General features: G+C 33.0%; 12 protein-coding genes and 2 long non-coding RNA genes across 30 annotated transcripts; 6 read left to right on the top strand and 8 right to left on the bottom strand.

Moving 5' to 3' along the window:
- Nucleotides 1–6,482: 6,482 nt before the first annotated feature.
- On the bottom strand, nucleotides 6,483–11,807 carry LOC148276436 (carboxylic ester hydrolase-like). 3 transcript variants are annotated; one of them, XR_015823736.1, is made up of 5 exons: nucleotides 11,667–11,799; nucleotides 10,287–10,437; nucleotides 8,066–9,366; nucleotides 7,731–7,851; nucleotides 6,483–6,715 (listed from the first exon to the last, which is right to left on the bottom strand). XR_015823736.1 is itself a non-coding variant. In XM_088234285.1 (4 exons), the coding sequence occupies exons 1-4, from the start codon at nucleotides 11,741–11,743 to the stop codon at nucleotides 6,538–6,540; spliced, it is 1,707 nt and encodes a 568-aa protein (XP_088090411.1). In that variant the 5' UTR covers nucleotides 11,744–11,807; the 3' UTR covers nucleotides 6,483–6,537. The 3 variants fall into 3 exon arrangements, 1 of the variants encoding a protein (XP_088090411.1); XR_015823737.1 differs by having other exon boundaries at nucleotides 6,603–6,715; nucleotides 7,664–7,851; XM_088234285.1 differs by lacking the exon at nucleotides 7,731–7,851 and having other exon boundaries at nucleotides 11,667–11,807.
- Nucleotides 11,808–35,494: 23,687 nt separating this feature from the next.
- Nucleotides 35,495–39,526, bottom strand: LOC148276435 (juvenile hormone esterase-like). Its single transcript, XM_088234286.1, has 3 exons — nucleotides 39,373–39,526; nucleotides 37,990–39,287; nucleotides 35,495–35,742 (listed from the first exon to the last, which is right to left on the bottom strand). The coding sequence occupies exons 2-3, from the start codon at nucleotides 39,222–39,224 to the stop codon at nucleotides 35,649–35,651; spliced, it is 1,329 nt and encodes a 442-aa protein (XP_088090412.1). The 5' UTR covers nucleotides 39,225–39,287; nucleotides 39,373–39,526; the 3' UTR covers nucleotides 35,495–35,648.
- Nucleotides 39,527–47,975: 8,449 nt separating this feature from the next.
- On the bottom strand, nucleotides 47,976–62,556 carry LOC148276434 (esterase E4-like). The gene is made up of 4 exons (XM_088234284.1): nucleotides 62,355–62,556; nucleotides 57,535–57,685; nucleotides 56,131–57,428; nucleotides 47,976–48,475 (listed from the first exon to the last, which is right to left on the bottom strand). The coding sequence occupies exons 1-4, from the start codon at nucleotides 62,474–62,476 to the stop codon at nucleotides 48,319–48,321; spliced, it is 1,728 nt and encodes a 575-aa protein (XP_088090410.1). The 5' UTR covers nucleotides 62,477–62,556; the 3' UTR covers nucleotides 47,976–48,318.
- Nucleotides 62,557–102,366: 39,810 nt separating this feature from the next.
- LOC148276433 (esterase FE4-like) lies at nucleotides 102,367–104,668 on the bottom strand. Its single transcript, XM_088234288.1, has 4 exons — nucleotides 104,598–104,668; nucleotides 104,258–104,402; nucleotides 102,896–104,184; nucleotides 102,367–102,520 (listed from the first exon to the last, which is right to left on the bottom strand). The coding sequence occupies exons 1-4, from the start codon at nucleotides 104,666–104,668 to the stop codon at nucleotides 102,367–102,369; spliced, it is 1,659 nt and encodes a 552-aa protein (XP_088090414.1).
- A 1,988-nt stretch (nucleotides 104,669–106,656) lies between these two features.
- On the bottom strand, nucleotides 106,657–130,526 carry LOC148276432 (sodium-dependent nutrient amino acid transporter 1-like). Of its 2 annotated transcripts, XM_088234282.1 has the most exons (11): nucleotides 130,400–130,526; nucleotides 126,236–126,570; nucleotides 122,769–122,973; nucleotides 121,305–121,575; nucleotides 116,478–116,581; nucleotides 115,528–115,714; nucleotides 114,702–114,878; nucleotides 113,735–113,834; nucleotides 112,930–113,106; nucleotides 109,081–109,178; nucleotides 106,657–107,130 (listed from the first exon to the last, which is right to left on the bottom strand). In XM_088234282.1, exons 2-11 carry the CDS (start codon nucleotides 126,555–126,557, stop codon nucleotides 106,969–106,971), a joined length of 1,803 nt encoding a protein of 600 aa, XP_088090408.1. In that variant the 5' UTR covers nucleotides 126,558–126,570; nucleotides 130,400–130,526; the 3' UTR covers nucleotides 106,657–106,968. The 2 variants fall into 2 exon arrangements, with proteins under 2 accessions (XP_088090408.1, XP_088090409.1); XM_088234283.1 differs by lacking the exons at nucleotides 106,657–107,130; nucleotides 109,081–109,178; nucleotides 113,735–113,834 and having other exon boundaries at nucleotides 112,975–113,106.
- A 2,252-nt stretch (nucleotides 130,527–132,778) lies between these two features.
- Nucleotides 132,779–219,487, bottom strand: LOC148276431 (sodium-dependent nutrient amino acid transporter 1-like). Of its 3 annotated transcripts, XM_088234281.1 has the most exons (15): nucleotides 219,140–219,166; nucleotides 218,831–218,868; nucleotides 211,080–211,255; nucleotides 194,160–194,249; nucleotides 192,560–192,652; nucleotides 186,392–186,683; nucleotides 177,381–177,594; nucleotides 173,092–173,362; nucleotides 163,297–163,400; nucleotides 161,463–161,649; nucleotides 159,548–159,724; nucleotides 149,929–150,028; nucleotides 148,181–148,357; nucleotides 138,649–138,746; nucleotides 132,779–134,954 (listed from the first exon to the last, which is right to left on the bottom strand). In XM_088234281.1, exons 3-15 carry the CDS (start codon nucleotides 211,089–211,091, stop codon nucleotides 134,793–134,795), a joined length of 1,977 nt encoding a protein of 658 aa, XP_088090407.1. In that variant the 5' UTR covers nucleotides 211,092–211,255; nucleotides 218,831–218,868; nucleotides 219,140–219,166; the 3' UTR covers nucleotides 132,779–134,792. The 3 variants fall into 3 exon arrangements, with proteins under 3 accessions (XP_088090407.1, XP_088090406.1, XP_088090405.1); XM_088234280.1 differs by lacking the exon at nucleotides 218,831–218,868 and having other exon boundaries at nucleotides 219,140–219,487; XM_088234279.1 differs by lacking the exons at nucleotides 211,080–211,255; nucleotides 218,831–218,868; nucleotides 219,140–219,166 and having other exon boundaries at nucleotides 194,160–194,705.
- Nucleotides 219,488–223,576: 4,089 nt separating this feature from the next.
- On the top strand, nucleotides 223,577–225,875 carry LOC148276430 (uncharacterized). Its single transcript, XR_015823732.1, has 6 exons — nucleotides 223,577–223,716; nucleotides 223,978–224,047; nucleotides 224,640–224,696; nucleotides 224,885–225,022; nucleotides 225,515–225,583; nucleotides 225,738–225,875. It is a non-coding gene; the product is annotated as an uncharacterized LOC148276430 (long non-coding RNA).
- Nucleotides 225,876–228,469: 2,594 nt separating this feature from the next.
- On the top strand, nucleotides 228,470–231,882 carry Drep4 (DNA fragmentation factor-related protein 4). The gene is made up of 4 exons (XM_088234262.1): nucleotides 228,470–228,753; nucleotides 228,868–229,003; nucleotides 229,094–229,282; nucleotides 231,011–231,882. Exons 1-4 carry the CDS (start codon nucleotides 228,646–228,648, stop codon nucleotides 231,646–231,648), a joined length of 1,071 nt encoding a protein of 356 aa, XP_088090388.1. The 5' UTR covers nucleotides 228,470–228,645; the 3' UTR covers nucleotides 231,649–231,882.
- A 7,364-nt stretch (nucleotides 231,883–239,246) lies between these two features.
- LOC148276428 (ribosome biogenesis regulatory protein homolog) lies at nucleotides 239,247–245,167 on the bottom strand. The gene is made up of 5 exons (XM_088234266.1): nucleotides 244,909–245,167; nucleotides 242,974–243,246; nucleotides 242,393–242,612; nucleotides 241,443–241,702; nucleotides 239,247–239,456 (listed from the first exon to the last, which is right to left on the bottom strand). Exons 1-5 carry the CDS (start codon nucleotides 245,055–245,057, stop codon nucleotides 239,282–239,284), a joined length of 1,077 nt encoding a protein of 358 aa, XP_088090392.1. The 5' UTR covers nucleotides 245,058–245,167; the 3' UTR covers nucleotides 239,247–239,281.
- Nucleotides 245,168–252,843: 7,676 nt separating this feature from the next.
- Trm1 (tRNA methyltransferase 1) lies at nucleotides 252,844–265,767 on the top strand. 5 transcript variants are annotated; one of them, XM_088234254.1, is made up of 9 exons: nucleotides 252,844–253,221; nucleotides 253,299–253,720; nucleotides 254,219–254,447; nucleotides 255,748–255,896; nucleotides 256,557–256,725; nucleotides 257,597–257,817; nucleotides 257,941–258,078; nucleotides 260,455–260,634; nucleotides 261,315–261,504. In XM_088234254.1, the coding sequence occupies exons 1-9, from the start codon at nucleotides 253,144–253,146 to the stop codon at nucleotides 261,469–261,471; spliced, it is 1,743 nt and encodes a 580-aa protein (XP_088090380.1). In that variant the 5' UTR covers nucleotides 252,844–253,143; the 3' UTR covers nucleotides 261,472–261,504. The 5 variants fall into 5 exon arrangements, with proteins under 5 accessions (XP_088090380.1, XP_088090386.1, XP_088090385.1 ...); XM_088234260.1 differs by lacking the exon at nucleotides 261,315–261,504 and adding an exon at nucleotides 265,650–265,767 and having other exon boundaries at nucleotides 252,874–253,221; XM_088234259.1 differs by having other exon boundaries at nucleotides 252,877–252,950; nucleotides 260,455–260,622.
- LOC148276426 (protein CFAP276) lies at nucleotides 264,773–265,790 on the top strand. Its single transcript, XM_088234261.1, has 3 exons — nucleotides 264,773–265,239; nucleotides 265,388–265,556; nucleotides 265,650–265,790. Exons 1-3 carry the CDS (start codon nucleotides 265,067–265,069, stop codon nucleotides 265,788–265,790), a joined length of 483 nt encoding a protein of 160 aa, XP_088090387.1. The 5' UTR covers nucleotides 264,773–265,066.
- A 2,278-nt stretch (nucleotides 265,791–268,068) lies between these two features.
- On the top strand, nucleotides 268,069–272,547 carry LOC148276425 (serine/arginine-rich splicing factor 2-like). 3 transcript variants are annotated; one of them, XM_088234272.1, is made up of 5 exons: nucleotides 268,069–268,358; nucleotides 268,482–268,631; nucleotides 271,703–271,855; nucleotides 271,940–272,013; nucleotides 272,270–272,547. In XM_088234272.1, the coding sequence occupies exons 1-4, from the start codon at nucleotides 268,177–268,179 to the stop codon at nucleotides 271,962–271,964; spliced, it is 510 nt and encodes a 169-aa protein (XP_088090398.1). In that variant the 5' UTR covers nucleotides 268,069–268,176; the 3' UTR covers nucleotides 271,965–272,013; nucleotides 272,270–272,547. The 3 variants fall into 3 exon arrangements, 2 of the variants coding, with proteins under 2 accessions (XP_088090398.1, XP_088090397.1); XM_088234271.1 differs by having other exon boundaries at nucleotides 271,940–272,547; XR_015823733.1 differs by lacking the exons at nucleotides 271,703–271,855; nucleotides 271,940–272,013; nucleotides 272,270–272,547 and adding an exon at nucleotides 269,201–270,167 and having other exon boundaries at nucleotides 268,482–269,083.
- Nucleotides 271,257–281,327, bottom strand: LOC148276424 (centrosomal protein 20). Of its 5 annotated transcripts, XM_088234275.1 has the most exons (4): nucleotides 281,210–281,244; nucleotides 278,753–278,890; nucleotides 276,552–276,758; nucleotides 272,173–272,809 (listed from the first exon to the last, which is right to left on the bottom strand). In XM_088234275.1, exons 2-4 carry the CDS (start codon nucleotides 278,772–278,774, stop codon nucleotides 272,679–272,681), a joined length of 360 nt encoding a protein of 119 aa, XP_088090401.1. In that variant the 5' UTR covers nucleotides 278,775–278,890; nucleotides 281,210–281,244; the 3' UTR covers nucleotides 272,173–272,678. The 5 variants fall into 5 exon arrangements, with proteins under 5 accessions (XP_088090399.1, XP_088090401.1, XP_088090404.1 ...); XM_088234273.1 differs by lacking the exon at nucleotides 278,753–278,890 and having other exon boundaries at nucleotides 271,257–272,809; nucleotides 281,210–281,327; XM_088234278.1 differs by lacking the exon at nucleotides 278,753–278,890 and having other exon boundaries at nucleotides 281,025–281,271.
- A 9-nt stretch (nucleotides 281,328–281,336) lies between these two features.
- LOC148276423 (uncharacterized) lies at nucleotides 281,337–285,022 on the top strand. 2 transcript variants are annotated; one of them, XR_015823735.1, is made up of 3 exons: nucleotides 281,337–282,038; nucleotides 283,626–283,767; nucleotides 284,761–285,022. It is a non-coding gene; the product is annotated as an uncharacterized LOC148276423 (long non-coding RNA). The 2 variants fall into 2 exon arrangements; XR_015823734.1 differs by having other exon boundaries at nucleotides 281,389–282,038; nucleotides 283,626–283,746.
- The last annotated feature ends 3,336 nt before the right edge of the window (nucleotides 285,023–288,358 follow it).

Here is a 288,358-nt window from a genome sequence, read left to right as displayed (position 1 = left end):
CATCTTGCTAAATCTCCCCCTTAAAGCCCAGATCTGTTAAGTATCGGGTTATTAGGTAGAAGGCGAGCTCTTTAACATCCTCAAGTTTAACCAGTGGTCTCCCGAGGATGAGGCTACTTTTATGATGTAAAGCATCACATTCACATATAATGTGTATGGGCGTTTCCTTATTTGCACTGCAGAACCTACATCTAGATGTTTCGGAAAGGTTCATTCTTGCAAGGTGTTTGTTTAATCTGCAGTGCCCTGGGCGGGATCTAGTGATAACCCTCGCTTGATTTCGGCTGCACTTTATTAGGTCAAAAGCAAAACTTTGCGAGTACCTTTTTATCAGTTTCTTCGCATAGTGTTGACCGGGTATTTTTTGCCGGAGCATTACATTCTGCTTCCTGGCTTATGACCTTATCTTATTACTAGGAACATATTTAGGCAACCCACAGGTAGGGTTCAGAGAACATTAACTCCTTTTTAAACTTCAAAATCAGTCAACAAAAGTTACTTTAAAGCCCAAAATACGGTCTCATTGGTTTTATTTGAATTAAGAAGGACCGGCACATTTTGCGTTCCGTCAGACACTGCAGACATAATGTTTAAACACGCTGTTTGACACTTATGCCACAGGATCTTCTGGTAAAGGCATAATTAAGAATGTGACAACTTGCTCCACCTCCCCCTGACGTCTTTTTACTCTACCGAAAATTTTTACTTTCACAGTCAAACTCTCATATCCGCCTATCAAATAATTTATTTAGTTTCTCCAAGAACTTATATAAATGCATCGAACGGTTTCAAATATTCTTCCAAATGACTTCTGGATTTCACACGTTTCTGGGAATACTTTTCCTTGGTCTTGAAAGTGCAGAGAAAATCTGCCCGTAATACTTTTTCTGGCTCGAGTCCAAAGCATTTCCTTTACTGGATTCTGTATACTGCACGGTTATAATAATGCATGTATTGCTCGGAACATGAGAAAAATCTTAATTCTATCCAAACTCAGATTGCAGATGATGACGTAACCAAAATTATTTTCAATCCATTGAATAATTATTTTTTTTAGAATAGGGAAAAATCGAATACTATGAATACCGATAAAAATATGTGAAATGGATTTATAAAAATTAACTGTATTTTCAAAATCAATATTGTAGAGAAATGTTTTCACACATATTTTTTTTAATCAAATTGTTAAGAAGTGAGTTTATAAAAAAACGCTACATGTTTGGCCTTGAGAGCTGTGACGTTGAAAATTCATGATGATGTTTTATTTAAATTTTAACGGTCGTAAACAATGTTGAAAATTTAACCGGATCGTGACGTGTTAGGGGCGTGGCTAATGCAAGACCCGTTTTTGCGGGAATTTAAAATTATAAATTTTATAAGATATTTTTTGCTACCAATAAGAACAAAAAATTCTTTTTTTTACTCGACAGTACTTAATAGATGTTCGTATGATGTTAGGTGAAAGTATGATTTGTCTTATGTTTCAAATACCAGTCCAGGAATAATAAAATATTGCAATGTAGAATATCCCTTTTCAGTATTTTTACTTGATTATAGATAATCATTTAATAGAAAACAGTCGTCCAGGATTCTGTTTCTATTTCACATAAAGAACGACCTTTTTTTTCTATGCGCCCGGATACAAATTAAAAAAACTACGCACTTATACATAAAATAGTAAAAAGAGATAACAGGCAATACCTAGACAAAAGCAAAGGACAAACCAAACCGAAAACAATATTTTGAGTTTTTCCGAATTTTTGCCGACAATAACGATTTCAACTCATTGGCTTTTCAAAAATTGTGGAGGTCAAAACATAGGCAAAATGGTGATTGTTACACAGTGTGTCAAGTGATTAATTAAACCTCTAAAGTCATCCTCTTCTTCATCGGCCTTGTTCTCTCCACTGCTGGATAAATGACTCTTCCAAACGACTCCACTCCTTCAAATCATCCGCTTTCATCATCCATGTTTTACTAGCTATAAAAAATATGACGTCGCGAACTTTGGGCAATGAAATCACACTCATAACGGTGTGATTACAGCAGATAACGAGAGGATGAAAGATGAGTTTCTGGCGCCTCCAAACCAGTACCAACCAGCTGAGGGATGGTAACCTCAAAAGAAAAATCCACCAGAGAAGGCAATGGAAAACTACTCTGGTCATCTTTTCTTGGGAATTACTACAGTGAGTGCATCAGTGCGAACAAGCAGTCGTCCTGGCTGCGGAGTTTAAAAATAGCGCAGGACAGAACAGTCATTACCAACGTCAGGGGAACCCGACAAGCCAACGGAAGAAAAAAAAAACTGTGACAAGTCAGATGCTCTGTAAATCCCTAGACTTCTGTTCTACTTTCTCTAAAATACTATCCGTCTGTGCTATAATCTCAAAGTAATAATTCGCTAGAGAAGCCCTTTAGCTCCATCGCGTAGAAAAAATGTTTTTCCAATTTTTGGTTCTGTTTATAGTTTTAATAACAAGCGTGTAAAGGACGGTTTCAGTTTGTGCTTGTAATTTTCGACCTGAGTACCTACGACCCGTTGAATTGCTGTAAATTGTTGTTTCATTTGTGGTTCATAATCTAGATGTGCTTTTGTCCGTTGAAGAATGGCTTTTGTCCGTATGGGGCGACTCTATTAGCCAGTGGCGTATTATTATTCTAAGCTTGAAATATACAAAAATCAAAGAAGGCAGGTATTCTTATTTCTAATTACTTAAGACAGAAAAATAACATTTTTGAAATAAGGTAAACAATATTTTCATATTTTATCATAAAAATGAGAAAAATAATTAAATCGAGTGAAAAATTATAATATAAGGAAATTATTAAATTAAAACATTCTAAATTAGGTTGTTTCCTAACTAGGTTTTTTAATATAAGCACTGTTTACATATTTATTGAGTTCATATTTATTCTGAAGAACTTCATATTATCATTAAAATATAAAAATCAAACTCTGATTTGTGTCCACTAATTTTATTTTTTTTTTTAACAGAAAAAACAATAATATTAACTAAATCAACAGACTCGTATCAGTGTTTGATTAGAATAAAGGTTTACTTGCACTAGTAATTAGAATTTACTTTATAAAATTAAAAATAGCAAATAACATTTTAGGAAATAAAAGCCTAACGTGTTTATTAAAAAAGATTTTGTTAATAACTTGACTTTTAACTTTTAATTTGATTTTTAATTTTGTCTTTCAATTTTAACTTTTTAATTTTAATTCTTAATTTTAACTTTTAATTTAAACTTTTAACTTAATTTTAATTTTATCTTTTCATTTTAATTTTAACTTTTACTTTAAATTTTAAACATTTGATTTCAACTCTTAATTTATACTTACCTACATCTACTACCTGCATCGAATAATTTATTGTTGGTTGTGATTTTTTACAATTAAATTGAAATGTTCATGGAAGCAGAGAGAGAGGGAGGAAAGTAGAAGGTAAGAAGAAGGTAGAAGAAAGTAGAGGGAGGAAAGTAGCTTTACAATTTCTTCTCCTTTTTATGAACTTTTTATGTAATATTTTTATTTTTACTTTTTTAGAATTAAATTATTTTTCCCCTTTCCTCCTGCATTCATTAGTGTGAAATCTGTAATTGGTCTTACTTTTTTAAAATTGTTCTTTTGTACCTTGTTTTATATAAAGACTGTATGATTTCATTAATAAATAAATAAATAATTATTATATTTTATTAAAGTCTTTGTGCGTCATTTTTTTTTCTTTAATCTTAATGATATTCAGATTCTATACAAATCATTTTTAATGTTACTGTTATAATGAATTTAAAAATAAACAACCGATCCCGGAAATTACACCAAAGCTAAAATAAACGCATTTTAAAACAAATTTAAAACTGCTTATTTTTTCAAAACGTTATTCAACTTGAACCCTTAACGATTTGTCTCTTAGTGAAATAAATAACGAAAAGAAAGCCGTTTGAATGTGTTTTGTAAGGGCGCCCTGCGAAAAATAAATTTTCAGGAATTTTACAACCAAAAATAAACATTCGAAAAGTTCTTTCAGGTTCGACCTGTGGAAATTTACAACCGTTTCTGACAGATATGTGTGTGTTTACTCTTTACGTAAAATTCCATCAACTTCAGTTTAAATTGAACGCAGACCTGTTTTGGAAAAGAAAATTATTCAAACCAAAAATTCCATTTTCTTTTCACTTTGAATTTTTACGAATGATAGGGCCGGTACTTACAAAATACTGTTTTTATTATTTTGATCGAATGATATTCACCTATGCGAGCGATTGATTATGGAAACTAAAAAACTTTAATTTATCTTAAACTAACCAACGACATTAACTGTGATGTATGGAAAAACACCAAAGCGGTGTTTACCAATAAAACCATTGGCAAAAATAATTAATATTAAAATTGGGTTTTTAACTAAGGATGCCGATAGTGATAAATAATCATACACGTGCGTTTTGGGAAATTTTGAAAGCTAAAGTAAATTCCTTGCAACTAGCCACGGTTAAATACTTGGGTTTTTGCACTTATTAACAGAGGTCAATAAAACACGACTCCGTACAACGAAGTAAATCCCGAAATTCTTCCAAGGGACCGGACTTAATCCTACCCCATCATAAAATGTAAAACTTCCCGTCTCCGGAACGTGAGAAACCTTGCTCGGATTATCTGCATGCCGAAAGATGCATAGGGTACTAACACGGTCGACAGATATTCCGGTCACTCATATGTATGGAGGCAAGATGGTCAGTTTTACGCTTCGGGTTCCAATCAAGGAACGATAAAAACAGTGCAGCCTAGAATTTAAATTAAAAATCAATTTTCACATCTTCCTTGCCGGGAATCGAACCCGACGCTTTATTCGACATGCATATCTTTATTCATCCTCATTTCTCTATCCGCACTTGGTGGTGCATATAGCACCGGATCAGTTCGTTAAGTGATTCCCATTTACATAGAAGGTAAGGCGATCAGCTTACGCTTCAGGTTCCGGTCCAGGAACCTCTATCAACCATCAACCACGAGGCGAAATTATAAATAAATTATATCTTAATCTCCATGTTTGTATTTAAGTTGATTTAATTAAGTTAGTGTAAGTTAATTATAAATATAATTATTATTATAGTTTTGTTGGATATAAGTTTAGATGTAAGATTTGTTTAGTAATAAGGGTTGAAAAAGGACAACATTCTAATTGTGCTATATGTGTGAGGGGGAAAGGAGACAGACACAATCGGGTGGGTCTATAAAATGGGCCACAGCCCTTAAGTTTTTTTAGTTGAGTGGCAGGTCTCCGGGCCTCCGAAGTTTTTTTTAGTCGAGGAAGTTTTTAGTTGAGTATCAGTCGAAGATCAGTGAGGAGAAGAAAGTCGCGAAACTCGTCGCGGGACAAGTACTCGGACTTGTCCCAGCCCTTCGTTTGATCTCCGAAGTTCTCTGGCCCAGTCTGCCAGCTTTCACCACGTGGCCGCCTGCAACACGCAGCCTCACGCGTCGTCGACAAGACGTCCGCCTACGCGCTAACCATGCGTCCCCGCCGCAGCTGGATGCTGCCGCCGCAAACAACTCCGCCTGCAACACGCAGCCTCACGCGTCGTCGACAAGACGTCCGCCTACGTGCTAACCACGCGTCCCCGCCGCAGCTGGATGCTGCCGCCGCAAACAACAACTCCGCCTGCCACACGCAGCCTCACGCGTCGTCGACAAGACGTCCGCCTACGCGCTAACCACGCATCCCCGCCGCAGCTGGACGCTGCCGCCGCAAACAACTCCGCCTGCAACACGCAGCCTCACGCGTCGTCGACAAGACGTCCGCCTACGCGCTAACCGTGCGCCCTCGCCGCAGCTGGACGCTGCCGCCGCAAACAACTCCGCCTGCAACACGCAGCTCCACGCGTCGTCCACAGACACGACGCCGCCTACGCGCTAACCGCGCGCCCTCGCCGCAGCTAGATGCTGCTGCCTCCAGATCGTTTTTGGGTAGTATTAAGTTTAGTTATAAGTCCGTAATATTAAGAATTAAATTAAGACATAGGTTTAATATTTGTCTAATTATGGGGATTGTTATCCTTTATTCGTTAAAGACTATAAAACCTACATGGGAATTTGATTGAGCACTCTTTCATTATTATATACCCCTTCCTCTCAACATAATATTACAAGGCAATCTAATTAATTTTTACTAAATTCTCTTAATAATTAGGATAAACTTTAGAAATAAATTAAACAACACGGAAATCCTATATTTCTAGTGTGTTAACTGTATATATGAAGACTTCTATATTCCTTTTACTGAGAGAGTTCTTTATCGTGTTCTGATCTTTATATATGCTAGTTTTAATGGCTCCCTGGGGGGTGGAATCTAGTTCTTGTATTTAAAAATTTGTACAAAATCAAAACATTGCAGATAAGAATATGTTGATGATGACAACTTTTTGACCAAGATTTAAACTTAAAAATAGCTTGGTTGTAATTAAAATAAATATAACAGTTTTGATTTTTTAAATAATTTAATAGTCTAGTTAAAATATTACTCAAATGCGAGTTTAGCTATTTTGTCCTCCGGTAAGTACTTTCATAATTCCCTCCCAGAATTGGGCACCTCCCTCGAAGGGGTTCGCAACAAGTCTCGGGTTCACGTCTATATCCAGACATACAATATTGGATGGGGAGGCTGGTGTCCAAACTGGAGAAAAACTACACAGCCCTTCAGGAGTCGGATTTCTGAACAAGAAAAATAATGTACATAAATGACAATAAATTCATTTTATAAAATAAAACACCCACTTTAGCTTATTGTTTTAGAAAAACATAAAACCGACTAGCTTCTAAGCTACACAAGCTTATTTATGAATAACTAAATAAAACTTTGGTAAATTATACTTCGATTTGGAAGCTCGCGTAGCTTTTGAAACCGGTCGGTAACTAAAAGGTTGGTTAAAAACGCTGTTTTTATTTTAATTTAATCATATTAGACCATACCAATATCTGGAATCGGTCACTTCTTAAGATCGCAATATTTCTGGCTAATGCGTAATACCTTGTTTTATATGTACACCCTTATTTAGACAAATATAAATTATAACTGTTTTTTTTTTTTTAAAGAGTAAATGTAATTAGTTTAAGACCCTCGAAATTTTATTTTCAAACAATCTATATTGGTTCAACATGCTCATTTAGCTGTACATAGGAAATAGGTACTACTGACATTACAAAATAACCGATCAACCAAGAAAGTATCTGTTAATAAATATTTTTAATTTTATTTATTTATACTAACGTATACAATATACATAATATGCCTATGTGTACATAGTAATTTGTTTGTAAGATTCATAAACTTAATATTCATCTTATGTTTTCTTACTTTTTAACTACTTTTTACATTTTTGAACGATTAGTTAGTGCTTCAAATATAAAAAAAGAAATAAATAAATTGTAAAGTTTCAAAGTTATTTAAGGTATTATTTTAAAAACTGGTATGTCATTGACTATAGGAAACAAACAATAAATTATTCAATATTAAAAATTATTAAATAATAACTCAAGACAAATAAAATTTTATTCAATCAGCGATTTACTCAGATTAAAACTAAGTTCTTAAGTTTAGCAAAATACGAAATATTTTTACAGAGATTTTGAGTTGATATAGTTACAAAATAGTTTACGTACATATTTGATATCGTTCCAGGATGTACTTTTAAAATTCATAAATCAATTTTAATATTTTATTATTCACCTTTCTACATCTGATGGTGCATAGACCACTGCATTGGTAGACCAATTACAGCGTATCTTGTTAATTTTTGCTACATGAAGCCAAAATGATCAGTCTTACGCTTTAGGTATGAGTCCTGGAACTATGAAATATTTCAGTTTAAAAACACATTTTTAAAATAAATATTTCACGTCTTTTGCATGGTAAGCAAACGCGCTATTTAAAAGACTACGAGGAAAACTTTTATAATTAATGTTCTTTATGGAATAAATACAGTTTGTTGTATATACAAACTGTTAATTTTCTGTAAATCTTTATTCAATATTTTTTTATAAATACACGTTTATTTAACTTACCTGTATTTTGCAAAATTTGTCCACAACTCTAACAAATTATTAGACACTTCCACATCTGCAGCAGTTAGAGGTATTTTATTGATTCCTGATTGTTGAACATCAAACAAATAGCAAAGCTCATCAGAATGACCAGCTCCTCTGTACTCCAAGTTACTGGTAAGTTTTATAATATTCTTCGATCCACCAAATGAAAATTTGTAGAAATATGTCGGAGAAAATAAAACGTTTGATTTTAAAGCACTTAAGGTGTCTACCACAAATCCGAAATCTGAGTAAAAATAGGTCAAGTTGTTCGCAAGATTATCCGTTGTTGGAAAGTAATATTCTTGAATTTTACTTTTAATAAATGTGACACCGGCTTCACCTATTTTGGCTTTTAATTCATCCGGGATATATCTCGTCAAGTCGGGAATACGATTATGCTTTATATCATCGAGATCGGATGGGTTTGAAAAAGCAGGTGTAAATTGTACCAGACCTTCATAAGATGTAAGTCCAATAATTGTCGGTACATGATTGAATTCTCCAGTTAAGAGAGCCTCAATTGGTGCACGAGAAATAAACGGTTCTACATTTGGAAAAGTGGATTCTATTACAGGAGCTATTGCAGGTTGAAATTTACCACTTATATCTGGGGAAACAGTTGCTAAAACCAAATCTTTTTCTAACACAGATCTTAAAAATTCCAAAACAGCTTCTTTACTTTTTGACTTGAATCCTAAAACATTTGCCAAAGCATATGCGACGTCAACGGGATTTTTTTGTAAAGCCCACGGACAATTGGCTACACCAGACTGCATGATTGCTGCTGAAAAAAGACCTGACGATTTTTTCGACAACACGTGGTAATGCACCGCTGCAGAGCCTGCACTTTGTCCAAATATTGTAACTTTTTTTGGATCTCCATCAAAGTTTTTGATGTTTTTTTGTACCCATTTGAGGGCTTGTCTTTGATCTTTAAGTCCAGCGTTTCCGGGGACTTCGGGAGTATCTAAAGACAGAAACCCTAAAGCTCCTAGTCTGTAATTGACAGTTACGAGAATAACTCGCTTTTCCATGAAGTTGCCAGGACCGTATATGGCAGGACCGCCATCGCCCATGATGAAGCCTCCGCCGTGGAACCAAACCATGACAGGGAAGCTTTTGTTTCCTGGATCTGATTTTGGTACGAACACGTTGATATAAAGGCAATCTTCACTTCCTAAGTATTTATTTTGAAAAACCAGTTCGTATTGCGCGCTTGCATTTCTTGCTGTGAAAGCATCCAAGACACCATTCCATTTCTCGGCAGGTTGAGGATCCTTCAAAACAAATTTAAATACGTTTTGATGTCGTTTAAACAAAAGAACCTTTTTTTTTGACAATTGTAATCAAAATAATCTTACCGATGATTGAAATAATGAAAATGTGAAAATTATTAGTTGGAAGCTTTGAGCACAAAATTCATTGAAAAAAATAAAGAATGAATTAAACATTGATTTACTAACATATAACGCATACGTAAGTAAACTAACTGATATTTACTAGATGTGTTAAAGTAGATATGTTTAGAATTTCACAAAAACATGTACTTTTTATGAAATTTAATAATAAAACAATATTTTTTTTAAAAAAGAAGTATACAAAATTAAAAGTAATTTCAGGCGTTGCCTAGTGGGTCAAATAATTCAGCCAGATGACTTTAACCTAAATCAATAAATATTTAAGCTCTTTTACTTTGTTAAAGTCAACAGATAAGTTGAAAAAATTTGGATGTTAAAAAATAGGTATGAATAGTATTGGTTACAGTGTGTAAATTATTTAAACCAGCCAATCACGGGTCATATGCCCACTAAATGTCTAGACTACCATATCACCTTCTCAAAGATGCTTCTCAACTGTGTACAAATCATCATCAATTGCAGTACTAATGCAGTGCCCTGCGCAACACCGGATGTGGATACCAACATTATGATGACTTTCTGGCCGGTACCTATGAGTCAGTATTTTACAAATGAAATGCTCTTGTGATTAAATGACAAAAACGCTTGCTTCAAGTACAAAGGGTTGCGTGTTCGGTTTCCGGTGAGATCACGAAAACCAAATGTGATATTTCTCAAGTCTGTTTTTCCGTTGCCGTAATTAACCAATATTACCTTCTGGGCTTTTGCGGAGCATATAGATGCACTGCTCGCTAGCCCGATTAAGCTCAGGGTTGATTGTTTAGATTGAAGATACGTACACGGAATCTTAGATCCCCGACAGGCGGCTTTGCATACGGTATTCCCAGGTAACTGTCGTACTGACACCCCCTATTGGTAGTCAGGGTTCTGCCTCTCAGGACACCCTGGTCGAGAGTCACAACTGGATCACTTACTTCTCCGGCGTGGCATCTAAAAATGAAGCAATTTTATCCTTAATTTTAATTAATTGATTCCAACGAAAAACATTTATTTTTCCTTTTATTTATTTAATTTTAGGTGTCAAAAACAGTTATGTCCGTTTTTTTAAATTTATTTTTTTGATGTTGTGTTTGTTTTTACGTTACATGTTATATTTTATTTGATTACAAGCCTTCAAAACGGAATGAACTGACAAAGTTCAATCGAGGGAATACCCCGATAAAGCTTCTCGCGATATTTGCGTAATATATGGTAAAGACAAATCAGTAAATAATGCTTTTTTTATTCAAAATACAAAAAAATAAAATGCATTTATTCCTAAAAGTTGGCAAACTCATTCTGCGCCTTACACAATAAAATTTTAAGAAATTGCCGAACAAATCACATGCCATTGAATTGTTTACTCCAAATTTATTCCTAGAAATCTGATTCTGAGATTAAACTGCCATTGTTACATTGTTTTTAAAAATATACAAACATGTATTTCTATGTATCACTTTTCTGTCTCTATTAGGTACTGTACTAAAAAACAAATTGAAATATTTAAAGTAATTTTCAATTTCAATGAGGTAGTAATTTTTTATTTTGTCCTAGCTTTAATTTTATTTGGTTGTATTTTATTTTATTAGTGCTTGTATTTATTAAAAGAAATTGTATTTACCAGCGTTAAAATGGACTGCATAAGTCCGTCGAAAAAATAAATACTTTAAGTATGCATAACATTACGACGTTAAACACTTTTAATACGGGAATTCAGTACAAATTAAACATTTGAAATACTTTAATAATAAAAGCATTATAAACTTTAACTCGTGAATTGGATTTAAGGCCTTAAATAATTGTGTGAATATAATTCAGAAAAAAAAATAAATAGGTTTTTTTAAAAGCAAACTGTTATTGCAATAAACATCGTACCCTCATGTGTTTTCTCTTTTATTCCCTCGATCGTACTCGAACAGAAACAGGTGTCGAAAATGCTCATGTTCATTTACTTGATATTCCAATTTAAAGGCTTGTAATTAAAAAAATTACTTTAAAAAATAAAATATTACGTGAAGCATATTTAAAAATTTCTTCCAAATGATGCAATACTACTTTATTTTTTACATTTGCAATTTTTTTAAACTTTTGAAGCATATTTTTTAATTTGAAAAAAAACAGACACAACTCGTGTTAACTCCTATCTAATTTATCATTTTTTATTTGATATCAAAACTTACCCTCCAAAAAAACTTACAATTAAAACCACAACAAATTCGGTCAAAGCAAAAGTCATAAAAAAAACATTTTCTTTCATATTTTTTTTTTAAGGAACGTTAAAGCTGACCGTTTGACAGTTGCCAACTAAACAAACGAACTCTTTAAAATACAACCAAACATTTATATATAATCCTACTTTATTTGCATAACAACACGAATATCCTAACCCACTTATAAATTAAGAATAAATATTAATATAAAAAATGTTGTAATTCTCACATATCTTTCTACTTCTTACTTTTGAGATATTTTATTTATTTTAAATTTGTATTTCTTTCTTCAAATTAACAACTAAAAATCTGTATCGAAATGGCCGAGGCGCTTGGCTAATACACTTGTGTTCCGGGTTCGATTGTCAGTAAGATCGCAAGAATAAGTTTTTTCTTTTTTAATGTTACTTTTTATTATTAATATCATAAAGTTATGCCTAGTAGGAAAATGCCTGTCCATATACATACACACATACGCAAGTACACATATAAACATACATACGCATACATATACATGCATATATACATACATATAGTTGCATATATACATATATATATACACATACCCACATACACACTCTTACATACACATACATGTGTATATATATACATGTGTGTGTGATGTGATATATGCCAATATATATATACATATGAATATAAATTTTGTTTTTTTTTTCTTAAATAAATATTTGCGTTTTTATGATTTACCCAAATATTTCATTTTGAGGTCCATTTTGTTAATAAAAAACCAAGGGGTTGTATATAACTTACTATTAGAAAATGGGAATTAAGTAGAGGTAGAGAAGGATTCGAACCACGGACCTTTGGTCCATGAGTCCGAGGCACTAGCTACAGGACCACAACCCGATTCAATCTCACCCACCTGTTGTTCGGTTTCATTTATTTTACTTCACAGAAGTCAACCGATAAAATAGTTGAGGAAATATGGATTTTTGACCATAGGCAGAATGGTAAATGTGAAACAAGTTGTAAAGTGGTTACTTGAACAAGCTAATGACATGTCATAAACCATGTAAATGATATCCACATTACCTCTTTAAAAGTGTTTTCCCTCTCCGTTGCAAGAAATTTAAATAGTTAGATAACTTAAGGATGACGGCAGTGACTAATTGGTTTTTACCATGCTTCGGAATGACGCGTACATTTTTTTTTCTGTTCATACGAACGCATTACTATACAGTAAGTTAGGAAACTTGAGAAAAAACAGAAATCTCTCATCACATTGTAAATAGCAGATAAGATAATAGATAATATCCATTTATTTATTAATTAATTAATTTATTTATTATTTACACCACAACAGGCCAGGAGGCCCAATTGCAGTGGTGAATTACATCACAGAACACCTAGGCTTAAGAAAAATCACATTTTAATTTTTGTGTTCTAACCGGAAATCGAACCCGGAACCTTCCGTGCGTGAGTCAAACGTCTTGACCACTACACTACGGAGGCCGCCATATTTCCTCAACACTTCCATCGATTGACTTCTATGAAGTAGAATAACTGAAACCAAACAACAGGTGGGTGAGATTGATCCGAGGTGGAATGGTTCAGACGGATTAATTTTTTGATTTCGGTTCTATTTCACGCACAACGGTATCCTTTATTTTCCTGGACACAGAAACTAATATTTCTATCTAATGTTATGTTATAAGTTCTTTGATTAGTATTTTATTATTCAGTGTCCAATAAGATAAAGAATACAATTCTGTGTGTGACATTTCAGAGGAAACACGGTCTTACTTTTCTTCATACAAACATAGTTCCGTATTTTCTCCCTGGATTATGATACCAAAAAACTGATTTTTACCATTTTATCTGAGCAAAATGGTAACACAGTGTGTAAAATGGGCGCTTAATCTAGCCATTGACAGGTCATAAGATCTTTAAATGCCTAGACTTGTTCCTGTTGTAATTTGTAATTGTTATAGTTTTTCTGGACATATATTGTTTGATATTTTACATTTTATTTTAACATGCGTATATTTTTTTGAAATAAAGATATTCAGTTTTTTTTTAAAAAAAGGTAGTTTTACACTGCAAATTTTTTTTCCTGGATTGCCCCCAGAAACGTCACAGGAGAGCAGACGTCGAGTTGGAAACGCTCGAATTGTATTCCTTATTTTCCCGGACAAGTGTGAAATTGTTAAATAAAATTAACGTTTTAATTACTTACTTTGTGGTTATTCATAAAATAAGTATAAAACATATTGAAATTTGTTGTAAAACAACTTGGTTTTTAATGATTTATTTTTTTCACCAACCGGTTTTAAAGCTTCTCAAGCTTCTTTATCAAAGTTGACTAACACACTTGACTTATTAACTCCATATAACATATTGATATAATATTTTTAGAATTCACCGTAAAAAAAAAATATGATTGAATTTATAAATTCAATAAACCTTCAATAAGAAGCGTGTGTAGCTTTGAAACCGGTCGGTAAAAAAAAAAATCGTTAAAAACCAAATTGTTTTACAATAAATTTCAATAGAATAAATATTCTGTTGAAATTCATTCATTTAACAAATATAATTACTTCACGACTTTACATTACATAATGTATCAAAAGGTTATGAATAGAAAGCAGATAAAACTAATTTTAATTTGTTGCAACAGAGAAGGAAAACACCATTGAGAAGGGAATATGGAAGTCTAGGCATTTACAGAGCTTATGACCTGTCATTGGCTGGTTCAAGCGGCCACCTCACACACTGTGTAACAGTCAGCATTTTGCTTATGCTTGAACATCCGCACTTTCTCAACTCTTCTATCTATTGACCTCTGTGAAGTAAAAGAGATGAAACTTTTAAAACGTCGGTGAGATCCATCCGGCTTAACCAATTCACTTACTAGGCAACGCCTGAAAACAATGTTCCAATTTTTATACTTTTTTTTATTTACCAGGTAGTTAATTCAACAACGTTTTGAGTATATCCAAATGCTTGCAGACTGGCTGGATTTCCTCCCTAGGGAGTTATTCATAATTTAATTTGTTGCAACAGAGAGGCTAAACCAGGTCATAAGCCCTGTAAATGCCTAGACTTCCACGTTTCCTTCTCAGAGGTGTTTTTTCTCTCTGTTGTAACTAATTCAAATATGAATAACTCCCTAGGGAGGACATCCAACCAGTCTGCAAGCATTTGGACATACTTGAGATAAAACTAAGTTTGGCTAACCACTGAACTGCCAGAAAGTACAGAAAAATACGTCGAGATCACGTCGAAATAATGTGCAAAGGCCTTATCCAGCAATATATTTTATATCACGGTATTTTCATAAGATTAAATTGAACATGTTGAGAAAGTCAGCACATAAATGACCGGTTGAATGAGCAATGTAATGTTAAATTTGAGTGGGCTATAAGTGTTTCCGAGAAGTTTGACCACCAATTAAACCTGTCTATCCTCAAAAAACAGTAAGCAATATATTTTTTTAATAATAAGCTTAAATAATGCTACCAGAACTTATCCGGATATGCAAAAATACGGATAGTTGGATAAACCATTAAATAAAGATTATGTTTTGGAAAAATTACTCCGAGATCATTTTTCTATTACTTTTGAAATAACACAGCGAATTAGAACACATTAAAAATTTACTTAAACATGTCCAGGGCCGCGATAACAATCGAAGGTTAAGGACATTATACCTTCACCTTGACGTCATATTTCGTATTTTTAGCCATCATGTTTACCGTGTTTTTAATACTATTCATCTCTTGACTCGGGTAAAAAAAGTCTCACTCGGTTGTCTTTTAATTACGGTTTATATATTCACCGATTCGCCATTGTACCGTTACTGTGAATATTTATCTAAAGTGTTTCACATACCTAGTTTGTCAAAATACTGGCTTCGTAAGGAATGTAGAAAGAAGACAAAATACGCGTGTATTATCTCCGGTAGAAATATTCATCAAGCAGGAACGAATTTAATAGAAAATGACTGAAAGGCTATTCATTTTATAACACGTTTTCTTAACGCTAAAAATCTTCAATATCTGAAAAATTCTTTACAAATATTATATTCGTATTTAATTGAAAATGGCAAAAGAGTATTGATTTTATAACACCTTATCTTCACGTTAAAAATCTACATTAATGTCAAAACTCTTCATACTTTTTTAAACATGTTCAAATACAGGTGAGCGACAAGGATCACTTTAGTTTTTTAAACAAATATACGCATATTCTTACATACGACATGATTTTACTTTATGTACAATCGAAGATTACTGTGAAATTCCTATCGTAATAGATTAAAATAGGAAGTTAAGAGAATTATCTTTAGTTGTTTATAAAGTAAAATCTTGATTGCTTACTCAAATTGTATATATTTTTAAGACAATTCGAATTATCTTCGTCGATAATCATATTTTATTACATACGTATTTTAACCAACGTATTTTACATGAATATTCAATTGATTAGATAGAAAGTTAGATTTTCTTTGGTTGACAAAAAAGGATAACTCTTGTTACCTTACCATTGTTATTCGGACTCATAGGAAGGTAACAGATTTAACACTTTAACAATTAAATACGTGTATAATTAATAATTATTTCGATAAAGTTTAAAAAAAAAATATTTAATACTTCTTGGTTATTTCATATTATTTCATTTGACCAACGAGATAAATTAAACCTAACAGTTTTATTTATAATTTTATCAAAATCATCTTTTTTCGTTTTATCAAGAAATATTTACAAAACACATCAATATTTTATTTATATACACTAAAAAAAATAAGTTAACCTTACATTTCAATCGGGGCCCTTGTGAATTCAAATCATTGACCATGAAACATAATCATAAATTTGTTTGTTTTTATAAATATATATCATATATAAGTATAAATATTTACTTCTGTTTTCATCGGTTTATATTTTATTATTAATATTTAAAGTATTACGGCCAAATATTCCAATAAATGGTAGTTTATTTTTATATACACACATTTTTTAGGTGTGTGTGGAAATTGCATGTAAGTGTTATTAGTGTCCCGATGAAGAGACGGACATGTCTCGAAACCAGTAGATATAGAAACGTTGGTAAGCGGTCATATTGTACAAATATTAACTAACATTTATCAATATTTTTTTTGTGTTTTAACAATCTATATTTATTACAATCTATTAGTTTATAATTAACAGAATGTAGTACAGATTCCTACTTTTAAGATAAATTGAACGTAGTTAAACAGAAAGCAGCCAGTCCACAATTTTGAAAAAAAATAGATTTTGGTCGTATTGGAAGGTCAATTCTAAGTTTTACTTAAAACAGCCAGGCAGCTTTCATATAAAAAAAACAGTTAAAATCACCTTCTGAAAATTTCATGATGTTAAAATGTCATAAAAATTAATGTCACCTCATACATTTAGAGTTTGTACAAGGTTTCATTCAATATTAGATCTGGCTGTCATAAAAATCATTCTATCTAGTCATATATACGATATAATATTTTTTTGTATTTTAAAAAAACGAATGCATCCATTATTTATCATTTTCCTAGGTAAAAAACATTCCAACTGTTGTGTAGATTTGATCATTGAATTTTTTCACAAAAGTGCTATTATCTCAGTTTTACTTTTCTGTGACTGGTTGCTTTCTGCATAACTACGTTCAATTGACTATTAGCACTCATGAAATTTACATACATTGATCGACGAACCACAGGATATAAAATTTACATGATAAATTCATTAATTTTTGATTCGCCCTCGTTGACATTGGTGAAAAAGATGTCCCATATTGATGTTGGATTATAAAAACTAGTTTTGTATCGATGAGTGAGGTACTACACATAATTTATATTATCTATAGACTGTGTTTTATCACAATTCTGTATCTTGTTCTATAGTATAACATAAATTATTTCAATTTGCTTGTTATAAACACCAAACATAGTTTCCTTTTGATTTTAACTGTATGCATTTACTTCTCAACCGTTTCTAAATTATTGTTTAATTCAATTATAATTATCGTTACTGAAGACACCGATGCATCTCTAAACCGGTAGACATAGAAAAGTTAGTAAGTAATTATGTACAATGACGAATGATTAAATAGATCCTTAACAGCTGGATCTCATATTTGAAAAATAAATATTTCTTTGCCGGCAACAAAGTGGAAGTTTATTGTTTTTTTTTAGTTGTTAAATGACTGTCGAACTAAGCCAATTATTTCAAAAACATGTTAACATGTATCGTATTATCAGCGAAAGTTTGCTTATTTTGGAATCGCTCTGCCAGTGACGTCACAAGTTCTAGTCGGTGAGTTCTGCTGATTGATGAGTTGATTTCCTGGAAACCAGAAATCTATAAAAACACTATCATTGGCTGATTCGGAAGAATTTGTGACGTAGTTCAAAGCAGCTTATTTTTATTATTTTTTTCATGTATTTTCGAGATACTTCGGCGTACACTTAATTGCGCTCATTTTTACCGCGTGCATGCAAATATTGATTTCCCGTAGCTCTGAACTTCCTTATTGGAAATAAAGGGATATAAAACAGCTGAAACGTCGGAATGAATCCAACTTAAATGGGATGAACCAAAAAAGGTATATATTGATAACAGCGACCGTGAAAACCTACGCACCTGTTTGAATTTTTATGTTTAATTTTTATTATATAATGAAGAGCCACAAAATTAGAGTGCTTCCCGTGTATATTTTATTTCATTTAACAAAATATATTCAAATAAATATACAAAATTCTCTAATTATCACTATTTATCTTTTCACTGGCGTTTAAATGCGGTTGAAAGAAGAAGAAAATAAAGCACTGGGGTTAGAATTTTTCATTTTTTTAGTCCATGAAGCCGCGATGCGTTTTCCGTCAGGCGTCGGCGTCGGTCGCCAGCGTCGAGCCCCGAGGGGCGCCTCACGCCACGACGCCGTCGCGTTGTCTCTAATGAAGGCGGTCGTTAGGGAAAGTAACGAGCACACCTGTTAACGGACGCCCGCTTTATTGTGTCCGGAGATTTATTTCATGAGTATTATCAATTTTTAAGAACAAAACCATTTCAATGTCTTTTAATTACATGTTACTTAAGTTCTCTAAACCAGTTAAATTGTGTTCGCTTATTTGGTGAATTTTATTTTTAATTATCACTTTATTATGTCAATCCAAAAATAAATTATTCATGTTTAGTTTCGGTGTAAAAGCGCATCCTTATAACAAAAGTGACACTAAACAAAGTCTCGTTTTTGAAGGATTGGCGAAATAAAGTGATAATTTATTAAAACCGACAATATGCATAATTTACTTATTGCTTTTCTGAAATATTATTTTGAAAAAAAGATAGGAATCTCTATTTATTGCAACAGAAAGGGAAAACCATTTCAAGAAGGAAATATGGAATTTGACGCATTTACAGGACTCGTTTAATTTAAGGTTTATATTTAGATAGTAATAAAAAAAACATAAACAACTTGTTATAACTTAAATTATAATCAATAAGTACAAAAATATTTTTTGTAACAATATTACAAGTTTAATTCAAGTGATTCATTGACGATTCTTGATGGAATTTCGTTGTAATGATGTAATAACTTATATTTATGTATAATTTACTGATTTAAAATACTTCCACTAGTTTATTCGACAAATTAGCGTTTTTACCCTCTAATGTGTATCTTCAGACTGGTTAATATTATACAGTGCAAGGATAATTTATATTAAACGAAATATTATCTTAAGTGTAGTTACATTTGAAAAACAAGTATAATTAGATACAATACGTAATATTTCCATGATACAGAGTGGTACGAATGATTGAAAATATGTGTTGGCCGAGTACCGTGAGAGAGGATTCTATTATTTGAAAATATTTATGGTTATATTAAAATGTACAGCTTGCCCACCATATACCGCACACCGCATCTGAGGACATAAGTCTACTTAGCGGTGCCCACATACACGGAAAATTTGCTCGTATCTGAACGAGAAAAGCTGCCCGAAGGAGCTCTCTGTAATCTGGTAGCCTTGGCATATTCGTGCTTCATCCTCAGTAATCCATAAGTGCAAAATACGAGTATGTGCTTCACTGGATTGAGATAAGAGGGAAGTTAATTCTTCACTGACTGGGATTCAATTGATTAGACATGATCAATTCGCCGAAATGATAACGAAACTTTTTAAAAGCTTTGAAATTCTTCTTGGAAGTCACAGCGATGTACAGGGTCAAACTAAGGGGCCTATTTAGGGTGAGTTTTTAAATTCTATCTGCTGATTTATTAAAATTCTATCGCTAATATTTTTTATCCTATTTAATTCTAAAATTTCTAATCTATCTGATTTTGGACCTATATCCTAAATGTATTTTTTTTTTGTCTTCTGATTCGTCAAAATTATGTTTTAATTTCTTGAAATGTGATGCGTAGATTGAAATAACGTTATTTAATCTATGTAAAGCTTAATGTTCTTTCAGTCTTTATTTAATTGCTCTCCTCGTTTGTCCTAGGACAATTACATGGTAGCTCAAACAAGTATGTTCAAAGATGCCTATTAAAGGAAGTGTACCAAATATTTTTAATTAGTAACTCACATATAAATATAAGTTACTGCATCGTTATATTACAAGTTATTAAATTCAGACGCATTATGTTTCCTTGTTATATTTTTTTTGGTATTTTTCATTCTTTTCTTGATTAAATTCTTTAAGCAGCTTTTTATGCGTCCTTTTCTTATTTCTAAAAAACACGTGAAAGTTGTTATATACCATTTTTGATTAGTTTTCATAAATACATTTTTTATAATAGCCATGGTATTGTCAATTAATCTCATCGCAAAACGATATTTTCTTTCATTTACTTCTCATATAGATGTTTCATTGTCTTAATTTCCTTTTTAAAAATCGACACTTATTTTTTCTGCGGTGTATTTTTTAAACATAATTCTTCGAAAAAATCCAATCAAAATTTAAGATCTTGATTTGAAGAATGACACACCACTGCATATTATGTTCTTGTTATAAATGTATATTTAACTTGTATAACGAGTGTCCTGAGTTTTGTTTCTTGCAGAACCTCATTTGAAATTATCATGAACACACCGTGTAACATTCAACTGCCTGCTTATGTTTTAACATCCAAATTTTCTCAACGCTTCCATCAGTTGACTTTAGAAGTAAAAAAGCGGATACTTTCATTGATGTGGTGAGTTTTAAGACTCTACTCCAAACCAACAAATATTGAATAGTACCACTATTATTATAAAGGGGTTTTTATTCTATTAATTTGTGACATTAATAAATATAAGTATTAAATAACTTGCCACACATAAAAACAAATTAAAGGAATCAATTGATTCCACGTATAAAACCTGTCCGAGCTCAAGCGTGAAAAAAACACACCAATTCCTGAGGGGGGACCGAGGATACCCCAGCCAAAATGCTGTAAATACGAAAAAAACTACGTCATTAGTAACGTTCCCACCCGTAGACTAAGAAATAATGAAATGCTTTTCCTCGGTCACTACAGGACCAATTATGGTGCACAGTCGCCTTTGCCCAGAATGATCAGGCGGGTGAACGATCATCAAGATCTTGATTATTATGGTGTAAGGATGTCTTTCTTTACAAATCAGCTAAAGAATCTGTATAGTTAGCCTATGCTTTTTACTTAATCTAAAAAATCTATCATCTGTCTTTGCTGCTTATTTCTGTTCCTTATATTTTTTTATTCCTTTGTAAAAATTTCTTTTAATTGTAATGTTTATAATGGACTTTGTCCGTAAATAAATAAATAAATAAATAAATAAATAAATAAATTATGATTGTCATGATAGTGTTCATTAAACTGTTATATATATATATTATATTAAACTGTATATTATATATAACATTTCTAGTTTTTTGTCAATTTTATAATTATTTCACAAAATAGTTTCTATGATTTCTACGTCCCATCTTTACAAGAACAACATGTCAAAAATATTTGACATATTAGCTCTTTATGTTGTTTACTTTTAATATTAAGTAAGCATTGTTAAAATAAAATATGATACGATTCATAAATTATGCCTTGATAAAGAAGCTTGATTAGCTTTAAATTCTGTCCCTAGAAAAAATAAATTGGTAAAAACCACTTTTACCCGCTCACTCAAAATATATTTTTTATTATAATGAACTACAATTTCAGTGCTTCAAATAAAAATTGACTTGTTTAAAAAAATAAAAATTATCTATCCAAAACATTTAATAATTACACTTCTATGGCAATATGCAGTTTGTCAATATTTATCATATTTCTGATTTATATTTTAAATAGGCTTCTGTGATAAAAAAGTGCCCACTTTAAAGCGTTTATGACCTTCAATAAATTCCAATTCAAGCAAAAAGTGCTCGCTTGAACATGATTTTTATTTGACTTTTGACAATTACCAAGATGGTATGCTCAACGATCTTCTGTATTTATCTATTGAGCGATAACAAAATCGGCTCCTTTAACGCCTCGATACGTACACTCGGGAAGAGAGTAAAATATTTAACAACTAAGTTTATTTACTATAGTGGCAACATTTTACCCCTAGATGCTCTTGAATGTTAATGGGGCAGAATCTATCCACATTAACTCTGCATCTAGACATTCGTTTTCGAAACTGACAATTATGTCAGAATTCAGTTCGACTTATATATCTCTTATATTTAAAACAGGCTTTTAAAAAAAATGTGCCAACCTTAGAACGGGTAAAAATTTAATTAAATCGTAAATCAAATAACTTTAAATGCGTAGATATGCGTATCGAGGGGTATTTGACCCGTCGGTACAAATCAATATACTTACATCAAAACTTGATGGTGGGGGGGATCGGTATTGTATCTTCATAATCGCTCGGGAGAATTTATCTTCAGCTTCATGACGTCATCTTCATAATGAAGTTGTGGCATTTTCGTGCGTAGATATGTGTACCGTGAACGCTTCCCCTTGTTGAAGGTGGGGGTCGGTAGTGTATCTTCTTAATCGCTAGAGAGAATTTATCTTCAAGTATACCGTCATCGTGAAGGTATGACGTCCTTAGCTTCCCATCATAATCGCGGCCCTAGGCGTGTTAAAATCAGGGATGTGACAAACTTCTTGATAAAATTTTCTCCCCATAAAGTGTTCCGCAAAAGTTGGATAAGACGCTGAATTTCCGGGCACAAAGAGGAAATTATCGTAGTGAACAAGTTTTAATTCCCGGTAATTAGAGAGGGCAAAGTTCACGGTAAAAATACGTTCCTTCCGTAGCCAACTTCCGGCGAGAAGTCTCGGATAAGCGCAGTGCATTACTTCCCGATGTGTGTACATTGATGTACAAGTATCTCCTATCTCCCAACTACTATCCACTGACTTCTGACTACTCAATACCATCGCATCAAATGGAATACTATATTTCGACTGCTCCAAGGAAGAAGGCAGTAACTCCGAAATTGAGGTTTTTGACTTACTTCCATTTCTGAAGGTTATAAACCATTGTCTTCCTTCCAAGAAGACTTTCATTACTCTATCTCTTTTAACTTGGTTAATAAATTAATATAAAAAATAGTTGTATGTCAAAAAGCAATTTTTTTTCATGGAATAAAGAAGTAAGTTGATTTACTTCCTTACTCTCCTGGAAATATTTTTTGTCTATGGTTGTAAGTCAGACTTACTTTCTTCATTGATCGATAAATAATAATGTCGATAAAACTTTATTTGAAATTTGACTGAATTGCTGATTGGTTTGCTAATTTTGCTTCAGTTTTACTAACTTGTCTCGAGTAATTAGTGTATGGTATTTCGATTGAGAATATAGAGAAATACGTACATTGTGGTGTGTTAAAAATGGGTATATCAAGTAGAACAGCCAAAATGATAATGATATATTAAGATGAGGAAACAGGAATGTTCTACGATGCTACTGATACAACAGTTGTACGATGGAATTCCTATTACTGTGTATTGCATCGATAGTAAATTGTAGATAAATATTTAGTAACATGAAATATTTATATGTCGGTTTTATTAATGATTTATTTTATTACACAGAGTTCAGACGATTCATTTGATATTGTGGGTTCCGTAATAGGTATATCTTCTGTTCGGAAAAGAAAAATGACACCATATTAATTAGGATTTTCGAAAATATAATAAATTTGGGTGGTTTTTATGTTAATAATTGATATCTTTTTAATTTTTTAAAATAAAAAAGCTCATTGAAAGTTTAATAATTTATTTGATTTTTCCTGGAATACAGAAGTAAATCAACATACTACACATGGCTGAAATACGAATTCCGAAGAAAACAGCACTATGTCCCGAAACACTATAAAATAGTAGGAATTATAATAAAGTACTTGATTACTTAGAAAGTGTAGACCAATAATATATTTTACAATTTTTAAAAACTTATGAATCCTGACCCAAGAATATGGAAAAAAAACAAAATTTTAATTTGATTTTCTGCAAAACTATCTTTTATGACTTAGTGCTATCTTACTTGGAGCAGTCAATTTGTCTCAGAGTAATATTGCGTCAAGCTATAAAGGAAAACCATTCTATGACTATTGGGTATTACGTTAGCTACAATTCGCAGCAAAACAATGAGCTGTACTCAGGTCAAGAATTGCCAAATGGATATTAATTTGTATTGTTAATATTTTTTTAATATAAACCTTTGTATTTATTATTGCAGGGATATTCCAATTTATTTTTCTATAATTCGCCAATATTTATTCTATAAAACTGAAAATACACGTGTGAGTTTATTTTTTTATTTATTTATTCATTCATTTTATTCACAATATACTTATGTTACATTTATCGAGACATAAATCCTAACTCCATGGAACCAAAGTCCTGTGTTGAGTTTGTTTGTTTGTCCGTCTCACTTCCGAAACGGCGAGTCGTAGCGGCCTGAAATTCGAACACGTCATTTTAGATGCGATTTCAAGGTTAAGATTGCTATTTTCGAGTAAAATTTGAATCAACCTCTATTCAATAAAAACTCGAACTTTATATGGATGCCTTAAGCGGCCCTGACATATTCCCCGTAATCAACTGTCATTATCAACAGTAAACATACTTTAATTCACAAATGTATCTCCTCAATTGAGAAAAACTAGTATCTGAAGTAAATATGTTGATATAAGCAAAGTTTTTAAGAAACATAATACACGTGTCGGGACAATAAATGTAAAAATCAATGTTAGTCATGGTAAAATATTCGGAATCAATTACCTGTGAAAACTAACTCCTTTAACACATTCGACGCTCCTACTGCTGCAACCAAACATACTGCAATTTACTATAGTCGATTTTTATTAATTATAACGTAAATATTCAAGTTATTTACAAATAAAGTCAAGCACAGCTACAAAAGCATCCGATCGAAGCGTTATGTTTATGTTGTCAAATAAAACAAAATGGCCACCAGTTGGTAGCTAACCAACAAACCAACATCGCTTGCGTTGTATGAAACATAGTGTTAGAGCTTCTCTCTAGATTACGCATTATTACTCTGAGATATCTGAACAATATTGCTGATATTGAAGAATTCAAATTTGTTCAATTCAATTTTAACTTGTCTCAAGACTAAAAAAATCTTAAAATCATGTATACTTTAATGAACATCCGGGATGTATTTTATATGAGAGAATGCAGATGAAAGGATGATTTGGTAGTCATCATCATAATCATCATTCCCTTTCCGCACCTAATGGTGCATGGAGCACTGCATCGGTACACCAATCGCAATTTACATACATTGGTTTGTTGCACATTACTCGAGACATAAGTCTCAACTCCATCGGACTAAAAGTCCTGTGTTGAGATGGGGCGAGCAATTAGTTGACACAGACACATGAGTATATCACCACGAATAAAGGATCAGAAAAACAAAAAATAATTCATAAAACATATATATCGAATATCAATATATTATCGGCCTCCGTGGTGTAGTGGTCAAGATGCTTGACTCACACTCGGAAGGTTCTGGGTTCGATTCCCGGTGAGAACACAAAGAATAAATATGATTTTTATTAAGCCTGAGTGCTCTGTGACGTAATTCACTACTGTAATTGGGCTTCCTGACCTGTTGTGGAGCAAAAACAAAAAAATAAAATAAAAAACATTAAACCCAAACATTCGGAAAATCATCAAAGAGTTTCTCACTCAAATCCTTCCCACTAAGGAAAATCTCTTGAAAATAGTTTTTGTCTTTGAGAGCTTAATACGCTCTATCAAAATATTAAACACTCTCAGTGCGATAAACGAGAGATCTCTCTGAGCAAAAGTCGTACGGGTTTTGGGTATGACATAATTCGCGCTCTGGGAAAACCTCGTACGGACATTTTGCTGAGATTTCTCCTTACCGTTCGACCAGAAGGGTGTAAGTGCTTATTTTAGGTACAGTTGTATCATATCCAGCACCTTCATGTATTGGAACAACTGCTCTGACGGGTGTGTTGGAGGGTGCCGGAATAATATTCTCAATAATAACTCCTGTGAAATTATGAGAGCCTTTAAAATGGATGCCGTAAAACCCCAGCCAACTTTTCCATAGGTTGCAGTGGATTGAAAAACGCGCTTACCATTACCCCACGAGACTGACTAGCAAATGTATAATTTAATTATTTTCCATGATTTATTCTTTCATTTATAATATCTCTTCACTTAGAATTGTAATACGCTCGTTTAAATTAGTTATCATTTCTGTATTTGCTCGCGTCATCTTTCTTCGTAGTAAAACGGCGGCAGTCAGATGTTTTTTATCAGTTGTAGGTAACGATTTAATTACACTCGTTATACGCGCACTTTTTAAAATCGTGATTATAATAGATTTTTATATTTAAAAAAAAACACTAATACTTAGAGTAGAAAATATATTTATTAATTAACGGACATTGTCCATGTTTACAATTTATAGGGTTTAAATATAACAATAAAAGAATACAACATTATTTTTTGGTATGTGTATTTTTGTACATACACAAATCTGGATTTCTCCCGAGGGGGAGTAGGTATATATTTATACAAAAATACACATACCAAAAAATAATGTTGTGTAATAAGATCTGGTCAAAATATAAGTATAAATAAATTGCAGAATCATCTGCAGGCGATTACTAGTACTTAATTTAACTCGGAAGAGTCTTAAATACATAAAAATAAAGTAATATGCTAATTAAAAATACTTAACTTCAATATTAATACATAGATGGTGCTCCAACACGCTAGTGAATGGTTTCTCATTTAATAAGATATATACAAGAATCAAAATGTTACCTGTGTCGATATTCGCTAATAAGCGGAATGGGGAATGTTGTAAAACGTAAAGTGGCCACTCAACCCAGCCAATGACAGGTCATAAGCCCTGTAAACGCTCGAATATCGATAATCCTGAATTTGAAAAAATTCTACCGCATCTCTGTAGGAATATTGATAAAAAAATAAAAGAATACTTAAAATCATTTTTAAAAAAATAAAAGAAGCATTGACAAGCATAAGGGACATCAAGACAAGATCCGGACTATTTATTTAGTGCTCGTTTAAATCGTTGTTAACTTAAACCAAAAAAGTCCTGATCTTGTCTTGAGTTATCAATACGACAAAGACGGGTCATCGGAGAATTAAGGCCATAGTTTGTTCTATGATGATCGATGAACAGTACTTCATTGTTCTCAACCTATGAGTCGGAATATTGAATTTTACTTGTCCTAGTAATGATGGAACATCGATAGTATGCCGAACATATATATGGAATCAATATTAGTTCTACCTTTGTGTATACTAGAAATATTTTTTTCATAAATATATATATATATATATAATATTAATATACTAGTTATTTTCAATAAAAGTAAATTTGAACACGGTTTTTTGGGGCCGAATCCTAAAATTTTAGAGGAACATTCCTAATGGAAAGCTTTCAAAAAAATCCTAATCAAATTTTTCCAAAAAGTCATTTTTTTAAATATTTATTTTTTATGATCTCAAAATGAAGTATATCTTTAATTTTTCAGACAAGCATCGCTTCCGCAAAGCCCAGCCCCTCCCTTTATAAAAAAATTGCGATAAAAACGTATTTTACCAACGAAGCTATACGCACCAGACGTGGACAAGGGAAGCGGCTGGGAAGGAGAGGGGTAGGGGTTTGTGAAGGGACTGCTTGTCTGAAAAATTAAGGATTTACTACATTTGAGCTGACAATTTTTTTTTTTTTTTTAATGACTTTTTGGAAAAATGTCACTAGAATTTTTCTTTAAGCTTACCATGAGGAATGTTCCTCTAAAATTTCACGGTCTGGCCCTGAAAAGCCGTGTAAACTGATTTTGATGTTTTATAGTAGTAGTATAAAGTTTTTTTTCAATAATACACATTATTACAATATTAATACATTATAAAAAGAAAACAAAGTATTAATCATATTTCGTCCCGATAAACTATAATAATAGTTTGTCATTGGGTGCTCAGACATTAGTTTTAATTAAAAATCATATAAAAGAGTACAAATATAATTTTGTACGCATATAATTTTTTTTTTTTTTAATTTTATTTTTTAAATTTATTTATTCATTCAAAATTACAAAATTAAATATTTATGAACTTATTAAGGCTTTTTAGGCTATGCCTGTGTCAAGCCACAATAAATAACAATAAAAATACATAGAAAAATTAATTAGATCAAATTATAATGACATAGAATCACAATCTAGAAATAAAGGTAAATGAAATAAATAAATAATTGATATATATGATTTTGTTTTTGAATCTTTGAAAAATAAAACATATTGTTAAGAAGGTAAAAAATAATAAACTCAACAAAACTAGATTAAATGGTTTAAAATATTTTTTTAAAGTAGAAAAATAGATGAAAAAAAATATATATACATTGCATAAATAGTAAAACATAAAACAAAATAAATCAAAAATTTCAATTCATATATACAGAAAAAAAAAAAAAAAAAATTAAAAATACCTATTAAAATTAAGGTCCAAAACATATAAATAAAATATAAAAGAAAGAAAAGAAAATAATAAAAATGTATTTATTGAGAGATAAAAATACTGAGTTTAAGAATGTTTTACGTGAATAATAATTAAATACAGGAACGTTCAGTCTATTAACCACTTTCGTAATTTAATAATAGGTTTATTCAAAAACAACGACGCCACTCAAGCGAATTTACGAACTGTACCCTACCGGCTCAGTTTGAAGACTGTAATAAATAAATATATAATAATAAAAGCCAACAGATAGAAGAGTTGAGGAAATTTAGATGTTTAAACATAGGCAGAATGGTGAATGTTACACAGTGTGTAACGTGACCACTTAAACAAGCCAAAGACACGTCATAAGCCCTTTTAATGCCTTCTTCCAGATTCCCTCCTAAAAAAGGTTTTCCATCTTTTCTGTTACAAGATTTAAATCTAAATTACTCCCAAGAGAGGAAATCCAGGAAGTCAACAAACATTTGGACATACTCAAAACATTGTTTTTTGAACTAAATTCGATTGAACATCGTGTCAACATCGCGGATTGAGTATTCGTAATGTCTCGAAGAAATTTTAATAATAAAACACTTCTTGTGAACCGAAAGAAGACATTTATACCCCATTTTTCTATTCTAAGGTAGGAATAGTCGCAAAACGAAAAACATTTATCTGAAAAATAGTGCCGGACAAATCAATCCCAGAATGAGTGTTGTCTGCTTTCCACAACACTCCAGGCTGCTCTCAGGTCATAATTCTGAAAATTAAAGTTGGGCAGAGATGTTCGCCTAGAATTTTGTGGTATAGCGGTTGATGTATTTGTCTAGCACACTTGATGTCCCGGGTTCGACGCGTGGAAAGGTCGATATTATATATTTAGCAAACATTTTCAATGTCAAGCAAACATTAGTCCTGGGTTTACTTCTCCCACTCCTTGATTATGCAGATGTGTTACCCAGACGCTAATTATGAACTGCTTGATAAGTTGGAACGATTGCAGAATGTTTGTATGCGTTACGTCTTTAATTTTTGCAAATTCGACCACATAACCGAATATCGCACGCAACTACACTGGTTCAGTATCAGTTATGGAAAAAACATTCACATCCTATCACTTCTTCACAATATTTTGAATAATCTCACTTCGCCTGTTTATCTGAGAGAGCTGTTCCTTTTGTTGACCTCTATCACTACATGGACTATCTCTTCGTTCTAGTAACGAGAGATCCATTTTAATACCCATTCATTGCTCTAATTTCCTTGCCTCTTTCACCGTAGCAGCTGCTTGATTGTGGAATAATAGACCCACTAATTTTAGAGACGCCCCTCTTTATTTACATTCAAATCAAGATTGAAATGTCACTATCTAAATAATGAGTTTTTCCTTTCTCCTTCTTCTTTCTTTCCTATCCACTTACCTCTCTTCATAGTGTAGAGTAGATTTTTAGTTTATTTTTGTTTCAAATTTTGTATAAAATTATAAGATTCTGTATAATTTCTTAGAATATGTCCATGTACTTGTAATTTTCTCAAACTGAACGGTTTGGGTAGGTAGAAAATACCCCTTAGGCAATATGCTCAGTACGCCTACCGACTTGTCGTCTCTGACGTCATATGATCGAATTAAACCAATAAGTGACCACGAAATTTTACTTTGCGTTGACGTTTGCGTTCTAAACTGAATAAAAAACGATTTCATTCATATTTTAAATAGGCTTCTGAGAACAAAAGCGTGTACTTCAAAGTAATTTAAAACTCATTTTAATCCCAATTAAAGCAAAAAATGCTCGCTTAAACATGATTATCATATGACTTTTGATAATTACCAGGACGGATGCTTAACATTCATCTGCATTTATCTACTGAGGTTTTAAAAAGCGAACTTTTTTGACATATCGTTACGTAAGTACACTCTGGGAGATATAAAAAAGGTGGAAAAAATATGAAAACTTAATTTATTTTTTGCCTTAATGTATGTTAATAGGGCAGCATCTAGCCAATCTAGCCACTGCATCTAACCGTTCGGATTCAAAACTAACAGTTGTCAGAATTCAATTCGACTTAAAAATTTTCTTATTTTTCTCTCGTATTTTAAAAAGGCTTTTAACGAAAACAACTGGCCCACTCAGAAGGATAAAAAAAAAATTGTAATTAAATAAAAAATTGCTAGATGAAACAATTTTTTTGATACTTTTAATGATTGGATATGTTACCGTGGGGTACTAGACCCGTCGGTACATACCGATGTACCTACCTAAAAACTTGAATGTCGGGGGTCAGTAGTGTATCTTTGTTATCCCTCCGGAGAATTTATCTTCAACTACATCGTCATGGTGAAGGTATGAACTCCTTAACTTCCCATTGTAATCGCGGACCTGAATTGAACTTATCATTTTATCTTTATAAAACGGATGATAATATAATATACGCTACGTTTGATGCCCTATGAACCACCTGGTATAGATACAAACATAATAAAATATCAAATATATTTAATGAAGACAACCGGAATTAACGATGATCGGGGAGAGTCTTAATTTAGTTTATCGGTCATCGGTGACGTGTTGTGCATTTTTGTTGGTTGGCCTGGCACCTGGAGTTGCATGTTTCCAGTGTTGGAAGTGCCCATACGAGGGTTTTTGCTCAGTAAAAGAAGGGTTAAAAATATCCAAAGACCAATAGTACGTGCCTCAAACTTCATATTATCTTTGCATATATGTTTTGAAGTCCGAGAACAGACGCAACAGCCTCCTATAACGAGCGTCTTAAAGGATGCGGCGTTGGACCTGGCTTAAGACACCTGCTGCCTCAGGAGAACTTAAACCCAAGTTAACTCTTCTTTAAACCTGTGGGCTCACGCCGTCCTGGAAGGCCGTCGATGACGATCTTTCGACTTTATTCGGCGGAATTAAAGGGCGCTGGATTTGACATGGGAAGAGGCGAAAATGCTGGCTGGCGATAATAGAGTCTCCTGGAGGCAGCTGGTGGTGTCCACATGATCCACTTAGGAACGGATGTTGAAAAGAAGAAGACAAATGTTTTGCGTGTTTTGCAAAACTTCGAAAATTTCTTTTTTGAAAAAGCACAAAGGAAAATGTTCCCAACACTAACGAAATCCAGGTGAAAATCTAGGGTTATTCAACCGTCGTGGTAGGGGTATTTATTTACGATAACGTCACAAGTGTCGACAGGTAGGTGTACCTACGTTATGTAGGTACCCGGTAATGCACGCGGCGACAGTTTTACTGGTTCCTGGCGAGGGAAAAAGTCCCGTATCTAAATATTTGACTAGGAAATTGAGACAAGGACATCCTTAAGGGATGAGAGAGTTACAAAAGACATTTTACGCAGTGTTACGCGACTGAAATAAATATATTTCCCTTCATTGCGGCTTTGCAGATACACTTCTGTCTTTCCCCTAAATCCTATATAAAAACCTCCCTGTGTCCGGGTGGATTACGAATACAGTTACCCGTGCGGAAAAGACCCAGAATCTTGAACGAGTGCTTTCGACTCGATGACTGCTTGCTGGTAAAAATACTGAATAAGCAAATGGAGTGGAGATAAGCCCACTTCGTCGGGGTCGACATGAAATATTAACTAAAACGGTGGTCCTATACTACAATATTTCATGTTTCTGAGCTCCGATTACAATAGGAAGTTAACAGAGTTACCTTCAACTGTACATAAAGAAAAACCGGTACTTGTGTACGAAAATGAGTATATTCGCATAAACATTTAAAGTATCTTCGCCGGTGACCTATAATTGAACATGTTTAGAAGAAAACAATGTATGCATATTCTGCTTTTCATACAGAAAATTTCATTTTATGTTGTAGATAAAATTGAAGAAAAATATTAACTTCTCATTTTAATTGGAGCCCTGGACTAGCGCGTGAAGCGTAAGACTGATCACTTACCATCTTGTAACGAATGATCGATAATTGCTGCATTTGGTATAGTTATATATATATATATATACATATATAGTGCCCTATGCACCATCTCGTGCAGGGGTAAGGTGGTGATGATTTAAAATAGAAAAAGATAGGTATCTAAAAAAATTATTAATTTTATTGCATTAACTTTTTATTGTAATATAATAATATGCACTTAAATTATATTTAAGATACTAAGAATAGATGTTTTTATAGATTTTACTTGTTAATTAATTTCTATAAACATAAAGTATCATTATAATTTTACTGTACAATATTTTAAGTTTGTGCAAATTTTTATAGACATCAACTGCATTCAGGACATTAATATCAAAAAGATTTATGATGCGAATGTGTCTGGTTATAGAAGTCGAGGAAGGCCGAGAAAGACATGGCATGATCAAGTATAACAAATTCTTGAAAGTGGTCATGTGAAAAGTCGGAATAATCGACGTGCGTGCATGAGAAGATGTATGAATGTGAAGGAAGCAAAGGAAGTGTGCCAGGACAGAGTGGTGTGGCGTTCTATCCTCTCTCCCTACCCCTCCGGGGAAATGGCGTGATGGTTAGTTAGTTAGTTAGTTAATATCAACATAATATGGCGATTTTATCGTCGTTTCGCCGCCAATATCTGTAGTGTTTTTTTTTTATTAATATTTTGAATTTATCATTTATTCCACAGGGCTTAAATATTTTCGAAATAAAAAAGAAATTTATTTCCTTTTTGTCACCCATAAAAAAATATGTTTGAAAAACCAAATTAAAAAGGTATATTGCTTAAAATAATTCCTTAAATCAAAAAAAAAGTTACTTATCAGATAGTGCCGGCACAACGGCGATGTAGAACATCCAACAGAAGGGATATGGAAATCTCGGCATTTACAGGAATAATGACCTGTCGTTTACTGATTTAAATGGCCACTTTACACACTGTGTAAAATTTTGTTAAACACCATTCTGAGAATGTTTGAACATTGATATTTTCTATATTTTTTTATTAATGTACTATATGAAATATTTTTATACAAAATAAATTTAAGAGTCCCTTCACTAAGAAAACATGTTCTAAGGTAGACTGTACAGTGCTCAAAATTCAAAAATATATATTTCACGTGTCATTCAAATATTTATTTTATTTCTTCTATCTTATTTTTCTTTAGCCAGATTTTGATTTCTCTTTTGAAATACTGTTTGTTATCCGTTAACTTAATGGAAGTGGAAGTGAAAGTGGAAGCATATTAAATGATTTGACAGAAAAATAATCCTTAGACCTTTGTCCAAATGCGGGGAAGAATATTGACAATGATATTATTTTTTGCCCTTGTTCATGTTCATGAGCAGGGGGATGGCGATGTCCATTTCCAAATCAGTCTAGCAGAATAACGTAAGCATTAGATATATTGCAAGCATATCAAGGTCTTTAAAAAAATATGTTGATGGGGTTCCCTTTGGTACTATGAACATTACTTTTAATGCCTTTTTGTACTTTTAATTCGTTCAAGATGTGTATCTGCAGGGGATCCCCATCATGTTAGTCCATATTCTAAACGAGATTTGCAAAATTTGTAAGTGGTGTGTAAAATGGTATCTTCAACCAGCCAATTACAGGTCATAACCCCTGTAAATCATTTCAATCATTCCATGTTGGTCCAAGACAGTGGCGTCTTTGATACCGAATTTCTAGTGAAGCTCAGATTTTAAGGACAAGTAAAATATGCGTAAATGTTAAGTAGGTACCTACCGTAAATAACACAGTACGGACCATGTTTTTATGCATCTTTGAGCATTTTTATATTAGTTGCTAGTTTTTTATCTTTATAATGTGTATCAACAGTGAGAATTAAAATATATATTAGGTACTGGTGAATAGCAATGATTTCTTAGTGAGGCTCAGCCTAACTTGCTTCATATGCTCCTTCGTCCATGGTCCAAGATTCTTCAATTTCCTACCCAAGAAATTGGAAAACGTGAAACTTTTGGTAAAGTTTAATGTAGGTTTGAGATCTTGGATAAGCGTGGAAAACACACATACGTTAGAGTTCGGCACTACCTAAAAGTGTTCATTAAGGTTTTCCTCTCTTGGAAAAAAAAGGTTAGGTTAGGTTAGAGGTTAGAGATACCTGTTTTGAAAAATTATTGTACTGCAAATAAATCTTGTCATGTAGAGTCGTGTATGATACGAGTATATGTTATAACAACAAACTCTAATCTTGTTTTTCTTTTCTTACTTTATATTTTTAAGTTATGAGTATGAGTTTCTCTATTCTGCCTATTCTTGATTTTCTTGTTTTTTGTTATTTTTTTCTTGATTCATATTTTTTGTGTAATTTTTCTTTTTGCTTATAAAATACAAAAACTTATGTATCTCTGTATAAATTAATTTCCTTATTAACTTTATGCGTCAAATTATATTAATGTACCTACCTATAACTAGAGAGTAATATTTTTTTTTCAAAAAAGGATTGGCCCACGCTCAGACGTTGAAGTCTTTGTGAGCATTCTCTCTTCAATATTTTTAAGATTTTTATTTATGTTGATAAAATTATTTGTAATTTGGAAAAATAAGCAAATAAAAAAATTATTTTGAAAATGCTTAGACTTCCATATTCTCTTGTCATAGGTGTTTTCCATCTCTGTTGTAATAGATTCGTTAATATAGTGTAGTTTTGAAATTATTGTATTAGGTCGAATGTATGGGGGATGCACACATATTTTTTTAAAATTTCGTTTTTTTAGTCTAAAAATAGTACAAACATAATACATTAATGTCCTTAATTAATTTATATCTGATCTTCATCAACATATACACTAATTATTACCATTTCTAAACAATGAAGGTACGTACACTTGAAAGGAACAACGAAAAATATTGCAAAGAACAAATCATTTTATTTTTATTTTTTTAATGTTTTCAAAATTTATACAAAAAAATACCTGCATATAAGTATACAATGGAATATTTTATTTTTACTACATTCTACTTATTTCGTACCAAAATTTTTCCATATTTTTATACGGATCCCGCCGGATATACAAATGTTTATCTATAACAAACGAAATTATTTCTTCGGGTTTTGAAGGCGGCCAAATAATGGGGATCAGTTCTGTTTTCTGTTTTCCTCGGAGTTGGATTTCTAAAAATAAGTTTACTACACAATTAACAGGTGGCATTTGTGAATTTCGCAAAGTTTATAACATAAATAATGTTTAAAAAATACTATAAAATATGCATACTAGAGATTGAAAAAAAAAACCGTCATTTTAAAAAGTTTTTATTCCGAAACTGTTCAAAAAGTATATTAACCAGTCTGACGATGTCGGTCACGACGAAACCCGGTCACTGGTAAAAAAATTATAAAATAATTATAAATAAAAGTGGAATAAAACTATAAAGTATTTTTATTATTATAATATAAACAGTATATAAATCATAAAACAATAAATTGTTACTGGGTGTATAAATAGTTTAAACTCCTAAAAAATAAGCAATGTGAAACTGTTTCTTAAAAAAAAATTAAAGCAGTGTGGCTCGTTACAAGTAGCAGTTAAATTCATTTATGTCAACCTGCTCCAACAGTTTATAACACATTTTTGCCCACGTTATTTTAAAACAGTTTAATTTGTAAAGCGGTAACTGTTACTGACACTTATTTTACATAACCGAACGCTCCAAAATTGTTCTTGTCTGTGTAAGCGTGACGATCATTAAATGGTTAGTGGGAGCGTATCGCAGTCAGAAATAATGAGTCTTAGTTTTAAATTCAAATAAATTAAGGGGCATGTTAATTATATCAATAGATAAAAAAAAAAAAAATTGTTTAAGCAAGAATGATAGAGGAAAGAGTGTTGTGCATAGTTAGTGCTACAGACTGGCAGATGGCATATCGGCATATCATCATAATACCCCTGTCCACATCCATAGATGCATAGGGCACTGCATTAGTACACCAAATGCATATTATATGAAGGTTAAGTGATCAACCATTCGCTTCAGATGCCAGTCCAGGAACATGAAATGTTGCAGTGTCTAAACAATATTTTATATCGACCTATGCAAGAATCGATTCTTAGCCCTCGAGCATGGTGAACGAACGCGCTAACCCTTACAGTACGCGGATTTATCTCAACTCTGTTTTCTTATTCAGGATTTTTACCTGACAGTAGGCAACTAGTCGAAAGCATTTGTCCAGAATTCTGGTTCTATTTCGCACAAAGAACTGAATTTTTAATCCGCCCGGACACAGATTAAATAATTATTTTTATGCATAAAATAATTAAAGGGATGAATATAATAAAAACAAGAATAAAACTTAACCAACAATGTCATACATATCAAACAAGAGATAAAAAAAGATAAGATTACCAATGAGGAGAAAAACAGAATCTCAAAACTCATTGTACAAGGGAGTGAAGCTGTACAATGAGTTACCTGAAGGAATAAAGTAGATAGCAAAGATCGAAACATTTAAAATTAATTTGAAAAAATATGTTATTGAGGAATTTTGATTTAAAAAAATTTAATATCATTAAAAGTTTATATAAGGTCTTAAGATATTATGAACTAACTTAATAAAGCCTTAATAAATCAATAAACAGAGACTACATAAATCTTGGTACGTACTACGAAAATTATACCCTTCTCTCAAAATTTCTACAAAAAATTATATTTGTTATAAAAATCGGGTTGTGGTCCTGTGGCTAGTGTCTCGGACTCACGGACCAAAGGTCTGTGGTTCGAATCTCACTCTACCCAAACTTGATTCCATTTTCTAATAGTGAGTTATTTACAACTCGTTAGTAATGTGGAAGTCATTAACATGGTTTGTGACCTGTCATTAGCTTGTTTAAGTAATCATACAACTTGTTTAACATTCACCATTCTGCCTATGTTTATAAATCCATAATTCCTCAACTATTCCATCGGTTGACTTCTGTGAAGTAAAATAACTGAAACCGAACAACAGGTGGGTGAGATTGAATCGGATCGGGGTCCTGTAGCTAGTGTTTCGGACTCACGGACCAAAGGTCCGTGGTTCGAATTCTACTTTACCCCAACTTAATTCCCATTTTCTAATAGTGAGTTATTTACAACTCGTCGAAAATGGCCCCCAAAATTGAATATTTGGGTAAATCATTAGAACGCAAATATTTCTTCTGGGTAAAAAAAAAAACAAATAAGTTGAGTTGATATTTTTTCCATTAAATCTGCTTATATATGCGATGTAGGACTACTAAGTTCAAAGTTAAATTTCTGATTAGTTTTGCTTTCATATTTTAAGTCATTGATTTCTTAATATTTGTGGACGAGTATTTGTGGTTTGGATGAAAATATGATGATGATGACGATTTCGCCAAATTTAATAAAATGAAAATGACTTTACCCGTATTTAGCGAAATTAGACCACATCGTCACAATCTGTTCGCTTATCCGGATATCAGAAGATGTCAAATTAAAGTTGTCTATTCCCAAATACTCCACGTCAAACAAATATGCCATTTCATCCGCGTGAGCTGCGCCTTCATACTCGATGTCTTGAATAAATTTCAGCAAGTTCTTCGATCCCGAATAAGAGAATTGGTAAAAATAAGCAGGAGAATATTTAGCGTGAAGTCTTACTGCCCTCATGGGGTCTTTACCTAATGTGAAGTCCGTCAACAAGTTTGTCAAGTTATAATTTATATTATCGGCTGTAGAGAAATAAAATTCCCGAATCTTTGTTTCAATGTGATCTGTTCCGTTGCTTCCGTATTTTATTTTAATATTTTCCGGGACATAGTTATTCAAATTTGGAATGTGATCGTGTTCAACTGCGTCATTGTCACTTAGAAATGAAAACGATTTAGTCCTGAATATGATTCCATCAAACTCATCAAACCCAACAATCGTCGGAACTCTGTCGAAGTCTCCGGCAGTAAGAAGGTCTATAGGGTTCTTGGTAAGGAATGATCGAACGTTTGGAAATGATGTTTCAATTACTGGAGCGAATGATAATGAAAGCACTCTTATGAAATTTGCTGAAACGGATCCCATCAGTAAATCAATCGCTGGTACATTTCTCAAATAGTTCAAAACCGCTTTTGTGTCATTTGTTTTTAGTCCTAATACTTCTGCTAACATGAACGCTTTGCTTACAGGATTGAGTTGCAAAGCCCAAGGACAAGTACTTACGCCAGATTGCAATATTGCCCTATTAAACAATCCCTTCGACATGGGGGACAGCATATGAAAATGAGTTGAGGCTCCTCCCGCACTTTCTCCAAATAAAGTAATTTGGTGTCGATCTCCACTGAAACTGTGAATATTCCTCTTTACCCATTTAAGGGCGAGCGATTGATCTTTGAGTCCAGCATTACCGGGAGCCTCTGGAAGGTTTAGTGAAAGAAATCCAAAAGGTCCGAGTCTATAGTTGAGAGTGACAATAATCACGTTCTTTTCAATGAAGTAATCGGGTCCGTAGAAGGCGGGGCTTCCGTCACCAAATGCGTATCCTCCTCCGTGAATAAATACCATGACAGGATATCGCGAGAGATGGAAAGATTTTGGAACATAGACATTAAGATAGAGGCAATCTTCTGATCCGTAGAACTTTTTCAAATAAATCAAATCATATTGCATACTCGCACTTCCAACAGTTGTGGCATTTAAAATACCTGTCCATTTTTCTGCAGGTTGAGGATCCTTAATTAGAAATTTAACAGTTTTATTTAAATTTGTTAATGTGTATGCCTTAATGTACTTTGATGGTAATTTTAATCACCATTACCTTAAATCGCAGTTCTCCGATCGGTGGTTTTCCATATGGGATGCCTTGGTAACTGTCGTATTTACACCCAAGCTTGGTTATGAGAGATCGTCCCTGCAATTTCTGACCTCCTTCGAGTGTTACAATCGGGCCAGCAGATTTATAGCCAACGCATCTTAAACTGATTTCAAATATCAATTAATCCGGGAAAAAAAATATTTTACTCAATATTACTTTGAGAAAACCCTAATGTATAGCTTTTAATTATCCTTAAGATATTCAAACAAACAAACAAACAAACAAAACCATCACTCCGTTTCTCCGTTAGGATAGTCAGAGAGGATAGAACGCCATATCATTCTGTATTTGCATACAGGCCTAGCACCCTTTTTATTTGTACACATTATCATGCAAGCGCGCCGATTATTCCGACTTTTGACATGTCCATCTTCAAGTATTTTATGGATTTGGTCATGTCATGTCTTTTCGATATTTCTCAATTTCTGCATCCATCAGCATTTGCATTGTAAATCTTTTAAGTCGTTTTTTATTGTACATTCGCTCTAAATGTTCAAATATGTCTGATGAAATTCATCGCTATCCTCCGAGGGCAGATGAAGGTTTCAGACTCTTCAAAACAAGAATCCAGGCAACTCAAAAACAATCTGTATCATAAAAAACTTAAGACGTTAAGTGGATCGAAAAAAGAGATTAGAGATGCTGGGTCTATCGCATCGTTTCGTGGGATGACGATGATTTTTGTTAAAAACAAAAATCCATATAGGTAGATAGAGTGTCATCGGAAAGCGTCTGGGTGTTTTAACAATGACTGGTTTTTAAATTTTTTTTGGATGTTTATAATATTATATTTATGTCAAGGTATAATAACTGTTCATTTTTTTTAAATATATATATCTTCTTTCGTCATTAAAAAAAAACATTTTTATCTGTATAAACCATATACATGTATTTATTATGTATTGTAATTTCTTTGCTGACTATCTAAAATAAATATATGACAAACCAATGCAAAACTACTTTTTTGACTTGGTCTATAATGTCCATCTCAGCCTTACATAATGTATGGATCTCAACATTTGTGCGCCTATCGAACATAGTTTTACTAGACATTCGCCTTAGAGATGATCGCATTTCGACAGCATTTAACCTACTTCGATAAAAATAAAACAAATTCTATACCTCGCTCCCATACATAAAGGTCAGCATCAGAACTCCATTGTAACTTGGTAATTTTTCCGACCGCGACAAACATTTTTTTTTGTCAAGGTTGATAAAAAGGCAGCGTTCACTCTTTTCCCTGCACCCACCGTGCTTTCAATATATTTTTCATTCATTTCATCCCTTGTTAATATAATCCCATTCAGGGTGAACTCACATTTGGTGATACATTCATTCCTATTAAAAACCAACACACTCGATTTATCGATATCAGCAACTATTTGCTTGCAGACGTCGTAGACTTTTGTAACCAAGAATTGCAGGTCCCGTTTGTCGCTAGCAAGAAGCGCAACATCATCAGCATACAGAAGACAATAAGGAACTCCAGGCCTTCAAAGAGAACCTCTGACGTCACATGCGGAGCACTTTCAGAAATGCAAAAAAATTAAAAATCATAGCGCTGATAATACTACACATACATTTTTTTTTAATTGCCTTATTTTCTATTAACATTTTTTTATTTTATTATTTGTCTATTAACACATATACATTTTTTTTTAAACCATTAAACTTCCTCATTGACTGTTAAATCACCCATTTTTGACTCCTATTCTTAAACTTTTCACTTTGTTCATACAGTTATCGAAATATTTATTCGCTTAGCAGCCATAACACAACCCTGTTTGACTCCTTTAGAAATGTCAAACAACGATAAGCATGATTCGTGCTCTGCGGTACTTATACAGAGAAGCTTAGATTTAATTGACAATGTTTTAAATTTGTCCAAATTTTTGTAGACATGGACTAGACTCAACCTCCTAGGGAGCTGTTTACAATAACATACGAGTATTACAACAGAAATAAAAAAAAAATTGAGAAAGGAGTTTAGAAGTCTAGGCATCTACAGGGCTTGTGATCTATCATTGGCTGGTTTGGCTTTACACACTATATAAAGTGAAGAATCGAACGAATATGTTCAAATACACAGTGTGTAAAGTGACCATTTAAACTAGCCAACGATAGGTCATAAGCCCTGTGGCTTCCTTGACTTCTTTATGTGCTTCTCTAAAATGTTCATATTCTCGGATTGTAAAATGTAAAGATATTAAATATTTACGAGCATATTGTATCAACTCACCTTTTTTCTTGAATCAAAAATAATAAAACACTCCAAACCCAATATTCATTCTTCCAAAAAACCATATCAACTGCAAAATTCATGTATCAGATCACATTAAAAAGCTGCTAATGCTTTATACTTCTTTCTAAAATTACCTACGTAAATAGTAGCGTCGATTAAAATGCTTTATCACAAGTAAGTCATAAAATTCTTCGTTATTACTTTTTAAAACGTTCTTGATATAAAAATAAAATCATATAATGATAATTTATAGCATTTAACATACGGGTTGTTTTATTTTGAGTGTTTATTTGACTAATCAGAACAAGAGACACATCGATTGCTTGAAAAAAAAACACACCAAAACACACTAAAAACTGTCTTAAAAAATATCAAAGTCCGATCGATTTTTTCAAAACACGATATTTTATTGTGTTAATTGATCTCTGATATCAATAAAATTTATATTGGGTGCCAACGAAACATAAAAGAAAATTATAAACTGTGTTTAAACCATTGACTTTATTACATTCAGGCTAAGTTTCGTTTTGGCTTCTCATAAATCCAATAAAAACTCAAATTGTACTTGTTGGTACTAAAAAAATGCATTCAAAAGTGAATTTTCCCTCACTTCCTCTTTTCAAAATAGATGGCACAGAAATTCCATTTATGACTTCAGCCAAAAACTTAGGTATTATCATACATAAACATTTAGGGTGGCACAATTAGGTTAAGGAAGCTAGTCGTAAACTCTATAGCAGTTCGCACTCACTGAAAATATTGCAGAATTTCTCGTCAATTGATGTTAAGCAAACATCAGTCCTGAGCTTGATTCTTCCACTTCTTGATTATGCAGATGTTTGTTGCCCAGATGCTAACTCTGAATTAATTAAGTTGGATCGATTGCAGAATGTTTGTTTACGTCATATCTTTAATTTTCGCAAATTCGACCACATAACCAAATATCGCACGCAACTACACTGGCTCAATATCAGGCATAAAAGAAACATTCAGATTCTATCACTTCTTCACAATAATCCCACTTCGCCTGTTTATCTGAGTGAGCTCTACCAACTTCTATTTCAACATGGACTATCGTTTCGTTCTAGTAACGAGAGAACCTTTTAAATACCCTTTTACCGCTCTATTTTTTTTTTCTCCTCTTTCACAGTAGTAGCTGCTCAATTATGGAATAATCTACCCACTAATGTAAGAGACGCCTCTTCTTTATTTACATTTGAATCAAGATTGAAATGTCACTGTCCAAATGTTTGAGTTTTTTTTTTCTTCTTCTTCTTCTTTTCTCCTTATCTACTCTCCTTTCTTCATAGTATAGAGTAGATTTTAGTTAACTTTTGTTTTAAATTTTGTATCAAATTACAAGGTTCTATATAACTACCTAGAAAATGTCCATGTGCTTGTAATTTTCTCAAACTGAATGGTTTAAGTAGGTAGGAAAAAATAGCCTTAAGGCAATATGCCCGCACTAATACGTATATAAATTTTATATGTATATAAAGTGTTAAATAAATAAAATAGTTTGAAGAGTATTGAAGAAAAATTTATTGTTCACGCGTTTTGACGCGAATCACAAAAAAACCTTCTGAAAATTATCAAGCGAATGTCAAGTTCGGATAAAACGCTCGTCACATTGTCTAGCATGTATGTCTTGTCTCATTTTTATGTCTTGTATCCGGATTGATATCCTGTCATTACTACTTATTACATACGTTATATTTTATCTATTCTTTATTTATCCAATGTTCGTTCTTTTGCTAAGGTATTGCATTTGTAATTGACTGCCTCACTAGAAGCATTATGTGAGAGAAAAGTCCCTACTCTGTTTGAGTAACCAATATCAGCTTATGAGTATAAATATTCAATACAGTCGCTGCTATAAAAATATATATATACTTATAAACCTGGAATAAGGATGATGTAGTAAAAAATATTTATTACAAACCCGGTATGAAGTTATACCAAATATGATGTACAAAAATTGTGTAATAGTTGGTAAAATGTATATATTGAAATATTATGTCCCTGATGGTACTTTGAGAATAATTTATTTGTCACTTTCAGAATCAATTATAAGATAAGCTTTAACCTCATGGGCTTTTTCCAGTAATACTAACATAAACCTGGTACAGAACTTACAAAATTCAATGATCAAATTGTTAATTGAAAAAAAATTGTACTGTCAGCGACACGATGTTCCAATATCCTTATTTTATAAATCCATAAATATTTTATCCGTTAGAGCTTTATTATGGTCCAAGCTGGTTTCTCAGCATGCGTCTCTATCTGAATACAGAAATAAATTAGAGCATGTATAAAATACTCTGTTCACTAGTGTAGATATAATAGCTCTCCCTAAATTCAATAATAAATACGGGAAAAGAACACTAGAGTACAATTTACCAAAAATTTATAATATGCTCCCATTAAATATTAAAAATCAAAAAAACTTATCTGGCTCAAGAGAAAGACGTCTGCTGAGAATCTGGCTTTTAGAACGTGGTTTTTTATATTAAGATTTTTTGTGTTTTTCTTTTTTATTTGGACAATTTTTTATTTTCGATGCACATATTTTTCTTTTTTTTCCATAGTAAAAAGAGTTTTTATATGTTTATAGAATTTAAGAGATAAGACTATGTATATATATCAGAACTTAACTATCAGCATCTGCTGACGAACTGCATTTTATGCACTTCAGTAGGACTTGTTAATTTGTATGTTAATTTTTGTATGCTTTTGATAAATAAATAAAATTTAAAAAAATGAAAAAAAAGGATAGCGCCGATAGAAACTTATTCCTCGTTTATACCTGCGCCTAATATGGTATAACGATCGAATAAGCCAGCGATCTGTCACCTGTCACATTTATCAGTTGTAAAATGGATTGCATTTATCTCGAATTAAAACAATTAAGAAAATATGGTCTCTTTTTAATTTACACTTTAAAATTGAAAATTGTTTATGAGTGTAAAAATGATCATCAAATTTACATAACATTCAAAAATATTTTATTTATTTTTAAAATGATCCTTGTTATATTTTGCAGTATTTATACATAAAAGATTTATTATATTACATCTTCAAATTTATAAAATAAAAATTTATGCGTCTAAACATTTATCAATGGCAAATTTCATTTCCTTTTATTTCGGTGTGTAATTTGTGCGGGGTGTAATATCTACGAATCGTCGTTCTTTAATTGTTTACATTAATTATTCTCTTCCAAAAGTTCACGACCCCCAGGGCTGGTATTCCAAACGCTCTAATGGCCGTATTATCTCGTGTATTACATACAAAATACACGAGAGAACTGTTATTCTCGTGCCCCGAGAGTGGTTCAGAATAGCACCCGTGATATATATTTTATTTACAGTTTGTTCATTTATAAGAAATTACAAATTTTAAACACCACAATAATAAAATAATACTAAATAAATATCATTATGGTTTTTGACAGACCAAGATTTTGTGAGTTACACTTGACTCTTGTTTAGTTACTAATACGAATTACGTATTAGTATTTGTAACTGCATATGCACACGCAGCAAAAATGTTTCCTGGTTTTCTTCTTCTTCTTCGTTTTTTCATGGCCTTTTCACATCTCAACTCGGGTGTCAGAACACTAGAGACCAGGCCAGAGCCAGAATCGAGTATTTTTGTTTTTTTTTTACATATTTACACATGTGTTAGTAATATAATAAATACAAGTTAGTATGTTAGTATTTAATATAATATATACATATATTAATACAACATATTTACAGCTTTACACTTTTTACAACTAGATATTTACATAGGATTTTGAATACACGTTTATTGGGAGGGGACACGAGAGTTAGAATATGAATAGGGAATGGGATATTAATATCAGAGAGGTCGGATAGGAAATCAGAATAACAATCATTTATGGGGCATCCAAAAAAAATGTGGTTTAAATCTTCTGAACAGGTGAGAACCATTGCAGCAGTGCCTAATGCGCATTCTGCATATGGAGGATGTCTCAAACTTGTTCAGAATCACTTTGGAAAATCAAGGCTTTTCTGTTACATGTTTCTTGGTCAAAAATAAACGACGGAATAAGCTTAGTATAGATATACTAGATCGTAATTTTTTTTTTAAAGTAACCTTTTTTTTATACCGGGTATAATTATTCCTTGGTATAAGTAAGTCTAATAACTAAGGCCTATTATGTATTTTGCTAATTCTTGTATTTACGTATCTATTGTTTGTTTTTTACACGTTGTTTTATGTATTGTTTATATCAGCACATTATATTATTATGAATACAAGTAAATAACTACGTCGCACCTCACCTTTATCTTGTCTCTAGTTATATATTTCAGGATTTATTTTACTTACCTTGTCTTCCGTACCTCTACTCTTTAAAAAACGTATTCTATTTTAATTACATTTCACTGTCTAACGATTACCACAAAGATAGTCTACCTTTACAAAACAATCATGGTTAATTTCGTATATTTGAACTATTTTCGTTCCTACAAAATTCAATGCCAAAAAAATCTGCATTCCTTTTTATTCAATCGTGCATTAGCTGTTAAATTATTTAATGACAACGTGACAATAATAAACGAGTTGAATTTAATTATTGTTTATTGATTCAGTGTTAACTAGGTGGTATAAAATTGCATCTTTTATTTACTATTTATTACGCATTTTGAATGTCTTACAACGAATACTAATAAAGATGTCTCGCAAGTTGACAACTTTATTGTGTCCTGATTTTCCACAAGGCATAGTTGAGAAGTTGCTAGCTTAAGTGTTTGTATAGTGTTTATTATCATATTATTACTGTTCCAAATCCATTCCTCAGCAGTGGACGTCAGGACTAGAGAACCTGATAGTAAAGTAAGCAAGGCTCTCGGGAGGCATCAGCAATACATGGCTCAGCCAACCGTATTACAAATGAAGAATATTTAGTTATCAAGAACTTGCAGAACCAGCCTGCCCAACAGAAAAGCCAGTAGGAAGACCAATGTTTTAACTTTCTCTATCGTCGATTTTGACATCTTTTATGTTACTGAAAGAAAGTGCAGAGATAATCGTTTCCTCTCACTCTAATAACTGGATATTTTTATTTGACTATTATTCACATTTCTATTGTAAATTTTTATGTGATATAATTATATATGCCTTGAAATCATTGAAGTTTATTACTAGAGTAAATATGTTTGATAGAACGGACTTAACAGAGTCTGTTGCGAGCGTTCCCCGGGTAATTTTCTCCTCGCAATTACTAAAATGCCTATATGTACGCTAAGATACTACACAAATCGATCTGGAAAAGCGATGATATAACCTTTCACCGGTAAGTCATGATTTATTGATGTAATAACTTATATTTACATGTAAGTTAATAATTCAAAAATACTTGGTACACTTCCACGTATTTGTTAAACCAACTAGCGCTTTCACCCTATAATGGGCATCTTTATACTTATAAATATAATTTATTACATCGTTACAGTGGAATTCTATCAAGAATTGTTAATAAATATTTTAAACCAAATAATGTTTTTATCTTAATCAATACTTGTTTGAAATAGCTATTTTAATGTTAAAAAACGTTTTATCAATATGTTACCAGCTATTTCTTGTCTCTGTTCTGCTCATTTAGTCGGGCGTATAGTGAAACGATAAACAAAGGTGACGCGTATGCGGAAAGGAGCAACATACTGAATGGAACTTGCAGTAGGCCGATGTAAACAACCCGTGCTTTTTACTGTACTACTTGTTTTGTTTGTCAAAGTCGACGTGATATGACGTGACGATACTTGCCCCCTCCGCTGGTCATTCCTTTCCTTTGGGGATGACTTTTTAGGGTGGGTTTGTATCGAGTGTTATCTCTTTATATTATAATATAATGTCAATGCTCAGAATATATGTATTGTGGTGTACATAATGGCATCGAAAAAACAACTTGAAACTGAAGACATAAAAAGTATGTTGCAGGTGTTAACACAACTTGTGTCCGTTTTATTACTAATTAAAAATGAGTGAATTATTACTAATTAAAAGTAAAACAAAATGGTAAATATAAATTAAACGAAAGAAAGTTTTTTGTTCAGCAAGATATTCAATTTGCTTTGACGATACATATATTATTTTATTTTATTACAAGTCATCAAAATAGAATTTCAAATTGACGAAAGTGAGCATTTTCAACACCCTCTTCTGTTCGCGCTCAATCGAGTAAATAAAACTGTTAAAGAAGCTCTCGATATTTGCGCAATGTACAGTGAAGATGCTACGAATTATTGACTATGAAATAATGAAGAAGAATACATCATTGACCGTTTTTTTATTTATTTTTTATTTAAAAAAATATATTTACATCACAACACACATTAAAATATATAAAGATATGTAAATAACACCAAAAAATATCGTCCACTCCACCGTGTAGCGCGTTTGGCTACCGATCACAAGCTCCCGGATTCGATTCTCGGAAAGGTGCGAAATATTTTTAAGAAAACATGTTGTTTCACTGCAATATTATTTGTCACTGGACCGGCACCTGAAGCGTTAGACTGATCAACTACTGGTCCTTCACCATGAGATGTGGATAAAGGAAGATGATGAATTTGAACGGCGGTAATTTTTCCGTGTTTTTTTATGTTTTGTACTTTCCATTACAACTGGGCAATATTATTCCAAAATTGTTCAGACTTTTGGAATGGATTATTGACCATTTTTAATTCCTTGTCGATACTAAGACAACAAATATCAGGTGTTGTGGCAGGTTTCCAAATTGTTGTCAAAATACAAGATTTCTCTGGAGTCGGGTTGCTAAAAATTTTAATTTTAACAAGTCAGGTTTAAATTATTATAAAATTAAAAACATTGTTATTAGTGTTACTAACTTTAAGAGTGTAACAAACACCGGTTGGCTAGAGGAGTTCCCTCCCGAAATCACACTTATTTTAATATACTAACTTATTTTTAATTTTTTTTTAATTTCAGATGAAGTTATCTATCATAAAGTGTTACGATTGCCAGTTCATTCAATAAACATTGTTGCGTATTAAATTAAGTTTGTCAACAATATTATGAATACAGCTTGCCCACCACATACCAGATCTGAGGACATAAGTCTCCTTGACGGTGCCCACATATAAGAAAGAAACGCTCGCTGCCGAACGAGAAAAGCTGCTTGAAGGAGCTATAATCATAAGTGCATAATATGCACTTCATTAGACTGAGAAAAGAGGAAAGTGATTAATGATTACGAAACGTTTTAAAAGCCTTGAAATTTTCTTTGAAAGCCACCAGATCTGTCTATCCGACGAGACCTATAACAGGGCCACGGAGAGTAGCGAGAAGCTCCATTCGGTAATCATAAAAAGAGGGAAAGAGACCAGACCACAGAATGTATTCAGAAAAGGAATCAAATAATCAATAATATTATGTTTTTCTTCTTCTCTTAGTGCCCTGTCAGGTATTCCCAACGTTGGCAATCACTCTGGCCAAAATATCTCTGTTCTGTGCTGCCCTGAAAATCTGCTTCGCAGCTCTAAGGCTAGTCTAGTCTCGTATATTAAGCAGCCAGGACATCTGTCTTCTTCCAGCCTCTCGGTGACCTTCAATCTTGCCTTTCAAAATGAAAGAAGGTGTTACTTTTCTCCACGCATTATATGCTCCAGATACGAAATTTTTCTAACTTTAATGGTGGTTAAGAGTTCTTTGTTTGTTTCTAGCTCGACTCAAAAATTCTAAGTTCGATATCAGGTCTGTCCAAGATATTTTAAGCATTCTGCGATGCAACCACATCTCAAAAGCCTCCAGCCTGCTCATAGTTTTTACCTTCAAAGTCCAAGTCTCACAGCGATACAACAGTAAAGACCACACATAACACTTTAGTAATCTTTGCCTTATATTCAAGTTTAGATATCATTGCAGAAGAGGGATTTCATTTTGTTAAAAGCAACTTTTGCTGCCTCCACTCTGCATTTAATTTTTATATCTGGGTTGAAGGTCTCTGTTAGAATGCTGCCGAGGTACTTAAATTTGTTCACCTTTTCAATGTCACTACCTTTTAATTTGAGAGAAAATGCGGATTTATCAAGTCAGCCAAATGTTATCTATTTTGATTTACCATTATTTACCGTTAATTGTTAAACTCAGTTGTTTGCCAAATGCATTCACACTATTTAACAGCTCCTGAAGATCGGTAATGGTATCCGCCAACAAAACAGCGTCATCGGCGTACCTGATATTGTTGATTACAACTCCATTGATCTTCAAGCCTCTTTCGCTGTTGTTCAGCGCTTTCTTAAAAATATAGTCAGAATACAAGTTGAAAAGCAAGGGGGACAGGATACAACCTTGTCGCACTCCCCGTTGAATAGGTATTGTTTCTGATATTTCGTTTCCGCATTTGATTTCAGCTGTCTGGTACCAGGAACAATGAAATATTCTGGTGTAAAAACACTAATTTTCTATTTTTTTCGTTCTTTTGTTATGTCCTCCCCTTGCAGGAGTGGTATACAGATCCTCTGTCTCTGACCACCCAGGAAGTTCTTTTTTATTCATGGCCGTTCTCTCATTGTAAATATACGTGTTTTTACTAATGTTTGTTCTGTAAGTTATGTGTGTGGTGTTACTTTTTAAGAAATTGTTTTTGTATTTTTGGATACGTTTATTTATGTCAATTATGAAAAAAACAGAGGCATTGAGAAGATCCTGAGGAATGGGGACAACGTGTTGGCCTCTGTCCATACATCCTCCTTCCCCTCCTTAATCTGCATTGAATTTGTATTCCTTGGGAATATTTAAAATAACTTTCCTTTATGCGCAGCTGACGGGGAGTCCCCCAGCTTTAAGGCGATCCATCCAGCGCGGAGCAAAAAAAGGCAGTTTTCAAACTAAAATTTAGAGTCTAATAATAAGTATAACAACTTTTTTTTAAAACCACATAAAAGATTAAACATTTATCTAGTAAACTGATGAAGTAAAAATGTTTTTTTAAAATTTTATTTGACTAAAAAATTGCATGGAAAAGTGCACTTTTCGTTTTTTTCAACATTTTCAACACAAATTATCTATATTTAGATAATATATTGTATTATGTTTTATTGTAGTTATTAAAAGATCTTTTATTTATCTAAGCTGATGATGAGTTAGTTTTTTGAAAAAACGCATATAATTTTCGTAAAATACAATTCTTTCAGAGTCCATTTTGGGTTAAATTGTTGAAACTAAATGGCTCTTTCTTATGTATATTACTTTTAAATTTATTTTTTTTTACATTTCTCTATACAACACACATTTTTCTAGTTACATATATTTTTTATTTTTCAAAAAATGCTGAAATATAAATGTAATTAATATTATAAAATCATGTATTTTCATTGAGAATCAATCATATATAAAACGTACAGTTTGGTATCAGTTCTCTCGGGCATTCACCGAGTACGGACGTGTTTTCTGTGTCGGATTTTTCGAGACGTTTCTTCTGTGATTTTTTAAAGTTTTTGAATTAAAAATGGGTTCCAAAACAATTAAAGCTAAAGGTTTTACAAGAAAACATAAATGTCGTAACAAGACCAAAAGATTTGACAAGATAAATGAAGAAAGAAATAGGTAAGATTTTTTTTTATATTTTCGCATGTATAACTACAGTGTGTTTCGGAATCGAGTATTCTTTAGCAGATTATATATGAGGCGCAGAGCTTCATAGAAACTGAAACGACATTACCAACTGATTGATTTGTTTTCTGAGGCCTTGAATTATCGAATAAATATTTATTTATTTAACGTTTTGTACATAATGTTATTTGTACATTGGCGGGCTTATTGCCAAATGGCAATTTTTTCCAACCAACCAATAAAATAATAGTTTCATTTTTTTTATTCAAGTTACAGAACATATAAAAATAGAAATAAACGTATTTGTTTATAAATTACCTTAGATCAAAACTATTACTCAATGGGAAAAATGAAAAAAAGAGGGAAGGAGGAGAGATTAAGGAGTAGAAAAGAGATTTTTCTTCAGACGTGATTTAAACAGAGATAATGTAGCAACATCTTTGATGGATACTTGATGTTATGTTGATTGTTAGTGCATTTAAAAAATATATATATATACCTCTACCCACCTAAACAATAAACGTGTTTCAGGAAAAGGGAATTGGCTGCCCAAAGATCTTCTACAAACAAGCATATTGTTTCCAGTAGTTTAAATGAAGCTGATGATGGAGAAAATTACAATTGCGATACTCTTCATTCAACCGTATGTATTGTCATAAATTTAATTACCTAATATAATTAATTATAAACAACTAACTAGTAACTAGTCATTACGGCATTTCTATAAAGGGGTAGGCAGAGAAGGTAGAACGCCACACCAATCTATCCTGGCATCATATATCTTCACGAGAATAATTCATATGTCCACTTTCAAGCACTTGTTGTACTTATAAATTTAGGCATACTCGCATCATATTTATGCTATGCTCAATAACTAACTAAATAACTAAACATCACGCCATTTCTCCAAAGGGGTAGGCAGAGAGAATAGAACGCTTTACCTCTCTGTCTTGGCACACGTGGCATGCTTCTTTCACATTCATGCATCTTCTCATGCACGCACGCCGATTATTCCGACATGGGACAACTCAAATATTTATTGTACTTGATCATGCCACGTCTTTCTCGACCTTCATCGACTTCTACATCCATCATTTATTCGTTCCGCATGAGCGAACCATCATAAAAGACTTTTTTTTATCTTGTTCTACAAAGCTTATCTCAGCTTTGCATTCTGGATATAGTGCTGGTTTTAGTTTTTTTTTAGTAATAATATTACCAAACAATGAAATAAATCATTTAATTTATATACCTACTGAGTTAATTATCACTAGCTTATTAAAAATAGAATTCACCGAAACATTTATGCACACTCCATGATAAGCACTGTTGATTCTTGGAATTACATATTTATTTGAGTCAAACTCGGATTTTTTGGTGATTGAAAATACATATTAAAACCACAGCTAATTGCATTCCTCATTGAGGGTTCTTTTCTTAGAAAACTCAATTATGTTAATAAAATTTGAACATAATAATGTAATGTTTCCTATTTTATTGTCTTGTGCACTGTTGGATATTGCAAATACCATATATATATTTATTTTTTTTCAACAGGTATCAGAAACAATACTTGAAGAAGATGTTGGATATTGTTTGGACGTAAAAAAAAAGAAGACGACAATACTCATTTTAGTATTAGTGGACGAAGAATAATTGATTTAGGGTTTTTAGCAAATTTCGGTGTTTTGACTTCAATAAATGTTTTTTTTTTTAAAGACATAACAAGTATATTATATTTTACTTTTGTTATGTTGTTTGTGAATAAAGTGTAGCTTTAACAAAAAATATGTTAAGTATTAGATAGAATATGTGTGCTTTTATTAATAATTAAATGGTATTTTTTACTTCCTTTTTTATCAACAATAATATATTTGTTAATGTAATTGGATATGTATCTGGATAAATAATAAAATATTTATTGATGATAAAATATTGTTTTTTTTTTGTATACTTTTTATGCATTAAATCGTATCCACCACATTGATATATTAAGACTAAGGAATAAATAATATACCAAAAACGATGTAAAAAAAATATTTTATACGAAAATTAATGATAGGTGAGTACAAATTTATAATCCAAATATAATAAATAAATTGAGCCGTGAGTCCGTACTGTACCATAATACATATTATTTATCTTGCAAAAGTAATTATAGTTTTCAAAAGGAACTATTGGAACTCAAATTCAAATTCATGACCATGCAGGTAAAAAAAATCTCATTTTTTCGGGTACTTAGCGGGCATACTGTATTTAACTTTACCCAAGCTTGACTCACCCGCGCGCACGGACAAATATATTGCTGTCTCTTTTTAAAACTCACTACCGTCTTAAAACGAAAATGAAATTGTGTTTGGCTGGATGAACCGCCTTAACAGTTGTGGGTGGATGGTGGGCTTAAAGATCTCTCCTCAGTACGAAAACTCTCTTTCAAATAAATATTTCATAAGAGGCCGATAAGAACAACAGGTAAGTGCTTTTTTAGATACAAACAACATTATTATAAATACAACTGGTTGAACTGTTTTCCTAATGTCTTATTTTCCAAAAACCTAAACTAACCCGTTCTGTCTACTGTTTTGTTTGGAACTGTTCAAGATAGAACGTCACCCTGCATCTCTTAAATCAATTACGTCACTTTTGTGGCGTCACGAGATGCACTTTTATTTTATTAGAGATTAGCGTGTAGATGAAAATCATTAAAATTCTGACCTTAAAATACCTTATAAAACTACAAAGCTAATTACTTGAATGTAGTTAAGTATTAAAATGATCGACCTAACACATTTGATGCAATTCCATGATAATTTATGAGATAGTAAAATAAAATATTATTACTATTTCATCAATTACTTTTATCTTTTGTAATTTAAAGCATTTTACTTCCTGTGTCCATGCGGATAAAAAACTCAGTTCTGTGTGGGAAATAGAACCGAGTGTGCTTGACTCGATGGAAAAAATTAGGTAAAAATCATGTGTGAGGAAATCGAATTGAGATAATTCCTCGGTGTGAGTGGTTGGCGCGTTTGCCTACCATTTAAGAGGTCCTGGGTTCAACTCTTGATAGGTTGGAGATGAAAGAAATATTTTTAAGTTTCTTTAAACTGCAATATTTATTTGATTGTTCCTGGACTGGCGCCTAATGCGTAAGACATCATCTTACCCTTATTTATTTTATATTATTTGGGAAATCAACAGTTCTAAATACATATTAATAGTAAACAAACGGATAAAGTGTATAAACTCAGAACTAATAACAGACTTCTACAAAGTATACAAAGTTAGTTAAGAAAATATTTTACATATTAAATAAATACAAATATGTTCATACATATAAAAATATTGTTTTCATGTACTCGTAAATATTTTTTTAATAATCAAAGAATTTTTTTAAGAACAGTAAGTTATTGTCAATTGGGCGAGATTATGACAGGAATGCTTGAAGAGAGGATAAAGAGGGGAAGGGAGATGTACATATTTATTATTATAGTGTCGACTAAGTTACATAATGCATTTTTATGTAACATACTATCGAAATATGTGTATTGCCTAGACTTCTATAATCCCCTCTATAAAATGTTCTTCATCTATGTTGTAATATGTTAAGCAAAGCTGATTTTTCTGTACGAATGTGCATATTTGTACGAAAATTAATAGTATTTTCGTTAGTTACTAGTAATTAAACACGTGTATTAATTTTTGGCAGGCAAATATAATAGTTTTCGTACAGAATAATCAGTTCACAGGCATGGGTCGTTCCTAATTGTGTCGCAATAAACTGTGTGTCTGTCCCTAATAATTGTATGTACAATGTTATTAATAAATTATGGACAATTGAAGGTTTTTTTACAAAAACACAGAATGGACATTGGAATATATTCTCATTAACTGCAAATCATTCTGCTTGAAAAAAGAATTAATCATTTAGATTATTTTCAACACAATACCGTTAAACATGGAAGATATTATGTTTTTGGATAAAAAAAACTTTTCAATTTAACATATTTCTGTCAACTTCCCATTTTAATGGGCCTAGGTAGATGTGTCATATGTACTTATAATCTGGTACCCTCAATAACATATTACCGACGGTAAATCTTGAATATTATGACAAACCATCCTTTTAATATGATGAGCTGTAAATCACGATCAAGTAAATCGATTTTTTACTTAAAAATATATCACATTGAAATTAATTAAGTTTTAAAGAATTGAAAAAGATTTCGTAAAGTTTGATGACTAAGGGCCTGTTGCACCAAAAAAAATTTGGTTACACAAAGTTTAAGGTTAAATTATTCTTACGTTTTCGTTAAAATTGTGGCTAAAATGGACAAACTGTGTTGCGGAAAAATACGACAGTGGGTAATTATAAAACAACGGGCCTTACTTATAAAACTTGTATAAAATTACGCCTAGGCATAATTTTAGAATAACGATGGTGTTTTCATCTATATTTTACAACTATGCTTAGGCCTAACTTTATATCAAGTTAATGAGTAACAATCTATTTTAAAGAAAAGGTAACAAATTATTCAACTTTTTTGGTAAAACTGGGACAAGGTTGAGTTAAATGTTTACCTTTAAACTTGACCGCTACCATTTTTGTAATTATAAAAAGTATGCATCATTAAAATTTTGTTTCTTTACAGTAACTTCGTAATAAATGAACTGTGCATTATTGTTTAACTATGCCTACAGGAAAATTTTAATATTTTTTATCGGTGACATGAAAGGTGACGTACGACCAACGTAGAAAACTGAATTGGTTAAATTGACAGTCTTGCATACACATAAATTATTAACCATTTTCATATGTTAAGCGTCAGTTTAAAGAGAAAAAAAAGCATTCTTACCCATGTTTGGCAAAATTTGTCCACATCTCTACCATCTGTTTGCTTATTAACTCATCAGCGGCTGTTAAAGAAATCTTGTTTATACCCTTTTCTCGAACATCAAACAGATAAGCGAGCTCATCAGTATGGGCTGCTCCAGAATACTTCAATCCATTTAGCAATCGAAGTAAATTCTTCGAACCATCGTAAGAAAATTTGTAGAAATATACTGGAGGGGAGTATTTTGCATGAATCCGTAAAGCTCTCAAGGTATCCTTCACAAAAGTATAATCTGATAATATTCTATTGAAATCATCCGATACATGCTCCGTTGTGGGGAAATAGAACTCTTTCAATTTATTTTCAATAAATTGTAAGTTTTCCTTGCCGTATTTATCTTTTAACTCGTCAGATATAAATCTTTTTAAGTCGGGAACTCGATTGTTGGTAAACGCTTCCTCATCCGCCGGGTTTTCTAGGGCCTTCACTCTATACACCAGTCCTTCGATTCCTACGTTACCGACAATAGATGGAACTCTGTTATATTTACCAGAATCCAATATTTTTATAGGAGCTTCTGTAATAAATGACTTTACGTTTGGAAATGTTTTCTCTACAATGGGACCGAAGGCCAGCTTTACTCCATCGACGAACTTTGGCGAGATGGAAGCGAACACTAAATCTTTTTCGGAAATGGTTCTTAAATGTTTGATAACTTCCGTTTTATTACTCGATTTTAATCCCAGAATCTCCGCTAGTTTCAAGGCTATCGGTACAGGATTCGGCTGGATGGACCAAGGACATAAACTCACTCCGGATTGCATAATCGCTCGATGAAAAAGGTCCTCGGATAATGGAGACAACATTTGTAAATGCACAGAGCCTGAACCGGCGCTTTCTCCGAATATGGTTATTCGGTTCGGATCGCCACCAAAGTTACGAATGTTATCTTTTACCCACTTAAGAGCCAATACTTGATCTTTGAGTCCCGCATTTCCGGGAACCTCTGCGTTTTCCAAAGATAGGAATCCAAAAGCTCCCAGTCTATAGTTTACAGTGACCAGAATAACATTCCTCTCGATGATGTAATCGGGGCCGTACAAAATGGGACCTCCTTCACCCGCTATGTACGCGCCGCCGTGTATCCACACCATTACCGGGAGGTTTTTTTGAGTGCATGTTGGAACATACACATTTAGGTAAAGACAGTCTTCGCTTCCATAGTACTTTTGCAAAAATATGAAATCGAATTGCGCTTCTGCGTTAGGAACAACAGTTGCATTTAATACTCCGACCCATTTTCCAGCCGGTCGCGGATCCTGAAAACAACAGACAACCAACATCGAGGCAGTAATGAAAATGTTTTCGTACTTCCTTTTAAAAATCATTCGGCAACATTTCGTATCGAAGGTAATTTTTACTTACTCGAAATCTCAGATCTCCGAGAGGCGGCTGCGCGTATGGGATTCCTAGAAAGCTATTGTATTTAATACCGTTATTAGTAGAAACTGTTCTTCCCTGCATTACACCTTGAGTAACAGTGATAGTCGGACCCACATTTGAAACTGCTTCACATCTACACAGATAGGCACAAAATGAAATGCGATTAATGTTTATTTTTTTTATATATGGAAAATATATCATTTACATATTGCAACAGAGATGGAGAACATTTTAGAAAGGGAAATATGAAAGACTAGACTTACAAATTACAACAGGTATAGAGAATACCTTAAATAAGGGAATATGTTAGTCTAGGCATTTACAGGGCTTATGACCTGTCATTGGCTGGTTTAAGTGGCCACTTTACACACTATGTAACATTCACTATTTTGCCTATGTTTGAACATCCATATTTCTTCAATTCTTCCATTTGTTGATTTTAGTGAAGTTAAAGAGCTGAAACCTTTATTGTTGCGAAGAGATTCATCTGACTGAATTATTTCACATAACAACAAAACGCAACGCGTCAACGCCTGAAAACAATTTTCCAAGAAGAAGAAAGACTAGACATTTACAGGACTTATGACCAATTATAGGCCGGTTTAAGTGACCACTTTACACACTGCGTAACATTCACCATTTTGCCTATATTCGAAGATCTACATTTCTTCCATTCTTCCACACGTTGATTTTTCTGAAGTTTAAGAGCTAAATATTTTATTGATGTGCTTGAGATTCATCTAACTAAATTATTTTACCCAGTAGGCAAAGCCGTAAAACCTTTTTTTTATTTTTTATACTTTTTCTTGGACCAGTTGGTTTAACCAGCAATATTTTGACGTAGTCCAAGTATCTGTAGACGAAGACTGGATTTCATCCCCTAGAAAGTTTTTTTTAATATGTCAAATTTTCCCGTCTATGTTGTTATATGTCAAATTTAATAACTCTTTAGGGGGTGAAATCCAGTCTTTTATATTCGAGGTATTAACTTTGTGGTTATTCATTTTAATAAAATAAATATAGCACAACTTTGTTTTTAACTACTTTTTTTACCTACCTGCTAAGCAACCTTTTTCAGAACATTTTTTTTTTTATGTTTTTTATTACTTTTTAAAATTGTTTACGTATTTTAAATTGAGATTTTAGGCTGGAGCATTCTTAACACTTTTCTCAATTTTACATCGATCGATAAGGTGATGGATAGGTTTCCTCAAACCTTAGTTTGAAAAAAAACAGAAATTTTTTGATAACCGTTGTTCAATAAGTACACTTATACCCCTACACATTGACACATACATACATACAATACTCACACTCCCATACACATATAACACACACCCTCACATAAAATATATATACTCACCCACACGTACATGTACAATAATAACACTGATACACTAAAACAAGTACGTAGCATAAATATTATAAAAGTTTATAAATATATTCCTCATTACATTTTATAAATATATTTCTACGGATGTATTTTATTTTATTTTTATTTGGGATTTTTGCACCTATTACATAAACAAAATAAGTAAAAAAATATTAACAATGCTAGAGCCAATTAAAAAAATTCACTGTAAATCTAATGACACATAATATATAAGAAAAGAGTTTACGTAATTGTATGTGTGTGACGTTTGTATTCATGTGTATGTGAATGTGTGTATGCTTGAATTAATAAGGGAGAGGGTACATGTGCGTGTGGGAATGAATGAGGGAGAGGGTGCGTGTGTGTGGGTGCGTAAGTATAAAAAAATAATTGTTTAAAACTTGTGATTGTATTAAAAATGGTACAAGAAAGAGCTTGGTAAAAAGTTTGAAACCTTTTTGTTAAAATTCAAATCAAGAAATATTATAAATTGTATTTTTTAAAAGTATGTTAAATTTCAATACCGTATTCTGAAAAAAAAGCATTTTATTTTTAAATTTAACTGATACACATCGAAAAAATAATATGCGACGAGTCCCGTACAATACGGTAGGTAACCACAAAATGCACTAAATACGATATAATGTCAACAATAAAACAAGGTTTGACAATACGCGAACGTTGATTCAAAACGAACATACAAATACATATTATTTGCACCTACATAATATATAAACAATAATAACATATAAGTTTGATAGAAATGATTTGAATTATAAAAATCAGGTGTCACAAACAGTTGGCCCGCAGTACGGGGATACATAATTATATTAAAAGATCTTCTCACTATAACTTATATTTATTCAGGGATAGAGAGCAAAGGAGAGGAGGATGCGGACAAAGACAATTTATTACTATTGTATTATATTGTAACCATTGTTTAAATTTTATAATGAGTTTTGTTGTTATGAGAAAAAAATAATTTAATAAACAAATCCAGCACACACGGCATCACCCAAAAATGAAACATATTGATAACAGTGACCGTAAAAACCTTCGCACTTATTTTTTTATCAAGGTATACTACTTAACTAATGAATTCTGTCTGGTTTGATTTTTACAGTGATAATTAAATATTGTATTCACGAAACCGCTATTGTTATTTCACTTTAAATTTTTTAGTGCAACTGTTAAGCCGCTTTCTTGTGGCTGATTAAAACCCATTGCACTTACATCGATATTGTGAATAACAACATAGTACAATGAGTGGAGGCGTATAAAATTAAAAAAAAAAAAAAAAAAAAAAAAAACATAGTACAATATTTTTCATTGTAAATCCATTAAGATACGAGTATATTATATGATCAATTATCCATGACTGAAAATGGGATTTATTTTAATTGTAAAATATCTGCTTGTTCTTTTTATCGACTAATATTATAGAATATATCATTCATTCCTTTCCGCACCTAGTGGTGCATAGGACACTGCATTAGGACATCAATCGCAGTGCATTTTTATCATTTTTGTTACATGAATGTAAGATAATCAGTCTCCCGCTACAGGTACCAGTCCAGGGACTCTAAATATTATAGTATTAAAACACCCTTTTAAATAAATATTTCATGCCAACCATGTCGGGAATCTAAGACGAGACCTCTTGCGTGGTAAGCAAACGCGCTGACCATAACACCATGAGGCCGAGAAGTATATATATTTTATTTATATTTTAGTAACGTATATTTGCCTTAATTTTTTTGTTATTATTAGTGTGTACATTTATTTTTCATTTTTTAATTATTAATGACATATTTTCTAATTTATACTTTTTTTTCATTTTTTGACATTATTATTATAATTTTAAAAAATTTAAGCATTATTTAATGAAAAAAGCACATGTATAAAAGAAGGTCCTGCCTAAACACAGGAATTTTCCAGCTTGTTGGGACCTTAAAAAAATAAGCTCTGTACGTTTTAAAACTGTGAACAAAAAAAAATTACTTTATAATATCCACTGACTTATCGATGTTCTATTCGACAAGAAATTGTATTAGTTGTCATCATCGTCATCCCCCTTTCCGCACCCGTTGGTGCATAGGAAACTTTATTAGTAAACCAAATGCAGCGTAGTTTGTTCATCTTTTACATAAAAGTATGAAGATCAGTTCAGGTACCAGTCCAGAAACAATTTAATATTGCAATTTGAAATCCTTTACAATCAATATTTCACAACAATGTTTTGAGTATGTCGAAAAGTTTGTAAACAGTCATAATTTGGACGTGTTGAATTTACTAGCTAGTATATGAAGAAGTACGAAATTGAACAAGTATTATCAGGCGTTGCGTAGTAGGTGAAATAATTTGGCCAAATGAATATCATCTTTTTTTATTTTAATATCATTCAAACACTAAATTTCATTATCAAATCAAAACGTTATGTAAATGGGGGCTAGATTCCTTACCGTCCCTGCGCTTTGTAGCTGCAAGACGTACTAGGATATTTATTTATTGAATAGTGCTCTTGAGATGATTTTTACTAATAATAATAATAAAATAAAAAAATTGCAATATTACTTTAAAAAAGTAAACAGATGGAAGAGTTGAAGAATTGTAGATGTTTAAACATAGACAGAAGACGAAAGCTGGAGACGCGATGCAGAAGCCTAAGTGAAGATCTTAGCGATATCCCATCGGTGATAGGTAATAAAGAACTCACACGAGAGGTAGACATGTTCAATATAGTGCAGGTAATTGGTAAAATAAACCAAAGTAGGAAACAAAATGCCGCACACTCTTCTAGTGCAACGGAAGGCCTGTTGACAGTAGTCAGCTTCTATTTTAAGAGTTTTAAGTGATTTCCTCTACACATGAGCAAATGTTGAGAAGTCCCTGATTGGTCCACTCTAGAATATCCTTCCTGATCCCAAAAACTTAGCTAAAATTTAAAGTAATTTAACTCCAGAAAAATATTTTTTTAATAAAATATAAACCTTGTATATTATAAGCAAGGTAAAAAATAATGTAAATCCTATATTTAAAAAAAACCTAGCCAGAATAGTGAATGTTACACAGTAAGTAAAGTGGTCACTTAAACCAGTCAATGACAGGTCGTGAGCCCTGTAAATGCCTAGACATCAATATTTCCTTATCAATTTTCCACGTCCATCTTGCAAAGAATCGAACCCAGGACCTCAAGAATGGTAGATGAACGCGTCTACTACCACATAAGGTGGAATTATCTCCACTGGATTTCCTTATTTCGGACTTTTACTCGAGAGCAGCCATCGAATCGAAAACACTCGTCCGGGGTTCTGGTTGTGGTTCTATTTCACACAAAAAACTGTATCCTTCATTGGCTCGGACACAGAAAAAATGAAAAAAAAAACTAATTTAGTGAAACTTAAAATGCGTAAAAATTTCTTGTCCTTACCGTTTGTTATTCAAAATAAATAGCACTAATCCAATCACAAAAACAATTCGCGAATTAAATCCACAGTTCATTTTAGTGTTATAATTTGATCGTTTTATTTTAGTAAACATTATCTTTTTCATTGCGTCGAACTTAGTTTTTTAAATTTTTTATCAAACTATCAAAATCATGTATCTAGCTTGGACATCGCAGCGAATTGAACAGGAGGTTAATCTCTGGTGGTTATATATAGGAAAACTGAAATGTTAATAACATAATATAATTTACGAGACTTGATAAAACTCACCTTCAACCGTGAGATACAGATGTCTATAAAAACTTCACAAGATTATATAAATAAATACCCACATGAATCTACCAATTATGTATCTCCGGACACTCGAACACCTGCATAAGAAACAAGAAAATATGCAAATATCAGTCTGAAGATGCATAATGCACATTACTGCATTTTTGTATTTAACAGATAAAAATGCAGACGCTGACACATTTGATAAATATGAATACAGAAATGAAGGTCGCCGCTTTATTTTTTAGTATTTGAAACTATTTTCAATGGTCCGCAAAATTATTTCTAGTTTCAAATTTTTATTTAAAAAAAAATATTTATCAATAAAGGGGCATAAGAAAAATAATCACAAACATCACTGTCAGATTTAAAATTTACACTAAAAATGTATTATGTAACTTAGTAGACATTATAATAATAAATATGTACATCTCCCCTCCCCTCCTTATCCTCTCTTCAAGCATTTTTGTCCTTATCCCGCCCAATTAACAGTAACTTAATGTTCTTAAAATTAATATTTTAAAAATCTTTGATTATTGAGTACATGAAAATAACATTTTTATATGTATAAATTGTTTGTATTTATTTAATATGTAATATATTTTCTTTACTAACTTTGTATACTTTGTGGAAATCTGTTGTTAGTTCTGAGTTTATACACTATATCTGTTTGTTTACTAAAAATATGTATGTAGAACTGTTGATTTCCCTAATAAAATAAAATAAAATAAATAAATAAAAACATCAGAGATTGAAGATTCTTACTGGATAGAGAAAATATTTTTTTTTTTTTTATTATTATTATATTAATCAATTTATTTCATAAATGGTACATGTTTTTTTTTATTTTATACAAATCAACTTTTATACATCTAGTAAATGTTATAACAGTAACTCTCCAAAAAAAGAGACTAACTCTTGTGCTTAGGGAGTGACTTGCACTGTTATAGTTATTTATTTATTAAAATTAATGTTATTTTGAATAAACGGGTACATGAGAAAAAAAATGCTTATAGGATATAAAAGGAAAAACAGAAAATAATAATCCATACAAACTAATTAAAATTGAATGCAGTTTTTACACTTGTTCGAAAAATTTCTTTAAATTTGCTTTGAATTTATTTATATTCGTTTTAATAATTTTTAGTTCACTGGGGGGATTATTGTAATTTTTAACACCCTTGAAGACAAAGCTATTTTGACCAGGACTTGTGTGGAATTTAGGGGTTTTAATATTATTTTGGTATCTGGGTGATTTATTCATCTCAAATTCTTTTTTTTTTTATAAATTTGTATAACGGAATTTATTTTATAAATAGTGTCTACTGTATGAACTTTAAATAATTTATATAGAATTTCCGTATTGAATGTTTCTTAAAAATTACATTTTTAATTAATCTTTGTACTTTTTTAAGAGGGTTTAATATGTTGGCTAAAATAAATATATAAAAAACAAATAGCAATCATAAAATTCCTCCTATATGGATTAAATTGATTACCTTTTATGTATGTATATGCGTATAGGTATATGTATGTGTGTATTTATGTATATGAATATGTGTTTACTAGAAAACTTTTTTTTTATTCCTCTGTTTTTTCTTTAAAATAAATTAACTGGTAAATTATATATATATATTTTTTTTTAAAGAAATATTTGCGTTCTTATGATTTACCCAAATATTTAATTTTTGAGGGCCATTTTCAACGAGTTGTAAATAACTCACTATTAGAAAATGGAATCGAGTTGGGGTAGAGTGGGATTCGAACCGCGGACCTTCGGTCCGTGAGTCCGAGACACTAGCCACAGGACCACAACCCGATTTTATTATGTATTAAAAAGTGATTTCGATTGGAACGGGATATGTACCCTTTTTAACTAGTAAGTTTGTAACAAAAAATGTAAATATGATTAAACGTACGAATAAAATTTAAAACTATAATACATAACAAAGACATAGATTTAGCTAGGACCTAAATAAAAACCCAAAAAATGAAAACCGTTTTTAATAATCGTCAAAAAACAATATTAAATACGGGTTTTGGTTCTATTGACTGTTGTGGTCTGAAAATCAGAGGTTCAAACCTCATTCTATCACAACTCGTTTTCCATTTTCTTACAAAATTATTTTCGACTAACTGAAAATTAACTCCAAATTTAAATATTTTATTAAATTTTTTTCAAAAATAAAAATATTGTTGTATTCTGACCCAAAATCATCGCAACAATTTTTTTATGAAACAATTGTTGCAATGATTTTTTTGTGTTATCAATAACATAAAATAACATTTAATAAAAATATGATAATTTACCAAAAGACGTACCTAAAATACACACGAGTATGTAGATTATAATATTTAAAACATCTATTTGCACACTTAGAAAAGCGTGTAATATGTATGTTTCACTTACGTCAGCATTTTTTTCAATTTCATGTATCGTAATTATACTTACACTCTTCTTTCTTTTCAAAAGATGCTTCAAAAATAATGACAGCTTGCCTCAAAAGAGGTTTTTCCCGGTGAGAATGACAATAAATCACTTTTGGATACAATATTTATATAGTAAAGTAAATAATCAATTAAAAGAACTAAAAAAACGCGGTCGGTGGGTAATTTCTTTAAAATTGGGATTTTAAGTCACCTCGCCACGTGTGAGAAAAAAAATCTCAGGATATTGAGAACAAAGTTCAAGAGGAAATACTCTGAATAAAAAGTAATAAAATCCCACCTATTCACGCGCCGGTGAAAACTTGACCTTTGACTACGAGAATCCATTTGCTTCCGGCAAACAAGTCATATATTATAATTAAAGTGGCAAAATGATGAGCCATGCCAAAATTATCCGAGACTTCGCAATATCCTTATATCCTGAAGTTTTTGAAATACATTTTTATCGTCTTGACCACATTACTTGATAAATATCTTGTATTCCAAATAATATTTGAGTGGTATTAAACTGTTTTTTTATTTATGTCAGAAATAAAGTCGTAGACGAAGGGGGTTCTTATTTTTGAGACCTTTTTAGACAATTCAGAAGATAGATAATTTTCCATTCTACCCATACGTGGTTTTGTCCACTATACATCGATTTCAATTTTAAAATTTATTTTATTATATTAGGATTATTTGTAGTATCTCAAAGTATATTTAATAAATCAAATAGAGAAAGACCGAGAAAGACATGCTGACCGAATCCAATAAATACTCGAAGATAGACATGTTAAAAGTCGAATTATCGGCGCGCTTGCGTGAGAAGATATATGAACGTAGAGGAAGCGAGATCTGTAAGCGAAGATAGAGTGAAAGTTATGAAAAAAGAGGTTTGAGCGTATTGCCTATCTTTTTTACGAAAGTATTTTGATATTTTTAACCAACGTGGATTTTTCAGGATCAAGATAAAAAACGGAGCCGGTAACAATACAGACATATTATATATTTATTCTAAATAAGTATTTTTCTAACTTCTTCTAATTTTAAGATTATTTTAATACACTTATACGCAAAAATGTACTCCTGTTTTCCACTGCAATACATGTATGTATTATTATGTATCCTCATATATTTTCTACTAATATGTAATGATTTTTTATTTTTATTATTTAATTTTTATATTTCTTTCTATTTTTAATTCATTTTTATTTTTGCTCCTTTCTTTGTGTAAAATGCATTTCTGTCTTCATATTTAAAAATGCACTTCTGTTCTTTCCACTTTTATACTAATATGTCAAGATGATATTTTTCTTTTTCTTTTAAAAATCATTCATATATTTTTTGCTACTTCTTTGTAAAATACATTTCTATCTTTATTTGTATATATGTATGTAAAACATGTAAAAGGCTAAAAGGCGTTTAAATAAAAAAAATAAAAAATAACAAAGATACAAAGACAGCAAGATGAAATAATTTTAAACTAACATACAACTTACCCTACCTGACCCCTGCGACTTAATTGTACGAGAAAACACACCAGTTTGACATAAAAAAAACTAGACGAAAATTGAGACCATGAAAACCGTTCCAAAAATTGCACTGGGAAAAACATAAAAGACGATGATCATACTAACTGAAAATGCTCACATACACATGTGCGCGAGTAATACCAGACAACACCCCTATTACATTAAAAAACGAAGACAAATGCAGCACAGTCAAAAATAGTATAATGCAATGACTTACTTTACCGTAATGAATCAAAACGAATTAATTCGCTTAGTAAATAATATTTTTATAAATAATAATAAGCTTTTGGGATGAATAATACACGTGTTTGTATAAAATGGAACAGACTCGATGACTACTCTTAAGAAGCTAAAAGACTCGATTCCCTTTCCGAGATTTTTACCCGAGAGTAGCGATCGAGTCAATAAACCGTTTTTTTTATTTGCAAAGAATGAGTTTCTGTGTCCAGGCGAATGAAAAATACAGTTTTGTATATAAAATAGAAGCAGAACCCTGTACGAGTGTTTTTGGCGGAATGGCAGCTCTCAGGTTAAAATCTTGAATAAGCGAATTGAGTGGAGATAAGATCGCCTCGTTAGCGCCTACTTTTCTTGAGGTCCTGAGATTGATTCCTTGCAAAGTGGACGTGAATTACCGAATCAAAAGTTTTCTTCAACTGCAGTATTCTATTGTTTCTTAACTGGAACTTGAAGCGTAGGACTGATCGCCGTACCTTCACGTGAAAATTACGCTAGAGACAAATTTAAAATCAACCTGGAAAGACACATGATGACTACACTAACCAGACGAGACAACATGACTAGACCATATAATATTTTCTTTATAACCCTAGCGAGTGAAAATCACTATCATTCCCTTTCAGCACCTAATGGTGCATAGGGCACTGCATTGGTACACCAATCGCAGTGTATCTTGATATTTTTTGTTAAATGAAGGTAAGATGATCAGTCTTTAGGTATCAGGTTCCACGTACCAGTTCAGGGACTGTGAAATATTCTGTGGTAAAACATTTTTTTTTATATTTGACCGGGCGAAAATAATAAATAAATAAAACATATTTAAAAAATGTCATATTAGCATTATCTTTTTTAATGTTTATAAATGGATGTTTTTGAATAATTTGTTGTTTATTCTTCTAATTATTTTAGAAATTATTTACCTACCAACAGTCAATGCTCTCATAATATATTTAAAAAAACTGCTGTTTTTTTTTTATTTTAACTCTTAAAAGACTGTGCTGAATAATCCCTTTGCAGCCGGTGGTGTAACACAATGTGACCACAAGCATAAGTCGAGATATTTTGAAATGTAAGCTAAAATACCAAATTATTTACAATGGTATGTGTTAAAAATGATCTTTGTTCAAAGATGTTACATAAAAAATATAAAATTAAAGCATATTTATGCAAAATAAAGTTAGAAATTGTGTTCATTCCTTTTAAAATCCCGCTAGCAAGCGCTGCCGCCCGCGTCTGGTTGTCGACTGAATTCCGAATTTACACTTACGACTGAATTTAGCGGAAATAGATCAACCGGGAGACTAGAAAGTATGCTATGCTAATACAACTCTTATTTGAATGCAAAAAAGAATATCAAATTTTTATTTTTAAATTTATTTCAACAGAGAGGGAAAAAGTTTTCGAGAAGAAATTTGGAAGTCTAGGCATTTACAGGGCTTATGACCTGTCATTGGCTGGTTTAAGTGGCCACTTTACACACTGTGTAACATTCACCATTCTGCCCATGTTTGAACATCCACATTTCCTCAACTCTTCCATCTGTTGACTTTTGTGAAGTGAAAGAGCTGAAACCTTTATCACGTGGGTGAGATTCATCCGGCTGAACCAAATCACCTACTAGGCAACGCCTGGAAACAATTTTCCAATTTTTATACTTCTTCTTTTACCAGGTAGTAATTCAACAATGTTTGATTATGTCCAAATGCTTGCAGACTGGCTGGATTTCCTCCCTAGGGAGTTGTTCATATTTAAATTTATTTCAACAGAGAGGGAAAAAGTTTTCGAGAAGAAATTTGGAAGTCTAGGCATTTACAGGGCTTATGACCTGTCATTGGCTGGTTTAAGTGGCCACTTTACACACTGTGTAACATTCACCATTCTGCCCATGTTTGAACATCCACATTTCCTCAACTCTTCCATCTGTTGACTTTTGTGAAGTGAAAGAGCTGAAACCTTTATCACGTGGGTGAGATTCATCCGGCTGAACCAAATCACCTACTAGGCAACGCCTGGAAACAATTTTCCAATTTTTATACTTCTTCTTTTACCAGGTAGTAATTCAACAATGTTTGATTATGTCCAAATGCTTGCAGACTGGCTGGATTTCCTCCATTTCAAGCATTTGGACATAATCAAACATTGTTGAATTACTACCTGGTAAAAGAAGAAGTATAAAAATTGGAAAATTGTTTCCAGGCGTTGCCTAGTAGGTGATTTGGTTCAGCCGGATGAATCTCACCCACGTGATAAAGGTTTCAGCTCTTTCACTTCACAAAAGTCAACAGATGGAAGAGTTGAGGAAATGTGGATGTTCAAACATGGGCAGAATGGTGAATGTTACACAGTGTGTAAAGTGGCCACTTAAACCAGCCAATGACAGGTCATAAGCCCTGTAAATGCCTAGACTTCCAAATTTCTTCTCGAAAACTTTTTCCCTCTCTGTTGAAATAAATTTAAATATGAACAACTCCCTAGGGAGGAAATCCAGCCAGTCTGCAAGCATTTGGACATAATCAAACATTGTCAAATTTTTATTGCAAATAAATACTAGATTTTATTAGAATAAATAAAAATGCTGTTAAAACATATTCTTAGAATAATATTGAAATAAAACCTAAAAAAATAGCAAAAAAAACTTGTAAGAAATAAAATAATAGTACGTAATACGTGATATAATCAATATAATGATATAATCATAATTAAACATACACAAAAATGACAACGTAAACACGTTTTTTAAAACTAGTTACGAACAAATTTTTGTACACTTCCACTACACTTCCACTTATTTGTTTGACCAATTAGCGCTTTCATCCTCGAATGGACATCTTCAGACTGGCGAATATTATACAATGTAAGGATGATTTATAGAAATCAAAATATTATCTTAAGTGTGGAAATGAGTGGAAGTGTACCAAGTATTTTTGATTAATAACTTATATGTAAATGTATGTAAATATTACATCATTACAATGAAATTCCATCAAGAATTGTCAAAAAATAATTTTAATCAGATAAATTGTGAATAAATTGTAGAAACATTTCGGGAACACGGTGTGTTAAATACAGCGTCAGCTCAGTTTACTACAAAAAACTTCACGCGACTGATGTGTTCTCTGTCCCACAAGTGGTATAATTCTGTATCGTGCTCTTTTGGTATTGTTTTCTCGGTCACTCAAGCTCCGCCCCTAACGAATAGTGTCCTTGTCGGTCTTCTGATATGCTATATTCTCGTGCTCTTTCTTATAAAATTTAATAAACCACTTATAATACTGGCATCTCTTTCGTTTGTTTTAATTTATTTTACAAAATGAAGAAATTATTTTTTATAGAAAAAGCCCGTGCATTTTTTATAATTTTTTTTCCTTATTTTGGTGTAAAAAAGTCCATATAAGGATTACAAAAAATATGAGTTGGTTATTTAAAAAAATAAGAGAGTTATTAAATGTTTTTTACCCGAGGTAGACATCCGTTACCGCATAGCCACACATGAGTTAAAAGTGTTTACCTAACCGAAACACGTGTATTCAAAATACATAAAATTCGTGTATGAATAAAAAATGTATTGATTCTGAATAAAGCTTTTTGTAATGATAATTTTGTTTGTTTTAAATAAGTACTTGTCAGATTAATATTATTACACCTAGTTAAATAAACATTATTGACATTTTTTATGCTAATTGTATTCAACCTACTCGACCTGGGCTGGTATTCTGAACGGAATTGCAAGCGAAGAAATCGCTCTGTTAGCGTGTATTTAGTACGCAAATACGCGTTAAAAATGCGTCTTCTACGTGCGTTTTTGCGTTCAGAATACCACCCCTGTAGCTCAATCACAAATAACTATCGACGTACTAATAAGCGACGTGCTAACAAATTCTCATCATGGTTGTTTATCGTATTTGCAATGACAATGGAACATCCCCGTGAACACCTAATATTAAATGTCAAAATATTTACGTTTCGCGACGTATAATCCTGCTGCGCAATTACATATTTGAATTTCACCGGTGTTAATATACAAAATATTCTAAAACTCTTATTTTCATTTATTTATTTAAGATTCATTATGATGTTCTTTGCATTTAGCCGGCGTTTGGCAAGCCAAATTTCAAGAAAAGCAGTCGCCATAGTAATTATAAATAAATTTTCCCATTTTTGTATTAGATACTCCATACTATATTGCAAATGCAATATATTGTATTATTTTTTATAGTAAACGCCGACTTTTTGCCAGTGAACGTATTTATTTACGAGGAAAACAAAAAACAAATCGACACGAGCGTTGACTCAGAGATTACACACGCGTTGACTTATAATTGCGATAACTTAAGCATGTTTATTATTGTTCATTGTGATCGCTCAAATGCTTAGCACGTTTTTAAGCACGTCGATAATTATTTGTGATTGAGCTACTGAGGTATCTACTATTAGTAGCTTACCCGTTTTCACAAACTGTCCGATTTGAACGTGGCTAACATTCGTTTCATGAATTGATCACTTATACTTGTTACATAAATATTGTAACACCTAACCAAATACATATTATTGTCATTTTTATGCAAATTAATTCAACCCACTCGACCTGAGGTATCTACTATTAGGTGCTGTCCAACCGAACGTGGCCAACATTCGTAAGAATGCAAAATTAAAAATGTTCGATGTTATTTTTTTCAAAATATATTATTTTTTGTTTCAAATATTAATTCCACAATATGGAAAAATAGAGATATCGCTATTAAGAGAATGATGAGAATTTTGGATAATTCTTTTTACAAAAAATCTTTATGAAATATTTTTTATCCAAAATTAATTTGCGGGTCCTCCTCACTAGGGAAATCAGTTCTAAGAAGGACTGAACAGTGTTCATATAATAACAAACATTAAACTATGAGTGAAAAAAGCTTTCCATGACTATGGTGATTTTGCGTTATTGAATCGCAAATCTTTTTGATATCAGGCACTTGGTGAGTTGAATTCTTACGTACGCAGGTCTACCAATGAATCAAATGACTCGCCTACAGTCTGTATTGAATGCCGCAGCGAGACTTATTATTTAAATCTCGAAGTTAATTCATATCACTCCACTACTTCGGTAACTACACTGGCTACGTTTTCCACTGAGGGAAGTCACTGCACAACTCTTGTCCAGAATATCTAAGGGAACTCAGCATTCCAGATAAACTAGCTGACAGACGTGTTACGCTTAGATCAGCTACATCTACCTCGAAAGGAAAAGTTATTATACCTCCACGCAAACAGCGCACTAAATTCTGCATTATCGGTCGCAGGCCCTACGGCATGGAATGCTCTCCCAGCAGAGGTGCGAAACTGTGAGAGTGAAGTGATGTTTCGGAAAAAACTTAAAACCCACTTAATCTCTAAATCATTTGAATAAATCCTTAGCACGAGGTGACAAAGCACATTGTTTTTCTTAAATTAAAAGTTTAAAAAGTTGAAATTCAATTTATATCTTTATATAATCACTTTATAAAGCGACCTTGAGGTATTGTATTACAAAAATGGCGCTATAAAAGTTATCCATAATAATCATATTATTATATCGGTTTTCTGTTTAATAGGCACCTTTTCTGCACTTTAAGTTTGTTGCAGCATAAAACAAAAATCTAATTTTGCATAAGTAAGTTGTAGAAAATGGAAGTAAAACAATAATTGGTTAACTCTTGTGTGGCTGTGATGTCACACTAGTCGACATACGATACAAGACTTGATATATCTCTCTTTTTTTTTTAATGATTAACCCGTATTTTTTGTAATTTTCAAATGGACATTTTTACTCCGGATTTGGCAAGTAAAATTTATATAACTATGCTGAATGATAATACAAAAAGTATTTATCCTTACTACGCGAAGAATGAATGTCCACTAATAGGCAAATATCACATACTACGAATACCGAAAAAATATATGAAATGCATTTAGAATAATTTATTTTATTTTCAAAATCAATATGGACATTGTGGAGAAATGATTTATACATAAGTATGAAAAATAAATTTAATAAAAATACAAGCTAAAAAAATGCGACGTGTTTGCCCTTGGTTGTTGCGACGTCAAGATTTGTGATATTGTTCTAAACAAATCTAATTTCAATGGCCAGGAACAAATTAACGGGAATCGTGACGTTTTAGGGGCTTTAACAATGGAATGTCCGTTTTTGCGGGAATTCAAAATTACAAAATTAAAAGTATTTTTTATGCTAAATTATTTTTAAATTATTATTAAAATTATTTTCAACAGTATTTCATAGTTTGTTTCGTTTTAATTTAAAAATAAAAGTGATGTTTCCCTATTCAGCAACACATCTGCATAAGAGAAAACACGAAGATAGAACTCATAACAAGGATGACAGAGACGCTGTTCTGTGGCAGGTGTTGTATAAAACAGATTCAGTCGGTTGATGACAGTGATAGAGGACACACGCGCGTAATATGAGCGGCGTATTTATGATTTTTTTTTTGTTGCTATAACAGGGTCATACTTTATATTTATTTGCATCAATTATGGAAAAAGAATTATAAAACAGTGACTCCATGTTATTTTTTCTTTCAAATGTCTGAACTATAGAACATTCCGTATTTTACTAGTGGTAACACGATGTTGCATCACCAAATCAATTCGATTTTCAAAATCTCTCGCGCTTCGGCTTACTTTATCTGCCACGGAAAATGGATTCCAAACCCACGAATCGTCATTACGGAAAGATATTGCAAAATAGTTTTTTTTGTGTAGAATCACTCCATTTTTTGCGAAACACTTATTCAAGCTTCATGGAACACTGGTGATAGTTTGACGTGTAAAACATAATCAGCCTCACGGAACTCGTCCTCGTGAAAGACCTCCTAAAAGATAGATGACATCTGGGGATCGACCTTTTTTTTATAAATCATAAAACACAAAGTATTTTGCAAGTGTAATACGTCGAATTACATTCCCACGAGTTACAATAACTCAATTCGGGACATAAATAATATTAACATTTAGAAAATAACACATATTGAGAACAACAAAGAAACAAAGCAAGTTTAGCACCTTTATAACTAAATATAGCATTACAATATAAACGCCAAAAACCTTTTCTTACACAAGCAGAATAAAAACATTAAAAAAAACGTTTTTAAGAATAAAAAAACGTATTGAATCTACTAAGGGAGATAAGGTCATTAACATCACATGCCATGCAGATGATGCTGCCATAGTGATGATGAGAACAAATCCATCTCAGTTAGTAAATATCTGGATGCCTAAGAAGTTTTGTATAGTACAATGAACACGTGATTATTGGAAACATAATTCGGATATACAACACGTGTGTCAGACCAAATCATGGTGTATACAACAAAGGTGAGGATAGATAGAGATAAAATAAAAAATACAAAAAACCAACTAGAAAAACCAAATGGAAAAACTAAAAAAAAAACTAAATAACTGCTCAGAACGTCAGAGGTGAAAGTACTTAAGGCAATCGCAGGGAAACCCAAAAGAGGCAGAATCTAGAGTCAAGAAGTTAAATAAAATAAATTAATAAAGTAAATAGATTATGGAAAGATTACATCAATAATTTCACTAATGGACAGCTCCAAAATTGCTATACCATTGCCCACGAAATCCCGGCCGTTTGCCGTCTGCCCGGAAGACCACCAAGGAGAGGGAAGAACAGCTGAAACTTAGAGTCTCGGGAGTTAGCCTTTAGCTGATACCAAATTAATCGATCTTAACCGAGAAGAAGAAGATTAAGCTTTCAGAAATAATTTTCACTCTTATTTTCCAAGAAAAGGTTTAGGTAGAAGTCCTTGAGAGCAACGCTTTGCAATTTACGCATTTCATATTCTTTATAAGAGGAACAATCCTCTGAAGAACAGACCACATAGAGAAGAAGAAGAAGTTACATTTTTTTTTGTTATATATCGACAAGTTGGACTTGGATATGATCGACAAGTTGAAAATTCACCTTTTTTTCTATTCTATTCGCTGGATGTTGCTCCAACTGAAAACATTTTTTAGCATTTGACGACTCCAGGCCACACAGGGTTACCATATAACAGGCATTTTTAATCGTGTCATCTAAAATTTTCAAGTACCGGTAAGTTTTTGAGTTTCTGACACAAAAGTAGTTCCCGACATGGTTGAAATGAAATATTTATTTAAAAGGGTGTTTTCACACAAGAATATTTCATAGTCCCTGGACCGGTACCTGAAGCGTAAGATTGATCATCTTACCTTCATGTAACAAAAATTATCAAAGAACGTTGCGATTGGTGTACCAATGCAGTGTCCTATGATGATGATGAATAGGTTTGTGAGTAGTTAATTAAACTTAAATATAAATAAAATTCATGAATTAATTTAATGCAATTGATTAATCGGGAATTAATGTGTTGAGTTAGTAGTGGGGAAGGAGGCGGAGACATGCGCGGACGCAGGTCAATCTTATGTTGGATCGAGGATAGATGCATACGAGTATTCTGCCACACCACACTGATTCGCTCGTTTGTCTTATCCCGGGTGCATAAGTAGGTTTAAAATTTTACATATACAATATTTGAGTTTGTCCAAACGTTCGTAGACAAAAGACTGGATTTCACCCCCTCGGGAGTCATTAAGATTAACAGATTACAACAGGGATAGAGAATACCTTAAATAAGGGAATATGGAAGTCTAGGCATTTACAGGGCTTATGATCTGTCATTGGCTGGTTTAAGTGGCCGCTATACCCACTGCGTAATATTCACCATTTTGCCTATGTTTGAACATCCATATTTCTTCAATTCTTTCATTTGTTGATTTTAGTGAAGTTAAAGAGCTAAACCTTTATTGTTGTGAAGAGATTCATCTGACTGAATTATTTCACATACTAGGCAACGCCTGAAAACAATTTTCCAATTTTTTAACATCTTCTTGGACCAGTTGGTTTCATTACAATATTTGAGTTTGTTCAAATGTTCGCAGACAAAAGACTGGATTTCACCCTCTCGGGGATCATTAAGATTAACAAATTACAACAGGGATGGAGAATACCTTAAATAAGGGAATATAGGAGATTTATAAAGTAAATACGTGCGAAACAAAAAATAATAATACATATTTCAATATGCACTAATGAGTTGTGATAATTATTTATGAATTCACAAAAAACTATGTAGCTTTGGAGTAAAAAATAGCCGGCATTGCTACGAGAAATGTTCCTGTGGATGTTTGCCATTTTGTTCTAAAACACGAGTATAATAATAGGAATATTATGTAAATATTATATACCTACCCTATGTGTGGAGGGTATCACTAAAGACTTTAGAGTGCTTATCTAGTCATTTACAAGACTTATGACCTGCTATTGTCGGCCTCCGTGGTGTAGTGGTTCAGACACTTGAGTCACACACGGAAGGATCCGGGTTCGATTCCCGGTGAGAACACAAAAATCGTATTATGATTTTTCTCAAGCCTGGGTGTTCTGTACTGTAATTCACCACTACAATTTGCCAGGAGGCCAGTTGTGGTGAAAAAAAAATTCTTGCCTAAGTGGCCACTTTACACACTCTGAACATTTACTATTTTGCTAATGTTTGAACACCCATATTTTCTTAGTTCTTCTATTTGTTGATTTGAGTAAAATTTAAGAGCTGAAACCTTTATTGTTATGAAGATATCCATTTGATGAATGGATAAATCTCTTCACAACGATAAAGGTTTCAGCCCTTAATATTTACTGAAATCAACAAATAGAATAATTTGAGAATATGCATGTTAAAAAATTGGGAAATTTTATATTATTAATATTTTAATCAACTTTGTGGTCAAATATTTAACTTAATGTTATTAAATATTTGTATATAACCAATCAGGATACCAATTAAACCAACATGCAAAACCCACTATACACCTTCACCGTATTTGTTGCACAAAAATATAAAACCAACACGATATGCACTTTTGTAAGCACATGCACTGATTAGGACAAACATGCACTGATTAAATTATGAAAATATTCTATGTTGTTTAAGAAATGGTTAAAAAAAGGTAGAGCGAATGGGGAGAGGGGGTGAGCTTAATTGGTTTAGAGTGACCATTACAGTGGAACATCGTATAACGGGCTATATTGAAAGGTTGTTTGATCAATGATCAAAATAACATTATTTTTTAAAGCTTTCCTAATGTGAAATATTTCCAAATTATTTACATTTAACCCTTTTTTATTTTTATGTAAGATTTTAACTCCTGTATTTTTATTTCAGTCATGATTTAAATTGATAAGGTGATTTGGAATTCGGTAGACAAAGAAAAATCGGTATGTGGTCATATAAAAATATTTAATAACATTTAGATTAATTTTATCTTTAAATTTTAATTTCCAATGACGCCTTATAAGAAATTATCCTTTAAATAAAAATGTATTTAAAAATTAGATTATAACATTCAAAAGTAAGTCAGAAACGGTGTTTGTTACATTTTCGTATGTAAATTTCGTAACTCTGTTTAAAATTAATTTAATAAGTTCCAAGTTCCAAGTCCCAAGTGAACGAAAGAATTTTCTTAATATGAAACAGAACAAAACTTCGCGTAACAAGAAGTGTTGGTTTTTATTAAAAATATTTTGTCAAAAGACATTTGACATTTTAAGGCTAAAAAAGCGACATTTATATTTATAGCATTCATTTTGCGATTTCTTATGCTTGATAATTATTTGTATTTATTTTGTATAGTCAATCAGAATCTTGTTCCGCCCAGTTTAGGGTATTCAAAGAATGTTCTTTAATCCAATACCCATTCCTCACTCCTTTTCTTAGCCCGATTTAGGGTCTTTGTAAGCGACCGTTTTTATACTATGAAAACGGGCCGGTGAGAAACGGAATTTCGTGTTAACGATCCGTTTATTCATACTAGTCCATACAAAACTGTCCAACGGAAAACGATATTGTGCATAAACGGGTCATCCGCTGCAAAAACGAACGTTAACAACGGTCATTAAACGATCGTACAAATCCACATAACATTATAAAATTACCTAATATTGTGGATTAATGTTAACTTTAAACCAGCCAATGGCAGGTCATAAGCCCTGTAAATGCCTAGACTTCCATATTCCCTTATTTTAGGTATTCTCCATCCTTTTTATAATTTGTGAATCTTATACCCGTATGCAGAGACAAAACTTAAGGTGAGGAAAGTACATTCTATTGTCTTCACCTTCGGGTTATTTTCCGCTTTTGAGATTAGAATGTACTTTCCTCACCTTAAGTTTTGTTTCTGCATACGGGTATTAATGACTCCCGAGGGGGTGAAATCCAGTCTTTAGTCTACAAATATTTGGACAAACTCAAATATTGTAATGAAACCAACTGGTCCAAGAAAAAGTGTAAAAATTGGAAAATTGTTTTCAGGCGTTGCCTAGTAGGTTAAATAATTCAGTCAGATGAATCCCTTCACAACAATAAAGGTTTCAGCTCTTTAACTTCACTAAAATCAACAAATGGAAGAATTGAAGAAATATAGATGTTCAAACATAGGCAAAATGGTAAATGTTACACAGTGTGTAAAGTGGCCACTTAAACCAGCCAATAAAAGGTCATAAGCCCTGTAAATGCCTAGACTTCCATATTCCCTTATTTAAGGCATTCTCCACCCTTGTTGTTATTTGTTAATTTTACTCTTTTATTTATTTTTTTAATGATAAGCAAACGCACTAATCAGTACTAAATTATGTCGACAAATATTTACTCGGTTTCTTTTTGCATGATTTTACTTGAGAGTATGTATCCATTAAATAAATTATTTTTCAAATAATGTAATAAAAATCCATCTTCCTTAATTATATCGTGTTGTGTGGATTGGTACGACTAGTATAAAATCATGCGTATGCCCTTTTTTACACCACAGCAAAAATCCACCAGGTCCAAAAAAATAAATATACGGTAAATCAACTTTTATGGTATGGTAATTCAATTTTAAATCATGTAATTCATTAAATAGCAGGTAAATGCACGAATTAGTAAACCATGTACCCGACTAATCTCAATTCGATTTTTTAGCAAAATGTTTACCCTCAAGTAGAAATTAAAGAAATAAAACTAAAACAAAAAAAAAGTATTCACCCACCTTAATTTTACCGAGCTGGATCAGGACAAATATACTGAACACAATATGTTATCATGTGAAATTAATATGTTCGGACCAATGCTCAACCTAATCTATACCTACCTACCCGTCCTTCCCATTTCCTAGCGCACTCCATATAAAAAAAATTCTACGTGTGAGTGCCGGAAAAAACATTATATTATCAGAACTAATCTAATATCAAACAAGTGAAGTGCTCAACTAATCTTTCCTCAAGCGAGCTGTGCCTGTGTTCTTTTAGACCGCCAGCTCCATATACGCTGTGCTAGCGTGTCACGACGCCAGCTTCACCAGCCAGGTTCCAGCACTCATCACGCCTTATCATCAGCAGGTTAGTGGAGATGCGCAACCTTCCTTCCCCAACAATACAGTCCACTTACAAATTTTCCTCCGCCTAGGACGAGGTGTTCTTCACACCTCCTCCATTCCTCAACAAAGGATTTTAAATGTAGTATACAATAATTGTAATATTAAGAATATTTCATTAGTTTATTTTTTCGCCTTAACAAAGGACTTTCGTGTTCCGAAACCAGTTAAAACCATATTAATTTTAAATTTGGTAATGTATCCAAAATAAAACAAGTTTATTGGATTATAATTCTACTTTATTTTTTATAAAATATACAAACGGTATATTGAGACGCGTTTCGTCTTTTTAGGACATTTTCAAACAAACTAACTTAAATATTTACAAAGTTTCCTTATATGCTAAAAATAATTGCTGTTTTATGTTTGTGGATTTCTATACAAGCTTAAATAAGTAGATTAATTAAAAATCAATTAGGGTATACTGAGTATATTTTAGAGGAATATTTTGATTTTATTGGGGGAAAACCTTCAATCATTTAAAAATATTTGTAAAGGTATGACTTTAAAATGAATATAATATTTATGTTAATATTTATTTCAATTATACGGGTTTATTTTTAAAATTATTATGGAAACTCTTTATTGGTGTTTTATATGTCCTAACAAGACGAAACGTGTCAAATATACCCTTTGTATATTTTATTTTTAAAAAAAGTAGAATTATAATCAAATAAACTTGTTTTATTTTGGATACATTACCAAATTTAATGTGGAATTCTACTAATTGTCTGCATACACAATAAACATATTAATTTTAGTTTGGTAATTTTCCACAAAATATTTATTTTGCAAAATAATGATAACAAAATATGTATTTACATAGCTTGAATATTTTCAAAATTCTGAATGGCCCTTTTTATTGTTTATACGTTTTTTAGTTACATTACACAATATTATTACTCAAACTAATGTCTAAATATGTTTAAATATCAATTTCTAATTTGTTTGGTGATGAATTTTCTTACTGGGGCTGCATTATATCAACGAGGAATTTTGTACTTCATTCATAACTTAACTTTTGTTAACTAAATTTTTCTTTTTATATGGACTGAGAATCAATCTTACCTGCTCTTAGCAAAATAAGTCCACATCTGTGCCAATTGTTTGCTTAACAATTCTTCAGCAGGAGTCAAAACAATATAACCGACTCCTCCTTCCTGGAAATTGAACAAATAGCCAGGTTCATCTGTTTGCTTTGCACCAGAATACGTCAAGTCGGGGTTTAGGACACAAATCAAATTCTTCAAGCCACTGAAAGCAAACCTGTAGAAGTAAGCTGGCGGAGAATATAGAGCGTGTATCCTCAAAGCCGTCAAAGAATCTTTCACAAAGACCTAATCAGATATCAAATTGTTTAAGCTAGTTTTCATATCTTAAGTTGTTGGAAAATAAAAATGATTAATTTCAATATTTCCTTAACTTTTAACGCCATACTTCTTCTTCAACTCGTCGGGAATTATTTTTTTAGTTCTTGAATCTGTTTGTTGGAAATAATTGCTTCATCGTCTGCATTCGTCAGAACTTTTTTTCGGTAAATGTGTTCTTCAGTTTCTGTAAGACTAATAATTGACAGGACTTTGTTGTACGAAGCATGTTTAGAAAGTAATTGTACTAGAATTTTATATTTTTATAGAAAAAGTGTTTTTGAAAAAAAAACAGGATATTGTTGACTATTTTTTCATATAATCGACATCCCGGTAAACGCATGCGGTGAGCCTTGGCACAACCTTCTTTATGTTCTCCTCGAAGAACTCTTCCGCCACCTCCTTCCCCCTTCAGAACCTCTTCCTGCTCCTGCTCGTAGGGAGAAAATTGAATTCAACCAATGTGTGTCTTTAAAAAGGTAAAAAGATGATAATCTGAAGGCGCCAAGTCAAGAGAATACGGGGGGTTATTCAAAACATCCTGACCAAATGAGTCCGAGAGCGCTCGCCCTCACACAGCCTTAGCCACCGAGGCGCTCTATTTACAAAATTTTAGAAAAACTTAGAAAGTTTCCTAAAAGAGCATTATGCCGTTTTAACGTCTCTATGCAAATATACTCGGTAAATATTTACAGCGTTTGGACTGATGATACATCTTATACAGGGTGCGGCAGCGTAACTTCTTTTTTTTAAATGCGCGCCATTAAGTCGTTTGATGTTGTAGCTAAGAGCTAGTGGTCTCGTTTGAGAGACGAAACTATAAAGTTTTGTTTTAATACAGTTTAGTTGCCATCGTGCGTTGGAATAGTGAGGAGCGTGCGTTTGCCACTGACGCCTACTTTTCGAACGGATGTTCTGTGATCGCAACCCACCGCGCCTTTCGGAATTGCTTTAACTTTGTCCCGTTCGCCCCTGTTCTGGACAGGAAATCAATTGTTATGTGAGTCACTACGTTCAGACAAACTGCAAGTGCGACAAGACGAAGAACTGGAGTCCCTCGTCCCATTAGATCACCTGAGAACATTGAAGCAGTGAGAGCTTCAATGTTGCGATCGCCATAGCGTTCTGCGCGCAAACATGCGTCCGCCTTTGATTTTTCCGATCGTTTTTTCGTTCTTAAATATTTGAAGACCAACATCTAGAAAAGAAATTACCAAGATAACGACGATTATCTGGCAAGAGTTATGACAAACGCCAGAAATCGGTTTACTCGGTGTATGGAGAATAGGGGACGTCACCTACCTGATTAGATATTTAAAAACTAAGTAAAACAAAACTTAAGGTATGTGCCTACATTATAAAAAACAAATAAAAAAAATCTGATTCACACAATGGGTTTTATTAAGTTTTGAAAAGGGGAAGTTACGCTGCCGCACATGTATTTCGCGCATTGTCACGATCCCAGCAGTAAAAGTGAAAATAATTATCAATTTATCAGATTTCTAAAAAAATGCGAAATATCATTAACTGCAAATGGTTACTTCTGGCCATATCTGCAAAATTTATGTATGAGCGGAGCGAACTCACTATTCCGTACTTGATGTAACGCTAGCAACATTTTTAACATTCAAATTTCCATACAAATTTACCATACGCTTGTGTACAGAATACTCAGAAAACATACTTACCTTTTCTCATTTCTTGTGCTCCCAGTCACTCGCAGACTCACTCTGAAAGAAAATTGCGCAATCACTTATGGTATAAAACAATTTTATTTATTTTGTAAACATAAATACACCGCCATCAACATATTCTATAAAGTTGTCCCTGTCTGTTGCACCAAAATATTTTTATATTTTAGGAGTAAAAATAGAAGAACAACATATAAAAAAAAGCTTACAGAATACAGGACAGAAGACCAGGAGCTCCTAAAAAACTAATAATACTATTCCGAGATACAAAAAAGCGAAACTTACTGCTAGAAAACATAAAGAATGCACGAAATTCTACGTCTTCTACACCACTTTACATAAGTGAAGTATTAACACCTTACTACAAATACTTACTATTTGAGAGTAAAATCAGGGCTAGAGAAAATAATTACAAGTTCGTGTGGTTTAAGGACTTCAAAATACTAGTAAAGAAGTCAGAAAATGATAAAATAATTACTATGTCATATTGAAGAAATAAAATCCAAGTTAGCATAACCTCAAACACGTGAAAGTTGCACTCACTATGTAAATATTAACTATACTTGAAAAACTTAACACATAAAACACTTATACTGTGACGTAAACACAGTGTTTAAATTAAATCGTTAGAGTCAGTTTAATTTCAACTTTAAGCAAATAAAGAAACCTTTTAAAAACATAATAATTACTTGTAAATAGATCAATCTAGTATGTAAATATTGTTTAAATGTATAACTGACAACTTGTCATAACTCGAAGCCGTGAATTTTACAAATACAAATTAATTCAAAAAACTATCAGTAGATGGCAGTGTGTGAGAATAATATTAAAGAATTATATATTATTTAAATAACCTTTAATAAAACACTTAGGTACGTGAATTAACATTTTTTTTATAGATAAAAACAAACAAAAAATCTTTACAAAACTGTCTAAATGTCATGTAAAAATAAAATAAATACATTTGTTATAACACTAATATTAGTAATATCTTATAAGAACTTATGTTGTGCTCTGCGTAAATGATGACATTATTATTTTATAATATATTATGATTACAAAATTTTTACATTTTATATTATCTACCGACAACACTCATTTATATAATTTTCTCAAAAAATTATACTTGCCTACCAAGGACTACATTATGTATTAAATTTCAGGTATAAATTTATGTAGAGTATTTAAATTTATTCTAAATTTAGTACTAAGTACCTATTATAAACATACCTATTCTGATAATATATCTATTGATAGTACGAAAACAAAAAACAAAAAAACTCCTCAATTGTTCAATCATAAAGTTGTAACACAAATAAAGAATTACTAATAAATTTTGCACAATACTATTTAGACAATGAACATCATACTTGTAATCACTATAACATGAACTTAGACATATAATAAGTATAACATAATATTGTGCATATTTTATGATTTAATATATCTATTTTTGTATTTATATTGCTGTACAGAAAGATTCTTTATATGTAGATATTAATGTTAATTTTTAAAATGTAATTTACTTAAAACTAATTGTGTAACATAAGTGTGCGCAATTTATCTTATTTTTCACATTTATTTAGGATATATAAGTACTGTAAATAACTATAACTATTATTATGGAATTAAAAACTACTTTAATAAAAATGTTTTAAATAAACAATGTAGAAGAAAGTATAAATATATTATGTAGCAGCTATAAATACAAAATTTTAAATGTAAATATACGTAGTTTACGTAGTTAGAAAGGAATTTCAGTGAACTGATTATATTTCTCCAAAGAATAGAATTAAAAATATACATTATAGTTTTAACAGAATGCTGGTTAAAAAAAATAGTGAACAGAAATACATCGAAGGATATAACTATTATTCTGCAAAAAATAATAAAAATCGAGCTGAAGGAGTAGTGGTATTCATCAAAGGTAACATTGAAGCGTTAGTGGAATAAATATGTATAAGTGGGGCAACTGCCTACAAATTAAAATAGGAGATACGGCACTGTATAGATCTCCGGCACAATACAATATAATACCATTTATGGAATCCCTAAATCAAATATTAGAAAATAATAAATCTTTTAAGTACGGTGTAGTGTTAGGTGATATTAACATCATTACAATAGAAAGAAAGCATCCCAATGCAGATGATTACTTATGCATGTTGGCCTATCATGGTTACGAAATAGGTATAGATGCTCCAACTAGAGTCACACCGAACACTATCACTTGCCTTGAGCACATTCAAATCAAATCATTAACAGGAGCTGACACAGCGGTAATAAAATATGCAGTCACAGATCATTACATTACATTTCTGGGAATAATAGGAAAAATGGAAAAAGAGACTGACACTACTAGAAAAATACATATACGAATAAATTATGACAAAATAAAACAAAAATTAAAAGAGGAAAAATGGACAAACATACTTAGTCAAGAAAATACAAGTGAAGCCATGCAAAACTTTGTGGACATCCTCAACACACAGATAAATGAAAATTTTAAAACATTAAAAATTTCTCACAGACAAAAAAAAAATACCCCTTGGATCTCAGACAATTTAGTAAAATGTATAAAAAACGTGATCACCTACATAGTTTAACTAGAAAACACCCAAACAATGATTCTCTCTCCATTATTATAAAAAATTTAGAAATACATGTACCAGAACTATAAAAAAAGTAAAAGAAAAATATTACGCCAACAAAATATAAGAAATCAGTAATGATACCAAAACTATATAGAAGGTCATTAAAGAAATAATCAATACGTCAAACTAAAATTAAACGCTAATACCGAGCATAGTTAAAAGCGATAGGACATTCACAAATAAACAAGATATTGCAAATGCAATCAATAAACACTTCTCTATCATAGGAAAAAAAACTATCTGATAAAATACATAACAAATTGAATAATAAAGAATGAAAACTAGAAAACACTGAAAATATTGAATTAAACTCTCAAAAAATGTTTACAATAAAAAAAAATACAGAAGACGAAATAAAAAAACCTAGAAACCCTAAAAACGAATGCTCAAAAGGACCTGATGGTATAGATGCTAAACTTTTGAAGAGTTTGTATGAAGAGATAGCAATACCAATCTGCCACGTATTCAAAGTATAAAAACAGGTGGATTCCCAAGCCAGCTGAAGGAAGCTTATGTGATAACAATTTTTAAAGAAGTTGACAAAACATAACTTAATAATTATAGACCAATATATCTTCTAAACATTCTCAGTAAAGTTCTGGAAAAAATTGTTAACACACAACTTACTAAATACCTTAGTAAAAATAATATGCTTTCAACAAATCAGTACGGTACAATTATGTATAAAATAAATAATACCATGACACTCCGGAACGTGCCTGTGGGCCAGTGGAGTGGCTACATCCATATGTAAAGATAATATTGTATTGAATGTACCTAGTGTATAAACATTTTTGCAAACTATGTATTTGTATTCTGTATTGGATTTAAAAAAAAAAATAATAATAATAATAATTCTTTCGACCAATATTTTGTTCCAATGATTTTAATCACATATTTTTTTATCGGCGTTAAAATGCCCTATATAAGATGAAAGCTCTTATTGGTCAAATAAATAAGTGGAAGTGTACTAAGTACTTTAAATTTTCAGATATAAGAAGATATGTGTTGAAAATATTGTTGAATTTATACAATATGAACCCTAACCTAACCTAACCTGTCAATTACACTTTAATACACAGTTACTCTTGCAATTCCCTTTTTTATATACGTTTGTAGATACCGCGAACTGAAATTATAGTTAAAATAATAAAACTATGTGAGTATTTTTATTATTAAAATCAAAATGCAGGTCAGTAGAAAAACTACATCTATTAAAAATAAATTGTGGTCGGTATGATACTTGAAAGCTCTTTGTGTGTCAAAAATGTATTATTTAAAATGCAATTTTTCTAACAAATATGTGGTTAATATGTAAGACAGGTCCACAAATAATATAGAGTTTCATGCAAAATGTAAATCCTACAGATGTATGAATGTAGGTTTAGTTTATTAATGATTTAGACGTAAAAATTAGTAGTAAAAGCGCAACAACTATATTTTTTAATGCAACAGGCTATATTATTTATTCAATTCATTATTTATTCGCCGTGTAATGAATACGCATTAAACAACAACCTTGTGCCTTCTGTCAATCTCTAACTGGGGTAGGAGCTCCAACTCTCAACAACCTTATCCTACAGAAGTATATGTCAGAATAGATTGAGTTGTTAAAATTTACTTAATATAAAAGCTAAACCTTTTGCAGCTACTAGCGCATTGAAGGATGTAATATTTCAGCAAAAAAAAATCGACTTAAACCAAGTATCTGACAAATAATCTGGCACAATTTGGCATTCATCATCATCATTCCCTTTCCGCACCTAATAGTGCGTAAGGCACTGCATTTGTACACCAATCAAAGAATATCGATAATCTTTGTTACATGAAGGTAAGGTTACAGTCTTAGTAAAAAACACCTTTTTAAATAAATATTTCATGTCAACTACGCCGGGAATTGATCCGAGACTCTTTGATCGGTAAGTGAACGCGCTGACCACTACAGTACATTCTGTCGGTTAAATTTTCTGACACCTTTTACAACAAATCTGGCGTTATTTCCGAAATGGTTCGTGTTTGCTTCCAATGCTTTAAGAGTGGATTGAAAGTGAACGTAGCCATATAGGAAATAATCCAATAGCATCTAATTATAGGATCGTAGAGGCCATTTAACAGGAACATTTTTGGAAATAATGCTGTCGACAAACTTGTCATGCAGTAAAGTATTCAGGGTTTCGCGAAGCGAATTACACATTTGGCGTACTAAGAATAATGTTTGAAGCAAATTTCCACATTTTACAAGCGTCGTTGAGTGTATGGTGTTCCATTATTAATTTGACTATTAATATGACTATAAAATATAAAAAAAATATAAACTGTCTTTTTTAGTTGGACAAAAGATAGTATTAATAATAGAAGGTTCTATCAAGTTAAAAAAAACACCCGCTATTATGTAGTAGGGCAGGACGGGGCTAGTTGAACATTTTTTTATATCATCTATCATTATTTCTTGCAACGTTAGATGTCATTTACCTTGCTCCAAAGATATTTGGAAAAGAAGACTATTTCACTTATTGTTTGGAAGATATTGTCCTGAATGCGAGAAACTGTTGCTCAATCTGCCCCATAGGGAAGGTAAGTTGAGAAAGAGTATGGGAAAAAATTGAACATTTTTTTAAACTCCAGTACTCATTTTTCAGAGAAACCAACTGTATTATTTCCACAACAAAATAATATCAAAAGCTAACAAACACAATCATTCTTTATTTTTGTATGTGATTACACTATTTGTTGTAAAAAATATGACTAATTATTACTTTTTAAGGATTTAATATAGGAATTCGAGGATAGTAACTTATTATGATTTAAAAAATATGAATGGAGAGTTCATTATCAGATATTGTAACTAACTAACTAACTAACTAACCATCACGCCATTTCCCCGGAGGGGTAGGCAGAGAGGATAGAACGCCACACCACTCTGTCCTGGCACACTTCCTTTGCTTCCTTCACATTCATACATCTTCTCATGCACGCACGTCGATTATTCCGACTTTTCACATGACCACTTTCAAGAATTTGTTGTACTTGATCATGCCATGTCTTTCTCGGCCTTCCTCGACTTCTACAACCAGACACATTCGCATCATAAATCTTTTTAGCCGTTCTTTCATCATTCATTCGCTCCACATGACCGAACCATCGCAAAAGACCTTTCTTAATTTTGTCGATAATGCTTAACTCAGCCTTGCATTCTGCTCTAATTTCGACATTAGGGCACCTATCATACATTGTTTTTCCGCACATTCGCCTGAGGGATCGCATTTCAACAGCATTCAGTCTACTTTCGTCCCTTTTTTTCCAACTCCATGCTTCGCTTCCATACATTAGGGTTGGTACCAGAACTCCATTATGAACTGCTAATTTAGCCTCTTGCGATAGACACTTATTTGCTACGACAGACTTTAAGGCACCATTAACTCTGTTACCAGCACTAACCCTCCTTTCAATATCAGATATTGTCACTATTGCAATTAACGTTGAATTCTTAAGCAGCGGCGGTCACGCTCCTGTGGACGTCCATTGCAAATTTTTCGGCGTCACTTTGCCGACTTGAAATCAAACCCGTTGAAGTTTTTCTTTTTACATATATATATATCTCCATCCTCAAATGAAACGCAAGACGAAAATGCAACTTTTTATAAGAGAAATGTAGTGGAACAAGTTGAGCAAGCTTACCCAACAAGACTAGACTTATTGAAAAAAAAGTTAGGTTAATAAAAACCGGCAAGACTTCGGATCAAACGGCTATTTGTAATCAAAAGTATAATAAATACGTAAATTATCAACAATTACGTTATTGTGGATGGTTGTTTTTGCCCGAGTCCGAGAGAAAAATAACGACCTTATTTAGTACTTTTTAGTAATAAAATAAATAAAGCGTCCGTTTTTCTCGATTGTTATTAGAAATGTTCATGAGATGCGCAATTTTTAATATATATTAATTGCTTAACTTGGCCATGCGCTCAACTAGCCCGCCCTACATGCTAACTACCCTTTATTGAAGAAATAAATTTAAGATTACGCTGATAGAAACTAAAATATAGAAGAATATTCAACATGTAATCTCAGAGACTACAAGCAACATTTCACGAATGCATAATCAGAATACAAATTGGTATACTGGGTACTGGGTACTGGGTACTGGGTACTGGGTATACGAGTATATTGTGTTGTAAAGTTGAGTTGGAAAGTAACTCTATTTCATCTTATTTTTAGTATTACCCACATTATGTTCCAGTCAACAATTCCATATTTAACCTTACGAATGCTCGCATGCGCGTTAGAGCATATTTTGGGATATGCTTTTAGCTATCTGAAATATTTTATTTGAAAATATTTCGTATTTGAAAAATATCTCTTATTGCTCCATATTATTTTTTGTGTCTGATAGTGAAAAAGAACCAGAACCTTGGACGAGCATTTTTGACTCGATGACTACTCTCGGGTTAAAGTCGATAAAGGAGATAAGTTCGCCTCGTTGTGTGGTGGTTGGCGCCAATATGGTTCCTTAATAAATGAATACGTGGATACTAACATGCCCAAAACTCAGATTCCGAGTTTACATTACTTAGCTAACAAATTTACTTGTGATATAGACATTTTTAAAACAAAAATTATTCATTTTAAAATGTACTTAAATGAATTGCGTAAAGGTAATCATTAAATTTGATATTAAACTTTCTTTTTCATGCTTTTTGATGTGTATTATTATTAGTGGTTAAGACTCTTAACTCACACACGGAAGGTTCCAAGATCGATTCCCGGTGAGAACACAAAAATCAAATGTGATTGTTCTCAAGCCTGGGTGTTTTGTGATGTAATTCACCACTGTAATCGGGCCTCCTGGCCTGTTGTGGTGCAAAAATTGCGTGTTTTTTAAAAGAAGGAAAATATTTAAAGTTTGGGATCAATGAAATATTATCAAGAAAAAAAGTATTAAAAATTTTTGGGCCTATAAAATATGCATGTCTCTGTGCTAGCCTCGGATAGCTGACGTCATACTCTTTTAGTTTACAAGTGTTTGTTTAACATAAATGTTAAAATCGAGATGTTATTTGTATTTCATCCGTTACTTATTTATAGTCGATAAATATATATGAACAAACGAAGTTAATTCCGAGTTATACGAGAACGAACTGTACGAAGTGCGTCAAGCTAGCGGCCCTTTCACGTTCATTCTAGTCGGCGGCGGCGCATGGTTTTGCAATGGAGGAACGGTTTTTTTGCGAAGCACTTTACTAACTTGTATGTTTCGCAGCCTGAGGGGCCACTAAATTTATTTTGGTGTACCTGCGCTGTGCGCATTACCACCATTGCAAAACTTAAATTAAGTATTTCGAACTGAATTTACTTCAAAACTTGTCACTTTCATAGGGAAAAATATACAATTAAAAAACCCATTTTGAACTTGGAGTTCAAACTGTCAGTAGGGTCGTAGTGAGTCACATCTTGCTGGAGGATGCGATTCTATAAAATGCTGCAAACGCCCAGTTGCATTCCATCGGCAGCACTACTGACTAGTCCAACTCGTGAGCGTCCACGTCGCGAACCCGGGGCAATGCGATCACACTCATAGCGGTGTGATCACAGCAGATAACGAGAGGATGAAAGACGAGTTTTTGGCGCCTCAAAACCAAAACCAACTAGCTAAGGGAAGGTAACCCCGACGGAAAAATCCACCAGAGAAGGCAACGGGAAACCACTCGGGTCATTTTTTCCCAGGAATCACCACGGCGAGTACATCAATAATCAGTCATCCTGGCTGCGAAATATAAAAGTAGCTCAGGACAGATACATATGCTTTCGCTGTAGTGATTGCCAACGTCGGGGAGACCCGGCAAGGCACTAGAAGAAGAAGATTCGAACTTAGAGGATCGATGGAGGGGTTCGTGGCCTTTACGTTGGCTAGCGGGCACCTATTTACGTTGGCAGCTCGGAAGAATACTGGACAAAAGTAGAGGCCGGCACAGTTCTCATAATCCAGAAAAATCTATGACCTAAAACATGAAGTAGATAATTAAATTGTTATTTTTGTTAGTAAACCGTGATTATTATTATTATAATTGTCAAATCAAAACATAATGTAAATGGGGACTAGATTTCTTACTGCTCATGCGCTCTGTTAGTGCAATACGTGCTGTGATCTTGCTGATACATGTTATAATTGAAATCACTAGTTATATTTATTGTACAGCGCCTTTTAATTCTTCTTCTTCTTCTTATCAGCCCGTTTTTCTCCACTGCTGGATATTGGCCTCTTCCAAATGTTCCCATGTTTTTCTGTCCTGGCCACTCTGTTTTCATTTATGGTCACCGAGTTCGACGACGTCGTCAGTCCGTCTCTTCTGCGGTCTTCCTACTCCGTTTACTTTCGTAGGGTCTCCAGTTTAGTATTCTGGGGGTCCACCTATCGACTTCTAGTCTCGCCACATGACCCGCCCACTGCCATTTTTGTCTTCCCACTCTTTCTGCAATATCGGTCACCTTTGTACGAACGTCTTATCTCCTCATTCCTTATTCGGTCTCTTATAGCCCCGTCACAATATGCTTCTTGCGCTGCTCATGCTCATGCTACTCGCGCTGTCGCCATCTCGTCCGATGCTGCTCTCTCCGCCCACACACTGCTCTACTCGCGCGATTAATCGCACTTATCATTTGTCTTTGCTATACAATGGACGATGAAACTGTGGCAGCGTGCGCGCTATACATTTTAGTACACCTAATTATATCAATGTATATTAATATGGAATAATAGAATATTTTTTTATTTTTTTTTATTTCTTCTTTTAATTACTATAAAATAAAAAAGTACCTTATAATCTTTTACAGAATATTTTATTTTCTCTTTCTTATGTAACAGAAAAATACTTTACCTGTCTATCTATTCTGGGGGCAAAAATTCATAATCATTTCTTGTATACTTACGAACAGGCCATGCCTTTGTGAGATTTTTTTTTACTATTTTTACTGTTAATATGTATTTCATTGCTATGTAATTATCCTTAATTGTTTTAATACTTTGTTTCACCTCTTATGTATATTGTAAAAAAAAAAATTAAAAAAATGTCATACAAAGAAATATACATCATTCGAAAATGACGCGTGCGTCTTGTGTAAGCGCTCGATGCGTACTGCGACCGCGCGATTATGTGGCCACCGAATCGCGCTCATATTGCCGGTCCTTTGACTCGCGCTCAAAAACCGACAAAATAGGGAGCAGTGTGCACGACGAGGAGCATGACGTGCGGCATGACGAGTAATTTTGCCACACTACGTCTCTGCCTCCTTTCCTCACTACTTCCCATGTCACTCGTCGAGAGTGTGGCAGGCCCATTAAGGAGACGCCCAACATTTGTCTTTCCATAGACCGCTGAGTGCACTTAATTTTGTGAACCCTTATAGCAGTGAGTGACATGGTTTCAAGACCGTATGTTGCCACCGGCAGAACACGATAGTTGTAAACTTTGACCTTCAGATTATTTGGGATTTCTCTTTATCCAACTATTATATACTGTAGTTTAAAACAGTTTGTTTAGATTAGCTAAGATTGTTTAGAATGTTTGTTTTTGGTTCAGTTAGTTGTATAAAATATATGTTACTGTCATGCATAAACTGTTGAATAATGTCAAACACTGTGTATGCGCCGATAATACTACTTTAGTTATGTCTCACAAGGATCTCAAACTGCAGAGAAATTGGTGCAAAAAGGATTTGGAAATCTGCAAAAATGGTCCCATGACGCAGGTTTAATAATTAATTCTAAGAAAACCAAACATATGCACATGAGATCACCGAATAATAAAATGCAAACAACACGGTCAATTTGATCACATAACTATGCATGTATCCACAGTGATATTGTGCAACCGTGAGTGTGTGAAATATTGAAAATATTGAGCAGTATGTTTATTTAGGTTTAACGATAGATTGTAATTTTAAATGGGATGAACATATAAGAAAAGTGTGTAACCGATTAAGAGCAATAAGTTATGTAATGTGTATATTAGAATATTTTGTCCCTGTAAATACGTTACGAATGATTTATTAATCTCTCTCTGAATCAATTATACGATACGCTATAACTTCCTGGGGGTTATCAAGTGAAACTAATATTAATTTTATTCATACTTTGCAAAATTCTATGATCAAACTGCTGCTACATAAAGATGTATACCGCCAGAGACACAATATTTCAATAACATTGACGTATAAATGTATACATAAATTATTAGTTAGGGCTCTACTTTGGTACAATTTTTTTTTATTTTTTTATTTATTTATTAATAAAACATATAAGACATGAATATCATGATATTATATTCCCAGGAGTTGTACGAGAAAACTCATTTGGGACGGTACATAAAAAAAATAGTACATTTCTTGTAACAATACATAGTATACATTTAAACAATAAAAATTTAAACAAATTTTAACAATCTATGAACTTAATATTAAAAAAGGAAAGAAAACATTTAAACAATCTGTGAACTTAATATTAAAGAAGAAAATAAAAACATTCAAACAATCTGTGAACTTAATATTAAAAAAGAAAAGAAAAACATTTAAACATTCTGTGAAATTAATATTCAAAAAGAAAATTAAAACATTTAAACATTCTGTGAACTTAATATTAAAAAAAGAAAAGAAAAACATTTAAACCTAAAACACAATATATAGACTATTCACAGAAACTGAGCTAAAAACTATCACTTTCAAAAAGATTCAAGAAATAGGTCTTCATTTCTGGTCTTTGAGATTTACCACTCGACATTTCATTTTTAAGGTCATCAGGCAGTTTATTAAATTGTATACGACCAATTTATTCCAGAGACCTTTTGCCGAACTTCGTGGAACAAAATTTAGAAATGTGAAGATTTTTTGCATGTCGTGTATTATAGTTGTGAATTTCATGATTAAATGTAAGTTTTAAATTTGTGTGAGCAGAAAAGTTTATGATGTTTGAAATAGTGTTTTTTATCAGCATGCGTCGCACTTCGAGTATAAACACAAGTTGGTACATGATTACCACACCAGGTTTACTAGTATGTATAGAAGGGCTGGCTGTTCCTCGATATTGTAACGAATATGGTAAAATGACACTTCATTTATTTAACATGTTACCAAACAATATTAAAAATACTGAGTTAAATACAGAAGTGAGACGTATGCTTAAATTATAGTTAATCGAAAAAAGTTTTTTGTATTGGTAATAGTATTTAATTTTAAATATTTAGCAAAATAAAATATGGTATAATAATATGTAATGTTTTTCAAGTAAAAATATTTTTAATGTAGGTTAAGTATGAATAATCTAAGCAATTTATAAGAATCTGCTGACGAGTTGTATTTATACAACTCAGCAGGCTACCGGTGTATAGTTATTTGAAATAAACAAATTTGTGATATTATTAGTGGTCTCGAGGACAATATTTCTAAGTTTTATAATCAATTTTAATGCAATTCGGCTCACGTGTTATTATTGAGAATCACTCATGGATATTTAAGTCATAAATAAAACACCCATTTTAAGATTCTTTTTTGCATTTTATAAAGCGGTCTTTTCACTTTCAGGGGTCAACCTATAACCTAATCAATTCATTAAAAAATATATATATTTTATAATACTCGTATATTTTAGATTAACTACACCCTCAAACAGGCCATACCTATGTAGGACTATTTTGTTTTAATAAATTTAGTGATACAAGTAATACAAACCAAAATCACTCGCAAACGAGTGGAGGCGTTTAAAAAAAAAAGTTATACAAAATCAATTCAAATGTTAACAACAAAATTGTAAAGAAATATGCACGTTGGCGGGCTTATTGCTAAAACAATATTTTCCAGCCAACCAAAACACAGAATGGTCATAAGAAAAAATTGTCAAATTTAGTACTTTACTTTTTTTTATAAGAATTCACGTGTTTATTTTCAAATTAGAGCAGTTTTTTAGCGGACAGATAGAGGCTTGCACATATTTATTTATTTACTATCCATATACGCCAAGAGGGCTTTTACAAATTTTTAAAATTTAAGCGTTTTATGGTACAACAAGTTTATATGTAGGTTTTACACACTAAGTGAAAAGGAATTTGGGATCAGATAAGGAGTTTGGAAAAAGATAGAAAGAGGATCCAAGAAAGAAAAGGAATTTTAAAAAAGTAAATGTAAAAAAAATATGTGAGGTAGATAATAATGTCTCTGGCGTTTCTTAAAAGTAGCCAAGAAATATTATATCTTTCCTGGGTTGATATTTCAAACGCTCTCGGGGCCGTAGAAAACACTTTATCTTGCGTATTTTGTATGTAAATACGTGAGATAAAAATGTTTTCTACGGCCGCGAGAGCGTTTGGAATAGCACCGCTGAGGAAAGTCCAATCAACAATTTATTAGGCATAAGATTAATTAGTTTGTACCTTCAATTCATCATCATTTCTTTTCTGCACCTGTTGTGCATATGGCACTGCATAAGTACACCAATCACACCATATCTTGATCATTTTTCGTTACATAAGGTAAGATGATTAGTCTTACGCTTCAGGTGCTAGTCCAGGGACTATGAAATAACAATATTTTCAAAATAAATATTTCATGTCAACCATTTCAGGAATCAAACCCGAGAATTTTTATTCCAGTAATATATTCAATCACTTTATTCGTTCGTTCATTCATGTATTCATTCAATTATTAATTAATTCAGAAGAATTTCTGCATTTGGACTTTCATTCAAATGAATTAAGTATTCGATTATTTTAATTCGAAAGTCATCTTTAGTTGTAGGTGCGTATCGGCCTCGCGTTGTCACGGGTTCGATTCCCGACATGGTTGACATGAAATATATTTATTTTGAAGGGTGTTTTTCACTTGAATATTTCATAGTGCCTGGTACCTGAAGCGTAAGATTGATTATCTTACCATCATGTAACAAAAATGATCAAGATACACTACGACTGGTGTACCAATGCAGTGCCGTATGCACCATTAGGTGCGGAAAGGGAATGATGATGAAATCTTAGCAACAGGGATGAACTTATCTTTGAATAGGGGATATGGAAGCCTAGGCATTTACAGGGCTTATGACCAGTCATTGGCTGGTTCAAGTGGCCATTTTACACACTGTGTAAGATTCACCATCCTGTTTATGTTTAAACATCCATATTTCCTCAACTCTTCCATCTGTTGACTTTTGTGAAGTAAAATATTAATTTTACAAGTTTATTGTGATTTTTTGAATTTTTAATAATACATTTTTACAGTTTCTATAAAAGATATACATGCATATCTAAAATATAAATATTATTTTAAATATAGTTATTAGTGGAGTTCCGTCGAACAAAACAATTTATGTAATTACATAAATCATTCATAGTTTATAAAGCAATGTACCTTCATTATTATTATATTCGTGAGGTCGCTCCGTATTCATTTTAAAATTCACTAGTTTCATATAGATTCCCCGGTATTAAATATGTACTTATTTATGCAATAAATGTTTAAATAATAAAAAAAATCATTTTGCCAATTTCAAACCAGCCCCGGTCGTACAAATCTACATGACACTATAAAATTACGGTGAATTGATATTTATTGGACTAACTTTATTTTATTTATTTAATTGTGACCGTCTTAGGATAAAATTCTGAAGAAGGAAATTAAATGTACAATAGTATTTTAATATTTCTTGCAAGTAATACATGTAATTATACTGATTTTTTTGCATTTTTTTACATTTTTTTTTTGCACCACACCAGGTCAGGAGGCCTAATTACAGTAGTGAATTACATCACAGAGCACCCGGGCTTGAGAAAAATCACATTTTAATTTTTGTGTTCTCACCGGGAATCGAACCCGGAACCTTCCGTGTGTGAGTCAAGCGTCTTGACCACTACACCATGGAGGCTTCCTCGTGGTCTAATGGTAAGCCTACCTTGCAAGAAGTCTCGGGCTCGATACTCGACATCAAACGTTTATTTAAATGAGTGTTTATACACAACAATATTTCACAGTCCTGAGACAGTTCCCTCACCTAATGATGCATTGCCCCTTTTTCAGCTTTCAGAGACATAAGCTGTATTCGCGATGCAGAAGTCCGGGTAAAGATCTACGCGACTTCCCATCGGTGATAAGTTGATAAGGTGAATGAAGAACTCACACGAGAGGTAGTAATTTACATGGTCAAAATAGTGCAGGCAATTGGTAAAATAAATCAAAGTGGGGAACAAAATGCCGAACTAGTGGAACGCAAGGCCTTTTAACTACTGCCAACAGGCCGGCTTCTCCTGAAGAGTTTTAAGTGGTTTCCTCTCTACGTGAGCCAATGCTGAGAAATTCCTGATTGGCCCACTTTAGTATATCCTTCCTGATCCCAACAGTTTAGATACATTTAAAGAAATATAATTGCAGAAAAATCCTCTTTTGAAATATGAACCTTGTATATTATAAGCAAGGTAAATAATAAAGCAAATCCCGTATAAAAAATCAAACAATAAAATAAAAGTTTGGCACATGAAGCTTCAGATCAATCATTTTACCTTCACGTAACAAAGATGATCATTATACGCTGCGGTCTGCATACGAATTCAGTGTCCTGTACACTACACTATTGTGCTCTATTGTTGAACTTCTTTACTCTACAATACCATATTAGTATTCAAACTTTAAGTGCCCTCACCCTTAACTCATTTTTATTTTTCCCTTTAAGAATAATTCATTTGCTTTCTTCTCCTTTGATCCTATTCTTTCGTACAACTTTGCATTTCTGAAGATCATAAGTATATAACATTTGTCAAACAACTGCATTTTAAGAATATTATACTGCACTATCCGAATTGGAACCAGAAGCTCAATCGCAAATAACTATCGACGTGCTAATAAGCGACGCGATAACAATTTCTGATAACATTTTTCATGTTTTTGAGGGAGTTTTTCGTTACAAGATTCTCTTACTTTTTTAGCATATTATTCTCTGAATATTATCTATACTTATGTTATTTTTGTATATACCTAATTTAACCTTATTATTTCAATCATTTCTATATGTATGAATTAAGATATTACATTTTGTAATATACGTATATATGAGTAAATAAAATTGAATTGAATTGAATTGAATTTAATTGAATTTAATTTAATTGAATTTAATTGAAAAAAAAATACTTTAAGAGGATATGAGGTGTCAGGAAAATTTGATGAATCGGTATTTATTCATTTTTATCATAGACTAAAATAGAATTAAAAATAGTTCAGAAAGAGCGTAGAATCATATTTGACTACATCGTACTGTTTCCTAAAAAACCCCTCACTTTGCCAAACTTTCACCGCGCGCATGCGCGAAGTCACCGCGTAATGTTACCAGATCGCAAAAAATAAAATCATCACACAAATGTACGATAATTACATTTAAAAAAAAAAACAATTTGTTAATTTCTCTAAAATTGTATTGTATTGTATACGCGGAAACATTGATTGACACAACAGAGCAGATAAGTTAAGGGTCATTTAATAAAAGTAATTTAATTTATGAAATTCGAACTTAAAAAAAAAACAATTTTTTTTTCACATAAAACGCATATTTACATGTTGATGAATATTTGACGTTTTAAAGATTATGTCAGCCAAATGTCCACCACGGCTTTGTTTAATCCGAGAGTTCCATTTTTAATTAGTTCTCTCATTAGATTAGCAAAGTAGCGTAAAAGCATTGACTACCCTGGCAACATTAAAAAAATGTCAATTTTGTTTTCTTTGACAATCTGACAGATGGAAAAATAATTTTATTTTTAAGCAATGCATTTGCTACTTACGCATGAAATGTTATCCCATCCTGTTTTTAAGATCAAATTCGAATCGGGAGTTTCGTACTGAGCAACGTCTACAAAAGAAAACTAATGGGTTCAAATGTATAGTGTCCATGCGGCTCGACTGTGGAATCATCTCCCACCCACCATCAAAGATGTTACTACATTATCTCTGTTTAAATCACGTCTGAAGAAACATCTCCTTTCTCTTCCTTAATCTCTCCTCCTACTGAGTAATAGTTTTGATTTAAGGTAATTTATAAACAAATACGTTTATTTCAATTTTTAAATGTCTTTATTTTCTATGGAATATGTTCTGTAACTTGAATTATGAAAATAAAACTATTATTTTATTGGTATATAAGAAATCGCCATTTGGAAATAAGCCCGTCAATGTACAAATAACATTATGTACAAAAAGTTAAATAAATAAAAATGCAAAACTACTCCTTTAATAGTTCTTCATCCATCACTATCGTTGGCGAAATAGGGATTTTTTTATTTCCTATGTTCATAAACTTAGTTTTATCTGTATTCAGCTTAAGTTTATTCTTTTTCAACCATATTTCGATATTTTTAAGGTCATATTTTAGTTGATGTACTATGGATTCATAATTTTCTCCTGCAATATATACCAGGGCATCATCCGCAAATAATCTTATTTTACAGTTTTTAAGAATTTTCACCAAGTCATTAATGTAAATAACAAATAGTATTGGGCCAAGAACTGATCAATGTGGTACTCCCAATGAAATCATAAGACTATCAGATAGAATATCTTCAATTTTTGTAGTTTGATATGTATTACTCAAATATTCTGTGAACCATTTTAAAGCAATTCCCTTTATGCCAATTTTATCAAGTTCTAAAATGATTATTTCTCTTTATTTCAACAGAGGGGGAAAACATTTTTGAGAAGGGAATATAAAAATGTCTAGGCATTTACAGGGCTTATGACCTGTCATTGGCCGGTTTAAGTAGCCACTTTACACACTGTGTAACATTCACATTCACACACAGGTCATAAACCCTGTAAATGCCGAGACTTCCATATGACTCAAAAATGTTTTCCCTCTCTGTTGAAATAAATTTAAATATGAACGACTCCCTAGGGAGGAAATCCAGCCAGTCTGCAAGCATTTGGACATACTTAAACATTGTTGAATTACCTACCTGGTGAAAGAAGAAGTATAAGAATTAGAAAATTGTTTTCAAGCCGTTGCCTAGTAGGTGATTTGGTTCAGCCGGATGAATCTCACCCACGTGATAGAGGTTTCAGCTCCTTTACTTCACAAAAGTCAACAGATGGAAGAGTTGAGAAAATGTGGATGTTCAAACATGGGCAGAATGGTAAATGTAACACAGTGTGTAAAGTGGCCACTTAAACCAGCCAATGACTTGTCATAAGCCCTGTAAATGCCTAGACTTCCATATTCCCTTCTCAAAAATGTTTTCCTTCTCTGTTGAAATAAATTAAAATATGAACAACTCCCTAGGGAGGAAATCCAGCCAGTCTGCAAGCATTTGGACATACGCAAACATTGTTGATTATTTCTCTATCTATAGTTTCAAAAGCTCTTCTGAAGTCTAAACATACTGAAATGATGTAATTATTTTTATCTGTATCTGCCTTCCAATCTTCTATTACTAAGTTAAGGGCCATTTCACATGAGTGATTATTTCTAAAGCCACATTGTTGTTGACATAATACGTTCTCTCTTTCTAGAAATGCTACAAGTTGGTATTTTACAACATATTCCAAAATTTGTTCACACTTAAGCAGAGTATTTACGGGTCTTAAATATTCACACCTAACGGAATTTTTAATTTTGGTATTAGAATAACCTTAGATTTTTTCCATGATTGTGGAAACACTCCCGAAGTAATGGATTCATTCATAATATTTAATATGTACTCTTCCGTGACATGTAATGATTCCACAATCAATTTTATCGTAATCCCATCCGGACTTGATTTCGATGTAATTTTTTTTAATACACTTCTTAAATTTTCTTTTGTCAATGGTTTAAGTACACATTCATATTTCTTTCTTTTATTTTACAATCGTTAACATCAAATTCTAGCTTTGGAATACTCCTATTAATGTACTTAATGCTTATTATAAAATATTTATTAAGTTTATTGGCAATATTTGAGCCTTCTATTCCATCCGGAAATTGAATGTGTTCGTTCACTCCCTTATATCACCTTTTTATTAATGATTTAATTGTAATCCACATCATCTTTGGATCTCTCTAACCATTTTCAATTTTTGTTTTAAAATACTTGTTTTTTTTTAAAATTCAATTGAGTATTTATTCCTACAGTGCTTAAATGTATCCCAATCTTTTGTCGTCTTTGTGAGTTGTGCTATTTTATACAGTCTGTCTCTTTCGTATTGCATCCTCTTTAGTTTGATATTGTACCACTTATTATTTAAACCACTTTTACACCATTTTTCAGGTACAACTTTATCAATAGCATATTTTTATTTTTTTATTAAAGTGTCTGCTCTTAAATTGCACTCTCAGTCCATTATTCTATTCCAATAAATATTAACGACTGTTTTTTAAATTCTTCTTAGCCAAATTTTGGATAATTTTTATATGTTTTTGACGTTTTTGTTGGTATATTAATTGTTTTTCTGTTTTCCGTTAGAATATGAATAATTGTGTGATCAGTAATTTTAGGTGAATCTAGCAAATTTACATTTATATCATATTTATTTGAAATGACGAGATTTATCAACGTACTTGATGTTTGAGTTATTCTCGTATATTCCTTCACAAGTTATTTCGTTCAACTGTATTCAATAGTATTTTTTAACCTTTGTGTATATATATTGTCCAAATTCTTCATGTTTATGTTAAAATCACCCTCAATAATATTAAATTCTCTCTCCGTGATATTTTCTAAACACTATGTTTCAAAGTATTCTAAAAATTCACAGGTGCTAGAACTTTCAACACAAAGTAATTTCCACTATTTATAGAAGAACCTTTGTTTATTTTGATTCCTAAAATCCATGCTGTTTTTTTTAATGTTGTTTATTTGAAATAATATCAAATTCAATCTTTTCTTTAACTAGAACAACCACTCCTCCCGTGTGTCGGCTGTGCGAGTTGCATCTTATGGTTTTATAGCATTGGAAACTAATTTCGCAGTCTTCTATTTCTTCCGTTACACGAGTTTCACTCAATATAACTAATTTAGGTCTTTTTGTTTCCAAAAGTATCCCCAGTTCATCTTTATGTGCTGTCATACTTTGAATATTTAGATAAATTATATCGTCAATATGATTCTTATTTTTAAAAAAATAAATTTTAGTTCTTTCCAATTCTACTTTTCCTTTTTAAACTGGACAATCATAACTCCATGCTGGATGATTTATGTCTACTTTCAGATTTGACTATAAATATGTATGTAAAACTTTTGGTTTCCCAAATAAAATAAAACAAAATAAGATAAAATACAATATTACTTTTTATGATAATAAAAAGATAATTTTATTGTTAATATTACATGTTTAATTCATTCCAAAAATTTGTAACGTGCTGAAATGGGTTGGGGATGAGAGTCAAATCATTATCTATAAGAAGACATTGGAAATTGTCAGAAGTTACTGGTTTCCAAACTGTCGGTAGAGTACTGGTTATTTCTGGAGTTGGATTCCTTAAAACAAAAAGATTTTTAAAAATGACATTCAAGTTTTAATCAATAGCTAAATTAACAGGGGTTTTCAACAATCTGGATGCATATTAAAAGACACAATAGCTTTTCTCCGTTATTGCGCCGTGTGTCGTTCCCACTCTTTGCTGACGTTTCGGATTGCATTGCCCCGTCCATAATCAGGGTTCGTGTGCTATTGCATATACCTAATAGTCGTTTGACAAGGAGGGTTTTACTGCATTAATTAGTTTCGTCGACAGAAAACTATACTTTCAGAAATACATAATGGAATAAGGGTTGTAAAAGTAAAACTAAAGCAAAATACATAAAATTAAGCTGATAAATTCAAGGTGATAAATGAAATACAAATTTCCTTACCCATATTTTGCGAAATTCGTCCACAAAAGCGCAAGCCTTTCTGTAACTAGTATGTCAGCTTTAGTAAGAGGTATTTGATTTATTCCTGGAAAGTCGAATAAATAGGCAAGTTCATCTCCGTGACCGGCTTCTTCATAATCTAGATTCAAAATGATCCGCATCAAGTTTCGCGATCCGCTGTAAGCAAACTTGTAAAAATAAACTGGCGGAGTATACTCGGCGTGTTGTTTCAGTGTAGCTAAGACATCTACAACGAACATTTTATCGGACAGCATGTTCGTGTACCCGTCCGAAACATGGTCCATTGTTGGAAAATAAAACTCCTTTAGTTTTTGTTCGATAGCTCCCGGTCCATTTTGTTCATTTTTTTTCAGCAGATTCTCCGACATGAAACGTTTGAAATTCGTGAAGCGGTTGTTAGCTACATCTTCCTCGTCTGGAATATGAGCGAAGCCTTTCATCCGGCATACGGTTCCTTCTATCGAATTCAAACCGATAACCAAACTAACTTTATTGAATTTTCCAGCTTCAAGCAGCGCTTTAGGTTCTTCCGTGATAAATGGATTAGAACTGAGCGAAGCATTTTCAATAACTGGTCCAAATGCAATCATTATTCTTCCACCAAGTCCTGGTGTTACAGCCGCGTTCGCTAAATCCTCGCTATCAACGCTCCTCAAAAACTGAAGGACTTCTTTTTTATCTTTCGATTTCAATCCTAAAACTTCCGCAAGATGAAAAGAAACTTCTACTGGATCTCTCTGCAATGTCCACGGGCAGTTACTCGAGCCGGATTGTAAAATCGCTCTATGAAACAGCCCCAAAGAAACCGGCGATAAAATATGATAATGCGCTGAAGCGGATCCGGCGCTTTCGCCAAAAATTGTGATATCATAATTATCTCCTCCGAAATGGTGAATATTATCACTAACCCATTTAAGCGCTAGCGATTGATCTTTAAGTCCCGCGTTTCCGGGAATTTCTGGAGTATCTAATGAAATAAATCCAAAAGCGCCCAGTCTATAGTTGAATGAAACGACGATTACATTTTTTTCAATTAAAATATCGGGGCCGTAGAAACCACTCTCTCCCACGACGAATCCACCCCCATGAATCCACACCATAACGGGTAAAGGGGATTCATCTTTGGAAGAAGGAACGTATACATTCAAAAAGAGGCAGTTTTCATCTCCATAATATGAATTCCGAAACATGAAGTCATATTGTGGGCACGCGCTTCCCGGAGCCAGCGCTTGAAAAACACCGTCCCATTTCTCCGCTGGTTGAGGATCCTGAAAACAAATAGTCGATTTTTGAAAATTGTATTTGAAACCTGTCATGCGAAAAATAATGAAACCAGTTTACCCTGAACCGCAGATCACCGACAGGTGGCTTAGCATATGGAATACCCTGGAAGCTGTTGTAATCGAATCCGCGGCTGGTTGTTACTTTCCTTCCTTTCAGAACACCTTGAGCTACGGATACCACTAAATCTTCTGTCGCTTTACACCTTAAAATAATCACCATGATTTCAATTTGCAAATCCATAATAAACCATCCTTAAATATATTTGATTATTATAAAATGTCTTCACTCGATCACCCCGCAAATCAACGTTTATTAAATTCACTTAACAAACTTTTTATCTAACAGACATTATTTGATAATTTTGTAAATAGTTTAAGATTGTTATAATTTTAGTTACCATTTTATTCCGCTGTTGAAAATTAAAAATCCGACGAGAATCCATCTCGAAAGCTGAGAACGTCCATACATCTCTATTCACAATAAATTAATGTCTGTATTAAGAGAAACAAACTAATCGGTTAGAAACAAAACATGACGGTAAATAATTAAGTGTAATTTAATTTCATATATCATATAACTCCTTTTATCTAATAATATATTATTAAAACTTATAACATAATATTATTTCAAAACTTAGTGTAACGTGCAGTTTCCACACAGCACTCTCCTTAAAATCTTAAAAATATATTTACTGTTATTATCAAATATAAAATTAAATTACATGAAAAAAAACTTTATTTCAATTTTAGATATTTTAAAAATAAAAATATGTCTGTTTATGGACAACTTTATTGTAACTAGTCTAATACCTTGCCCGTAATAAACTAATCAAAAACAAAAAAATGGACCTTAAATAAACATGAACATACATTTTTAACAGGAAACAATTTGTTGTTTATGACTTTTTAATATATATGTAGATAGGTCATTTTATTTGATTTCCAAATTATTATTAGATTTAAATAATAAATATGTATTGTTTATTCCACCGGGAAAATGTTTGAAATCACATTACTCCATTTTGGCTAATGTTTATGACTTGGACTGTTTTGTTAAAAAAAAAAAATTTTTTTTCATCGGGAAATACTATTAACAAACTTTGTTACTGGACGATTCCGTTCGCTATACACGTCGCTTTACATTTCCAAACCAAAGAGGCACTCCTTAAGTGATTTCGTCGATAAAGCTCCGTCTCAGCCTTACATGATGCACGCATCTCGACATTTGTACACATATCGAACAGAGTTTTTCCACACATTCGCTTAAGGGGTCGCTTTTTGACAGCATTCAGCCTATTTTTTTTTCATTTATTATGGCTTTTACCATTCTTGGTAATACTAGCCAAAAACAAACAGTGTTTACAAATGTTAAATGGGAGCAAAACAATATTACAGACAAGACAGAAAAAACAGATAAACCTTTAACATGTTTAAAATATGTACATGGAACCTATTAGATCTTAAAATTAAAATGACAACAATTGGAAATAAAACATAAATCGCAATAATAATATGTAACATTAAGAAAAACCAGCCTATTTTAAATCATTATGAACTGTTGATTTCGCCCCATGCGACAAACATTTATTTGTCAAGGATGATTTTAGCCCACCCTCTACCCTATTTCCTTCTATCTGATTTTGTAATCCATTCACAATGATCTCACATTAAGTCATACTTTTATTTCTCTCAAAAACCATATCATTCGATTTATCAAATTACATTATTCCCTTGCGTACTTCGCTTCGTGAACTAGTTTTGTTACCAAGAATAGGGTATTTCCACAAGTCGAGAATAACGTTAAAAATATCATACTTGTTCAGATCGAATTTTTACGATTTTATTAATAATGTATTCGAAACAAGATTTCGTTTATAATTTTCTGGTTTGAAAATGAGCGCATACAAAATGGCTCGCAGTTGGCATCACGTCATTTTGACGTCACGCGTTACGACTTCGACTGCGCCGCTTCTAATAAACATTGCGTACAAGTTTGGCGCCAAAACGTCATACGTGCCGTTTGTCCCTCTGGGCGCGTTACATCTTACATCTCGTATTCACAGTTTAAAATATGCATATTTTAAATCTTTGTAGAAAATTTATCCGACGCCGCACGAAAAAAAAAATACCGTTGCCATCGTAATTATATGCTTTATTAAAAAGAACAATAACAAAAACACGTCGAAATATCCTATTGCGGGTCCCTTTATTGCTAGCCAGAAACACGGTATCATCAGATTATAAAAGACAATTACTATTAATAATTGAACCAAGAATGGCATCAACTCGATCCACCATTTTAACAAGTTACTTATTTTTGTAGGCAAAAAATAAAACCTCAAAAATAAGTTTTAAAATATAATTTTATTAGATAAAAAAGCATACAGAACAGAAAAGTTGAGATTAAGATTTTGTCTATTAACTTCAGAAATAAAAATAACTTCTTTAATAACCAAGTTCGCAAAAGTGACCAAAATTAAATAATAAAAAAGCTAGCATTGAAAGATTTTTAGGGTATTTTTTTTTTAATTTTTCAAACAAAAAATATTTATTTTATTCACATCATGTGCAGTAATTGTAACTTATGATTTTTATTTGTTAACGGGCTTCGTGACGTTTCTGTATTGTAAAACACTTTTTGAGCTACGTAAAATTGATTCCACTCTTTTTATTTTAAATAAAAAACATATCTATTCTTTGTCTTACAGAACTTTGAAATACACAACAATATTCGAAAAAGGGATATGAACGTCTGCATTTTTGTTTCGACTAATATCCAAATAGACTATTGAAGATCTTCCGCCCTCTAGAGAGGCCCTCTCGTCCATCCCTCTCCGTTTGCTTGTCAACTTTATACTGCAGCCACTCCTTCCTCGTCGCCCCGTCGATTGGTCCCCACTCCTCTAGGGGTCTGAATATAACACGTATTCTCTGGAAATCAAAAACAGACAAATATTACAACAGGGATGGAGAATACCTTAAAGAAGATAATATAGAAGTCTAGGCATTTACAGGACTTATGACCTGTCAATGGCTGGTTTAAGTAGCCACTTAACACACTGTGTAACATTCACCATTTTGCCTATGTTTGAACATCCATATTTCTTCAATTTGTTGATTTTAGTGAAGTTAAAGAGCTGAAACCTAAAGAGCAACGCAACGAAACCCAGTTTTTTGTCTGCAAACATTTGGACAAACTCAAATATTGTCAAAATTACTCGTTTAGAGATATTTGAGGTTAAAAGTTTGATGGGCATTTACAATTAATTTTATAATTAAACATTTTAGGGACAATCATAAGAAATGCTACATTTATTTATTTGACACTTTATGTACGTATACAATATATATACATATAAGGGCGGGCATATTGCCTTAAGGCAATTTCTTCCTACCTACCCAAACCGTTGAGTTTAAGAAAATTATAAATACATGGAAATATTGAATCTTACATTTTTATACAAAAATTAAAAGCAAAGATTAATAAAAAAATACATTAAAAAAAAAAAAACATTTTACTATGAAGAGAGGAGAGGGGGTGGGAAGGAAAGAAGAAGGATAAAAGAACAATTTAAATATTTAGATAGTGACATTTCAATCTTGACTCAAATGTAAATAAAGAAGGGGCGTCTCTCACATTAGTGATCACATTGATCTATCAACAACAATAAGAAAGGTTTTGTATGACTTAATGCATTTTTGCTAATATATATACAATTTATTAAAGTGTTTTAATTGTTGGGTAAGTAAATAGTTATAAAACAATAAAAACAAAAAATCAAGAAATAATTATTATGATATTACAATTATATTAATAAAAATGTAACAGAAAATTAAACTTTAATTTTCATTGTTTTTCCATCCGATTTCGTATTTTATTCAGGAATATCAATATCCTTAAAAGGAGGGATGCTAGCATACTAATTAAGAAAAAAACAATATTATGTGGAAGCCTCTAATTGGACTTTATGATATGTATTTGTGGTATAATTGTATCTTATAAATTTATAAATCTGTATAAGTCTGTTAGTCTGTTTTTAATAAAATAAAATAAAATAAAATAAAATAAAATAAAATAAAATAAAATAAAATAAAAGAAAATAAAATAAAATAAAATAAAATAAAATAAAATAAAATAAAATAAAATAAAATAAAATAAAATAAAATAAAATAAAATAAAATAAAATAAAATAAAATAAAATAAAATAAAATAAAATAAAATAAAATAAAATAAAAGAAAATAAAATAAAATAAAATAAAATAAAATAAAATAAAATAAAATAAAATAAAATAAAATAAAATAAAATAAAATAAAATAAAATAAAATAAAATAAAATAAAATAAAATAAAATAAAATAAAATAAAATAAAATAAAATAAAATAAAATAAAATAAAATAAAATAAAATAAAATAAAATAAAATAAAATAAAATAAAATAAAATAAAATAAAATAAAATAAAATAAAATAAAATAAAATAAAATAAAATAAAATAAAATAAAATAAAATAAAATAAAATAAAATAAAATAAAACAAAATAAAACAAAATAAAACAAAATAAAATAAAATAAAATAAAATAAAATAAAATAAAATAAAATAAAATAAAATAAAATAAAATAAAATAAAATAAAATAAAATAAAATAATAACCCGAACACCGTTTAAAAGATTGAAGGTCCTTCTATCAAAAAACATTTTGCCAATGAGTTACTTCTTAAAATTCCAATTTTATAAACCGCTATTCGGATCAAATTAGATTAAACACTACTGCTTTCGTTGAGAGTAGCCTTTGAGTCGAAAACACTAGTCCAGAGTCTTAGTTATTTTTCACTATAGTCTTCATCCGCTTGGACATAAAAAAATAAGGTATTAGTTTGACTTACTTCCGCAGTATCCGGTTTGTCTTTTTGTTTGTAATAAGCATAAACAGCGTACAGTGGAACCTGCATAAATCCAATCAGGGACAACAACCATCCACAAACTAAAACAAAACGTCAACAAAATTCATTTTTCACAAACAAAAAAATCATCTAACCTACATCAATTTTCAGCTCTTTGCTTCAAAAAATTTACGTAATACAGAATAAAAGATATATAAATGTGAACATAGGATGAATACAAATCTAATACAATGTGTAAAGGGGTTACTAATATTTATTTATTTTAAATTTTTAATGATACTTTTTTACGGTGTATATAAAAGATATACATGTATATCTAAAACATAAATATTATTTTAAATATAGTTATTAGTGGAATTCCGTCGAACGAAACCATTTATGTAATTACATAAATCATTTATAGTTTATAAAGCAATGTACCTACATTAGTATTATATTCGCAAAGACGCTCCGTATTCATTTTAAAATTCACTAGTTTCATATGGATTCCCTGGTATTTAATATGTACTTATTTATTCAATAAATTTTTAATGAATTTAAAAAAAAACATTTTGGCTATTTCAAACCAGCCCCGGTCGTACAAATCTACATGATGCGATCAAATTACGGTGGATTGATATTTATTAGACTATACTTTATTATTAAAAAAACAATTGTGACCGTCTTAGGTTAAAATTCTGCAGAAGGAAATTAAATGTATGATAATATTTTTATATATTTCCTGCAAGTAATATATGTAATTTTACTGATGCTTCCTCGCGGTCTAATGGTTAGCATACCTTGCAAGAAGTCTCAGGCTCGATACCCGACATTAAACGTTTAAATGAGTGTTTATACACAACAATATTTCACAGTCCTGAGACAGTTCCCTCACCAAATGATGCATTGCCCCTTTTTCAGCTTTCAGAGACAAAAGCTGGAGGCGCAACGCAGAAGCCTGGGTGAATATCTACGCGACATCCCATCGGTGATAGGTTATAAAGAACTCACACAAGAGGTAGTATTATGCATGGTCAAAATAGTGCAGGCAATTGGTAAAATAAATCAAAGTGGGGAACAAAATGCCGAACTAGTAGAACGCAAGGCCTGTTGACTACTGCCAACAGACCAGCTTCTCCCGAAGAGTTTTAAGTGGTTTCTTCTCTACGTGAGCCAATGCTGAGAAATTCCTGATTGGCCCACTTTAGTATATCCTTCCTGATCCCAACAGTTAAAATAAATTTAAAGAAATATAATTGCAGAAAAATCCTCTTTTGAAATATAAACCTTGTATATTAAAAGCAAGGTAAATAATAAAGCAACTCCCATTGATATAAAAAAAATATTTTTAAAATGTGTAAAGTGGACATATAAAACCGTCAATGACAATCATGTAACAGCATAGCCGTCCATATTATCTTCCAAAAATGTACTCAATTTCTGTTGTTATATATTTTTTAAGTAAATCAATTTCAAATTTGACGTGTCCCTGTGGCTAGTGTCTCGGACTCACGGATTAAAGGTCCGTGATTCGAACACCACTCCATCCCAACCAACATTATTCCCATTCTCTAACAATGAGTTGTTTACAACTCGTTGAAAATGGCCCTCAAAAGTATATATTTGGGTAAAATAAATATTCCTTTTATTAAAAAAAAATATTTACATTTCAATTTTAGTGTACAAATGCACACTGTGCATCCCTAAAAAGTATTAAATAGACCTACCAGTCTACTTTTGTTGTGGCGAATTTACAATTATATTGTAAATTCTCCAATGTCAGACTACACCGGCTCGGTAACGAGTATGGAGATATGGATGTTTCGTTTTCCATCGTCAGTTTTTAGAGTAAAAATACCCAAGGCGATAAAATGAAAATAATTTTCATTATTCGAATGCTGTAAAAACCGCTCTGTGCTTACCCTACACTTACATATTATGTAATACCTTTGTCGGCCTCGTGGTGTAGTGGTCAGCGCGTTTGCCTACCATGTAAGAGGTATCTGTTCGATGCCCGACACAATTGACATCAACTATTTATTTAAAAAGGTGTTTTTACACTAGAATAATTCACAGTCCCTGGACTGGTACCTGAAGCGTAAGACTGATCATCTTACCTTAATGTAACAAAAATGATCAATATACACTGCGATTAGTGTACCATTGCAGTTCTCTATGCACCATTAGGTGTGGAAAGGGAATGATGAAAATGAAGAAATAATACCTACAGCAAACTTCAATTTTTTTCCTAAATCTGTTGTAGTTTTTCAACACATTCCATTATGTACCTGCGTAAGTACGAGTATACGCAGCAATGTATTTTTATTTTATATCTATAAAACATTATAGTCATTTGATGCACTATTTTTATTCTTATAGTTATTTATTAAATAATTACCTTCATATTAACTTGTCGTACTTTATTTGCAACGTAACGCAGTAGAGCGATCAATATGTTTTAGCTGGCCCGAAAGTACTCCATTCTATATATAATACCCGAACATGCTTCATGTTACGTGTGACTAAGGAATTCAAAAACATAGGCACTTTGAAGTTGATGTATACTTCATTAGTGAGAAGCCAGTTAGAGTATAACTCTACAATATGGACTCCTCACTCCTTACTACAACTGTCACCAAAATTCTCTTGAAAGAGTCCATTAACTTGTAGTCCGATAAAAACCTTTAATTTTAATTTTATGTCTGTCATGTAAAAGCCCTCTGGACGTACAGAGTTAATATTTTTTTGTTGTTTTTAAAATGGTCTTATTGATAGTAAAGATCTTTTAAAAGAATAACCAGAAATTTTTAAAAATAAGTATCATAGCAGATCGTTAAAAATTGTAAAACATGAAGGTAAGGTGGATCAGTCTGACGCTTCAGGTATACATAGTCCAGGGACAGAGATATATTTTATTATTAAATCATCTTTAAAATAAATATTTCGCATTACCCGAGCGGCAACTGTACCCGAGACCCCAAACATGATAGACAATTGCGCTAACCTCAAAACTACGAGGTCGACTTATCCCCAGATGATTTTCTTGTAAGGATTTTTACCTGAGAGTAGTCATCGAGTCAAAAGCACTCGCGCAGGGTTCTGGTTATATTTCAAACACGGAACTGTATTATTTATCCGGCTGGACATAGAACAATACATACATACAAGAGAGCTATAATATTTACAGCATTAGCCAATGAGGAAGTTCAGCCTTACGGGAAATTGGATATAAAATGTTTTCTTACGCGCGGTAAAAAATAGAGCATTGGTTAATACGGCAACGTTTCTTGAAAATGTATGAAAAAAAAACTACTTTAAACGACGTCACTAATTCACATGAAACATCCAATGATAAGATAATTGTGAAAGATTTCCGGTTTACGGTAAGTCAACGGGCTGATCGGTAGAACTGGCTGAGAGAAGCGGATGAGAACTTGAGGCGTCACACGGTGAGTAATTTCAGAAATACAAAACTTTAAAAAATCATAGCGCGGATAATACGATAAATATATATTTTTTTAACTTTGGCTTTGATGGTCTATTGACAAACATTAAAAAAAAAAAAAAAAAACTACGTAACTTGCTCACTACAACAGTTATATGAAGAAATATATGTACAAGAAACTGAACTAAAGGAACATTAACTATATAGCAATGGCAATAAAATAATATTATGCAATATATTCAAGAACACGATCATCATATAAAATTTCGAGCTAACCCATGCTAATCCATTTTTATCGCACACTGTGTTAATAATGGCGAAGAAATCTACAAAAAGTGGTTAGCGAAAACCAATAATAAAAGTTATGTTATTAAATTAAATAAATAAAAAGTTGTTTTAATATTTACCAATCGCACTATTTGGGTACGGTGACCCGGAAAACTTCAGGGGATTCAATGATGCAAAGAAGTAAATGAAAATGACTATAAGTGTCAAGGGCGTAACTATCACCCAACACAATCTCCAGAATATTCCAATTTTCCTGGACAGCATAAACTCCGCGTCATCGGCAATGTTCCTTATACCTAGAACAAAATACAAGTAATAACTACACATAATAACAATCAGTTCTTCAATTCACTTAAACACATAATATATCCATGACGTTTTTGCACGATCAGTGATGTTCGAGCCGGTAGCCGGTAGCCGGTAGCCGGTAGCCGGTAGCCGGTAGCCGGTAGCCGGTAGCCGGTAGCCGGTAGCCGGTAGCCGGTAGCCGGTAGCCGGTAGCCGGTAGCCGGTAGCTGGTAGCCGGTACCCGGAAGCTACTCACCATCGAACTGAGCACTTAATGAATTCCTAATGAGTAGGTACCCAAAATGCAGCGTATCTCAATCATCATTTACACGAAACTAAGGATAGTTAAATATTGCAGTGTGAAACTATTTAAACCATTATTTCATATCGACCTTGCAAGGAATCAAACTTAGGACGTCAGATAAACGAATGCTCCAACCACTTCACAGCAAAACGATACATTACAGCAAAATGATACATCCATCGAGTCGACAAACCTTCGTCCAGTCAAATCTCGTAAATATTCGTAAAACTAACCCTGTTTTTTTGATCTTGAGATATGTAATAAATCAAATATTAAATGCAGAATGAATTTCCTTACCACAGAACAGAAATTATCCGTTCTGTGAACCTCACCATATATCCACACGAACACTGCTAATTCAGCGATAGCCAGAGCGAAGATGATTACTGATACTCCGTGATGGTCAACCAATACTAGGATAAATTGTCCTCCCTGTAAAATGGGTATAAATAATCTGTATTTGAAAAAAAATCACAATCAACTAGTTTATTTTTAATTTTTGACACATATTAACAATATCATACAGAACAACCTGACACATTATAATTCTTTTTTTTAAAAAGAATTATTTGCCTTCTTAGAATTTACCGAAATATTCTAATTATGGGGGGCATTTCCAATGAGTTGTAAATAACTCACCACTCTTATTACAAAATAAGAAAGGTAAACGAGTTGGAGTAGAGTAGGGTTCGAATCTCGGACCTTTGATCCGTGAGTCCGCGGCACTAGCCACGAGACCACGGTCCGTTTACCTTAAATCATTAAAATCATATCAGAATTATGGTCTAATCGAAAATTATTCCAATTGGAATCAATTGGCTGGAAAAGTCTGACCTATCCCGTTGATTTGAACATCCTTGGAAAATACTCTAACATCAAAGAAGGAATTAAACGCGGCCCATAATTATACGTTTGTGATTTTATATTTTTTTACTATATACTATTTATTGAGCTTTGGGATATTTGAAAATTAAAAAAAAAATCGTATGGTAGCAACAGCAAGGTTTTTCTGCATCAGCCTCTGTTATTCTTATGTCCATTGTTCACCTTGCGATGTCATAATCTTGAAGCAGAGTGCAGAAATGATGGAACATCCCTAGTAATGTTCACATGTCATTAAAATAGTTATCATGCACTATTGTTCTTGAACTTTTCAACAATGGTGATTGGACTCATGTAATCAAACGGAATCAATAATCGATATTCCTATTTCCAAGAGAATAAATTACGATTTTCCAGAATACCATAGTCATGTACGTGACATGTTAAGATACTTAAATATATTAAGGTATAGATTACCGGCGTGATGTAGACCAAACTGACGAAGAAGCCAAATATTGTGATTGTGAGAGCAACCAACCAATCCGGGATACTATGAAAGCGGTCCTTAACGGCGCTGATGACAGAGGACGCCATGGCCACGTTGCAGCCGAGGGCGAGAACAAACATCATGATGAAAAACAGAACTGAAAATATCTGGGGAAAACAAAAAGAATTAACAGAAGCTGATATTTACGTAATAACTAAACATTTTTAGAAGGATTGGATTATACCAACAAAATACAATAAACAAGGAACGTTGAAATACATTGATTGCTTTAAAAAGAAGATAGTAATTAAATTAGGTTATTTTACATGCAGAAAATAAAAGACTCCAATTATTTCTTATTTCAATTAATTCAAATATTTCTGATATAAATTTTTGAAATACGTAACTAAAAACATACGTACATTTATCAATTCAATAAACCGATCAACTTATTAACCAAGTAAAATCCTCATATTCATAAAAATGATGTTTGGAAATGTGGAACATTGAATGAAATTGACATTTATTGCTAAAATTTCAATACTGACTTCAGCCGTTTTCTTCATAGCATTTAATTTGCGTAAAACTGAATTCACATTAGAACAGTATTGTCCTGTTTTCGTATCCTGAGCGCTTCTTAAACGACGTAGCTATAGTATTTTAAACAATTTATATTCTTCTGACCAAAATGACTTCTATAAAATGTATTGTTTCAGTTTAAAGTATGTAGATTGTTAAAATTACCCAAAAAACTGTAAAATTATATTATTTTGCCAAATGTGTTGACGTAATGAAATGAATCGTAAAATATTTAACCTGTGGAATGTCGGAGAATATTAAAATAGCCATTGGATAAGTAACGAACGCCAGTTCTACTCCATCTCGAACCACTTTGTTAACAGGAACATTGAGGGAATGGGAAAGGTTTCCGAGGATACCAAACACTGTGAATCCCGCTATCAAGCTGGTAATCGTGTCCAGGGATGTTATTATCAAGACATCGCTAAAAAAAATCTATTGTTTTTCAAAAGTATTTGCAGTAAACACATCATAAGTTTGCATATATACGTTAAATTTTAACGCATTGTTACTCATCTATGCTTGATCATTTAAGCACTCTAGTACGAAGAAATTAAAGGTGTTTTTCCTTTTTTAAATTTACTTAAAAATTGTTGTGGCGAGTGTTTGGTGAGGTTAGATTAAGATGACAAGTTTTATGGTATTAAAAGAACTAATATTTATTCGTTCCTTTTCTGTTTGCTTTAAAATATCAGACAACATTTATTATTCTATAATGTTTTGAGTATGTTTTAGCATGCTGGATTTTCTCTCTGAGGAGTTATAAAGATCTAAATTGATTGCAATAGAGAAAAAAACTCGAAAGGGGAATTATTACTTCACAAAGGTCAACAGATAATCATAATTAAATAAGGAAATCAGGATGTTTAAACATAGGCAAATAATTATTAAAAATTCTCTGTGTTGCAACAAATTTAGATTAATTATTATTCAATCTACAATGCAGCAAATTTATAAAATGCTTTTGATACATTTCTTTTTCCGTCATTGTTTTTTTAAAGTCCAGCATTTATTTAAATCAATTATAAAATCACAAAATAAAAACATCTGCTTACCAACAATATTAAAAAGTTTTATTTTCTTTCATCTTTTTTTCTGATGACACTCTACTTGTGTATATGGATATGAAAGGCAAGTTGGTGTCACCCATAATGATAAACCAAAGATAACATTTCTATGTAACTTACCGATAAATATTATGCCTGAAGTCGTTGTATGACGAGAACACTAATACGTTACCAAAGGAAACAGCCAGGGAAAAGAAACATTGGGTGACTGCTGCATACCAGACCTACAACATAATTATGTCTCATGGGCGTATTGTCTATATAAGCCATAATGCGCAGCTTACCACTATATTTGACTATTCGTAATAATGTTTACCGGTAACTTTATTTACAACCAAACAAACAAATAATTATTAATTCATACAAATCGTTGCCACCGTTTGTATTTTTCTCCAAATATAAATAGAAATATTAATAAGACGCGCCTAGAGCCAGAAGTGAACCAAAAAACTAGCCGTTTAATCCAGCTTATTTCTTCATACTAATATATATGTTATACAACAATTTGAACATCTTAACTCCAGTCGCGGTTTTTCTCTCTTAAAGTAAGCTTGCACATTACACAAATTATTTGAAGATTCTCGATTTAGAAAACGGTATCTCGTAAATTATTCCTTAAGGGCTATTTTTCTTTGAGATGATATGGTCGATATATGACCACCATTACTTTCATGCAGTCATATCGCAGTTTCAATTTATAATTGGGAATACTACAAAGTTAAAAAATATTATTGTTATTACATTGTTTTCTGGCATTTATTGTCTCGACATGTGTATTCTACGATTTACCGTTCGAAAGTTTGAGTCTGTATCGAGTAGAGGTCGATTCAAATTTGAGTTGAAAATAGCACCGTTGACCTAGAAATCGCATCTAGAATGACGTGTCTAAATTTCAGGCCACTGCGACTCGCCGTTTCGGAGATGTGACAGACAAACAAACAAGCACACACGTGTATTTTCAGTTTCATAAAATAAATAGAGACTTGTAGAAAAATAAATTGGAATAACCCTGCTAAAATAAATACACAGGTACATATTTTAAAGTAATTACAATGCAAATTAATATCGATTTGGCAATTATTTTCGACCTGAGTACGGCCCATTGTTTTGCTGCGAACTGTAGCTAACTTAATAGTCATAGAATGGTTTTTCTACGTTTGGGCTCCTCTATAGACTAACTAACTAACTAACTAACCATCACGCCATTTCCCCGGAGGGGTAGGCAGAGAGGATAGAACGCCACACCACTCTGTCCTGGCACACTTCCTTTGCTTCCTTCACATTCATACATCTTCTCATGCACGCACGTCGATTATTCCGACTTTTTACATGACCACTTTCAAGAATTTGTTGTACTTGATCATGCCATGTCTTTCTCGGCCTTCCTCGACTTCTACAACCAGACACATTCGCATCATAAATCTTTTTAGCCGTTCTTTCATCATTCATTCGCTCCACATGACCGAACCATCGCAAAAGACCTTTCTTAATTTTGTCGATAATGCTTAACTCAGCCTTGCATTCTGCTCTAATTTCGACATTAGGGCACCTATCATACATTGTTTTTCCGCACATTCGCCTGAGGGATCGCATTTCAACAGCATTCAGTCTACTTTCGTCCCATTTTTTCCAACTCCATGCTTCACTTCCATACATTAGGGTTGGTACCAGGGCTCCTCTATAGCATGCGCATTATTACTCTGCGGATATCTCTCTATTCTTGTTCGGATTTCTCGTCCGTGTGTTACGGCCTTAACACAAAAGTGCGTCTACACGATTTATAATACAAATATTATGCATTGTGCATAAACACTGTTGTTGGCGCACACGCAAGGTGTCAAACCAATAACTGATGAGGCAACACAACTACTGCGTGTCGGAACAACAGTCCCTACATATGAAGGTAGTTATGCGGAAAGTAGCTAGCCATGAAAAAGTGAAACTGAGATAATACCACCTTTGTGAAAAGGGTGAATAATCAAATGTACGCAACAGATGGAATGTGTTTTACTTTGGAAAATGTTAACCAAGGCATGCAGTCGTTTTATTTTAAAAAGTTTATATTTGAAGCACTAACTTTGTGGTGAAGCTTAACTTAAATAACAAGTTACATAAACCTTGACAAAGAAGTTTGTTTGCTTTGAAACCGGTCGGTGAAAAATAAAAATTGGTGGTTAAAAACAAAGTTGTTTTATTTATTTTATTGTTTTATTTTATAATTAAAAACATAAATACTTATGTATTTGACCATTTTAAATGATTTTTAAAGTCTAGCCGATTACGCAACCTAAGAGGTACATTTTGCAGGAAATAGCCTGACCGAGTAAAACTCTGTTGTATGTTGTGTCATTATGTATTAAACGTATTATTTTATATCTGTATAACGGTACTTAATGTTTATCATCATCATCATTCCAATTTCGCAACTTATGTACATTAGGCACTGCATCGGTACACCAATCGCAGCCTATCTTGATCACTTTTGTTACATGAAGGTAGGATGATCAGTCTTTCGGTTCAGATGCCAGTCCGGGGACTATAAAATATTCTAGAGTAAAACCCCTTTTTAAATAAATATTCCATGTTTACCATGTCGGGAATCGAACCTGAGACCTCTTGCATGGTTGGCAAACGCGCTGACCACTAAACCATGAGTCCGACAAAACTGTCAAGAATCACGACTTAATTGTAAAGGATCACATAGTTGCTACAATAATTTAATTATGTAAAAAGGGAATTTTTGAGATTTTCTAAAGTCTGACTGACCACACAATCTAAAATATGCAGTTTGAAGAAAACAGCCACATCTAATATTAAATTATACCTTATTCAAACTTAGAAAGTATAAAGTGACATTCTGTATCTGTATAAAATATTTATACAAATATTTATATAAATAAATATATGTACATATAAATAATATATTTTAAAGAAGTCTTAGCCTTTTTATAATTTAAACTTGTTGCAACAGAGAGGAAACACATTTTTGAGAAAGGAATATGTAAGTCTAGGCATTTACAGGGCGTATGACCTGTCATTGACTGGTTTAAGTGGCCACTTCACACACTGTGTAACATTTACCATTCTGCCTGACTGTTTTTAACATTGAATTGACCTTACTGCACCCAATAACACCTGTATCTTATTTTTTCAAATTTGTGGATTGGCTACTTTCTGCACAACTACGTTCATATTTTTTTTATAAAATATAATTTAATAATTTTATGTTATGGGAGATATTACGCTGTTCATTTATTCGTGATACTGATGTCAAATTACTGTATTTACCGTTAAGAAAAATCCTTCGTTCTGACAGGTAGTTATTATTTTATTTCATATTATATTAATTACATTATACCATTGCCATATCGTTTGCTATAATCTATATATATAAAAACAAATTGCCGTTTTATGTCTCGCAAAAACTCGAAAATGCCTTGACAGATTTACGTGCGGTTTTTCGCAAAACTTTCTAATATACGTCTAAAACTTCAAGGTTTACAAATAATAACATCTAAAATATATTGAGTAGAAAAAAATTAAGAAGCATATATCCATCGATTTTTTAGGGATGCATTTGTCTGAAATGAATATTTAAAAAATTTCGGAGATGTTGTTTTTTTTTGTAAATATTAAAAAAGTTTCTATTTTAATGTTTACAATCAATTATTTTTCATGGATACTAAATTGAATAATTTCCTTACAATTTCTTAATTTCTACGTATTAAGTTTTTTTAATGTATTTTTAGTAACGCTTTAATAATTTTATCTGACTTTTGATACATTTTTGAAAAACGGATTTTTACACGAAATGCACCACTGTTTGTAAGTAGACCAGAGTTTGACATTGCAAAAAGAGTTTTATATTTCAAAACAATTGATGTTTTGGAATTCAACCTATTTCAATTCATTATTTGAATACTAATAATTTTTAGTTTCGGAATTCAATCATATAAAAGTATCTAGGTGCCTATATATCAATGAAAAGTCTTTTTCCTTTTATCCGGGCAGTTTTTGCACGTTTTTACTACACATCGGGCATTTTTCTTTTCAGCGGTGATTTGTGCAAGATTTTTGCTTCCGAAGAGATAAATCGAAAAACTAACCCTTATTTCGTAATAAACTCTTTATATATTCGTATATATAAAGAGCTCTACGAAGTCCAAAATAAATAACGTGTGTAATTAATTACAAGAAAATGTTTGTTCAACTAGCTAATTGCAGGCCAGCCAACGTTCGGGCAGGACAACGTCTGTCGGGTCCGCTAGTCTTAGATATTTTTTATTCTTTTGTTAATGGTGGTATTTTAAAATATAATATTTTACAAAGTTTCGACACCGAACTTTACCATTACTGACTCATAACCTGTTTTCACACTTCTCGACATATTATGTGTTTGAAATGAGTTTTACAAATGCTCACCGAAAACTGCTGACAGATTTTGGCTGGATGTTTTGTCCGGACCTAGTCCGAGGTGATTACCACTTATTCCCAAAATTAAAGGCAAAATTAGGTGGAATGCGCTTCCATGCTGATGATGAAGTCAAGGAAGAGTTAATTCGATTTGTTTATTTCTCAGAGGAATGACGGCTGAATTTTATGACTTGGGGATACAAAAGTTGGAGCATCTTCTGAAAAAGTGTTTAGACAGAAAGAGCAATTATGTAAAAACATAGAATAAATTTTAAGCATTAAAATGATGTATAATGCTAAGGAAAACAATAAAGCGGTTTATTTTTTTAAATATGGGAACCTTATTTTATGAATTACCCTCTTGAAATAATCACTGACGCGTTACAACTATCAGACCAATTTAGTGCCCTAAGTATGATGAAGTACGTGATGCTCTCGAATTGCCTAACCTACGGATTGAAGATGATTCAAACAGTGGTGCATAATATTCCCCCAGTGCCCGATAGGATGGCGGCGCTAATGTTTTAGCCTTACCTTTGGATCGAGGATGCTCTCAAACTGCGGCTTAATGAAGTACATAATACCCTTCCCGGCGCCCGTCAGGGTGACGGCCCTGATGAGGAGTATCAAGAGAATGGCGTAGGGGAACAGCGCAAAAAAATAGGAGAACTTGCCAGTCCCTTTCACCCCCCTCAGAAGGGTGAGCCCTATGCAGAGCCACACGAACAACAGGCACAACATGAGCTTCCAGCCGGGAACGCCGATACCGCTGTCGATGTTGTTGAGTTGCATCAAAACTGTTTTTCTGTAAGAAAAAAGTTGCGCTTGTGTGAAACCATAATATTTTAATTGTTAAATTTGTGACTTTCCGTTTTCAATATGATATATTTTACTTTGTGGTAAATCTCATACTTATAATAATAATGCAAACTGGTTCTAGACCTCAACTTTTCTTTAATCAAGGCATTTAAAATATGATTAAATGCCATCCATGAACACATTGATAATATTAAAATCTCGAGAGGAAGGGAATTTTAAAATACGTATGTTGTAACACGTTAGTTTATAATATTATTGATAGTTTGACCATTTATTTTATTTTATTAGCATATACGGCAAAATTGCTTTTTACAAACGTATGATATAAAAATATTTAGTTTAATTATTTTTTTAATGAATTTCATAAGATTTAGAATCAAAAATTGAAACTAAAAAAAAATATATAACACATTCAGTAGAAGTTTAAAACAATTAAACATAAATGTAAAAATCAAATGAAATGATAAAGGATTAATATTTTGCAATTAAATATTTTAAGTTCATTGTAGATATTGTTATACCTGTATGCAGAGACAAAACTTAAGGTGAGGAAAGGACATTCTAATTTCAAATGCAAAGAATAACCAGAAGGTGAAGACAATAGAATGTACTTTCCTCACCTTAAGGTTTGTCTCTGCATACGGGTATTAGTCTCTAGTGGATATTTTATTTTAAGAATACCTAATGATTATGCATTTCAGTTCCGTTAATTCCTTAGAATTATTGAGTCCCCAGCGGCGCTTTCAACCAGCGACAATATGGCCATAACGTTTTTAAATCGTTTTATTGAATTGATCACATCTAATCAATTTAATCCCACTGTAAGATTCCCTTCCCTCTTTTCCTCAATCCAATAACGCGCATGTGATATGCTTCCGGATCAACTCTGCCTTATTCAGCACAAATATACCGAGGCTACCGATTAGGGATTGCTCTTTCGGAAAGCTTTTCTCGTTCGGCAACAAGCATTTTTCCTTGAATATTGGCTCTTTCAATAAAACATACTCGTAAGTCCCCAGATGCGGTGTGCGATATGTGGTGGGGTGGGCGAGCTGACCATAATTCAACACGTTAGTAGTATTATCTGCTTTAATTTTATGAATGATACTCTTGGTATCTGATCAATAATGCGAGTAAACTATCATCAAAGTTAAGGAACAGTCAGTGGAAGTTTCTTACTTGAAATAATATTCGGCGGAACTTTTGTTACCCGAGCCCTTGACGGAATCGGATGGGGAGAAGCAATCCGGCCAATCGGGCTCGCACACACTCCACGGCAGGGTGGGGAAGAAGGACCCTATCAGGAAGTAGGTGATGATGCCCAGCAGGGACGAGTAGTATGTCATCACACACGTCACGGCCATGACCTGTCCGGCTCCCACTCCTGCGGAAGACGCCAACATCACGAACGTAAGCGACTTGATGCACGAAAAGACTAAATAATTTATCAACACAGAAAGGCATCTCAATAGACACGGGCAATATTTTTCAGAACTTCCGCTGGGTACAAAAGTTGTGAATGTATAAAAGGCCAACTCGTCAGGCGCCCTTTTTTTATTGGTTTAGATTGTCAATAATGACTTATCTATGGGATTAAAAAGTGTTTTTACATGGTTAAAATAAATTATTTAAAATTCGAGTCGCGGTTTCGTGGCTAGTGTTGCTGACTCACGAATCAGGGGTCCGAGGATCGAACCCCACTCAGACTCAACTTAATTCTTATTTTCTAATAGTGAGTTATTTGCAACTTGAAAATTTCAATATTTTGGTAAACTGTAAGGCAACAGTTTTTTTCAACTTTTTTCAATCAATTTACGGACAACGACCATTTTTTTGCGGAAATGGCTCATTTGCATAAATTTTATTGACCTAAAAATGTCATACATAGATGTTCATATAATCTTTTTATCAGCTGCTTGTTGTAAGACAATTATTGATTAACTCACAAATTGTGTACTATTTGCTTTTCTAATGTCACTTCTTTTGAATTAAATAATATTGTTTTGACTTGTAGAAAATGCGTCAAAATTTACTATATGGACAAAAGAGTATGGTTTACTAATAAAACCATCTAAAACACAAATTGTGTTTGCAGGTAGTCAAAGATTGCTTAGTAAGCTAGACATACCTTCACTTAATCCTCTTATTGTCAATGGTACCAATATTCAATACAGGAAATCCGCAAAAAATCTAGGAGTACAAATGGATGAACATATCTGCTGGCGAGCTCATACTAATGAATTAAGCAGCAAAATATTTTTCAGTCTACACTCACTTAGAAGGTTGCAAAAATTCTTACCCATTAGTACTAAATGCACTCTTGTACAAGCATTACTACTACCCATTCTAGATTACGCTGATGATTCCATGACTGATTTAAGCTGTGAGCAACTCGAACGACTTCAGAATACATGCATAAGATACATTTTTGGTCTTAGGAAATATGACCACATTTCTGATTATCGTAGGCAACTGAAATGGCTCAAAATTAGACAGCGGAGAGACTATCACTCCCTCTCACTTCTATCTAATGTACGTCATAGTCCTAACGCTCCTATATACCTTCGTGAAAAATTTCAACGCTTATCAGTTCATGGTTTACCTCTTCGTTCTCATTCTTAAGGTACTCTCTTAATACCCATACACAATTCCTCTTTCTTCTCTAACTCATATAGTGTCCATGCGGCTCGACTGTGGAATCATCTCCCATCCACCATCAAAGATGTTACTACATTATCTCTGTTTAAATCACGTCTGAAGAAACATCTCCTTTCTCTTCCTTAATCTCTCCTCCTTTCCTTTTTCCTCTTTCCTCTTTTTTCCTTTTTCCCATTGAGTAATAGTTTTGATTTAAGGTAATTTATAAACAAATACGTTTATTTCTATTTTTATATATTTTTAACTTTTTTACCTTTTTTTTTCTATTGAATATGCTCTATAACTTGAATAATAAATTATTTTTTTTTATTTTATCGGTTGGTTGGAAGAAATTGCCATTTGGCAATAAGCTCGCCAATGAACAAATAACATTATGTACAAAAAGTTAAATAAATAAATATATTCAAATTATATAAAATACCATAGAAGTCTTTTTTTGTAACGGAAAACAAGTGGATGAACACAGTTTTTGCTTCCGTTGGTGTAATTGTAATATGGTTATGACAATGAATGACAATTTCCAACTGAAGTCTTCCGCAAAAGTTGCCAAATTCACAGTGCAACATTGTTCCAAGTGTGAATAAACCTAATAGGAAGACCCTCGGTCTTTTAAATGGTTTTTAAGTATGCGGAGAGAGAGTGCTTTCACTATTGTTTCAATGCTTATTTTTAAGCAAATCGACAGGCTTACGAAAACATCTAGGTTGTTTTGTAGTTTATGGCAGTCATCGATTGTTTTTATGATTTTGAATATTTCAAGGTTATCCGCAAACAAAAGAAATTTAAAAAAAATGTTTTTCTGATTACTATTCATATTTAAGAAATTTATCAGAAAGAGTAGAAGTCCGAAGTTGTATCCTTGTTAGAGGATACAGAATCAGGAGAACCCGAAAAATTACTTAAAACAACAATTTGAGATTTGCGGGTGAGGTAAGTTTCAAACCAATTTAAGAGTCAGCCATCCACCCAGCCTCTGATATAAGACTATGATTAACCTTATATATGGCATCAAATTGTTATCGATGATGTAACTCAAAAATTGGAAGAATTGGATAAGATTTGTTATTACAGATCGTTTGGAAAATAAAACCTTGTCATTATCATTAAATAAAACATTTAACGTACGAGAATAATCATATCGCACCTTTAAGACGAAAACGACTCAACTCAAAAAAGCTTGAAATGAGTTAAGATCATAAAATGACTTCAAAGAACATTATCCATCTTTCTGCAAAAAAAAAACGCAACATTTGGGTGGAAATAGGACAAAGCTGTTACATCGGTCTCTGTATTACTTAGAGAATTTAGATTCATTGTTAGTACGGAAGCGACGAAATTAGTGTAGTGTTTATATTTCTGTGTGGAGGACGCAACACAGACAAACATATAGTGACCAAAAGCCGGTTGACTCGATTTTATTCCGATGCTAATAGCATGTTTTCTTTATTTTTTAAATATTAAAACAACCAATATTTAGATTTGTTATTGTTTCGTTACGACTTACCAATAATCTTCTTAGTGACTTATTTAAGTTAATTTTATTTTATTATTTCAATTAACGATAATTTTAGTGACTTATTTACTTTTATGTCATTTCGTAAATATAAAAAAAAATGTGTTAGGTGACCTGATCTGACCTAATAAAAATTATGTCATTATCTTATTTATCAAAGTGCTTTTGTTTGTTTTTTTTTCAATCTAATAATGACTCATTAAATAAATGTCTTGTTTAAACTTATTATATTTTATTTTTACTTCGCTTTTTTTCATAGCTAAAAGCCTTCGGTACATTTTTTAACTCAAAATTTGGTGCTTACTTTGAAAAATATGAAACAATCAACGAAAGAATATGAAGGTGTCACAATTTACATACTTCTTTTGCAATTCCTCAAAAAAATGATTTTATGAGTTGAGTCGTTTTCGTCTTAAAGTTGCGATATATTATATGAAAGATTCAAGAACCTTCTTGTGTAATGTTGTTCATTTACCTCTCAAGGCTGGACACAAGTCATAGGCCTTGATGTTTCCTCTGCTGGAGAACTGTCCGACGATCATCTCGATGAAGTAGATGGGTTTGCCCACGAAGAACAACACCAGGATATAAGGAACGAGGAAGGCTCCTCCTCCGTTATCGTAGGCCGCGAAGGGGAACCTCCACACGTTGCCCAGGCCGACGGACATGGCAATGCAGCACATGAGAAACTCGCGCTGGTTCTTCCATTTTCTGTACTGTCGCGGCTCGCCGTCCGGTGCTGACGACGCCGGCGGCTGCGGCGGCGGAGACTTGGTCAAACGCAAATTCGCTTCCATGTCGTTTTAGTATCTGTAAGGAAATGAAACAATTCACTGCATGTTTATATTGTTCATACATACAACAAGAGTTTAACCCGGCAGTTCCAGCATCCACCGACCGTCATCACTGTTTCTTTACTCATTGACTTGGCGTTTATTTCGTAGATTTCTATAATATTTAAATCAAATACTGATTTCAGTCTAACAATATGTTTAATTTTTTCCATAAAAAAAATATTGGCTAAAATTAAACTCAACATGGTTCTCGGCACTACACACTACAAAAATGACAAGGAATGTGCCTATTGCCGACTGCGACACGGTGCAAATGGCTAGTACATGAAAACTTATTTTTATACAAAACCCACAATTATCCTGAAGATGGTTCCTGCAATGGTAGCTGAAACGTCTAAATTAATCCAACTTTCACGAGATCACCCAAAAACTTTACATAATATTCATACATAAACATATACGAGTACGTATATTTAAATATTTATTACAGAATTATTTTACTTTGTCTTCTTCGGAATTTTATTATTTAAACATTGTTTTTCTGGATTGTTTTTTATTGCATCGCATATCATTATAATTTTATTAATTTTACTCTTTTATTTTTATTGTTAATTATTATGGCTTAACACGGCACAACCTAAAAAGCCTTAATAAATTCATGAAACGAGGGTTATTTTTAATGAATTAATAAAATTAAAACAAATAAATGATAACAGTTACCGTGAAAACCAACGCACCTACATATTTAATTGTAATGTAATCTATTTATTTATATTATTATTTCACTCACTAGCCAACTTGGCTATTTAATTATACATAATTCTATGCTCAGGTTAATGATTCACATATTAAAATATGGATTTCACATGTTAAGTTTTGGTTTAACTTTAACTCTTAAAAGACTGTGGTAAATAATCGCTTTGCGCGCGGTAATGTAAAATCGTGTTACCACCAGTAAAAGACGGAATATTCTCAAGTTCAGATATTTGAAGAAAAAAAAAAACAGAGACATTCTGTATAATAATTTCGTTTCCATAATTTATGCGAATAAACATATAATATAGCCCAGTTATAGCAAAATAAATAAAAAAATACAAATACGGCGCTCATGTTACGCGCGTGCGTCTTTTATCACTGTCATCAGCCGACTGAAGACTGAATCTGTTTTAGGCAACACCCGCCGCAAAACAGCATCTCTATCTTCCTTGTTATGACTTATATCCTCGTGCTCTCTCTTGTATAAGGTGTCTGTATAGATGTGTTGCTGAATTAGCGGACATTCATTCTTGGCGTAGCAAGGACAAATATTTTTTGTATTAACAAATAATACAAATTTCGCTTTTCAAATCGGGTGTGAAAATGTCTATTTGAAGATTACAAAAAATTCGAATTCATAATTTTTAAAAATAAGAGAGATATATCAAAGTCTTGTATCGTATGTCGACTAGTGTGACATCACAGCCACTCAAAAGTTAACATGTTAATCAATAATTACAATAAATTTATTGCAACAGAGAGAAAAAACACCTTTGATTTATGGATAACTCTAGGGCTTATGAACTTTCATTGGCCGGTTGATGTCGCCGCTTGACACACTGCGAAACATTAAATATATAAATAACATAATAATTAGATGACTGTTTTTAGGCGTTTACTAGTAAGGGAAATTATTTAATCGGATGACTCTCTTCGCAACAATCAGCTCTTTAATTTATAAATATAGATCCTCAAACAAAGTCAAAATGGTGAATGTTACCCAGTAAGTAAAGTGGGCACTTAAAACACCTAATAACAGGTCATATCCCTTCTCAAAAATATGTTCCCCTACTGTAACAAAAAATGTAGATCCGAACAACCTTAAGAAGTAAAATTCAGCATGTCTATAAACATTTGAACATACTCAAAACATTGTTCAAAAACTATGCGCCACTAAGTTTCCTCTTTTTTCCTCCTTTTCCTTAAGAGCACTTTTGTTGTAACTATTTACATCACATCCGATGGTCATGTTTGTGGCACTATAAAGAGCGTATTCACACAAAGCCATCTAATCCCTTATATCCTGTAGCTGTATCCTGCCCAGCCCTGGAAGGGGAAGGGAATATCACATCTGATCTCGGGCTTCTGATTGTCCCGCCGTGAATGGCTTCCATTTTGATTCCTGATTAGAGGAGATCCATCCAATTAGCGCATACGTCTCTACGTCCTCACATAATTAACACCTTTGAATAAGCACAAAATAATCGATGCGATAATCTCATTTCGTGTAACGAAGTAGCTAAATAAAATGAAATATCTACATCATAGAATTAAGAATAGTCCGGAAGAAGCGTATAATCATATTTGAATACATTGGACTGTCGAAAATCCCCCCACTATGCCCCACTTTTGCCGCGCGTATTCGTGATGTCGCCCGATGCACGATGGGAAAAATATAATCATAACACAAATGTAAGGTGAGAAAAAAGCAATTTTTTTATTTCTCTAAAATTTTATTGTGCACGCGGAAATATTGATTGACACAACAGAGTAGATAAGAAAGGGGTTATTTAATAAGAGTAATTGAATTAATGAACTTTGAACTGAAAATATAAAACTAATTTTATTTTACATAAAACGGATATTTTTATATCGTTAAATAATATTTGATGTTTTAAAGATAATGTCGGTCAAATATCCACCACAGAGTTGTTTAATCCGAGGTCCAATTTTCATTAGTTCTTTTATTAGATTACCAAAGGGTCGAAAAAAATACTTACTGGCAACACCAACAAAATGTCCATTTTGATTCCTTAGACAACCTGACAGATGGAAAAATAATTCTATTTTTAAGTAATGTATTTGCTACTTACACATTCATTTGCTAATTACACATGAAATGTGATCCCACCCTGTTTCTTTAAGATCCTAGCAGTATTTCTACACTTTAAAAGGACACAACACGGCATAGTTGAATTCAAATCAGGAGTTGCGTACTGAGCGATGTCGACAAAGAAACTAATGGGTCCAAACGTAAAACTACTCAGTTATGAGAAGTTTAGTCGCCTTCTGTTTGATGCTCGTATGCGGTTTCTGGACTATTCTTAATTCTATGATCTACATGTAAAAATATGTAATCAAAACTGATTTGGTCATTTCGAGACTAATCATCTTACCTTTATGTATATATAAAAGAAATCGCCTTACGCATCATTGTGATAATGAAAAATATCTTTCAAAACATGAATGCAAATTTAGTTCAACAATGTTTGAGTTTGTCGAAATGCTTGGAAACGGGCTTGATTTCCTCCCTAGGGAGTTATTCATATTTAAATTTATTTCAACAGAGAGGGAAAACATTTTTGAGAAGGAAATACGGAAGTCTAGGCATTTACCATTCTGCCCATGTTTGAACTGCCCAGATAGAAAAGTTGAGGAAATGTGAAATGGTGTTGAGGCTCCTCAATACCCGACCTCCAAACATCTACATGAATTTTAAAATATCAAATAATCGCTGCTCTGCAGCACTGAAACTGAAATATGAGCAGAATGGTGAATGTTACACAGTGTGTAAAGTGGACACTTAAACCAGCCAACGACAGAACATAAGCCCTGTAAATACCTAGACTTCCATATTCCCTTCTCAAAAACGTTTTTCCTATCTGTTGAAATAAATTTAAATGCTAATTTCATGGATAACAAATAAATGCACTTTTTAAAAATATTTTTAATCTAGCAATTTATTCTACAACAAAACATTAAACTAATCGTTACTGAATTTTTATTACGACATTTTAGTTTACAAACATAGAGGATTACCTCTAAATTATTTACAAACGTGTTTTATAGAAAATGGTTGAATCACTCACCTGTTATAAAAAATCAATAAGAAATGGCATTTTTACTATTAATTCACTATTTTTCATTTTATTTTAAAATTAATTAGCTGCTGCCTGTATGCAAAGACTGCTTATCTTTTCTAACCATGTATTTTTGCTTCAAAACGAGGGGTTTTGTTTTGACTAAAAATTCGATTTTGAAAAAAAATAGTATTTTAGAAACGTTAATTCGTGTTCGAAAAGCAAGGAACTGTTTTGGTACCTACCTCAGAACAGAAAATTTCTTACTTCTTTATCTGATACGTTGTTCCTACATCATTATATTCGTTTTTATTCATCATATATTCGTTTTCTATTCTTTTTACATAAAAATTATAACAGGAATATAAAGTTTTTTTGATTATCCAACTAGGGTTTAAGTAACTCTGTTTCTACGGTCAAATTATATATTTTTTTACCAGCCAAAAACGATATATGTAAAACACTCGCATAATATGATATATTATAAAAAACCATGTTTGTAGAAAAAAGTAGTTCATTAATAAAAAAAGAGAGGAACTTTAAAAATTAATTAACAAAAAATCATAATTCAAACCAGAACATGTGTTAGCCTCTTCATGTACCAATTTCACTAAGAAAAGCAGTTAAAAGCCTCTTTAGCTTGGTTCAGTACAGTGGGCCGATGATGTATAAAGTTTTTAATTGTTTTAGGCATCAAAGGGAAAGGGGTCTAAAAAGTTGCATTTTGGAATACATTGAACGTAAAAATTATTTAAAAAAATATTCTATACTGCTTTTGGCCCTCAACCGAGAATTGAAGTTTATAACTGTCTGAACATTTCCTTAATTATCAAATTTGATTTTTTTTTTAAATATTTAGTAAAGATATAATTTAACCACATTAAATCGGCAAAAAGTTTACACTCCACGGATCTGATTCCGTTGAGCGCCTGGCTAATATTGACGAAAACAATGGCTCATTAAAACAATGCTACCCATTCATTACAGAACAAGTGCAACTCACGCCCTCGGATGTTTGTTTAATAAGAGTTAATGCACATTATATTGAAATGATTTCCTTACTTAAATACGAAATGACATCCGGTGTAGCGCAAAAAAATTACTTTCTCGAAAACTTCGAGGGCCAAAAGCAGTATCAAATATTGTTTGCATTCCGAGTAATCCAAAAGGCAACTTTTTAGACCCCTTTTATTTCGAAATTCGGAGAAAAAATATCAGCCAATCCTAATGTTTAGGGTTCCGTCATTATATTACATATTCTTTGTCCTGTCAGTCATGTCAGAGAACTGTCTCTGTGCCAAAACCATTCATCGAGAAATCAGATCAGTAATGAAACTCCGAGTCTCATAATGATGAAAAAATGAAGGGAGTACGTCTCTATTAGTTATCGGTGACTACCTCTGCCTTCTGATATTATCATATAGAGTCACCTTACCTTCCATGTGATAAAAATGATCCTGATGCGCCGGGAATGGAGTGCCAATGCAGTGGCAAATGCTCCATTGGGTGCGAATGATGATTATAATTTCTTCGGGAAAATTGTTACTAGGTATAAGTAATTATAAATTTACTTATTATCATTGATTATCTATGTTCAAAGTATTAAGTTTATGGTTTGACATGTTAATTAATTTGAGTAAATATAAGTATTTAACCACTTACCGACTGTTTATGCCTACCAGTTTCGAGACTTACCCGTCTCTTCATCAAGACACTCACTACACCAAAATGCAAATACAGAAATACACTTTTACCTTTAGCATCATCGTAATATACATAGTTTCCCAAGCAGTCCCTCCACAAAACCCTACCCTTCTCCTACCCAGCCACTTCACTTGTCCGCGTCTGGTGCGTATCGCTTCGTTGGTCGAATACGGTTTTATCTCATTTTTATTTTGTTTGGGAGGGGTAGGGTTTTGTGGAAAGGATGCTAGTCCAATAAATTAAAGATTTACTCCATTTTGAGATTGTAAAAAAACAAAAATGACATTTCGAAAAATTTTGTTAAGATTTTTTTTAAAGCTTACCGTGAGGAATGTTCCTCTGAAGTTTCGCAATCTGGCCCTGAAAAACCGTGTATATTAATTGAAACGTGCGGAAAGAACACATAAGAATACAACGGGGTGACGGAGTGACAAAGTGGGAAATATAAAATAAAACTAAACCTAGGAATTTTATTTATATTTTTATCAAAAGCATTAACTGTGGTGTTTTATCGAGAAACATTTACAAAAATTATCAATATTGTTAAATTTTATGAATATTTTTTTTATTGGATGCACATTTTTGGATGAAGCTTCTTTAAGTCTAAGAATTAAAAAACGTATTTTTTTTTCTAAATAATTTTTTTATTTCATAATTTCATAAAATTATTTTTCAATCACGTTAATTAAGCTCCTCTTACACGAGAAGCAACTTTTGGCGACTTTTAACGTACCATAATACTTACATATTATGCTTTTAAATATTTTAAAAATTATAATGTTCTTGTTTTGATACATACGTGAATTTGTTAACCTTTTTAATCTACTATCTCCAACTTGTTAAATTATATCGGCATTTTTACAATTTCCGTTTTTGTACAACAAATTTACATTTTAATGGAAAACACTTAGTAATTACAAAAAATCTAGTATAAATAAATTAAAAACAATTTAAGAGCTATGTTCATAAATTAAAGTTATACATTATTGTCTATTGGGTTATTTGAGCTTAGTAAAACATATCACATACTAGTTTATCAATACAGGATTTCACTTCAATAAAGTGTCTGCTCAATGGTAATCTTCTATTTGTTTTTTGAACTGTCGAGAAGTCCTCTATTCGACTTCCCGCCATCACAACTTTATTTTATTTTCTTAATTTATATGTACAGTTCTAATAACGTGTAAAATTACATATATAAAATAATAATTTTTACATGTTTTCAAGCATTTCAAAACATTTTTCTTATATTTCGGATGAAGTTCATGTCTGTACTATTATTTAAATAAGTGTTAGTCATTTTATTAATATTTAAAGAATTCATTTATGGTCAAACATTGTGTAATAGATAACCATCATGTATACATAATATATTCACTTACCAACATTTCTAACAAAAATGTATTAACATTTATTGAAATGTAAGCCATTTCAAATAACGAGTTATATAATACAAGGCTAGCACAACGTGAAAGTTTGTTAGTACCGAGATTTTGAAATAAGTATGGTCAAATAATACTTCATTATACAATTCCTAATATTTAAAAAAAGATTCCTATGAATATCTTAAAAGAAAATGTTGACAAAACATTTAAGAAAAAAAAATCAATGGCTAATATGTAACAAGGCTTTATATTGATTATTATTTTATGTCAACTGTCAACTATTGAAATTTTTGCAAATATATTTTGTGTAGAATTTTCTAGAACGTATTTACGTATGCTTTTAGTTCTTAATGATATTTATAATATATATCTTTTTAAATTTGTATTATTTCTTAACTTTTTTCTATGAAACGGAAAAATAAGAAACCTGCTGACAAGCCGGTTTCGCGGTTAAGTGGGTTTCATTCTTTTCTTTTTATATTTTCTGTTCATGTTTTTCTTTCTTAAATAAAAATAAATACAAAAAAAAATTGAAGGATGAAAATGACTTTGTTTTATCTACTCACAATAGTTTTTATATGGTTTGCTGGTTTTGCAACGCTCAAATAAAAAAAGTTTATGTAAATCTAGTAAAAAAATACAATTTTTCTAAACTAAATATATCTCGAATCTCACCCACAATTTGATGGTTACTGGTTGAGCGCTTTACCCACTAAACCGCGAGGTGCATTGACTTATCGCAAAAGAAGCCGTGAGCCGAGTTGCTGTCCTGCGGTTGATATCCTGAACTCGCGGATTGGTCCAAAGTTCGAACCATGCTCGAAATCACAATTTGATTATCATTTTCTAATACAGAGATATTTGTGTTCAACTTGCTGAAACTGACCCCCAAACTCCAAATACTTTAGACTTATTCGTGTATGTTTCTTCAAAAAATATATCCGCTTAGGCGTATGAAGAATACAGTTCTGGTTGTAAAATAAAACTAGTGAATATCTATTTTTAAAGGTTTTTCAAACTGTAGTATTTCATTGTTCCTGAAACTGGCACCTGAAGTTTAGGACAGATCGCCGTACGAAATACTCTGGATTTGATTATCAAATGCAGTGCCCTATGCACTCTGGGTGCGGAAAGGAGAACGATTGTAAAATAACACATTTATACCAACTTAACGGGACGTTGAAACATAAAATAATATAACCACACTATAGTTTTTGCCTTTAAACAGTTTTGAGAAATACAAATATCACATTATGTCACAAAATCGTCAGTTTGATCAATATTTTTATATCGTTTTAATAAAAATTACGTATTTAGTAACCAAACACGCTGTTGAATATTTTCATAAAACCCGATGTGGGCGGTCTGATAGACCTGTCTAGTTTTTTTTGTTCTACGAAAGCTAACCATTCCTTTTTGACCTTCGGGTCAACTGGACCCCAATCTGCTCTCGGAGAGAAAGCTGCGACGACTCTCTGAAAACAGAAAAAACGGTTATGTATTAATATTCAAACACTGTTTATACATGAACATATGCATAAGGGCGGGCATATTACCGTGAAAATCAGTAGTGTATGAACATATTGTTAGCATATTATAATATTTTCATTATAAAACAAACTATTGAAAAACACGTATATTTTTTAAAAAAATAAAAATTGACTTAATATCCATACTGTACTACGGAAAAAAAAGGGGTAAAAAGTATGCAGAATGAAAAATATTACTTTTTCTTTAAAACACTAAATAACTGAATGTACAAACAAATATATATTTTAAATCTATGATACTGTTTTCATGACATTTTCATTTTTAACAAGTTGTAAATAAACCGATCATAAATATTTAAATATTACAACAGAGACAATGAACATTTTGTTGAAGGTAATGTTGAAATCTAGACATTTACAGGGATTATGATTTTTCATTAGCTGGTTTGAGCAGCCATTTTACACGCTGTGTAACATTTACCATTCTGCCTTCAAAAATTCGGACAAACTCAAAATATTGTTGATAAAACTAGCTCTTAGAAAAAATATAAAAATTGAAAAGTATTTTTAGGCATTGTCTAGTATAAGGTAATATAATTCAGTTAGATAAATCTCTTCCCAAAAAAAAAATATTTCAGCTCTTTAAATTCACAACTGAAGGGATATAGATTTACAAATATAGGTAGAATGGTAAATGTTACATGGTGTGTATGGCCAGCTATGCTTCATAAGGTGCGGAAAGGGAATGGAGGTGAAGGTTAAATGTTATATATGATAATAAATACATTTATTATTTCTTAATGGAAAAATCAGATTTTCTGTGCTCGTATTAACGCGTTTTTTAATTTAAATTTTATAGATCTAAAACTACAACTATGATTTTTTTAAAATTATGATAGAAGTAAACTATTTGTCGGATAATAAAAAAAGATTAAATTAAAAAAAAAAAAATATTTCCCTAGACACCAAAATAAATAAATAAAATTCTAAAATATCACGAAAAGTACTTAAAATGGACCTCTTTTATTCATAGACTATTATAAACCACAACCGAATTTGAACAGAGTTAAATTCAATAAAACACTTTTATAGGCGTTTGTTTGGGCAATTTAGGCAATTTATTGAGAGAACTCTTTACAATGCCGATCGCGACAATTATTTTCTCTTGATCCGGTATTTAATCGTCTAAGCACTATAAAATTTTAATTAAAATTGTGATCAATCCGCGCTTAAACGCGTAAAATGAGAAATAATATAGGGTTCTGGTCCAGACATCAGAGATCTGAGGTTCGAACCCCACTCTATATGTGCACACGAGTGACGTGTGTATGTTGGTATATGAACAAATATTTTAGTCTGCCTTAGCACGGGTCTTCTCCTACTAGACATTACTTGAAACTATGTAAACCTATCTAATGAATAAAAATATACAAAAATAACAGCACTTTATATATGTACATGAACGTTTTAAATACATATAAGGGTGGGTGGGTATATTTCCTTAAGGCAGTATCTTCCAACCTACCCAAACCACAGATATAGTAATACAAAATCTAATAATCTTATTATAAAATTAACAGAAACAACAATTACCTAAAACTATACACTAAACTATGAAGAAAAGGAGGAGGTGAGAGGAAAATCTCAGATATTCAGATAGCGAAAATTCAATCTTGATTGAAATGTAAATACAGAAAGGGTGTTTTTTACATTAGTGGGTAGATTATTCCACAGTCGAGCAGCTACTAACTACTGTCAAAGTGGAGGCAAAAAATTAGAGTGATGTATGGGTATTAAAAGGGTTCTCTTATTTCTTGAACGAAGAGATAGCCCGTGTTAATATAATAGTAAAAAGAGCTCTCTCACATAAACAGGTGAAGTGGGATTATTTAAAATATTGGGAAGAAGTGATAGAATGTGAACGTTTCTTCTATACCTGATACTGAGCCAGTGTAGTTGCGTGCGGTATTCAGTTATGTGATTGGATTTGCGAAAATTTAATATAAGGCGTATATAGACATTCTGCAATCGCACCAACTTATCAAGCAGTTCAGAATTCACTCTAATCAACTTTATAACATCAATTCTCATATTCTAATAGTGAGTTATGCCTATGAAACTCATTTTTAACAAAATTTACGATAGTACAGGGAGCCGTGGGTACTCAGGTCGAGAATTGCAAGCGCCTACCCAAATTGTCCGTTAAACGTTTGTTGTTAAACTAAGAACTAAACTAAACGCTTTTGTTCTAAAGAATTAACAGAGCTAAAAGGCTACTCTGGCGAATTAAACATACTTTGATGGTACCCATACTATCCACCTATATACATACTAATATTATAAAAGCAAAAGGGTGTTTGTTTGTAGGAAACACACACGTCTCAACGGAACAAACGATTGTCATTTTTTTTGCATTAGGATAGCCGGAGAGGTGAGAAGTAAAATTGTATACTTATTTTTCATAGCGAATTTTTTTTTAAATCAATGAAAAACATATGTTTCAATAATGAACATCATTATTTGAAAACGAGTAGGCGGTAAGACGGAATGTCAAAAAATCCATTTTATTAAAATTTTGAAATATTTACTTGCTTTATCTGTGGTTAGTTTGGTTTGGTTTTGGAGTAGGATTTTGGATTTGTCAACAGAATAATGATGCTACGTCACCATAGACTAACGGATGGTCACATTTCTTTTACAGTGATAGTTGGAAGACCGAGTTACTTTCAATTCTGATCAAATATGTCATTCCATCGAGAAAATTCTTATTGATAAACGACACAACTAATTAATTACCTAAATGATATGAGACATAGGGAGACCCTAACACTACGTGGGTAAAGCCGCGGGTAAAAGCTAGTAGTAATATAAACATTTAATCCCACACCAAACACAAGGGGGTTGTCTCATTTTTGCGTGGTATTTCGTTTTTTTTATACTCTGCCTATGCATAGAATTATAATATGCCAGAAGGCGAGTAGAACCAAGTTTGTATACATCATACTGTGTCCAAAAGTCCTCCTCTACCCGACATCCCTCCTGCGCGCGTGTAGTGGCCGCGTAATGTTGCCAGACCGTGAACAATATACACAAATATAAGATAATTTTGTGTTATGCCATGTTATATTTTACCACAAAAAATGTTTTACTGACTCCAGTACAAAAAAACCGGCAATTTTATAAGGCAAGTGTAAAAAAAAAAAAAAAATATTTAGTAATTAAGTAAATTAATACCGTTTAATATGAGACTTATCTATAGAAAACAGGGTTAAAAATTCGACAACCCTGGCAAAACTAACAAAATGTCCACTTAATTTTATTTAACAATGTGACAGATGGTAAAATAATCGATTTCTTAAATAATATTAATTGTGAATTCGCTTCTTACACATGACATGTGATTCTACCGTATTCCCTTTTAATCCCAGAAGTATTTTGACACCTACAAACGACACAACACGGCGTAATAGAATTTAAATCGGCAGTTGCGTACTAAGCGACGTCTACGGAGTACATAATGGCCAAAACGTAAGTAGGCTTCAGTGAGATGCGCGTACGCGGTTTATGGACTATTACAATTCTATGATGTAAGTATAACTTGTATAAAAACTTTGTTAAGCATTAAATAATTAAATAAATCATAACTACGCAAATATTTGTTTCTAAAAAAGTTACTCACATTTTTCAGACCAATAATATGTTTTCTTTTGTAGACGGCTATAAAGGCGAATATCGGTATCTGCATTATTCCTATGGCTGAGAGAATCCATCCGCTTGCTGTAAAAAATAAATCAAAAATAAATAACAAATATTCACTTAAGTAAAAATAAGGAATCGTTCATTTATCGTCATCGCCATTATTTCACCCAGCGATGCACAGGGCACTGCATTGGTGCACCAAATGCAGGCGTATTTCCATCATCTGTTAATTTTAAAATAGGTACTGTGTGCAAAATTCCCTCGAGTCACTGCGGTAATAACCTGAGGTTAGAAGTTAGAAGATGATCGCCAGATAATCACTGTCTATTTTCATAATATTAAAATTACATGCGTGTCTTGCTTAGTTATATTATTAGATAACATCTCTTTCTCTCAAATGAATGTTCTATAAATGTATCTAAAAGCACTCAATATTTTGTAATTTTCGGATATCACATAATATTTCATTTTAAATTATCTACAGAAATAAATAAAATAAATCATTCAATTCAATTCACCATGGAACTGGGAGGTAAAGTAATTAATTTTCTTGACTTAAAAATTAACATCGAAAATAATAAATTAGATTTTACAATTTATAGAAAACCCACATACAGCGATAACCTCATTCATAATACATCTCTCATAAACTCGCTGTATTTCATAGTTTTATACATAGACTTTTACACGTATCCTTAAATAATGATAACTTAAACATTGAATTAAATACAATAAAATCATTAGCACGCAATAATGGATATGAATGTGATCTTATTGATCGATTAATAAGAAAAAAACAGAATAAACTAGTTGCATCACAACTTAGTCAAGGACTTATTATAAAAGAATCAAAATCTCGTAAAAAATGGGCAACGCTATCATATCTCGGAGATTGTAGTAATTTAATTAGTAAAATAGCTAACAGAGATGAATGTTCTATTGCATTCTATAACAATTCAAATATGGGGAAAATGTTAATCAATAATAAAGATCAAAGGGAAAGGGATACTAACTCAGGCTCATATTTATTACGCTGCGGTTCATGCGAAGCCGAGTACGCGGGCCAAATGGGAAGGTCGTTCAAAACTAGGATTAACGAACACTTCCAAAGTTGGAGAAATAACAAGGAAAACTCCACGTTTGCGAACCACCTTATTGAGTCAAATCATGTTTTTGATAAAAATACAAATGTTCAATTCCTTCACACATGCAGCAAAGGCCAAAAATTAGATAAACTTGAAATTTTAGAAATAAACCGCTTAAAAAATTGCCCTGATAAAATAATATTAAACGCTCAAGTAACACACGTGCATTCTCCATTATTGTATCCATTAAAATACAAACAATGAAACTAATCGATGAGAATTAACTGGCGGGAATTTTTGCTTTCAGAGAATCACTTAATTACCCCCCGGGCCCGGAGACATAGCTGTCGATGGAACTACCAACCAGCGGCCCCTGTTATAGTTTTAATTAAATTTAAATACATGTAATTCAAATATATTTTCATTATAAAACTTCATAAAATTATATATTTTATACCAGTTTTTATTATATACATTCAAACAAAACTTATGTTTTTATAATTGTTATTACCTTATACTTAAATGATTTTAATTTAAATTCTTTTATTTACATAATTATATAAAATCATAATTTACAACCCCTGCTTGCACTTGTATATAACATAGAAATTTGTTTAGTCTCCCACCAGTCTGACGATATCGGTCACGACGAAACCCGGTCACTGGTAAAAAATTTATAAAATAATTATAAATAAAAGTGGAATAAAACTATAAAGTATTTTTATTATTATAATTTAAATTATCTACCGTACCTAAATATGTGATATTTTGATTTACTTGAATATTTACTGGTTGCGCAAAAGGTTAGTGGGATTGAGAGGTTGGTGGGATTGATTGGTTTGTGGCTGGATGGACCGCCAGTGGATGAAGGGCCACCTAACCTACCCATCCTGTGATTTCTCAACTTCTAATGTATGTTTATTCTCCTCGCCTCTATGGCCATGGGTAGCTACGGTTGCTATGAGAACAATTTTCCATATCCATAGCAACCAACATCAACAATCACGTTTTTTCTCTTGAAAATTTTGTTCTGTCAACTACTGCATGTTCATAATTTTATCTGCCCGCATCTGCTCGCCCTTTAATTATCTGCCCGCATCCGCACACCTTTACATTTTCTGACCGCTGCGCCGCCACTTTCATCCATATATTCCCCGAACAACTATATTGAAAGTGCTGTATTCACCAAAAAAGGGAAACACTACCCAGAAGCCAGGACTTGGAGATAGCATCCGGATTCCTGGCCCTGACCCCTTGTCCTGACTTCCCAAAGGTATGATTTTCGTCTGCTGTAGTTTGTTTGGCCGCATACAGTTCTTTTCTGCATCTGCCATCATCGCGCAACGTATCTTTTCTCACCCCGCAAAAATTAACACAAATCAACGATTCAGTCAAACAATATCCACGCAAATTTATAATCGCCACCTCAATTACAAAAAAAATCGTTGTAATATTCACAGTAGTTGCCGAGATATTAATCAATTACATAAAAAAAACGGTTGATTAAGATAAAACGCGGTCTGACTTTTCTACACAGAAACGTATTCCCGTATTTTCTCCCTGGATTATATAGCTCGACAGAAAAGTTTTTCCAACGCACTCTAGATAATAATAATTATAATAATTATCGATAACTTATATAGCGCTATTTTCGTAATATAATACCTCAAGGGCGCTTTACAAGGTGATTATATAAAGGTATAAATTAAATTTTAACTTTTTAATTTAAGAAAAATAATGTACTTTGTTACCACATGCTAAGAATTTATTCAAATGATTTAGAGAACAAGTGGGTTTTAAGTTTCTTCCGAAACATCACTTCACTCTCACAGTTTCGCACCTCTGCTTCCCGAGCATTCCATGCCGTAGGGCCTGCGACCGCAAATGCACGTTCGCCGAATTTAGTGCGCTGTTTGCATAGAGGAATAATAACTTTTCCTTTCGACGCAGATGTAGCTGATCTAAGCGTAAGACGTCTGTCAGCTAGTTCATCTGGAATGCAGAGTTCCCTTAGATATTCTGGAGCAGAGTTGTGCAGTGACTTATACATAAGCCAACAGAGTTTGTATTCCACCCTCTGTGGAAAACGTAGCCAGTGCAGTTCCCGAAGTAGTGGAGTGATATGACTAAACTTAGAGATTCCAAAAATAAGTCTCGCTGCGGCATTCAATACAGACTGTAGGCGAGTCATTTTACACATTGGTAGACCTGCGTAGATACCATTACAATAATCGACTCTAGGCACCACAAACGCATTTATTAATTGACGGGCGGCATCAACTGGCAAATTTTTGCGTATAGATTTAATCTCTCTCAGCTGGTAAAAGCATGAACTTATCGTTCTACTAATTTGAGCGTCAAGAGAAAGGTCAGAATTAAGGATGACTCCCAGTAGTTTAACGGTGGGTAAAGCGGTACTCCTTACATCGGGTAGTGCCGTATCCTGAATTAAATTCTGATATTTGCTATCGGCGTGTCTCTATTGTTTCGATTTTTTAAATAAATTGATTGTTATGGCAGCTAGGACAATTCAAAAACCCTTAAAAACGCCTAGATTTATCTGCCATCTTCGGAGGTACTGTAATGATGATTATTTTTAAAAACGCAAAAGGTACCGACAGAGAAAATTTAATACTAATACTATTTCTTTTAAAAAAACACATTCAGTTTTAGGGTGCGGATATCAAGAACGCGAAACCTTAATTATGTCGATTTTGGTAAGGCGTTATCAGTCCGACGTGCAGTTGTCTTTTTCGCTCAGTATTGGGAAGGTATCTGCGAGAGAGTGAAAGAAAAACTAAATTCAAATACCTATTCATTAAACTGCTATCCCTACTTATCCTCTTAATGAAGGTAATGTGATGAGTCTTACAGTTCTGGTACCAGTCTTAGGACAGCAAAGTATTGCAGTGAAGCATCTTCGAAATTAAGGTATCACGTTGGCCCTGCCAGGAATCGAACCCGGGACCTCTAGCATGGATAGCGAACGCACCAATAATTATTACACTTTGATTGAATGTTTGTGACTAACTTTAGTAAACACTACTATATAACCACTTACCGACGTTTTGTGTCTACTGGTTTCGAGACGTATCCATCTCTCTGTCGGGACACTACACCAACATGCGAATACTACAATAAACTTTCAACTTTACCATCACCGTACTATAAATAGTATTCACGAAAATAAACAGAAATTCCATGCAGAGTTAAAGGGAATGAACATGTACTAAAAAGTAAGTTTGATGATATTTAGTGGTATGCTGGAGAATTGGTAGGAAGTTGGGAAGGGGAAAAGGAGGGAAGTTTTTGCATGTTGGTGTAGTAAGTGTCTTGACGAAGAGACAGTTACGTCTCGAAACCTATAGACATAAAAAGTCAGCAAGTGTTAATGTACTAATATTTACTAACATAAATTAAAATTTTGTGAAATCCTTTTTTTTTTTTTTTTAAGTTAAACTATTAAATGAAATCTATTTGGCGGATGAAACAGAAGAGATATTCTTTTTTGCGGCGAATTCATTTTTAGTTTTATTTTTTGAAATATCTGTTTGAATCGTTTCCGGTAATTTTAATATGAGATTCGCTGTTCGTTTGATCATTCGTTTGTAGGCGAATTCATTTGATTTTTTGCTGGTTTTCCTTTGTCTGAATAATCCAGTAGCTTCATTATTGCCGATACGCAAAACAGAACACATGTTTAAAACAAAACTCCGGGTAGAGGAGACTATGAACAAAATAAATAATTTCAAACTCTGGTCTTCTCATCAACAAAGGGGTGCACTTCTCTAAAAAAACGATTTTTGAACATGTATTGAATTTAATGTTATTTGAGTTTTACCAAAAATCCAGTAAAAATAAATAAATACAAATTACAAGGAATTTAAGGAAAGGATCTGATTATGATCCACAAAAAACAAATGCTGTTTGTAAACATTCAAAAAACAAACTTTTTTATACACAAAAAAACAACATCTTTCCATTTTTTTGTAAATGCATTCCCCTCGAAAGCAACCCTGGTGGATCAATGAATAAAACATTTTTATTCCTTACTTCTTTTTTACATATTAGATTGAATATTTTAATGTGTACGAACACACGCAGCGCAAAGATCTATATTTCTCTGAAAACTGCACGTAAATCGGTTAAGCCGTTTAGGAGGAATACGGTGACATCACACGCACAGAGGAATTATATATATAAAGATAAGTGAAAAATGTCATACCACAAAGTTAAAAATGTTTTTGATAACAATAATAAAATGCTTTGACTTCCATATTCCCTTATTTAAGGTATCTTCCATCCCTGTTATAATTTGTTAATAATACAATAATTTTAATTTATTTTATCTTAATAATTAAACCGATCATTGAAACAAAAATATTAATAATTTATAAAATTATGATATAAATTAGGTATTCATATTCTAAAATATTAGTGAAAATCCACAACGAAAAGTTTTTGGATATTATAATGCGCTCAGTGCGGGATTTACCCGTCCCTATTTGAAGTTGTTCTACCAAAAGTTTATTTTGAACGTAATTTACCAAAACCAACCTAATTATTTAAGCTATCGGTGTACGCAAACCGACTTTTACATTTTTATATAAGCGTGTGTGCACGACCTCAACGAAAGAATTTTATACTTAAACATTTAAATTTCTTTAATTGATAGATTTATTTTACGTAAAAGTGGTTTAAAAAAACGTCAAATTACGTCAAATAAATTAAAGACATCAATCTAGTATGTCATGCAGATGATGCGGCAATAGTGGCTGAATCTGAAGACGACTTACAACTTACAACGCATGTTACACAAAATTCATATTGTATCCAAAAGGTTCAATATGTCTATTTCAGTTAATAAAACGAAAAGTTTAGCTAAAGCAAGACAGCCTAAAAGGTGTAAACTGATTATTGACAATGAATCAATGAACAATTTGCAAGCTTCAGATAACTAGGAAATTATATACCCAGCCATAATGATTTGTACAACGAAGTCCGAGATCAAGTCAACAAAGCCTCTCAAGTGTCAGCATAAGAGATTATATGGAAAAATAAAAACGTGCGAATTGATGGCAAAAGTTGAAACACAATATAAGATATGTGTGAGATCCATTTTGACATATTCCTTAGAAACACGAGCGGATACCACGAGAACGAAGAACCTGCTGAGAGCATCAGAGATGAGGGTCCTCAGATCGATTACCGGAAACACTCTGCGCGACTGGGTCAGAAATGGCTTTATACGGGAAACGTGCGAAATCATCGAAGATGTAGTGTACTGGAGCAGATTGCACAGAAGATTCTGGAGAGACCACATAAATTAAATGAGCAGCGATAGACTGATGTCCATAGCCACGTTTCTTTGTTGTTCACATCTTTGTTAGGGACGATGTGAATGTACTACGGTACTGTTAGAGTTGCATAATTTGTTGTATTGGATTCTATGACTATAACTTGCTTCATCGGTCATCGCACTACTTTCAGGTAAATTATTTAGCACGTGCGGCATCGATCGATGGACCATGAACCCCACATATCAATGTAATTTATTTTCCTGGATACAAACTCGGCCTCGTGGTGTCATTACACCATTGTCAGTGCAATTGCTTACCATGCATGGGTCTCGGGTTCGATTCCCGACATGATTGATATGAAATATTTACTATATAGGGTGTTTTCACACTAGAATATTTCATTGTTCCGGGACTGGTACCTGAAGCGTAAAATAGATCATCTCACCTTCGTGTATCAAAATTGATCAAGATACGCTGCAATTTGTATACCAATTCAGTGCCATATGCACCATTATGTGTGTAACGGGAATGTTCATGTTGAATAATTATCTAATTGTAAACTTTATTAAATCTATCAAAACAGGCCCCTTGCCTCTTCAATCTAGAAAGAAACATAGGGGGTATCGTCGATAACGGAATAATTGTATTAGAAATCGATCAACAAAGGAACACATCGCATCATTTTATTCTTGTTTTTGCTCTCCTGTAAAAATTATCCTTTTTCGATGAGATCATTTTTTTCCGAATGTTCTTCATATGCACTTCCTCACGATATGATTTGTGTATTTTAAAAAAATATTGGAAGTGTAGAAATTGCAAAAAAATAATAAATCTCGAAGCTCTGATCTAAATCTTTCGACTACAGTACAGTTAAAAAACGAAAACTACAACTACTGCCTGATTACGGCTTTTTTATATTATTTATGATTCTTCTTTTCTTGTAAACTTTCGAACAATGGTTAAAAAATTAGGAGAGTATTCGGTCGTATAGAATTAGTAAGCTAATTTAATGCTTGTGGTATTTTTCCTTTGAACACGCACATACTATTATATAAATGTACGAGTTTATATGCGGGTAATGATATATCTACATATAGGAAGCTAAAGACAGTATAATGGGGTAAGAATTCAGCTTGCGTATTCATACAGGTATAAAATTCGAAGGCAACTTAATGTTATTACGAGGGGGCATTTTTGAGAAAGGTTAATCATGCCTAAATTCAATTTAGAAGAGGGAAATGTTAATAAAGTAAAGATATATTTTCATTTCAAGGGGGAATTCGTAGGGAGTTGTAATTTATTTATTTACGACATAATTAACAATTATTCACTGTGTGGTTTTCATTTTGTGTACTTTTTGATATAATTACAAACTAGAACTAAAATAGAAATAATGCCGTTAAAAGAAGGAAATTTTATTTATTACACCAAACCACTAAAACTTAATGATTGATCAAATCACTAGTTAATCATGGGAAGCTAGAAACGTCCCTACATTGAAAAAAAGTCATACATTGGTTGAAAAACACATCGGAGTATTGAAATTAAATATCTTTTTCATTTTTAAACTAATCAACGGGTTATTTTATAAACCCTTGTTGATTGGTATATAAGCCGTAATTACTTAAAAATATACTAACATCATAAATATAAAAAACCTCAAAATACTTAACAACAAAATATACATGCAGGTGATATTTATTTATGAGAGTTGAGACATTGTCATGTCGGTAGGTTTTATCTGTCGAAAAGTGAGCTAATTACGAGTATTTCACTTTTATGGTACTATAGGAATATATCCACCGAGCTATTTTTCGATTCTTCGTTGTAAAGCCAAGCATTTTAGGTGTTGCTGAAAAAAAGCTAGTGTTAGTTCTGTAGTTTCCCGTGGCAAATAAAGTGTTAGTGCGAGTGTCACGATTCGGAATATTAATGTTTATTTAAGATAAAATATCTTGAGCATCCATCTTACTGGAAAAAATTGTTAAAGACCATTCAAGAAGCTGAAATTCTAGGCTAAAAATATGAAAGTATTCCAGTCTGTCTAAGTAATTATAAAAACTTCGGTAAGCAAATGTTCTAAAAAAATTACGATGATTCAATATGTGTTTGTAAGTTTTGCTTTTACAAGTATATTCGGGTTGTAGTTCTGTGGCTAGTGTCTCGGACTCACGGACCAAAGGTCCGTGGTTCGAATCCCACTCTACCCCAACTCTATTTCATTTTCTAATAGTGAGTTATTTTCAACTCGTTGAAAATGGCCCTCAAAATTAAATATTTGGGTAAATCATAAAAACGCAAATATTTCTTTTTCTTTAAAAAAAAAAAAAAATAAAAGTTAAAAGCAGGAGATAAATTTAAAATGTCTTTAACAGATCTGATAATCTGTAGCTAACTTCGTAGTCAACAATCATAATGGTGTTTCTGCGTATGGGTGACAAAAATTACAAATAGTGAAAAAAAAAAAAAAATTACAAATAATTATCAACTTACAATAAAATACAAATGCTATCTGTTTTTGCATAACTTATCAAAATAAAACATCCGTAAACGTAATTTAAAAAATGTTACTTTAACGTAAAAAATGCAACGTGACGCTGACAAAGCCAATACTGGATCCGGCTCGAAGGACCGTGTTAACACTTGGAAGAGACGACTCTAGTTATTTAGATGATCTTGCGTTGATTTACTTAAAACTTTAATTTAAACTTACCAACAGAGTATAAAACTCTAACAATACTCGAGCAATTGATAATTAGATAGTTAATTAAACAACAAGGGATGTAGACCGTTATTTTTTCGATGGCTATAAAGCACTGTAGGTTTACTGTGTGTGCGCATACTATTTTAAACTGATTTGGGATTTGTGAGATTAACTCGGATCATGTTACAAAATATTTACCCTAAATTGATACTCACGATCCCTTTATTATCTGAAGGAATTTACATGCTAAACACTGAAAGAAGGCAGTGTGGTCTGGGAGTCTCTTCGGAGATGTCAAATCAGCGTTGCCAACTCAGGAACTCCAGTGTTGCCAGTCGATAGCGATCGCTGGGTCTCGTTCTGATCTCGCTCTGTTCTAATGAGAGCTGTAGAATAGCGGTACAAAAAAATCACAATACTGACCTATAGCACTGGCGGGGTACTCTACCCCGTTGTACATTATCTGCTCCAGAGTGATGAGGGAGTAGATGAAAACGACTATAAGCAACGCGGGAGTGATGATGGCCCAGCACAGCCTCCAGTAAAAGCCGACACTGATCCCCAACATGAATTCGATATCGTCGCATACTTTGCGGACTCCTAAAACCGAAAGAAAATATTTTAGACATTCGTTCGTGTTACCCATAGATCAGTCTGGTGATTTTGAATTATTGGTTTAATGAGAATTTGAACAGTGCGCGGTGATGATTTTAAAAAAATTGATTTTAAAATTATGCAAAAACTCTCTCGGATTATTATTATATAGCACAATAATTTGTTAGTAAAAAGTTTACTATTTTCTTTTGCAAATAAAATAATGTTTAGCTCCGAGGGTAAAAGTTGACTTTTTCTTGTTTTTACTTTCTCGGGTTAAAGCATTGTACAGTTTAAGTCCCCGATTACTAAATAAACGTAGTTATGCAGAAAGCAGCAAGTCCACAATTTTGAAAAAAATAGATATTAATGTTATCAGATGCAGTAAGGTCAACTTGAAAGTCTGCTAAAAACAGCCAGACCGCTTTCATACAAAAAGCTGTGTTAATCACTTTCTGAAAATGGTGTCGATTACAAAAACAACATTTTTCAATTTGCTAAAAACATCCACAGCATTAGAAAAATCTTACGGTTCTTTAAAAATCATTGAACCTGGTCAAATACATAATTAAATTCTTGTTTGTCATATAAACAAACGAATGTTTTCATTTTTTAAAGTCAAAAACATTCCAACTATTGTGTAGACATAATTATTCAGTTCTTTCACAAAAGCACTATTATCTCAGTTTCACTTTTCTATGACTCGATGCTTTCTGCATAACTATGTTCAAATTTTCTTCGTTCTTGGCTTGTTTTCTGTTTTTTGCCATATATATTTCCGTATCTATAAGTTAGTTCGTATTTGTTATTATCAATTGTTTGAGCGTCTTAAATTCTAAATATTCAAGTGTAATAGTTTTGTCTCTTTATTTACTTCCACTGTTGGAGTTAAATATGGTAACTTGTACATTGACGTCAGTTATAAAATTTTGTTTTGTTAGCGTTGTAGTCTACTTATGTCTCCTTGATTTCCTGTACAAGTGTATAAGAGCTATGGTATGTGGCAGCACTAAACACTAGCTGTTGTCCTTTCATCCGACACGACCAAGGCGGTTGCTTCCCTTCTTCCCGGACTCCTGTGCCCTGCGAGACTCGCTGCGGTCCAATATCTACTGATATTTGAATATGACTTTACGTACTGGTGATATTTTTTACATTTATTGTAACTAAGAAAATAACTTACATAAGATTTATTTATCACTGAGCTTACAAAGGTAAGAATAATCATAAGAGCTACAGATATTAAATGGCACGCATTCGTTAGGAGGCTGTCGGCGGGGAAAAGAGTGCGATCTGCCTTCTGTTCTTTGTTTGATAATCTTTCGACAGCGCCCTCTGTTAGTCGGTTTTGCATTTCGTGCAATGTTCAGATACATTATTCTCCTTTAAGCTGATAAGTGATACAGTTGGGCTGCATGTGACTATGGGCAGTACCTGGATAATCCAGTGAGTAATTTTATCCCATATGACGAGCAATAATTGATTGATGACATTAACTCCTACAGTGCCAATTTGATATAAATTTGTGAATATAATAACAATTATCCGTTTTATTCAATATAAATATTTATTCTCACCGTAAATCCATAAAATAGCAGTCAGCTCCCCAATTCCTACTAAGAAAACGACGAATGAAGCTCCATGATGATCGACGAGATTTAAAATGTATTGCCCTCCCTGAAAATTTAATAAAAGGTCAATTAAACATGATTCCCGAACACACTACTTAAAAACTTTAATGACAACTTATATAAGCAGCAAAACATAGTTTATGAAATACATTGTTATATGATACGTTGAAAATATGATAGTCAATGAAACTCCATAAAATCTTTTGTTGATAGTTGAAAATCGGATTGTAGTCTTGTGGTAGTTTTGCGGGCTCATTTTTTAAAAAAATTATTTGTTCATTAGATAAATTATTGCCAAACGGCAATTACTCCTCATCAACCAATAAAATAAAATTGTTTTTTAAATGATTGTTAATAAACGTATTTGAGAGAAAATGAATTAAGAAAAAAAATAGATACAAAAACAGAAATGGCGAAATTTGTATGTAAATTAATTCAATCAATACTATTCAATGGGAAAAGGGAATAAAGAGAGAAAACAGGAGGTGGGATAAAGAAAAATGGAGAAGAGGGAAACATTTGAAGGAATTCACGCGTAATTTATACAGAGATCAGGTCACAACAAGCCCTGTGGATGCCGAGACTTCTACATTCCCTTCATTAAAATGCTATTCATCTCTGTTGTAATATGTTAGTATTAATAGCTGCCTAGGGGGTTGAATCCAGTCCTTGTCTACAGAAATTTAGACAAACTCAAAACATTGTTGATAAATCCACCTGGTCCAAGAAGAAGTATAAAAATTGCCTAGTATGTAGGTGAAATAATTCAATCATATAAATCTCACCCGCAAAAATAAATTTTTCAGCTCTTTAACTTCACAAATGTCGACAAATGGAAGAATCGAAGGAATAAAGATGTTCAAATATAGGCAGAATTGTGAATGTTACACAGTGTGTAAAGTGGTCATTTAAACCAGCCATACAACAAACAAACTAACAAACCATCACGCCGTTTCCCCGTAGGGATAAGCAGAGAGGATATAACGCCATATCACTCTATCTTTGCATACAGACCCCGCTTCCTCTTATTTGATGAACTTGATCGTGCCATGTCTTTTTCGGTCTTCCTCGTCATTTGCCTCCATCGACATTCGCATCATTGATCCTTTTAGCCGTTCTTTCGTTGTCCATACGCTCTACATGTCCAAACCAACGCAGCACGCCTTTCTTGATTCTGTCGATAATGCATGTCTCAGCCTTACACAGTTCACGGATCTCGACATTTGTGCACCTATCATACATCGTTTTACCACACATTCGCCAATGACTGGTCATAAGCACTGTGGATGCTAAGACTTCTACATTCCCTTCTCTAAAATGTCCGTCATCTCTGTTGTTATGTGTCAGAGATACTATAAAAGAATCATTGACAGAGGATTTGAAATAAATCCACAGTCGAGCCTCGTGGACACTATATGAGCTACAGAGGAATGAGGAATTGTGGATGGAAGTTAAGAGGGTGCTTGAAGATTAAAGACGAAGAGGTAAACCATGAACTGATAAGCGGTTTCACAAAGAAGCGTTAGGACTATGAATTACGGTGGATAGATTGAGCCATTTTAGTTGCAGTAAAAATATTAAATCCATCTCAGGTCCGAGGTTCGCTCACCGTTCAACTACAACTTGATAGCAATTTTCTAACCGGAATATCTAAGACTAACTGGAAGTGAAAAAATACCAAATTAACATACCTGAGTAAACTAAACCATTAGAAACTGTTCAAAAATTTATATTAAAAATTGTGCTTCACAAAAATCTCAATTATAAGCTAAACTTTTAGACATAAGACAAATACATTGTTTTCAATGTTTAAAATATATATTTAAGAACCAAAATTTATTTACAAGTAATTCAAAGAAGGCATCGTGTGTTAGAAATACCACATTGTAAAACGAGGCTCGCACAGAGACATGCATATTTTATAGGCCCAAAAATGTATAACTCTTTTTTACTGATAACATTTAATTGATTCCAAACTTTTAAAATTTTCCTTCTTTTAAAAAACACGCATTATCCTGGATTCAAACTAAAGATATGAACTCTTTTTTTTTTATATGATATATTTTGTTGCCCCTTTAACAAGGAATATTTTTATGTTTTTTCATATTTTTTATTTCCTTTTTTTAATTACTATTATATATATTTTATAGAATATTTTATTTTCTCTTTCTTATGTTACACAAAAATATTATGACGGTTTATTAATTATGGGAGCAAATATTCATTAAGGCCATGCCTTTGTGGGATTTTTGTTTACTATTTTTACTATTAATATGTATTTCATTGCTATGTAATTATCCTTATTTTTTTAATACTCTGTTTTACCTCTATGCATATTGTAAAAAAAAAAACAAAAAAAAGAATAAAAAGAAATAACAAGACATACATTTTTATTACGAAAAAATTAAAACCATTAGCTACCCGTGTATACAATATCTCACAAGAATACGGGAACAGTCAAAGTCATATTTAGAGTGCCTTTAGGAAAGTTGTGTTTAATACCACAACATTTTACTGATAATATAAAACAGTTAAGTTCTATAGTTGCTCCCCCTCTTTCCCTTCTTATTTCCTCTCCATTTTCCCCCAACCGGATGTGACGCGGTTTCTACCCATTAGTGGGTCTTTATCGTACAATCGCGAACAAAACTACATATGCCTGTCTTTATTTTTTTCGAATTGTTTCTATAGTTTTTCATTACCGCAAACTATAAGTCAGTAGTATATTTTCACACAAACTGTACATGATTTTATTGTACGCCAAAACAAAAACAAACCTTCAAGAGGAGTACTTTACTATGTAACGTTTATTTATGAAACGAAAAATACACGCTTTTTCGCTTACACGAATTAATAGGAAAATCAAATTTATTTAAGTATTAGTTAAAACTTATGTCACAAAATATGCACAATTTTAAGTAATCGCTTTAATTGTTTGTCATGTTTGGATGATGAATACAATTCTGTATGTGAAATAAAAACAAAACTCTGGACTAGCATTTTTGACTTGATGGCTACCCTCCTCAAAAAGGAAATCAAGTGGGATTAATTCCACCATAGTGTGATGGTTGGTGCATTCGCCTATCATACTTGAGGTCCCAAGTTCAATTTTCGGGAAGCTAGACATGAAATTTTTTTACCCCGAAATATTTATTGTTCCTGGACTAGCATCTGAAGCGTAAGACGATTACTTTACCTTCAGGTAACAGATTATCAATATACGCTGCATTAACCAATGCAGTGCCCTATGCACCCCAAGGTACTGATTAAGACATGTTCCAAGTTCTATTTCTGATTAGGATACAAAAGTAATCTCAAGCTTGGGTATTTTGTGTTGTAATTCATTGCTGTAATTAGACCTTTTAAGGCAAAAATATTTTTTAATGTAATATTTTAATAAAAATAGTTACCAACAAGGACTGCATTTAACTCCCTGTAGAGCTGTCATATTAACATATTACAACAGAGATGAAGAACATTTTAGAGAAGGTAATATAGCAATCTAGTCATCTACAGGGCTTATGATCTGTCATTGGCTGGTTTAAGTGGCCACTTTACACACTGTGTTACATTAATTGTTCTGCCCATATTTATTTATTTTATTTGTTCATATTTTTTCCATTATAAACTATGATTAATAATAAAAATAATGTGACCTAACTGGGATTACCCGTGCCGAGGACACTTAACAATATACCTTTTTTCATAAAGTTTTCCTCTGCCTGAATCAAATGCCGACCTAAGAATAGATTATTTTTGACATGAATTTTCCCTAATAGAAAGGTCCGATAGGTATCTTGGAGCCATTCCATGAGGGTCTTTGAATACTGCCCAGCAAAGCTTGTATTTTATTCTCTCTGGGCTTATTTACCAGTGCAAATCTCGAAAATGTTGTGAGATGTGAGTATATTATTTTACTCCCGTAATAAGCCTCGCTGCTGCATTCTGTGCTAATTGAGTCTACAGTCTATGATATAACAACAATGTCAACGTAAAATAAAAATGGAGTCAATTTTCATTTAACTATCGTTTCCATCTGTTAATTGAAATTCTTGATTTAACATCCCTAGTTCCCCCTCCCCTCCCTCACTACTCCTCCCAACCCCTTTAACACTCAGACACCCCTCGCCGACCACTCAGCTCACTTTACGAGTCTTTAATTACGACATAGTCGCCTGCAGTTAAGTAGGCGGCTAGGCGTTAACCCTTTATACCACGTCACGTTTTTCGTATTTTAAAAAGCGGAGTTAATTAAGGGCTCTAATTTTTTTTTCAATTCCAAAATATTCCTTGGTTCTATCCCAGATTGTGGTGCGTATGGCACTACTATTTTTTTTTTTAGAGAAAACATCATCATCCTTTTCCTATCATTGCATTGCGCACTGCGTTGTCACTCCAATAGTGGCGTTTCTAGATAATTTTTGCTACACGGAAAATAAGGTGATCAGTCTTATGCTTTAGGTTGTCCAGAAACAGTCTAAATATTCTAGTGTAAAATCACCTTTTAACTTATATTTTGCGACAATCTTTACGTGAATTGAACCCAGGACCTCAAGAATGGAAGGCGAACACGCTATTTATTACACAATGAAGTGGAGTTATCTCTATCGATCTCCATTCCCAAGATTTTTACCTGAGATAGTAGTCATCGAATTTAAACGCTCCAAAATAAGCCTTTTAACTATTTTTTTTCTGTGTGTACACAGTGGTATAAGGGTTACCCAGTTAAGTACTGCATCCTAGATCATTACAAGTTCATGATAAGATTATGTTACAAGATATGAAGTCAGGATTTAAAATCGTAACCTAACCACTAACCACACATTTACGTTATTACCCACACACCAAACTTAACTCAGCCCCAATAAAAATATAATTTATGTGATTAACTGAAAAACTGTTCAATTCATATTTTTTTAACATTATGTATGCGTTATTTTTTTTTAATCGGGTTGTGATCCTGTGGCTAGTGTCTTGGACTCACGGACCAAAGGTTCGTGGTTCAAATCCTACTGTACCCCAACTTGATTCCCATTTTCTAATATTTAGGTGATTTGAAAATGGCCCTTAAAATTAAATATTTGGGTGAATCAGAAGAACACAAATATATCGTTTTTTATTAAAAAAATATTTTTTTATGTGTTATATCATGTATCGAGGTACGAATTTCACTATTTTCGTCAAACATTTTCAGCTTGTGAATATATTTGAAATTCACAAAAAACTGCTTCTTCTTCTACTTTTTTAATGGGCTGTTCACCTCTCAAATCGGGTGTTCTGGCCAAAAAAAATGCTTGAAAGTATTTTTAACCTTTGACATGCTGTTTGAATAAACTCCCTTGAGTAACTATGTGGTAACTGAGTAAGCAAATGCCTGTCAATAACTGTCTCTTTTCATCTCATTAAAATTATCTGTGTATCTTGCTCAGCGATCTAGTTAGATTACATCTCTTTCTCTTAAATAAATATTTAATATATTTTTGTCAGGTTTTTCGATAATTTATCATGTTTGGAAATCCAAGTGGACAAAATATTTAATGAAAAATTATGTTTTATACCTTTTTAGCTAATTATTTATGAGATTTTTTTTCCAATGTGTTAATATTGGCTTAAAGATAACAAAAAATATCTTGATTATATTCATATTAAATTAATTTAATGGAATTTACAATGCCGGTTACATCACAGAGAAAAAAAAAATTGGCTCCTTTAAAATTTGAATTAAACTTTGAAGAAGAAAAAATCATTTTAAAGGTACTAGTATTATAGTAAATAAATTACTATTAGAAAAATAGGAATCAAGATGCATTCGCAAATCGAGCTCAGTTCAATAATCTATTACGTGAAAGTAAGGTGATCAGTCTTACACCTCCGTTGCCAGTCTAGGAACAATAAAATATTTCAGTTCAAAAACCTTTAAATTCATATTTCACGTCCATCTTACAAGGATTCGAAACCCAGGACTGTGATAAACAAATGTCGTCAAAAAAAACCGCCACACAACGAAGCTGATCACCACATATATCCTTAGCCAGGATTTTCAGCTGAGAGCATCCATCGAGTTGAAAGCACTCGTACGGATTTATGGTTCTATTTCATAAACAGAACTGTAGGTATTCTTCATCCGCCTGGACATAGAAATACATATAAAAATCAACATATTGAAAAAATTGTAGATTACCAAACATGGCAAATCGATTACTTTATTGTACACTTAAAACTGTATTTTTCTTTCCTTCCAGATACGTGACAAAATTCATATATGTTTTTCATTCTGTATCTAATGTATAAATACGTTTAATATTTGTTTATTTAATCATTCCAAACTACTAATTACAATTCTTTTTATTGTTATTTTATGATTCACTGAGCAAGTTAATCTTATCATGTATCTGCATCTACGATCGGAAACTAAATGTGATTTGAAAATAATCAAAACACCAACATTTTATCATGATTTTAATTTCCAGTTTGATTAATGAAAACAATTTATGTTATGTTATCTGATCACATTAAAAACAGATTTGCAATTGGCTAATCGCTCAGCGAATCAGATACCAGTTAGGTAGATGAAAAAAATAATGAAAATATCATGGCGTCTCCACTGAGGTATAATTAAATAAATGATGTTTCATATTATGTTCCATGTCGCATCATGCCGTGCAAAACGCGGAGTAGAGTAAAAAAGACTAACTGTCTTTGTCGGATTACTGTGAATTCAACTCACTTTTACGCTGCTTCACATTTACTGACCGCCGCGCGTAAAACATTATTTCCCACCAAGTACAAGATGGGTTCCGGAACCACAGTTGAATGGAACACATGACGGGTACATAGCGCGGCATCCAGTAAATACATATATATTAATGGTCGTATCTTATTATTTTCGAGTTAAAGATAAATGATAATATAAATTATATTTTTTCAGCGGTCGTGAACAATCTCTTTGAGAAGAAATATGGAAACCAACGAATTAAAAATACAATATTGCACATTTTAACTTTGCCCATATTTTTCAGTAGTTGTTCCAGCACATTTTGGGTGTCGGTATGCGTAGCATCTTGCACATTTTAAAGCATTAGTGCAAATACAGCTGTTAGTTTTACATTATAATTTTTATTTTATTTTTTGCAGTTTGTGTACAAGTTATTATATATTTAATAAAATAAATAAAACAATTTTGTTTTTACTACCAATATTTCATTTTTTTCCAGCGACCGGTTTTGAAGCAAACAACTTCTTCGTCAAGGTTTACGTAACTAATGAATTATTTCTTATTTTATTTTATCCATGTTTACTAAATACTACATGTGGAGCTAATAAATCAAAAAAAAAATTCCGTCAAAAGGTGAAAGTTTGAGATGAATACTTTCGAAACTGGACAGGAGTGTTTTTTTTTTCTTAATATGAATCACTTTTTAAATTTCTAAGAGATCCAAGTTGTCTAAATTTAATATTTTATTTCCAACATAAACTACTTTTAATCCAGCGTCTTTATTAAAATTATTATTAAAAATATATTTTTTAAAAAAAACACTGGAAACAGTGACCGTGAAAACCTTCGCACCTATTGATGAATAAATTGAGCTAAACCATTTTTTTTAATTCTTGGTCGTATTTGAACATAAGGTATCAACTTAAAAATGCTAACCCTATATACTTGCGATATCATTTTATTTTGACACACAACCTTGCTATCGGTTCTATTTATTTATTTTATTTTATTCATACAAACACAAAAAAAACGTATTCCTTACTCTATGGGGCCAAGAGCCTTAGGTTGAGTTGGGATACAACATAATGGAAAGTGGAAGCATGTACATTATTAAATAATAGCAAAATTAAAAGTTATGACATAAATATGTTTTTTTAAATGTATTATTTAATCGATTTATTTATTTTTTGTATGTAATGTTAATTGTAAACTAGCGGGCTTATTGCCAAATGACAATTTCTTCTTACCAACCTTTAAAATAAAGGTTAATAAGTTAATAGAACAAATTACAACTGGGATGGAGAATACCTTAAAAGGGGAATATGGAAGTCTACGCATTTACAGGGCTTATGACCTGTCATTGGTTGGTTTAAGTGGCCACTTTACACACTGTGTAACATTCACCATTCTGCCAATGTTTTAACATCCATATTTCTTCAATTCTTCCATTTGTTGATTTTAGTGAAGTTAAAGAGCTGAAACCTTTATTGCTGTGAAGAGATTCATCTGACTGAACTATTTCACGTACTAGGCAACGCCTAAAAATAATTTTCTAATTTTTAAACTTCTTCTTGGACCAGACCTTAATGACTCTCGAGCGGGTGAAATCCAATCTTTTGTCTACAAATATTTGGACAAACTCAAATATTGTAAGTTAATAAAAGTTTAACCCACTAAGCATCTTCTTATAGGAGGCTTGTCAGCAGGTGGGAAATAGGATATGGAATGAAGAAGACGGATGATGGAGCATTTAGTATATATTTATTACTGTACTCTCTCAATTAATTTTATTGTAAATATTTACTTGGCTATAGCCCAATGGAAGTTTAAATATTTAAAAACTTTGCCGCTCTAAACTTTAAGGTTAATCTGATATATCTGACCTACATTATCAAACTATAAACACAGCAATCGTCTCGAGTCTTCTTACTGCACCTACACATTCGTGGCTCTCCAACTTGAAGATTCTCTATTCCCATCTCTCCCCGTCTCCCCCCCACCCATCCACCCCCCCCACCATCCCCCCGGCGGCGGCGCCTGCTCCACTAGCCGAGTGCGCAACCCCTCAACATAACTGCATACCACATTGCATTATTTGCCAACTGAATACCTTCCCTGGTCTTAATTACGAACATATTTCTTGCAAATAGCAGCTCACGAGAGCTTATTAAAAATATCTGCTCCATTCTGAACGATTCACAACTTAAAGACAATGTTTTAAAAATGAACAAACTTTACAGGAAAACAAAATATACTATTTTTTCAAAACATTACTTTTTATGATGATTTTATTTTAATGTTACCTTCTGCTCAAACGAGGCAAACTTTTTGCTAACTTCGTTACTTTGACAGATGTTTCAACGATTCAAGAGATTTTGAATAGATAATGTGGACATCTAAACATTTACAATGCTTCTGATCTGTCATTGTAAACTCGAGAGGATAAAACTTTCATTAACTTTATTATTTTTTTAATTTATTTTTGTTTAGTATTAATATTATGAAATATGTGTTTATGTTATAATTTTTAATTTATGCCATTATTTAAAAATGTACATGTTAATGCTTCAACTTTTCATTATGTTGTATCCTAACTCTACACAAGGCTCTTGGCCTCATAGAATTTGGGATACGTTATTATCATTTTTTCGTAGTACATAATGTATTTGTATGAATAAATAAAAATGGTTGTAGTGATATGACCTAACTATTGTAATGTTGATGATTTTTTTCGAATGCACAGTAAGTGATGAGAAATTATTGGATGGTTGCCTGTATTTTATTTCAAATATGTTTCCAAAAAATTCACAGATTTATTTCGGTTATAGTAATAATATAAAAAGTACTTACAGGAGTAATGTAGACAACGCCAACACTGAAGCCAAACACGGCGACCATGGTAGCTGCCATCCAACCCTTGAGGTTCGGGTACTTGTCCCTGAACACCGTGATTATGGACGACGCCATGGCAACATTGGAGCCCACTCCAAGGACGTACAGCATAAAAAAGAACAGGAAGGAAAACACCTGAAAAGTCAACCAACGCGTCAGATCTATCTTTTCTTAAAAAAATAGATGATACAATAAAACACGCATGTGAAACGATGATTTTTACCGCCACAAGATGAAAGAAAAATAAAACATGTTATTTTTCCGAAAAATTATATCAGTCCAACAATGTTTTGAGTATGTCTACGAATAGTGAATATTTCACAGTGCGTAAAGTGGCCACTTAAATCAGCCAATGACGTGTCATAAGCCCTGTAAATATCTAGATTTCCATTTTCCCTAAACAAAATAAATGACAAATTTATATCTAAATAAGTCCCTAGGGAGGAAATCCAGCCGGTCTGCAAACATTTGCATACACTCAAAACATTGTTGAATTAACTAACCGGTATAAGAAGAAGTATGAAAATTTAAATGTGTTTTTAGATGCTGTCAAGTAGGTGAATTGGTTCAGCCGGATGAATCTCATTCACATGATAAAGGTTTTTAGCTCCTTTACTTCACAAAAGCCAACATATGAAAGAGTTGAGGAAATGTGGATGTTTAAACATGGGTAGAATGGTGAATGTTACACAGTGTGTAATGTGGCCACTTAAACCGACCAAGGACAGGTCATAAGCCCTGAAAATACCCAAGCTTCCATATTTCCTTCTCAAAAATGTTTTTCCTCCCTGTTGCAACAAATAAAGTATATCAGTAATTGGAAAACACCTTTAGAAAATAATCCCGCAATCAACATAATAATAAAATCACATAAGCACTAGCATATTTTTTACCCCACGTTCACGACAAAAATGACTACCAAGTAAAATTAAGTGTTTTCAATAGTTGAGAAATCAGTCTATCTATACTTCGAGTTGCAGAAATGCAATTTTTAATTTAGAAATGAATAGGGATGAGTAAAGAAAAAAAAAGGGATTCGTAGTCAATACTAACAAATGTCTCTATACTGGAAGAACTCAACGTAAAAGTTCTTATATCGGCCATATGCTGCCAACGTATGCTGCAGTTCTTCGGACACAGCTAGACGTGACCCAGAAAATCTGGAGAAAATAATAATCACCGGCAGTGTGCCAGGACGAAGAAGCAGAGGCAGAGCTGCCCTATATGAAGCTGTGGAGATGGCGCAGAGTCGCGAAGAGTGGAGACGCTTTGTCTATGGAATGGCTGGTGAGAGTACCAATGATCACGACCCTCAGAACTGAGGAACGGCAAAGAAGAAGAATTCAATATTAGAATTTCTTTAACTTTTAATGCCCACAGATTGTCTATATGAACGAGTGGAGAAGAAAAAAATAGAGTGACCATATTGAAACATTTATTCTAGAAACCAAGTAGGCGAGTGCAATACTATGCTTTATGCTATATTTTAATATGACATCTCAGGGTGTTGTGCAACAGAAATCCTTCATGGGGGTTTTAACGAGTAATTCCAACCACTTCAATCTTACTGGTAAATTAAACCAAGATTAAACTGCAAGAATTGGGGAGTTTCTTTATTTTTCCAACCATTGCCTGAAACATTTCTGTTCCACTACAGTATCTGGAAACTTTGAAGATCTGTCGATACTGGTTGTTATATATCACATTCGTTTATTTCCAACATTGGAATGAATATACGACGATGAAGATGATGTCTATTTTATACGAATAACTACTGAATTCCATATTTGCATATTCCTATTGTAATATCATATTTTTATGAAAAACGTAGAAGATTTTTTCGTTGGTAATATAAATGAACAAATGTAGTTACTTGAGGAACATTATCGAACTTGCTGATGGCGTCAGGGTAGGAGATGAAGGCCAGCTCCGTCCCTCCTTGCACCACATCCTCCACGGGCAGTCCAGTCTCCAGCGCCAGGTTCCCGAGGATGCCGAATATGGTGAAGCCAGCTATTAAGCTGGTAACCGTATCCAGTGACGTTACTATCATTGCGTCCCTGCAATTCATTATACGGAAATTGAAATTAAAGTTTATTTTAATATGCATTTGAAAATTTCATTATTTGAAACCAAATTTACTTAGATTTGCTGTAGCCTTTTAATAACTAGCAAATCAACTCTGAAATCAAAAAGTTCCCAAAAATATTAGGCTTTGTAATTGTCGAGTTAATATAATAATATTTTTAAAGATAAAACATGCTATTGCTCGCTTGTTCGTCCTCTTCTAGATATGCTTCCGTAATCTGGACCCCGATCACAATGGGAAGTTAATATTTATCTTCAATTTTATCTACACAGCAAAATTAAGTTTTTTGTATGAAAAGCAGAATTTACAAACACGTTTAATTAAGCAGAATTTACAAACACGGTTACCAATGAAGATACTTTAAATGTTCATGCAAATATACTCATTTTCGTACATAGATCACTGTTTTCGTACACAAATATCGATTTTTCTTTATCGACAGTCGAAGATAACTCTATCAACTTTCCATTCTAATCGGGGCCCTGGTCTCCCTTCTTTGTAGGACGGATAAATAATGTACAACATCGTCTACTACGAAAAGCAGTATGGATAATTGGCCTTGAGACAGGCGACTAGACTTACAAAGATATGATAGTCAATGGAACAAGTGGCATTTGATGTTCCGATTCCGTGCGAAATAATGATGTGCTGTTCCTCGATCAGAACTGTACAAAACATGGCTTAAATGCATCAATGCTTCTTCCAGTTTGAAGTATTGTAAGCTTGAGACAGGATCTGGCCTGTTTTTGGAGTAAATCTTTCTAGATTCAATCATTTCAAATATACCAGATTGTGTCTTGAAGTCGTTATTATTCATACATTTGGTATTTTCCAAGTAGTTATTTTTAACTCGTACTTGACGTACTTGTAAGAACTTAAAAATTATAATGTTTTTTTTACTATGACTAAATGGAGTGTATAGTCCGTGAATGAATAAATATAAAATATTCCTTATTTTTTAAGCGGTATTCACTTCATAATAAATTATTATAAAAATATAAACTGTTTTATTCGTGTTATACGTATATTCTATTAAAAGAACACAACTATAGTTTCGAGAGAGCACTCTTTCCATCGACGGGTGATACAAAATGTTGTGTTCTTAATAGAATAAATGCGTAACACTAATAACAAAGTTTTTGTTTATGTAATAATTCAATATTCCAATTATTTTGGCGAATCTCAATACTGCGTTAATGATATTTTACATATTCATACAATGTGTTCCGGAGCTCAAGTGACCGCCTGTTGTCATAAAAAAATATCTTCGAAAAGCTTAAAAATTAGTTCCGAATTTTTTGCTCCTGAAAATCTATGTTAATATTTGTCTTTTTTGCTTTCATAGTTAAATTTATTTAATATAAATTAAATGAGATTTTTTTCTTTTATCAACGTTTGTTAAAATTGAAAGATTTCTCAAAATATTGTAAGAGCTATAATTAAACTGATTTATTTATTATTTTTATGAATAACTTTTTACTTATGAGAGATTAGACGCGCCGCCTTTTAAGGTTTTTTGTCGGTCTTTTTTTTATGAATTTTCACATGACAACGACCAGGCAGTTGATCCCGAGACAAATTATACAATCAACCCACCCTTACTATTTGCATTACTTACCTATAGACATTGTGCCGGAAGTTATTGTACGAAGAATACATAACCACGTTACCAAAACACACGGAGAGTGAGAAGAAGCATTGTGTTACCGCGGCATACCACACCTGAAAATAATCAATGATTAAATAATGAAAATTTCAAAAAAGTGCTTCAAATGCGTTATCATTAACTCTGCCACAACCTACTGTAGATCCTGGCTTTTATTTGTGTCTGACAATTCCCTAGAAAATTTTTCCCTTTACTCGCTGTCTCCGGTTTACTCCCACCATTTGCTAGTACCCTGTTCACTGGGTAGGCTATTATTTCTCTTTAACAATCCAAATAAACCAACCATCCCCGTTTTGGTCGCCTGACACTATGTCATATAAAGGATTGGTTATATGGGAGCTTTTTAGATGGGCGTCCTCCATTCTTGCGACGGACATAACCGACCCAGCGTAGCGGAGTCGTTCTATTTAAAATGTGCTTATGACGTTAAATCCTTTTTTTTATTATTATAAACAATATATACATATAAAATGATAACATACGTTGTGTTTTTTCAAATTAAAAAATGGGCACCAAAACTACGACTTTTTAAAAAATATTGAATGTAAAAAAACATCCCTTTTTTTCAACAATAGATGTAACTACGAGTAGTTTTCTTTATAGTAAACCAACACGTAAAGAAGTGTAATATTAAAACCAAGCATTTCCACACCCAGTGGTCAATGGGACACTGCATTATGAAACGTTCGATCGTCGGTTGCATGAAGGTAAGGTGACGAGTCTTACGCTTCAGGTGCCACTCCGGGAACAATAAAATATTTCATTAAAAAAAACATTAAAAATAATACTTGACGTCCACCCTGCCAAAAAATCGAACGAACATTAAAAATTATAAGCGAACGGACCAACCTCTACACAACGAGGCGGTCTCGATTTCCTTATTTGGGGCTTTTACCTGTAACTCGATCACAAATAACTATCGACGTGCTAATAAGCGACGTGATAACAACTTCTCTTTATGGTTGTTTATCGTATTCGTGATTACAATGCAATATCCGTGAACACCTAATATTAAATGTCAAAATATTTACGTTTCGCGACGTATAATCCTGCTGCGCAATCACATATAAGAATTTCACCTTTGTAAATATGGAAAATATTTCAAAACTGCTATTTTTATTTATGTATTTATTATTTATCATGCTATTTATTGCACTTTGCCGGCGGTTGGCAAGGTAAATGTCAAGAAAGGCAGTCGCCATAGTAATGTAATTTAATTTTCACTTTTTTGTATTAGATACTCCTTACTATTTTGCAAATGCAATATATTGTATTATTTCTAAAAGTAAACGCCGATTTTTCACCAAAGAACTGTATTTATTTACGATGAAAACAAAAAACAAACCGACACGAGCGTTGACTTAGAGATAACTTAAACATGTTCATTATTGTTCATTGTGATCGCTCAAATGCTTTTTATGCATGTTTTTTAGCACGTCGATAGTTTTTGTGATTGAGCTACTGAAAGTGGCTATCGAGTCGAAAACATTTTTTGTGTCCAGGCGGATTAACTTATGCTTTCCGGAAATGGATCCGATTAGACCCACAAGTATTAAAAAATATAAATTATATTTTTATTTTATATATTTTTTATAAAGAGAAATACTTGAGTTCTTATTATTTACTCAAATATTTAAATTTTCAGACCATTTCCCAAAAGTCATAAATAACTTGTGCGGGAAAAATGGAAATCGAGTTGTGGCAGAGTGGGATTTTAACCTGGGACCTTTGGTCCGTGATTCCACAATAATATGTAAATCCACCATACTATGTAAAGCCATTTCTGTGCGCTCGGATATTTTGGAATATAATTAAACAAAACCACGAAAATCGAACAAGTTTCTACGACACGTCTTTTTATTAGGTCAGATAACATTCTGATAATTAAATAATATTGAAAAAACTACAAAAAATGCCTAAGAGGCAATTTTGTAAAATTAGGTCCAATGTGACCCACTCCTGGCACGCGCGTATTTTTTCCCGTCCCAGCGGGCTTTGAGAGTCAAGAAAACAGTTCTGTGTGTGAAACGAATCAGAACCCTGGACATAGAAATATTGTGTTTTAACAAAACTGAAAAATATCATACGTGAATATGGAAGTCGCCACCACCTATGGACAGAATGATAAATACACTTTACATTCCTCTTTTCCTTTATTCATCTTCCACCCCACCTCGTCATTTTCCATCTTTTTCCTTCGCACTATCTCCTTGTTTTGTTCCTATTTCGTTTATTTTATTTTGTATGAAAAACATTATTTTTAATACTTTTCAATTCATTAATTTATATATATTTTTATTTATTTATGACAAAATACAACTTTATTACAATTAATTGAATACATGTTATTGGATAGCAGGCCCTACTATATATTTTTTTAATAGTCTCTATGTATAAATATTTGACTTGTACATTTGCTAGTATTAAAAATTAATAAAATAAACATAAAATAATAAATATATGTTACACAGCCTGTAAAGTAATTTCTCAACTCAGACTATGATAAATCGTAAGCTTTGTACATTCTGCCTAAACTTCATCTTTGTTAAAACAATGTTTTTCATTTTTATTGTTTATACGACTTTTTACACAAAATACCAATTTCGTAAACAATTTTTTGTTGATAAAACATTGTTGGTTGAACTAATTAGTGTAAGGAGAAGAAAGAAAAATGGAAAATTGTTTTCAGGCATTGCCTAGTAGGAGAATCGTTCAGCCGGATGAATCTCACCCACACGATAAAGGTTTCAGCCCTTTTACTTCAAAAAAGTCAACAAATGGAAGAGTGAAGGATGTGCGGATCTTTAAACATATGCAGAATGGTGCATGTTACACAGTGTCTAAAGTGGCCATTTAAAGCAGCTAATGACAGGCCATAAGCCCTTTTAATGCCTAGACTTCTATATTCCCTTCTCGAAAATGTTTTTCCTCTCTGTTGCAACATATTGCGACCAATTTTGTATTTCCCAATGCATTTTTAAACTCAGTACATCATGTTCTTGATTTCCTGTTGTTTTTCTCTTTTTGTAAAGTTTAAAGTAATATGTCTGGCTTTATCAAATGCATTTAAAGTCAAGTGCATTATGCTGACACAGGGGGAGAGAGATAAGGACTTATAAATGGTTTATTCTTGGATTTTAAAATGATTTATCAAAGCACGAAGCCGCTCGGGCACCTGCGAATGGGAAATCTGTTTCTCACGATAAAGGACATCTTATGAAGGAATCGGTTCGTTATTTCAGACAGATTTTTATTTTATAGTTAGCAGGAATATTCCAGTTTAAAAATCGTGACGGTTACTGAGTAGCTTTTAGATGTTAATAAAAAATCAACAAGACGCGTAAGTAATTTAATTTTCGCTAAATGATTTTAAGTTATATGTTTTTGTTCTAAATAAATTATAGAAAAAAACATTGTTTAATTGGTTTATTATATCTTGTGTTTCATATCTATTTCACACACTAATTTATTTGACGTATTAACGCTGCTTTGCTACAAGGACAAAAGCTGACTTTTTCTAGTTTTTTATTTTCTCTAGTAAAACGTTGTATAGTTGAAGTCCCTGATTTATGAATCTTGTTTGTCCTTGCCTTGTCTTTGAACTTTATATTTAGCACATTTCAGGCGGTTTTATTTTACGTGAATGTCTATTACTGTTTTTTGTCATATTTAATTTTCGTGTTCGTAAGTTCATTGAACATTATTTCTTTAACTTATTTGAGCGTTTCTAATTGATAAAGTTCAGGTATTTTCAATACAGTTTTGTGTTTTTATGTACTTTTCCTGTTGGATTTAAATATGGTTAGTCGTTTGTCAGTTTTCAAATTTTGTTTTGTTGGCGTTGTAATCTATCTATATCTCCTTGATTTCCTGTATCCCGTAATGTAATCATATAAAATATTAAGATTTAACGTAGGCTTAATACATCAATTTCACTATATCAGCATATGTTATGATTATTTTTATGAGATTTTTTCGTCTGAAAAATCCAATCATATACGACTACTCACTAAACGATGAAATTTTATCATCTGTGTCTAGTTTACGAGATTTAGGTATTTTTTTGACAGAAAACTTTCTTTTACAATTCATATTGAACATGTTATCAATAAATTCTTAAAACTCCTTGGATTTATAAACAAAAGCACAACTGACTTCGAAAATATCAATACCCTTAAAACTTTCTTCTATTCCCTAGTTCGCCCGCACCTAGAGTATTCCTTTATTATCTGGACTCCATACGAATATTATGATGTTCACATCAAAAATATTTAATCAGTTCAACATAGATTTTTAAGAAAGATAGACTGGAGGTTGGGCCTATCTAGAGACCAATATACGAAAAATAAGTTATAAACTACCTTAAATATATCTTCTCTTCAAGACCGTCGAAATAAATTCGACTTTCTAGTTCTATTTTAAAAAATTAACTCCCTCTTGCGTTTGAACTTCTGAGCTCAATAAAATTCAATATCCCAACTAGAAACCTCAGACAAAAATTATTCTTTCATACCAATAACCATAGAACTAACTATAGTTTTCATTTCTCTATGCCCAGAATTCTTAGGCCTGCCAACAAACATACCAGTCTTGATTTCTTTGAAAACAAGTTGTCTTCTTTCGTACGATCACTGAATAAAATTCAATTATAAATACCTCTCTTCCGCTTCCACTCCCACCAAGTCTACTATATACCATTGTGTCTTTCTACTTTCTTTTATTATGTTTTTTTATGTATAAATATGTCCATAAAAATTCCAATCGGGCGTATATATAAATAAGTATGTATCCAATGTTGAATCGCCAAACAGTTAGCGAACAAAAATATCTTCGATACAGCAGTTTAAAATGTATAACCACATAAACTTTATGTTCTCCTTAAGCACTCAGAAGTTTGGTGTTTCAAGGTTTAGTAAGTAATACCCGTAATATCAGTTGACATAAATAATTGCAAAATATCCGCCGCTGCTGACAACATTGTGGAAGTACAAGAAAAAATGTTGAAAATGTAAGTACTGAACAACGATAAGTATACATACATGAAAATAAAAACTATTTAAACTTAATTGCATTGCCCACACAACCTTAACTGTCAGCGCCCTTGAGGTGATTTTCACAAATACGGCGCTATATAAATTATCCAAATATATATAACCTGAAAACAATTATTATAATATTTTCAAACGGTTTTTTCTCGTGATTTCTCTAAGCCCTTCACCTAGTTTAATGAATACCTTTGGTTTTAAGAGATAAAAACAATTACCCCTATTAAACTGTCAATTGTAAAATGACGTAATCGTGTTAATTTAAATATCCGATAACCGATAACATTAAAAATGAAGTTTTATATCTGTCAAATTTACAGAACCGAGAAAAAGAAAGTTGACGATAAAATGTGTCAAAAAAGAAAATCTTAGAAAAGTTCCTATACATTTTGTCATTATTGAACAATTGGGGGTTAGCAAAGTAACGTCAAGATGTCAGACATCATATTCCGTGTCTCTGTATGGAGTTCCACTTCCCACTTGAGGGGGATGACGCGTGTATCTCCACTCGGATTGTACTAATGCATTTCCAGTTGGAATTTTCCACTAAAATGGCTCTAAGCTGTATTGTCGCAGAGTTATAGTGTCTGGAAAACTTTTAACGTAATGGTACTAAGAGCGCCATTTTATTTAAAAAGTGTTTATAAATCTATTGATTTGATTTAATTCATATTTTATTTTATTCTTACAAGGTACATTCTACATATATGTAAATACAATTTTTTTCTGTTATTTGTTCTTAAGATAGTACAAACATTATAATATTATTCTCAACTCTTGGATTTTGTTAGCAGGAAATTTAGTGACATGTTCACAGTTTAAACACTATATTGCTCACTTGTTCGTCCTCTTTTAGAATATAACTCCGTGATCTGGTATCCCTTCTATGCAGGCCGGATAAATCATATCGAATCGGCGCAACATTGTTTGCTAAGAAAAGTAGCATGGATGATTAGCTTCGAGAGGGGAGACTACACTTACGGAGAAATAGAGTCAATGTCAAAAATCTCAAGTCTAAAAAAACGTAGAAATTACATTGACTCCATATTTGTGTTTAATTGACTGAATGGCTTAATTGATGTACCAATGTTACTGGAACAAGTGGTATTCAATGTTCCGATCCGCCGGTTGTGAAATAATAACGTGCTGTTCCTTGATTAACACAGCACAAACTATGGCTTACATGCACCAATATCTCGATTGTGTCGTATTGTCAACTCGAGACAAGATCTGGACTTTTTTGGTATAAGTCTTTATTGATTAAAAAAATCACTAAGATAGACCGGATCTTGTCTTGAGGTAGTTTTTTTTTTGTCCCAGCTTTAGTTTTATTTATTTGTATTTTATTTAATTTGTACCTGTATTTATTATAAGAAATTGTATTTAGCATTGTTGAAATGGATTGCATAAGTCATTCAATAAATAAATGAATATATTAATATTAACTTATATCGTATTATCATTAAACTGTATATTAATCATCAACATTTCTAAACTATGTATCCACACTTGAAACTTTTGAAGCATTTTATCACAACACTAAGGTGATATCGAAAACGATTGCAGAAAACAAAACCTTTTCGATTTTGGGAAGAACCAAAAGATTGGTTGATAGGCTTCATGCAAAATAACCTATAACGCAATCACTGAACCCCACACCAACCACGGCAGCAGCACATTATCCTATCAAAACACGACAAATTTGAAACAAATTCACCCTATTAAATAAGAAATCATTATAAATAATCCCGAGTAAAAAACGGTAAAAGGGAAAGTCATAAAAATACTAAACTACTCCTTAGAACGGGTTATACTAGTGAGGAGGATTCTATGTCATGGCGGATCAAGAATACAGTTCTGTGTGAAATAGAACCAGAACCCCAAATGAGTGTTTTATGTGTACTTTTGGGTAGGGCTTCCAATCTCGGTATACCGAGATCCCATTTTACCGGGATCAAATTACTCGAAGCGAGATTGCGTGTGCGGGATCCTGCGGGATTTGCGGGATCAGGGAGCGGCATCGAGACGTCCTGCCACGAGCACGGGCGTTGTAATACTGACAACTGACAACTGACTGCAGCCGGTTGAAAATAATTAATTTTGTCCTAGATTAGTAAGATTCGTTAAAACTCAATATTTTATATCTTATTAAAACTATAAATAAAATATTCGCAGACAACTAAAACTTGGCGATGTGGGTATTATTCGGCGATTTATAATGACGATTATTTGGAAAAAATTGTGCATATTTTATTTGAAAATCATTTTATGTATTCCTAGGTTAAATTTTTACAAACTTGTTTGAATTCCGGTTCCATTAAAAAACATTAGATATTTGTGGAATAAAAAACGGCTACAAAAACTAGTCCTAAGTTACAGGTCAAACGGAATAATGCAAGAAAAAGCTTTACAGTTAGTCGCACGTGGTTGCTAAGTCCGTACCATTTGTTTTAATATGATAAATTCAATAAATCAGGATGATAAAATTATTACTGTGGAATCAACATCATAAGTAATGATTTTCATTACGTTCAGATGACGTATCATAATAGAGAAATATCTATTTTTTTACAATTTTAAATTTAAAAGGGTCTATGAAATATTTTCGAGTCAAACAAAGTTTTTGTACTTATTTGTGGCATATTTTTTTTAATTTCGCTGAAAACGGTTCACTGTATTGGCCACGCCCCTAATACGTCACTATTCGGTTATATTTTGAAATTTGTTTTTGACCGTTTAAATTAAAATAGAGCATCGTCACTAATCTTGACGCCACAATTGTCAAAGCCAAACATGTCGCGTTTTTGAAGACATATTTTAAACTATTTTTTTTTTTAATCATGTACAAAAACATTTCTCCAAAATATGCATATTGATTGTAAAAAAATCATCTACATGCATGTCACATATTTTTATCGGTGTTTGTAGTATGTGATATTTCCTTATTGAGCTACATTTTCTCAAAACGACCGTTTTTTTTTTCTAAATAACACATTTTTTATCATCGTCAGCAATCTTTTCTTCATTCTGTTTCTTTCATATTTTATACCTTTTTTTAATGATTAATCCTCAAAATATTATTCTGAAGAAATAGCTAAACATGCTTCGATCTTTAAAATAACCACAAAATATAAGTACCTACCTAATACACATTTAATGTAGAAATTAATTAATACAATAGAAGATCTTTTCAACGATAAAATCTTATACAAGTAAATTACACACACATATTTAAGATTTAGAACAGGAAATTCCTTGTTTGTCAAGACCAAAAACATAATATGTATTATTTCTTATAAAGTAATATTTAAAACAAATAAAAAAAATTCGCCATTTGCATTTTGCTGCTTTTGTAGGAAGCATAATTGGGTTGGGAAAGAGTTGAATTACTGAGACGACAGAATAACCTCGCTATATGGTAATAACTCTAATCTACTATCGTACGAGAGATTGAAATAATCAATCTAATAGCGTGCCACCGATAACAACAATAATCTCGTGTGATAATATTATCCTAAATACACTCATCAAGAGAGAAATAAACCTGCGCAAACAAATATGGTAGGCTCTCGCCTCACGCCCGCTCTAGAAGTTGAAGTCCAATAATCGAATCCACCAGAATCAGGTTCTCACATTATTTGACTGCCATTCAAGTTATGAAATACTTCTAAAAACATTATTATAACATAATGGAAATTTACAATTTAGTCAGTAAATTAATATTTCTTCGCGACATACACTAACATAAATGTCATCATCAAATAAAATGAAAAGCAAAGTACCAAGGTGCGAGCCTTTGCGTATTCTACACATTCATTACATTGCTTATCGCAATAGATAACGAAATTTTAATCATTGAGATGGCCATGCATTTTACAAAAAAAAAAACATAAAAAGTTATTTTATCTCACAAAAACTAGATCATTTGACTTTTTACCAAGTTCATGTATGCCATTTTAAACGAAATAATTCGATAGTCAAAAGGTGGTCCCTCGGGCAAATATGTGGTGAAACGATATATGATAGGTGCACAAATGTCGAGATCCGTGAACTATGTAAGGCTGAGACTTGCATTATCGACAGAATCAAGAAAGGGGTGCTGCGTTGGTTTGGACATGTAGAGCGAATGGACAACTAAAAGAATCTACGATGTGAATGTTGACGGATGCAGAAATCGAGGAAGACCGAGAAAGACATGGCACGATCAAGTCTATCAAATACTCGAAGATGGACATGTCAAGAGTAGGAATAATCGGCGTGCTTGCATGAGAAGATGTATGAATGTAGAGCAAGCAAGGTCTATGTGCAAAGACAGAGTTATATGGCGTTCTATCTTCTCTGCCTACCCCTACAGTGAAACGACGTGATGGTTTGTTCTTGTTGTTGTTTATAATTCATTTTAAGAGTAATTCGAATCGAAATATTTAAGAGAGCCCTTTTCTTACTGCTAAGATTTTAACTTCGACTAAAAAGAGCCACTCCTATCAGACTGCCTTCTCCGTCATCACTATATCACACATGGTGGCCTCCGTGGTGTAGTGGTTGACGCTTGACTCACGCGCGGAAGATTACGGGTTCCATTCTGGGTGAGTACACAAAAATTAAACACGAGTTTTGGGCTTTTATTAACCACTATAATTAGGCCTCCTAGCCTGTTAACAAAATAAAAATAAAATAATTTAAAAATAGACGGTTTTCCTACCTGGGGGTCCCATATCTTAGAGAAATCTGGGTTGATAAAGAATATGATTCCTTCCTTGGCTCCCGGGAGGGTGCAAGCCTTGACAAGAAGTACAAGCATGATGACGTAGGGGAAGAGGGCCAGGAAGTAGGCAGCCTTGCCCGAACTCTTGACTCCGCGAAGAAGCACCAGGTACACGGAGAGCCATGCCATCAGCAGGCAAAGAAGGAGCTTCCATTCAGGTACTCCGATGCCGTCGTTTATATCGGGGACTTCGCGGAGAACAACTCGTCTAAAAATTAACGCAACGAGTATTCAATCTGAATTCTAGTAGATACCTGATTACTAGTATATTTGAAAAAGCTATAAAAGCAATACGAGACCGGATCATCTGAATTTAGAACCATTATAAACGTTGCAATATTGGAGTTTGTCCAAATGTTTGTTGAAAAAAGACTGGATTTCACCTCCTCGGGAGTCATATAGATTAAAAAATTACAACAGGGATGGTGAATACCTTAAAGAAGCGAATATGGAAGTCTAGGCATTCACAGGGCCTATGACCTGTCATTGGCTGATTTAAGTGGCCACTTTACACACTGCAACATTCACCATGTTTGAACATCCATATTTCTTCAATTCTTCCATTTGTTGATTTTAGTGAAGTTAAAGAGCTGAAACCTGTATTGTTGTGAAGAGATTCATCTAACTGAATTATTTCACATACTATGAACCTGTAAATTTCTAGACTTCCAAATTCCCTTATTTAAGGTGTTCTCTGTCCCTGTTGTAATTTGTAAATTATAAAAGTAACAAAGTATGGATTTATAAACTTTTACTTGAATCAAAAATATTTTGACTGTGTCTAAATCCTTATGGAAAAATACATTATTTAACCCTAAAATTTTATAAATAGGTAGGTATCCAAACTCCTTTTAAAATTTATTAAATATGAGTGATAAAACATAGACATTATTAAGGTATTTCGATAAGGTCAGTAGATTAACAAAACAATACACCGAAAGAATCATTATTGATTTCTTAGTTAGGAATATTTTTTATCAGTAAATTATTTCAAATAAAAATATCAATAGCAAATGGCCTGATACTTTGATTCGCGAATGTATGTATGAATATACAGAACGTACACCGGCCGCGTTACGTATTATCTGTAAGCTTAGTCCACGAACAAATTATTGTTTGACTTATCATAAAACTGTTTGACTGACGCAATATCGAAAATACATAGCACATACTTTAATATTTTTTTATGATAAGCATTTAAGCCGATTGCGATTTTTTGAAAAATCTGTGCACAATCTGCGATTTTGATTGATTAAAGTTTTAGTGACTAAATCAGTTATCAACCAAAACAAAAATGGTAAAATTTGATCTAAGTTCAATTCAATTATCAACCGTATTACGGGAAGGTTGAGCACAGGATGCCTCGCTCTACCGAGAATTAAAACTACCACGGCCAAACATCATTATACTTGAATAGGACGGAAGCTTTTCAATAATTTACCACAAAATCTACGTCAAGAAATAAATTACGGATAATTTAAGGATAAATTAAAGAAAAGCTTCTTGACATAATTAACATTAACTGTATTTTTAAAAAGAGATGTATGTTTAATATGTGCCCGTGTTTACAAATTTTGTGTTTTTATTTAATTTTTTTTTTAGTGTTATATTTTCTCAATTTTTAAAATTGTTTAATTTTTTATTTAATTTATTATTTTGTTTTGCATTTTATGTTTTATTTTTATGTTATTTTGTAAACTTGCCAAACACAAGAGCTAGACTCTTTTTTGGCAAGTTCAACCTTAAGTGTTCCATTTTTCTACTGTTTATTGTATTGTTTATTTATGCTAATAAAGGTTTTGAAAAAAAAAAAAAAAAAAATTTAACGATAATATTTTAGTATATTAAATTAAGAAAATAAAAAACAGTGATTGGTTAAAAATATAAAATTTTTGGTATTTCAGATGTACAACCTAAACAAAAATATTGTTGATATAACCACTAAGGTAAAACTAAATAGAGATGCTTCATGAAACGATTATTTAAAATTACGTTCCGAAAAATGGGCATTGTCACGTGAACACTGACTTAGTAATAAAATAATTTGTTCAGATTTCGGTATACCTCAAGGAACAGTAATTGGACCTATTTTATTTATTATATATGTTAATAATATTTTTAATATACAATATATGAATGGTGATATTATTTCATATGCTGATGATACCGTACGCATTATAAGGGGATCTTCATGGGACGAAGTCAATTTAAAATCAAATATAGATTTTAATAAATTAAAAGAATGGTTCGATCACAATATTTTGTCTCTGAATACTGAAAAAACATATTACATCACTTTTACATTGAAAGAACAAATTATACCTCCTATAAATATTTGTATACACTCAACAAAATGCAATAAAGGATATCAGTTTCATAATGATAATTGCCTTTAAATTACTGAAAAAAATAGCATTAAATATTTAGGCATTATAATTGATAAAAATATAAAATGGAAGGAGCAAATAAATAATATTGTAAATAGAATGAGAAAACTTATATATGTATTTATTAGATTAAGGAATATATTAACCATTGAAAAATTAAAATTAATTTACTTTGCATTCGCCCAATCCATATTACAGTACCAGTTGATAAAATACAAAAATTAATTATAAAAGTTATTTTGAAAAAACCGTCTACTTTTCCCACTGTTCAATTATTTAAAAAAATAAGGTTTTAGATATAAAATTGCTACATAAAAAGAATTGTTTGCTTCAAATACATAAAGATAAAATAAATAGTAGTATTTCTAGGTCTCAAAACGTAAGTACGCGACCTAGAACAGGTGGTAATATCTTAATTCCTAAATTAAAAACAACTACTGCACAACATCATAATACTTACAGAGGAATATTTTTCTTTAATGAAATAAACAAAGATAATAAAAAGTACAGTCAGGAATACAATATATTTAAGAAAGAAGTAAAAAAATACATCTATAATTCTTCTTTATGTAACACTGATTGAAAACATCGTTAATGTTTTTTTTTGTAATTCAAACATGTAATTTTAAAAATATTATTGAGTAAAATGAAAAAATCTATTGTAGGACGTCACTCCATAATGGGGAGTACACAAGAATTGTTTATTTCTTTTACGTAATGGGAAACGTTAATGTAAATATATGTATTTGATTATTGTAAAAAATTGTATTTAGTTGTAATATTGTATTTTAATTTGTTTATTAATAAATAAAAAATAAAAAAATAAAAAAAACATTGCCGTGCAAAACGCGTAGTAGAGTAAAAAAGACTAACTGTCTATGCCAGTTTACTGTTAATTCATAGCTGTATGTCGCGCCTTTTTACCCTGCTTCATGTTTACTACAAGTTAGGTTCCGGAACTTAGGTTAAATGGAACACAAGACGGGTGCTTAGTGCTGTATCTGGTGTATACATACTCGTATATGACGTATATATTAACTAGCGGACCCGACAGACGATGTCCTGCCCAAACGTTGGCTTGCATGCTTGGAAAAAGACTTTTCATTAATAAGTAGGTACCTAGGTACTTGTTTATGGTTGAGTTTCAAAACATAAAACAATTCACTTTCACATATAGAATTCTTTTTGCAAATGTCAAACTCGGCTCTTATCACTAACAGGGGTGCACTTTATTCATGAATGCGATTTTCAAAAATTTATTGAATGTCTGTTAATATTATTTTAGTTTTTCCGAAAGTCCCGTAAAAAGAAATAAATGGGAAGAAATTATAAGGAATGTAAGGAAAGAATCTGATTAAGATCCATAAAAAAACGAATATTGTTTGTAAACATTCAAAAACGAACTTTTTTTAAACACAAAAAAACAACATCCTTCCATTTTTTTGTAGATGCTTTCTGGTCGAATGCAACCCTGGTAGGTCTATGAAAAAAATATTAATGCTGCTAACTTTTTTTTTACAGATTCGATTGAAAATTTTAACATCTACGAACACGCGCAGCGCAAAGATCTACATTTTGCTAAAAGACCGCACGCAAATCGGTTAATCCGTTTAGTAGGAGTTCAGTGAAATCACGCGTACAGAAGAATTATATATATAAAGATGGATATAACTTAAACTAGTTGAAGTATAAAATAAGAAAAATATTTTAAGGCATTGCCCAGTAGGTGAAATAATTCAGTCGTGTAAATCTCACCCACATCAATAAAGGTTTCAGCTCTTTTTAAATATAAATTGAACATAATCAATTAGGATTGTTATCATAATCAGTGTTACTCACTTGAAGTAGAGTTCGGAGGAGCTCTTGAGGCCAGTCAGGTTGGCCACCGAGCCGGAGTCTCCTGAGGGGTAGCAGTCGCTCCACGCCGCGTCACACACGGCCCACGGCAGCTCGGAGGAGAAGGAGCCGAACATGTAGTAGATAATGATGGCCATCAGAGACGCGTAGTACGTCATCACTGAAGTCACGGCGAGCGTCTGCCCCGCGCCAGTACCTGTGAGCAGTGCCGACACGCCTTAATGAAGATATTTTCATCATCGACATAATCGTATCCGTATTTAAACCCGACGGTGCAGCGTATCTCGATCATCTGTTACATGAGGTAAGGTGATCAGTCTTTTACTTCAGGCACAAGTCCAGGGACGGCGAAACATTAGTGTTAAACCACCTTTAAAACAAATATTTCACGTCAACCATTCCAGGAATCAAACCGGGTAGGTGAATGCGCAAACCGCTACACTACGAGACCGACTTGTCCCCACTCGAGGTCCTTCTTTGGGATTTTCACCTTACAGTAGCCACCAAGCCGAAAATATTCGTCTAAGACAGTCATTCCCAAATGGGTCTATATCAACTCCCAGGGTTGCTATTACGAACCACTCTCGCGGCACAAGAAAACAGTTTTTCTCATCTATTTTTTATGTAAATACACGAGATAATACGGCCGCGAGAGCGTTTGGAATACCAGCCCAGGGGTCTATTCCAACCTACAAGGGGTCAGTGAAAAAAAAATAAGGGGGCATGGTACGTAAATGGGGGTCCATGAGAGTGGATCACATCTAGGCAGGCCGTCACCAAGATTTTGGCTTCCCGTAAATGTAACAATCCACCTAGCATAGAACCTATATAGGTACTAAGGTTATTTTTTTATTACTATAGACATGTAAATTTTCTAACTGCACGGTTCATCCGGAAAGAAAGTGTCCATTCGAAAGTCATCTGTTGAGAAGAATTATACGTCATTATGAGTTAGCTGATTGTCGTGTGCGCTTCGTGGCGTTTGTTTAAAATGCCAAATAATATTGAAAATCACACCGCTTGTGAGAGTAATTCGTTTCCGTAAAGTAAAGAACATTAAACTAGTCCGTATTCTTCAACGGACCTTTGAGGGGTGCGAAAATCAACTCAAATCCTTAATCTCTCCTCCTTTCCTTTTTCCTCTTTCCTCTTTCCTCTTTTTTTCCTTTTTCCCATTGAGTAATAGTTTCGATTTAAGGTAATTTATAAACAAATACGTTTATTTCTATTTTTATATATCTTTAAATTTTTAATCTTTTTTTTTTCTATTGAATATGTTCTGTAACTTGAATAATAAAAATAAAACTTTTATTTTATTGGTTGGTTGGAAGAAATTGCCATTTGGCAATAAGCCCGCCAATGTACAAATAACATTATGTACAAAAAGTTAAATAAATAAATAAATAAATAAAAAAAAATCATGCGATAAGTGGTTCGATAAAAGGAGATTGGTGAGGCAGTTTAATGAAGACCATAATAATGTGCTCAATAACGAATAAATTTAGTGTCCATCTTTGACGAACCATTACATTACTAATCATTAAGTTATCAGATTTAAAAACATATTTAAAGTTGACGAATTTGCCAAAAAAATAAATAAAAGGAAAGCAAGGGGTCTACCCAAAACAGAAAAAATCGGCACGTGGTCTACGAGAAAAGGACGTTTGGGGACCCTTGCTTATTTTACACACAGAACTACATAATATATTATAATTCTTTATTTGCCTAGACGCCCTGAACACAGACAAGACAGAGATATACTAGTCTACCTGCTCTTTTTTATAAGTTTAGTTTTTTTCCTAATGATGCATCGATAAATTTACCAATTTATGGGCCTATTTTTGCTGTGTTTTTTTATATTTTTTTAATGTTTGCTATAATAATACGTTTTATTTATTACGTAGATTCTTTTAACCTTAAATAAATACACAAATATCTCTTTCGGAAGATGGATATTTTAACACAGATAAATGTTTTATTCGAAAGTATATATGATATTTTAGGCATTTACAGGCCTTATGACCTATCCAATGGCTAGTAAAAGTGGCTACTTTACACATTCTGTAACATTGCATATATGTAGAACCGTATAGACTTCTTCAATGAAGAAGTTCAGCGCTACCGAAAACCGGATACAAAAAATATTTTCTTTCGCGCGGTAAAAATTAGAGCATCTGATTGTACGGCGAAGTTTCTTGAAAATGTATGAAAAAAATAATAAAAAATATTTCAAAAATAACGTGAGAAAAGAGTGTTGTGAAAATTTTCGGTTTCCAGGGAGCTAACTCACCAATCCGGACAACTCACCGAAAAGAACTAGTGACGTCACTCGTGAAGTGATTAAAAACATCGTAGCGATGATAATACTGTACATAAAAAGTTTTTGGCTTGTTTTGATGGTGATTAAATGATTTTCAAAAATCCCCTGAACTTCCGCATTCTGGAATGGAAGTTCCGGGTTCTTTCCCATTGAGATTACAATAAATGAAGTCTCTGTGTTCTGTGCTGTACTTGATTGCCGTTGGGCTTCTTGGCCTTCTGAGACGTAAAAATAACTGTATTCATTTTACGACAAAAAAGTTGCGCTGTTTAGGCATATTATACCTTACAAACAAAACTACCGGCGTAAGTATAGCCCGTGAGCTCGCCAATACGTGACAGGTGACATTAACATAACCATAGAAAAACATAGCCGTTGAGCTCTCAGAAGTAAAGCAACGTGAATGCAGCAATGCTTGAACTACATGTCAATAATATTCTAATAATAAATAATATTATTTGGCCATGCACACCTTGGTTTAATTACTAATAGTATTTTATCGGTTAGGTAGGTGTATTTAAAAAAAATGTTGCGTACCTGAAAAAAGCACAAATAATTATGTTTTTGTAAATGATGTCAGTAGTGACACTCAGAGAGTGGCTTTGAATAAGAAATTCATGGCGTAGCCAAAATACTGTTATAAAAACGAGGATGTTTTTGTTGATTGACGTTAGCAGGCGCTACCCAGGGGCGACTTTGCGACGTGAGAAATTATTTAAAAAAAGAGATTCATGGCGTAGCCGAAATATTGTAATTAAAACGAGGATGTTTTTGTTGATTGGCGTTAGCAGGCGCTACCCAGGGGCGACTTTGTGGCGTGAGAAATTATTTAAAAAAAGAGATTTATGGCGTAGCCGAAATATTGTAATTAAAACGAGGATGTTTTTGTTGATTGACGTTAGCAGGCGCTACCCAGGGGCGATTTCATGACGTGATGAAATTATTAATTTAAATATTTTTTTTCATTTTACATAGCGTAGCCGAGATAAGAAATTGCGTGGTGTTTCGAAATTTAACCGTGTAGGTAGCCGCCTAGTTACAATATTATTTTTGTATTTGTATAACTCCTGTTTTATAATGTTTATGTATTTATCGCTATACGAATTAAACTAAAGATAGTTTTTATTTTTAATCGCTATCCGTTTTTTAAATTATGTTTGTAACACTCATTAATATTTATTTTTCAAGTATTCAATGTTATTTTTGCATTTTAATTAATATTGTTAATATAAAGCGTATTTTTATTTATTCGAATTTACTAGACTGTTTTTATTACAAAATGCATATTTCTCTATGTATTTTTCTGTTATAAACAATCTTTTAAAATAATACACATCAAATTTCCATTGTCTGTTGATTTTATTTGCAATCTTCTTTTTTTTTCGATGGTTAAAACTCTAGGAAATTCAAAGACAATAAAATTTTTACTGTCATATATTGGCGAGCTCACACGCTATACATGGCCCAAACTACTCTGTAATATAAAGGTTTTAAGTAATTAATGGGTTGTCCGTTTGCATGAGGGCTCAGGGCCCCGATTACAATGGAAAGTTAACAAAGTTATCTTCGACTGTCTATAAAGAATATCCGATATTTGTGTACGAAAATGAGTATATTTGCATAAACATTTGAAGTATCTTCGTCGGTAACTTATAATTGTTTAGAAGAAAAAAATGTATGCATATTCTGCTTTTCATACAAAAAACTTAATTTTATTTAGTATATAAAACTGAAGAAAAATGTTTTTTTATTTTTTATATAAGAGTTGCTTTATTATTTACCTTGCTTATAATATACTTAAAATTTATCTAAACTATTGGAATCAGGAGGAATATATTAATGTGGACTTATCAGGAACTTCTCGGCATTTGCTCACGTGGAGGGGAAACCACTTAAAACTCTTCAAGAGAAGCCAGCCTGTTGGCAGTAGTCAACAGGCCTTCCGTTCCAGAAGAAGATAAATGTTGGATTCCCATTGTAATCGGCCCTGGTCATAATAATTAAATTCGCCTTTAAACGCGGTACACTATGCACCATAAATGCGAATAGAAAAAATATAATTATCAATAATTTTACGTTTCCATAATGGGTTAAGTTATGAATATTACACATTCACCTTCTTAAAAATATAAATTTATCTTTGTTGACGTATCAATCATTGACGTCGATGTAAAACTATAGTAAAATTTTCATGAGCTTTAAGGCTGTAGCCTAATATAAAGAAAGGAAAATCGATGATTTTGAAATTTTAAAACATAGTTTAAAATAGTTGCAATAACTTAATTCAAACCTTTTTTAATACATTTAAGTTTTTTGTCTTTTATTTAGAAGAATATTTCGGTTTCTACAGCATGTTTATACTATTTTAATGTTTATTTAAACTAAACGATTATTAAAGGCAAAATTTAATCTAGAATTTAAGCAAAATATCTTCAAATTTGTGTAATTTAAGACGCTTTAATTTATTTTTAAACCGAATTTTTATTTTAATAACTTTTTTGTAGAATTTATTATCTTTAAATCGTTGGAACGAATTTTATTTAAAACCGTCGTCTTAACATGAGTACCAATGTACTTACCTAATTTCATTCTAAATTTCCGAAACACCTTAGAATATTAAAGACTTTAGCTGATGTTTATTTCAATAATTTTTTTGATGAACGCAACTTTGAAAGAGCGGCGTTTTAAAGTGACAAAATCGTATGATTTCCTTACTCTTTATCAGACTATAGCCTTAACCAACAATGCACGACTCTACACAATTATTTCATCCGGAAATTCATATCTAAATCACTATCGTGCGAATGACTTTTAAGCCTCTACAAGCTAATTTATGTGTATGCAACGTTTACGACGTAAACGCGTGCAATTAGGTAACAAAAGGAACACTAATAAATTTGAATTAGAAGATTATAATCATCACCCCATAAAGTGGCATAAAGATTACGGATGTCTCAATAATCACGATTCTGCTCGTGTGATAAAGCCAGAGCGACTTTTAACACCATTTAGATTTTGTCTAGTACTAGAAGAAATTGGGTTATAAAAACGTTTTATTGAGCGTTATTACATTCATCAAAATCACATCCATACCTAAACCTGACAGTGCATAGAGCATTGCAATAGTATGTGGGACTTCAAGTTCACCCTTCAAAACAATGGTTACTGTTGTTTGACCTACGATCATCCGGAAGACAGTGCTGAAGATGAATATTTGTACATTTCATGTATCAAAACGATAGATTATAAAACACCCAAATTACTGATGACAAATTGCTGACACGTACGAATATCGAATAGCTGACTGCCAAGGATATAGTATACGACCTTAAGACTCCACTAGGAAGTAAAGCGAACATTGGAAAATAACTATATGTATAAAAGTAGTAGCGCCCTTTGTTATTCGGTCAGTTCATACAGTCGATACTCAGTCAATCAATTACTCAAGTAAAACATTCACTCAGTTACTCTATCAGTCCAAAGCTCAGTCAGTAACGAGTGATTACACCGTTTGCTTCTTGAATGCACGCATTTGCAGTAGGAACTAGGAACACATCGACAGTACTGTTTAGTGAGGTTTTGTTAATTGTTTTGAGGATCCTTGGCAGAGGAGGAAAGAATCCAACGTTGAAAATTTCCCACAGCAAAAACAGCATAAACAGCATTGGTACGCAAGTTATGGTGATCTACATTACGGTTAATCTCAGCTGTTTTCTTGTTGTAAAGAAAGTTTAATATACCCGCGCAACTATTGACTGTAGGGGACTACTGACCCCTGCAGGTACACTTGGGCGAAGCGCAATCGGGTACCAGTCTAGAGACAAAGACATGACACAGTCAACAATACCAGGACCAGGTGGATTTATCAACAATGTTTTGAGTTTGTCGAAATTCTTGTAGACAAGAACTGTATTCAACTCTCTGGGAAGCTGTTAATATTAACATATTACAACAGAGGTGAAGAACATTTTAGAGAAGGTAATATAGAAATCTAGGCATCTACAGGGCTTATGATATGTCGTTGGGTGGTTTAAGTGGCTACTTTACACTAGGAGGAAGAAATGTAGATGGTAAAATTTGGGCAGAATGGTGAATGTTACACAGTGCGTAAAGTGGCCACTTAAACCAGCCAATTACAGGTCGTAAGCTCTGTGGATGCCCAGACTTTTATATTACCTTCTCTAAATTGTTCTTCATCTCTGTGGTAATATGTTAACGTAATGCAGTGTCAATTTCTAGCTACAGAATGATAACATTACAAACATTTTTTTTTTAATTTTTTTTTTTCACAATACATTTATTTAAAATTTATTGAGACACAAGTTTAACCCCATGGAACCATTTTTTTAACGACCCTAACTTCTCTAAGATTTAAAAAAACAATAATTTTTAAACACTTTTTAGATATCGTCATCATTTGTCCATTTCCCGCTTATTAGTTTTTAAAAAGTGAATGAAAAAAGTGAGTAAGTGACATGCATAAGTGACAGTCCCATCAGTTTTGTCAGTTCTGTTCGCTGTTCAATTGTCATTAATGTAATTATTTTACAAGGTAACAAACGTATATTCAAACGCATCCCTTTCGGAGAGAAATGACGTCACGAGTACGAAAGTACGAGGGCGTTTAAAATAAATTTGTGGCTGTAAAATGTATAAATATGCAATACCTACATTTTTCCCACTTACCTTTATTTATTTTTTCTAATTATTATACAGATTTATCTCAGCTTATCGCATACCCGTATCCACGGGCAATCGTAAAACTATTGTCGAGGTAAAGATAATTTCGAGATATTAGTACTTGTTTGCAGATTAGTTTCATCATTGTGTTCCGTTTTACATTTTGATACATGTACTCGTACATATAACGTGGCATTGGTAAAAGTCTACATTCAACGCTTAAATTACTTTTCAATCTGTACTTAAATAAGTTTAAATATGAAACAAAAACTGGAATTATAATAATTTGTGTGGGAAATACAGAGACAAACATAAAGTTTTTGTGGAAGAAGGAAATCAATTAATACATTAGTTATAATTATCCCATTTAACTGAAAACGCCAAAAAAAAGTATTTTGTTTTTTTAGGCCGTATAATAGCTTATATTTTAATATGCGTTTTTTGCTGAAATTGATATATATTTCCTCACTTTAAACAAATTTTTTTTAAATGCTAGAACTCTAATTAAAAATAATAATTATAATTTAATCTTACTGTACCTACCTAATATTTTATTGTTTTGAACACTTTAATACTGTAATTATTTTTTCTTGTTTGAAAGAAGAAAGATGGGAGGACTGATTCGTACGATGCTCCGTATTACTTCGTATGGATCCGCCGTCGAAAGGATTTTTAAGTCCGAGTAAACAAAAAACTATTTGTTTTATTTTTTTTACTGTTTCATTATTAAGTATTTTTTTTAAATTTTTTTTCGAGTGGAATGATGCGGAGTGGCTATTTCAATGTACGCTTTTTTTCTTATTTTTTTGACATTGTATTTAGTAATGTATAGAAAACTATAATTGGTCTATAATTTTGGTTTATTTGTAAATATTTATTTTCTTGCTGTAATGGCTGTTGTTTTCTTTTAATAAATAAAATAAGTCATAAACTGAATATACCTGGTATAATTCCATTTATTTATTTGACCAATTAGCGCTTTCAGCCTCTAATGAGCATCTTCAGACTAGTCATGAATAGAAATGAAATGTTTCTACCATATTATTATAGAATATAAAAGGGAAATTTTTAACCGGGCGAATAAATAATAAATGGATGACTGTTAATGAGATACTTAAATACTAAACCGAGTAGCGTTAAATTATGTTTGCGAAAAGTTAACTTTACTAGCGACAATTATGAATGACTAAACATTCGTAAAATGAGTTGTTAACAGTAGGAAACAGTTCATCTAAGCTAGCAACTAAAATTCCAAGTGCCAGAATTAAATAATAAATTAGGCCAAAAAAATACTAAGGGAGTGACTACATAACCGAAGTGCTTAAAAAAATCCCGTTTTGTGATATGTTAGGTTAGGTTAGGTTAGGTTAGGTTCTTAATGTGCTGTCGACTGAATACACCAATCAGTTATTTTATAAGTTGGTTTTAGGTTTTATTGTGAGTCTTTGGTTCATTGCTCAGCATGATATATGAAACACTTCGATTAGGATATATCCTATAGCTGCGTTATAACGCAGCAGTCTCGAAATAAAATATATGCCAAAAGTCGAATAAAATATGAGCTGCAAAATTGTTACTTAAATAGAAATATGTTCGCTCACAAATTATTATACTGATCGTTCTGAATAACTCGTAAATCAAATTCGTATTTTCAAGTCGCCGTTTTCAATATTTGCTTCGCCCACTTAGTATTTCAGTACGCCATAATCAGTGTTTTTGACAATCTTAGTTTGAATTTATATTTGATCATTTAAATACTACCCTTATTTCAAACGGGACATTTCTTATCTCAGTGTGTAACTCAGGGACAGCGAGCTTCTAAATATAACGATAAAATGCCGGGAGATGGAGTATCTCGGCCATAGCTGTACTATAATTGGGGGTCCAAAATACTTGGTTTCACAAATAGCAACAGCCTTATATCGGATTGATTTATTTTCTATTGAATAAGGTACATTTCAATCTCGGAAAGAATTAATAATAAATAAATTACCTCTCATGCCCGGACAGAAGTCGTAAACCTTCACGCTCCCTTTGCTGGAGAACTGTCCCATGTACATCTCCAGGAAATAGACCGGCTTGCCCACGAGGAACAGGACGATGATGTAGGGGATGAGGAAGGCACCGCCCCCGTTGGAGTACGCCGTGTACGGGAACCGCCAGATGTTGCCCAGCCCGATGGACATGGCGATGCAGGACATGAGGAACTCCAGCCCTCCGCCCCACTGGTCCCTCGCGGGGCCCGTCGCCGCCTCCTCCGGAGATTCCTTTTCAAGATCACCGACCTGCAACAGTCATTTATACAATTTATGGACGAGTGGCAGGGTAAAACTATCAAATAATGAGGAGTTTTGATTTTGCAACTTTTTAAACTTTACAATAACATAGCCCGTGGCGTCACTAATTCTGATCACGGTGAAACATAACGCGAAGAAAGCATGGGTTTAACTGAGGTTTATTGTACGATCCGCTGACTTGCTGGCATTCTACGATATCGTTTGACATGATCGTATTAATTTGTAGGAACGGCAAATTTTTAGTCTTGACGAAGAGACGGGTACGTCTCTAAACCGGTAGACTAAAAAAGTCGGTAAGTGGTTATATACTAATATTTACTAACATTAGTTAACATAAGTTGTTATTATTTCTTTCATTTAAAAACCAAACTCCATACAATCGTAATTTGTACCCCAAACACTCTAAACATCGAAAAACATGGCTACCCCGGAAACCAAAAATCTGTTACCGGTTCTCAGTCCTCACTGGAGTAATTCTCATTCAGCGCCTCCACGTCGCGGGGGTGGGCAGCTTTCACTTCAGTACACCGAAGTGCTCGGGTGACTAAGTTCGGATGAGGCCCCAGCATTAAACCTTTGCCTAGGGCTACGGGTGAAGATGTATGGCGGAACAGGCGGAAGGGACACAAATCTTCTCTCAAACCTCCCGGACATACTTCCGGCTGTGGGCTGTTGGAAGACAGCGGCGTCAGACGGGACGTTGTGTCAAGGATGGCAGCGGAGGAACAATAGTCAACGGTGGCTTCCTAAGCCCTGGTTATCAAGAGGGGTTACTGTCTCGGCGTCAGGTGGCAACCGGTTGTAAAAAACAAACCAAACAAAAAATCTCCCAGTCCGACGTGCAGACTGCAGACCAGGAGGGCTGACCCCGAGTGAATGGGACATGAAACCGGAAGGAAGAAGAAGATGTTTTGTTTTTATTATTTCATTCATTTAAAACTGTTATTTGGTTACATTATTCATTACTCAGTGTATTTGAAAGGAAAGTGAGGTTACTGACTGCATATTAAATGTTAATAACGAATGTCTTGAACAAGTAAAAGAATTTGTGTACCTGTGAAGCATGTTTTCAAGAGACGGAAGAGTAGAAAAAGATGTTAAAAGGAGAGTGAATGCGGGCAACCAAATGAACGGCGCACTAAGCGCAGTAAATTCCAAAAGAATATATCAATCGAAGCTAAACTGGCGGCGCACAACGGAGTTTTAGTCCCGACACTAATGTATGGAAGTGAAACATCGAACTGGCAGAGGAAGGATGAAAGCCGAGTGAACGCGGTTGAAATGCGATCTCTTAGACGAATGTGTGGGAAATCAATGTATGACAGGGTGATGAAATCAGGCGAGAGTGTAAATCAGAGTCAGGTATAATTGATAAGATTAAGAAAAGGTCTCTGAGATGGTTTGGTCATGTAGAACGAATGGATGACGAAAGAATGGTAAAACGACGTGCACGATCAGATAAATCAAAATCTTAAGTCTGCTCATGTCAAAAGCAGGCAGAACCGAAGGTCATCTATGACAAGATGTATGAATTTGGAAGAAGCTAGAAATGTATGCCAGGATAGACGTGTGCGGTCCATTCTCTCTGCCTACTCCTACGGGGAAATGTCGGGATGGTAGCAATAGTAGTAATTTCTTTCATTTGCATTTTATAAACTGTATTTCAATTATGTTATTTTACGATGTCTGCCTTAAAACAGGTTGTACCTAGTTAGGCAGACTAGACATGATCCAGATAAATCTATTACCTAAGTGTTTATGTAGTAGATAAAGTTATTGTTATTTTTGTTAATAAACTATGATTATTATTATTATTATTTATTTAATTATTTTTTTAATTGATATTTTGTATATTTGATGACAAAATACGCATGTATAATTTATATTTGATTATTTTTTATGTTATTCCTTTTCTGGGTGTTATTCTTTATATCTTATATAAATAACAATTATATTTAGTCACTTTTTTGACAAATGTTTTGGCTTAGCCTAAAAAGCCGTAATAAGTTCGTGAATTTGTAATTTGAAATGAATAAATAAATAGAGTTTACCCAGACAAAATTTTATGTAGTTTATATATTATTATTGTGGTTTAAATAATATCATACATGTATGTTATATAGTTACGCAATGAGTGTTTTGGACATGGAGTACATAACACAAGTATAGGTGTATTTATTAATTATTTGAAAATCGATAAATATTTTTCATCATTCATTATGGTCCGATGCTTGCGTCATCACTAGCCAGTTGCTAATCAAATACTTTTTTTAATTAATCCATTTGAAAGATTATGCGGTGATGCGTGGAAAATGCATTTCTTTAGTCTGAACAAAACATTCGATGGGATAATAATTTAATCCTTTCTCTTATGTACGCAAAAATTAATAACAATTTTATCTTTGTTTTTATCGAAGTTAAAAATATTTTAAGGAACTTCAAATTTAAGCTGATTGTGATTATTTTGTTTACACGAGCAAAAATATATAAACAAAAAAAACAGAACAATAAACGATTAGATTGCTAAAAAACTGTCTTTGTTATTTTAACTGTAAATATTTTTGATAAAATAAATTAATATCTTATTCTTGATTAGATTAAAATCTTTTTAATCAAACACAAAAATGTTAGTGATTATAAAATGTTCTTGATGTTTCAATTAATTACTTCGCCTCTATTTAAATTTATAAACAGAATATTTATTATTAAGAACCGCTTTTTATAAAACGAACAATTTTTTTTTAATTTTAACGCCCATCAGTTCATGTTTACCTCTTCGTTCTTATTCAGGGAGATATGAGGTTTCTTTTTAAAATTCAAAGTAATAAAGGTCTGTGGAATACAATCATTTAAAAAAAAATGTTACTTATTAGTTGCATAAAACTTATTCAAATTCCCGTAAAAATTACCATTCCATTGGCCACGCCCCTTATACGTCACGATTTATGTTTATTTGTTCCTGACCATTCAAATTTGTTTAGGAAATGGTCACAAATCTTGAAGTCACAACTATCAAGGCCAAACATGTCGCGTTTTTCTAGTGACGTATTTTTTTTTTAAATTTCATTTTTTAATTTTCGTATGAAAACATTTCTTCGCAATATCTACATATATTGATTTTGAAAACACAATTAATTATTCTAAATCCATTTTATATATTTTTATCGGTGTTAGTAGTGTGTGATTTTTTTCAATTCCTCCTTTTCATATCACGCTTAAAGAAACATCTCATTTCTCTTTCTTAATCTCTTCTCTTTTTCTCTCATTTTATCCCCTTTCCACATTGAAGGCTAATATTAACATTTATTAATTAATATTTTTATTTTTGCATCAATTTTTTTATTATTTTACTGTTTCTAGCAAACGTATTGAAACATAAATTGTTTATTAGGTATCAACACATAATTAGGTTGAGAGCGGTTTTTTTTTAAATTTAAAAATGAATAAAGTAATAAATTATTTTAAAGAAACTTTTCTGCATTTTAAGATATAGTATATGATTTTTTTTACATATATTATCTTATTTGATTACAAGCCTTCAAACTGGTCAAGTAAAGGTAGATAGGTATTTTAATCATGATTTATTTTTATTTTATTGGCAAACTATGTACGTCGTAATTAAATTGTTAATATAATTCTAATTAATTTCTATTCATCTTCCTTATAGTTGATTGCAAAGCAAAGTTAATTAAATATTCTCATTATTTTGATAGGGAAAACAAATTGTAAATGAAATTATAATCCTCAGCAGTAGTGAGTAATTTTCATGACTTTTTCTCACCCCACATCAAGTTTAGTATGCGCTATCGTGCCACGGGTTTCTAATAAAAAGATAATACTATTATGATGGCACCTATTCATTCGGATAGAATGATGTCTAGCTTCGATAAATCATCCATAAAATAAAATTATCTCGACAAGATAAATATTTGCACATAATATATGATGAATTGGTTTCATTAATTTAAAAATCGAGAGCATTAAACCGTCTCGTCAGTAAACAATATTTCATTTTTGTTTTTTGATGAATTCTGCATTTAACCCTTTTTGAGATTCTATTAAATTTTTGAGATTTTATCAAATTTTACATATTTTTTAATGGCGAAGTAGAAATTTTAAAAGGAATATAAATGACGAGACGTTTACAAGGCTAATAACACTGGTTAACGTGATCTTTGTCTCAAGAGTGCCAATAGGGGCACTCAATGCAATTTTTTATCCTGTTTTTAAATATGTATTCGGGATTTCTCCATCGCCCACAGAATTTTGACAAAAAGGACATGGACAATACCCCTGGTTTGAGGAACTATCATATTCACTGAAGAATGTAGCTTGGCAAGTATTCAAAAATGTTTTTCAAAGTTTCTAGGTAAGTCAGAATGTTCGAATATCGTGCAGTTAAGAATGGAGAAAGTATGAAAAGCAGACAGTTATTTCAATTTTCTACAATAACTACAACTTGTACAACCGGAATCGTCATTGATAAGTTAGTTCCGTATCGCGATAGAGATACAAAAGTCTTATAAGCGACCGTCGATCATCTGATAGACGTTAACATCCAAACTCTTAAATAGTCTAACACCCCTCGCGGGGAAAACCATCACGATAAATTTATTCAATCTATCAGCCTACATAAAAATGATATAAATATTAAGTATTCTATCACAAATTACATAGGTACTGGTAGTTATGGCATTTATCTGAAAATTTGAACACTTTAAACAGACTTGCATCATCTTTAATATATGTCTAAAATATTAATACTCTAGAATTGATTGATTTCGTCTGTCCCTTATACTCGCGCACAGGAATTTAAACCTGGTTATCGTAGTATCAACGCTAAAGAAGGGTTATTTTTGGCTATTAAAATTGTTGATAACAGTCGGCCACAGCTGAATGTTATATTTTTCAATTACTTTCTCTTTTCTTTTTAATTTTAATTTTAATCCCTTACTAAACAAAATATTTTTATATAAATTTCCCGTAGCACTGAACTTCATCACTATGCTAATTTAAAACATCGTCTTGTGCTAAATTAAAACCTGGTCTTTTTTTCTCTTCTCGATTTTTTTTATGGCTTTTACCCGATAGTAGCTGCTGAGTGCAACTGTGCACTAATGTGTTTGATACACCTATGCTATAAAGTAAGATTGAAAATTAATCCAAAAGTAAATACCTTTAAAATTGTTAGCTTTCCATCTACAGAAACAAAAAAACGACTTTTCGTGTTCTATACGTGCGATTGATAAAATCTAATTAATAAAACATTATCTACATGAATGGATTAATTATAATCAAGAATTAAAATTCTTCTCTGCTTGAGATATTTAAATGCCTACACACCAATTGAATTAATCTTATTGAATGTAAAAATAAATAATTATAATATATTCTGTTATCTGCAGAATACGATTTAGATAAAAACGGACTTAAACTGAAAGGCACTAATTTGTAGATAGACGAGTACTCCGCAAAAAAAAACAAAATCTTTTTACAACCCTTATCCGCACCTTGTGCTACATATCACTGCATTTAAAATGCAGCGTATCTCAATTATCTGTTACAGAAAGGTAAGTTGATCAGTCTTACGCTTAAGGTGACAGTTCAGAGTCAGTAAAGAGTGCAAAACCAGCAAATTAACGAGTATTTATTCAGCCTCATTAGGTTAGCCTGTATCCATGCAGGAATTACACTTATTAAGTCTGAACTTTTGCGGCAAACTGTTAAAGACTTTTGTAATCACTCAAACAATCCAACACGTTTTACACCCTGTAAATGCCTTAACTTCCATACTCCCTTCTCAATACTGTTTCCCGTCTCTACAAAATCAGCACATTATTTTAATATCCAGCTAGAATTATTACCTTAGAAATAGTAGATCGCTTCCCATTGGTTAGATCACTCGTATTCAATTCTCCGTCTTGAACAAATCCTCCATTCAACTCCCCGTGAAGATCCTGCAACAGAAAATGGTTCAATATTTCAATACTTAGTAATTTAATAAAATAAATAAAACAACTTTGTTTTTAATCACTATTTTTTTTTCTTCCGCCAACTGGTTTAAAGCAAACAAGCCTCTTCATCAAGGTTTACGTAACTTACGCAAACCTTGACGAAGGAGATTTTTTTTCCATGATTAGTAAATACTACACGTGGAGCCGATAAATGAAGTCTTTTTTTCCCTAAAAGGGTGGTACTTTGTGTGCTTCAAATATAAAATTTATATCCAAATTTTTATTTAATATGAATAACAAAAATTTTCAGTTTTACTTATAATAGCACTGAAGTTAACATTTATCTTCAATTTCATTTTCAAAGTAAAATTAGGTTTTCTCTATGTAAAAGCTGAAAATGCATACAAATTTTCCTCAAATACTTTACCGACGAAGGTTACCGTCGAAGATACATTGAATGTTAATTCACACAAAATTATCGGTTTTTCTTTATAGACAATCGAAGATAACTCTGTTAACTTCCCATTGTAATCGGGGCCCTGGATCTGATTTTAGTGCAGGTTTAGTCTTTAAAAAAATATATAATATATCAACAATGAGTAACATTACTTGAAAATTATTGATTTGCGAATGGATTATGTTGTTCGTTATACACAGTTGTTCAGCGCCAGACCGCAAAACTTCAGAGAAACATTCCTCATGATAAGCTTTTAAAAAAATTCTAATATTTTTTTTACAAAAAGTGATTAAAATATTGCAATCTCAAAATGTAGTAAATTCTTAATTTCTCGGACAAGCAGTCCCTGCACAAACTTCTACCCCTCTCCTACCCAGCCGCTTCTCTTGGGATGGGTAGGGGTTTGCGGGAGGGACACTAGTCTGAGAAATTATAGATTTACTCCATTTTGAGAAATTAAAGATTTACTCCATGAGATAAAAAATAAATACTTTTTGGAATAAAATTGTTAGAATTTTGTTTAAAGCTCACGATGAGGAATGTTCTTTTAAAGTATCGCGGTCTGGCCCTGAAAACCGTGTATAATGTTACTACTATCTACGATAGTACGGTAACGATCGATAACTCTCGGAACTCCTGTGACGCTTCCACGGAATACCTGATTGGCCCACATTAGAATATCCTTCCTGATTCCAACAGTTTAGCTAAAAGAATGTAATATAATAGCAGAACAATCTTTTTTTTGAAATATAAACCTTGTATATTATAAGCAAGGTAAAAAATAATGCAACTCCCAAATAAAAAAAATATTTAAAATACCAGGGTTCCGAGGAACACCTTTTAGAAACCCCCGCGTTAGTGTATGTCGATGTGTGACGTGTGACCATGGTTTATTTTCTATTTGATTTTCTCAATTTGTGCCGATTGACTCAACATATTCCTTATTTCCCTCTTGCGGATATTTGCTATTTATCTTCCCTTCCACGCGATATCGCGACGAAGAAAGAACAACACGAAGCTTGCGGAATACATTTTCCTCGGTTATATATTTACCTTTGTTAGTGTGGCTACGCCGTTTCTAAATTCATTCATATTCAGGTCCGCGTCAGGAACAAACGCCCCATTGTGCTCCCCGTGGAGATCCTGCAACACAATAAATTCATTTATAAAACACATTTTTAATACAAGAAACCCCGGGAAAACGTTTTTTCTTCTTAGCTCGTAAATGTACACAATAAGGGAAATAATAACGTGGTCTCCTTTGTAATAAAACACGTGGCGGGGTAATTTTACTACTAATCTTACCATATTACCGTAAGGGTAAGCAGGGAGGATGGATCGCCACACACGTGTATCATGACATACATTCCTAGCTTCTTCCACATTCATATATGACCTATGCTTGTGTCCGCTTTTGACATGACCAGACGTAAGATTTTGGTTTATCAGATAATTCCACGTCTTCTTTGATAGTCCTCGACCCACGTTACCGTTCATTCTCGCCACATGTATCTGTTTTATCTTTTTTTTGTCATCTATCCGTTTTCCGCACCTCAAAACTGAACCGATTTAGTTTTTTTTTAGACCGAGTATTAGAATAAAAATTCAGGTATTGGTTTGTTTTGCGTTTTTCAAAAAAAGAAATATTTGTATACCGTGCGCCCGAAGACAGCAGATAAAACTGTGCTTTTTTACGGGTTTTTGGATGGTTCTAGTTCTCATAATAATAAATGTGTAAAAAAAAATACTGCTCTATTACCATAAACCAGAGAGAAAATAAGGGAATACGTTTGTATGGAGAAAAGTAGGACAGCGCTTCCTCTTCCTCTTCTACTTAATAAATTTAATATTTTTAGAGCTAATAGGCTCATAGCAAAGATCTACATTTCACTGAAATCGGCACAAAAATCGGTCCAGTAGTTATTTAGTCCATCGAGGACACACAGACAAACATTCGATATAGATATAAATAAGGCATCTAATCATATTTATGCAAACATAACTTGATCATTTATTATAATTTAGGATTTTTAAACAGAACACACATTTTCTTTTTATAAATAAAGACTTCCTTGTTCAAAAAAAATTGTAATGTCTTCAAAGAAAAGCTGATTATTATTTTAATTTTTTTGCAGTTATGTTTACTTGCAGAAAAACAGCTGGCATGTATTTAAGAGAAGAGAAAAAGGAGTAAACAGTAAACATACACCAGAACATTTATATATTTTTTAACAATTGTAATCTACAATTTGCTGCCTAACTAGAGCATGTTCTGAGGATAACAAATGGTGGATTTACTGGTTACAAAATTAATGGAACATGTACGAGTATGTAAAATTTAAGAATAGGTATTTTAACATAGTTTGTCACTCTCTCGCCGATGCCTGCCCGATATTGTGTTAGTAAGACAACTGCAAATCGGACTGATTATTCCTAACTAAAATCGGCAAAATCAAGGTTTTGTTGACCCGTTTCTCACACCCCAAACCTGACTTTCTTTTGGGCAAAAATATCAGAATAAAATTTTCGGTGTACCTTTTTTAGTTTTTCGAAAATATTTATTTATTTATTTATTAAGGAAATAATACAGTCTTTATATAAATACAAGATACAAAAAAAAACAATTAAAAATGTAAGACCAATTACAGATTTCACGTTAATTTATTATGAATGCAGGAGAAGAGGGGAAAAGTAATTAAACTCTAAACAAATATATAAATATAAATATTAAATAAAAAGTACATAAAAGGGAGAAAACATTGCATAGCTCCAACGATACTTTTCTCCCCTCTCTCTCTGCTTCCATGAACATTTATATTTCTTAGTAAAAATTCATAACCAACAATAATAAATTAGATGCAGGTAGTAGATGTAGGTTCATATGAATAAGTTAAAATTAAGAGTTGAAATTAAAAGTTTAAATTTAAAATTAAATTTAGAATTTGAAATTAAAATTAGAATTTGAAATTAAAATTAAAAAAGTTTAAAAAAAGTAAAAATATAATATGGATCATATTTGTATACCGTACTTCAGATAAAACTGGTCGTTTTAATGGGTTTTTAGGTGGTCCTAGCTCCCATAAGAAACAATTAATAAAAAAAGCAAAACAGCAGACACGCCAATGGTAAATATCTAATATATCTATAGTATGTAAAAAAAATCTATAGTGCCATAATCCAGTGAGAAAATACGGGAATAGTAAAAAGAATACTAATAATAATAATAATTGTAATAAAAAAGTCAGACCACGTTTCTTCTTATGCATTAAAATATGACAGATAAAATAAAATCTTAAGTTTGGTTCACTTCGTAACCTTTTTGTAGTCTTGTGCAACAATCCACTTGGATTTTTTAATGATTTTTTTCAAACTGTTCCCAGATATAAAAAAATCAAATTAGATATTTTATAGATCGTCAAAAACATAAAGTGTAGGTATATTTGTATACTACCAATCGTCATATTAAATACATAATTTGATTTGCCCTATAAAAACGACGTTACGCAATTCTTAGAAATGATTCTGTGATAGATCTTATACAACAAGCAAACTATAATGTCAGAATTATGATGTTAATTTCATTAAACCAGTTTTTATTACTAGTTTGATAAAACTAGTTTTATTAACAAAGGTGTTATTATAAAAAAAAAGTACCCACAATATTATTAAAAGATACGTATACAATCCAATCTTTAGACAAAAAAAATGGTATTTTCACACTTATTTCCACGGCTCGGCTTTTGGTCAATTAAAGTATATTGTAATTACACATGAGTAGGGAAAATTGCAATTATTTTATTTATTTCGTGTATCAAGGCGGTATTTTTATGCGTAATTCTTGTGTTAGTCGTATAGATTTTCACGTGTCTTAATTCAATAAGTTAAAATAAAATATATTTTTCTCCGTGTCTCGGCGGATGAAAAATACAGTTCTGGATGTGAATAGAACTAAACGATTATATTCGACTCTAATGTCGCTCTCGGGTAAAAATTCTGACTTCGGGATTCAAGTGAAGATAAGTCCTGGGTTCGATTTCTGGCAAGGTGGACTTGAAATATTGACTGTTTATGTTAAACTGCAGTATTTCATTGTTCCTGGTCTGGCACCTGAAGCGTGAGACTGACCACCTTGCGCACCCGATTTTGCATAGCGTCCTCGATCGGTACAGTTAGCATTTAATTGTACGGCGAAATTTCTCTAAAATGTATGAAAAAAAATTAGGTTTCAATAAAAATTAACTACTTCACAGATTTCAGCGGCTAAGTGTTTATAACAACGAATAAATTATAGTGTTATGTTGCTGCGGCAACCGGTGACAAATTTCCGGAACCAGGCTAGCCATGTTTTGCCACGTTTAGCGTATTTTGACATTTACTGGGTATAAATAATGTGCGCGTGATTCAACTTTTAAATGTCTGAAACACTCACTGACCCGAACTCTCGACGTCGCGGGTGGTATAATTTCGAAGTTTTGGCGAGGGTTTTAAAAATAGCAAAACATTTTTTTTAAATCATAGCGATGATAATGCAATATATTGGGAAAAAAATCGTTTCGAAAATTTATTGACGTTGTTTTTTTGTTGAAAAACACTGAATTTCCTCGTTATTTGCTTATTTAAAAATGTTTAAAAATGGAGAAAATACTTTTATATTATTCCAACATATCAGGTGATACTTTCGTCTTCCAACTTATTTACGGGTGCATCATGTCGTTACCTTTGTTTTCCCACATGATCGAGTGTAACTCCTCCCGTAATCCACGTCCAACTTGTAAATGAAACAAAACTTTAGTATTTTGGTCAAACTGTTATCCACCGAATGCACCATTGTTAACCACCGCACAAATTTCGCTCAAACCTCAAATCACTTTGGCCTCAGCCGTTTGGTTTACGTTTACAATGATTGCTCCAATAGCACTTCTAATCATTCTCATTGATCAGATTCTCTTGATCATCGAATGGCAACGATTTTATGCATTGAACCAGGGTCCGTCAATGGCGCACGAAAAAGCATTTTCCGCGTTTGCCACCCAGAAGAAATAAAAAAAAACGTGATAAATTTTCCGGGATTGTTATTATTAATTTGGATAACTTATATTCGGAACTTTTACCGTATTAGGCCAGTAGCTCAATCACAAATAACCATTGACGTGCTAATGAGCGACGTGATATCAATTTCTAACCATTATTGTTTATCGTATTCGCGATCACAAACCTAATATTGAATGTCAAAATATTTACGTTTCGCGAGGTATAATCCTGCTGCGCAATCACATATTTGAATTTCACCGGTGTAAATATGGAAAATATTCCAATGCTGCTATTTTTATTTAATTACTTATCGTGCTATTTATTGCATTTAGCCGGCGGTTGGCAAGTCAAATTCAAGAAAAGCAGTCGCCATACTAAATGGAATTTAATATTTACTTGTTTGTATTAGATACTTCTTATTATATTGCAAATACAATATAAAGTATTGTTTTTTTTATAGTAAACGCCGATTTCTCGCCAATGAACTGTATTCATTTACGAGGAAAACAATCAACAAACAGACACGAGCGTTGACTTAGAGATTACACACGCGTTGACTTATGACTACGATAACTTAAGCATGTTCATTTTTGTTCATTGTGATCGCTCAAATGCTTATCGTGTTTTTAAGCACGTCGATAGTTATTTGTGATTGAGCTACAGGAGACCCAATTACTTTATTAAATACCCAGGCTTAAGAAAATAACTTTTTTTGTTTTCTCTCGTTGATATTGCCTTGATACTCAAATTCAGGAAACCTTGATCATCTTTTATATGAACGTTAGTTGATCAGTCTTACGTTAAAGGTACCAGGGAAGCTATTATGGATATTATCGCCGGAGTAGAGTAGATTTTTTTTGAAATTTTTAGTTTTTGCATGCTATTACACTTTGCTTTAAATTTACCCCCACTGATAATTGAACGTCAAATTATATATAACACAATTTAAAAAACGAAACAAAAATTGATACGGTTTGGTCGATCCAACCTAATTAAGTGTTTTGGGTAATACTTAAGATTTAAATAATGTTCTGAGTGAAAATCATTATGTTTACTTTACGTGTTAATATTTATTTGACGTATATTCATTAGTGTGACCATATATGAAGCAAATTGTAAGCGCGTGCAAAGTCACTCTCTAGGGGGTAGAGATGATTCAGAATACCACCCTAGGACAGAGATAATAGTATAAAATCACCTTTTCAATCAAAACTTAATACCAACCTTTTCAGAAATCAAACATTTGATTAAGGAAAAATTATCAACTGATACATTACGAGGTGGGCTAATTTCCATTCGATTTCACTGTATCGGGATTTTTTGCTGGGACACTGAGTCAAAAACACTCATTCAGGGCTCTGGTTATATTTCCGCCCGGGCATTGACTCCCGCATTAATATTCACATCGTAAATATTAATTCACCGACAGATTTTTAGATTGTTTAATTCTAATAAAATAAAACAAAATGAATCCTCGTCCATTGACAAAACAAACACAAGAAAACCTCATTTATGATACAACGAGACATTTTTTTTAAAAGTTGCTAAGGTACCTTTTTTTTTTATTTAATGCACAAAATACACAATTTTACATAGACAAAATTATTTGTTTTTTATGTCCCGACTTGTTAGAAAATTCCGTGTTAAGTGGGGACTCTTCGATATATAAATCAAAAATATTTATTTACATATTAAAACAATATACAGGTAATCAAAACAATATGCAAAATAATCAAAACAATTTACAAAATATACAAAATAATAATAGAAAAATAAAAATAATAAAAAATTATAATACATGTCAAAAATGGAATCAAAAGTTATATAATAATACGTATGACAGTGATGACATACACATATACGATGTACGTATATGGATAATAATGAAAACAGCAGCGATGTTATGCATTTATTCATACAGTGGTCTCTACCCCTCGATACAATCCAGTTATGGATCTTCATCTTAAATATAGACGTTGTTTTGGAGAACTTAATATGTTCATCCAAGACGTTGAACACTCTTGGAGCTATATATGAAAAGTGTCTCCGAGCAAACATCGTACGTGTTCTCGGTATTAAGTATTACCCATAAGTAGAGCATAGGAAAACCTTTATAATTTATATTATTATTTATCACAAGATGTCGCCTCTTCTATAATAATTGATCTACCCTCTCCGATTCCGCGTTTACATTCCTTAGCTAACAAATTTACTTGTGATATAGACATTATTAATACAACAGTTATTCATTTTAAAACGTTCTTAAATGCATTTTTAAAGCTTATTAATAAAGTCGAAATAAAACTTTATTTTTCATGCAATTTTTTCACTGTTTTTGATGTGTATTATTATTTTCCCTATTGATCCCTTTGTTTGTACCAAATTAACATTTAAAATGCACGTTTTAAAACACACTTTTTAGTCTTAAACTTAGTTTCTTTAATATAATATTATTTTATCTCTAATTATTAATATTTAATATTTTTTTTTTATTTTTGACACTTGTGCAATGATATTTACACACATGTCCACCCTTATTCCATTATAACATCCACTCACCCATCCACCCTCTCACACACTTACACTCACACAAACACTCTAACATGTATGTATTGTACGAGTATTTAATGTATTTCTGTGGATATCTGTTATTGGTTTTATTCTCCGTACATTTTATTTGTTATATATTTTTTTACATGTATTACTGTCTATGATATCCCTAATAAATTAAATTTTAAAAAATATATTTGTTTTATTGTATTCCCTTTCTAAAATTATTTTTTCAAATATTTATAATATGTGTATTAAATCTTATACTCTTAATGTAATTTATTTTTTACATTAATTTGTTAATACCATTTTTTTGTATTGAAAAAAAATATGTATTTACAGTTCGCTTTTTAATTTTTCTTCTTTACTTTTTATGCCTACTAATTTAATTTTTTTTAATGCATATTATATTCATATTTATCTCTTTTTTTATTACGCAAAGTTTTACTGTTGCTTTTGTATCGCTGCATGCTTTTTTAGTTTCTACAAAAAAATGGGTTAAAAAATCATTACTTTGTTCGTACTTACTTACCTGTATTATTTTCGAAAATGCCTCTTGCGCGTATTACAAAAATAAATTTAAAAAATATTAAAAATTATAAAAAGGTGATTGATGACGTTTGTAAATAATGTGATTTCCCATGTTGGCGGTCATCAATAAGTAAATTGGAATGCCCTGGATCGTGTCAATCGATTCCAATTTATGATATTGAGATATTAGAAATGTGGTATTGTTATTTCATCATCTCCGCTGGCGATGTTATTGTGACATCTCCTAATTACACGGACAAGTACGGGAATGTGACATGGTCTAGTCCTACTTTTACTACCCATCGCAGTAAATTTGCGCTTACAGGTATTAAATAGTGGGAAAAATCCACAGTTTCTTTGTTATTTTTTTAATGAAGCATCATAGGTAACTTAATTATGTATATATATACATACTTTTCTTATTTTTACAAAAAAAAATTCAACATTATAAGTATTTCTTCTTAAGGCGGGTAAACGCGAGGAATATAGGGAAAGATTTTTCAAAGCAGAAAGTGAAATAGGTCTAGAAAAATTAAAGAAAATATGTTATTTGAGTATGCATTGTCTGAATACTAAAAATATCAGAGTCTAGATTAGTTCATGCGTTTTTATTGGAAAAATTGAAAATGGAAAACTTAATTATCGGGTCGTGGTCCTGTGGCAGTGTCGCGGTCTCACGGACCGAAGGTCCGAGATTCGCACCCCGCTCTACCACAACTTGATTAACATTTTGTAGTAGTGAGTTATTCACAACTCGTTTAAAATAGTCACCAAAATTGAAATATTCGGGTAAATCACAAGAATGTAAATATCTACTTATTGTCTTTAAAAAAAGTTTTTATTTATATATACGCCCTATGGGCATTTTTAAGGACATATTTATGCATAGAAAATGATTATAAAGGAAAGTAGAAAGACACAATGGTATATAGTAGACTCGGCGGAAGTGGAAGCGGGAGAGAGGTGTTTATAATTGAATTTGATTCAGTGATCGTTTGAAAGAAGACAACTTGTTATCAAATAAATCAAGACTGGTTTGTTTGTTGGCAGGCCTAAGCATTCTGGGCATAGGGGAATGAAAACCATAGTTAATTTTATAGTTATCGGTATGAAAGAGTAAGTTTTGTCTGAGGTTCCTAGTTCGGATATTTAATTTTATCGAGCTCAGTAGTTCAGGCGCATCAAAGAGTGAGTTGAGAATTTTTAATAAGACTAGAAGGTCGGATTTATTTCGACGGTCTTGAAGAGAAGATATGTTTAAGCTAGATTCAAACTCATATACGTATATTGTTTTCCGGATAAGCCCAGCCTCCAGCCTATCTTTCTTGAAAATCGATGTTGAACTGATTCAATACTTTTGATGTTTACCATCATAATATGTAGACTAGGGTGTCCCAGAAAAATTAAAGTTTTATTTTTTCAATGCATACCCTCTAATTTTGTTTGAATGATGTCAAAAAACTTATAAATAAAATTTCACGTAAATTGAATCACGGCAACCCGTGCCGACTTGCATCGGAACTTGTCACAACTTACATAGTACGGCGCACGCGAACTAAGTGTTAATGTGCTTGTTATATCGTGTTTGTTTTTATTAGTATAATGCATTGTTTTCGTTGTGTCAACATGTCTGTGGAGTTACGCAGTTCTAAAAAGGAAATATTTTGGGTTGGGGATATATAACATCAAATCACAGTTTCTAAACTTCCCTCTAATGGACAAGTGCTGGCGGTTTTATTTTATATTATTCGCAAAGTCAATTTAAGCGTCAATGAAAGTGCAAATCTTACTATTCGTGAGTGCATTATTTATTGGGAAAAGTCACGTATACCGACTCAATCTTTACCTTACTGTATTAAAAAACTTGTAGCCTTATACCAAGATTGGAGAAATTTGCAAAAAGATGCAAACAAAACTCAAGATGTGTTTGAGCAGCGTCGACAAGAGTTTGTTACAAATACAAAAAAATTGTTTGATATTGCACATGCCGATGCGCTTCAATTAATAAAGATAAATGAAGATAAGTTTTTTTTTAAAAAGCAGAGAGAGCCAGGACGACCCAGTCATTTACCTGGAGTGGACAAAAATTGACAGAAAAGGAGGAAAAAGCGAGTCTTAGAAATATCCAGGAGCAAAAGCTGCTAGCCACTTATTTGGCATCATAACACCATCTACGTATTTTCATGAGCCATTACAAGGAACTTCATCCTTTGATTCTGAAGTAACGGACTTACAAGAAAATTTGTCCATTCCAATTGAGAGGAAACAGCCCGATACTATTAAAACTTCTGTGAAGAAAAATTTCGTTACTCTGAAACTGGTGGCGGCATTAGAAAAGTGTCAGTTAACTATGAGATATTCTGTCTTAATTATTGAAGCAACTATTGAAGCACTTGGCCACAACACTGACGAATTTCCTATAAACAAATCCTCCATCCAAAGAATTCGTACAGAAAAGCGAAAACAGCGCGCAGAAGCTATAAAACTTAATTTTCAAAACGATGTACCAGATACTCTAACTGTCCACTGGGATGGAAAACTGTTGCCGGCTTTAGATGTACACAAATCTAAAGAGGAACGTCTACCAATCGTTATTTTATACGATAATAAAGAACAACTTATTACTGTGCCAAAATTAGAAATTTCATCGGGAAGCGAACACGCACAAGCAGTTTGGAATGCTATTGTTGACTGGAATCTTGAAGATAAAGCACATATCCTCTGATGTGATACTACTGCTTCTAACACAGGCCGAATAAATGGTGCATGTGTGCTTCTCGAACAGAAATTGAACAGAGAAATGTTAATTTTTGCTTGCTGCCGTCACATCTACGAATTGGTACTAAAAGCTGTGTTCGAGGCCAAAATCAGCCAAGTCACTACAAGTACCGATATCCCTTTATTCAAAATTTTTCGATCAAACTGGAAAAACATCAATGTAGAGAAGATACAAAGCCACAAATAAACGCTATTACGTCTGAACGATTCTAAAATTGATGAACTTTTAGAGTATTACAGAACTGAATTGACCAAAGAAATTGTAAGAGATGACTATCAAGAGTTAATAGAGCTCTGCATAATATTTCTTGGCGGAGATAAAGTAATTGAATTTAAAATTCAGCCTCCAGGCGCCAGGTGGACGGCGAGAGCTATTTATTTATTAAAAATATCGTTGTTTAGCTCTCAATTCAAAATGTCAAATAAGGACAAAACAGCTCTATTAGACGTCTGCCTGTTTATCGCGACATCCTATGTCAAGCCTTGGCTGCAATGCACTTTAGCGGTAAAAGCGCCCTACCAGTACTTGTGCTTTTTGAAGGCTGTGAAGGCATACGAAATGGTCGACAAAACTATATCAAAAGCGGCTATACAGAAGTTTTGGCAGCATTTGTGGTATTTAGCAGACGAAATGTCTATCTTGTCTCTATTTGACGATGATATTAACCAAGAAAGTAAAGTAAAAATAGTTGCTAATTTGGCCAAAGAAAATCCATCGGTCCACAATAAACGCTACTTTCCATCGAGAGAAGAACTTAGCGGGCCTCTTTTCGAAAAAAAAACATCGATGACTTTGTTTCCATGAACAGCAGATCCTTTTTCAGGCGACTCAAAATTGATGACAGTTTTCTCATGGAGTGTCCTACTTTGTGGCTTGCTAATGCTTCGTTTCAACACGTTAAAATGAAGGTGCAGTCACTGAAAGCAGTTAATAATACGGCTGAAAGAGCTGTTAAGTTGATGCAAGACTTTCATGGCTTAATCACAGTGGACGAGGAACAAAAACAATATTTATTACGTTGCGTACAAGAACACAGAAAAGTATATTCTGACTGTAAAAAAAAAAACCTTCAAAAGAAAATTTAATTAATAATGTCCTTTAAATAATTAATATGTATAATACATAATAAACATGATATAATAATCAAAGTACCATTGTTTTATTTACAAAATAAATATTAAGTAAAAATATTCCCCGATGGTTTCCATACAAACTTTTAGTTATTAAGGTCAAATGAAACAAAATAAAAAGGTATGCGTGTCTCAATCTGTAAAAAAAAATTGCCCTTATAGTCTGGGACACCCTAATGTCTACATTAGGGTGTCCCAGACTATAAGGGACCGCATAGCATTTGAATACTCAAAGTGCGGGCGAACTTGGATTGGTAAAATATTTAGTTATTGTTATATTTATTGGATAATATCCTGTTAATTAGGATTTATTAAAATTTTTAATCGTTTTGAGGTTGGCACTTTTTTTCTTAAAAGCCTATTAAAAATATGAGAGAGAAATAAATAAATTTTGAAGTCGAAATTAATTCTGACATAACTGTTATTTTCGGAAACGAGTGGTTAGATGCAGTGGCTAGACAAGCTAAATGCTGCCCTATTAACATACAAGAACATCTAGCCGTAAAATGTTACCAATGTAAAAAATAAATTAGGTTTTTATATTTTTTCCGTCTGTTTTACTATCTTTCGGATTTTACGTATCGAGAAGTTAAAGAATTCAGCTTTATAGTCGCTCGGTAGATAAATACAGACGATATAAGGCATATAGTATTGGTAAGTGTCAAAAGTCTTTTAAAATCATGTTCAAGCGAGCGTTTTTTGCTTGAATTGGGATTTATTGGAGTTTATAATCGCTTTGAAGTGGGCACTTTTTACCACAGAAGCCTATTTAAAATATAAATGAGGACTATTTCAAATGTCAATGGAGTAAGGAACGTGGACTAATTTTTGCCGTGATTCATTAGTTTGTTTCGATCATATGATGTCAATATGGCAAGTAGGTAGAACATACTGAGGAAAATACACATAGTACAGAAGTTAAGTATACCGTCTCTATATATACAGATGAAGATAACGATCATAATCGAGGCGCATGTCCGCTTCCTTAGAAACAGATCTAATGTGATTCCGTAAAAAATGCCCTTCAGCCAAATACAGAAAGACTCTTAAACAATTCACACAAAAATATAGTTCTTGAATTATTTTTAAAAAGCTTAACTTAAAGCTTATCTTCGCAAAGTGAGCGGAGAATATTCGCGAGTTTTTTTACGTCGTTTTCTTACAATCCAGTGAGCTAAGGAAATTGAATATTTCTAAAAGAAAACTCGACGAAGAAGTTGCCGCGTATAATAGCATAGTACTTCAAATTATCTTCCTCAATGCGGAATACCTGTGTATTCTATATAGTAGAGACCGATGTAAAATTTTCTGTGATATGACTCTTGTAGGTATGTAATTCCCCCGTTTAATAAATGGGTTTTCCTTGTAATGTCGTGTTCAATATTCCACCCACGTGAACTTGTTTCTATGAATGCAACCATTTTGTATTTAAAGTATTCATTGGAAATACGGACATAATTATTCACAGTTAGTAAATTTTATTTTATTTTATTAATTAATTTTTAACATCGAGAACATTACAGAACTCATCCATGAAGGAGTATTGATAGTGTAATGTTTTGATACATTACAAAGCAGGTAATTTAATAAAAAATAAAAAACTTATCTCACAATACATACTTGTATGTCAATAAATACTTACTTTGTTATATTTTTCCCGAAATTCAAATATAAATACCTAAATTCCCCATTACCTACTAAACACTTATACCCGTATGCAGAGACAAAACTTAAAGTGAGGAAAGTACATTCTAATTTCAAATGCAGAGAATAACCCGAAGGTGAAGACAATAGAATGTACTCTCCTCACCTTAAGGTTTGTCTCTGCATACGGGTATTAGCCTCGCCCTTAACCATTGGTTTTTCCCTCAATTATGATTAATGTACAAATGTTCATGCTATAGTTCATAATATTATTTTTATTTTCTACTTAAACTTATACCATGAATTATATAACTATAGAAGGACATTCAATCCATCTAATCTTCACATTCGTTTGAAAATACCCTAACAAGGCGAAACAATTGTCTCGAAGTTTTTGTTTTTATATTTTTTATATTTGTAAAAACAAAATAAAGCCTTCAGTAGACTCAAATCAGTGTTTGTTTTCTAATATTATAAGTTTAAATATGGAGTTCTACAAAATAAACACCAAATCAATCAAAACTTAATCAGTAACATGGTGTAAATCATATTTTCAAAAAAAAAAAAAAGGGAAAACATGTTCAAAATTTCCTACAGGTAATTTGAGTTATCGACCAATATCAGTACCTACGTCTCATACTATCCTCACAGTCGTACACGTACACGACGGCAACGGTAGCGGCAACACAGAGGCACAGAGGTATCAGTGTTTCTCGCCGCACTTGGAAATCGGCTAATTACTCTAGCGACCTTCATTGATAATAACGAATTCTGCATTCGATTATGAGCACAATGTACTTACATATATGTAGGTTGTAGGAAAGTAAATTTATTAAATGAACGGTCGTGGTTCGCGGTTAAGGCTTTAGTCTGATAATAAACAAGGAAATCGTACAAATATGCCATTTTAAAAAGCAGTTCTCTCGAAATCACGATACAATAAAAGTAACAGAAATATAACGAAAATATATTAGGTAAAATATCTTCTTTACCAGCTGGTTAGGCCTGTTAAAATTTACTCTGAACGTATACTGGTAGGTACCGGTGACAAGTATTTGAGAAAAATTAGTTATATTAATTTGACTTTTTTAAAGTCATAAACGGATTTTTTTTTTAGTTTTTAAAAAGAAATAAAGGAATTTTAAATTACATAAATGTTAAGGTATTTTAATTTATTTTTCTTTTTATTTTTCTTTTAGTCGGCCTCGAGGTGTAATGGTCAGCGCGTTTGCCTATCATGCGAGAGTTCTCGGGTTCGATTCTCGACATGGTTGAAAAGAAATATTTATTTCAAATGGTGTTTTTACACTAGAATATATCATAGATCTGTAACAAAAATGATCAAGAGACGCTGTGATCGGTGTACCAATGCAGTGCCATAAGCACCATTAGGTGCTGAAAGGGAATCTATCATATCTATCCTATGAATGAATCAAATATAAAAGGTATGAATTTTTTATAAAATATTTATTTGAATGTGTATATTCCATGTGGTTTGACTTTGAGCGGAATGAAGTAATTCAGTGTCAACTGTCATCAAGCGGAGGCAATACGGTTGGCTTGGCCACGTACTGCGGATGCCTCCTGAGAGCCTTAACCGCGATTGCCTATTTTACAAGGCATCAGGTTCTCGACGTTCTGGACGTCCACTGCTGACTGTTCGTCGGCAGTTTATGTCAGAACTTCGGGACGAGAACGTGACTTGAGACGACGCAAAGGAGTTGGCAGCCGATAGAGATGCGTGGAGGCTCTTTGTGGATACCACACGCCCCAACTAGGAAACGGAACTGGAATGATGATAATGATGATGATGATATTCCATTTAAAGTTATGTAAAATTTAACTGAAATTTAAATTAGGTTAAATTATAATAAAATAAATAATAACAACTTTGTTTTTAACCACTTTTTTCTACCGACCGAGGCATACTTAACTAATCCTTTACTAATTACCTCGATAAATGCCTTTTGGGCGTTAATGAATAAAATAAATAAATAAATAAGCAATTGTTGTAAATAGGTGGTTTTTCTTTGCAATATTTAACTGTCTATGCTGTTTGTTTTAGCACCTGTGATTACCTTTCGTGTAATAAAAACTATCCCGATGCGCTGTAATTGGAGTACTAATTTAGTGCACTATGCGCGGATAGAGAAATTATAATGATGAAGTCACACCATTAAAACAAATGTATTTACTAAATATCGCGTGCAGTCTTCATTATGATGCAATCAAAATATTGAGATAAGCGCATAGCGGTGTCCTCGCCAGCCGGAATCATAAATGTTTGATGTTTGGCCTTAAAACTGCAGAAACGCTAAGACGATTGGCTCAATTTAGGTTCTCATCAGAGCCACGCAATAATATTTTGCAATGAGGGAAGCACTTCCTGCCTTCCGAAAGAATGAAAAACCGTGAAAATACGGATATTCGTATTATTACCTACATAGGCGGAATAGATAATACTGCACTGTGTGTATTACGATATATTAAACCATCCAATGACAAGTTATAAGCCCTGTAAATGCTCGTTTATCAACACTAAAGCTAGGGTTTCCTAGGACAGCGGTGCCCGTATTTTAACGGCCGTAGTGAACGGTGATGCGGTGGACAGCCGTCGTAACGATGACTAGAGTATGGTTTTCTAGTAAAACGGTGTTATCAACACCATCTAACACCGTTTCCCTAGGAAACCACTCTCTAGACGACGTTACGACGGCTTCCCACCGCATCACCGTTCACTACGGCCGTTAAGATACGGGCACCGCTGTCCTAGGAAACCCTAGCTTAACACTGTCATTATACAAGAGACAGAAAAAATCTGCTCCTACATAGAAAAGACAAACTGTCCCAATTTTTTTAAATATGAGACGTTAAAATTAATTGATTAGAGTTCGTAGTGGAAGTTTATTGTGATGAATAAAATAAGTGCTAGGTTGACAACTGGTTTCATCGCTCTCGCAACATCGTCACACAGGTATGTTTTTTTAAGTTTACGCTTTGTAAAGGGAGTATTTTGTAAAAGTGGTTATTATAATTGTTATTTTGTTATAGGCAGGCAGCCTTTGATTATGCGCTTTTATCTTGTGTACTGCATTTTGTCTGCGTTTTTCTTCATTAGCATACAAACGACATGATTGTTTTTTTGTTTGTCATGACTTATCCATAGAAATATGAATAGTCCACAAGGAGCGTAGAATCATATTTAAATACATCGGACTGTGTCCAAATAACCCTCCACTTTGCCCCACTTCCACCGCGCGCATGCGTGAAGTCACCGCGTAATTTTGCCAGATTACGAAAAATATAATCATAACACAAATGTAAGATAATTGTAATAAAAAAAAAACAATTTGTTAATTTCTCTTAAATTTTATTGTACACGCGAAAAGATTGATTGACACAACAGAGTAGATAAGTAAAGGGTCATTTAATAAGAGTAATTTAATTTATGAACCTTGAACTTAAAAATAAAACAACTTTTATTTTTCATAAAACGGATATTTTTATGTCATGTTAAATAATATTTGATGTTTTAAAGATAATGTCGGTCAAATTTCCACCACGGCGTTGTTTAATCCGAGGGGTCCAATTTCCATTATTTCTCTCATTAGATGAGCAAAGTAGCGTAACAATTTTTCACTACCCTGGCAACACTAACATAATGTTCATTTTGTTAATTAATAATTGTGCTAGAACAAATGCGGAGAAGCTCCTGAAACAGGTCACAGCCGAAACATTCCACCGATCCTTACATAAAATAACTAAATAACTTGACAAAGTTTTTCATTTAAGTAAATTAAATAGAATAATTTATTTTTTTTGAAGTAAACAAATAAATAACTATCCCTTTGAAGTAAATATAAACCTTGTACATTACAAGCAAGGTAAAAGAATAATGAAACTAACATATTTTTAAAAATGTTCATTTTGTTTTCTTTGGCAATCTGACAGATGGAAAAATAATTCAATTTTTAAGCAATGCATTTGCTACTTACACATGAAATGTGATCCCATCCTGTTTCTTTAATTTACCAGCAGTATTCTACGCTTTAAAACGACACAACACGGCATATTTGAATTCAAATCGGGAGTTGCGTACTGAGCGACGTCTACAATGAAACTAATAGGTCAAAACGTCAAACTACTCTTTTAAGAGTAGTTTAGTCGTTACTGTTTGTTGCGCGTATGCGGTTTCTGGGCTATTCTTAATTTTATGGTCTTATCTGAGGGAATCTGATTACTTCATAATATGATGAAATATACAACGTATAGGAGGATTTTAATGAATTAAGTTAATATGACACTAACCTTGTTATCCATGATGTGCGGTGTATGTATAATGTATATATATATATAAATATATATATATATATATGTTGTAAGTTCAGTCACAAAGATTGTTTCTCTCGAAGAACAAAGTTTCCTTGTTTTTGTCGATCTTCATTTGTTACTTGACAGGCAGCAAGCCGCACTACGGGAGGGCCCTGGAAACAACATGGACAATCAGAAAAAGATAATTCAATCTTCTTGCTCAGACAAATAATGTCTCTAGATATATATTTTTAGTAGTATTTTGAGTTTGTCTAAATTTATGTAGACAAGGACTGGATTCAACTCCCTGGGAAGCTGTTAATATTAACATATTGCAACAGGTATAGTTAACATTTTAGATAAGATAATATAGTAGTCTCACATGGGTCTTGAAATAAATACATCTAAGACTAAATATATGTTAGCAAGAAAGTCACAAATAAATTATCTACATCAGGCAATTGACGTTAGGTCACACCACGTAGACAATGTCAACTCCTTTAAATATTTAGGTACTGAAATGACTAATGATAACAATCATAGTACTGAGATTAGAACACGGCTATCGGCAGCAAACAGATGTTATTATGTTTTTTTAAACATCTGGGATCCAAATTGCTTACTAGAAAAACTAAGACCATTATTCATAAAATTCTCCTCAGACCGGTCATTGCATATGGTGCCAAATGCACGGTTATGGCCAAAAGAGATGAAAATATGGTATATAAGTATTTGAAAGAAAAATAAAAGAAGATATTTGGTGCTCTAAACCAAAGCGGGGTGTGGAGGAGACGGTTTAATCATAAATTAGAGGCACTGTATGGTGATCCCAACATTGCACAATTCATCATAAAAAGATGATTACAATGGTTGAGCCACGTGCACAGAATGAATGCACCCCAAAAAAATATTTATACCATTTTGGAAGGCAGACGAAGCAGAGGCAGGCCAAAATTAAGTTGGCTGGATAATGTGGAAAGTGACATTAGAGCGATTGGCCTGACGAACTGGAGAAGAGCCGCAGGGTGCAGGGAGGAATGGAGACAAATTCTGGAGGCCAGGAGGGCCAGGGCTCACAACGGGCTGTAGCACAACTGATGATGATGAATATAGAAGTCTGGGCATCTACAGGGCTTATGACCTGTCATTGGCTGATTTGAGTGGCCACTTTCACACTGTGTAACATTCACCATTCTGCCCATATTTAAACATCTATATTCCTTCAATTCGTTCATTTATTTATTTGACGGACTTATGCAGTCCATTCTAACGATGGTAAATACATTTTCTTACAATAAATACAGGCACTAATGAAATAAAATACAACTAAATAAAATTAAAGCTAGGACAAAAAAAAATACTACCTCAAGACAAGATCCGGTCTATCTTAGTGAATTTTTAAATCTATAAAGACTTACATCAAAAAAGTCCAGATCTTGTCTCGAGTTTACGATACGATACAGTCGGGACATTGGTGCATGCAAGCCATAGTTTGTGCTGTGTTGATCGAGGAACAGCACATTATTATTTCGCAATCGTCGGATCGGAACATTAAATGCCACTTGTTCCAGTAACGATGGTACATCAATTAAGCCATTCAGCAAATTAAACATAAATATGGAGTCAATGTTATTTCTACTTTTTATTGGACATGAAATTTTTTTCATCTGTTGATGTTTGTGAAGTTAAAGAGCTGAAACCTTTATTTACGCGGGTGAAATTCATCTAATTGAATTATTTCCCCTACATACTAGGCAACGCCTGAATTTTTTTATTTTTAATTTCTTCTTTTTCTTCTCTAATTACTTCTTCGTGGACCAGGTGGATTTATAAACAATATTTTGAATTTGGCCAAACTTATGTAGACCAGCACTCGATTCTACTACCTGGGGAGCTGTTAATATAAACATATTACAACAGAGATGAATAACATTTTGGAAAAGGTAATATAGACGTAATATAGAACATAAAACGATGAAGAAAGCTGTTCATAATTGCGGCCCTGGGCCCCTATTACAATAGGAAGTTAACAGAGCTATCTTCGACTGTCTATAAAAAAAACGATATGTGTGTACGAAAATGAGTATATTTGCATGAATATTTAAGGTATCCTCGTCGGTAACCTATAGTTGAACATGTTTAAAAGAAAAAAAATATGCATATTCTGCTTTTAATACAGAAAACTTAATTTTACTTTGTAGATAAAATCGAAGATAAATGTTAGCTTTCCATTGTAATCGGGGCCCTGGAATTATATAAAAAAAACTCATTTGGGACGGTATAATCGATATAAAATGACATCGACTATCGATAAAAAAAAGTACACTTAATTCTTTTTGTTAGCGGGATGCGAACCTCGGAACTTTCATCAGTGTGTAAAGTGGCCACTTGTACCACCCAAAGACAGATCGTAAGGCAAGCAAATATCTGTAGGTACTTCCATATTACCTTCTCAAAAATGTTTTCTCTCTTTGTCCCAACAAATTTATACCTTTATAAATCCAGCATTGTCGACAAACATTTGGACCTAATCAAAATACTGTTTGTTTTACCGTACGTCCATATCATTTTGTTCCCTGCACCAGTGTGCACTGTGCACTGTGCAATGCCCAAATCGTTATACTGATCTTAAGTTCATGTAATTCACAAAGGGAATAAGAAAATCATCAGTTCAGTCTAATGTGACTGTTAGAAACTGGTGCACCGTTTAACTGAACTCAAATTTGTTTCGTGAGAGACAAGCTTTTGAGCGTTACTTTCATATACGTGTGTTCAAGAACAGGCCCATAATAAGATAACTTTGCTTTTTGTATTGTGAGAGAGAATGTTTAGAATTTCATTCAAACGCTGAAGTCTAATGTCACGGTTGATTCTACATAAAAAGAGACACTCGCAACTTGCCATACTTTCTTATTAAATCGATTATATAAACAATGCGATAAAGTTGTGGGCAATAAATAAATGAATACATAATTCGATAGATCTGGAAAAAAATGGTTATGTTACAACTTAAGGTGTTTTCTAAAAATAACGCTATGAAGCGGAATACGTATGTAAAAAAAATCAGTCCAACGATCTCACTTAAAATAAATTATTTAAAAGATTTAGCTAGGAGAATACGATGACTTAAATCATAATGATTGATAATAACCGATAATTATGATAAATCAAACCAATATCTGTTAATTATTCCATTAAAACCATTGCACACTAATACATATAAACATGCCCTGAGCATTCAAAAATGATGAAACTTAACTCTTGTCCAATAGCTCAGTCATGCCCAACGCGTATTAAGTCGTTCTTCGACCGCCAGCCGAGCGTGTCGTTTAGAACCGAAATCAAAATGCCTACCTATTCGTACCATGAAAGCGTTTAAAAACCTTTTGAATAAACATTGTAAAAAGTATTGTGTAACTTATTCTTGGTAAATATTTGTTCAATAATTGTATCTCAAAGGGTGTATTTCCTGGTAAATTTAAAATTTCGATTATAGTACCAATTCACAAATCAGGCTCTACATGTAAAACTGATAATTATAGACCAATAACATTGATTTCACAACTAGTAAAAATCCTAGAAAAATGTATTAAAAAAAGAATTATGAATTTTATGGAAACTAATTATCTTTTGTCAAATAACCAGTTTGGAGTTAGACCTAATTGCAGTACAGATGATGCAATATTTAAACTTACACATGAAATTTGTTCTGGTCTAGATGCGAATATGAAAATTTTAACAATTTTTTTAGATCTTAAAAAAGCATTTGATACAGTAAATCATAGAATTTTGATATAGAAATTACGTCAAATTGGCATTAAAAATGAGTGCTTGTTGTTTTTTTTAAGGTACTTAGCATATAGACTGCAATGTACCAGAATCGGAATTAATATTAGTAGTACTAAGACCGCTATACACGGAGTCCCACAAGGAACGGTTCTCGGCCCTTTGTTGTTTCTTATATATATTAATTATTTTTGTAAAATAGCTGTCCCTGGTAAATTAGTTTCTTATGCAGATGATACTGCAATAATTGTACAAAGTAATATCTGGGATAATACTTTCAAAAAAGCCAATATATGTATAACTATTATCAAGGAGTGGTTGAATCGAAATCTTCTCTCGCTAAATTGTAATAAAACACTCTTTATTCCATTTTACAACTCAAAATCATCTTCCCCTTCTTCTTCCCTTAATGTAATATTTCAAAAACAAATATTGTAATTTTGACATATGTAATAACTGAGAAAACATGAAGTCTGAAAGGTGCATAAAATACCTGGGAGTAATCATTGACTGTCAACTTAAATGGACTAATCATCTTGAAGTAATTGTTAATAAACTAAGATATTTAACCTATGTGTTCAAACGACTAAGTATTTACGCCCAGTTAAATACGATTAAAATGGTATATCATGCACTTATACAGTCATCGCTTTCCTATGGAATAATTGGATGGGGGGAACTTACAACAACCATATTAAACCATTAGAAACTATTCAAAAATGTATATTAAAAATAATGCTTCACAAAAATCGCACTTTTCCCTCTTTCCAATTGTTCCAAGAATCTCATCTTTTAGACCTAAGACAAATATTTTGTTTTCAATGTTTAAAATGTATATTTAAGAACCAAAATTTATTTACAAGCAATTCAAATAGATCAAGTCTAAGAAGGAATCGTGCGTTAGAAAGACCACATTGTAAAACGAGGTTCGCACAGAGACAAGCATATTTTATTGGCCCAAAAATGTTTAATTCTTTTTTTACTGATAATATTTCATTGATTCCAAACTTTCAAAATTTTCCTTCTTTTAAAAAAACATGTTATTTTACCTGCATTATAAAATTTAACTACATAGTTAAGATTAATTAGGACTACAAATGAGTATGGTTATATGTAGGCCCAAAAATTTTCAATTCTTTTTTTACTGATAATATTTTATTGATTCCAAACTTTCAAAATTTTCCTTCTTTTAAAAAACATGCACTCTCCTGGATTCAAACTAAAGATATGAACTCTTTTTTCTATGATTTATTTGGTTGCCCTTTAATTATAAAGAATATTTTTGTGTTTTTTTATTTTAATATTTTCATTTCCTTTTTTGATTACTATGAAAATACCATATAATCTTTTACAGAAAATTTTACATTTTCTTTCTTATGTTACACAAAAATTATAAATATCTATCATTTATTATAGGAGCAAAAATTCATTAACATTTTCTTGTATACCCACGAACAAGCCATGCCTTTGTGAGATTTTTTGTTTACTATTTTTACTATTAATATGTATTTCATTGCTATGTAATTATGCTTTATTTTTTAACGCTCTGTTTTATCACTTATGTTTAATGTAAAAAAACAAAAAAATATACATAAAAAAAAAATCTTCGCAATTGCGAAGCTTTTCGTAAAATATAATTAATGAGAGTAAATATTATTTTTGCACTTACAGAAAATCGGTGAAAATAAATAAATGAGTCGAAATTATGAAGAATTTAAGGAAAGAACCTGATTGGGATCCATCAAAAACGAATGTTGATTATTAAAGTTAAAATATTTTTTTTTATGTACAAAAAGTGAGTATTCTCCAATTTTTGGTGGCATATGCATAATAGTTGAATGCAGCCCTGGTGTACCTAAATAAACAAACTTAGTAACTATGGGTACGTTTTCGTGTAAAAGCTATTTTACGCCTGTGTCTATGTTTTATATGTCAATGATTAAATACGTTTGGTGGGTCTAAGGACTCGGTCCAAATACGCGTTTTGCTGAATGCATTTCCCCACTGAATCCTCCATTATCCCCGATCACTGGACTACGCAGTTTTTATCAGGTCATGGTAAATTTAATATAAAAATATTTGTTTTTAATATTGTTGACTCCCCTTCGTGCTGCTGCGGATATCCTAACTAATCTTCTGAACACATCCTGTGGTCTTGTCTCTTTCCCCTTCTCTATGATTACCGAATGGAGCTTCTCGCTACTATCCGTAGCCCTGTTATAGGTCCTGTCGGATATACAGATCTGGTGGCTTTTAAAAAGAATTTCAAGGCTTTAAGAAAGTTTTGTAATCATTTCGGCGAAGTGATCATGTCCAATCAATTTAATCCCAGTCAGTGAAAAATTCACTTCCCTCTCTCCTCAATCCAATTAAGTACATATTATGTACTTCTGGATTACTTTCTTTCAGCTCAAAGATGCTAAGGCTACCAGATTTCAGAGAGCTCCTTCGGGCAGCTTTTCTCGTTTGACAACGAGCAAATTTTCCATGTATGTGGGCACCGCCAAGGAGACTTATGTCCTCAGATGCGGTGTGCGGTATGTGGTGGGTAAGCTGTCAATGATTAAAACATAAGAGCTCAACTATTTTATCTTTAAGGTGACAAACGTTCTTTTCACATTATTTTGCATTTTTGAACTGCCGTCGAACAGTCAGCAGTGGACGTCCAGGACGTCGAGAACCTGATGCCTTGTAAAGTAGGCAAGCGTGGTTAAGGCTCTCAGGAAGCATCCGCAATTCATGGCCAAGCCAACCGTATCACCTCCGCTTGATCACAGTTGTCACCATAGTTTGCTACGTCCGTTCTCTTATTCCATCATTCCGCACATAGTCAAACCACCGCACACCCAATATTCTTCTGAGACACGTATTCTCAAAACTCAGTATTTTGCTGTTTTGAGCCCTAGTGAGGTGGAGAATAGGTGAGTAACATGCAGGCGTTATAAAGGCTAGTCTGAGTAAATATCCGATCTCCAGACAGCCTTCATACTGTTGAATGTGGCGCCCGCTATTCCTAGCCGCAGTCCCAGTTCTTTTTGAAAGCTGTCATTTTCCGTAACATATACTCCCAAGTATTTGAAACTCTCGACCCTTTCGATGATTTGGTTTGACAGTCAGGGGATTTTAGGCATCAAGGCATAAAGTGTTAAACAATACATGGGTTTTTGTAATATTGATTTTTAAACCCACGCATGCGAAGTACCTATTTAGGCTATCTACAGTGGCCTGAAGACCCGCGACTGAATCGTTAATTATAACCGCATCATCGGCATACGTTTTTGGGAGGACGAGATGGATATTCCTCGATCAAGTGGAATTGAAGGACCCGTAACGATACATTTTTTACTAACATATTACAACAGAGATGAAGAACATTTGAAAGAAGGCAATATAGATGTCTAGGCATCTACAGGGCTTATGAACTGTCATCGGCTGGTTTAAGTGGCCACTTTATACACTGTGTAACATTCACCATTCTGCCCATATTTGAACATCTATATTTCTTCAATTCTTCCATCTGTTGATGTTTGTGAAGTTAAAGAGCGCGATTTTTCAGGGCCAGACCGCGAAACTTTAGAGAAACATTCCTCATGGTAAGCTTTAAAAAGAATCCTAAATTTATTTTTCCAAAAAGTCGTTTTTTTTTTTTTTAATTCTCTCAAAATGTAATAAATCCTTAATTTCTCTGACAAGCAGTCCCTCCACAAACCCCTACACCCCTCCTACCCAGCCGCTTCTCTTGTCCGCGTCTGGTACGTATCACTTCGTTGGTCAAATATGTTTTTATCGCAATGTTTTTTTTATCAGGGAGGGGTAGGGGTTTACGGAAGGGATGCTAATCCGAGAAATTCAAGATGTACTGGAGTTGGTTGGAGTTGGAGTACAAAATGGATTTTGAGATCATGAAAAATAAAATTTAATTACTTTAGGAAAAAAATTATCGGGATTTTTTTAAAGCTTACCATTGAGGATTATTCCTCTGAAGTTTCGCGGTCTGGCCCTGAAAAACCGTGTATAAATTAAATAAAATATAAAATAAAATTATAATAATAGTTGATGATGAAAATAAAAAGCATATATGTATATATAATCCTGCGATTGGATATATTATTATATTATGTGATATGAATATAACACTTTAATGGATTAACTTTAATATAATAATATTTATATTTGTTAAAAATTACTAATAGCATTGAGTGTTATTAATTTGAGAATCAATATGTGCATATGTGCAATATGTCAAAAATTATTTAAATCTATGCATTTACCTTTGAAAATGTAGGTATGAATTTATTGCGTATCCGTTTTCCTAATATTCATAAACAGAGTCTGGGAAGACAATATTTTTTGAACCAACGTATGTGTAACGTAAAATCACTTCATTTTTTCATTGTAAAACAAAATTAACTAATGATATTGTACTACGTATTCATCATTGTCTTATTAATCCTTATGTGAACAAATTTAATAATAAGTGCGATAGTGAAAGTTCACTTTAAAAAACTTTTTATTTAAAAAAAAAAGCGCGGCAAGTTGAATTACTTTTGACAGCCGATATACTTCATTTGGCGGCAAATGGAAAATGAAATATGGCCGCGGGAACGGTAACCGGCGGAGAATGGCGGCTCACGACTAACAATCATTGTAAGAAGTTGTAATATTTATCGGCAGGCAAAAGTTTACGCTCATACAGGTCTGATAACGTATAGTTGTAATTATAATGAAATGTGCTTCAGGTAGACGACCATTATAAGTATTATAAATAACGCTGCGAGGTATGAGATTATTAGGTACCTACCTAAAATTGCTAACGGGGACGTATCTAGCTAGAGTCGCTAGATTAGGCCAGTAGCAATATTACTCTTCTATTTTATTGATACTGGAAACCCTCGTGAATTAATATTATTATAAAAGAGTTTTTGTCATTTCTTAGAACACGAAACGAATGCTTTTTGTGTGGTAATTTAAGATAATATAAGGTATTACGAGATGCAGATTTTGCCGGGCATAGCAAGCTCCGAAAATGATCAGCGACCACTTTAAAGACTCCTCAGTACCCATAGCAAAACAGCGCAACGGGACGACGAAGTGTCGGGACTCCCAAACTGAGGTGGTTGGATTTCGCGAAGACTAACACCTCACCTAATGAATTCGACATCGAAAACGACAGGAACTGAAGCGAGACATCCGGAGACATGGAAAATGGGACGAGCACAAGGCCAAAACCCCCGATGGCTTGTAACTTGTAATGTAGGAGATTAAAAAATTATAATTGTTAAACGCTATTGTAAATTCAAAATGTTTACACCATTTTTAATAGATATTTCCAAAGATGGACAAATATTATTTCTGAAATGAAGAACCTCTTTGGGGAAGAAAAATAGATAAAATGGAGATTCAGGCATTTTGGCGCTGTTAAATTGCCATTGATTATTGTTATGCTGACGAAAAAAACAAGAAACGAATTAGTACAAAAAAATACCTAGTAAAGTCACTTTGATTAAAATACTACAAACCCGATGTTTGAGTAAGTAGGTACGAAAAATCACTATAACATTATTTGGGGAAAAAAAACTTACTAAAGTAAATGAAAACATAATTGAACCAGACGTAAAGTGTAAGTACCTATTATAAAGTAATGTACTTTAAATAACTACTTGAAACGGTGAACTAGAATCCCGACAGTCCATGCCTTTTATAGCTGCACGACTAAGTTTTCCGAAAGAAGTGCTTTATAAATTATCAAATATAATTTACTGCTCTAATCGTATATAAATTATTATTTCAGTCAGAGGTCATGCCGGCCCATCTGCCGTATCCGTCTCACGATAATATTGCAAAGATCCAGTTTTTTGTATGATTTCTTCCAGTACAAATTTTATCTGCTGTATGGGTGAATCGCTACGGTTAGGTAAGGTTAAACTGTAACAATGGATATTCAAATAAACTTATAAATTGAAAGGTCTAATACTGGAATTCAATATTTCAAATGATATGTTGACCTTTTTTACTGATGTTGCATGTGTGCGATTTACCACCGACGCGGCGTTCAGTGTACCTAATTAATAATAATTATCCTCATTGAGGAACTTCAGCCCTACGGGAAATTGGATACAAAAAATGTTTTCTTACGCGGGGTAAAAATTAGAGCATTAAATTGTACGACAAAGTTTCTTGAAAATGTACAGAAAGAATAATAAAAAATATTTTGATAAAAACGCACTACTTTAAATGACGTCACTGGTTCATGTGAATCAACCTATGATCTGAGAGCTATGGAAGATTTCCGGTCTGCTTGTCGCTTCTGGACCAATAGGAAGAACTGAATGAGAATAAGCGGAAATGAACCTCTGACGTCACACGCGGAGTTGTTTCAGAAATACAAAACTTTAAAAAATTATAGCGCCGATAATACGATATGTAAAAATTAAAAAAATAAATTTTTGACTTAGTTTAACAGTCTATTAACAAATAAAAAAATTTAAATAAACCACTGAACTTCCTCATTACCTCTCATTTTAATTTCTTGACAAAATCTAAAAATGAGTCACTGTAATGTATTATTATTACCATATTAATTTTATTTCTAAAATAATTTTAAAAACAGTTTTCTTCAATTTTCAAGTAACATTTAATGTTACTGAAAAGTTCATTTTAAAGATAATACTTTCAAATTCTTTTATTTATATATTGTAAATGTTTCATTTTCGAATATAATTCAATATTTCAAGATCCCCAAGATCCTAATCAACCGAGGCCCGAAAGGCCGATCAACTGAGGCCTGCAGGACCGATTACATGAGACGCAAAGGGCTGAATTCCTTCTAATATACGTACAAATCATAATTTATGTCCGCTCCCGCTCCGCCTAGGATGCGTGGGTTCAAACCTTTGTTGTGCGGCAAATGCGTTTCGCGGAAAATCGCTTAAAAAATGTAATGACTTACATAAAAAATTATTCATTCCACGAACTTTAAAAACAGCATAACTTTGAAATAGCTAGTGAAAAACTTTATTTATAAGATAAAAATAAATGATATTGTTTTAGTAACACTTTAAATTTTAAGGATTGGGATTTTGGGACACCGTGGGACAATCCATAATGTCAGATATCAGCTAGAGAAAAAATAATAATTTTAATAATGCACAACAATCTTCGCTGCGATTAGCGACCAAAACACTGCCACGCGTGAATTGTACGCATGCATTATTTGTGACACATATGATTATGTAAATAACGCGTAGTTAATTAAGTTTTCTTTAATTCCTTTTAAAAATCGCATACCTTTGAAATCTCACAAAAAGAGGTTTGAGTACTTATATACTCATTTTCATAATATGTAATGAGGAATTCCAGCCTAACCCGGAATTATTTTTTTTTAATTTTGTCGTGTACACGTGAATATTTAAAAATTTTGGAGTAGGATGAAGTATCTCAAAAATGCACGCAAAAATAAATAAAAAATGTTAAAAATAGAATTCATTTAAAAATCGTAAAGAATGACGTCAATCCTTATATCTACGTGTAGTATTTCCGGTTTCCGCTTTAAAGCTCCCGCACCTTGCAAGGAACGTTATGACCATAGGAAAAAAAAAGAGTATAATTTTCATTATACTCTTTTTTCAACCAGAAATTATGTCAACTTTTTAGATTTTTCTAAATCGAAACGTTCTTAAAAACAACCATAACATAGAAATGAGCAAATTACGATCAACTAAATGAAGTAATCCAAGCAATATTCCATATATTCTTGTCAGTTTTGTTATTGGCTGGAGAAATACAACTTACCGCGGTCAGTGAAAGTAAAAACGCCAACCGTTTCATGACGTCACTACCGAAAAGTAACACACTGATTACAGTCATTTGGCGCGGTATTTGATAAATGTAACTTTAAAAAATCATATCTTTGTAAATAACGCACAAAAAATATATTTATATTTTTGCCTATACGCTAATAGAAAAAAAATAATAGAAAACAGTGGAATTTCTCATTGTAAGTTCCCGTATAATACCAAATTCATTACTCTCGTATAATGTAAAAACAATATCGGCTTTAAATACATGTTTAAATATGTTTATTTTTTATTTTTTTTAATTGAAAACATATTATACATTATATATATTTTTTATTTTAATTAAAACATATTATACATATTTTTTTATAATATTCCCAAGGAGTTTTTGTAAAAAAACTCATTTAGGGACATGCAGATAACAATATTTATTTACAGACTTTTTCGTATTTTTAACTGTAACATTATCTACAAAAGCAGAATAAAAATTATAATACATTGAAAATTAAAAGAGTATGAAAAAGTTTTAAAAATACAAAATAAAAATAGTACTAGGTATGGAAATAAATTCAAAATGATATGCAAGTACATAATATAATCTGTAAAATAAAAAAATAAAAAATATAAAAAGTTTAAAAATTACATGTTTGTATAGATACAAGCTGAACGAGTACAAGAGTGCAAATGTTAGAAAATTACATGAATGAAAAAGTTTTAAAAAATTGTTTAAATATAAATACAAAACAGTAATTATCATTTTTGTTAGCAATAATAAACTTGTAGCGTTCCATTTCATGGATAAGGTAGTTACCCAAAAAATATAAATTGATTTATTTTCTAATGTTACGGCTCCTGACTTGTCAAGTTCCGTTACGTTGCCGTTACCAGGTTTTATTTTTTTATCTTCTCTGCGACATTTCTCAAACCATTTATCTATGGCATTCTCTTCCGGGTGGCACGTGTGGTTGTTTACACTTAAAATGGCTAATATTACATTCATAGCCTATCCGCAAGCATCTAAATGTATCTCCAACGATGTGTCGTGATAAAAGGTTTGTTATTCAGAATAATTCCGTTCTACCATTAGTAGTAGTTATTTTTACATTTTATTCATTCGCTAATTTTATAAATCGAGAAAAATACGTATTTTATTCAGTGCTTTGTTATTTATAAAAAAATATCATGATGATATTCCTACCACCAAGATCTCCGATTGCCGTGAAGACCATATTTGCTAACTGATGTTTTATTCTCGTTTCCATTCAAATATGATTCATGTCTAAATTATATTACATTCTCGATCTGTATTTCAGCTTGGGAATGGTCGAAACAAACTAGAACCAGTGTCCATTTTCAGTAAGATGATAGCTTCTACTATCAAAGGTATGTTTATTATTTCCACTTTAACTAATTACGTAAAGGATCAGTTGGATAGATCAGTTTTTCAAAAGCAAGTTGCTTGTAAAGTTCGTACATTCATCAAAAAACAATACAATTTAAAGACGATACCCTTGTTTCATATTTTTTATACATCGCAATGTAATTTTAATAAGGCTCGAGAATACAAATTCTTTGAATTTCATCTAACAATCAATATTATCAGTATCGAAAAGTCTGAAAATCTTCAGTTTCTTTTTTTCGTATCTTAAATTATCATTAACTTTCAAAACTCTGCATTTTACTCATACTGAATTTCCTATGTCTTCAACAGATATTTATTCCTCGGGGAATATTTTCTATCATATTCTTACTATTTGATCATTTGCGGTTAGATTCTTTACTTAATAATAATATTACAGGTGTTTTGTCATTAACAGAAGAATGCTTTAATTTAATGTCATGATGATATTCCTACCACCAAGATCTCCGATTGCCGTGAAGACTATATTTGCTAACTGATGTTTATACACAATGATACAGATATAAAGCTTAACCGTTACATGGTCATTTACATAGTTGTTTTTTTTCTTTACAGATTGGCAACATTAACACACGGGTCTTGCAGAATGGAGTTTGGAAACATCACCTGACGGTTAGTTATAATAATTAAAGTTATTTCAATTACCAGTATATAAATACGCTCGACTCATGATGATATCTTACCACCAAGATCTCCGATTGCCGTGAAGACAATATTTGCTAACTGATGAAACAAATATATCTCCCCCACTAGCTTTTTTAAAGTGTAATCAGCTGTTACACGTCATTTATTATTTTCAGACATTTTGCTGCAAAGAAAGGTGAAGTTGGGAAGTAGCTCCAATAATGGATGGTGCAAATTAGTCTGAATCGTCAGTATTAACAGCACAGACCACAATAATGCTATCAACAACAGGACATATATGCTGACTTTTAGAGGTATTAATTAATCATTTATTATCATATAACATAAGAATTCATTAATGAAGAAGTACTGTTTTTGTATTGTTTTTTTTTTTTTGTTTCAACACATAACAATATGAAATATTATTTATATATGATAAATCTTTTCTAAAAAGTATGAAAAAATAGTTTAAACTTGCACATTTGAAATGAGTTATCACAACCAAATATTCTTTTTAAATCCTGGAAAACATAAGTTTTGTAGACATTTAAATGCAAATTTCAGCAAGAATTTCAAAAACAAAGATTTAGTTAATCATCAAAATAACACTCTTGGCATAGTTAAAATAATACACTTATATACACTAGACTTTCTCATTGTAACATCTTGATGTCATGATGATATTCCTACCACCAAGATCTCCGATTGCCGTGAAGACATATTTGCTAACTGATGTTTATTCACAATGGTACAAATATAATATTTCACCGTAGCATCCTACGTAACATGTTTTTTTTTCTTTACAGATTAGCAATATCAATTCAAGCCTTTCAGAATGGGATCATCACTATATATGGCGTGTTATTTTAATAAAGGTACATTTAATTGAAATATTAATACAAAACTATACTTTGTCATGATGAGTTTCCTACCACCTAGATCTAATGCCGTGAAGACCATATTTGCTAAATTTGATTAAGTGCATATTTTAATTTCAAAGTATTAATTATCTATTAAAATTTCTTTCAGATTATGTAGCTGTGATGCACTATGGACCACATACTGGACGGTTAAATTTACGGACTGTTTTAATTACAAGAAGTATGATCTATTATATTGGTGTTTCTCTCAAAATATTTTAATAGAATAAATTAATTGACAAAACAATTTGCTTTTTAAAAATTCTTACAGTTTTTAGCCTATGCCATACATAAAACTATATCTATGATAAATTCATGTAAAATTATGAATGCGTCATATGCATATCCCATAACATTCTTTCTCTTGCATATTTCCGAGTAAAAGTTATAATTTGATAAATTTTCTTTTAAAAAAATTGTCAAGTGTCTTTGTATCAGAACTTTTTTTAATTTATTTCATGATCCGTATTAAAAAAAATTGTCAACCCATCCTCGAGAATGATTTAGAAGGCCTTGGCAAGCTAGGAAAAAGCCTTATAAATGAGTCATCTATTTCCAAAACCCGCTATCTCCCTGTAGCTGTAAATCGTAATTAATCAAATGAATAATTTTTAACCAGAATGAAAAAATCTCATTTTAAAGCAAATTCATTTTGCTGGTAGATCCCATCAGCGGCAATCCATCACTGCGTTTGTAATATCACTTAAAGTCATCCAATTATGCCATTTGGCGGTGAATATATTCAAACATTGCTAGTAAAAATAAATGTAAAGTAGGATTTACCTAAATGTAAAAAAATCAATAAGTTTACTGAACACACCTAAAAAAACATTTTAGTCTCAAAGTGGTCAAATTTGAGTTATGCGGTGATGGATTGCAGTAGACGATATCTTATTTAGTTAAAAAATATGTGTGTAATAAGGGATAGTGTTTTCTTATCATTCCCTTATTTAAACCCACTAATGCATAAGACACTATACTGGCACTTCAATCACATCACATTGGCGAGCACTAAAGACATCGAGCTATTGGGAAAAGGCCAAAGATGTGCTACAAAAATCTCCAAATTACTCGAAAGCATGCCATATCATTGTAGATTAAAAGCACTAGGACTTACATCATTGGACGAACGACGAAAAAGAGGGGACTTCTTGAAACTTATAAGATACTCAATAATTACTAGGACTGCCCCCTGCGAGAGATGTATCAATTAAATTCCATCACAAATTTACGGGGTCATAACTGGAAGCTCTATCGTCCCCAATTCCACCTCAATCCCAAGAAAAACTTCCTTTCTAGCAGGGAAGTTCCAGACTGGAATAAATTACCAATTCTAGTTGCCCATTCCATTTCGGTCAACTAGTTCAAAAACCGTCTGGTTGCTTTTTTGAAGGAAGAAGATTGCAGACAAAAAGCAGTACATGAGTTATAGGGGCATCAGCAAAGGCTGCCTGTCTATAACAATAATTTGTAATATACAGGTACATGAAGGTAGGACTATCAGTCACACACTAAAAAACTGAAAAACCATCGAACCAGGGATCTCAGGGAACAAGGTAAACGGTGCACGGAAATCTTCTTTGGCAAACAAATGTTTATCGCAGGAGGCTAAACAGCAGTTCCCAATGGAGTTCTAGTACCAACTCTAATGTATGGGAGCGAAGTATGGATTTGGAAAAATGATGATGAAAGTAGGTTAAATGCTGTCGAAATGCGATCCCTCAGGCGAATGTGTGGTAAAACGATGTATGATACGTGCACAAATGTCGAGATCCGTGAACTGTGTAAGGCTGAGACATGCATTATCGACAGAATCAAGAAAGGGGTGTTGCATTGGTTTGGACATGGACAGCGAAAGATCGGCCAAAACGATCTACGATGCGAATGTTGATGGATGCAGAAAACAAGAAAGACATGGTACGATCAAGTCCATCAAATACTTGAAAATGGACATGTCAAAAGTAGGAATAATCGGCGTGCGTGCATGAGAAGATGTATGAATGTAGAGGATGCGAAGTCTATATGCAAGATTTAGTGATATGGCGTTCTATCCTCTCTACCAACCCTACGGGGAAACGGCATGATGGTTTGTTTGTGTTTTACTAGAGATGACACAGATATACAGTAACTATCCGATATCCGGCTTAATTTAATTATCCGACCGGATAATAGATCAATATCCGGCGGATACCTAATATTCATTTAACTTCGAAAATTGATTGAATTTAACTCCACTAAATTGATTTATTGATATCGACCGTGTTCAGGAAAATGAAATAAGTAACCCTCATTATTTGAAAAATGGACTATTTTGCATTAACACATTTGTGTGTGTTCAGTATAGGTTCACTCTAAAAAAAAAATTATCCTGCAAATAAAAAATGCTTGTCAAAAAACATTATTTTAAAATAAAAAGGCGCAAGGGGTAAAACTATCCAAAACCATAATAATAATTTCATTTGTAAACCATATATAATGATATGATCTCTATGGCTGCAAGTCGTATTGTAATCTAGCTCTTATAAAATTATTAAAAAATTACAGAATTGGTACTGAGGAATTAACTAGGATCCCAACCGCCTATGCGCTCGGTAGCTGCAATACGTGTTGGGATGTTTGCTATACAGCGCCCTATACCTACCAATGCATTCCTTTTTTTAAACTTTATTAAACGAAAAGGGAAAAGTGAATGTTGAATAATAAATAAAATTATTATTTTGTTTTATTGCTCAGTGCAGGTAGGTACCCATTTATTTGGAATGTTTTTTATTTATAGCATATGGCAATATTTTAATTTTAATACATAGATAAAAGTAAAGTATACTTTTGACATGTCAATCCATATCTTAGATGTCAAGGTCAATGTTATGTTTGTAATTTGTGACGTTTGGTTATCTTTGGTCCTTTTGTCTTGTGCGTTGTTTTTATTACGATTAAATCTGTATAAACTGTAAAATACTACGCATGCCTTTGTTATTTCGCTCTGAATTTGTTGCGGCTTTGATTAATAAAAAAATATGGCGAAAAAGGGATTCAAAGTAACCAATTTAACCAGGGATAAGAAAATCGGCGTAGCTGCTAATTCGCTGAAAGAGCTTTTAAAAAAGTCTTGCGAAAAACTCATGGTAAGTAAAACATCAAAAACGATAAAAATAATCATTACAGTCAAATTAAGTTCTTCTCTTTCGCGTTTTAACTATACACTCGGATAATATATATTGAATACATATTTTTTTCAGGTCAAGGATGAATGGCAAACGTGCAAGTGTTATGTTGCCGAAGATGGAACTTTGGTCGACGACGACGATTACTTTTCCACTCTTCCTCCGCAGTGTCTTCTTGTCGTTGTCCGGCAAAATGAAAAAATGAAGACTGGTATTTTTTATTTACATGTTTCCATTAAAATATGCAGACTTTCCTGTATTAGAAATAATAATAATAAAAGTTATTTACGAAACTTTTTAGATTTCGAACACCTGTATGATGCAATTCGATCCACCAAACGCGAGTACCTTCTGGCCGGGGAGCAGGCTCAAAAGTTCTTCAATCAGAATATAAGCGAGAAGTTGGGGAAACTTCAGGAGTATCTTCTCCGTGACCTCGAGGACAAGATCCAGATTAGCCGGAGGAGTGACGATCCAGACTGGTTCCAAGGTAAGCCGGGTATTAAATAATCTCTAATAATTTGTTTAATAACTCGGGAGATCTTAAAATGCTATTTTCTAAAAAACTAATTGTTTTTTATCGTCTTCCTCCTTTCCGCACCCAGCGATGCTTAGGGCACTGTATTGGGAAACCAAATGCAGTTTAGTTTGATCATCTGTTACGTGAAGGTAAGGTCATCAGTCTTACGCTTAGAAGACTGATGACAGAACCTCCAGAATTATAGACAAACGTGTCAACTACTACACAAGGAGACAGACTTATTTCTACCCAATTCCTTTAATCGGAATTTTTACACGAGAGCAGCTATCGATTTGAAACTATTCAATCAATGTTCCGGTTCTATTTCACTCACAGAACTGTGGTCTTCATCCGCCTGGACACAGGAAATATATTAAATTCTTCTTTGACTACAAAATAAACTATTCTAGTCTCGTAAAAATAAAAAAGTGTTGAGGGATCTTGACGTGATCATGGATAAAAAACTATAATTTTCATCGCACATTCAGGCATCTGTTAGCAAGGCTTACAGAAACTTCCCTTAAAACTTTGTACAACTCCTACATTCGAAGCCACCTTGAATTTGGTTCTGTTGTCTGGAATCCCAATATCTTACGTACATAAATCAATTAGATGGAATTAAAAACAAATTCTTGAAAATTCTCAACCGTAAAGCACATGTAACGTTCGATTCGTACGATGACTCTTCCTCCTTCCATAATCTGACTTCTCTCACCAAACGAAGAACTGATTCTGACATGCGCTTCTTATTCAAGATCTTGAATAGTATAATTGAAAGTAGGTACTTATCTCTTGGAAAACATGAATCTAAACTGCCCTACCAGATTTACCAGACAAGTCGGACTTTTTTACAATCCTGTACCATCCAATAACTTCGCTCAAAATTCCTTTATTAACCGTAGCTGCACAGAATATAACAAAATTTATTCCTCCCTTGATATATTTGATTCAAACTTTCTCATTTATTTTTTAAAAAAATAGAACTACTTTAATTAAATATGTATCACATCACTTTATACTTCCTGTTGAGCAGAATACCTCCTTTTTCCTATTTTATCCTAATCTTTCTTATCCTTTTCATCCCTCCTAACGCTTTAGGACCGAAATCATTATTTCATTTAACTCTCTCAAAATTGAATAAATAAATTAAGTCAGCCTCGTGGTGTAATGTAATGGTCGGCGCATTTGGTTACCATGCAAGAGGTCTCGGGTTCGATTCCCGACATGGTTGATATGAAATATAATTTAAAGTGTGTTTTTCACTTGAATATTTCATAGTCCCTGTACTGTACCTTAAGCGTAAGACTGATAAACTTACCTTCATTTAACAAAAATGATCAAGATACACTGCGATTGGTGTACCAATGCAGTGCCCTATGCACCATTAGGTGCGGAAAGGGAATGATGTTTGATATTTTTTAATATTTTTATACACTCGTACATATTTTTAATCTGTTCATTAGTATGCCTACAAAAATAATTATATAGTCGTGAAAAACTTTAATTGGACTCATACATTACATTATATTACGAATTGTCTATAAATTTTCTGTTGCTCTTCCAAAAGATAAATACAATTATAAGATAGAAGGATTGAATTACATATTTAATTTTAAAAAATTAAAATTAATCATTTAACAAATAATAATTGTCATTGTGTAGTTATTTGAACTGATAATTTAGTTACTTTACTTCCAGGTATAGACACTAACGATAATACAAAGGAGGCATTTATGAACAGGAAAGCTAAGGACAGAATAAGGGGCTACTTTTACAAGACAAAATTGCTATTGAGAAAATCCGATATCTACATCAATTCTCAAAACAGCACCATCAAACAAGAAATAGATCTCTTTATCAAGAATTTGCAAAGAATGCTAGAAATCGCCTCTTACAACGGTCAATACTTCGATAGAAGCTCCGAGGAGAGCGAGAGACTGTGCGACAAGGAGGGCAGGTTCCTGTGCGGGGGCCTGTGGAGCGAGGAGTGCTGCCGCTACACCGGCGCTCACACCATCAACCCCTACCGGAGCCGAGAGGAGAGGATCCTCTTCCAGACCTGGAACCTCGACCACCGGGTGGAGCTGTCTCGCAGCGTGGTTCCCGGCGTGCTGCGTGCAGCCGCCTTGCTTCAGCGCCCTGCGGCCCTCTCCTGCCACAGTTGCGGCAAGAAGCTCGGCTCCGCGCGCATATCCGCCGGCTGGTACTACCGAGAGCTCTTCACCACCGACAACCTGAAACTGGTGCACATCGTGTGCCACGACAAGACGAGCCACGACGCCTCCTCAGACACTTACCTGATCTGCGCACGCTGCTCAGGAATGGAATTAAACTAGTCCAACAACCGGCGGATGTTTATTTTGTTTGTCAAAAATTGAAAGGAATCGGTGTGATATGGAGTCAATTGGCTGTGATAGAAAACATCTGATATCGTAATGACCAAACTAAGGATCCTTTAAAGGTTGTCTTTGTTGGAAATACGAAATGATAAAATTATGCAATTGTACTAGTATAATTGGATTTGAATGTTTTAATTTTTCTATGGTAAATTCAATTATATTATGTTCCTATTTTCAGTCTTGTAATTTATAGTATGTGTTAATAACATTATTTCCATTTATAGTGGTGTAATGAACGAGTATTTATTTTTACATTTCTTTTATTTTTTGGACCATAAGACACACTTTTTTACTCTAAAAATTTTATAAAAAATTGGGGTGCGTCTTATGGTCTGATGCGTCTTATCGTCCAAAACATTTTTTTTCTTAAATTAATAAATAAATTTTAGGGTGCGTCTTATAGTCCGATGCGTCTTATCGTCGGCAAAATACGGTTTATTATGTATTATAAAACATGATGGAATTCTATTCATTATCATTAATAATGATTGTAAAGACAGATGTTACATAAATCCATTGTTATTATGTATTTATTAAATATCAACACTAGAATATAATAGCCATCATAATAATTTAAGACATACATAGTAGTTTATATTATTTATCTACTTAATTTTACTTATAAGCTATAGAAAATAGTATTTAAGTAAAAGCTGTACGTGTATTAACAATTGATTATTGTCGATTGTTATCAATCAATCAATATAAATAGCAAAATTAATTTTCTATACAAACATCCGTACTCGGCACCTTTGTGCGAAATCATCCATTTCTCACCCACTATTTTTCATTTATTTTATAGTTACTTTTTTATAGCTTTTATTTTGATCTAGCATTATTTTGATCTTTTCCTATTTTATTGTGCATAGGGTACTACGTAGATAAAACTTCTGAATTTTCCGATTGTTTATTATATGATTTGACAGCGAAATTAACAGTATTACACTTGCCAATACAGATACAATGTTCCTATGAAAAATTAAAACTTTTACGGTTTTAAAACAGTTTAAACAGAGAATAAAAATATTATCAAATATGTCATATTGGTTGAAAATATATTTTACATTACTTTATCGGTAGACACCATATAAATCAAACTTCAATAAGAAAATACCCAACCTCTGTAAAAGTACTCTTTAAGTGTAAAGATACTCATTGATGCACATTTTTAATCATTATATTTGTAGAACTCCTATATTATCAAATAATTTTGTAAAATACATAATGCCGTTGTTGAAAACATTTATAGATGTATGTATTTCTAAATTTATTATTTTTTAATGCCCTAAATCCAAATACAGAGTATTTTTATACAGGAATATTTTAACATGAATACATATTTAGAGAAAAAAAATCTCATTTCTATTTTGTACGCAACATATTTTTTTGATCTTTATTGTTTTATTATTAGTTACAAAATGGTATGTATTTTTGTAAGCATACACAATGAATCAAAAAATATATTTATGATCTCATTTTAGAGAATTTTATGTAGATATTATTATTATGAATAAAAGACTTTTAGAAATAAGACCGAGGCTTTTAAGCTTCGGAAAATAAATTATGTAGCTTGTCCCATTGACTTTAGCATCTAGTGGATAACTAGAATGTTAGTTGTTTTATGCTACCCGTCACCTTCTAGCGTATTGAAAACTGCAATACATTATACAAACTTAGCCAAGTAATCAAATATGTAGCAAATGCTTTTAGGAAATACATCTGTATTTTTAAAAAATAAATCTTAATTACAAAAATATAGCATTGTTTTATTTTTTCATAAGTTTTAAAAAGAATCATATAGTTTAGGTAACGGTCCAGTGATACGTATATTTTGACAACACACGAAACACTAAAACAGTGAACCCCCAAAATGACATCCCCGCGATTTGCGTATAATTATTAAGTCCCTCTGAATTTTTTAGTACATTTAAAGCCCAGTTTCGGTCGGCCTCATGGTGAAGTGTCAGCGAATTTGCCTACTACACTAGAGGTCTCGGGTTCGATTCCCATGTGTGTTTTTACACTAGAATATTTCATAGTCCCTGGACTGGCACCTGAAGCGTAAGACTAATCATCTTACCTTTGTGTAACAAAAACTGATGAAGATGCGCTGCGATTCGTGTACCAATTCAGTGCCCTATGCATCATTAAGTGCGGAAAACTTAATGATGCAACCCGTAGGGTTGGCAGAGAGGATAGAATGCTATATCACTATCTTTGCATACAAACCTCGCTTCCTCTACATTCATACATCTTCTCGAGCACGCACACCAATTATTCCTACTTTTGACATGTCCATCTTCAAGTATTTGATGGACTTGATCATGCCATATCTTTCTTGGCCTTCCTCGTTTTCTGCATCCATCAACATTCGCATCGTAGATCCTTTTAGCCGTTCTTTTGTTGTCCGTTTGCTCTACATGTCCAAACCACCGCCGCACCCCTTTCTTGATTCTGTCGATAATGCATATCTCACCCTTTACAGTTCACGGATCTCGACATTTGTGCACCTATCATACATCGTTTTACCACACATTCGCCTGAGGGATCGCATTTCGACAGCATTTAACCTACTTTCATCATCATTTTTCCAATTCCATACTTCGCTCCCATACATTAGAGTTGGCACTAGAACTCCATTGTGAACTGCTAGTTTAGCCTCCGGTGATAAACATTTGTTTGCCAAAGTAGATTTTAGTGCACCGTTCACCCTGTTCCCGGCACTCACCCTCCTTTCAATATCTTTCTCGGTCTTTCCATCCCTAGTAAACATACTTCCAGATACACAAATTCTTCTACCTGATTCAGAATATCTATACATACATACTTGTTTATTTAATTTTAATGCTTTAGATGAAAGTTAAATACAGTATATTTTTATATTTCATCAGCAAATCTACAATATCCAATCTATCAAAAATGTTTCTTGGATAATATATTTTGATTTGTTATATTTACATGTCTCTTTTTTATACATGACAAATATTCATTGACTACGCAAGAAAGTGAAAAAAATTGGTGATAAAATAAAAGTAACCACACTGTAACTTTTGTTTAACATGGTGACTCCAATTAATATTGTACATGTAAACGTCTTTTGGCGAGGGTTCAATTTATACCGATTTACAATTACGCCGGTTGGTGCCGACGTGGGATTCCCCAGTTAGGCCGACACCAGACGACAGTAAGTGCCACGATTCCAATAGCAGACACACTTTTACACGTTGTTTTATTACCGCATACGCGAGCAGCCTATTGTGTACGTGAAATTGTTTCAGAGTTAGTTTTCGTTTTGTTTTTAAGAATAATAAAATGGTATTTATTTTTATTTTATTGATTATATATACGGCCTAAGCCAATTACAACCGTTACATTAAGAAACATAAATGCAAGAAACTGAACAAAAAGAACATAAAACTATTTAGCAAAGACAAACAAGGGCAAAACAATAATTGTAAACAATATATTCATAAAAACGAAAGACCTAAGACTTCGAGCTAAACCATACAAATCGAACTTCATCCCACACTGTTTAGTCGCGAAGAGATCTACAAAAAGCCGGAAGATCTATCCCAAAGAATTCCAAGTCGTGTGATGAATTGACTAATCTACACATTCTGGACATTGGGGCATAAAAACCAAAGTTGCTCTTAGAAGATTTTATAAATAGAAGATTTTGACTTCTGGTGACATTGTTGGGAACGTGAAAAGAAATTGATTGCAACAGAGATGGGACATCACCTATAGCATTAAGTATTTTGAAAATGCATATAAAGTCCATCTCAGTTCTACGTCTTTCCAATGAAGACAGATTAAGAGATTGCTCTATTTCAAAATAGGAATAATTACCCCTTTGTAATCCGAGCAACCATGCCACTTTTCTTAGAAAACGGTGTTGGACAGACTCAATATTATCAATATGAGTCCTTTAAAATGGAGACCAAATAGGAGAAGCGTATTCTAGATGGGGTCGAACTAGTGAGCAATAAAGAGTTTTGATGGTATTAATATTTTTGAAGTCCGTCGTCACTCTATTGATAAAACTGAGAAGTTTGAGAGATATGTTTACAATATTATCAATGCGTTCACGATAGGAGAGTTTACTATTTAAAGTAATGCCAAGATCCTTTATTGACGAAACAATTGAAAGGGAATTTTGTAATTTGTAGTTGAATTGTATAGGTTTTTTTCGTCGCGAGAAAGATATTATTTTACATTTGTCAATGTTAAGTTGAAGACAATTGATGTCGCACTATTCATTAAAACAATTAATATCATGTTGAAAAAGAAGACAATCATTGGGAGATTCAATAAGTTTAAGTACCTTGTTGTCATCAGCAAAAAGCCAGAATTTTGTATTTTGAAAAACATTGATAATATCATTTATAAAAATATTATTAAATAATAATGGAGCAAGGTGAGCTTCTTGAGGTACTCCAGAAGTAACAGTGATTGGAGAAGACAAGGAAATCTTAATTTGAATCAACTGTTATCATTCACTTAGGTAAGACCTGAAAAATGATCATAAAGGATTTTTATACCAATGGCTTGTAATTTAGCCAGAAGAATTGTGTGATTGACTTTATCGAAAGCTTTAGAAAAGTCTGTAGAAAGCACATCAGCCTGAAAATTGTCTTCGAGAGCACAAGTAATAGCAGTAGTATAAGCAAGCAGATTGGTTGTAGTGGATTTGGTAGTTCGAAATCCATGTTGTTGATCTATCAACACATTTTTGAATACTGGTGTTATTTTTTTTTGTTATAATAGATTCAAATATTTTCGGAACGATAGATAACATTGATATAGGTCTATAATTTTTGACATCAAACTTGTCACCCGACTTAAAAATTGGCCTGATATATGAAGTTTTCCAAGAATCAGGAAATGTGCCACAGGAAAGAGACATATTAAACAGTATACAAATGGGCGTGGACATTACAAATTTGCATTCATTTAACAACAGTTCAGGAATACCATCAAGACCAATACATTTTTTCCTGCCTAATCTTTTTAAATAATAAAATACTTCACCAATAAATATTTCACACTTACTAAGATCTATATAATTCAGGGAAGAGTTATTTAGAGCATAGGAAATATTGTTAACAGAATATACAGAAGAAAAATGATCAGCAAAAAGATCTGCAATATTTTGACTACCAGTAATGTGAATAGCATTAGATAACATACAAGAAGGAATATCACTTTCAGAACGTTTTTTTGTGACAAATTGCCAGAATTCTTTAGGATTATAGGGTTGGTTTTAATTCCGTATTTTCAATAGGTATGATCTTATTTTTTATTTTATGGTTATTAAAATTAAAAAATATTTTTAGTTTATGCTATGATATACATAGTAAGAAAGGAAGCTACAATCAAAGCAAATGAAATTGGATGCTTATTTCAAAAAAGTGTGAGAATTTAATTTAATACCGACGAACTGGTGAGTTAGTATTTATAATAGTTTTTATTTATTTATTTATGTAGCGGTCACACATCTCAGCAGGGAAAAATACGCAAGGGTTTGTCATGTTCATAATACTAGACACTCCAATAAGGATCTGATTCTACAGAGGAGTCAATACTTTTTTGGCTCAAAGGCAGCAATATTATATAGGCCCAAGGGTATATAACCTTATCCCAGTTTCCTGGAAATGTAGTGGGATTGCCAGGCTGAGGAAGGTGTTGACTACATTCTTAATCCATATTGGTCGGAGGGAGTCAGAGAATTTGTTGTCCGATGTAGAAGGACGTAAGCCGGTTGCTTGTTTTACTAGTAATGACTTAGGACTTAGGATATAGAGATTTTGGTATTATTTATATTTTCTCTGGATATTCATTGTTTACCTTTAAGACTGAAAAAGCACACATTATGATAACACTGTAAATACTTTTAAATATCATTATAAAATACATAATTTACTGCCTTAGAACGGGGAAGCTATCCCTAGTTAGGCAGTTTAGATGAACCAACAGCAAAAAAAAAAATATGTATGTTTACTTTTACTACTGAATTAATTTGTTTTACAAATAATTAATTGTATATTGCTGTAATAAATATGTAAAGAAAAAAAAAAAAAAAAAAAAAACATTATTTATATCAAGAGATTATTATTTATTTTGTAAACGAATTTAAACTGTATTTATTAAATACATTTCCAATTTATTTTAATTATATATAGATATAGGATATGTATTCAATTAACATGTTAGATGGTGCTTAGATATTTGACACGGAACCTAACCTTATATCTTCCATTATATTTGTGTTCATATTACGCCGGTGTCTCTTGGAACGGAACTCCAGCGTAAAATAATGTTTACCTGTATATTGTGTTGGCAGTGAGAGTAAACAAAGAAAGCATTAAAGCTCCATTCATTTGTAGGAAAAATCTCTAATATGAAATACCAATAATTAAATATTAAAAGGAATTATTCCCATCGGTTTCACCATATTTTGTGTACTGATGTACTCAGTACTGGTGGATTTTTATAAGCTGGCGCGTGCACTATGCTTACACATACGCAGTGTGTAGTATCCGTGAATAAGCCAATGGTATGACATCGCACGGCATACGCATTATGAAAATAATCTCGCGCTCAGACGCGCTTATGAGCGTGACAGACAACTATTGCTTTATTAGTTGCTAATGATATGGTAATACAATATACACAGGATGCTTCTGCGTTCGTCTGAATTTCGTTGCGATTCTTAATAGTAAAAATATAATAATATGTACGAGTACTAAGTTATAGATTGAAAACACTGGTTTATAAATATGTAGGTATTTTCATGTAATCAAATCATGAATAGGTTAATTATGTAGTGATGGCGCTTTTGCAAAACTTACACAAAAACATTTATAATGTACAGAATACTGATTTAAAAAATCTTGATGTTATATTAAATGTTTTTAAAAATCTCTCTTGGATTAGAGCAAAAAAAACGATTGCTTAAGAAAATGTCATATATTTACGAGTATTTATTTTTAAACGGGCACGTTTTTTATTAAATATTTTGTGTTCATCATAATAATAATTAGTAGAATGTAATTAAAATGCACATTTCAAATTGTATCGGAGAAAATATGTATACACACTTATTGATAAACAATAAATCTTGTTATTTATATACTTAAAAAATCTACACAATTCTGCATTCTAGTTCTAGAGAACTCGACTATAAACATTTAAAAAAATCTAATTTAAACTACCCGTTGTTCTTGAAAGGACTATAATTAGTAAAATGCAACATTTTAAAAAATGATTTGAAAAATATATAATAATGAAACGTATTTTAGTCAATTAATATTACATTTTCTTAACCCATTGTATTTTTTTTCATATACACAACCCTCTAATCCAACACCGAATTTAAAAAAAAGATAGCACATTTGGTTAAAATTGAACACAACATTTTTTTTAAATCAACACCTGTAGATTTTAAATGCGTTAGTGTGAGTTTTCTGAACACGCCAGCTTAAGTTAAATCACCAGTACACTAAAGGAAATAAACAGGGAGAAATAAAACAATATTTTAATAGTGAAATATTTATTATTTAAGTGGCAGTTATCTTCTTTTCCTTCCGATATTTCTCTTCCCCGGATTCCTCTCCCCCTTCCCCCCTGTGGGCTTGCCTCCCCCCTTGCTCACTTTGTTCCCCTTGCCGCCTTTTTTGCCCGTAAAGTTCTTCTTCCCTTTTCGCCCGGCTTTGGGCTTCTCATTTCTCTTCTCCTCGGATCTCCTAAAATGTTTTCACAAACACAGGTAAGTTACAAAATTGTATAGCTATTTGGTAATATTTTGGTGTCAGCTTTGTAAAAATCAACTTTATTTTTTCACTACTTCTTAGTTTCAGGAGTGGATCTAGTGGGAAAATCATCCTAAAAATAGCAAAGTTTTAACCCTCTCAAAATGATGAATATCACAAAGTAGTGCGAAAGAACTCTCAAACTCCATAAAGACTAGAGTATTTAACCAGTGTGTCCTACCCGTTCTTACATACGGCGCGGAGACTACGACTCTGACCGAACAGTCTTTTCATAAATTGTAAGTTGCACAGAGATGTTATATTAACATTAAGAGATAGGAAAGAGAAACGATCAGATCCGCAGTCAGTGTGATTTGAGGTGGAAAGGATTGATTGGTTTAAGTGGAAATGGGCGGGCCATGTTGCTCGAATGTCTGATGATAGGAGGACAAAGCGTGTTCTCGTGTGGATATTGATGAATACGAGGCCCCGAGGACGCCCACCAATGAGACGGTCGGTGATATTTTGAGTTTTGCCGGTAGACAGTGGATCAGAACGGCGCAGAACTGAGAGGAGTGGAGGAAACAGGGGGAGGCCTACATCCTGCAGTGGACCAACATGGGATGATTGTAATGACGATGACGATGGGTGTATAATATAAGGTGATCACTACAAATGAAAACAAGAGACTTTTCGCACATCTGTAAATTTGCAACTTTTGCATGTCCACCAAAACGTCTTACTTTTTTTTACAGTTTCAAAATAACTCAGAATAAAAATTAAATGAAAATATTTTTAAATGAAATATACAAACATTTTCTGTAGTCAAGTTAAAGCGCTAATTGGTCAAATAAATAAGTGGAAGTGTATGAAGTATTTTTCATTCATAACTTTATTATTCTCAGAACAGGTTCCCCTAGTGAGAAGGGCGATCAAATTACTTTTATATGTGAAATATTTTGTTTAGTAAATAAAAAAATACAAACATTTAACAATGCGTAATACAATTATACTATTTATATTTAGAATTCCCTACATCGCTCTCTCTTCTACTTTTACTGGCAAAAAGCATTAACATGAAAATATGCAGATTTGACCTAATGATGCAGTTTTGTAAAGTTTTTAACGCTCTATAACTGGCAAAATACACTGAGTCATATTAAATTTCATATATCTGTATTTTTAAAAATAAATTTAAGGCTAAGTCGTATACCGAGTATTTTATTCAAGCTAAAAGCTTTAATGAACTTAATATTTACTTAATATAAAATTAAGAATCGGAAAAATTAAAAACATGTTCTTAAATGAGCACTTAACATCTTACTATATTCAAATAAGATATAAGAGTAAAATTAGAACAAAACTTAAATGCTTGAATTTCTCAAAACAGGGATTTTAGATTGAGAGTTAAAGTTTTTTGCCAGTTTACCCACGAATGATAGTGATGGTAAAATATCTTTTATACAATTTTTTTAAGTATTTTACTGTCACAACAGAGGGAAAACATTTTCGACAAGGGAATCGGAAGTCTAGGCATTAACAGGGCTTATGACCTGTCATTGTCTGGTTTAAAAGGCCACTTTACATCTCAACTCTTCCATCTGTTGACTTTTTTATTCATTTCATTTTTTACCAGTTAGTTCTGTTGCAACAATTCAAGACACAAGTAACGCCCAAGGGAGCCAGCCTGTCTGCAAATATTTGGACATACTCAAAACATTGTTGATTTTATTGTCATGTTATATTTTTTAATAAAATTAATCCACGATTGTGATTTTTTCACACAACACCGAATTGAACGTATTCCCGTGGAAAATATGTTCTCAGTGTACTCGTATGTATGTAATAATATGTTAACATAACACGGAATGTGAAATAGTAAAAGCCCTAAATTGATTGCTGCACTGGGAATGACTGAATACTTCAGTGCCAGAAAATTATATAACAGTTTTAAGTAACACATATTTGTCAGTTGCTTACTCCATCTGTTCCAGTCGGATCTGCTTAGTGGCGGCGAGATCCTCGTCGATGCGGGGCTGCTTGCGTGCGAGCTCGTCCAGCACGGCGAGGTTGTTGGAGCGCTCGGTGGGCAGGTCGGGGGGCGCGGCGCGGCGCTTGCGGCCCGCGCCCACCAGCTCGCCCACCCCGCGCCCGCGCGCTTCTTTTTCCGAAGGTAACCGCGCCTGGAACTTGCCGGCGGATGCTGTGGACGACCGCGCCACGGTCACTGCTGTCGCTAACTGGAAAATAAATTACTATGTAAACCTATGGTTATCCTGCCGTGTGGAATGAAGAATACAGTTCTACGTGTGAAATAAAATCAGAATCTTAAATAAGTGTTTTCCACACGACAAATTCTCTCAGGAAAAAATCTTGAAAATGAACAATATAAATTAAAGTCTCTGGCTGCCTCCGTGGTGTAGTAGTCAAGAAGCTTGTCTCACACACAGAAGGTTCCGGGTTCGATTCCCGGTGAGAATACAAAAATTAAATGTAATCTTTCTCAAGCCTGGGTGTTTTGTGATATAATTCACCGCTGTAATTGGGCCTCCTGGCCTGGTTTGACTCCTGGCATGGTTGACACGAAATATTTATTTTAAAAGACAGCACCTGAAGTGTAAGACATATCATCTCACCTTCATGTAACAAAAATGATCAAGATGCACTGCAGTTGGTATACCGATGCAGTGCCCTATGCACCATTAGTTGTGGAAAGGGAACGATGTAAGGTTCACTTCGGACCTTTTGTCCTCGTGTGATCAGAGATTTGAAAGACAGGACAATGGACAGAGACATTGTCCCGGAGATAGACGAGCAGGCTATTTCACACATGAAACTACATTTTTCATTCTGCTTAGGTACAAGGGAAATAATAATTATTTATGTTAGTAAAAATATTAATTCGCTCTTTCTCGATTGACTCGACTGACCTGACTAGCGGTGGCTCTATCCGAGGTGACGGGAAGGCCGACGCGGGGTATCTTGACCTTCTGCGCTCGAGCGATGTTCTTCAGCCTCTGCAACTCGTTCTTGGCGACCTTCTCCGACTTAGCTTCGGCCTTCTCGGCGAACATGTCCTTCATGGGATCTACATTTTGAGGAACTTCTATGAGCCAATCCTTGTCCTTCTCGGCTGCCGCACGTTTATATCTGTTGGGACAACAAACAAATGAATATTTTATTACAATTTTAGTAGGAAATTTTTCCTTTATAAGCGCGCTTGATTGCCCAAAAGTGTATTATATATTTTTAGTAAAATTTCTAGCATTAAATGTAGTATACTACCTCATCATCGGGACTTTTGCTAACTAGAATCACTCGCGTTAATATTTATACTATAAAATATAGTAGGAAAAGAACAGAAGAATGAAAAAAAAAGAAGAAGAAAGAAGTATCTCGAAACCGGTTGACTTATAACTGTAAATTAAAATGATTTCTACAAATTTATAATCAAATAAGTGTAATAATATGATAAATTACATTTAACAATTGAAGTAAACTGCAAATTTACCCGTAAAGTGGAACCCATTTTTGTAAAGTCTCGTCCCAAGTGGCCTTCGGCTTCTTGGTTTTGGTGATACCCTTGTCTTTGGCAAACTGCTGCCACTTAGTGAGGGCGCGCGGCGGAGGCACTCGCTGAGACCGCGGCAGCACGAAGCCTGGCGCAGGCAGAGTCACCACCACTGTCTCGTCCAGCCGCTCCGTCGGCAGCTCCCATATCTTGTTGAATAAAAGCTGAGTATTGTCCCGTGTCAGATTCAATATGTATTCATTTCGATGTGATCTAAAACATTATAAATATTACATACAGGATATACCTACACCACAGGCCATAGCTGCAATTGATTCATCTTGCTCGAGACACGGTTTTATCTCATTTGGTATTTTTTATCAAAATTTAGGGTTTAAGCTTAAAGAAAACGAAATATGCACAGCGCAAGTTGACAAGATCTAACTAGATCTTTTAGTGCTAGTATTAAATAAAATATTCACATGTATAATGTTGTAATGAATCTCTGCTTTTTGTATTTCTGTTCTTTATTATTACTTGTTTATATTTTTAGCTGGCAGTGATAGGTACTAATAAACCGCCTTTGACATCGATAGTATGATTTTGTTAAGAACGGTCCTGTTTAATGTTAATTAATATTTTGTTATTAAGGTTAATTCGGTATAATGTTTCTACTCTCTCTCATCTGTACGAAATTTTCACAAAGGTTATAGTTAACAGCATCACTGCAAAGTTGGATCTCTATCACAAAGGTTATAGTTAATAGCATCACTGCAAAGTTGGATCTCTATCACAAAGGTTATAGTTAATAGCATCACTGCAAAGTTGGATCTCTATCGACCACAGGAACAAGCTGGGTTGAGGTGTAAGGTGATACAATATCTCCGAAACTATTTACGCTGACTTAGAAAAATGTCTTAAAGAACCAAACTGGGAAGAGTCGCGACATACGGGTGGAAAAACACTAATTTAAACAATGTGAAAAGTATATTTATGATACCGAAAACATTTTTCACTTTGAGATATGACATTTTTTAGTTATAAGTCAAACGGTTTCTATATTATTTCACCAACGTCAAAACTTTTAGTTTGGGTTACTACCTCAATGTCAGGACTTGTAGTATAAAGGTAGGAATACACTGTTCTCGTGTGTTGTGTTGAGGTTGGGTCTGTCAGGGTGGCGAGTTAAAGTAGGATTACACTGTTCTCGTGTGTTGTGTTGAGGTCGAGTCTGTCGTGGTGGCGAGTTAAGGTAGGATTACACTGTTAGCGTGTGTTGTGTTGAGGTTGGGTCTGTCAGGGTGGCGAGTTAAGGTAGGATTGCACTGTTCTTGTGTGTTGTGTTGAGGTCGGGTCTGTCGTGGTGGCCAGTTAAGGTACGATTCCATCGTGTTGTGGAGTGGTTAGGTGTGTAAAGGGCTCTTCTGTCATTTTTATTGATTATTCATCGTGTTTGCTAAGCTCGCTTGACATGCTTGCGTAGCTGTGAACAGTGACTTAATGCGTTAAGGAGATATTTCTAGAAACACATTATTTCGGTGTGTTGCGATGCGTCATAACCCCTGTCCATCACTCTGGTGCAGATGAAAAATCAGTGGATCGGAGGAACGCCACAACACGCCACGGGAGAACAGTGTAATTCTGACCATATAAAATACGTAGCAGTGATATACATAATCCTCCCGGAGTGTACTGTGAGATAACCTTGAAACCGTTCGACGAATAACTAAAAATCGAGGTGGTTTATACAAATGTATAAACAAATAAGTATCACGAGATAATTGAAAACACTGCACTAGAAACAGAGCCCAGTAAAACGAATATAATAGTAAGCTAAACAAATTTTAAAATAGAGTAAATGAAACAAAAATAATATGCCTTGTGTTATATAACAACGTATATATATTTATAAATTTACTTCAGTCGTATACTTACTCTATTCGCTTTAAATCTAAATCATTAGGGTCTGTTGCAAGTAATGTTCCTAAATCATATTCCAGAGATAGATGTTTATCAACATTTATAGATTTATATTTTTCTGCTCTCTGTAATTCTTTCTGTAAAACGCCAGCGACGATATCCATTGTGTATGTTAAGATAAATTAAATTTTATACAAGATAATTAAGACATCGCTGATTACCACCACGAGGTCTGATTCAAGAAACGTGAGAAATGTCACCGGACGCAAAAGTCAGAGAAAAACGAAAACAAATACGAAAGGCTCAGATAAAAATTTATTCACGGGCTGCGTTCATTCACTTCTTCTTCTTTTTCTTCTTCTTTTTTTGCTTTTTTCACCCCTAACTGGGGTGTTCTAGCCAGTGTCAAATTTAAGTTATCTTATTGAAATATTTACACATGTGTTAGTACTGTACATACAAGTTAGTGTGTTAGCATTTATATAACATACACTTTACATACCTATATAACTTATTTACAACTTAATTCCATTTATAACTACATATTTACATAAAATTTTAAATATCTGTTTATTGGGTGGGGACAAGAGAGTTAAAATATTAGTGGGGAATGGGACGCTGATTTTGGAGAGGTCAGATAGGAACTCAGGATAACAATCATTTATGGGGCATCCAAAGAAAACATGATTCAGATCTTCCTCCTCAAGCTGACATTCGCACATGGCAGAGTCCCGGACATGGATTTTAAACAAATGAGAACTATTGCAACAATGTCCAATGCGCATTTTGCATATAGAAGATGTCTCAAATTTGTTCAGAATCACTTTGGAGAACCAAGGCTTTTCTGTTACATTTGGTTTCAATTGGAAAAGGTGTCTTCCCTTGGCTTGGGAGGAGGCTACCCAATATTCTTGCCATGTGTGAAGTTGCTTCTCCTTTGTCATAACGAGGAGATCACCTAGTGGTAGAAAATTACTATAGGCAGGATCCCCGGAATGGACCGCCTCTTTTGCCAACTCGTCCACCCTTTCGTTGCCGGGAATACCACAATGGCTAGGGATCCAAGACATAAAAATGCTTTTATTGGATGCCTCTGATAAAGAAAGAAGAAATCAAGTTTCCACGCAGAGTTCGTCCTCGGGATATGAGGATGGGGGGGATTCGATTTTTTGTAAGGCACTCAGGGAATCCGACAGGATAAGAAACTTGCTATATTGTGAGCTTAAAGCGTATTTGACAGTTTCTCGGATTGCGATACATTCCGCTGTAAATACGGATGCATTCTTGTGCAATTTGTACAACTTTTGATAGTCGTCGTCTTCACAATATATGGCCGCACCCGTGTGGGTTGGCGAATCTGACCAAGATCCATCAGTGTAGATAATTCTCCAACCTATCCACCTTGACGACCGAATACGGTTGAATGTACACCGGGGCTGTAGGTGGCTTTCAACTCCAAATGTGAGTTCACTATTTGGGGCGTATATAGAAACTTTAAATGGAAAACGATAAAGGGGAAGAAGGTCTTTAGGGTTAATGTTGAATTCAAAAGATTTGTAAAAATTAAAGCTGTTGACAAGTAAAGGGAGCGGTTTATGGGACCAGAAAGATGATGACGTCACACCGTCAGAGAGGGATTTTACTTTTTTGAGGAGCAGGTTACTCTTTTGGACGGAGCATTTTAGCAAAAACCTATCCGCCAAATATTGTCTTCTCATTCCGAGTGGGGCATCAGAGGCCTCTACCTGTAAAGCGTTAATTGGAAAGGACTTCATTGCTCCGATGACTAGTCTCAGACTTTGGGATTGAATCCGGTCGAGTCTTTATATGATTTATGTATGAGTTCCATGTAAGATGAGTGTCCAGAATTACTCCGGGTAGTAAAAGGGACTATCTCATCTCCATGCTGAATTTTTATGGTTGGGATTTTTCGCTGTCTACAGAAGGCTATGGCATTACTTTTACCAGTCGATAGGTCTAAGCCATGATCCACTAACCAATTCCTGATATTTCTCATACCTAAATTTAGTACATTTTCCAGATTCTTTGGGTCCTTCCCATATGCATACATGAAGAAATTGTCCGCGTACTGAAGCAAACTTGTCTCTGAGGGAACAATTCCACTGATTTCATGCGTATAGATATTGAAAAGAATCGGGCTCAGGACAGCACCCTGAGGTAGTCCCTTGCTCAACTCTCTCTCCACCACAGCATGACCGCGAACACTGATTTCTACATTTCTGGAGAGAATCAAGTTTGCTATAAAAGAAGTGAGCTTTCACGGGATTCCAATTCGTAGCATTTTAGCTTCCAGAGTATGTATTATAACATTATCATATGCTCCACTTATGTCCAGACAGACACCGATTAGGAATTCTTTATCTGTCAGAGCGACTCTGATATAGGATGTCAGAACCGATACGCTTTCAATAGTGCTCTTTCTTTTCCTAAATCCAAATTGAGACTCTGGGAGAATTTTCGAGCTCTCCACAAACCAGTCCAAGCGTTGTCTCACCATATGTTCCGCAACTTTTAACAGTGTGGAGGAGAGGGCTATGAGGCTACACATTTGCAGCCGTCACTTGAAAAGGGCAACCTGCAGGCTTGACGCTGACCGGGGTAAAGAGAAGGGAGTTTTTGATGAGAAGGGCAGACCCACCCTCCCATCATCGTGATCATCCCGGAGACAATGGAACCCCCGGAACCTGGCATTAGATCCCGGGATCATCCATATCTCCGAAATGGCCGCGAGAAAGATAGATTCTTCTTGCAGGGTATGAAGAAGATCTTCTTTTTTATTTAAAAGGCTATGGACGTTCCACTGTAGAATCCTCATCGGAGGAGTCATTATGGGTATTTAAAATTGAGTTGATATGTTGAAGTAGGTGGGCAACGTTGGACGGTATTTCAGGATTATTCTGAAGGAGTGAGAGAAGTAGATTTAGGAGTGTGGAGATTAATAATGTATTGGGTGGTGAAACTGTGCTGGGGATAGCACCTCCATTGGACCCAGATGGAAGTTGTCCATTCGGGAAAAAAAGGAGGGAGGAATCAGGATTGGGAGTATTGGATTTGAAAGGAAGTTTTCCTGATTTCGACTTCCTCTCCACTGATTTCTGGAAAGACACTGACGGGTTAGGTTTAACAGGGTCTTTGGGTCTTTGGGGAATTGGCGCTTTGGAAGCGATTTCTGCATACAAAACCGTTGCTCTTCCGAACATCTTAGAAGCCTCAACATACGAGATGCTTTTATCGGCTATTGTATGCTTGATGTTCTGTTGCCTTTTCAGTTCTGGACATATCTTGCTGATGGCTGAATGATTTCCAGAGCAGTTTAGGCATTTTCGCGCATTCTCCGCTACAATGCAGGTCTCACCATTATGTGGAGAGCTACATTTGTAGCAGCGTGCGGAAGATCTGCAGATGGTTTATGTGTGCCCGAATTTACAGCACTTGTAGCACTGGATAGTCGGAAACACGTAGAGCTCTACGGGGAGTGAGACATTGAACATTGAGATGTGGGATGGGAGTGCTTTGGAGTCGAAAGTCAGGACAACCGTGCGGGAAGGTTTCCATTTGACTACGTCACCTGTTCTCGATCGATAATTCAGTCGTCGGGCCTTTATTACTTTACCAAATCCGTGGGGTACCTCAGCATTCTCCACTATGTCCTGTTCGGACCAGTGTGAGGGAATACCTTTGGTTACACCCTGTTTCGTAACCTGAAAAGTAGGTACAAATGCGTTATATTTCGCTGTTTTCAAAATTTCTGATTTGACAAACGAATTGGCTTCGTTCGCTGTCTTAAACTCCACAGACACTCGGTTGCGGCCGACAGATTTAATTCCGTTCCAGACCGTCCGGATATTATTCTTATGGAGGAAGCGACCAAACTCAATATCGTAAAGGTTGGTTGGGGTGTCGCAATCTACCTGGAATTTGGTGACATGTACGGTGAACGGAGCTCGGTCCATTCCGTTGTACATGCGGGATTGTGTTTTGTTTCGAGGTGTGGGAGTTGGAGTTACTGTGATTGTATCCTGCGATGTGGTTGGGGTTGCAGAGACAATTGGTCGTGAGCTGGGAGATTTATGAGGAAGGACGCGGTCTGAGTCAGAACTCGACTTCCTTGGTTTTATTAACCTTTGTTTTTTGGCCCTTGAGACCAAGTATCTTGACGTATCAAGTTTGAAGTATCAAGAGTTCAAGCTTGACCCAAGTTTGAGATTGCAACTCTGTAAACTTGAGGCAAGTTTAAAGCAAACTTCCTAGTTACCATCCAACAAACTTGCATGATGTTTGTTTTTTACAAAAAAAACAAACATCATGCAAGTTTGGATTTATTTAGCAAAAAAAAAACAAAAAACAAAAAAAAAAAAAAAAAAAAAATAGAGAAAAAAAAACAAAAAAAAACAAAAAAAAAACAAAAAAAAGGAAAAAAAACGAAACAAAAAAATACACAAACAAAAAAGACACGAAGCTTCTTAAAAATATTAATATCAAATAAAATATCTTGTTATTATTACTCAGTGTATTTATTTTAAAAAATAATAAAAATTACGGGCTATTTTTGCCAAGAAAGTCAGATTATGTGATGTCAAATAATTCATGTCAATTGACTGGAGATAAGAGTCTGGTGCATTCTTTTGTCTCTCAACTCTGAAACAAATAAATAAAACTGTTTTATGATTTACTAGCTTTTCGACTAGCGGGATTTCTCATGGTAAAAAGTGTCCGATATTCAAATCAAAATTTGTTGCAACGGAGGGAAAACATTTTGGGAAGGAAATATGGAAGTCTAGGTATTTACTGGGCTTATGTACTGTCATTGGCTGGTTTAAGTGGCCACTTTACAAACTGATAAGAGCTGATGGTCGAGTCGGATGAATCTCACTCACATTACTTATACTTCAACGTTAACTGATGGTTCCTCACCTTATCGTCAGAGTCTAAATTGGAAATTTCTCCAGCTTTTTAAACAATTTTCCCCATACTTTCAAAAGTCGTGCTTTCCCGTACGTTTCTGAAAATAAAATAAACAGTTTTACTTCGCATACATTTTATAATGTAACCAACACAAACATGACATAAATAGTTATAACATGACGGATCAGTTTCAGTTGTAGAAAAATAAAATACATACCATAAAACATCATTCAATCAATTATGTTTTGATGCAATGACTTACCTAATAGCTAATAGTATAATGTTTGTGATATTTAATAATTAATCAGTTGAAACTGTTGTAAGCATTATGCAGTGGATGAGATATTAATGATGGTAAAATATATTCAAACTTACCTCAAAAGAACTCTGGACAAGGCGGTTTTGTCGGATGACAGTTCTACAAAAACTCATTTTGGTTGTTTTTTCCTCGGTGGCATATCAATAGTTTTTCCTTTCAACTGAGTATTAATATTTAAACAATATTAAAAGCACCCAAATAGAAATGCCTGATTAATACTAATTTATCGGCAGCACTGCGCACTGCGCACTAGATATAATCCACAGAGTAAAACGGGGATCTTTCTATGACTGGAGAAGTGTTGCCAATCTGAATGTTATTTGGAATTTACCACTGTTTTTAAATAACTTATTTAATTCGGCGACCTCGGTGGTGTAGTGGTTAAGACATTTGACTCACACACGGAAGGTTCTCGGTTCGATTCCCGGTGAGAACACAAAAATTTAAAATGATTTTTCTTATGACTGGGTGTACCGTGCTGTAATTCATCACTGTAATTGGGCCTCACACGGCCTGTTATGGTGCAAAAAAAATTATCGATCTTGTAGAAAAGTCCTGGGATTAAATATAGCTGTTTAAATAAAAAATAAATCTAAAAAATAATTCTCTCCATGTTTTAATAAGTATGACAATGTGTTGATCATCATTCTATGACTTTCGGATTCTGAAATACCGTTATTGACATAACAAGTTTCCAGCAAGTTTTGGCAAAAACTTGTTTCTTCAAACTTGGCGTAACAAGATTCCAGCAACTTTTGATAAAAACTTGTCGCGTCAAATTTTCTTTTTCAACTTTCCATCAATCTTAAGTCAAGTTTGTACCAAGTTTCACTGCTATCTGGGTAGTAACGTTTAAGGAGTGATTTATATTGATACACGAAAAATCATTCATATCTGGCATGTTAATTAATTTTTTTACTACAGTGCTCGACATATAAATCAACATAAATGTAAAAAATCAGATTTAAAACAAAAAAAAAAAACTAAAATAAACCTGATTATTAACGATGTTCTTACAAAGTGACATCATTTTGCAAAAGTGTTAGAGATTGGACAAATTTATCAATGTAAATTGATCAAATAAAAAAATTAATTCATTGGAAGTTGTTCACGAAAAAAGTATAAATGTTTCATTTTTTGGTGAATAATTGTTTTAAACACAGTATAATAGGCTTGTTTTAGCGTTTTATATAAATTTTCCGAAACAAAGTGTCATGTTTGCATGAAAAAACTGATTTAATCAATTTGATCATTAATTAATAATTTCCCTTCACTAGTGACATTAGTTTGACGGCTGTCAGTTTAATCAAGCTATATTTTAAGGACAATAAGTTTTCATATTTTGCTGCAAGTTATCAGATATAACAAATGTTATTTTGTATGAAATCAATTTGTTCGAATTCATGTTTATTTCAAAACAAAAAAGACATAATATAAATAAATAGTCATGTTTGTGTCCAATAAGATGAAGAATACAGCTCTGTGAGTGAAATAGACAAAAACTTTGGACAAGAGTTTTTAATTCAATGGCCGACTTTCAAGTAAACATTAACTTATATTTTATAATTACGGCCTAAGCCATTTACAAAAAGAAAAACATACACATGCAACTGAATAAACAAAACATAAATCAATAATACATATACGAGTATAGCAAAAAAATTAATACAAACAAGAGCAATGAAATAATAATACATTGTAAGCACATTAAAAAACACAATCTATGTAACATTGTGTGTAAGACTTCGAGTTCAGCCATGCTAATTTTTTCATTTCACACTTACAGCGTAAGTATGCGTTACCACGATTTATCTGGTTCGTCACCTGCCGCGTCTGCCGCAGTCAGGCTACAATGTCGGAAAGTAGAGGCACGACTGCGCCCACCGCAAGTAAACCTCCAAATAGCCCTAAAAAGGACTTTCCACTCATTCCAAGTAGTGTAGAGAGGCGAAGGCAATTAGCTGGCAGGGTGGAGTGAAGTGTGAATATCGGGAGTGCATAGGGCGGAAAAACTGGGTAAAACTTTAGTTCTTTGTTCAGAGTTAGAAACTCAAATGATTTACTATTCCGCACATTTCACGGCTTATAAAGTGGCGTGCATCGAGCTTTACGGGGCTAGCCGTAACGATGCGCTGGCTGGCTGGCCTAAAGTGGTGGGGGTAGCTTTATCCCTCACCACTCGCAGTACATAGCCGGCTGCAGGTCTCCTAAATAGCGTTGCGCCCTGCTTTTTTTTCATTGCGCCCCACTTGAGTCGTTTCACCAATAGCTGCGACGTGCGCAACATACAATCCAGGGGAATGTTGAAATGATTAGTAGTAGTAGTTAAATTATAATGAGTACCGCAGATTATTGTGTGCACTATGCGATGGTAATACTGATGATACCAGTGATATTATTTTGTGTGTATTACATAATTTATGATTTCCTCATCCAATAAACCTGTGTATACAATTGTGTGTAAGTTGTAAATATGTTGTAGGTAGTGTAATATTAGATTCTAAAATGCCAACTTGCGAATATAAATTACTAAGGTAAAATGTGTAAATAAAAAATAAAAGAAACACAACACTGAGTAGAATCAACCGGATTTAGTAAGTATTGGTAGAACTAACACCAAGGGGGCATTGGGGTAGAACACCCCAGTAGCGCGGTGAAAAAAGCCACAAAAAATCATAAATCTATGGTTTTTGTATGTGTCTGACAGAGTTTCAAATCTTGATTCTTGATCTATCGCGTATCGCGTATAATCTCTGGATCCATCTGTCATAAAAACGTGTACGCGATCAACGCGATCGTCGCGATCGTAATCGTACGTAACATAAATAGAAATAGTGTAATCTTAAACTATTCTTATTTTAGTTTTATTAGCAGTTATACTAAAAAATGTTTTAATTATTAATATCTGTCATGTTTTTTTATTTAATAAGTACGTTAAACCGAAGGACACCTTAAATCTCAAGGCACAAAATTATTCAGGAAACTTTGATAAAAGTAAAACTGTTATGGTGCTGATATCTGGGACACCTTTGATTAAAACTTATTATATTTTACTTCCATCTTGTGCGGCTCTCGTTACCAAAGTACATTCACTTTTCTTACTTTAACTAGGTGACATAATAGTACTTTCAATCACTACTCAAAAGATTAATATTTTTAGGTTAGAAGATTTATAATGGCAGATATAGAAACGACCCCAAAAGAAGATAGATATGTGATAGAAGGGCAAGCTAAAGTTCTCCTGACATCGGGGAATGTGTTTTATAATCCTGTTCAGGAATTCAACAGAGATCTCAGCATAGCGGTGTTGAGGATATTCGTAGAGGAATATCTCCAGACTCCCCCCAAAGACAAGTTAAAGACAATAAAGAAAACAGATAATGCTGACTGTAAACCGGAAGTTTCTATCTTAGAAGCTCTATCGGCCTCGGGATTAAGGAGCATTCGATATGCGAAGGAAATTCCGGGTGTCACAAGAATACTGGCCAACGACTTGTCCATCAAAGCTGTGGAAAGTATTAAAGAAAATATAAAACTCAATGCAGTAGAACACGTCGTGGAAACTAGCCACGAAGATGCAACGTAAGTTAGAATGAATTATCTTACACGATGTTTTAATTAAGCAACAAAATATTGTTTTGGTGATCCTGTTATATGTATATCTGGAATATCCTGTCTACTTATTTATTCATATAAGTATACATATTACAACAAAATAATAATAACATATCCCTAACTATGAGGCCGAGAGCCCTGTGTTGCGTTAGGACACAACATAATGGAAACTGCGTACTGATTTCTAACAGTTTGAGGATCAGAAGTTAACGCATTCTCGGGTGGTGTGTGATGTTAAACATAATGTCAAATAAATATTTTTATAGGCGCTGGAACCTCTTTACACAATTTTGAAATAAGACACTACAAAAAAATATTTTTGAAGGCTAATTTAACGATGCATAAGTGATAAATAGGATACTATTTGTTTTTCCGAGCCCCCCGTTTAAAAAGAGGTTCCGGTGTAAATATGACTAATAATACTTGCTTTGTTGATATTATTATAAGGTACTACTTGTTGTTTAGAATACTAATGTATCAGAGGCGTCGTGCGGGGGATGGCTTTACGGCGGTGGACTTGGATCCATACGGCTGCCCCTCCCCCTTCCTGGACGCGGCCGTCCAGTGCTGCGCCGAGGGCGGGCTGCTGCTGGCTACGGCCACCGACATGGCAGTACTGGCCGGAAACTCCCCCGAGACCTGCTACTCCAAGTACGGCGCCGTCAGCCTGCGCTGGAAGGCCTGCCATGAACAGGCATGTCCCGCCGACTTATTGTTAAGCATATCCTTATCCATTTTGGGATGCTTCGGAATCACTCGGGTGCTCGTTAATTTATGTCTTGAATTATCACCGCTCAATTTCATAACAGTACAAAATCGCCCCTGACTAGCGCCTGCCAACGTGACTAAAGAAAAATATCCCCATTTTTATTGCAGTATCTCGACTGCACCATATATGTAAATGACAGAAATGCCGTATATTAATAAATAAATTTCTTGTAAAAGGATTTGGTAAGTTTTCATTAAAACTGTGGTAGATAACACGTCAGGTACACGTCTACTATTTAGGAAGCCCCTTCAGGTGGATTCCGAAACATCCCCAACGTAAGACGTATTGCCGAGTGACACCGATTAGATAACACATCGCGCATCGGCTATCTAGGAATATGCATCCTTCATCAGCGTATCTCGATCATCTGATATATGGAGGTAGAAAGATCAGCTCTAGGTGCCAATCCATAGACGCTGAAATGTTGCCGTGTAAATCCACCAAAAAATTCCAAGGAATCAAACCCAGGACCTCGAGTATAATAGGTAACTGTGCCAACCACTAAACTATGTAAGAAGCAGATTTATCTTCATTCGATTTTCTTTTATGATTTTTATCTGAGAGCAGCCATCTAGTGTTAAACATTCATTCCCATTTTTATTCCGTTTCACACACCGATCTGTATTTTTCATACAAATTGAAATTTTCATTCAAATTATTATTTATATAATGTAGTGAATTAAATAAAACTATGTTTTTTTGTGAAATCATTAAAATTATTTACATCTAAAACTCTTAATTAATTGAATTTCATAAACTCGCAGAGAGCTATCACATTAAAGCTTATATACATGTAATAACAGTTTAAATTATATTTTTGAAGCACAAACTTGCGATTCATTATAATAAAATAAATATACAAATTTGTTTTCAATCAATTATTTATATTAAGTGGTTAAAAACAACGTTGTTTTACATTTATTTTATTGTAATAACAGTTATTTATCATAATAATAATTTAAATTACAATCACTATAAAGAAATATTGAAGTAAGGAAGAATTAAAGAGAAAGGAAAAACTCAGTTAAAAAGATTGGCATATAAAAGTGGGATAGAATAACATAAAATAAAGTTTAAATCTTTAAATTATGAAAGTAAAACTTTATAAATATTAGACTTAAATTGTTTTCAGTCATTAAAATATTCCCCTCCTAAAAGTGTCCTTAAGCTTCCGCAGTCAGAGTGTTTGTGGGATATTTACTGGTTTTGTTGCGTTGTGTTGCAGGCTCTGAGAATATTGCTACAGTGTATAGAGAGTCACGCTAACCGATACGGCCGGTACATAGTTCCCCTCCTGAGTGTATCCGCAGACTTCTACATCCGAGTGTTTGTGAAAATATATACAAGCCCCATACAATGTAAACAAACTACAAGGTAACTTTTTTTAAACTTGATCTCTGTACTTTTATATGACAACATATGGTTTTTAATTATTGTATTTGTCCATTAGATACTATGATTTGATTTTAAAGCTAAAAAGCAAAAATGAGTTAAGTTGTGATTCAAATTTATCTAACTTTATGTGATTATAAATCCATAATGAAAGCATATTCATTTACGTAACACTAAATAAAGCGTTCCAATTTCAGGTTCAGATTTTTTCTTTATAAAATTTAACTTCATGCTTAAAACTATGTACATTTTGTCAAATAAATACCGGGACTGAATTTAAAAAATCAACAACTAATCAATGTAAATCAAAATTCTTCCAAATTTATTGAATCTCCCTCAAAATAGGCTCTTTCTGAAGTGATATTTTTTTCCAACAAAAAAATGCAGTCTGTGAATTTTGTTTTATGTCTTCGATCAAGTCAAAACGAGTTCCACGAAGCGGTATTTTTTTTTTATCACAATGGTGCAAAAAGCAAAGAAAAGTAGACACAACCGAAGGGCATGTTCAACAAGATGCATGAATGTGGAAGAAGCTCGGAATATATGTAAGGAATCTGTGTGGAAGTCCATCCTCTCTGTCTACCCCTACAGAGAAATGACATGATGGTAGTAGTAGTAGTAAATTCTTAAATTTGTTTTCAGTAAACTATCCCTCGTGTATCAGTGTGTGGGCTGTGAGAGCTTCTCCCTGCAGCCATTGGGCGCGCACAAACCCAACCCGAGCCCAAGCGATCCTACGCGAGTAAAGGCCGTCCTTCCTCACGCTCCTCCCGTGTCTCCCAACTGTGAGCACTGCCAGCATCGTCACCACGTGAGTCTGTGTTCAGTAAACTGTTCCTCGTGATGATATCTTGGGGTAGCTGACGCGCTACCGACGAGTTAGCGGGTCCACCACTCTTCAATAGGTCGTCCCTTCCGCTGTTTGTAAGGCAGCGGACACCGAAGAACAAAGCACACACTTAATTTCACTGGCGGCGGGAACCGAAAGGCGAAGCACTGGCACCGGTTCACTGCAGCGAAAAGCCATTTTGACTAGTAGTCCTGAAAAGGACTTTTATTTCCAAGAGGGCGCCGCGGTCGGGATCCGTAAGGTGAGAAGTCCAGAAGTCGAATCCAAGGGCAGGCGAAGGTCTTGTAGCGTAGTCGGTATCGGCGGAGACTAGAGCGGGAGATGATTCAAACACGAGTAAAAGGTTGACACTGATTTATTTTTTGCGCTGCGGCGTTTTATACATAATTAATCCGCGCGGCTGACATAGGCCGGCCAATGGCAGGCGGGAGTAGGCTGACCAATCCTGTCGCGAGAGAGATAGCGCGCTGTCGCCCGCTCTGTCTATCTCTCTCTCGCCACGTATAAGGCTACCTCCCCCCGCCACCCGCCCGCACTCGGGTGCAGACCGCGCGGTAAGAAACATGTACTGAGAAAATATTATTATTAATTAAATAAGGGCAATGCAATATATTTATAAATTAAATAATAGATCCTAATTCCATAGGCCTCGGTATAACGAAAGCCACCCCCGAAGGTAACAAATTAAAGTCTTTATTGGGGAGGCAGCATTTCATGTTTACATATACCGAGGCTTCTACACTAGCTATTCAAGAGGCCCCAAGAAGGACTGCTGAGTCTACACGACGTCCGTAACACTCGGCGTGAGATAACATTGGAACTTTTGTTTTAGATGGGTGGTCCCATGTGGACGGGTCCCCTACACTCACTAGACTTTGTGAATAAGATGCTCACACTGCTCCAGACGCAGTCGTCCCATTTCTCCACAGCAAAGCGGATGGAAGGTATCCTTAGTATGGTCCGAGAGGAACTAAACGACGTCCCTTTTTACTATACGATGGAGAAACTTTGCAGTGTACTACATGTTGAATCTATGCCTATGCTCACTATGAGGTATTAACTCGCTGTGTAATATTTATTTATTTACAGAAAAATATCTAATGTAATCTTAAATTAAATTGTATAACATACTTTTTTTTTCATGAATATGCATTATCTAAATGAATTTGATTTCAGGTCAGCCATCTTGAATGGAGGTTACAGAGTATCATATTCCCACGCCTGTAAAACTTCCATCAAGACAGATGCTCCGCCTTCCTTCATATGGGACATTATGAGATCCTGGGAGAAACTGCATCCTGTTAAGAAGTCGAGGTACTATTTTACTCAGGATAGATCATAAACCCTAAAAATGTCCGGACTTCTCAATTCCCTTCCGAAGAAAACTTTTTGTTTTGAGATATCCATTGCATACTTTTTAATTCTACAATCACATATCTATTTAAAACACATTCCAACTTTATGGAACTTTAGTCCTGTATTCAGTTGGGGCATTGAAAATACAGATATTGACCCTTTGAACTCTATTTATTTTACACTCGCTGTTAAAACTAGCCCTGTTAAATTCTTGTTAAAGGATAGAAAAGAATATCAATTTACAAAAAAGAAAAATTGTTTCCAAAGGTATTTATTTAGAAAAAAAAACTTTTTAATAGTAATTTTATGACTTGAATTTTTTTCTTGTGGTATTTTATAAAACACAATCCTGGGTGCAGACCAGGTTTTCTGTTAGTATTTTTTGCAAAACCACACTCTCTTCTCCATCCCTTATTTCGGTCACTGCAAACCACAATACTTTTATTATTATTATTATTATTATGGATAACTTATATAGCGCCATTTTCATAATATAATACCTCAAGGGCGCTTTACATAGTGATTATATTGTTAAATAAATTTAATTGAAGCTTTTAAATTTGTAATTTAATTCAAACAATTTATTTTGTTGACACATGCTACGGATTTATTCAAATGATTTAGAGAACAAGTGGTTTTTAAGTTTTTTCCGAAACATCACTTCTTTTTCACAGCCTCGCACCTCTGCTGGGAGAGCATTCCATGCCTTAGGGCCTGCGACCGCAAATGCGCGTTCACTAAATTTAGTGCGCTGTTTATAGGTATAGGTATAATAACTTTTCCTCTCGCCGTAGACGTAGCTGATCTAAGCGTGAGACGCCTGTCAGCTAGTTCATCTGGAATGCATAGTTACCTTATATATTCCGGAGCAGAGTTGTGCAGTGACTTATACATAAGCCAAAAGAGTTTATATTCGACCCTATGTGGAAAACGTAGCCAGTGTAGTTCCCGAAGTAGTGGAGTGATATGACTGAACTTAGAGATTCCGAAAATAAGTCTTGCTGCAGCATTCAATACAGATTGTAGGCAAGTCATTTTGTTCATTGGTAGACCTGCATAGATACCATTACAATAATCGACTCTAGACACTACAAACGCATTTATCAATTGACGGGCGGTATCAACCGGCAAATTTTTGCGTATGCATTTAATTTGTCTCAGCTGGTAGAAGCATGAACTTATCGTTCTACTAATTTGAGCATCAAGAGAAGGGTCAGAATTGAGTAAAACTTCAAGTAGTTTAACGGTGGGTAAAGCGGTACTACCTACATTGGGTAGGGCCGTATCCTGGATCAAATTCTGTCGTCTGGCTGAAGCCACCCATAGTTGTTCAGTTTTTAATGAGTTTAATGTTAGTCTGTTTTCAGCCATCCAGTTTCATATTTTCTCGATGCATCCATCAATTAAATTGACAAGCACACTTCTCTCGCCTGGTTTGCAATAAAAATAAATCTGTGTATCATCTGCATAGCAGTAAGACCACAATCCACATTCTTTGATAATGTTCTCTATATCTTTAGTGTAAAGGAGATAGAGGAGTGGTCCGAGTACTGACCCTTGAGGCACTCCTGTAGACACCCGAAAGTTGGTTGAGCTTTTACCCTGGAACACAACTGAATATTCTCTTTCATTAAGATATGAACTGAACCACATATGTGCCTGATCACGGATACCATAAGTTTTCTCCAGACGTTCTAAATAAATAGATAAATAAATAAATCACTGCTCTAGTGCCATAATCCAGGAAGAAAATACGATATACGTTTGTATGAAGAAAAGTCAGACCGTGTTTCCTTTTAAGATCAAACATTATTTTGTATACTTACAAAACTTAACTTTATAATGCTTTCACGTAACCATAGAACCAGATTCGGTGTCCTTAAATAAAACCACGACCTATTAATATACATAGACGCACCCTGAGCCCTCTTCATCCGAATTCTTAGATCCGCTTTTCTACTTCTACTAGCCACTTCTTAAAGTGTAAATTTCCATCTTATTTTACTGTCGAAAAGATTACGTGACAGGCTGGCCATATTTCAAACATTGAATGACAGTTCCATATATTAAAACGGAAATCTGTTTTATCAACTATCTTTTTCTTTGTTTTTTTTTTCTTAAGCTTAGGCAGGTGACTTCCCCCATAGGAGCTGTAGCGTAGTTTTATTTGGGTCGGGTGGATCCCCCAAAGGAGTTCTAAGGGTTAAATACATCGTTTTATTCATATAAATAATACACAAATTGGTATTACTGTACAAAATATTCAGATAATGATAGTCCTCAATTCTCGAATATGTATGTAGTGTATGTATGTATGTATTACGAATGTGACAGGTTGGAAGAAGATTCAGTGACGCGGAACATCCTGTCTGGGGAGGTGCAGCTCGGCGTGGATCTGGGCGGACATGAGGACGCGGAGCCGGGCAGCCGCAAAGCCGGCCGCCTGCGTTTCCCTCCCAACCCCGCGCCCCACTGGGGCCCAGGCACGAGGGCTGCTGCCAGGTTGTGTACGAGGTCAATATCCATACCATCTAATGCACTGCTGGCCCTCGACTGACACACAATTCACTATTTGTACTTTGATAGCTGCCTCCATGGTGTCCTAGCTACTACACTTGACTCGCCTACGGAGGCGATAACCGGCTAATTGAAATGCTATTTTATTCGCACTGGTAATGTGTCTAATTATACATATACGGATTTAAGTTTGTATGCTTTTGACAAGTGTAAATAAAATATCTGACTGCCTATACGCGCTGTCAACTGTATTATGCGTGGTGGACAGATGAACACTAGCACACAGGAGTTCCTATTCTATCAAAATATAATCATTCTATCTGAAATATTAGTTAACAAATTCACATACATAAACTTTTATAACTAAAAATTGTAGCGGAAACCAGAATAGACAATAATATTGAGACGAAAAAAAAAATTGTTTTGTGTATAGTGAAAAATATCAATTCTTAATTATTCCATGTTTATTTATTTATTGTAAAATAATTGCAACAAAAAAAAAGGGTTTTAATAACTTGTTAAGTATTTTTGCTTATAATTTTTACCCTTTCCTTCTTTCCATTATTGATTCATTCAATCACCACTGATTTTATCATGCAAATAATTAACATCTGTATTAGAAAATATGTAGATAAGACTAAAAGATACTATACATTTATTTATTTTGTTTATTACAGAACAGGAGAAGAGAAGATCACAAAAAGTAAAAAGAACCAAAATAAGTACAGTAAAGGAAGGGCAGAAACATTGAAAAGGAACAGATCGCCATCATCACCCGAGGAAGATAGGAAACAAATCAAAACCACCCTAACTAATGAAATTCCACCTCAGTGATTTTTTCTTGGTAGAAATAAAATTATTGTTTTATATTCTTGTTTTCTTTATATTTCACTCACCGCCAACACTTCTATCATAGCCCAACAAACTTAATGGAGGACGCCGCAGTCAATAAAGTAGTGCCCATAATTGAGAAATACCCATTTTTAGACAAAAAAATTGTACCAAATCAATATAACGCACCTCTGATAAAATATAGTTACAAATCAAAGAGTTTTTTAAACTAAAAATACTTTTTGAATAATGTTTAACTAAACATACCATTTGATTTAGAATAAAATTGTCATCATTGTAATTTTACCTTTTAGAAAGCCGCGTAATAGAGTTACAATTGTTTCATACTGAGCATATTGGATCTGAACCAAGTTGTGGTCCCGTGGCAGACTCGCGGATCAGAGATCCGAGGTTCGAATCCCACTCTGCCACAACTTGGTTTCCATTTTTTAATATAGAATTATTTACAACTTGTTGAAAATAGCCCCCAAAATTGAAATATTTGGGTAAATTTTAAGAATGCAATTTTTTTTTTTTAATGAGTTTTAATGCATATTGACAAAAACTATCATAGCTGAAACTATAATATGCATTTATTTATTTTTTAGTTTAATGGTTTGGTAATTCTTTTACTCTCATACACTTATATTTTATTTTACAATCTTGCAGTTGTAATTTTTCACTGGTAAAATGAAGATACATTCAAATTTCTATTTTTGATAGGCACCTACATACATTATTAGAGACACTACATTCCATTGTATATATCCATACAATTACATATACTAATGTTACTAACGATGTTTTGAGTTTGCCTAAATTATTGTACACAAGACAAGGAACGCCCTAGGAAGCTGTTAATATTGACATATTACAACAGAGATGAAGAACATTTTAGATAAGGGAATATAGAAGTCTAGGCATCAGCATATTACAACAGAGGTGATGCCTAGAGGGTTGAATCCAGTCCTCTAAAAAACTCATAACGTTGTTGTATCCCAACTCAACACAGGGCTCCTGGCCTCATAGAATTGGGGATACATTATTATTTTTTGTAATATGTATATTTGTATGAAAATAAAAAATTCTTGAGAAATCCATCTGGTATGAGAAGTATAAAATTTTAAAACTATTTTCAGGCGTTGCCTAGTTCAGAGGTGGACTAACAGTTAACAGCACTCTAGGCAAGGAGCATTTGGCACCCAGTGCTCAGCAAATCAGCAAAAGCTCAATAGCTCAATATAACTCACCTATTGTTAGATTACAGAATACCGGGAATGAATATGCATCACATTTTGATATATTTAGTTTATCTCTGCCTAACTTAAAATATAAAGTGACCAACATATTTTTATCAAAAAGAGCAAATCATCTTCAGAAGATTGGGTTGGAATAGTTATAATTTGATTGATTAATGTATTTTGTTATTGTATAATTTCTTTAAAATATATATGTATTTCAAGTAATTAATAATGTGTACAGTACGAGTATATTAATATTTCATACTAGATTTTTTTTTAAATATTTTTATTTTTAATCACTCTTTACACCACATATATGTAAATGGCAGAAATGCCGTATATAAATAAATAAATAAATAAAATACATTTTTTATTTTTTGAGCGCATAGCTATCTCACAATTATGTTTATTTCAATATTCAGTTTGAAAACATGCGGCATGACTCTACACAGCTAACCAACTTAATAACAACAAATGCCGATTCTCGGCTGTGAAACTTTAAAATGCAATCTAACAATATAAATCTAATTCAAATTGAATTTAACTGTGGTATTCTACATAAGCAAAAATAATTAATTTTAATTCAGCCATTTAACCAAATTCTGGGTAGGTTGCACATTCCCTATTGAGGGGTAGGCTGCAGTAAGGGCAATTTTGTACAAATATTGTAAAAAGTTACGAGCATTCAAGTAAGTTTTTGAGTTCATGCCAAGTTTATACAAAAAAAATGTGCCCTGCAAAGTCTGTATCTCAGCTGGTAATATTTTTTCTGTCATCTTTTAAAGGTTCAAAAATCAAAAAAGTTACTATCCAGAAAAGAGCAATTTGGTTTATTGCCCCTCTTCATTGTATAAATGGAAATATCTTTATTCATCATTGCTGGAATGATAAAACATCAAGCGCAGTGCTTTATTGCCCATATTCCCACAGAGTAGGTTTCGTCAACCCGGTGACATACTTATTCAATTAACAATATTATTCTATTTTATATACGATCATATTTATTCAATTAACAATACCTAATAATATTTTAAATAACTCAAATTTCAGTATGAACAGGAAAAATATTTTATGGAGGTAGGTAAATATTACAAATTTTTTAATTCTCGCCGTCTACATTTCTGTTTTGCGAAACTGTTAATAATATCATCATAGTCCAGAGACAGCGATAACTTTGATTCAATGTTAAGCCTTGCCAGCGAATTAAGTCGATTATCTGACATTGCTGAACGAAGGGAGTTTTTCACTCTTTTTAAGCAGTGCAGATGTATCTGTGATTAAGTACACGATTACAAATATTTGCAATTATCTATAAAAACATAATGCATTTTTCTGACGCGATTCGCGTAGGGTTGGCAAAAGTGTTACTTAAATTTCTAAATTACGTTTTTTTAAGAGCTAGCACCGCGCACCTCTCGAAATCTGGCACCCCTAGGCAGCTGCCTAGTCTGCCTGAAGGATAATCCACCTCTGGCCTAGTATGCAGGTGAAATGATTAAATTAGATGAATCTCACCCGCATCAATGAGGGTTCCAGCTCTTTAACTTCACAAACACCAATGGAAGGAATATAAATTTTAAAATATAGGTAGCATGGTGAATGTTACTCAGTATGTAAAGTGGCCACTTAAATCAGCCGATGACAGGTCATACGCCCTGTAGATGCCTAGACTTCTGTATTACCTTCTCTAAAGTGGTATCTCTGTTGTAATATGTTAATATTAATTTGACTAGTTTAAGTGGTCAAAATTAAAGGAAAAATGATTTTACAGAAGTAGAAAATAAAAACTTTTTTGGACTTTAATTTATTTGCGGGATTAAGTTTAACTACACTCCTCATACTTATTTTTTTAAGGCTTGAAACAAAGCATAATACAAATTACTTATATTACCAGGATTCAATTGGGGACTAAAGTAATACCTACCTACTAACAATTTAGCAAATAGATTTCATAAATCTTCTTCATCAAAATGATATTATATAGGCACAAACTAATACTGGTTTTACTATAATTTAAACTATAAATCGTAAGATCTGGCACCCCTACTTATGAGAAAAAACCAACACCTATAAAAAACAAAAATACACCAATAGCATTTCACGTGCTAATGCGATATAATTAGCACGTTAATGAAATGAAATAAAAATAGCAATAATTTCACTCGTTTCTATGGAAACCGGTTAACCGGTCGATGTCAAATTTTCAAATCGTAACCATTGAATAAATAAAGGATTTGTGGCTGTCTAAAATAATGTTTGATCGATAATTCTAAATTAAGCGTCTATAATAAGAAGTCGTGGTCGTTTCGTTGAAAATTAATGTGTCAAAACTTCGCTTAGACTTTTTTTCAGTGGATATGAAACAATTCGCGAACAGAGGATTTATTCCTAATATTGGAGATGAAGGTGTATTGTTGAAATCTGTTTGTATTGTGGCTCCCGAAAAATATGGCCTCAATACTTATGATCGCTTATATTCTCATCAAACTTTGGCTAGTGTGAGGAAATATACTTTTTATAAAATAAATAGGTACATTCGTCTGATTGTTTTAAATTTATTTTTATAACGACATTGTAATTTTAACAACAATATTCATCGCTGTTCATTTTAAATACGGATTACATCTGATTAGTTTGCGATTACATAGCTACCTATCTAATGCACATTTATTTTTTAGAGCTCCAAAAGACAGTTTAGATTTTATTTTGTCTTCTGCTTATAACCAAACAAAAGAACTTTTTGCAAATAAAGAAGATACAGTTTTACAATGTGAAACGAAAGGTATTCAAACGTGGCGTCGATTAAGAAACACTTATGATGAAGTTCCCCCTGTTATTATTCCATTGGTTTGTGATAATAGTTTATTAGTATTATTGACAGGATTTGGCAATATATGATTTTCGTTTCAAACTATTACTTTTATGATTATTTTTTTGTAGTGTCATCCAATAAAATATGGTGGAATCACAGAACGCAAATCCCCGCACAATATAAAATTAATGAATTCTGGGATTCATTCGGCCAAGACTGCTCCTGGATATTCAAGACAACCCTCCGGAGGAACTGTTTTCTATTACTAAATTTTGAGTCAAATAAAATAAATACTTTTTGGTTTTGATTTGTGATATACAGGTTTTTTGCTGACGTTTATGGATATTATTCTATTTATTTTACTAAATAAATCAAAATGATTTTTAACCAAAATTAAATTCCTGTTTTATTTTCGAAAGTTGTGGAAAAGAAAAATTGCACTTCAGGGGTGCTATTTTCTGAACCGCTCTCGCGGCACGAGAAAACAATTTTTCTTATTATTTTTATTTGTTTATTTTTCCATATATAATTTACAAAGAAATATAATTACAAAAATACACTTTAGAAAAATACATCTTAAAAAAATCTATGACATGAATTGGGAAAAAATGCCCACAAAGACTACAGCGTCTGAGCGTGGGCCATTCCTTTATTAATTATTAAAAAGCTTACAGCACATATATATGGTATGACATGACCATGAAAAGAAAAGAAAAATCATAGAAAAACCAAATTACTATGTACTGAAATTACGAAATTATGATTTATCTGCAGTATGCTTTTTTAATTATTTTTTTTAAAGAATGTGTCTATCTGCTTCTTCCATGCTAATCCAAGACCTCAAAACCACTTTAATCTGCACCAGTGATTTAATGTTTTGTAGTTCCTTGGTTAGAAGATTGAAGGATCTTGGACCAACATGTAAGGAGTGCCTCTGTGCGAACTTAGTTCTGCATCCTGGAACTGACAGTACACTATCATTACTAATACGATTTGAATTATTACTTAACAATTCCCTATTCAAGTAAACATATTTCAGGCAGTGAAATAAATATAACTTTCTAAAACTAAGGAGTCCACTTTCTACGTATAATTTATTACTAAGAAATAATCGATGTTTTTTGTAAATTATTTTAATTATATTTTTCTGTGTAATTTCTATTGAGCTATTATGTGCGCCCAAGACTCCTCCCCACCCTATTATACCATATGTTATCGAAGACTGGATGATATCTGTAGTCTGTGGACTGGATTAAAGCGTAATACACTATTTTTAATTTTTTTTGGATAAGATATTTTTTAGTCTTTGGAAAACATAAAACAAATATCTGAGTTTATTTGTTAATTAAGCCATATGTTTTTCCAATTTTATCCTATAATCTATGTATATACCCAAATATTTATAGCTTTCCTCTGAACTTATTTTGTAGTACTTATAACAAATATCTCCATTACATTTTAAATCATGAATTTTAATTGACAAATTCTTTGAAGGGCCACTTTTGTTTGAAATTTGAAAAGGCAAATACGTGGTTTTTTATTGATTTAAACTAAGTTAATTTGTTTCAAGCCAGTTATTAACTATCGTAATACTTATTGTAGCGTCATTAAAGGTTGAATCCCATGTTTTATTACAAACAATAATAGCAGTGTCATCAGCATATAACAATATTTCTCCTTCTAATTTAAGATCACATAATTCATTTAAATGTATAAGAAATAATAGTGGACCCAGAACTGTCCCTTGTGGAACATCATGTTTTTGTTCTCTTTGCGAGCTAATTTCATTTTCTATTTTTGTATTTTGAGTCCTATTCAAAAGGTAACTACTTAATAATTTATGACATTTATTTTTTATGCCAATCTTTTTTAATTTATTTATGTTTACGGTATCAAAGGCTTTCTCAATGTCAAGGAAAATCATCAAACATTTATTTTTATTATCTATTGCAGAGTATATTTCCTTTGTTAACTTATAAATTGCATCCTCAGTTCTAAATTTTTTCGGAAACCAAATTGATTTTGAGAGATTTTTCTATTACCTTCTAGGTAATCCATGATTCTATTCTTAAGGCATTGTTCTTTTTTTTTATATGATTGAGATAAGAGCAATTGGGCGATACTTATTCGTTTTAGAAGCTGAACCATTTTTGTGAATTAGTATTATTGTGGAGAGCTTGAATGATTTCAGATATATGCCATTTTCTATACATAAATTGTAAACATATTGTAAGGGTTTAGATACATAATTTTGTATATTTTTTAGTGTTTCTACATAAACTTTATTGGCACCTTTAGAATGATCCTTTTTAAAATTACAAGTTTTTTTCAAATTTTCCTCTTCTTCTCGTGTATTTTGTATGACACGAGATAATGAGGTCGCAAGAGCGTTTGGAATACCACCCCTGAATTCTTATTATTATTGATTTGGATGAATTACTGAAGGATATTAATTCTCTGTTTATTAATTTAAATCTATGACCCACAGATTAAAGACATTATGCTATGACCAAGATCTTGTCTATGGTGTGCGCTTTTCCGTTTCCTACAGAAGCTGTTTCTAGCGCGCAGGGTGTAGACATTTTTCTCGTGCGTCGTATTTGTATTAATTACCCGCCGATAACTGACTAAGCTGTATAAATTTAAAGTTTCAAAATGAGCTATGGCCGCCCCCCACCCCGCATCGAAGGAATGGTATCACTCAAAGTTGATAATTTAACTTATAGAACAACCCCGGAAGACCTCCGCCGTGTTTTCGAAAGATGCGGCGAGGTAGGCGATATTTACATTCCGAGAGACAGATTTTCAAGGGAGAGTCGCGGATTTGCATTCGTCAGGTAAATAACGCATCATAACTGTAATATTTTTCGTACTTCGGCTTATTTATAAGCTCAGGACGATTCGTCATTTTCCGCCATTTTGTTGTTGGGAGATTTTGATCGTGTGTATTTTGTTTACAGATTTTACGACAAACGCGACGCTGAGGACGCGCTAGACGCCATGGACGGAAGGTTGTTGGACGGCAGGGAGCTGCGCGTGCAGATGGCGCGTTACGGGCGTCCCAGCTCTCCGTACCGCGGGAGCCGCTACGGCCGTTCTAGCCGGCGCCGGTAAGTCCTCATGCCGGAACCGGCTACACCGCGTTTAAGGTTAAAGACATCAACAAATAACATATCTTTCTTCGACTAGATCCAACCTTAAATTGAAAATTTTAAAGGATGAACCTATAAATTTGCTGTCAAAAATATACTATTTTTATCAGCAACATTTTACTACTCTGCGATCATAGCTTCGAAGCGGGATTTGATACTATCCTTGTTTTCTAGTAAAGCATCGAGCGAAGTAACTACTGTTTTCTCAAAATAATTCTAGACGTCAGCGGTAGCCGGAGATTGAAAGCCTTTGTAGTTTCTGTGGAGCTAAAGACAAAACTTAAAATGTCGATTGTACAGTGCACACATCCATAATGAACATTTCAGAAACTAAATAACCATTTAGGTGTCACAAGGTTCCGTAGAAGGGAAATTTTATTTTTTATTATTAAAATGAAACTTCATTATTAGTGTTACGCAATTTTAATCCTTGTCAAGAACAGTACTACAGTTTCGGGAGAGCACTCCTCCCAACGACGGGTGATATAAAAACTCGCAGTTTCAGTGCTCTCCCGAAACTGTAGTAGTGTTCTTGTATAAGAATAAAATGTTGTAACATTAATAGCAATGTTTTATTTTCCTAATAATTTATAATGAAGTGTTACAAATTGAATGCAGATTCAATTAATAATAGAGCTTTTATTACTAAATATGTTAGTTTATATGAGAAACAAACCGCTGTAATTTTGTGTTTGAAAAAGGTGCATTAGAATGCTGTCAATATTATTATGAATGACTTATATAGCGCCATTTTCGTATTATAATACCTCAAGAAGGGTGCTTTACTAACTTTTTGAATTTGTAATTTAAGCAAAACAATTTACTATCACATGCCATAGTAGGTAGTAAAGCCTGTAAATTTAAACCGATGTATGGCTTTGAATGCCGGGTATAGAGTATAAAAGATGAGACATCTCTCCTCATATTCGAGAGGAAAATACTAAGAAAGCTACTTGGAGCTGTGCAGGTAAACGGATTTCGGAGAATACGGTACAACGAAGAAATCTACAACGAAACCGACGCAGTGGAATTTACTAAAATAGGGAGGCTGCGATGGGCAGGGCGCATAAATAGAATGAGCGAAGAGAGATGCTTCACACGGTAGACGTCACCCCGAGGTGCACGTAGCGTCGGTGAGCCCGAACTCCGGTGGCTGGATGGAGTGTAGCGGGCTGTGGATGCCATCGGCGCCGGCGACTGGAGGAGCACATGCCAGATGCGGGCTGTAGAGCCAATGATGATTATTTGCAGATGTGAATATGGGTCCACGAGTCAGGAGGAGGTAAGATAAGATGAGCATTCTGTACCAGACTGGATTAAATATTCATTTTCTCTTGTTTCATAGGAACGTTTCAACTCAAATACTTGATTTCATACAGATTAATTTTTTTAACACTATAAAATAATGTTATGTGCATTTAGCTAGAGATTATAAAAATTATATTGCGACCAAGTAGGCAAAAACTTAAATAAAAAATAAATAAATAAATAAAGGAGTATTAGCGTTTTTATAATATACACAATGTTTTTCATTTTGGTGGCTATTTTCAATGAGTTGTAAGTAACTTACTATTAGAAAATGGAAATCAAGTTGGGGTAGAAGTGTGGTTCGAACCCCGGACCCCTGATCCGTGACTGCAACATTAGCCACAGGACCACAACCCGGCTCGAAATTGGGTATTATGTTTCTCCAAAGACTGAGTAATCCGTATATTTTTATTTTATTTAAATCTACAAAAATATATTGTTGACGGACGGAAGAAGAATTAATAAAATTTTGTATATACAGGTGTTCTTTAAACCCTGTCACATCCGAAACCATGATGATCAGTATGGGCGAGAAGACATATTAATATATTTAAAACAATATTTAGAACGCAGTATTATTATAAAAATAAATTATTAAAATAAACAAATGGTTGCTTACTTCTGCAGGGGAGAAGCGAGGGGGGCGTGGCCATGTGGTTGATGGTGTATCAGAATCACCCCTCCCCGCTCGCTTCTCCCTTGCCGAAGTAAGCAACCATTTATTTTTTTAAATATTTTATTTTTGTAAATTGTATTCATTCTGAAAATCTACTTTAAAGTGCCAATATGTCTTCTTGGTCATACTGATCATCGTGGTTTCGGATGTGACAGGGTTTAAAGAACACCCAGTATTTTAATACACATAATTCATTTCAAATAACAGCTCTTTTTTAGTAGTCAGATGAAGCTTGCACATTAAATGATAGGAATGTGGGACCAAGTGAGCTCGGAAGGAGACGGGAAGAGAATGCAGGAAAGGGGAAAAATATATCAAAAAATCAAATTAAATGACTTTTGTTATAGTTGCGATGATAATCATCTTGAGTTGTGTAATTTTTTAGCATAAATAATTCATTTATTTTACTCATAAAATAACAATCAAATAGAAAAGTTATTAAAATCTACATTGACACCCAAAGCAAAGATATCTTTATTAGTATGTTCAGTAGAATATATATGTAAATGCCTAGACTCCCATATTCCCTTCTCAAAAATGTTTTCCCTCTATGTTGAAATAAATTTCACAGTAAATTATTTATAATAAATTTTATTTATAATAAAAATCACAGTAAACTATTTATAATTTATATTTCAGTTTCGGAAATAAAGGAGCTTTCTTGTTAGCTTTTAATGCTAAAAAAAAATGAAGTTTTATTAATTGAATTAGCATTCACTTCATGATAATATATTACAAGTTGAACATTTTGTTACTGTTATAAATACCAAAGTTTTTGTTTTATAATGACAATTTAACTAAGATTTAGTTTTGGATGTATTCAGAATTGACAACTGATTTTTAATTTAATTCTAAAAGTAGTTAAATCATGACAAATATTTTATTATTATTTTTTCCCTTTTAATTTATCATAACAAGCATTTGTAATTAGGGCCCTCGAGTACTAAAACCTTTGCATATTTTATTTTTATAAACATTATACCTATGCTAAAAATTATCTTCGGTTAAGTTGCAATGGATGATGATTAACCGTAATTTGTTTCAGGTCCCGATCTCGCTCTCGGTCCCGCAAGCGCTCTCGCTCCCGCTCCCGACGTCGCTCCTACTCACGCTCCCGCTCGCGTTCGGACTCCAAGAGCAGCCGCGGGCGCTCCCGCTCGCGCTCCGCAAGCCACCGCAACTCGCGTTCGCGCTCCAGGTAGGTGTGGGCCCCTGCGGCCGCCTGCCGCCCTCCGCCGACCGCCAGCGGCCCGCCACTAACCGCCGCCTTCTCTGTTTACAGGTCGGGCGGCCTGAAGGGGAACTGAGCGCCGGGAGAGTGACTCGGCCGCACCACCGATCCACGCCCCTGACTCTGTACGTTAGTCTTTAGTGTGTGACCAAGTTTTAACCGACCCGTGATGCTTTTTATCTTATTTGTTTTATTTTTAGAAATCCCAATTCGGGCACTCTGTTCGGATCAGTTTCAATTATGATTTACACTGTAATTTTGTCGACTCTTAATTAAGATTGAACCTGTTGTATTAAGTTAGTATTGTAAAGTGGAGGTGTCGTATGACACCGGCACTATCTGACGCTGTTGTATTAACGTGTACCTGTATTACTGTGCCAGGCCGTGTGCCGTGAGTGCAGAGGGGAGCGGGGGAGCAGGGGGGGGCAGAGTAGCAGATAGCGGGTAGCAGGTAGCTGGTAGCAGCGAGGCCAGTTGTGCCGTGTGCTGTGTGCCGTATGCCGTATGCCGTGTGCCGTGTACCGTGCCGAGCAGTATGCCGAGCAGATTCACGGTATAGTGTTTTACTTTATATTACTCACGCCCCTCGCTGGTCGCAGGTAAGTATTCCCTTTGCAGGTCGGCTCCGATACATGGAAATATAACTCGAGTAGAAACTACTTCTCCGTCTTTTATTTTCTCCACTCCCCGATCCGGGTACGGTCTGCCGTCTGCCAGAGGTAAAGTTGCACTGTAGGGTTACTATTTTATTAGGCAATAACTTGAACAAATGATGTAATGATGTGATTGTTTAGAGAGTAATGTGTCCGCTGTCGGTATCGGGCGGGGGGCAGTGCGCGGTGACCAGGGACAGTAGCAGCGGTAGCCCGGCCCGCTCCAGCCCTGTCCCGTCATCGTTGTTGCCGTCGCTCAGCCCAGACTCTGGAAACCATTCACACCGAATGTAACATCATCCCTCCATTCCTTCTGTACAATATTGATATTGATCGTTGATTAAAATTTTATTTATCAAGAAATGCATTTTTATTACACGCAGTGGTGCGAATTTTATTTAATATATTGCATAGTATAATTAAGTTACATTCTTTAGTTTTCTTAAATTATATAAGTAATATATATAATTTTTTTGATGCTGTTTTTCCAAAAGAGAGGTGAGCTCCTGGTCCTTGGAGGGACTTACACCGAATTGATATCAGGTACAATAATAACGTAATATACTGGCGGCCTCCGTGGTGTAGTGGTCAAGACGCTTGACTCGCACACGGAAGGTTCCAGGTTCGATTCCCTATGAGAACACAAAAATTTAATTGTGATTTATCTCAAGCCTGGGTGTTCTGTTATCTAATTCACCACTTTAATTGAGCCTCCTGGCCCGGTGCAAAAATAAATAAATATTATTACAATGGTTTTTTTGACACATGTAACAACAGTCGGCTATCGCTGAGCAATCTTGTACTTCCTTATTTTCGCAATCCAAACAATACAATAATTTAAAATTCATAACCGTTGAAAATGTAACTATAAAAAGAAAGTTTTATAATTCTATATTCTATATAATAAATATAATTAAATATTCCCTCGACTTCTTTTTGAATTTTTTCAGAAAAATTTATAAGGAATAATCTCCCTGAGAGAATATTATTATTCTGGCATTCAGACTTAAAGAGTATATACATCTGTGTAGGTATATACTTTTAAGCACTTGAAAAATGAACATCTGCTTGGGCAGGGAGTAAAAAGGGTAGCAAAATATATCACGAGACAATTTTAACAACTTTGGAGTTTTCGATTCGCATTTTAAATATTAAGATCTATTCTTAACGGCGACAAAATACGAAGTAAGCAACTGAATCCACAGATAGGGGTTAATATGGGAAGATACTAAAATAAATACAAATAATAGGCCATTTGCATTATTCGTGTGAAACGGAAACGCTGGATGGGTCTGTGATTGAAAGAATCCTACAATGATGATTTGTAGCATCTATGGAGGACAAAAAGAAAGTTTCTAACAGTTAACTTAAAAGTGCCGATTATGAAGCTGCCTAGTTGCAGTAATTACACCCACGATACGTGCGTATACCAATCCAAACTGGTAATGTTCGTGTGCGATTCTACATATTGTACAAATCTTACACATTTGATGCCATGAGGTAATTCATTGTGTACACTTCTAGGAGACCATCTTTCGGAAATATTCTTTGAACATTACACATGTTGCATCCAAATTTACGGAATGATTTGTCATAAGCTCTGTAAATGCCCAGATTTTCCAATAATTACTACTCGGTTGAGATGGCATTATTTAGATGAAATCCTAAGATAAAATTACCAATATTATTCTACCTAGTCCTGCCGTAAATACTGTTACAAACTGTTTTTTATAATAAAAAAGCAATTAATTTTATAAAAGTTTTTTTTTTTACTAGGCCAACATGCATATTCCACTAATTGAAAAAAAATATATATCCAAAATGTCCTCCTCTTGCCTTCACACGGGCCTTTAAACGTGACGGCCAATCGTCAATGGCAGCACGCACGATATCCATGGAGAAATTGGCCATTGCTTTTTTCAAAAACCGTTTCAAGCTCTCCAAATATGGATGTCGTCTGCTACAGACCATAGTCTCCAACACTGATCACAATTTGTAGTCCAGCGGATTTAAATCTGGGTTTCCAGAAGGCCAATCTTCAGCTCTAATAAACTCTGGTATCGGATGTTCCAGCCATTTCTGGGTAGGTTTTGCCTTATGAGCTGGAGTAGAATATTGCTGGAAGATCCAATGTTTCGAATTGAACATTGTGTCACTGAGAAACTTAACAACCTACTTTAGAATGTCATCTTGGTACGATTTCGCACTTGTCTTCATATCCTGCGCACAAAAATGAAGTTCAGAAATCCCTTCGTAGGAGACACCCCACCAAATCATCACTGCTGCTGGATGATGACCTCTAAACTTTAGGAATGACTTGAGCGACTTCTCGAGAGCTATGAGCATACACTCGATCGTTTTGCTTGTTGAAGTTTTCTTCGACGTTAAATATTTTTCCATTAGAAAACAGAATTTTGCTATGCAAATTATTCGCGTATCGTGAAATAAGATTTTTTGCTCTGGTCTTCTTATTGTCCCTTAAAGGTGAAGTAAGCAAATGACCAGTGCTTCTTCGGTAAGCCCCCATCTTTAGGTCAGATTTGATGATGCGAGACATACTTTGAGTCGATATATTCATCTTCCTGGACAAGATTTTTTGTTTACGAAGTGGATTTCTATGAATTTTACTTCTGACAGCCTTAATAGCTCCTGAAGTCTGCACAGTTTGAGGACGTCCAGATCTTTGTGGGTCTTCAGCACTTTGAATATTCTTGAACCGATTAATAGTTTGATTCACAAACTGGCAACTTCAACCTAAAAGTTTTGGGTGTTGAAAATGTCTCCCGGCTCCTTGCCACTTGCCAACTAGGTGTAACGCGATTCAGTTTTCTTTAACACCCCACTCCGTGTTTCCTCGTTGACGTTCAATAATTGACTAATTATAGCAATAGCATAAGGGTTGGTACTTTACCTGCTATTGTTTACATTTTATGAATTTTTGAACTCTTGTAACAGTATGGCAGGACTGGGTACAAAGATAAGGGTCCACTCAAAATATTTTCTCAATTTTTTTTATGTTATTTATTTTGAACATTGGTCGATTGCTATGGTAATGGTAAGTAAAGAGCAAATAAAAAAATGAACATTCAAAATAAGCATTTGAGTGCGAAAGTGAAAAATTTTGTCAAGTTTAGTTTGAAATTACATTATTCTTGTTTATAGAGAAATCTATTGCAAACAGAAACCGATTTAACTTATGTTATTTGTTTATTATTATTCCATGTCCGCTCCCTAGTTGGAGCATATGGAGTCCACAAAGATCCTCCAAGCATCTCTGTTGGGTGCCAGCTCCTATGCATCCTCCCAAGTTAGGTTCGCGTCACGTGGTTCTGACATGAACTGCCGATGAACAGTTAGCAGTGGACGTCCAGAACGTCGAGAACCTGATGCCTTGTAAAGTAGGCAAGTGTGGTTAGGGTTCTCAGGAGGCATCCGCAGCACATGGCCAAGCCAACCGTATCGCCTCCGCTTGATGACAGTTGTCACCGGATGTTAGTAAATATTAATGCATAAATACTTACCGACTTTTTACGTCTACCAGTTTCGAGACGTACCAGTCTCTTCTTCAGGACACTAACACGCAAATACGTTGAAAGTTAAGATGAAAAGATGGATACGTCTAGAAGTTGGCAGACATAAAAATAATAATAAAATAAAAATGGGTAAATGCTTAAATACTAATATTTACTAACATTCGTTGGTATCGGCCATACTTTTGATCTCACTTCGAAAGGAAGTATTAAATACGTTTTGCAATATAAAAAGGTTATGTGCCTTATAAGTCACGAATTTCAGTGTCTCTATGTATTAGGGCTTACCACGCATGAGGCCTGGAGTTTGATTCTCACTATCAAATATCTCATTTCAAGAAGTGTGTAATTGAAATATTTCTTACTCCGATCATCTTGTCTTATTTAACAAATTTATGTCAAAAATACTGTAAAATGCAGTTGGCGTGTCAAAGCAACAGGCGGTACTGTAAAGGTTGCGCTGTGTGGGCGACCACTAACCGGCCGTGAACACCGTGCTGGAGTAAGTGTAGGCCATCCAGTTGAGGTATTCGCGGATGAGGCGGTTGAGCAGGAGCAGCTGGTGTGGGGGCGGGGGCTCCGCAGGGCTCTTGCCCCCGCCGCCTGTCAGGACGCCCATCACGCGCACGCGTACCTCGGCCTGCAGACGGTTCAGGAATCCTTCCTTTCTTAGAGTTTCTTTAATGACTACAATCACAAGAAAAGTAATTAGTAGGTGCGGTCCTTTCAAATCTTTAAAGAACTTTGCTTATGTGTATGTAACAAAAAGTTATCAAATAAATCATTAAAATGTGCTTGTTTGCACAAGCAAAAATTGTACTCGGTTCACCGGCAGGCATTAACATGAGCTCATTAAAACGCGCTATACTTAGGTAATAATGCTCTGGCAAAAAGTGCCTAGTCAGCACCATGCGAAGCAACTGATAAAAGGGTACTCGCAAAGTTTTGCTTTTGGCCTGATAAAGCTCAGCCGAAATCAAGTTGGGTTACCACCAGAGCCCGCCCAGGGCACGGCAGATTGAACAAACAGCTTGCTAAAATAAACTTCTAGATGTAGGTTCTGCAGTGCAGATGAGGAAACACCTATACACATTCTATGTGAATGTGATGCTTTACATCATAAAAACAGCCTCATTTTCGGGGGACCACTGGTTAAACCTGAGAAACCTGTTGAAGAGCTCTCCCCTACCCCTACCTGATAGCCTGATACTTTTTTTTTTAAAAGAAAGAAATATTTGCGTTCTTATGATTTACCCAAATATTTAATTTTGAGGGCCATTTTCAACGAGTTGTAAATAACTCACTATTAGAAAATGGAATCAAGTTGGGGTAGAGTGGGATTCGAACCACAGACCTTTGGTCCGGGGTCTGAGACGCTAGCCACAGGACCACAACCCGATTAACGACTTGGAGGGGGAGATGATTTAGCAAAATGTAAACTCTCGCCTTCCACACAGTAGCCAGGTTCTTTATAGACCCGGCCTCGGAGGGCGAGAACTGCTCACGGGGATCGTCACAATGGATCTTCACAGGTCGCAGTGACGTCAGGAGCTTGCATAGCACTGACCCCCACCACTAAGAATAAGAATACTTAGGTATCTATCTATGTTTAAAAATAATGTATTTAGTACCAGTTGTAAGTTCATTTTCTTCTGCCATCAGACAAATCTTGATTAACTACGTATATGCTTATTATTATTTACTTTCCTAGTGTTTTTTATTTTTCATTGCCATGGTAACCAGTTATGCCAACACAACTATTTTCATAGTAAATATAATATTATGTACTTGTAGGTACCATTATTTAAAAAAAAATATTATTAAATCATACATTTTTTTTTTGTACTCCCAGGAGTTACAACAAACTCATTTTGGGACAGAATAATATTTGCATAAAGGTATGGTAATAATAATAATATAGTAACAAGTAATAATATGTACATAAATCTGAAATAAGATAGCAAGTTAAGTACGAGTATATAATACAAAGAAATTAAAACAAATTATAATAAAAAATAAAATAATTTTCATTTACATATAGTAAGAAAGAAATATCCGAGGAAAAAGAAGAACTTAAAACTAAATTTCACCTTCAACGTACCTCCTCAAATAGTAATTTTTAAATGAATATAGTTATAGTCCTTAAAATATAGCTTGATTAAAATGACAGCTGCCAAACTAATGTCAATAGTGATGAGAAATTACTGATCACTGATCATGTATTGCGAAACCGTCCAATTTGTGCCGCTTTTTTATTTTTTTATTTTTTTTTATTTAGAAAACATACAGTCATACAAAATAAGTACTAAAAACAACAATTTTTTAACATAAAAAGACCAATTAAGTTTTCATAAATTAAAAAGATATAAACATTAAATGTGACAAAAAATAAATAAGAATTTTAAGTGAAAAAAGGATAATTGTTGACATTTGCGTTTTCCATGGGGGTAATAAATTAAAATAAATAAAAATACCGAATGCACACTCCGAGCCATCCACGCACACACATGAACTTTTATGCAATTATGTTTATTTTCTCAAAAAAAAAATGGATCTTGTGCTTTATTTTTTAATTACTAAGAATGTCCTTGGTAATCATTGAATTGGGTTGCAATTGTAAATTCAGTCTTATTTAAATGCGATTACAAGCAATTAAAAATTTTGATGGCGGGCAAAATTACCTCCATGTTTGCGCGCAACCATTATTTGTTGAACTGTAGCTCATATGGCGTTCTTGTCTAAAAATTACTTTATTATTTTTTTTTTTAAATATATATTTGGACCCCTGTATTTAGTAGCCTTACGTGTCATGTACAAGGCTAAGGTACTCGGAAAAAATCGTTTTTGTTTGTCATGGAAATGGGATGTTCGATCACTGATTTTGGTTTATTACCAACTACTTTAACTACTTTATCGAATTATTAATTCAAGGGCAAAATGAGGAACTTCAGCCCTACGGGATACAAAAAATGTTTTCTTACGCGGGGTAAAAATTAGAGCATTAAATTGTACGGCAAAGTTTCTTGAAAATGTACAGAAAAAATAATAAAAAATATTTTGATAAAAACGCACTACTTTAAATGACGTCACTGGTTCACGTGAATCTATGATCCCATGATCTGAGAGCTATGGAATATTTCCGGTCTGCTTGTCGCTTCTGGACCAATAGGAAGAACTGAATGAGAATAAGCGAAAATGAACCTCTGACGTTACACGCGGAGTTATTTCAGAAATACAAAACTTTAAAAAATCGTAGCGCCGATAATACGATTTTTAAAAATTAAAAAAAAAATTTTTTTACTTAGTTTAACAGTCTATTAACAAATATTTTTTTTTTTTAAAAACCACTGAACTTCCTAATTGTCGTTTGAACATATTTTCAATGGCTGACTAAAAAAATAGTCGTCTAAAAACAATTGGGCAAATTTACCCGCCGAATTCTATTTGTTTTCATACAAGCAATTTATAAGCCTTAGGGTTGTCAAAATCTGGTTGATAACTTAAGGAAAATTAATAATCTTGTTTATTTAAAGAAATGTTTTATTTAAGTAAACATACCAATAAACCTTGTCTTAATTACCTAAATGTCAATTATAAACACATTTTTCGAAATGGCAAATACCCACCTATGTTGTGAGAAATAATAGGTAGGTAACTGTTTCAGGAATAAAGTTAATGAACAACTAAGAAAGACCCGGACGACATCAATTTTAAAAATTAATAGAAATTATTTCGGAATCTAAGTCCTACGAAAGTGAAAAAATATCGTTTGAGGGTGGATAATAATGAAGACTGGGGGATAGGTACAATTAAAAATTATCAGATAAAAACGTATTTAGTTAAACATAATTAAAATTTTGTACAGATGTATATAATAAAAGGCAGTAAGCCATGTTAAGTAAAATAAATAATTTAAAAAAAGATTAGTTTTTAATCAACAATAAATATTAATACCTCAGAGTTATTACTCTACATTATTATGCTTAACCTATAAAGAAGCCCTATCACTATGTTTCATAGAACGCAAGCGATGTTGGTTAGCAACGAATTGGTGGCCTTTTTGTTTTGTTTGACAACAAACACATAACGGTTCTGTCGGATGCTTTTGTCACTGTGTTTGGCTTTGTTTGTAAATAACTTGGATATTTACATTATAATAAATAAAAATCGACTGTGGTGAATTGCAGTATATTTGGTTGCAGCAGTAGGAGTGTCAAAGGTGTTCAAAGAGTCAGTTTTCACAGGTAATTGATTTCGAATATTTTACCATGATTTACATTCATTTTTGGAATTTATTATCCCGACACGTGTATTATGCTGCTTAAAAACTTTCCTTATATCGACATATTTACTTCATATATTATTTTATCTCAATTTAGGGGATAAAAAAAGGTATGTTCACTGTTGATAATGACAGTTGATTAAATGCAATATGTCGGGGCCGCACCAGGCATCCATATAAAGTTTAAATCTTTATCAAGTAGAGGTCGATTCAAATTTTACTCGAAAATAGCAATGTTAACCTTGAAATCGCATCTTAAATGACATGTCCAAAGTTTAGGCCGCTACGACTCGCCGTTTCGGAGATGTGACCGACAAACAAACAAACTCAGCACAGGACTTTGGTTTCATGGAGCTGGGATTTGTCTCAATAAATGTAACATAAGTATATTGTGAATAAAAAAATAAACACACGTGGTTTTTCAGTTTTATAAAATAAATATAGGCGAATTATAGAAAAATAAATTGGAATAGCCCTGCAATAATAAAAACACGGGTTTTTAAAGTATTTACAATGCAAATTAATATCCATTTGGCAATTTCAACCTGGATACGGTCCATTGTTTTGCTGCGAACTGTAGCTAACTTAATACCCGATAGTCATATAATGGTTTTTCTACGTTTGAGCTTCTTTATAGCTTAGCGCATTATTACGCTGAGAGTAACACCAACCCCTTTTAGATGGAAATTTTTACTTAATTTTGATGCTTCGTAGTTGAGTATAATTTTACTAGATATTTGTTTTAATTTTTCTATGGTTTTAAAAACAATAATTGCTCTTTTTTATTTATTTGTAATATGTTAATGTAAGTGGATCGTAAACGATGTGAAATTGTAACTCAAAACATAATATATACATTTGATATACGTAAACGTCAAAATTTTAGGACTCAAAGACAGCCATTTTGTTTCCACCAGTGCCAGGACTTGATCATAGACAAAATATACATTGATATACATTATTGTATGCTTTGATTCCTGCAGTGGTATTCTGATCACTCTCGACACCCACGAGATGATCTCGACTTTCGGACGAGAATATAACGTGGTGTAATTTAGGGATTTTTATTTTTTGAACGCGGTTAAACTTGGTTTTCTATATGGCAATTCTGATGATTACATGTCAAATTACGTAAATGAATTCGAACACATAAAACCAAAAATAATGATTTTCAATAGAAACATTATTGTGACCTTAAGAATGACCCAAAATACTTAATTATGTTGAATTTACCAAACCTCAATCGTTATTTCTCGTTATTTAGACGGTTTTATAATTGACGTTTCATAGTTCGATATCTACCCGCAAGAGCGTGAGTGGCGAAAATGAGAAAAAATACTCGTGCGCATGCGTCACTGACGAGATGAATATACCTATTACAAAATATAACGCTTTTGCTATCCTGATGAAAATTTATAACGTTTGCCATGTGGGGTATTTATTTTTTCTACACGCCAAACTGTACTTTTTATATTGCAACAATGCAAAACATAAACAAACATACAGTGACAGTTCAACTACTTTTGTAAATGATAAGTATGCCCCGGATCTACATGTCCTTAGGGATTTTGTTTATTTTTATAGAACCTCTGTGAAATACCTACTGTACTCTATAGAAACTTGCATACGAACCACAGCGTCCCTAAATGTACATCTTGCGCGACAACAGGAATCATCATTTGAAGGTATGTTTATCTAATTCGGTATTTTAATCAAACTTATATATTGTGTACGGTTTAAACCTACCTTACGAGTTTTTTCTCAAGTTGTTAATCATTATAATATTTATAAATTGTAAAAGGTTAAGAATAAGCTAGTGTTAGTAAAAAATAAACAAACCACCAAGCCGTTTTCCCCGGGACGGCCAGAGGATATACAACACACATGCGTTTGCAGTCATACAAAATCTCATGCATGTGTGCTGATTTTTCCAACTTTTGAAGTATTACCATATCCGCAGTGGTACAGCAATACCGCTACTGCAAACTGTTAGTTTTAATTGTTGATATTCGTAATGTAAATAATTATTATGTATGTAAATACTTATCGTTTCAGCAGTATTTTTGTTTGGTTAAAATCGCAAGTAATATATTAACAGCTTTTATGTTCCCCTTTAATTTTTTTGTTGATAATTAGGCTTCCTGCCCACTAGGCAGCTCGGCTGCCGCAGTCAAAATTTTGCAAAGCCAGTTAAAGCAGCCAGCCTGACGGCCAGTCCAAATAAAATGGATGTGGAAGATGTTTTTGTTTACATTTTATCTCGTAAGAAACGCAAACCAAAAAGAAGATATTGAATTCATCCTTTACTTGAAAGGGTTCATTTCAAAATTATTTTATGGATCTTCTGTATCGAAAGTCATTGCAAATTCGTTTCATATAATACTTCTGGCTGCTACGACAAGTGCGCGGAGACTGAGGCAGGCACATACATTTGCTTTGTCTTGTTCTGGCTGCAGGCAGCCAGTTGGCTGCCGTGCACGTCAAACGCGTTCTAATGGCTGCCTAGTGTGCGGTATCTAATAAGCCGTCATATGTAGTATTAGCTGCCGCAGCCAGGCTGCCTAGTGGGAGGGGAGCCTTACAAAGTATTGCCGTACCGCCCGTACCACTGATGAGATCCTTCTCAAATAATTTGTTGGGTTCGGTCATGCCATCTCTTTTTTGGTCTTCTTTGTTCATTAGTCTTCCTCTTAATTAATATTTATTTTATTAGTGGTTTAGTGGTGGTATTTCAATTTTATTTATTCATATAAATGTACATCACAAAATAGAACATCTTAATTCACACATATAGAAATAATGAAAATAAAAAGGTAAAATTAGGTATTTATAAAAATAACACAGGTATACATAATATCCAGAAAATAATATGTTAAAAAAGTAAGAGAATCTTGTAACGACAAACTCCCTCAGAGACGTGAAAAATTACAAATGTTTATTAAGAAACAATGAAAGACAATTGGACATGCATACACATAAGATATTTAATTTTGCTAGACCCATCACCCTTTATAATAGCTCACAGCATGTGTTATAAAAAGGATACAATATTATTAAGGTTATTGTAATATAATATAATTTATGTTATGAATAGTGGTGTTTAAATATACCTTTGCACTAAAACAAATATTATATCAATATTAATAATAATAGTAGTAAATAGTAAGCTCTATAAATGTCTAGACTTTTAATGATATTATCTTCTAAAAAAAATCTCATTCTCTTTTAGAACATCTGTAAATAATTTAACCTTTATAAGTGTATTTTTTCAGATTATATTAAACCAGTAAAGCGGATCCTTCGAAGGGATGATATCGATTGGCTCTTTAAATTTATGCTGTAATGGAATATATGGATATCAAACTATAGGATATATTCGTCATCTGCTTGGAGGTGGGACACGTTGTTTATTAAGTAATTCAAGTTTTTTTTGCACTCTTGAAAATTCTCATTTTAAATTTTAATTTACTAAAAAATGAAAGATAAGTGGTACTTAAATTCACAAATCTGAAATAATCAGTAGCAAGATTCGTCGCTGCACCTTTATGACTGATATCTTTATTATAAAGATAAATCTAAATAAAAAAGGATACAATACTTCAGTTATCATTATATAAATTGTAATATATATATTTTTATAGTTAAGATACCATATATTTTTATAGTCTGGGTATTAAAGATGTTGTAAAAACAATGAAATATCACTACCTACACAGTTATTATACATTTGTATATTTAAATATCAATCATCATTTATTTCCATATTAAACTATTTATTAGATTTGCTTTAAATAATACCCAATTTGTTATTTTTTCAAATGTTTTTTTATTACCAAACAGATTAAGAGCCAAAGTACATATAGTATATTGTATTAGTTTAAAATTCATATTATATTAAATATTTTCTCTACAGCTCACGTTGGCATGTCCTAACAAAAGGAAATTTGTCACCATATGGAAAATACAAAGTTATACCATTACATATGACATCGCTTATATCATTTTGAATATTTAGAATTAATCAGCTTACACATATTTGAATTGCAATATCATAATCACAATACCTACAGACAACTTTAAAAATATTACCTTTACTGCATAATAATTTGCTCTGAGAAATAAAACATATAAATCACAAAATATAGCCTTCAAAGTTTTCTTTTTAAAAGGTTTAACAATATGCGGAATAATTAAGGTGTTTGATTTTTGCATGTACGTGCACTTAAGTACAATATACAAAAATATGTATATTGGAAGGTTTATTGCAATACCTGATGAATAACTTCCAACTAACCTAAATAAGATATATTTTACTATTTTAAGTGCTTATTTTAGTATGTCATTTTGTAATAAATGTAATTAAAAATGTATTGTAAATTATATAATTTTTTGTTTTTTTATTTTTAGCAAAGAGGAAATATCAAATGTTGCAATTTGGTGTCAATTTTTAACACCTTTATGATCATCTGAGAAAATGGGAGTAAATATGTGGCAGAGCAGAAAAGCGGACTACAGAAATGAGTCTACAACAACTACATCAAACACTCAAACCTTTTCTCACAAATGTAGAGCATTAGCTAAATTCTAGTTAGTTTTTTGTAGTTCTTTTTTATTATTTTATACCTAAAAACTTATAAACTACAGTGCAAGTACTGTTATTGAAAAAATATTTTGGTGTTTTAGTTTCCTTTTCACACGTAATTAAAATATAGTCATATCTCACACATAAATATTTAAACACATATTTCAATTATAAGGAACCTTAATGTGATCACTTTCACCGGGAGAAATAAGGGCTCTGGCCAAGAATTGTATTTACTTTAGTTTTAGTTAGTTAGTTTTACGAAAACAGTACATTTGAAATTATTTTTATTTATATTACCTTTTGTTACAAGAAAATGTATTATCACATCCTCTCAACGCGTTTGCTTATCATGCAAGAGGTCTCAGGTTCAGTTCCTGACATGGTAGACATGAAATATTTATTTTAAAAGGTGATTTTACAGTACAATATTTCATAGTCCCTTGACTGGCACCCCAAGCGTACGATTGATCATCTTTTCTTTAAGTAACAAAAATATCAAGATACGCTGCGATTGGTGTACCAATGCAGTGCCCTATGCAATTAGGTGCGGAATTGAAATGATGATGATGATTACCTACATTTATTTATTCTACGGTATAAAAATTCATTATATATTTATATATTTTTTTAAAAGAGATTTGTGTTCTTATGATTTACTTAAACATTTAATTTTAAGGGGCCATTTTCGACGAGTTGTAAATAACTCTCTATTAGAAAATAGGAATCAAGTTGGGATGGAATGGGATTCTAACCACGGACCTTTAAACCGTGAGTCCATGACGATAGTCATAGGACCACAACCCAATTTAACTCAATTGATTCACAGTTTACATATTAATGTACTGATTTTTTTTAGGCTGTTGCCGTGTTATGCCATAATAATAAGCATAGGGGAAAAAATCTAGTGAAATTAAAATAACAATATTAAAGTCCAAAAAAAATGTAAAATACACATAAAAATTATAAAAAGTTACAAAAATTAAATTTAGTCGATTAAAAAAAAGTTTTTTTTTTTACTTTATTAATTATTTGTGCATGTTGTGTTCACATTTAATTCATGAAAAATTTCTAAACATAACAAATTTTGATATTATACCAATTTATTGTATTGTTCATACGTTGACGTACTCATCGTCCAAATACTTGCGGACTGGCTGGATTTCCTTCCTAGGGAGAAATAATTTAATAAAATTCAATTTGGTCATAAGCCCTGTAAATGCCCATACTTCCATATTCTCTTCTCAAAAATGTTTTCCCTCTCTGTTGCAACAAATTTAGAATAAATTGATTAAATATATTATGCTCTATTATTCCTTTATGGCAACCAACAATGAACTCAAATTCTAGGAAACATAATATTGCATACCCTTTGTCCGTGTCCAAGCTGACAAAGGAAACAGTTCTGCTTGAAAAATGAAAGCAGAACCTTGGACGAGCGTTTTCGGCTTTACGGCAACTCTTATATAAATTCTGGAAAAGGAAATTGGGTAGAGATATGTCTGCCTCGTAGGGTAGTAGTCGGAGCCTTTGCCGACCGTGCTTGAGGTCCCAAGTTCGATGCCTGGCAGGATCAACAGAAAATATTTATTCTTAACGTTCACTCTAATGTTTCAGTCCCTGGAATAGCACCTGAAGTGTAAGATTGATCACCTCACCTTCATGTAACCGATGATGAAATATGCTGCATTTTATGTGCCAATGCAGTGCCCTATGCACCACATGGTGCGGATAGGGAAATGATGAGATACCTTACACAACCTTAATAAAAATAATTAGTGACTTTATTTTTTGGTTTGACACCTTTTAATAATTGAGAATGTCAGAAGAATAAGTATATTTTAACGATATGGGATCAAACAAACAGATCTTGCACTGGTTCATTTTGTACTTACACATTCAGAGATTGTGACAGCAAATCTGAAATAAGGATTTTAAATTTATATGCATTTTGATTTGATATTTAAACCTTACAGCTTCAATTATAATTTGAGCAAAAAATGTTCTTGCATGTAATGATTCATTATGTTATCAGTATACAGACATATAATTACAGTATTACTAACCATTAGAGCGACATCTTGTCCCAAGCATTGAAATACAGTAGACTTTCGCACATAATTGGTTCTTGAAAATGTGTGCGAATGTTGAATGTTCGAAAGTCGAGGGATGTAAAAAATATGTATTTTTTAATTAAGTTAATGAGGTGTTTAAGTGCTTTCAGGTGATTCTTTATAAATTTTTCAAGAGTTAATTAAATACTTCCATATTTTTTGTTTTCTTGATAAAGAGTTCTATATAATAACATTCTGTATTTAATTTTCAAAATAGATAAGGCTTCATTCATATTTTTTAGTGTCAAAGACAATTTTATCAGCTTTTTCCTTACATTAACTGTGTATTTCATTTACCAGTTGTTGCAATTAAGCAGTCATTTGACAGAGGTTCTGAGTGATATTCAATTAACTCGTTAACATCTTCATTGTTGAAGTCCTATACTATATCATCTGTGATAGTTTCCAGAGTTTCTTCAAAATTCATCATTTGCGGGCACAATTGTTTACAGGAACCTTTCATTTTTTACTTTTTTATTTCAGCCCACAAGTATCCAATATTGCTTATTGCGTTCCATATATTATAATTCTACTGAAATTGTCTTAATGTAGGCACACCTTCCTTGTCAGTTTCCTTAATGACCTGATTCATTATTTTCCTAATAACATATTATCTTAACATAGTTATCACTAGTTAACCGAGGGAGCACCTGCATGGAAGCGAAGAATGTTTGCATTATTGATAAAAATCTGTAAAAAACATAATTTATTTAAATGTCTGAAATAGTGAATTACGCAAAAGTAGAAAGTACAAAAGGCGACGGCCCCCCGTATGCCTTTGGGAATACTAAATAATCAATCAATGCATCGTCTTGTCATTCAATTAGCTTCAATATGGCAATCTTTAGGAACCTTTATAGCATGATTAAGATTCATTAAATGTGTATCCCGAGTTCCCTTTGATAATGTATGTATATATATAAATTAATAATTAATATAAATTAGAAACGAATTTAGTGTTGAAATATAATCAACACCGACTGACATACTCGAACTGTGCCAGATCTAGATCGAGGAAAAAAGACCTCAAATCGATCTGACTAATATTTTGACAATATATTACGTGTTTAAATTGATTAAATTTATTAATTGCGAGTACTTACCTGTATTAACTCCGTTATTTTTGACAAAGACTAAAAATGTCTCGACAAATTAAAAAAAACTTACGAACCTTCAATTTATGAGCACAAATGGATTTGTCGTAATTTGTATAATGGCGTCTTTTGAGTTTTTACAGGTGACGCAATATATTTAATTGCCAATTTAGTAGCTCACAATAAAAAATAAACATACATTTTTAAAAACGAAA

This window comes from Micrasema longulum, unplaced genomic scaffold, assembly GCF_059751315.1.
Source record: "Micrasema longulum isolate JH-2025_06_02 unplaced genomic scaffold, ASM5975131v1 h1tg001218l, whole genome shotgun sequence".
Classification (NCBI taxonomy): Eukaryota; Metazoa; Arthropoda; class Insecta; order Trichoptera; family Brachycentridae; genus Micrasema; species Micrasema longulum.
Note: the sequence above shows the minus strand (reverse complement) of the source record. Positions and strands in the feature narration are given on the sequence as shown.

Coding starts and splice junctions, on each gene's coding strand:
- LOC148276431 (XM_088234279.1), bottom strand. CDS start 194,603: ATGAACGGTAACGTGGGTCGAGGACTATCAAAGAAGACGTGGAATTAT. Junction 192,653..194,159: donor GCGTAGCCACACTAACAAAG/GTAAATATATAA, acceptor TTTCTGTTGCAG/GATCTTCACGGGGAGTTGAA. Junction 148,358..149,928: donor TGCTATTTTATGGATTTACG/GTGAGAATAAAT, acceptor TTTCGGTTTTAG/GAGTCCGCAAAGTATGCGAC.
- LOC148276433 (XM_088234288.1), bottom strand. CDS start 104,668: ATGTATGGACGTTCTCAGCTTTCGAGATGGATTCTCGTCGGATTTTTA. Junction 104,403..104,597: donor TTCAACAGCGGAATAAAATG/GTAACTAAAATT, acceptor GATTATTTTAAG/GTGTAAAGCGACAGAAGATT. Junction 104,185..104,257: donor TCGGTGATCTGCGGTTCAGG/GTAAACTGGTTT, acceptor ATTTGTTTTCAG/GATCCTCAACCAGCGGAGAA.
- LOC148276432 (XM_088234282.1), bottom strand. CDS start 126,557: ATGGAAGCGAATTTGCGTTTGACCAAGTCTCCGCCGCCGCAGCCGCCG. Junction 114,879..115,527: donor TATTCTCCGACATTCCACAG/GTTAAATATTTT, acceptor TGTTTTCCCCAG/ATATTTTCAGTTCTGTTTTT. Junction 109,179..112,929: donor GTACCCAAATAGTGCGATTG/GTAAATATTAAA, acceptor GTTTTGTTTTAG/TTTGTGGATGGTTGTTGTCC.
- LOC148276424 (XM_088234273.1), bottom strand. CDS start 281,312: ATGTATATCAATGTATATTTTGTCTATGATCAAGTCCTGGCACTGGTG. Junction 276,759..281,209: donor GACGTTTACGTATATCAAAT/GTATATATTATG, acceptor TTGTGATTGTAG/TCATTAAAGAAACTCTAAGA. Junction 272,810..276,551: donor CAGCACGGTGTTCACGGCCG/GTTAGTGGTCGC, acceptor AATGGTTTCCAG/AGTCTGGGCTGAGCGACGGC.
- LOC148276434 (XM_088234284.1), bottom strand. CDS start 62,476: ATGAAAAAGATAATGTTTACTAAAATAAAACGATCAAATTATAACACT. Junction 57,429..57,534: donor TCGGAGATCTGAGATTTCGA/GTAAGTAAAAAT, acceptor TGTTGTTTTCAG/GATCCGCGACCGGCTGGAAA. Junction 48,476..56,130: donor ACAAATTTTGCCAAACATGG/GTAAGAATGCTT, acceptor TAAAATTTTTAG/CAACCCGACTCCAGAGAAAT.
- LOC148276435 (XM_088234286.1), bottom strand. CDS start 39,224: ATGCAATATGATTTGATTTATTTGAAAAAGTTCTACGGATCAGAAGAT. Junction 35,743..37,989: donor TCTAATTTCGCTAAATACGG/GTAAAGTCATTT, acceptor ACTTATTTTTAG/AAATCCAACTCCGAGGAAAA.
- LOC148276425 (XM_088234272.1), top strand. CDS start 268,177: ATGAGCTATGGCCGCCCCCCACCCCGCATCGAAGGAATGGTATCACTC. Junction 268,359..268,481: donor CGCGGATTTGCATTCGTCAG/GTAAATAACGCA, acceptor TTTTGTTTACAG/ATTTTACGACAAACGCGACG. Junction 268,632..271,702: donor GGCCGTTCTAGCCGGCGCCG/GTAAGTCCTCAT, acceptor AATTTGTTTCAG/GTCCCGATCTCGCTCTCGGT.
- Drep4 (XM_088234262.1), top strand. CDS start 228,646: ATGGCGAAAAAGGGATTCAAAGTAACCAATTTAACCAGGGATAAGAAA. Junction 229,004..229,093: donor AAATGAAAAAATGAAGACTG/GTATTTTTTATT, acceptor GAAACTTTTTAG/ATTTCGAACACCTGTATGAT. Junction 229,283..231,010: donor CGATCCAGACTGGTTCCAAG/GTAAGCCGGGTA, acceptor CTTTACTTCCAG/GTATAGACACTAACGATAAT.
- LOC148276428 (XM_088234266.1), bottom strand. CDS start 245,057: ATGGATATCGTCGCTGGCGTTTTACAGAAAGAATTACAGAGAGCAGAA. Junction 243,247..244,908: donor TTAGATTTAAAGCGAATAGA/GTAAGTATACGA, acceptor ATAATGTTTTAG/ATCACATCGAAATGAATACA. Junction 241,703..242,392: donor ATAGAGCCACCGCTAGTCAG/GTCAGTCGAGTC, acceptor TTTATTTTCCAG/TTAGCGACAGCAGTGACCGT.
- LOC148276436 (XM_088234285.1), bottom strand. CDS start 11,743: ATGAAAGAAAATGTTTTTTTTATGACTTTTGCTTTGACCGAATTTGTT. Junction 10,438..11,666: donor ATTGTAAGTTTTTTTGGAGG/GTAAGTTTTGAT, acceptor CTTCATTTTTAG/ATGCCACGCCGGAGAAGTAA. Junction 6,716..8,065: donor ACAAATTTTGCAAAATACAG/GTAAGTTAAATA, acceptor TTTCTTGTTCAG/AAATCCGACTCCTGAAGGGC.
- LOC148276426 (XM_088234261.1), top strand. CDS start 265,067: ATGAAACAATTCGCGAACAGAGGATTTATTCCTAATATTGGAGATGAA. Junction 265,240..265,387: donor ACTTTTTATAAAATAAATAG/GTACATTCGTCT, acceptor TTTATTTTTTAG/AGCTCCAAAAGACAGTTTAG. Junction 265,557..265,649: donor CCCCTGTTATTATTCCATTG/GTTTGTGATAAT, acceptor ATTTTTTTGTAG/TGTCATCCAATAAAATATGG.
- Trm1 (XM_088234254.1), top strand. CDS start 253,144: ATGGTGCTGATATCTGGGACACCTTTGATTAAAACTTATTATATTTTA. Junction 257,818..257,940: donor ATGCCTATGCTCACTATGAG/GTATTAACTCGC, acceptor ATTTGATTTCAG/GTCAGCCATCTTGAATGGAG. Junction 258,079..260,454: donor CATCCTGTTAAGAAGTCGAG/GTACTATTTTAC, acceptor CGAATGTGACAG/GTTGGAAGAAGATTCAGTGA.